The sequence below is a fragment of the Bufo bufo genome, chromosome 1, assembly GCF_905171765.1.
Source record: "Bufo bufo chromosome 1, aBufBuf1.1, whole genome shotgun sequence".
Taxonomy (NCBI): Eukaryota; Metazoa; Chordata; class Amphibia; order Anura; family Bufonidae; genus Bufo; species Bufo bufo.
Genome location: NC_053389.1, coordinates 556,728,890 through 556,998,579, shown reverse-complemented (window position 1 = coordinate 556,998,579; position 269,690 = coordinate 556,728,890). Strand labels below are relative to the sequence as shown.

The 269,690-nt window shown below is 43.9% G+C and overlaps 2 protein-coding genes and 1 long non-coding RNA gene across 5 annotated transcripts; 1 reads left to right on the top strand and 2 right to left on the bottom strand.

The window, feature by feature from the left end:
- Positions 1–98,557: 98,557 nt before the first annotated feature.
- On the bottom strand, positions 98,558–103,739 carry LOC120982930. The gene is made up of 2 exons (XR_005775016.1): positions 103,308–103,739; positions 98,558–103,166 (listed from the first exon to the last, which is right to left on the bottom strand). It is a non-coding gene; the product is annotated as an uncharacterized LOC120982930 (long non-coding RNA).
- A 52-nt stretch (positions 103,740–103,791) lies between these two features.
- Positions 103,792–223,864, bottom strand: PHTF2 (putative homeodomain transcription factor 2). 2 transcript variants are annotated; one of them, XM_040413055.1, is made up of 18 exons: positions 223,707–223,864; positions 168,640–168,710; positions 156,818–156,874; positions 152,091–152,160; positions 146,450–146,608; positions 138,686–138,851; positions 136,401–136,565; positions 132,865–133,081; positions 132,253–132,411; positions 128,698–128,916; positions 126,256–126,384; positions 119,839–120,111; positions 117,480–117,611; positions 113,649–113,735; positions 111,524–111,679; positions 109,873–109,968; positions 106,868–106,993; positions 103,792–105,825 (listed from the first exon to the last, which is right to left on the bottom strand). In XM_040413055.1, exons 2-18 carry the CDS (start codon positions 168,682–168,684, stop codon positions 105,805–105,807), a joined length of 2,277 nt encoding a protein of 758 aa, XP_040268989.1. In that variant the 5' UTR covers positions 168,685–168,710; positions 223,707–223,864; the 3' UTR covers positions 103,792–105,804. The 2 variants fall into 2 exon arrangements, with proteins under 2 accessions (XP_040268989.1, XP_040268990.1); XM_040413056.1 differs by lacking the exon at positions 136,401–136,565.
- Positions 223,865–224,036: 172 nt separating this feature from the next.
- TMEM60 (transmembrane protein 60) lies at positions 224,037–231,900 on the top strand. Of its 2 annotated transcripts, none has more exons than XM_040413052.1 (2): positions 224,037–224,348; positions 231,353–231,900. In XM_040413052.1, exon 2 carries the CDS (start codon positions 231,402–231,404, stop codon positions 231,804–231,806), a length of 405 nt encoding a protein of 134 aa, XP_040268986.1. In that variant the 5' UTR covers positions 224,037–224,348; positions 231,353–231,401; the 3' UTR covers positions 231,807–231,900. The 2 variants fall into 2 exon arrangements, with proteins under 2 accessions (XP_040268986.1, XP_040268988.1); XM_040413054.1 differs by lacking the exon at positions 224,037–224,348 and adding an exon at positions 224,384–224,534.
- The last annotated feature ends 37,790 nt before the right edge of the window (positions 231,901–269,690 follow it).

Sequence of the window (269,690 nt, the reverse complement as noted above, 5' to 3'; positions counted from 1 at the left end):
GGGAACAGGTGAATCTCCCAGGGGGCCACAGGGAAAGGTGGACCCCTAGTTTCCCACACCCTGCAAAAGTGGTACATGGCACAGTAGACTGACTGCACTACATATATAGGCACTGTACAACATCTCAACCACCCTAAATATCCATATAAAAAACTGAGTAAATTATTTAACAGATTACCCAGTTTATTATTATAGATGCATCAGGTGACTGAGATGATTTCTAGGTACAGAGTCTAGCCTATATCCTCTTTTACCACAGACCTGCCATCTTAGCATCACTGCAGGGGCCTCATAATCAATAATCTTGTAACATCTTGCTGCTGCCACTATGTGGGTAGGTAATATTTGCATGTAGAGTGAGCCCCCAGAATCAATTTTACTGGTGTGCCCAAGATACCAGCATATTGAGTGTCTGTTCATTCTGCCAAGATAGAGCTTGGTCATCTCACTTCAGCCTTGTCTCAGCAAATAGCCACTTCAAAAATCTCCAGCAGCAGGTTCTTAGATTTTGGCATCAAGATATTTCTTGACCAATCATACCTTGTTGGTGTATGAAGGTGGAACACCCTTCAAGAGTCCTTAAAATAACTAAATTGTTGTTTCTCAAGATGTAGGCTATCAAGTTTAAGGAGCTTATCTAGAAGTCCATATATCACAGACCTTAGCATAGCATATTCAAGCTTCGATCAACCAAGTAATGTAGCCATTTACTAAGCTTATATCAGATGGAAGTCAGAGATGTCATCAGAGTTGAGCTAAATTTCTTCTATTTCCAGAAATAATAATGAGCTCCAGTTTTGGAATAGTATGATCAACTAACTCAGCTGTTGAAGTTGTGCTCTGTGGGATCCAGATCTGCTGATGGAGGTTGATGTTCTTTCTATAAGTTGCAACAACCTTTTCCTTGTCATTCTTCCTCAGGGTCTTAAAGGAGAAACCAACATGCCGTTTGGCGTATTAAAGACTGAGAAAGAAAATTATGTAGATGAGACCGTTGCAGTCTGTAGTTATATTTTCTTTTAAAACTGTTGTATAGGCTCTATCCAAGCCTTTGGGAGAATACTTTTCTCTTAAAGGGGTTGTGCCACGAAAAATATTCTACAGTTTTCAAACCAGCACCTGGATCTGAATACTTTTGTAATTGCATGTAGTTAAAAATTTAGCATAGCCACTGAGTTATTCAATAAAATGTATCTACTGTATATATCGCCACCTGCTGTTAGTTTATTTTCTTATTTCTTTGACCTGCTCACTGAGATGGCCGCACATGCTCAGTTTCATCCTTTAAATGCCTCCTGAGCTGTGATAGAAACAGCAGAAAAAGACACTCCCCTTGAATGGGGAGATCTCTAGATCTCTAGATCCATGTGAGGTACAGGGCTAGTTCTAGCTTTGTCATGTACTATATAATCTCAGATTTTTATTTTTCACATTAATCATGGGCTAACCCCTTTAAACTGATTTTTTTCTCTCCCTGCTTTTGATTAGGTGATCCTTGGGTGATGCTGTTGATTATTGGGTAAGCTCTTGTCAGTGAGCTTCCATATGAAATTAAAGGCTATGTACACCTTTGGGGGCATTTTTTTTTTGTACTCATTATGAGCTAAAAATATATATTTTTAATTGGTCTTTATTAAAAAAAAAGGGGCCAGGGGTGTGGCTGAAGGAGGGATCAGGGGGTGGAGCTGAAGGGGGCCCCGTCATGTATGCTGTACGGGGCCCCATGATTTCTATCAGCGGCCCTGACTCCATGTGTGGTCTGACTAATGATTTGTAAAGTAGTAGGAATATGTTCTCATCACGGGCATCTATGCCCCTTTTGATGCACCCATTATCTTATTGGCCTTGGCAGCAGCTGCCTGACACTGTTTTTTGCAGCTTAGTTTGCTGTTTATTAAAATTCCTAGATCCTTTTCCATGTCAGTGTTACCGAGTGTTTTACCATTTAGTATGTACGGGTGACTTGCATTATTCCTTCCCATGTGCATAACTTTACATTTGTCAGTGTTAAACCTCATCTGCCACTTATCTGCCCAAGCCTCCAATCTATCCAGATCCCTCTGTAGTAGTATACTGTCCTCTTCAGTGTTAATTACTTTACACAGTTTAGTGTCATCTGCGAAAATTTATATTTTACTATGCAAGCCTTCTACAAGATCATTAATAAATATATTGAAGAGAATACTGACCCCTGAGGTACTCCACTAGTGACAGTGACCCAATCTGAGTATGTACCGTTAATAACCACCCTCTGTTTACTATCATTGAGCCAGTTACTTACCCACTTACAGACGTTTTCTCCCAGTCCGAGCATTCTCATTTTATATACTAACCTTTTATGTGGTACAGTGTCAAATGCTTTGGAGAAGTCCAGATACACGACATCCATTGATTCGCCGCTGTCAAGTCTAGAACTTACCTCCTCATAGAAACTGATTAAATTAGTTTGACATGACCGATCCCTCACGAAGCCATGCTGATATGGCGTTATTTGCTTATTTCCGTTAAGATGCTCTAACATAGCATCTCTCAGAAAACCTTCAAACAGTTTACCCACAACAGATGTTAAACTTACCGGCCTATAGTTTCCAGGCTCTGTTTTTGGACCCTTTTTGAATATTGGCACCACATTTGCCATGCGCCAATCCTGTGGGACATTCCCTGTCAGTATAGAGTCCGCAAATTTCAGAAATAAGGGTCTAGCTATGACATTACTTAATTCCCTTAGGATACGGGGGTGTATGCCATCCGATCCTGGCGATTTGTCTATTTTAATCTTTTTAGGTCGCTGTTGTACTTCTTCCTGGGTCAGACAGGACACTTTTAATGGGGAATTTATTTCAACATTCAGCATTTCATCTGACAGTTTATTTTCCTCAGTGAACACATTGGAGAAAAAAATATTTAACAGCTTTGCTTTCTCCTCGTTGCTCTCTGCGACTCCCCCCTCATTACTCTTTAAAGGGCCGACACCTTCAGATTTATACTTTTTAACATTTATATAATTGAAGAACATTTTAGGGTTAGTTTTATTCTCTTTGGCAATTAATCTCTCGGTCCCTAGTTTGGCCGCTTTTATTTGTTTTTTACATGTTCTATTTTTTCCTTATAGTTTTTCAGGGCTTCTGTGCTACCCTCCTGTTTTAGTGTTTTATATGCTTTCTTTTTGTCATTTATTGCTTTCTTTACAGTTCTGTTTATCCACATTGGTTTCTTTTTGTTCCTTAACCTTTTATTCCCATACGGTATGTACCTCTCACAATGAGCTTTTAGGATGCTTTTAAAGATATCCCATTTTGTGGCTGTATTTTTAGTTTTGAGGACTTTATCCCATTTAGTTAGGCCTATGGCCTCTCTTAGTTGGCTAAATTTAGCTTTTTTGAAGTTTGGTATTTTTGTTCCTCCCTGTAGAAACGCTCTTTTGAATGATAATTGGAAGGTTATTACTTTATGGTCACTATTTCCCAGGTGTCCCCCAACCTGCACGTCTGTTGTTCTGTCAGGTCTATTGGTTAATACTAAGTCCAGTATGGCCGTCCTCTCTAGTCGGGTCCTGAACCAGTTGGGAGAGGTAATTGTCTTTGGTTATTGCCAAGAACCTGTTTCCTTTATGAGATATACAAGTTTGTTTCCCAGTCTATATCTGGGTAGTTGAAGTCCCCCATAATAACCACCTCATTATGATTTGCCGCCTTGTCTATCTCATTTAGTAATAGATTTTCTGTGGACTCTGGTATATTAGGTGGTTTATAATAAACTCCTATTAGTAATTTATTGTTCTTTTTAGCTCCATATATGTCTACCCACAGTGACTACACATGTCCATGTCCCTCACTTATATCTTCACGGAGTGTGGGCTTTAGACAGCTGCCCCAGTACACTGACAGCTGCCCCAGTACACTGTGTATGGATGTAGCAGAGCTGGGTGTGTTGGGGCAGCTGTCATGTGTATGGATGTATACTAGGTATCAAAGTTACCTACAGTAGAAGTCTTATATTTATTTTTTTAAGTAATTGGCTATACAGTTTTCATAACTGTGTGGGTAAATGCCTTGCCTCTGATGTGAAAGGTTGTGAGTTCAAATCCCAGGAGAAACTTTTCTGAAAGTGATTTATTTATTTTTTAAATATCACACTGTTACTTTATTTTATTTTTTAAGTAACTAGCTATACAGCTCTCATAGCTGTGTGGGTAAATGCCTTGCTTCTGATGTGAAAGGTTGTGAGTTCGAATCCCAGGAGAAACTTTTCTGAAAGTGTTTTTTTTTTTTAAATACCGGACTGTTACTTTACTGCCACGGGGGAGGGGGGCTATTGGCGCCATAATACTGGCACATGGAGGGGGGAGGAAAGAGGCACTTGATACTGGCACATTAGGGGCCAGGGGGAGAGGATGGCACTATGATATTCGCACATGGGGGGGGCAAGAAATGGACATGAATCATGAGGGGCAGAAATGTGAAATTATGGGGGGGGGCAAGAAATGGACATGAATCATGAGGGGCAGAAATGTGAAATGATGGGGGGGGGTGCCAAAATGTAGATTCTCTTGTGTTGACAAAAATCCTTGCACCGGCCCTGACTTCGGGCGCGCAATCCCGCGAGACCAGTGACCTCCAGAGGTGGGTCTCGTGGGATCATGCGCCGAAGACACATGATCTTGGCAAGAGCCAAGGCAATGTGAACCTGGAGCACAGCAAGGAGCAGAACCTGGTGAGCACCCCTGGCAACCGCACTCTGACAACCTGCACTAGGGTGTCAGAGGCTGCAGGACAGTGACTGGCAGCAGGGTGGCACACACTTGTGTACAGGGGTCAGGGCACACCTGCTGCTTGACTAAGGGCCATAGATTCTGACTGGCACAGGGTGCCCAGCAGTGGCACATGGAGCCTAATAGGTGGCACAGACTGTCTAAAGGGCTATGAATGGTACAGGGTGCAGGACAGTGCCAGACTGGCAGAGGGCACAAGGCAGCATACTGTTTTATGTTGCCCTGGTGGCACAGGATCTCAGACAGTGGCTGAATGACGCCTGGCAGTGAATAGGTGGCACTGCTCGTGTTTGGTGTGCCAACCTGCTGAACAGCGCAGAGTGATTGGCATCACTGGGATGGTACTAGGTGGCAGACAATGGCTGGATATTATATATACATGACCATAGTCAGACTAGCACAGGGTACGCGACTATAGTCAGACTGGCACAGGGTACATGACCATAGACTGGCACAGGGTACATGGCCATAGTTAAATGTTGCATGCAATAGGTGGCTGAAAAAGGGGCGGGTAAAAGGGTGTGGTCAATGGGCAGCGTCAAGGGGCGGCAAAATTAGCTTTTGCCTAGGGTGGCAAAAATCCTTGCACCAGCCCTGCCCCTGCGCATTGGGATGTGCTGACTGACCCCCTTTTTCTTTGCAGTTTGTACTGGAGGTGTGGCTGACACCTTAGTCGTGCACTCCTGACCAGCTCGTCTGCCCCATAGGCTGATTTTAAATAGTGTGAGTATATAGCTTGGCCTGCTCTCCCTCACTCACTGGAAGCCATTTGGCACCAGGAGAGATATAGTTGTGGACTCTCATTGCATTCTTTGGTGGCCATTTGGCACCAGGAGTGGTGTGGAGTGGGCCCAGCATGCATGTTGGTACCTGCATTCCTTGGATATAATGGAGGCCATTTTGGCACCAAAAATGACAGAAATTAAATCAGGCCCAGCATGCATGTGGAACCTACACTCCCTGAATTCTACGGTAGCCGTCATGGCACATAACAGGTAGAATTTAGTGTTAGGAACCCGTCTTACAGAGATCACCTTGACGTGTGGCAGAATGGCTCAAATAATTTTGTACAAAATGATTTGCCAAGCATCTCTAATTTATAAGTATAGCACTACCAAATATTATGCATTTTTGGACTTTATTTGGTTTGCAGAGAGCTGTTGCATTGCATGTTTTGTTTTATATGCAAATTATATGTATGGTCTTATTGGTGTATTTTATATGAATAATAGCAAGATTTGTATGTGTTTTGTTATTAAAGTGTCATATTATATTATATAGGGCAGCCTGCCTTTGATTTGATATAAATAATTTCTGCATAATGTACTGTAGAAGAGATTTTGAAAATCTCATCTAATTACCTGATCCTGTATTACACAGTGGACTTTCAGCGCAAAAATCTGTGTGGAAAATCTTGTAACTTGCGTACGCATATACCGATATTGTTGCGTTCCAAGAGCCATAACTTTTTTTATTCTTCTGTTGACATTGCCACCTTAGGAGTTCTTTTTTTTGCAGACCAACCATTTTGGAGTACATACAGTATAATGTATACCTTGTTTCTTTTTGAGGACAAATAAAAAGTAAACATAAATTCCACCATTGTTTTGAGGGTTTTGGTTTTATGTGGTATGATTAATGTAATAACTTTATTCTTTGATACAAACATTAAAAAAAAAAAAACTGTTCAAAACCCATTACATTTTTATTCTTCTGTCAAGGTTGTATAACAATTTTTTTGCATTGCAGCTGTAGATTTTACTAGTCTAATCGTGGGGCACATTACTTTGATTACTTTTTATTCCTTGATTTGGGAGGCAGGAAGAAAAATAAAAACAGCATTTTTTGCCTTTTTTTTTTCTTTTCCCTATGGTGTTCACTGTGTAGGATAAATAACAGAAGGTTATTTTCTGTCTCAGTACAATTAGAGTGGTCCAATTTTTAAAATGTATTGCATAGTTTTCTTTAAGTTTTATTACTTTTCACTGGTGTAATTTTGGGATGCAAACAACTTTTTTAGAGATAAGCGAATTTCATATTTTGAAATTCGTTCACTCCTCGTTTACTGGTAAAAGGTGAAGTGCGTTTTGGATTCTGTTACCACGGACCATAACGCAATTCTATGACGGAATGCATAACAGAATGCCTTTAAAGGCATTCCGTTATTCATTACGTCATAATAGAAGTCTATGGGCTGCATAATGGATCCGTCCTGTTTCCAGTATGCAGGGGAGTCCTCTCCTGCATAACAGAAACGGGATGGATCCGTTAGGCAGCCCATAGACTTCTATTATGACGGAATGCATAACAGAATGCCTCTAAAGGCATTCTGTTATGCATTCCGTCATAGAATTGCGTTATGGTCCGTGGTAACGGAATACGAACGCAATTCTCCTTTTACTAGCAAATAAACCGCAAACGAATTTCATAAACGGAAATTTGCTCATCTCTAAACTTTTTGATCACTTTTTATAGATTTTTTTGTGAGGCAGAATAAACCAAAAAAATCTATTTTGTCAGCTTTTGTATTTTTATAATAGAGGAAATAAAAATTATAATTTTATTGTATGGGTCATAATAGACATAGCAAAACCAATTCAAGTATATTATTTAATATTTAGTTTATTTAGTTAAATGCTTTTTCTCCCCAAAATTTTTTTTTATGTGAAAGGGATTTATTTTTTTCACTTTTTTTTTTAAACACTTTTTTTCTAACTTTTTTTTATATCCCAATAAGGGTCTTAAACATGCAGTCTTCTGAACACTTAGTCAGGTCCATAAATATTGGGACATCGACACAATTCTAAGGGTTTTGGCTCTATACACCACCACAATGGATTTGAAATAAAACTAACTACATGTGCTTTAACTGCAGACTGTCAGCTTTAATTTGAGGGTATTTACATCTAAATCAGGTGAACCATGTATTAATTACAACAGTTTGCATATGTGCCTCCCACTTGTTAAGGGACCAAAAGTCATGGGACAATTGGCTTCTCAGCTGTTCCATGGCAAGTTGTGTATTATTCCCTCATTATCCCAATTACAATTAGCAGATAAAAGGTTCAGAGTTCATTTCAAGTGCGCCATTTGCATTTGGAATCTGTTGCTGTCAACTCTCAAGATGAGATCCAAAGAGCTGTCACTATCAGTGAAGCAAGCCATCTTTAGGCTGAAAAAACCCCAAAATAAACCCATCAGAGAGATAGCAAAAAACATTAGGCGTGGCCAAAACAACTGTTTGGAACATTCTTAAAAAGAAGGAACACGCCGGTGAGCTCAGCAACACCAAAAGACCCGGAAGACCACGGAAAACAACTGTGGTGGATGACCGAAGAATTCTTTCCCTGGTGAAGAAAACACCCTTCACAACAGTTGGCCAGATCAAGAAAACTCTCCAGGAGGTAGGTGTATGTGTGTCAAAGTCAACAATCAAGAGAAGACTTCACCAGAGTGAATACAGAGGGTTCACCACAAGATGTAAACCATTGGTGAGCCTCAAAAACAAGAAGGTCAGATTAGAGTTTGCCAAACGACATCTAAAAAAGCCTTCACAGTTCTGGAACAACATCCTATGGACAGATGAGACCAAGAGCAACTTGTACCAGAGTGATGGGAAGAGAAGAGTATGGAGAAGGAAAGGAACTGCTCATGATCCTAAGCATACAACCTCATCAGTGAAGCATGGTGGTGGTAGTGTCACGGTGTGGGCATGTATGGCTGCCAATATAACTGGTTCTCTTGTATTTATTGATGATGTGACTGCTGACAAAAGCAGCAGGATGAATTCTCAAGTGTTTCGAGCAATATTATCTGCTCATATTCAGCAAAATGCTTCAGAACTCATTGGATGACACTTCACAGTGCAGATGGACAATGACCCAAAGCATACTGCAAAAGCAACCAAAGAGTTTTTTAAGGGAAAGAAGTGGAATGTTATGCAATGGCCAAGTCAATCACCTGACCTGAATCCGATTGAGCATGCATTTTACTTGCTGAAGACGAAACTGAAGGGAAAATGCCCCAAGAACAATCAGGAACTGAAGACAGTTGCAGTAGAGGCCTGGCAGAGCATCACCAGGGATGAAACCCAGCGTCTGGTGATGTCTATGCGTTCCAGACTTCAGGCTGTAATTGACTGCAAACTGTTTGCAACCAAGTATTAAAAAGTGAAAGTTTGATTTATGATTATTATTCTGTCCCATCACTTTTGGTCCCTTAACAAGTGGGAGGCACATATGCAAACTGTTGTGATTCCTACACCGTTCACCTGATTTGGAGGTAAATACCCTCAAATTAAAGCTGACAGTCTGCAGTTAAAGCACATCTTGTTCGTTTCATTTCAAATTCATTGTGGTGGTGTATAGAGAAAAAATGTTAGAATTGTGTCGATGTCCCAATATTTATGGACCTGACTGTATATAATTCACTGTAGCACTTCTCTATTACAATGTATCATGTTTAGCAGTATAAAATACATATATTAGGCCCTATTCTGTCCTACAGACAGCCTATTAGGCCATATTCTGACCTATAGTAGAAGACCTAATAGACTTCCATTACCTAGCAGACCCAGAGGACATTGTTTGGTTACTAGGTGTCATAGCAACCATCAGTTGCCCCAAATGTGACTTTAGTGATGGGGAGGTGATGGGTGTCAGAGGGTACCACTTAGATACCATAACTAGTAAGGCCCTTTGTGACCAGGGTTGCCAACCTAAATTTTATTTTATTTTTTCTGGACAATTTATCCAAAAATCACGGACAGCCAACTTCTTTATACAAACAAATTGGAAAACTATAATGCACCATAAAGATTATAATTAATACATGTCTGTAGGTCAGATACTAATAGTGAACACATTACCAGTATTTACTGTGAAGCTCTAAAATGCTGACAATTACAATCGAAGTGACTAGGGATGAGCAAATCGACTTCGGATGAAACATCTGAAGTCAATTCGCATAAAACTTTGTTCTAAAACCGTATGGAGCAGGAGCTCCGTACAGTATTAGAACGTATTAATTTATGAATTTATTGCTCGAAGTCTAGTAAGACTGCGTGAAGCAATAACTTCGGCTCATCAGAGCCAATGCATTCTAATACTGTACAGAGCTCCTGCTCCGTACAGTTTTAGAACGAAGATTTATGCGAATCGACTACGGATGTTTCATCCGAAGTCGATTCGCTGATCCCTAGAAGTGACCTGCTCAAATACCACCAGCCTCAAAAAAATTACGGACACTAATTTATTTTTACAGATTGTTTAGAAATGTGTTGATAGTTGGCAACCCTGGGTTAAACATCTATCCTAAGATAAAATTAAAAAAAATCTCCAGATAGCATCAACTGAGCATCCACACTGGTCTCTTATGTGGTATTGCTAAATGGGTCTGCACCCAGGGTCGTTAACTCTGAAAGTGAAAGTGCCCCTATGGTGATGTCTTGTGCATGTGCAGTCCTCAGGGATGGACCGAAAATTCCAGAAGATGGTCCAGAATCAGCCAGCATTTATCAATGGGACTTCCACTAGTTTACATTTACACATGACAAAGTATGCAAAAATGTGTATTAGGGCTGAGCCACATGCCCTTTCACACGGGCGAGTATTCTGCGCGGGTGCAATGCGTGAGTTGAAACTGTTCTAAAACGTTCTAAAATGTTTGCAATGATCTAAAAAATACATGAAAACCATTATGTAATACAGTCCACAAAAAGAATAGCTTTAAGTTAAAGATTTATTTAGCAACAATGCATACACTCTTTGTGTGTATTGCCACAGTGATCATTGGGATAAAGTACATCACTCTTTCATAAACACATAATAAAGTAGTCCTGTAGATTTATAATAGAACTATTGGTTAGTAGTTCAGTTCATTTTGATTCCTCATTGATCACTGTATGGAAGCCTTAAAGGGGTTATCCAAGATAATATAATCATTTAATAAAGATAATGCCCTCCCCCCCCCATTTGCCCGGGCCCCTCACAGAGGTTGTACTTGCCTCGCTCCCTGGCACCCGTGTTATTTTAATGTTTTATTCTCTGTGCAGTCCATAAACTTGTGATGTTTTGTTGAAGTTGAAGCCCAGTTGAATGTTGAAGTTGAAGTATAATGATTTACGTTATTGTATAATTTTTTTTAACCTTTATTAGAGTTAATGGGAGACTAATTAAAAAGAAAGTGTTGATAAAGACATAGATTGGTGAAATAGAAAATGTAAACACATTTGGGGAGATTTATCAAACTGGTGTAAAGTAGAACTAGCTCGGTTGTCCATGGCAACGAATCAGATTCCCTCTTTATCACAAGAAGCTGTCAAAAATAAGAGGTGGAATCTGATTGGTTGCTATGGGCAACTAAGCCAGTTCTACTTTACACCAGTTTGATAAATTTACCCCATTGTTTCCTTTAGTGCATCAGACATAGAATCTGAAATCATAGGTATTTTTTTGTATTGTTACAATTTTGGTTTAAAGTGAAGACTTTTTCAATGGAAATGTTAACATTGTACTACATTTAAAGGTTACACAGCCTGTATTATGAATGGCGGAGGAAAACTTCAGGTCAGAGTTTTCAATGCTTTGCATTTTTTTATTAGGGTACTTTCACACTTGCGGCAGAGGATTCAGGCAGGCAGTTCCATCACCGGAACTGCCTACCAGATCCGTCAATCTGGATGCAAACGGATGCATTTGTGAGACTGGATCTGAATGCAGATGCGTCTCACAAATCCATTGCAATACCGGATCCATCTTTCCGGATGTCATCCGAAAAAACGGATCCCATATCAATTTTTTTCTCATTTTTAAAGGTCTGCGCATGCACAGACCGCAAAACCGGATCAGTTTTGCTGGAACACTTGGGGCCGGATCCGGCATTAATGCATTTCAATGGAAATTAATGCCGGATCCGGCATTCTGGCAAATGTTCAGGATTTTTGGCAGGAGAGAAAACTGCAGCATGCAGGGACTGAACTGATGCATCCTGAACGGAATGCTTTCCATTCAGAATGCATTAGGATAATACTGATCAGGGTTTTTTTCGGTATTAAGCTCCTGTGACGGAACTCAATAACGGAAAACAAAAACGCTAGTGTGAAAGTACCTGAAGAATCTAGTTTCCTAATATTAACCTGATTTGTGTTTGTACCACAGCTCCTCCCTTCTATAGTCGTTCTTATTTGTTTGCATATTTGTGTCAACAGATATTGTAGGAGCTCCAATAATGGATTTGGAGTCAGCTGTATATTGGAGAGGTTGAACTCATACACAGGTCCTGTAGGACTTTATTTGATCAGTGCATTCATTATTTATCCATAGAAACAGTATGCCACTATTTAATAGCATGCTTTATGACACTATGCCTCCCTGTGACTATTCATTTGGATACTGTATTTCACTATTTATCTGGGAGATTTATGCTATTTATCTGGAGTAGTGTATTTACAACTTCGCTGGATGCAGTGTAATCCTATTTATCTGGACACTGTATAGTGCTATTTATCTAGATGGCATATACACTATGTGGATGCTCTATAATGTAAATTAAGTGCTTAGTGCTGTCTGACACTATCCAAATGCTATATGACATTATAGAGATGCTTCATGGCATTATATTACTATTTGGAAGCTCTGTGACACTATTTATCTGAACATAGTGTGCTGTACTGTATGCAGTGGCGGATCCAGAGCCTGGTCTCGGGAGGGGCACTTCCAGATAATTTTCTGTCCGCCGCCACAAAACAATGGTGCTTATAGAACAGACTACACAGTGTAGCGGTATACTGTATATTGTGGGGCACAGTGTAGGCTATATGTGTATAACAAACATATTCCACATAAAAACTTACAATTACTTGGCTTGGACCTTGGGGATCTCGGACGCCACTTCAACACTTTGGCCGGGGGCTCGGCTGAGCTGATGTGTTTTATCCTAATGAGAAATATTTCATAATAAGGATTTGGAGAAGGGGAAGAGGGAAAGCAGAGCAGGGAGAGGATGGTGCTGGTACTAGGGGGTCATACCATGGGGGAGTAATAAAGCCCACCATAATGCCCCCCACAGTAGAAATAATTCTCCTTATAATGTGACAGTGCAAAAAATACCCCCTTGTAATGCCCCCAGGTGAGCTAATGTCCCCATAATGTGCCAGTATAAAATACCCCTATATAGTGCCCCCAGTAAATGCCCCATAGTGCTCCACACCCTCCTTCCTCCTAGTGCCCCCCATAATGTACCAGTATAAAATGCTCCAGTAGATGCCCTCAGTGTCCCCCATAATTTGCAAATATAAAATACCCCTTCTTAGTGCCCACCTGTAGATGACCCCATAGTACTCCTCTCCCCCTTCCCCATAGTACCCACCATAATGTGTCCCAGTATAAAATTGTACTGTACAGAGCCCCCATATAAAATACCCCTTCTTTGTGGCCTCAGTAGATGCCCCTATAGTGCCCCCAATAATGTGCCAGTGATAACAGCCCCCCCCATGTGCCAGTGATAGCCCCCCATGTGCCAGTGATAACAGCCCCCCAAGTGCCAGTATTAATAACAGCCCCCCATCTGCCAGAATTAATAACAGCCCCCTCATGTGTCAGTATTAATAACAGCCCCTCCATGTGCCAGTATTAATAACAGCCCCCATGTGCCAGTATTAATAACAGCCCCCCCCATGTGCCAGTATTAATAACAGCCCCCCATGTGCCAGTATTAATAACAGCCCCCCATGTGCCAGTATTGATAACAGCCCCCAATGTGCCAGTATTGAAAACAGCCCCCATGTGCCAGTATTGATAACATCCCCCCATGTGCCAGTATTGATAACATCCCCCCATGTGCCAGTATTAATAACAGCCCCCATGTGCCAGCATTAATAACAGCCCCCCATGTGCCAGTATTAATAACAGCCCCCCCATGTGCCAGTATTGATAACAGCCCTCCATGTGCCAGTATTGATAACAGCCCCCCATGTGCCAGTATTGATAACAGCCCTCCATGTGCCAGTATTGATAACAGCCCCCCCCCCATGTGCCAGTATTAATAACAGCCCCCCCATGTGTAAGTAAAAGTATTGTATATATAAAAAAAAAAAACACATACTTACCTCCATGTCAGCAATGCGATGCAGGCCTCTTCCGGCCTGTGTCCCGTGCTGTACGGCTCAGGCGGCGCGATGACGTCATCGCGCCGCCTGCGTCGGCCCCTGGTAGGCTGCCGGCCTAGGAAGGGAAAGGGACAAGCCTCTCCCTCCCCTGCCTCAGCACAGTCATCTGTATCGCTGTCCTGAGGACGGCAATACAGATGAATATGGAGATGAGCACTTCCACAATGGAAGCGCTCATCTCCCTGTGCCCTGCCGCCGCCGCCAACTCGGGGGGGGCAATTGCCCCTTTGCCCCCCCCCCCCTGGATCCGCCACTGACTGTATGACTATATGGAGACTGTATGACACTTTTTCTGGGCACTGAATGACACTGAGCAGAACTTTTGCCATGACTGGTTTTATACTATATCAGACAAAATCTCTTGTCGTACATATAAAAAAAATCAACAAAAGTACAGATTCTATCTAATCTGATTGAGACTACTTTCACGTCTGCGCTTTCCCTTTCCGCTATTGAGATCCGTCATAGGATCTCGATAGCGGGGGAAAACGCTTCCATTTTGTCCCCATTCATTGTCAATGGGGACAAAATTGAACTGAATGAAACGGAATGCACCAGAATACATTAATGTAACGGGGTGCCGAAGGCGCACTCGGTCTCCCATCAGCCGCAGACCTGCTGCTTAGCTTCGGGAGCGAGGATCTGTGTTTGAACTCGTTCCCAGGGCGGCTTTGCTAGCTGGGAGGCTCCCTGCTCCTAGGTCTGCCTTGAGCGCCGAGCTGATCACTCGGTGCTCGACTGGTAGGTCTGTCGGTCATGTGACACTGGCCACGTCACATGACCCTCACTCCCCACAATAAATACAGGCAGCCTGCTGGCCACAGGTTGCCTGTTAATTTAGGTTCCTGGCGTTTGTTGGATACCTGTATACTTACTTGATCCTGTTCCCTGACAATCCTTTGCCTGCTCCTCCTGTACTGTGCATCCCTCCTGGTATTTTGACCTCGGCTTCCACCTGACTATTCTTTGCGGACTCCTTTGGTACTTCTCGATTCTCATATGAAAGAAGTAGGAGTGGTGATTTGAGTTAAAACTTAACTTTTAATTATTTAGGGTAGAATATGTCCCTACATGTGATGCTTCGATACGAGGAGAGTGTTATGATAGCACAAGGGATACAAAATATATACAGTGGGGGAAATAATTATTTGACCCCTCACTGATTTTGTAAGTTTGTCCAATGACAAAGAAATGAAAAGTCTCAGAACAGTATCATTTCAATGGTAGGTTTATTGTAACAGTGGCAGATAGCACATCAAAAGGAAAATCGAAAAAATAACTTTAAATAAAAGATAGCAACTGATTTGCATTTCATTGAGTGAAATAAGTATTTGAACCCTCTAACAAAAAAAGACTTAATACTTGGTGGAAAAACCCTTGTTTGCAAGCACAGAGGTCAAACGTTTCTTGTAATTGATGACCAAGTTTGCGCACATTTTAGGAGGAATGTTGGTCCACTCCTCTTTGCAGATCATCTCTAAATCCCTAAGGTTTCGAGGCTGTCTCTGTGCAACTCTGAGCTTGAGCTCCCTCCATAGGTTTTCGATTGGATTAAGGTCCGGAGACTGACTAGGCCACTCCATGACCTTAATGTGCTTCTTCTTGAGCCACTCCTTTGTTGCCTTTGCTGTATGTTTTGGGTCATTGTCGTGCTGGAACACCCATCCACGACCCATTTTCAGTTTCCTGGCAGAGGGAAGGAGGTTGTCGCTCAGGATTTCACGATACATGGCTCCGTCCATTTTCCCGTTTATGCGAATAAGTTGTCCTGTGCCCTTAGCAGAAAAACACCCCCAAAGCAAAATGTTTCCACCCCCATGCTTGACGGTGGGGACGGTGTTTTGGGGGTCATAGGCAGCATTTTTCTTCCTCCAAACACAGCGAGTTGAGTTAATGCCAAAGAGCTCTATTTTGGTCTCATCAGACCACAGCACCTTCTCCCAGTCACTCTCTGAATCATTCAGGTGTTCATTGGCAAACTTCAGACGGGCCTGCACATGTGCCTTCCTGAGCAGGGGGACCTTGCGAGCCCTGCAGGATTTTAATCCATTGCGGTGTAATGTGTTTCCAATGGTTTTCTTGGTGACTGTGGTCCCTGCTAATTTGAGGTCATTAACTAACTCCTCCCGTGTAGTTCTAGGATGCTTTTTCACCTTTCTCAGAACCATTGACACCCCACGAGGTGAGATCTTGCGTGGAGCCCCAGAGCGAGGTCGATTGATGGTCATTTTGTGCTCCTTCCATTTTCGAACAATCGCACCAACAGTTGTCACCTTCTCTCCCAGCTTCTTGCTAATGGTTTTGTAGCCCATTCCAGCCTTGTGCAGGTCTACAATTTTGTCTCTGACATCCTTGGACAGCTCTTTGGTCTTTCCCATGTTGGAGAGTTTGGAGTCTGCTTGATTGATTGATTCTGTGGACAGGTGTCTTTTATACAGGTGACTAGTTAAGACAGGTGTCCTTAATGAGGGTGACTAATTGAGTAGAAGTGTCTAACCACTCTGTGGGAGCCAGAACTCTTAATGGTTGGTAGGGGTTCAAATACTTATTTCACTCAATGAAATGCAAATCAGTTGCTATCTTTTATTTAAAGTTATTTTTTCGATTTTCCTTTTGATGTGCTATCTGCCACTGTTACAATAAACCTACCATTGAAATGATACTGTTCTGAGACTTTTCATTTCTTTGTCATTGGACAAACTTACAAAATCAGCGAGGGGTCAAATAATTATTTCCCCCACTGTACTTGGTGCACGGCGGCACTCTTACATTCACAGTAAATAAGTGCACGGCGGCACCCAGAGTAACCGGTGGTCTTACCCTTTCAGCCACGGACCTCTGGTCTTAGGTGATGTCCAGCGCAAGCAGGTATGCTGTGGAAAAAAGAGAGCGAATGGGGGGCCGGAGGGGATGAGATTGGGTTGAAAGGTGCCTAGACAGCCCTAAGATATAAGTACTATCACGGCCCTAGCATCCTATTTACGGAGCACCCGTTCTGATAAGAACGACCCCGTCCGGAACCTGGCCCTTTCGCTACTTGGCCCTATTGTGCCCTAGTGTAGCTAGTCCCTACACGCATGTTTCGTTTTTCGGAACTCATCAGGGGAATTTAGGCACACACAGGGGGGCAATATGATATGGTGACGTAACGTGTTGATATCTTTAGTTAGTCAACACATACATCACTATAGTTATGATAATGACACAATTGATACTTCAAAGTGGCAGCCTACTATCGGGGCTCCACTCCTGTATCAGGGCTGGGTACTTGCCTAATGATGTAGAGACAAGATGGAAGGGGTCGCTTGATGATGGCCCGATCCCTCGTGTGGAGCTCAGCGGCGTGTCCAGAGGCTGTGATGAAGCCTGCTCCCAGGGAATCGCCCGCTCCTATTTGAACATCTTGTGGTCTCAGAACGAGGCCTGAAGCGCAGCGCGATGACGTCAGCGGGGCCGCCGACGCGCTCGCGCATGCGCTGTCAGTGCTGTGGGAAGGCACTGTTCTGCCTCAGAAGGAGGCTTGGAGCGCAGCGCGGTGACGTCAGCGGGGCAGCCGATGCAACCGTGCATGCGCATATTCACACCGAAGATAGTCAGCGTGATGTTTAGTATAATGACGTAATCCAATGGGGAGGCGTCTTAACATAGGGCTGAGGGTTGTGTCGTTAGCCCGGGACATATATTGACCCACAGCCATTGTTTACTTTGTTGCCTAGTAACCGGGACTTAGTGTGGCAAACATATTAATGACACCGTCTATAGCAAATGCGGTGTGTATTAATGTGACATTTCATGCAGTAGGATAAAAGTAGGAGTATTCTGGTCGGTACTGGACAAACACGGATGCATAGAGAGCAACCCATAATGCATAGGAACTTTTGTCTGAAAGAATGCACTTATGTGAAGTTGGAATCCAGTAGTGGATTTAAGTGGAGCGTCTCACAACAAAGTTCATTCTGTATGATAAATCTCATGTGTATTAAGTTCCATCTTTTCCTGACAGTGGCCCTCCCTACATCCAGTTCGTATTGTCACGGGCATGAGGGGTGCCATATTGGGAATACACTTCTAATTCCCGTACTTATGTGAATAACATAAGTACTATTTGTCATTTGATGGATAGGTACAGTCTGGTTGAGAGGATGAATGCCAGAGGGTGTGTTGTTGTGTTACATCTATCTCTTGAGATTCGCTATTGTGATAGCTGTGTAGTTCTTCTGTCTATTAAAGGCAGACGGTCCCAATAATGTTGGGATATATGAGTAACTTGGCTCGTCAGATGAAGCAGCCAAAACAAAGTTGCTCGTTTAGGCCTTGGGGGGCTGTCGTACGTAGCGTGTGGATCCAGCGTGCTTCATGTTGTAGAAGCATGCGGTCCCAGTCCCCTCCTCGTAGGGGGGGGCTGACTACCTCGATACCCATGGCTGTAATACTCCGTGGGTTGCCCTGGTGGTATTCGTGTATATGGCGTGCTACGGCCGTATCTTTTCTATTGGCGATGTCCCCCAGGTGCTCGCCAATTCGTCTCCGCAGTTCTCGCTTTGTTTTACCTATATATTCCAAGGGACATTCGCAGGTGATTTTGTAGATGACCCCCCTGGTATGGCAGTTTATAAAGTCCTTAATTTTGAAGGATTTTTGGAGATTAACACTGACAAATTCTTTGCCTGTTTGTATTGTACTGCAGGCTATACATCCACTGCACCTGAAACACCCTTGTGGTTTTCTGTCTAGCCAGGTTCCTTTTCCAGTTGGTTTATGGTGGCTGTGTACCAATAGGTCTCTAAGGCTGTTACCCCTCCTGAAAGTAATTTGAGGGTAATCAAAGATCTTTTCTTTGATGTCTGGGTCCATCATCAGTATGGGCCAGTGTTTTTGCAAAATGTTTCTTACGTCTCTGGCCGCCTCATCAAAGGTACCGATTACCCTGATCCTTTGTGCAGTATCTGGGGCTTTCTTTCTAGGTACCAGAAGTTCGGTTCGTGATGATGTTAAAGCTTGTTGATATGCTGCCCTCAGAACTGAGTCTGGGTATCCTCTGGAGAGGAATCTAGTCCTTAGAATCCCAGCTTGTTTTACAAACTCCGTTTTATTCGAGCAGTTGCGTCTTATACGCAGATACTGTCCCCTCGGTATTCCCTTCTTGAGAGGTAGGGGGTGGCTGCTGCTCCAATGTAATACGGAGTTTGTTGCTGTTGGTTTCCGGTATATTGTGGTAGCCAGCTCGTCTGATACATTTCTCTGGATCAGTATATCAAGGAACGGTAGGCTATTCTCGTTTGTCTCATGTGTGAAATGTAGTCCCAGCTTGTTCACATTTAGTTTACCGACAAACGTGTTGAATGCTGGTATGGATGCGTTCCAGATGATGAATATGTCATCAATGTACCGGGCCCACAGTGCGATGGGCCCGGTCCATGATGACATCGCCTCGCTGAACACGTTGTTGGTCTCCCACCAGCCCAGGAGCAGATTTGCGTAGGATGGTGCACAAGAGCAACCCATCGCGGTGCCCCTGAGCTGGTGGTACCATTTACCATCAAAGACAAAAAAATTATGTGTCAAGATAAAATGAAGGAGTTTAAGGACAAACTGATTATGTTCTCTGAACTGTTGGCCTCTCATACTGAGGTAGTATTCCACTGCTCTGAGGCCTGCCTCATGAGGTATGGATGAGTACAGGGCCTCTACGTCTATGCTGGCTAAGATGGATTGCTGATCTAATGTGATGCCATCTATTCTTTTGAGCAGGTCCATACTATCTCATGTGTACGAGGGTAGGGAGATGACAAAGGGTAAGAGGATCTGGTCGACATATTTGCCTATGTTTTGACATATACTCCCAACCCCCGATACTATTGGTCGTCCTTTTAAGGGATTTGTCCCTTTGTGTATCTTTGGGAGACTATAAAAAGTTGCAGTCACGGGGAATTTGGGGTATAGAAAATCCAGTTCAGTGTCTGTGATGATCTTATTCATTTTCGCCTCTGTTAGTATGTCCCTTAGCTCGGATAGGAAGGAGGCTCTCGATTCTCCTGGTATTTATGACCCCGGCTTCTCCTGACCATTCTTTGCTTATCCCTCTGTACTGCGTTGTCCTCTTGGTTTTGACCCGGTCCGTTCACTATCTGTTATTTGTCTTGTCTGTCCTTCCCACACGTATCCTAAGTTAGAGACTGCCGTCCCGTTGTCCCCTGTCATCAGGACTCGTGAGGCAAGTAGGCAGGGCCAGGGGTGAGGGTGGAGCGCGGTGGTCACTATCCTCCCCCCTGTGTGTGTGTGTACGTGACCGTTACAATTAAATTCCATTTGGCTGCGCTCCATAACGGACAGAATAACGCTGCAAGCAGCAGTTTTCTGTCCACCATGTGGTTCCGAGCAAGACGGATCTGTCATGACACACAGTGTAAGTCAATGGTGGTGGATCAGTTTTCTTAGACACAAAAGAAAACGGATCCGTCCCCCATTGACTTACAATGGTTTTAGAGACGGATCTATCATGGTTATTTCAGAGATAATACAACCGGATCCGTTCATAACGGATGCAGACGGTTGTATTATTATGACGGAAGCTTTTTTGCTGACCCATGACTGATCCAGAAAAAACGCTGGTGTGAAAGTAGCCTAACTCAATGCATCAAAAGTAATAGAGGGTTTGGTTGCATCTATACCACTGTTTTGTGTCACTTTTCATATCCTTTTTCATAGCCATAATGGGGGTTGATATAAAAAAGCTTTCATCTATACTTCTCTCTTTAGAATCCATATTTTTTTCCTTTTGGGGGTAAAAAGATTGCAAAACACCACCACTACTACAGTTCATGAGCGTACAATGCATTCAGAAAGTCTTCACACACTGTTAAAGGGGTTATCCGACTTAAATAAATCTATTCTAATTGCATTTATTGTAGACCAGTGAAAGATTCTTAAAATCACTTTCATTACCTATCTATCACTGTTTGGCCAGTTTAGTTCAGGGTCATGTTACACCTGACGTCAGTAAGCCTGCTCTGCTGGTGACGTTTCGTTTACAAGCTTCTCTCTGCTTGAGGGAGTGTCCAGGCTGTGTAAACGGAACGTCAGAGCCTCTGGTGCCCTCCCCCCTCCAGCTCTTGTCACTGCCTCGGCTCTGCTATGCGATCGCTCATGTGCAGTACATACCAAGGTGATCTCTTCTCCAGCAGCACAGGGTATGTTTGTCCCTCCTGCATTCACTGGGGCTAGAGGTGGCAGTTTGTAAACGTTCCCCTCTGCATCTGGGGATTGTTATTACAGCCTGGTTCCCCCCCCCCACACACTAGTACACATTCAACACCCCCTGGGAAATATAAATAAATTATTGGCCATCATTATTATGATCATCATCATCATTATTCAGCTATATAAAATCCTTATCTGCCACCAATATATGGATTTATCTAAGCAATATCCATATTGAATATATATTTGAATAATATAGATATTGCTTAGATACAGATAATGCTAATGATATTTTCACACTAGCGGCAGGACGTATCCGACAGGCTGTTCACCCTGTCGGATCCGCCCTGCCGCTATTTGACGGTGCCGCTGGACGGATCCGTTATTGCAATTCATTTCTAGACGGTTCCGCACCTGGATCCGTCTACAAATGCTGTCACTTGGCACACTGATCGGCGGATCCAGCAGGCACGCAGCTCTGACGACGGAGCTGCCGTGCGGATCCGTCGTTGCAAAACAACTGAAGGACGGATCCGCCCTTCCGGTCTGCGCATGCGCAGAACATGAAAAATGTGAAAAAGACTGACAGAGGGATCCGTCCATCCACATGACAAGCGGATAGACGGATCCGTCCTTCCGGTCTACGCATGCACAGAACATGAAAACTGTGAAAAAGACTGCAAGAGGGATCCGTCCATCCGCATGACAAGCGGATAGACGGATCCGTTATTGCAATGCATTTCTAGACGGATCCGCACCTGGATCCGTCTACAAATGCTGTTAGTTGTCACACTGATTGGCGTATCCGGCGGGCAGCTCAGACGATGGAACTGCCTGCCGGATCACACTAACGCTAGTGTGAAAGTACCATAAAAAGTCGAAAATACAGGACTTTTAGTCAAGTGGCCGCTCGCTGTGCACTGCCGTGCTGCGCCATAGCTCCACCACCGTCCCCTTTATAGTCAATGGGGACAGAGCGGCAGTCCAGCGGCACGGCAAAATAGCGGCTGGCCGGATCCGACAGGGTGAACAGCCTGTTGGATCGATCCTGCCTCTAGTGTGAAAGTAGCCTTAGGCTCCATTCACACATCCGCAAATGGGTCCACATTTGTTCTGCAATTTTGCGGAACGGGTGCGGACCCATTCATTTGCTATGGTGACGGAATTTGGAATTAGTGCAAATACGTCCTCCTTGATATACTGTAATAACAGAAAGAAAATTTTTAGACTAGAAACAAAACCAAACATGAAAGAAATGTATGTAAAATAACATAACTTACACTGTACAGCTGCAATGTGACAGGAAGATCTTCTGCCCTGTGTGTGTATTTATTTATTTGTATGCAAAGTGCAGAGCAGGGGGCGGGGAAGGTCAGGTTGTTCACGCCCAGAAATATTCATGAGGCAGAGCTCAGGCTTTGTTGTTACACGCCCCCTCACCTTGTACTTCAGCATGTAAACAAAGCAATGACAGGACCATGAAAAGGTGCAAATATGGGTTTTAACTTGATGAAATCAAGCTTAACCAAATTATATGTATATCCTGATGGATTTTAAGTGTTTTTTTATTTTTTTATTATTAACTCGGATAACCCCTTTAATTTTTCTGATTGTATTCAGTTGCGGCTAAAATAAAAATAAAAAAAATTGCACATTTTCCCTCATCAATCTGCACTTGGGCTAAATATCAAGTGTTATGACACTTGACATTTAGCTTCTGGTGGCCTCCCATTTCTCTTGATCATTTTTTTTAATGTTTCTACTTGATTGGCATTACCTATGGTAAATTCAGTTGATTGGACATGATTTGGAAAGACACTCCCCTATAGGAGGTCTCATAGTGGAAAATGCATATCAGAGCAAAAGCCAAGCCATGAGGAAGAAAGAACTGTCTGTAGAGTTTAGACAGGATTGTGGAGGCACAGATCTGGAGATTTCTGCTGCACTGAAAGTTCCCAAGAACACAGTAACCTCCATAATTCTTAAATGGAAGAAATTTCGAACAACCAAGACTGTTACTAGAGTTGACCTCTCTACCAAACTAAGTAATCAGGGTAGAAGGGCCTTGTTAAGAGAAGTGACCAAGAACCCAATTGTCACTCTGGCACAAATCTGAAGATATTGTGTGAAGATGAGAGAAACTTCCAGAAGGTCAACCATCACTGCAGCATTCCACCAATCTGGGCTTTATGGCAGATTGGCCAGAAAGAGGCCTCTACACAGTAAAAAAAACATGAAAGCCCTCCTGGAGTTTGCACAAAAAACACCTAAAGGACTCTGGCTGTGAGAAAAAAGTTCTCTGGTCTGATGAAACCTAAACCGAACTATTTCAGAGGAATAGAGTAGTAGAGGAAACCAGGCACTACTCATAATCGGGCCAATAAAATCTCTACAGTGAAGCTACCTTCCTACAAGACAATTACCCTAAGACACAGCCAAGACAACACACGGGTGGCTTAGGGATAAATCTATGAATGCCCTTTGGTGGCCCAGCCAGTCCTGACTTCAACCCAATTGAGCATCTCTAGAGAGGCCTCAAAATGGCTGTCTACTGGCAGTCCCTATTCACAGTGACATAGCCTGAGAGGATCTGGATAGAATAATGGCAGAAAATCCCCAAATCCAAGTGTGCAGATATCATGGCATCATACCCATGAATACTGGAGGCTGTAATCACTGCCAAAGGTGCTTCATCTAAGTACTAAGTAAAGTGTCTGAATACTTATGTCAGTTCAAGATTTTAGGTTTCCTTTTATTAATAAATTAGCAAAAATTTCTAACATTCTATTTTCACTTTGTCATTATGGGGTACTGAGTGGAGTTTTAATTTGGCTCTTTTGAAAGGCAAGGTAATACAGTTTAGTTAAAGTATAACTGTCGTATTTTTTATTTTTTGGAGTATTGGATTGTGGTGATTAATATCTCCCTGGTGGCCCTATTTCAACTTTTCACTGTGTATTCAATTACCCCTTAATTCCACATTTTTGTTCCCTGTACTGCCTACTTTTACCTGTGCTTAAAATAGGGTTGCTAGGCATGGTCCGTCCTCTGTTGAAGGACAAAGGACGCAGAAGCCGGCTGTGTGCAAGGTCAGATTACTGACAGCCAGGGACTGTAAGTAAATGATTAAAGCCAGGTCCTCCCCAGCAGCTGATAACAGTGCCTGGGCTGTGTGCACTTCTCCCTGTCCCTGCGCTTGGCAGACGCTTCCTCACTCAGCAGAGCTGGAGAATGCAGAGTTGAACCAGCGCAGACCAGGGAAGGGAGATCTGCCATCTGCTCAGTGTATAAATGAAAGCAACATGTGGTAAGAGGACCCCTTTGTGCTGCAGGAGATTAACCCTTTAGGGGGGGAGGGCTCTGGTTACTGACACTTTTGGGGGGCTATTGTTACTGGCTAGTGAGGGCAGGCAGGATTAGCCTCAGGGTGAGGGCAGTGGTGGCCATCTTAACTGAATAGTGAAATTGCAGTTTGATGCAGACTGGTTGCTAAGGGCTGAATCTTATTAAATATGGGGTAAGTCAGTCTAATAGTAACTGATTCTGGAATATCATGTTATTAGTAACTACATATATGAAAATTGAAATTAGGGTCTAAGTGTGACAGTTATCCTTTAAGAGATTTAGTCATGCTGTTTTATTACATCATTTAATAATTGATTAACATTGTATGCCTACTATAGTGTTCAATGATTACAAACATGAAATTAGATCTTCCCTTACTGTTAAATTCCCTCAGGCTCTAATTAGGGTGCATATTATAATTTTTTTTTTATGACGCAGTTAATTAGCAATTTGCAGTTTTTTATCTGGTAATAAATAAATAACTCAGCCAAGCACTTCAATATACAGTAATGTATACTTTAAATATAATCCATTAATTATGTTAAAAAGGGAATGAACCTTAACCCCTTCAGGACCCTGTCATTTTTCACCTTAAGGACCAGGCCGTTTTCTGGAAATTTGACATGTGTCACTTTATGTGCTAATAACTTTGGAATGCTTTTACTTATCCAAGCTATTCTGAGATTGTTTTCTAGTGACACATTGTACTTTCTGACAGTGGTAAATTTCAGTCAATATTTTTCATATTTTTTTAATTTTTTTATTATTTACAACAAAAAAATTTTTTCGCAACTTTACAGATTTTAATTTCTCTGCTTTTAAAACAGATAGTGATACCTCATATAATAGTCATTACTTTACATTTCCCATATGTCTACTTTTTGTTTGGATCATTTTGTGAATGCCATTTTATTTTTTAGGGACATTAGAAGGCTTAGAAGTTTAGAAGCAAATCTTGAAATTTTTCAGAAAATTTCCAAAATCCACTTTTAAAGGACCAGTTCAGGTGTGAATTCACTTTGTGGGGCTTACATAATAGAAACCACCCATAAATGGCCCCATTTTAGAAACTACACCCCTCAAGATCATGTAATATTTTATAGAGCCGATCGTTACGGACACGGTAATACCCAACATGTCTGATTTTCTTTTTTCCTATATTTCTTACAATTTTATGTGTTTTATTTAGGGACTTTTTTTTTACTTAATTTTTTTACTATAAAAAACATTATTTATTTATTTTTGTTCCACTCTGGGACTTCAACTTCTAGGGTCTGATCCCTTCTGAAATGCATTACAATACAACCTGTGTTGTAATGCATTGGCTGTCAGCTTTTATGCTGACAGCCTGCCTGTGAGACGCAGCCTAAGGGGCTGGATCTCACAGGCTTCCGTAGAAGGCAAGCCCCGATGCCTATGGAAGGCATCGGGCTTCCTTCTCTGCGCGGGGACCCAATGGGGAAGCAAAGGGCACCTGTACCCTTTGCGAACCCTCTGCATGCTGCGGTCAGCTTTGACTGCGGCATACAAGGGGTTAATACACCGGAATCTGTGTTTTCACCAATGTCGGCTTATGCAGCAGGGGCCCAGCTGTCAGTGACTGCTGAGTCCGTGCTGCTGATCGGGTTGGGCGCAGCTCCTGCACTCACCCGAACAGCCCGCCGTACATGTACGGCGCTGGTCCTTAAGTCATGTCCATCAGCACCGTACATGTACGGTGAGGGTCCTCTATGGGTTAAAGGGCTTCTGTCACCCCCCAAAAGTCATTTTTAATTTTTGGGCTAATTAAAATCCTTATAGTGCGATTATTCATTATATAGTGCTCTTACCTTTTTCTGTGGCTTAGTTTCTTTAAAAACCGCACTTTTATAATATGTTAATTACCTCGCTACCAGAAAGTAGGCACATCCTCCTTTCAAAAAAACACCCCCTCCTCCTGTTGATTGACAGGGCCAGCGAGCGCTTTCCTCCTCCGGCTGGCCCTGTCTGCAATTCAAATCCCGTGCCTGCGCCTTACGTGTCTTCATTCCGCGCAGGCGCTCTGAGTAAAGGATGCTCGCTTCCTCAGCACTTCCTCAGTGCGCCTGCGCCGATGACGTCTTCTCTTTCGGGTTTAGAGGTGACGTCATCGGCGCAGGCGCACTGAGGGAGTGCTGAGGAAGCGAGCGTCCTTCTCTCAGAGCGCCTGCGCCGAATGAAGACACGTAATGCGCAGGCACGGGATTTGAATTGCAGACAGGGCCAGCCGGAGGAGGAGAGCACTCGCTGGCCCTGTCAATCAACAGGAGAAGGGGGCGTTTTTTTGAAAGGAGGATGCGGCGGCTACCAGCAAGTAACTGCCCTACTTGCTGGTAGTGAAGTCATTTGCATATTATAAAAGTGCGGTTTTTAAAGAAACTAAGCCACAGAAAAAGGTAAGAGCACTATATATTGAATAATCGCACTATAAGGATTTTAATTAGCCTAAAAATGAAAAATGACTTTTGGGGGGTGACAGAAGCCCTTTAACCGCCTCCGGACAGCCTAACGCAGGATCGCGTTACGGAGGCGGCAGCTGCAGGCAGAGTCACGCATATACGCGTCATCTCGTGAGAGCCGAGATTTCCTGTGAACGCGCGCACACAGGCGCGCGCGTTCACAGGAACGGAAGGTAAGCGAGTGGATCTCCAGCCTGCCAGCGGCGATCGTTTGCTGGCAGGCTGTAGATGCGATTTTTTTAATCCCTAACAGGTATATTAGACGCTGTTTTGATAACAGCGTCTAATATACCTGCTACCTGGTCCTCTGGTGGTCCCCTTTGCTTGGATCGACCACCAGAGGACACAGGCAGCTCAGTAATAGGTAGCACCAAACACCACTACACTACACCCCCCTGTCACTTATTAACCCCTTATTAACCCCTGATCACCCCATATAGACTCCCTGATCACCCCCCTGTCATTGATCACCCCCCTGTCATTGATCACCCCCTTGTAAGGCTTCATTCAGACGTCCGTATGTTTTTTACGGATCCACGGATACATGGATTGGATCCGCAAAACACATACGGACGTCTGAATGGAGCCTTACAGGGGGGTGATCAATGACAGGGGGGTGATCACCCCATATAGACTCCCTGATCACCCCCCTGTCATTGATCACCCCCCTGTCATTGATCATCCCCCTGTAAGGCTCCATTCAGATGTCCGTATGTTTTTTACGGATCCACGGATACATGGATCGGATCCGCAAAACACATACAGACGTCTGAATGGAGCCTTACAGGGGGGTGATCACCCCATATAGACTCCCTGATCACCCCCCTGTCATTGATCACCCCCCTGTAAGGCTCCATTCAGATGTTCGTATGTTTTTTACAGATCCACGGATACATGGATCGGATCCGCAAAACACATACGGACGTCTGAATGGAGCCTTACAGGGGGGTGATCAATGACAGGGGGGTGATCAATGACAGGGTGGTGAAATTTCTATGAACTCGCCATGCCCCTCATTGAATACCTTGGGGTGTCTTCTTTCCAAAATGGGGTCACATGTGGGGTATTTATACTGCCCTGACATTTTAGGGGCCCTAAAGCGTGAGAAGAAGTCTGGGATCCAAATGTCTAAAAATGCCCTCATAAAAGGAATTTGGGCCCCTTTGCCCACCTAGGCTGCAAAAAAGTGTCACACATGTGGTATCTCCGTACTCAGGAGAAGTTGGGCAATGTGTTTTGGGGTGTCATTTTACATATACCCATGCTGGGTGAGATAAATATCTCGGCAAAAGACAACTTTTCCCATTTTTTTATACAAAGTTGGCAATTGACCGAGATATTTCTCTCACCCAGCATGGGTATATGTAAAATGACACCCCAAAACACATTGCCCAACTTCTCCTGAGTACGGCGATACCAGATGTGTGACACTTTTTTGCAGCCTAGGTGGGCAAAGGGGCCCACATTCCAAAGAGCACCTTTAGGATTTCACAGGTCATTTTTTACACATTTTGATTTCAAAATACTTCCCACACATTAGGGCCCCTAAATTGCCAGGGCAGTATAACTACCCCACAAGTGACACCATTTTGGAAAGAAGACACCCCAAGGTATTCCGTGAGGGGCATGGCGAGTTCCTAGAATTTTTTATTTTTTGTCACAAGTTAGTGGAAAATTATGATTTTTTTAATTTTTTTATTTTTATTTTTTTCTTACAAAGTCTCATATTCCACTAACTTGTGACAAAAAATAAAAACTTCCATGAACTCACTATGCCCATCACAAAATACTTTGGGGTGTCTTCTTTCCAAAATGGGGTCACTTGTGGGGTAGTTACACTGCCCTGGCATTCTAGGGGCCCTAATGTGTGGTAAGTAGTTTGAAATCAAAATGTGTAAAAAATGACCTGTGAAATCCTAAAGGTGCTCTTTGGAATGTGGGCCCCTTTGCCCACCTAGGCTGCAAAAAAGTGTCACACATCTGGTATCGACGTACTCAGGAGAAGTTGGGCAATGTGTTTTGGGGTGTCATTTTACATATACCCATGCTGGGTGAGATAAATATCTCGGTCAAATGCCAACTTTGTATAAAAAAAATGGGAAAAGTTGTCTTTTGCCGAGATATTTATCTCACCCAGCATGGGTACATGTAAAATGACACCCCAAAACACATTGCCCAACTTCTCCTGGGTACGGTGATACCAGATGTGTGACACTTTTTTGCAGCCTAGGTGGGCAAAGGGGCCCACATTCCAAAGAGCACCTTTAGGATTTCACAGGTCATTTTTTACACATTTTGATTTCAAAATACTTCCCACACATTAGGGCCCCTAAATTGCCAGGGCAGTATAACTACCCCACAAGTGACACCATTTTGGAAAGAAGACACCCCAAGGTATTCCGTGAGGGGCATGGCGAGTTCCTAGAATTTTTTATTTTTTGTCACAAGTTAGTGGAAAATTATGATTTTTTTAATTTTTTTATTTTTATTTTTTTCTTACAAAGTCTCATATTCCACTAACTTGTGACAAAAAATAAAAACTTCCATGAACTCACTATGCCCATCACAAAATACCTTGGGGTGTCTTCTTTCCAAAATGGGGTCACTTGTGGGGTAGTTACACTGCCCTGGCATTCTAGGGGCCCTAATGTGTGGTAAGTAGTTTGAAATCAAAATGTGTAAAAAATGACCTGTGAAATCCTAAAGGTGCTCTTTGGAATGTGGGCCCCTTTGCCCACCTAGGCTGCAAAAAAGTGTCACACATCTGGTATCGACGTACTCAGGAGAAGTTGGGCAATGTGTTTTGGGGTGTCATTTTACATATACCCATGCTGGGTGAGATAAATATCTCGGTCAAATGCCAACTTTGTATAAAAAAAATGGGAAAAGTTGTCTTTTGCCGAGATATTTATCTCACCCAGCATGGGTACATGTAAAATGACACCCCAAAACACATTGCCCAACTTCTCCTGGGTACGGTGATACCAGATGTGTGACACTTTTTTGCAGCCTAGGTGGGCAAAGGGGCCCACAGTCCAAAGAGCACCTCTAGGATTTCACAGGTCATTTTTTACACATTTTGATTTCAAACTACTTACCACACATTAGGGCCCCTAGAATGCCAGGGCAGTATAACTACCCCACAAGTGACCCCATTTTGGAAAGAAGACACCCCAAGGTATTTCATGATGGGCATAGTGAGTTCATGGAAGTTTTATTTTTTGTCACAAGTTAGTGGAATATGAGACTTTGTAAGGAAAAAAAAAATCATCATTTTCCACTAACTTGTGACAAAAAATAAAAAGTTCTATGAACTCACTATGCCCATCAGCAAATACCTTAGGGTGTCTACTTTCCGAAATGGGGTCATTTGTGGGGTGTTTGTACTGTCTGGCCATTGTAGAACCTCAGGAAACATGACAGGTGCTCAGAAAGTCAGAGCTGCTTCAAAAAGCGGAAATTCACATTTTTGTACCATAGTTTGTAAACGCTATAACTTTTACCCAAACCATTTTTTTTTTACCCAAACATTTTTTCTTTATCAAAGACATGTAGAACAATAAATTTAGAGAAAAATGTATATATGGATGTCGTGTTTTTTTAAAAAAAAATTACAACTGAAAGTGAAAAATGTCATTTTTTTTGCAAAAATTTCGTTAAATTTCGATTACTAACAAAAAAAGTAAAAATGTCAGCAGCAATGAAATACCACAAAATGAAAGCTCTATTAGTGAGAAGAAAAGGAGGTAAAATTAATTTGGGTGGTAAGTTGCATGACCGAGCAATAAACGGTGAAAGTAGTGTAGTGCAGAAGTGTAAAAAGTGGCGTGGTCATTAAGGGTGTTTAAGCTAGGGGGGCTGAGGTGGTTAAGGTTGTTCATCTGCAATGCTGAATCAGGAGATTTGGGTAAGAAGAGTTTTTCTAAAATATTTAACATTAAGGCTACATTCACATAACCGTCAGTGTTTTGCAGTCCGCAAATTGCGGATCCACAAAACAGGGATGCGGTGTCACGACTGTGACTGATCCAGACAGGTCTGGGAGGAGTAGGTCGCAGCTACTTGCTACTCGCGATAGCTTGCGAGTTTGCTCCGTGGTTCAGGGTATGTCATCCGGGTTTTGCCTTGTGAACCTTTTTGTCCTGACTGGGAGTTTGTAGGCATCCTTCTCAGGTGAGTCCTGTCTGCCACTCCCAGCTACTATATTAGTTTCAGTTTCACTTGCAGTCATTGCCAGATATAGTCCTTATTCCAGTGCTATTCTGACCTTTGAAGGAGATTGTTTGACGGTGTTGCTGTGGAGCTCTTGTCCAGCGTGGACTGTCATGTTTGGGATCGCCTTCTCTGCTCGTGACTGGATAAGTCTATCTCTGCTGTAGATAGTTTGTTTGTTGCTGTCTTCCCCTGTTGTTCTCCTAGACGTGAGTGATGGTGACTAGTGCTCCCATCGGCCTTTCCCCAGTCTAGTCTTGTTAGGGTGAGTGAGGGTTTAGGCATCCTGCTCGCCGCACGGGTTCACACCCCGTCTAGGGTATCAGGGCAGACAGGTGCCAGCTTAGGGTTAGTCAGGGGTGGCCATTCTATTTCCCATCCGTAGATAAGGGTCCCCCTTTCCCCTCCGTCTGGTGCGACACGACTGCTGCTGGGATAGCGGTCGTGACATGCGGGCCATGTGCATTCACATTTTGCAGACTGCACATGGACGGCGCTATAAAGAAAATGCCTATTCTTGTTCAGTATTGCGGACAGTAATAGGACATGCTCTATATTTTTAGTGGGGCCACAGAACAGAACTACGGATGGGGACAGCGCACATTGTGCTGTCCACATCTTTTGCGGCCCCATTGAAATGAATGCGTCCTCACCCGTTCCGCAAAATTGCATAATGTATGCGGACCCAGAATTACGGTTGTGCAAATGCGCCCTTAAAGGGAATGTCAGCACATACCTCAGTATAGAACCAAGAGCACTGTCTGCCCCCATCCAGGTCTGTTCCTCCGTTGCAGAGAAATCATGTCTATTGTCATATGCAAATGAGCTCTTTGGTGCAACAACAGCGGCAACCTTGCACCTAGTCGCACCAAAAGCTCTGTCCTGTATTCTGCATAGCACCACTACCCTAGCTGTGAGTGACAGGGCCAAGCTGGGGATGTAATATCGACTGGCCCTGAATTCTTGCCTATGCGCCGACGCTCCAGGAATTTTTAGCAGGAACAGTACAACCCCGTGATTGACAGTACTGCACAATACTGAAACTTCAGCCCTGTCAAGCACCAAGGATGTACTGCTTGTGCACCAATTGCCAAAGCAACAGCACATGTGTGAGAACACAGAGCAAGCTATCTAAATGCCCTCATTGCAGAGAAAGTTGCTTTTTTTATTATATACAAATGAGCCCCTAGGTGCAACAAGGGCAGTGCCATTGCATCTTGTTGCACCCAGAAGTTTCATTCACTCTCCTTCATGCTGTGCCCCTACCACTTTGACTTACTGGGCAAGGCAGTGATGTTATCATGCCTGGCTCTGAAGTCTCCCAAAGTCTTGCGCCTGTGCCGTTAGCTTGAAGGGGTTATCCCATGACTAATGTAAAAAATGCAAATCAGCGATCATATAGTACATGACAATATCTTTCTAACAAAGCTAAAACCAGCAGTGTACCTCACATGGATCCAGAGATCTCCCCATTCATTGTTCTGCTAGATTTATATCAAGCTGGCAGCTCAGGGGAGTGTCTTTTCTGCTGCAGCTAAGGGGGCGTGTCCATGCTCTCCCTATCACAGCTCAGGGTGCAGTTGAAGGATGAAACTGAGCATGTGTGGCCATCTCAGTGATCAGGTCAAAGAAATAAGGAAAAAACAAACAGGTGGCGCTTTACAGATACATTTTATTGAAAACTCAGTGGCTATAATAAATTTGTTTATTCCATGCAATTACAAAACAATACAAAACTGGGGCAGATTACTAATACTGTCTAAAAGAATGACAGTCAGGGGCAGATTAAGTGCATGATAGGCCCAGGGCTGTCTACCCAAGGCAGGCCCCTCCCTCCATTTTAGTAAAAAATCTGTATAAAGAGGCTGCGGTGGTTCATGAGCGCCACAGTCTTTTCCTAGGCAATATGACATCACATTCATTGTTCACATGGTCTAGGTGCAGCTCTGTCCCATCTGAGTGATTGGGGCTGAGCTGCAATACCAAGCACAGTGCTATCAAATGGCCAGAGCTATGCTTGGTAAGGAGCAAAGAGGCTACGGTACTCATTGGAACATTGCAGTCTCCTCAAACAGCTGATTGGCTGAGGTGCCAGGAGTCAGACCCCCACCATCTCATCACTCTCCGAGTACAGATGTCATAGATGATCCCTGTAGTCCTATGTAACACCCCACATAAAGTGAATTATTGTGTTATGTGGGGTGCTACATAGGACTGCAGGGAACATCTACTACGTTATCTGTACACAGAAAGTTATCACTTATCGGGGCTGTTACAAATTTGCCAAATTTAAAATACATATGATTATAATAAAAAAGACTTGGAGGAGAATACAGCACCACATACCTCTTACAGCCAGTGACATCTCCTGTCATGTAGACCTTCTCTTTTCTCTTCTCCTGCGTCTGACCCAGACCGCCATGGCAAATTCTTTCAGCTGCATCTCGTCTCTACAGAGTTTGTTACACAGACACATTAGCTTTCTCAATTTTTCCATCAACCTCTCCATCCTGGTGTCCCAACAATGTCACCCTGCTGCCACTCCCAATACTGTGCCTGTTGTGCTCCCCAATGCCCCAAGTACTATACTGCTTAAAAAATAGTGACCCCAGTAGACATAATTGGGGTCATTTATCAAACTGGTGTAAAGTAGAACTGGCTTAGTTGCCCATAGCAGCCAATCAGATTCCACCTTTCATTTTCCAAAGGAGCTGTCAAAAAGGAAAGGTGAGATCTGGTTGCTTTGGGCTACTAAGCCAGTTCTATTTTACACCAGTTTGATAAATTATCCCAAAGATCCCTATAGAGTCTACAGCAATTATAATGTCCCCTAGAGTGCCCCCAGTAATAATAACATCCTATATTGTGCTACAGGTAATAATGCCTGAATAGTGTCTCCAAAAATAATGTTCCCTAATATGTCCTGTAATAGAAAGGTCCCTACAGTGCCTCCCCAATAGCAACGTCCCCCACACTGACACCACATAGTAAGTTCCCCCACACTACCCCCACATAGTAATTTGCCCCCACACTGCCTCCATGAAGCAATTTTCCCCCACACTTCCCCATAAAGTAATTTGCCCCCACACTGCCTCCATGAAGTAATTTGCCCCCACACTTCCCCATAAAGTAATTTGCCCCCACACTTCCCCATAAAGTAATTTGCCCCCACACTGCCTCCATTAAGTAATTTTTCCCCCACACTGCCCCCATTAAGTAATTTGCCCCCACACTGCCCCCATTAAGTAATTTGCCCCCACACTGCCCCAGTTTACTGACAAAAAAAGTGTCAAAATTGTGTTTCATTTATTTTTTTGTCACCAAATGTGTATAGCCAAATTTAAAACCAAGTGGGCTTCATTGTCACTTTTTTCAGAAACTGGACTTTCCAATCATAAAGTCCATTTACAATCTCTTAGGACTGCATACATTAAAGAGGAAAAAGCAAGACATGTAACCCCTTTATTTTTACAAATATTAACTTAATTGTACAGGTAGGGCTAACACAGTATCGGGACAGTTGCAGAGTTTCAATCTGCAAATGCATTTCTTGAAAAAAGTTTGGAAAGCCCATCTGGGCAAAATGTCTAAGATCTGTGGTGGGCACCCTCAGGGTAGTGTCTGGCAAATAGGTCATCATGTCTGTACTTGTTCTTCAGAACTATTCTTAAAACATCACAAGAGTCATAAGTTACCAAAGTAATGTCCTTATGGGTAACCTTATTTCAGTATCTCAGTTCAAAAATAGCTGCTGTACACTTTTCATCTTTAAGGTCATGATCTGCACAGGCCCTGCATGTAAGGAATTTGCCTCACGAATGACTTTCATGCATCATGTTTGCACTGTATTAAACCTTAGAAGCCAGAATAAATGAGATCGCAGCCTCCGAGAAAGACAAAGCCTACACAGAAAAATGGAAATGGTTCCTGCGTCTATTGCTAATCTAGTGGAAAACAAAATGATCCATGACATGAAATTACTGCAGGGGAATTATTCTGCTCAGTACTTCTGTCTATTGAGCTGAACCTTAATACAACAGACTCCCTCACTCCCAGTATTTGCTGACAGTAATATTCCATTAGCAGTTACTTACCCCTGAATAATCTTTATGCCAAGCCTTATGTCTAATGCGCATTTTCATAATTAGGAAACGGTTTTCTGCAGCGTGTGTAGGTTGAGGTTACCTCTGGTCTGTGTCACATAGTACTTCATTCTGATGAGTGTCAATAAAAACCTGGTGACCAGAAATGCATTGGATTGTGTCCTCTACAGATGGCTGATATTGCTGCTTAGATAAATGACATTATGTGCTTCACTAACAGTTGTCTTTCCAGTTTTGCCTTGTTTATTCTGTTTCATTTCTCCCAGTGGTGCCTCTATCCAAAAGCCAACATTTCACAAGAGCAGCTGGTAACCTGAGTTATTCTTCAATTACTTGAAGATGTTGGTAGAGAAAAACGGACGTGAAACTTTTGTGTCAGACTTTAACCCCTTCCTGACCTGGCAATTTTCTGTTTGTTTCTTTTTTGTATTTTTGTTTTTTCTCCCTGCCATAACTTTTTTATTTTTTCATTCATATACCCCTATGGAATTTGTTTTCTGCGGGACAAGTTGTACTTTCTAATGGCACTATTTGCTATTGCATACCCTGTAGTCAGGAGTTGGAAACAAAATTCCAAATAGGGTAGAATTGGGGAAAAAAATGCCACCACAGTTTTATGGATTTTGTTTTCACGGTGTTCCATGTGCAGTAAACCGACCTGTTACCTTCATTCCCTAAGTCAGTACAAATACAAAAATTCCACACTTAGCGGTATATCGTTTTTCTTGTGTTTTAATACCAAAAAAAGTAGTTTGGGGGAAAAAAAAATTGACCCTCATAACTTTTTATAGTTATGTCAATGGAGCTGTGTGAGGGCTCATTTTTTGCAGGAAGATATGTAGTTTTTATTGATATTGATGTTGGAGCATGTAGGATTTTGTGATCACTTTTTATTCAATTTTTGGGGCAGGTAAAGTGGTCTTTTAGATTTTTTTTTTTCTGTTATGCCATTCACTTTATGGGATATATTTTTTTTAAAAACCCTTTTTTACTTTTTCTTCTTTAAGGCCCCCAAGGGCCTGACAATATGCCATCATGAGATTGCCATTTCTATTTAACAATGGATTTAAACACACCACTAAATAGAAAATTCAGTATATTACAATGTAGTGTTGACACCTGCAGGCTTAAATTGGAATATACCTGTGAAAGGCCTGATAGTCTCAGGCATTTCACAGCAAATGAATGGCACGTGGGAGAGCTGCCCCAGGCCCGGTAGTGCAAGCTTCCGGGTTTTATCTCTCTAAGATGCTGTGGTTACATTTGACCACGGCATCTGAAGGGTTAAATCTCTGCAATCGACATTATTTTAATTATCTTTATTTCAAATCAAATTAGAAAACTCCAAAAAAATTGATAAAGAAAAAGAGAAAAAGAAGGAAACAACCAATGTCCCACCCACCAATTTTTTTTATGACAAGGCAAGCCAGGATAGAGATAAAAGAAAGGAAAAAAAAAAGAATTCAACATGCGAGAGTGAATCTAGATCGCACATCCTCAATACTATGCTTTTGATATGACAACTGTTTTTCAGCATAATAAAACATGGCTTCTCAGCACAATTGTTAATAAATATAACCTTATGCTATGCACTAAAAAGAGGCATTGGTATACAGTTTGATCAAAGAGCATAGGCCCACTTACCACGACAAGGTTGCCTCTTCAAGTGGGGACCTACTCTAACTTTAGCGCGGCGACCACCGACGCCCCCGCACCACACCAGCAGTCGACGGTACCCAGGAGCCACACAGCGCCCTCACTGTGCAGCAAAGCCACCTTGGCCCTTGGCCCTGGGCCCCATCACTCCACCAGCACAACATCGCATAATGTGAACAGGTGCAAAAAGCTAACCTGTTCACAGACTCTCAGGAACTCCAACTGAGAGGTGGTAGGAATTTATAGACCCTTTTCAGACTCCTATCGATTAAAAACACCTGGGCCGAATGGGGAGGAGTGCTTATCCAGAAAAGGGAAACAGAAAAAAAGACTACCGTATACAAAGTATTCAACACGTGAGAGTGAATCTGGATCGCACATCCTCAATACTATGCTTTTCATATGACAACTGTTTTTCAGCATAATAAAACATGGCTTCTCAGCACAATATTAATAAATATAACCTTATGCTATGCACTAAAAGGAGACATTGGTATACAGTTTGATCAAAGTGCATAGGCCCACTTGCCACGACAAGGTTGCCTCTTCAAGTGGTGACCTACTGTAACTTTAGAGTAGGTCCCCACTTGAAGAGGCAACCTTGTCGTGGTAAGTGGGCCTATGCACTTTGATCAAACTGTATACCAATGCCTCCTTTTAGTGCATAGCATAAGGTTATATTTATTAATATTGTGCTGAGAAGCCATGTTTTATTATGCTGAAAAACAGTTATCATATCGAAAGCATAGCATTGAGGATGTGCGATCCAGATTCACTCTCACATGTTGGAAAAAAAAGAAGGCAGGTAAAGAACCTATATCTAGCAACCCCATATCCTCATCCATTGGTGTGACAGATTCTTACATTGATAATATATTTTCTCATAGCTTTTAACTTTATTCACCAAGGACTCCCATTCACCCTTCAGGGGCACTTTGTCAGAGACAATCTAGTGATGATTATTCTGGCTATGAGCAGAATGCGTTATATCAGGGTACACGTTCCCCCGGATTCCGAGATATGGCTAAGATCCCCCAATATGGCAATATGGAATGAAGTAGGTTAGTTCAGACCCGTTTTAGCATTAGTCATATGAAATACTTAAGACCAATACGCTTGCAGTGGGGGGTACTGCCCAATGAATTCCTTAAAATCCGCTTTATTAATCAAGCACCTGGGGCAAGTGGCATCTGGCCTTAGATTGACTATGACTCTGTCATCAGTGAATCAAGAGATGAGAAATGGATGTTGTCCATGTGTATATTTCCTTATAATGGAGCTATTTAAGGCTTATTCACCTGACCATAATTATTTCTGGAAACACAGTCCGTGTGTCTGCTGCATCTCATGGACCAACCTATCTCATGGTCCTCAAAGTGTCTGTCAGTATTGAGAACATAGTACACTGCACTACATAAATGGTACAGCATATTATGTGAGGGATCAATGTATGGCATGTCAAAGTCCCCTTGTAGGACTATTACCGGTAAATGGTTAAAAATAAAGCTTTATTTTAAATCATTTAAGTAAATTGAAAATTTAAAAAAATAAAATAAAACCCCCTCCACACATTTAGTATTACTGCATCAGTAACAACCCAAATATACTGTTGTCATTTATCCCACAAGGTGAATGCCATAATAAAAAAAATCCCAAAAATCATGCCAATGAAACCTATCAGTGGTCCCACAAAAGTAAAGCCCTCACACAGCTCTGTATAAATAGAAATAAAAAAGTTATGGGTCTTGGGATTCAGCGATTATTATTATTATTTTTTTTTTAGAAAAAAAACAATAAAAAAAAATAAAGTGGTAAAAAATATAAAATTTATACAGTCATGTCCATAAATATTGGGACATCGACACAATGCTAACATTTTTGGCACTATACACCACCACAATGGATTTGAAATGAAACGAACAAGATGTGCTTTAACTGCAGACCGTCAGCTTTAATTTGAGGTTATTTACATCCAAATAAGGTGAATGGTGTAGGAATTACAACAGTTTGCATATGTGCATCCCACTTGTTAAGGGACCAAAAGTAATGGGACAGAATAATAATCATAAATCAAACTTTCACTTTTTAATACTTGGTTGCAAATCCTTTGCAGTCAATTACTGCCTGAAGTCTGGAACGCATAGACATCACCAGACGCTGGGTTTCATCCCTGGTGATGCTCTGCCAGGCCTCTACTGTCTTCAGTTCCTGCTTGTTCTTGAGGCATTTTCCCTTCAGTTTTGTCTTCAGCAAGTGAAATGCATGCTCAATCGGATTCAGTTCAGGTAATGGACTTGGCCATTGCATAACATTCCACCTTTTACCCTTAAAAAAACTCTTTGGTTGCTTTTGCAGTATGCTTTGGGTCATTGTCCATCTGCACTGTGAAGCACTGTCCAATGAGTTCTGAAGCATTTTGCTGAATATGAGCAGATAATATTGCCCGAAACACTTTAGAATTCATCCTGCTGCTTTTGTCAGCAGTCACATCATCAATAAATACAAGAGAACCAGTTCCATTGGCAGCCATACATGCCCACGCCATGGCACTACCACCACCATGCTTCACTGATGAGGTGGTATGCTTAGGATCATGAGCAGTTCCTTTCCTTCTCCATACTCTTCTCTTCCCATCACTCTGGTACAAGTTGATCTTGGTCTCATCTGTTCATAGGATGTTGTTCCAGAACCGTGAAGGCTTTTTTTAGATGTCGTTTGGCAAATTCTAATCTGGCCTTTCTGTTTTTGAGGCTCACCAATGGTTTACATCTTGTGGTGAACCCCCTGTATTCACTCTAGTGAAGTCTTCTCTTGATTGTTGACTTTGACACACATACACCTAACTCCTGGAGAGTGTTCTTGATCTGGCCAACTGTTGTGAAGGGTGTTTTCTTCACCAGGGAAAGAATTCTTCGGTCATCCACCACAGTTGTTTTCCGTGGTCTTCCGGGTCTTTTGGTGTTGCTGAGCTCACCGGTGCGTTCCTTCTTTTTAAGAATGTTCCAAACAGTTGTTTTGGCCACGCCTAATGTTTTTGCTATCTCTCTGATGGATTTATTTTGTTTTTTCAGCCTAATGATGGCTTGCTTCACTGATAGTGACAGCTCTTGGGATCTCATCTTGAGAGTTGACAGCAACAGATTCCAAATGCAAATAGCACACTTGAAATGAACTCTGGACCTTTTATCTGCTCATTGTAATCCAGTAGTCCGACTGCCCCACGGAACAATGCCAGAAGATGCCAGTAGCACATAGGTTAAGAAATGACAACCTCAGAGTCTTGTCTACAAATGCTCGCAGTTTAGGGAATAAGATCAATGAACTTGAATCTATAATGGCATCTGAGAATATAGATTTAGTGGCTGTTACTGACACATGGTTCAATGGGAGTAATGACTGGGATATAACAATACCAGGGTTCTCTCTATATTGGAAAGACAGAGAAGGCAAGAAAGGGGGAGGGGTGGCCCTGTATGTGAAAGATAGCATAAAATCTAATTTAATACAAGTTAGCGAGACCAATTTAGAGTCAGTTTGGGTTACCTTGCAGCTTGATAACCATAAGGTAACTCGTGTAGGTGTGATATATAGACCACCTAGCCAAGTCAAAGAATTAGATGATCTACTAGTTGAGGAAATAGCTAAAATGACATTAAAAGGGGAAGTTATCATTATGGGAGACTTTCCTGATGTAAACTGGAAAACCAAAATAGCTAATTCTGCCAGGAGTACAAATATTCAAAATTCCCTACTGGGATTATCTCTACAGCAAGTAGTTGAGGAGCCAACCCGGAAGGAGGCCATTTTAGATTTAGTATTCACAAATGGGAATTTGGTATCTGATATTACTGTAGGGGAAAGCTTGGGATCTAGTGATCACCAGTCAGTGTGGGTTACTATAAGTACAGTCACACCACACAAAAACAAAAGTTTTAGATTTTAGAAAAACTGACTTTTCTAAAAATTAGATTAGTGGTATATGAGTCCCTATCAGATTGGAACAGTTTCAATGGAGTCCAGGAGAAATGGGACTACTTAAAAGTGGGACTATTGAAGGCAACAGATAATTGCATTAGGCTTGTCAGTAAAAGCAAAAAAAGGAAAAGACCACTGTGGTACTCAGCAGAAGTGGCCAAAATCATTAAAAACAAAAATATAGCATTTAGTAATTATAAAAAAAAAACGAGGATGACAGGCAAATTTATAAGATTAAGCAGAGAGAGGCCAAACAAGTTGTAAGAGCTTCTAAAGCACAGGCAGAAGAGAAATGAGCTCAGTCAGTGAAAAAAGGCGATAAGACATTCTTCAGATACATAAATGAAAAAAGGAAACTAAAACAAGGAATTACCAAATTAAAAACAAAAGAAGGAAGGTATATGGAAGAAGATAAAAAACTAGCTGACTGCCTCAATGAATATTTCTGTTCAGTTTTTACAAAGGAAAATGAAGGGAAAGGACCTCAGTTAGGAAGGAAGACTAATGAATCTTTTAATGCATGTCTTTACAGAGGAAGAGGTTCTAAGTCAGCTGTCTAAAATTAATACGAATAAGTCACAGGGGCCTGATGGGATACACCCAAAGCTATTAAAAGAGCTCAGCGGTGAACTAGCAAAACCATTAACAGATTTATTTAACCAATCACTGGTAACAGGAGTCGTCCCAGAAGATTGGAAATTAGCAAATGTTGTGCCCATTCACAAGAAAGGTAGTAGGGAGGAATCGGTCAACTATAGGCCAGTAAGCCTGACATCAATAGTGGGGAAATTAATGGAAACCATACTTAAGGAGAGGATTGTGGAACATCTAAAATCCCATGGATTGAAAGATGAAAAACAGCATAGGTTTACTTCTGGGAGATCATGTCAAACTAATCTTATAGATTTTTTTGATTGGGTGACTAAAATAATAGATGGCGGAGGTGCAGTAGACATCGCTTATCTAGACTTTAGTAAGGCTTTTGATACTGTCCCACATAGAAGGCTTATCAATAAATTGCAGTCTTTGTGCTTGGACTCCCATATTGTTGAATGGATTAGGCAGTGGCTGTGGGACAGACAACAGAGGGTTGTAGTCAATGGAGTATATTCAGACCATGGTCTTGTTACCAATGGGGTACCTCAGGGATCTGTTCTGGGACCCATATTGTTTAATATCTTTATCAGCGAAATTGCAGAAGGCCTCGATGGTAAGGTGTGTCTTTTTGCTGATGACATAAAGATTTGTAACAGGGTTGATGTTCCTGGAGGGATACACCATATGGAAAAGGATTTAGGAAAACTAGAGGAATGGTCAAAAATCTGGCAACTAAAATTTAATGTTGATAAGTGCAAGATAATGCACCTGGGGCTTAAAAACCCAAGAGCAGAATATAAAATCTGTGATACAGTCCTAACCTCAGTATCTGAGGAAAGGGATTTAGGGGGTCATTATTTCAGAAGACTTAAAGGTAGGCAGACAATGTCATAGAGCAGCAGGAAATGCTAGCAGAATGCTTGGGTGTATAGGGAGAGGCATTACTAGTAGAAAGAGGGAGGTGCTCATGCCACTCTACAGAGCACTAGTGAGACCTCATTTGGAGTATTGTGCTCAGTACTGGAGACCATATCTCCAGAAGGATATTGATACTTTGGAGAGAGTTCAGAGAAGAGCTACTAAACTGGTACATGGATTGCAGGATAAAACTTACCAGGAAAGATTAAAGGACCTTAACATGTATAGCTTGGAAGAAAGATGAGACAGAGGGGATATGATATAAACTTTTAAATACATAAAGGGAATCAACAAGGTAAAAGAGGAGAGAATATTTAAAAGAAGAAAAACTGCTACAAGAGGACATAGTTTTAAATTAGAGGGGCAAAGGTTTAAAAGTAATATCAGGAAGTATTACTTTACTGAGAGAGTAGTGGATGCATCCAATAGCCTTCCTGCAGAAGTGCTAGCTGCAAATACAGTGAAGGAGTTTAAGCATGCATGGGATAGGCATAAGGCCATCCTTCATATAAGATAGGGCCAGGGGCTATCCATAGTATTCAGTATATTGGGCAGACTAGATGGGCCAAATGGTTCTTATCTGCCGACACATTCTATGTTTCTATGTTTCTATGTTTCTAATTGGGATAATGAGGGAATAACACACACCTGGCCATGGAACAGCTGAGAAGCCAATTGTCCCATTACTTTTGGTCCCTTAACAAGTGGGAGGCACATATGCAAACTGTTGTAATTCCTACACCTGATTTGGATGTAAATACCCTCAAATTAAAGCTGACAGTCTGCAGTTAAAGTTTGTTTCATTTCAAATCCATTGTGGTGGTGTATAGAGCCAAAAATGTTAGAATTGTGTCGATGTCCCAATATTTATGGACCTGGCTGTATATATTAGAAACCTCTGTAATTGTACTGACCAAGAGAATAAAGGTATCAAAATCTACAGCGCAAAAAGATAGTGGCAGTATTGGTGGATTTTTTTTCCATTCCTTTCCTCAAGGAATAATCAATGTACCAAAAATAGTGCCACCAAAAACTATAACTTGTCCCGCAAGAAACAAGTCCTCATACTGCTACATCGATGGGGAAAAGTAATAGCTCTTGGAAAATAGCTGAGCTAAAAAATGGAAACCCTGCAAAGTGCCACCAAACAGAGGCCAAAAGAACCCTCTCTTGACATTCTTCAGTGTAATGGGAGGCCTATGGGCTGGGAGATTTCCCAGGGTTTACACTATACGCACACAACAGATGCAGTATGAATAGAGCCTTATGCAGTTTCCTAATATATCAACTATGACTATTGGTATTCTTCTAGCACAAACAGCAGCAAGGAAATAAAATGAATAGGCACTAAAACGAGAAATGTTATTGGAATGAGGTCGGATGTATGTTGGAAAGAAGTCGATGTAACATGTTGTGAATAATAAAGTACTCCAGAGAAAGTGTTAGATAGAGCCGCAGGTCACCCTGTCCTCTTGCATCGCTGAGAGAAGGAATATACAGTATTTTTTAATGTTGACAGCAGGATGTATTGGCAGGAGGCCTAGAATCCTTGAATTAGGTCTGGCCAAAGACAAGAGTGTGGGGATATAGACACCCATTTTCACTTTTAATTATAATTTATATGCCAAAAGAATAGCTGAATATTTCTTATTAGGAAGTTGTTTTTTAACCTTATACTGTCCTTAACGATTCACATTATAATGGTATTGTAATATTTTACAGATGATCACATCATTGAATTGAATTTCCAGCTTCAAGAATACTTCTATATAATGAAGTAATATCAACACTGGGATGTATTGTTGTATTAATACCCGCAGCTTGATCCTGGGAACACCTTTGTCATTTCCAGTTTTTGTTTAGTTTTTTTTGTTTTGTTTTTTTTTCATTTTAACGGGTTTTCTGAGGATAGGTCATCAATATCCAATCGGTGGGGTTCCCACAACTGGCAGCACCTCCAATCAGATTTTTGAAATGGCTCCAGCTCTCTGGTGAATGCTGTGGCCTCCTGACAGCTCATTAGGGCAGCACCGTTCATTGTATATCGTCTGTGCTTAAGTATTGCTGTATTACATTGACCCGAATGGGACTGAGCTGCGTCTGAAGCATGTGACCTATGAATGTGATGTCACTGGCCTAGGAAGAGGTCGCAGTGTGCAACCAGTGGCAGGAGCCAGACCCTCACCAATCAGATATTGATGACCTACCATGAGGACTGTATTGTACACTCAGAAAATGCCTTTAATGGAGGGTGAGATTATCATGATTCTTGTGGCAGCAAGATTAAAGGGGTTGTCCAAGATTAATGAAAAATTTTGGACACATCAAATGGTGTAAAATAGAAAATGATTGAATCCTTATGCCTTTCTCCAGCATCATTTTCTGTGTTATCAGTCTGGTCTTTCTGCCACTGATTGTGATGTGCAAGTTTATAGCACGTGACCACTGCAGCCAATCACTGCCCTCAGCATTATACTGCCCATATGTAATACAACTTTGCTCATATATCATGAGATTCTGCAGCATCTGTGGTGTGTATTATGAAGTTTTGCAGCAATGTAGATGTGTATTATGAAGTCCTACGTATTGTATTGGATATGCAGACGGTTTTAGACTGTACCTGTCACTGTCCTGCTTTTCCAGGCAGGCATGGGCGCCACCTTGCTCACCCATCTGTGGCTTCACCGGTGGCCCAGACTGGCCAGCCCTTCACTGCCACCTTGCTGCAGGTCTGGCCACAGATCTTGTCTGTGGCAGTCTCCTGCATGCTGCTGCCTGGTCCTTGCCTGCAAAAGCCTCTAACTTCTGCCCATATGGTGCATGTTCACTCCTTCTGGCTGTTAAAGGGCCAGCCCATGCTAATTCTCTACAGACTATGGCTGGCCACTTCTGGGTACTTAAGTCCTATGGGAGAAGCCTAAGCAATAGGTTTTCTAACTTGCTAGTTCCTGAAAAAGATGTGCTGTATCTGTTTTTCTGCCCGTGCACTGACTTCTGCCCAATTCCTGTATTCTGACCATTTGCTGCCTGCCCTGACCTCTGACCATTTACTGTATTGTACATATTCCACAAGCCCTGACCTCAGTCTGTCCTTGACTACAATTTTGCCTGATACCTTGGTGCTCAATACCAGTGTCTCAGATCCCCATGGGTCAGCTTTCAACCACACAGAGTCTACTCCAGGAGGTAACAGCCTGGTGGCTCCCCTGCAGCGATGTCCAGATCCCCATATAGGGGTTAAAGGGTGAAAACCAGGGGGCTGGCAGTATAATGCCCTTAGGTTTAGCTCAAAGCCACTCCCATAACACTGAGGTGTGTATTTTAAGGTTCCTCAGTATATAAGGTGGGTATAAGAAGCTTCTTGTGTATTAAGAGGTTCTGTGGCAGCCCAGGTGTGTATTATGATATCGTACAGCAGTTCAAAAGTGTATTGTGAGGCTCTACTTTTTAATGTGTATAATGTGACTTTATGAATCATCTTAGGTAGTGTTTCTCATCCTTCAGTACATGTTCCCTAAGTAGTATACACTGCGTGTCCAGGGGATGGCCCTGTGTTGAATTATCTCCAAATATGATGGTTTGTCACTTTTTTCCAGAATATCATAGAAAAATCAGCCTTTCCTCACCCCTCTTGTTGCAATGTGTGCAAAAGTTCAACATCCTGATCTGCAGAGGAAGCAACTTGTAAGTATTCCTGTGAGTCTGTATAGGTGTGTATAATCGGAAGTGTATTAAATATTATGTAAATGTCCCTAGATTAAATTTCTTACACCTTTTAATATAAAGTGATATTGACTTTTCACCCCAGCAGTTGATCCAGGGGCATATTTCCAGAAATACTGGTATTGATGGTCTGCAGAAGGCAGATACCATGGCTTAAATTGTTAAGGTATCAGCTAGTGAGATGATAGCTGAGCAGTATCTAGTCCTCTTTTGTATAAACCCCAATGAAGCTGTTGGTGATAAACGTTGTGGAAACATGCCAAATCTGTTTCACTAATAGCATGGGATAGTTTCACTACCTGCTAGGGGCGGGCTGGGCCGGGGGGCAGGGAGGCAATTGCCCCCCAGGCCGCCCTAAATAAACGGCCGCTTATTCTTCAGGGCCGCACCGCCGATCACCACAGGCGGCGCGGCCCTGGATGTAATTACGGCCGTGCTGTGTGCTAGGGGAGGGAGAGGCGTGTCCCTCCCCTGTTCTTCTTATAGGCCGCAGGCACTAATGCCTGCAGCCTATCAGAGGCCGGCTCAGGCAGCGCGATGACGTCATTATCATCGCGACGCCTGAGCCGGGCAGCACACAGCAGGGACACAGGCCGGAAGAGGCTTGCATCGCTGCTGATGGAGGTAAGTATTAGTGTTTTGTTTTTTTTCTTCTTTGCGGGGGGCTGGCACTATGGGGGGAGGATCTGGCACTATGGGGGGGCTTGCACTATAGGGGCCGGGAGCTGGCACTATGGGGGGGGGGATCTGGCACTATGGGGGGGGATATGGCACTATGGGGGGGATCTGGCACTATGGCGGGTGATCTGGCACTATGGGGGAGCTAGCACTATGGGGGGGGCACTATAGGGGGAGCTGGCACTATAGGGGGAGCTGGCACTATAAGGGGGATTGCACTATGGAGGGGCTGGCACTATGGGGGGAGCTGGCACTATAAGGGGGATGGCACTATGGGGGGGGAGCTGGCACTATGGGGGGGAGCTGGCACTATGAGGGGAGCTGGCACTATTGGAGGAGCTGGCACTATGGGGGCATTTCTTACTGGCACATTATGGGGGGCACCATGGGGGAGAGGAACACTATGTGGGTATCTGGGGGCTCTAAAGGGGCTTTTTTTTTATTATTCGCACATTCTGGGGGGCACTATAGGGGAGAGCAGCACTATGGGGCATCTGGTGTTACTATAGGGGCATTATTTGGGGGCACTATGGGGAAGTGGGGGCTCTAAAGGGGCCATTTGTATTGGAACATTATGGGGGGCACTATGGCATTTGGTGGCACTAAGGGGGCATTTTTTACTGGCACATTATGGGAGGCACTATAGGGGAGAGCAGCACTATGGGGCATTATTTGGGGGCACTATGGGGGAGTGGAGCACTATTGGGGCATATGGTGGCACTAAGAAGGGGCATTTTTTAACTGGCACATTGTGGGGGAGAGGAGCACTATAGGGGCATCTGCTGGGGGCACTAAGGGGCCTTTTTTTACTGGCATATTATGGGGGACACTATAGGGAAGGAGGAGAGGAGCAGTATGAGGGCATTTACTGGGGCACTATATAGGGGTATTTTATACTGGCATACATTATGGGGACATTAGCTCAACTGCGGGCACTAAGCGGGTGTATTTCATGTACTGTCATATTATAGGGAAAATTAGTACTACTAGGGGGTATTATGGGGAGCTTTACTACTACTGGGGGGCTATGAGGAACATGATTACTAGGGCACTATAGCGGCATTATTACTACTAAGTGTGCTCTGGCAGAGAATTATTTCTATTGGTGGGATTTTGGGGAGCACTGTTACTTTGGGGGCACCCTGGCATAGTATCAGCTTCGCACAATTATTTTTGGGGGACATTATCTTTATACTATTAGTGTCTGGGCGCAGTTATTTTTTAGAGCACTGTGTGCCAATAATTGTTTAAGGGGGCACTATCTGTGAGGTAGTAGTATTCCCAGGGGTACTGTTTCTGCAGTATAGTATTGGGGGCATAGCGGGTACAGTATTGGGGGCACTGTGTGCCAATAATTGTTTAAGGGGGCACTATCTGTGTGGTAGTAGTATCTGTGTGGTAGTAGTATCTCCAGGGGGACTGTTTCTGCAGTATAGTATTGGGGGTGGCAGGGAACTAATGTCTGTTTGTCAATCTCTGCAGAGACGGGAGATGGCAGAAAAATCATCATGGCGGTCTGGTCTGAATGGAGAAGATGAGGAAAGAGAACGTCTACATCAAAGGTGACATCACTGGACGTAAGAGGTATGTGGTGCTATGTAGGAGAGGAGATGCTCCGGCTCCTCCTCCTGCCATTTGCAGAAGGAGGATTCAGAGCTGGGTGAGGACGACAAAAGGGGGCAGCAGGCCACGGGCGGGTGGCAGATGGTGGGTGGGGACCACAAGCCTTGAGCAGGATCAGGGGAGGGAGGAGAGCGGAGGAGCTTCCTGGCTGTAGCTTGTTATATAAGCAGGCAGTGCAGCCAGGACAGACCCTCCCCTCTCCGTATGATGTGTAGACAGGCCTCAACTATAGAATGTCAGCTGTACAGTGTGTGTTGAAAGTGGCCTATTATATGTAGGAGGGGCTTTTAATAATGGGCGGTGCTAAAAATGGGCCACTTGACTGGATTTGCCCCCCAGGACTAAGGCTGCCAGCCCTCCCCTGCTACCTGCCCCCCGTTTGTTATAGTGTAGGATATCCCCACCCCTGCCCCACAGCCCAACACCTTCCCACCTACTTATTATAAGTAGCCCAGCATTTTGGACTAGGAGAGCTCATCACCACAAACTGAAGAATGACGAGACACAGCAGAGCTCACTGGAAGACCATCTCTGAAGCCACATCACCAGTCCTCCAGTTCCCTACCACAAGCTGAGACTAAGTATCTTCTCTCTCCCCTACTAACCCTATCCTAATAGCCATGTTATACTCATTTTCCCTCAGGCCATTATGATGTACCCCTTAGTTATAGGAACAGGAAGAGCCAGGTGTGGGAGGCTCACTTGTGAAGTATTGAGTGGGTGAGTGTATTGTGTATGTAGAATTATGAGTGGGCATGAGTATTGTAAGGTATGTTACTGGGATAGTTGATGTATTGTTAATATACACTAGTTGGCTTGTGGGTAAAATTTTAGGATGAACTTAACATGCACTCTAACCTTTACAGGTGAACTTAAAATTTTTGACACATTTCCTTTATCTGCCAGTTAAAGCCAGATGGTAGCAAGCCTCCTGCCACAATGTGTCCACTCACCCCTCCTACATCACATTCAAGCCATAACTCTGCCCCCCTTTTCCCTGCTCCCAGCATGAGAGCATGCTTGGGCACTAGCAGGAGGCGTGCCTGGTCTACTTTCTGCAAGAATGACGCTTCTCTGGGCACCTTAATGGCTCATTTGCATACCAAATAAACTGGATTTTCAGAAGATAGAAAACATCTATTGCTGAAACAAAGGGACATCTAGAAATAAGGTACTAAGTGCTTTTAGGGTAAGGATTTACTTCAATAGAGATTATCCTGGTGACAGATTTCCTTTAATATGTCAAAATTCACAACAAGTGCTTGATTCATGACTCACCCAATCAATTTCCTGGTTCAATTAGAATTGGTATTTAAATAGTCCTCCTCATCATGATGTTCACAATTTGACATCATGAGACCAAGACGACACCTAACAATTGATTAACAGTATTGCGAGGCTTCAAGCAGGATGTTCTCAGACGGAAGTGGCCACTGAGCATAGAGTGTCACATAGCGTTATCAGCAGGTTGCAACAGAGATATAGAGAGACTGAAAAAATCACAGAAAGGCATTGAAGTGGATGTCCTTTGGCCACATCCCACACTAATGACCGCTTCGTTGTGAACAATGCCCTGATTATGAATGCCACACAACTCCAGGCACATTTAAGGGAGGTGAGAGGCACCCAAGTGTACCATCAGACCAATCAAAACTTTACATAAGCGTGGTCTGCATGCTAGATGACCTGCAAGTGTGCCTGACCACAGGCATCACCTTCTTGCATGAGCCAGGGAGCATCTACACTGGATGAGGGACCAGTGGACCTCAGTGCTGTTCACTGATAAAAGTCGATTCACGCTGAGCAGAAATTATGGCCACCAACAATGTTGGAGACATCAAGGAGAGAGCTAACTGTTGCCACCAGACATGCCTTTGGTGTACAGAACTGCCCTACACTTTGTAAATGGTACAGTGTCAAGCCCATTCTACTTGAATAACATCATTAATCCAGTCACTCAGAATTGAGAAAGCTCGTTGGAAGAACGAGTGAAATGTTTTCAAGAAATCTACAGTAAGTCCAGTTGCCTTGATTTATTCTTTATAGATATATCATTAATCCAGTCATTGTGCCTCTGTATGAACAACACAGGCCTAATTTCATCTTCATGGACAACAATGCACCAGGTCATCGAAGTCGCATCATTAGAGAACTGCTGCTGGAGACTGGGGTACCTCAAATGGAGTGTCCTGCACTTTCTCCAGACTTGAATCCCATTGAAAACCTATGGGATCAGCTGAGTCGCAGTGTAGAGGCTCATAACTCTGTACCCCAGAACCTCAATGACCTGAGGGCCGCCCTGTAAGAACAGCATGAGATGTTGTTGTCCAGCTGTAATTGATGCTCAGGGCCACACGACAAGTTATTGAGACATTGACATTTTTTGTAAGGCTATACCCACCACTGTTGTTGACTTTTGTTTCAATAAATTGTTTGAGAGGAGGAAATCACCAGTGCATGCTTCTACTTAAATGTTCTACTTTCATGATATATCACTGTAGCATGTACTTTTTATGTTTTCCATAAATTCACCCGAAAGGCAAAAATCCCTAACTTTTTGTGAGTAGTGTATATATTGTCTCACGTGTAGTATTAGCATACTTAATACATACTGTTGGTTATTATGTGTGTTGAAGTATACTGATACTATGCTGTGTTTATATATTTTATGCAACAGATTGTGTTTCATTTGTGTACAATAAAAGTATTTTTGTTCTTAATACTGTGTGACTAAGGCCTCGTTCACATCACCGTTTCTCCTTTCCGTTCTCAGGGTCCGTTGAGGAGCAGGAGAACGGAAAGGACGTATTCTGAAGATAACTGAGGTTTAACTGAGCGTAACAGAGCCTAAAGACCCCATAGACTATAATAGGGTCAGTTCGGTGTCCGCTCAGAACATGATTTTTGAGTGGAGACGAAAGTGAACGAGGCCTTAACACATACAGGTAATGGAGAGAGTTATACCAAGGAAAAAGGAGGTAAACCAGGCCACCCCTAGTGACCTTGTAGATATCTGGTGATATTAATACTGATGTTAGCATAGTAGATATTGATTTTGATAATAGTACACCCGGTTATCTTATCTGTCCTTATATTATTTCACTTATCAATATTAATTATTAATATTCAGCAGTGATATTAATAATTAATGTCACTTTTACAGACTATACATAGTCTAGAAAAAAACTTATTACACCCTCTTTGAATTCTATGGTTTTACAGATCAGGATGTCATTTAAAAAAAATCTGGTTCTTAGGGTATGGCCACATGGTCAGGTTTCATCATGCAGTTTTGGAAGCCAAAACCAGAAGTGATGTCAAAAAAAGAGGAGATGTCGTATCTGTCCTTTATACTTTCCCTCCTTTTATGATCCACTCCTAACTTTAGCTTGTGTCCATACCCTTAGAAAGTCTTAAAATTAGGTAAATACAACAACACGTGACAAATTACACCGTATCATTATTTATTTAACAAAAAGTAGACCAAAATGCACAAGCTGTGGGTAAAAAATGTAATACACCCTTACTGCTTCCATAGTAATTAGGAGGGTAAGTTAGCAGCCAGATACTGCTAATAAAATGTCCTTAATTAACTGATCATCGAGTGTAGCCACCTCCATAAAAGCAAGAAATTTGGGCAGTTTGCTGGTATGGAGCATTCGGCATGTGTTAACACAATGCCAAGGAGAAAAGACATACATTTTCAAACAATTTGAAGTCCATCATTCTACAATGAGAAAGATTATTCAAAGTGGAAAACATTAAAGACTGTTGAATGAACAGGAGCGGACATCCCAGCAAATCTACCACAAGGTCAGACAATGCAATGCTCAAAGGAACTGCAAACATCTAATACTCTATAGGCCTCAGCATGTTAAATATTGAAGTTCATGACAGTACAATTAAGAAAAGACTGAACTGTATGGCTTGTTTGGAAGTGTTATCAGGAGAAAGCCTCTTCTTTCTAAAATGAACATGGCAGCATGGCTTAAGTTTGAAACTTTTGGACTGGGACATGCAAAAGGACAGCGACCCAAGTATACCAGCAGAATGGCTGAAAACAAAAAAATCTAGGTGTTGCAAAGGCCCAGTCAAAGTCACATCTTAATCCAGCATGTTTTTAGTTTTTTTTTTACTAGTAAAATTAGTAAATGAGCTACAATATGTATAAATTTAAGCTATGAGAATGAGAAATTAGAACAAATTTTATAGCCAGGGATGCAGAATAGTTTCAGTTTGTTCTGTCCATTTTTAAAGATGCGGCTCAAACCCTTGCAAAAAGTGTCCATACGCCAAACCCACCAAAACGTATACTGTATGTATTCTAATAATGTAAACACATAAACCACCAGACAATATTTAACTGTAACTCAGAGGTGTTAGTTCACACACCCTCTGTGATAAATATTATGGAGGTTAAAAGTTTGTTTCTTCAAAGATTTAGGTGACATTGCCAAGCCAACAAATCATAGCATCTCCAATTCTGCAGGACATTTTCATAGGCCTCTTTTACATCAGTGGGCATATTTGCTGGGTACCGGCCTGATCTCCGCTGGATCCCATTACAGTCAATGGGTCGGCAGGCACACGGTAACATCAGGCTATGCTTTAATACTTTAACCTAAAAGAGAACTGATGTTTGACTATTAATTATGTCACATGTCACCCCTCTAAGCTGGTCTCTGGAGAGAGGCAGAGAGTTATTCAGGCAGCTTGATCATTAATAGGTTGCCAATCTAGTCAGCAGAACAGCTCCGCTGGGCAGACAAGTCTTGTGATTATTCAAGCCTTATTCAATCTTGCTAGCCCTACGGCTCCAACACTTGATGCCATATCTGCCTCCATGGTGCTTAACCACCTCAGCCCCTATGGCTTAAACACCCTGAAAGACCAGGCCACTTTTTACACTTCTGACCTACACTACTTTCACCGTTTATTGCTCGGTCATGCAACTTACCACCCAAATGAATTTTACCTCCTTTTCTTCTCACTAATAGAGCTTTCATTTGGTGGTATTTCATTGCTGCTGACATTTTTACTTTTTTTGTTATTAATCGAAATTTAACGATTTTTTTGCAAAAAAATGACATTTTTCACTTTCAGTTGTAAAATTTTGCAAAAAAAACAAGATCCATATATAAATTTTGCTCTAAATTTATTGTTCTACATGTCTTTGATAAAAAAAAATGTTTGGGTAAAAAAAAAATGGTTTGGGTAAAAGTTATAGCGCTTACAAACTATGGTACAAAAATGTGAATTTCCGCTTTTTGAAGCAGCTCTGACTTTCTGAGCACCTGTCATGTTTCCTGAGGTTCTACAATGCCCAGACAGTACAAACACCCCACAAATGACCCCATTTCGGAAAGTAGACACCCTAAGGTATTCGCTGATGGGCATAGTGAGTGTCACGGAACCATGAACCAGACGTACAACAAGAGATAAGTGAAAATAAGAAGGCTTTATTGAAAATAAAGCTGTAAAGCAAAAGTCCAAACGGATGGTGAAACCGAGCAGAGTCTTTGCAAAGCCAGAGGTCAGGAACCAGAAGGGTAGTCAGACGAAGCCAGGATCAGGAACCAGCAGGGTAGTCAGACGAAGCCAGGATCAGGAACCAGCAGGGTAGTCAGACGAAGCCAGGATCAGGAACCAGCAGGGTAGTAGCAGTCTTAGAAGCATGTGAACACAAGAGGACCAAGCAAGGAACTGAAGCCACAGACCTCCTATATATATGAGCTAGGCATCCAGCTCCTCCCAGGGGAAGGAGGAGCCGCAGGGTGGAAGGCTACAAGAAACCCAGAAACCAAGATGGCCGCCAGCACATGTCAAACAAAGGAGAGCAGCAAGCAGGTAAGACCATGACAGTGAGTTCATAGAACTTTTTATTTTTTGTCACAAGTTAGCGGAAAATGATGATTTTTTTTTTTTTTTTCTTACAGTCTCATATTCCACTAACTTGTGACAAAAAATAAAAAGTTCTATGAACTCACTATGCCCATCAGCGAATACCTTGGGGTCTCTTCTTTCCAAAATGGGTTCACTTGTGGGGTAGTTATACTGCCCTGGCATTCTAGGGGCCCAAATGTGTGGTAAGGAGTTTGAAATCAAATTCTGTAAAAAATGACCAGTGAAATCCGAAAGGTGCTCTTTGGAATATGGGCCCCTTAGCCCACCTAGGCTGCAAAAAAGTGTCACACATCTGGTATCTCCGTATTCAGGAGAAGTTGGGGAATGTGTTTTGGGGTGTCTTTTTACATATACCCATGCTGGGTGAGATAAATATCTTGGTCAAATGCCAACTTTGTATAAAAAAAATGGGAAAAGTTGTCTTTTGCCAAGATATTTCTCTCACCCAGCCTGGGTATATATAAAATGACACCCCAAAACACATTCCCCAACTTCTCCTGAATACGGAGATACCAGATGTGTGACACTTTTTTGCAGCCTAGGTGGGCAAAGGGGCCCCTATTCCAAAGAGAACCTTTCGGATTTCACTGGTCATTTTTTACAGAATTTGATTTCAAACTCCTTACCACACATTTGGGCCCCTAGAATGCCAGGGCAGTATAACTACCCCACAAGTGACCCCATTTTGGAAAGAAGAGACCCCAAGGTATTCGCTGATGGGCATAGTGAGTTCATGGAAGTTTTTATTTTTTGTCACAAGTTAGTGGAATATGAGACTTTGTATGAAAAAAAAATAAATAAAAAAAATCATCATTTTCCACTAACTTGTGACAAAAAATAAAAAATTCTAGGAACTTGCCATGCCCCTCACGGAATACCTTGGGGTGTCTTCTTTCCAAAATGGGGTCACTTGTGGGGTGGTTATACTGCCCTGGCATTTTCCAGGGGCCCAAATGTGTGGTAAGTAGGTAAATGACCTGTGAAATCCGAAAGGTGCTCTTTGGAATATGGGCCCCTTTGCCCACCTAGGCTGCAAAAAAGTGTCACACATGTGGTATCTCCGTATTCAGGAGAAGTTGGGGAATGTGTTTTGGGGTGTCATTTTACATATACCCATGCTGGGTGAGAGAAATATCTTGGCAAAAGACAACTTTTCCCATTTTTTTTATACAAAGTTGGCATTTGACCAAGATATTTATCTCACTCAGCATGGGTATATGTAAAATGACACCGCAAAACACATTCCCCAACTTCTCCTGAATACGGAGATACCACATGTGTGACACTTTTTTGCAGCCTAGGTGGGCAAAGGGGCCCAAATTCCTTTTAGGAGGGCATTTTTAGACATTTGGATACCAGACTTCTTCTCACGCTTTGGGGCCCCTAAAATGCCAGGGCAGTATAAATACCCCACAAGTGACCCCATTTTGGAAAGAAGACATCCCAAGGTATTCAATGAGGGGCATGGCGAGTTCATAGAAAAAAAATAATTTTGGCACAAGTTAGCGGAAATGGATATTTTTTTTTTTTTCTCACAAAGTCTCCCTTTCCGCTAACTTGGGACAAAAATTTCAATCTTTCATGGACTCAATAAGCCCCTCAGCAAATACCTTGGGGTGTCTTCTTTCCAAATTGGGGTCATTTGTGGGGTGTTTGTACTGCCCTGGCATTTGAGGGTCTCCGCAATCATTACATGTATGCCCAGCATTAGGAGTTTCTGCTATTCTCCTTATATTGAGCATACGGGTAATGAGATTTTTTTTTCCGTTCAGCCTCTGGGCTGAAAGAAAAAAATGAACGGCACAGATTTCTTCATTCGCATCGATCAATGTGGATGAAAAAATCTCTGCCAAAAAAAAAGGAGGGGAAAGGCGTCTGCCAGGACATAGGAGCTCCGCCCAACATCCATATCCACTTAGCTCGTATGCCCTGGCAAACCAGATTTCTCCATTCACATCAATCGATGTGGATGAATAAATCATTGCCGGGATTTTTTTTTTTATATATATAAAAAGTGTTTGCCAAAGCATAGGAACACCGCACCGCCACCTCCTCAGCTCATATGCCTCGGCAAACGTATCTTTTACTGCAGAGGAGAAATCTCGTCTTGCAGCGCCGCATACACCGACTTGCGTGTAATCTGACAGCAGCGCAATGCTTCTGTCAGAATGCACATCAGTGCTGCAGCTAGTCGATCGGTTGGTCCACCTGGAAGGTAAAAAAAAAAAAACAAAAAAGAAAAAACCAGGCCGCAATGCAATAAATTTATTAACTTCAGAACAGAACATATTAACTTTTTTTAACTTTTTTAACTTTTTTACTTACCGGTAATTTTTTTTTTGTTTAGTTTTTTTTACCTTTATAGAACAAACCTCTCCTTCCCCATGGGACAATGTGCAAAGCGCAAATCGCCCAAAGATGTGGCGAAGTACGTTATGCACTTTATCCCAGGTGAAAGGAGAGGTTTGCAGCAGCTGTGAGTAAAAGGGCCCTAATAGCCCTGTGTGCCTGTCCTGTGAGATGCAATCCCTATGCTAGGTGTACCTGTGTGTGGTACTTCCGGAAACACTCTCCTAAGCATAGGGCAGGGTGGTCAGGACAGTCAGGACAGAAATAGCGGGTGTCACGCCTTATTCCACCCCTGCTACAGACACAACATTTTTTTCGGGGTGGCGGTTGGGTTGAGGTACAGTAGGTGTTTGTGACATTGTGTTTTCAGCACGACAGCGTCGCGCTGATACTCGGCGACGTGGTGCCGAGATCTCGCACTCACTGGGATAGCGACAGCACATCCCAGCAAGCGCGTCATAGAAGAGGCGGGAGATCCGACTTGGATTCCCGCCAATTCTACACGTGTGCGGCGTTTGTTATGAATCCTGAGGGGGAAGTCCCCGCCGGATTTTAAATAAAAATCCGGCCTGGGTCCCGCCCTCAGGAGCATACCGGGCCCTTAGGTCTGTTATGGGTTGTAAGGAGAGCCCCCCCTACGCCGAAAAAAACGGCGTAGGGGGTCCCCCTACAATCCATACCAGACCCGTATCCAAAGCACGCTACCCGGCCAGCCAGGAAGGGAGTGGGGACGAGCGAGCGCCCCCCCCCCCCCCCTCCTGAGCCGTACCAGGCTGCATGCCCTCAACATGGGGGGTTGGGTGCTCTGGGGCAGGGGGCGCACTGCGGCCCCCCCACCTCAGAGCACCCTGTCCCCATGTTGATGAGGACAGGGCCCCTTCCCGACAACCCTGGCCGTTGGTTGTCGGGGTATGCGGGCAGGAGGCTTATCGGAATCTGGGAGCCCCCTTTAATAAGGGGGCCCCCAGATACCGGCCCCCCACCCTAAGTGAATGAGTATGGGGTACATCGTACCCCTACCCATTCACCTGCAAGAAAAGTGGTAAAAACACAAATAAACCACACAGTGTATTAAAATATTTTATTTTTCTGCTCCGGAGGCCGCCCCCTGTCTTCTTTATTAGCTCTTTTACCAGGGGGGGCTCTTCTTCTTCCGATATCCCGACGGGTCTTCTCCGCTATCCGGGGGGGGTCTTCTCAACTCTCCGGGGTTCTCCTTCTGTCTTCTCCTTCTGTCTTGTTGTCTCCTTCTGTCTTCTGTCTCCGGGGGGGGCTCTTCTTCTTCCGATATCCCGACGGGTCTTCTCCGCTATCCGGGGGGGTCTTCTCAACTCTCCGGGGTTCTCCTTCTGTCTTCTCCTTCTGTCTTGTTGTCTCCTTCTGTCTTCTGTCTCTGGGGGGGGCTCTTCTTCTTCCGATATCCCGACGGGTCTTCTCCGCTATCCGGGGGGGTCTTCTCAACTCTTCGGGGTTCTCCTTCTGTCTTCTCCTTCTGTTCTTCTTCTGTCTTCTCCTTCCTTCTTGTTGTCTCGGCGCACCCCGGTTCTTCGTCTCGCGAGACTCGGCGCACCCCGATTCTTCTCTCTGTTGTTGACTCGGCGCACCCCGGTTCTCGCGAGACGAAGAATCGGGGTGCGCCGAGTCTCGCGAGACGAAGAACCGGGGTGCGCCGAGTCAACAACAGAGAGAAGAATCGGGGTGCGCCGAGTCTCGCGAGACGAAGAACCGGGGTGCGCCGAGACAACAAGAAGGAAGGAGAAGACAGAAGAAGAACAGAAGGAGAAGACAGAAGGAGAACCCCGAAGAGTTGAGAAGACCCCCCCGGATAGCGGAGAAGACCCGTCGGGATATCGGAAGAAGAAGAGCCCCCCCCGGAGACAGAAGACAGAAGGAGACAACAAGACAGAAGGAGAAGACAGAAGGAGAACCCCGGAGAGTTGAGAAGACCCCCCCCGGATAGCGGAGAAGACCCGTCGGGATATCGGAAGAAGAAGAGCCCCCCCTGGTAAAAGAGCTAATAAAGAAGACAGGGGGCGGCCTCCGGAGCAGAAAAATAAAATATTTTAATACACTGTGTGGTTTATTTGTGTTTTTACCACTTTTCTTGCAGGTGAATGGGTAGGGGTACGATGTACCCCATACTCATTCACTTAGGGTGGGGGGCCGGTATCTGGGGGCCCCCTTATTAAAGGGGGCTCCCAGATTCCGATAAGCCTCCTGCCCGCATACCCCGACAACCAACGGCCAGGGTTGTCGGGAAGGGGCCCTGTCCTCATCAACATGGGGACAGGGTGCTCTGAGGTGGGGGGGCCGCAGTGCGCCCCCTGCCCCAGAGCACCCAACCCCCCATGTTGAGGGCATGCAGCCTGGTACGGCTCAGGAGGGGGGGGGGGGGGCGCTCGCTCGTCCCCACTCCCTTCCTGGCTGGCCGGGTAGCGTGCTTTGGATACGGGTCTGGTATGGATTGTAGGGGGACCCCCTACGCCGTTATTTTCGGCGTAGGGGGGGCTCTCCTTACAACCCATAACAGACCTAAGGGCCCGGTATGCTCCTGAGGGCGGGACCCAGGCCGGATTTTTATTTAAAATCCGGCGGGGACTTCCCCCTCAGGATTCATAACAAACGCTGCACACGTGTAGAATTGGCGGGAATCCAAGTCGGATCTCCCGCCTCTTCTATGACGCGCTTGCTCTCCATCGCGGCAAGCCAGCTCGGCGCTGGCTCCCGCGATGGGGCTCGTATGTGCTCAATCTCGCCGAGAAATACGGCGAGATTGACACAAAATCGGGTTCACCTACTGTACCAGCAACGACACTGGGGAAATGTCGCTCGTGTAGACGGCTAACTACACTGGTGGATGGGGCCACGGAACCTTCTGGATACAGGAGGTTCTCGATGATCTCTTCCTGGAATTTGAGGAAGGATCGTGTTCTCCCAGCCTTACTGTAGAGAACAAAACTATTATACAGCGCCAATTGAATTAAATATACAGACACCTTCTTATACCAGCGTCTGGTTCTGCGGGAAACTAAATAGGGAGCCAACATCTGGTCATTGAAGTCCACCCCTCCCATGAGCGCATTATAGTCGTGGACTGAGAGGGGCTTTTCAATGACACGGGTTGCCCTTTCAATTTGGATTGTTGTGTCTGCGTGAATGGAGGAGAGCATGTAAACGTCACGCTTGTCTCTCCATTTCACCGCGAGCAGTTCTTCATTACACAAGGCAGCCCTCTCCCCCCTTGCAAGACGGGTGGTAACGAGCCGTTGGGGTAAGCCCACGCGACTAGTTCGTGCGGTGCCACAGGCACAAATCCGTTCTACAAACAAATGCCTAAAGAGGGCCACACTTGTGTAAAAATTGTCCACATAAAGATGGTACCCCTTGCCGAATAAGGGTGACACCAAGTCCCAGACTGTCTTCCCACTGCTCCCCAGGTAGTCAGGGCAACTGACCGGCTCCAGGGTCTGATCTTTTCCCTCATAGATCCGAAATTTGTGGGTATAGCCTGTGGCCCTTTCACAGAGCTTATACAATTTGACCCCATACCGGGCACGCTTGCTTGGGATGTATTGTTTGAAGCCAAGGCGCCCGGTAAAATGTATTAGGGACTCGTCTACGCAGATGTTTTGCTCAGGGGTATACAAATCTGAAAATTTCTGGTTGAAATGGTCTATGAGGGGCCGAATTTTGTGGAGCCGGTCAAAAGCTGGGTGGCCTCTGGGACGGGAGGTGGTGTTGTCGCTAAAATGCAGAAAACGCAGGATGGTCTCAAATCGTGTCCTGGACATAGCAGCAGAGAACATGGGCATGTGATGAATCGGGTTCGTGGACCAATATGACCGCAATTCATGCTTTTTAGTTAGACCCATGTTGAGGAGAAGGCCCAGAAAAATTTTAAGTTTGGAAACTTGGACTGGTTTCCACCGGAAAGGCTGGGCATAATAGCTTCCCAGGTTTGCGGTTATAAATTGTGTGGCATACCGGTTTGTCTCTGCCACGACTAAGTCCAAGAGCTCCGCAGTCAAGAACAGCTCAAAAAATCCCAGGGCCGAACCGATTTGAGCCGTCTCAACCCGAACTCCAGACTGGGCGGTGAAAGAGGGAACTACTGGTGCGGCTGAAGTTGGTGACTGCCAATCAGGGTTTGCCAGCACCTCAGGGATTCTAGGGGCTCTACGGGCCTGTCTGTGCGGTGGCTGCGACGGGGTAACTACTGCACGTGCCACCGTACCAGCTTCAACTGCCCTTCTGGTGCTCGCTACTTCACCAGGTTGTATGGCAGTGCTGGTACTAGGTCCAGGAAGGGCTGCGCTGCTGGTGTATGCCTCACCACGTGATCCGGCAGAGACAGCCCCACACTGCTGCTCTTGAAGCGGATCCTGCGTAACCTGTGGTCTAGCGACACGGGGCCGGGTACGCCTGGTTCTATCAGGGACCTCCACCTCCTCGTCCGAACTTTGGGTCAGAGAGCCACTGCTCTCCACAGGTTCATATTCTGACCCGCTAGATTCGTCAGATGAGGGTTCCCATTCCTCATCCGACTGGGTCAGAATCCTGTAGGCCTCTTTAGAAGAATACCCCCTGTTTGACATTTTGGACTACTAAATTTAGGGGTATTCCCTGAGACTACCCAAGAAAAAAAGCAAACCTGTCTTACAAAGGGAAGGCTAGCGAAGTACCAGAGGCCGCTGCGGTTGATAAAAAATATCAAAACTGATTTTTTTATCGCCGCAGTGCGTGTAAAATGAATGTGCAGTGATCAAAAAATAATAATTTTTTGTCACTGCGGTGGGGCGGGCGTGGGTGACACTGCGGTGCCTGATCGGGCAAACACTGCGTTTTGGGTGGAGGGCGAGCTAAGGTGACACTAATACAATTATAGATCTGACCGTGATCAGTTTTGATCACTTACAGATACTATAAAAGTACAAATGCTGATTAGCGATACGCTAATCAGCGAATAAAAGTGACTGCGGTGCGGTGGGCTGGGCGCTAACTGACGCTAACTACCTAACCAAGGGGCCTAAACTATCCCTAAAACCTAACAGCCAATACTAGTGGGAAAAAAAAAGTGACAGTTTACACTGATCACTTTTTGTCTTTCACTAGTGATTGACAGGGGCGATCAAAGGGGTGATCAAAGGGTTAATTGGGGTGCAGGGGGGTGATCTGGGGCTAAGGTGTAGTGTTGGTGCTACTCACTGTGAAGTTTGCTCCTCTGCTGGATCCAACCGACGAAAAGGACCAGCAGAGGAGCAGAGAAGCCATATAACAGATCATATTTACTAATATGATCTGTTATATGGCTTGTGATTTGATTTTTTTTAAATCAGCAACCTGCCAGCGACGATCATTGGCTGGCAGGTTGCTGATGCAATTGTCCTCGAACTTTTGCCGGCCCGCGATGCGCATGCGCGGGCCGGCTGTGACCGAAATCTCGCGTCTCGCGAGAGGACGCGCCGGCGCGTCCACTCGGAATGAATCAACCACCTCCAGGACGCGTCTGTGCGTACAGCGGTCCGGAGGTGGTTAAAGAGGTTACACCATGATTGATGTAGAAATTAAAACCCTCAAGGTATTTATTCAGAAGAGAAGTGAGTATTTTGACCCCACAGGTGTTTTGCAAAAAATGAATGAGCATGGGACTGTGCAAAATGAAAATTGCAAGTTTTCAATAGATATGGCATTTCAGTGCCCAAAATGTTGTGCACACCATGTGCCATTTGAGACACACCATAGCCTTTAAATTGTTAGGTGGGTTCTACTAGTTATGTAAATGCCAGAAATATAGAGTTAAACTGCTCTTTGGGTATACTGCAGGGTTCAGGAAAGACATTTGCCATTTGGCTTTTGTGGCGCAGATTTTGATGGATTAGGTTATAGGCGGCATGTTGCTATTGAACAGCCTCTGGGGACTAGTACAGACATTTTCTGACAACCATATGTTTATTTTTCTCTGAACAGATATGTGTCAGGACTTATTTTTTGTGGGATGAGTTGCCATCATCATTGATTCTATTTTGGTGTACATTCAACTGTTTGATCACTTTTTATTCTTTAATCTGGAGCTTGGAGTGAAGGCTAAAATGAACTTTCTAACACTACAGATGTAGCAGGATTAACACACAAACTCTAATTTCTTAAATCATCGCGTTATCTTGAAACAAAAGCCATTGAAAATCAATTGAAGGTGTTTGCTTAATGCATTTAGTTTAGATAACACGCCTCATAAAGCATGCGTGTTAACTCTACTACATCTGTAGCTACATTTTTTATTACATTAAGTATTCAGGTCCTGGTGCTGGTTTGAAAAATGTGGAATATGCTTTATGACACAGCCTCTTTAAAGGGTTTTTTGGTAATAATTATATTTTATGTAATGCCCCCAGCCTGCCTCTTAAAAAAAGAAGATTCAAGCTTAACTGCTCTATGTCTCACCTATCTTCTGCGGTCTCCATCTTCCAGTCCCCACACTGTTTACATCCAGCTGACCATGGCCATGGTCACATGCACCTCTCCAGCCAATGACTGTTTTCAGCAGTGACATGCTGCATGTGGCCACATCACTGCTGAAGCCAGTCATTGGCTGGAGAGGTGCATGTGACCATGGCCATGGTCAGCTGAAAGTGAACAGTGTAGGGACCAGAAAGTGGAAACAGCGGAGGACCACAGCGGCATGGAGCATGTAAGTATGAATCATCTTTTTCAGGAGACAGGCTGGGGACATTACCTTAAATCATAATTATTACCGGAAAACCCATTTAAAGGGGTTTTTTCCGTTAATATTTATTTTTTATCAAGTGCCCCTGGCATGCCCCCTGGAACAGGAGACTTATACTTACGTGCTCCACTCCGCTTCGCTCCAGCCCAGCCCTCCGCACTGCCCCTGCTGTCTCCATCTTCCAGTCCCCACGCTGCTTACATGTGGCTGGTAATGGTCACATGACGTACTGCTTGTAGTCACATTGGCTAGAGCAGTGCATGTGACCTTGCCCATGCACCACTGGATTTAAACAATGCATGGACAGGAGGAAGGAGACAACAGAAGCAGCGCAAAGGACAGGGTTTGCATGGAGTAACTAAATATGAATCTTTTGTTTCAGGGGTCAGACTGTGGGCCCTTGATAAAGAATAGTTATTACTGGTAAACCCCTTTAACTCTACTCCTTCACCCCATCCATGGTTCAGGGGCATAACTAGAAAGGGATGGGACTTATAGTAACTTTTTGGAACGCACCTCAAGCAACTTTTCTACAACCCCCCTCCAGTAGAATGATCCTCTGCCCATGTGCTATTGTACTCAGCCAAGCAGGCACGTTGATATCACCGCATCACACCTGCTGGGGACAGCACGGCCAAAAGTACAAGCAAACACAATGCAACAGTATTCTGCAAACATGCATATGAACTAATGCTATATTCACTATAGAAATATATATGAGGTTTAATCAAAATAATTTGTGCTTATCCACCACAGCAAGATCACCTCTCTACGGATGAGAACCTATTCTGTTTGATACCTTTCTCTGTGCCAACTGGCCTCTTAATTCAGGGAGAGCAAACTACAGTCATATATTGCACAAATTTAAAACTGTGGACTGTGCCGTATTTACAATTAGACACCCAAGTTCAGGAGCGACGGGCCCAATTATTCCTGGGAGCACAATGGGGTGTTATTATTAGTAATTACTGGAGGCATTTTAAAAGACCTTATTATTACTGGGAGCACTATACAGGTGACATTATTATTGCTAGAGGCACTATAGGGGCATTATTACTACTGGGGGCACTATATAAGTACTATTAAGGGATTCATTTTAGGGGGAACTAATACTACTGGGGCACTATCTTTTCAGCGGTATTTGGGGGCATTGGGGAGCACAGCGGGCACAGTTTTGGGAGCATTGCCCACCACAGAGGGGCAGCTGGTGCTGGCCACCACAGAGAGGCATCTTCTGAACTGCAGGGCAGTATATGGTGTTATATTGTGGTATTTGGTTCTGCTGAGGCAGTATTTTGTCCTGCACTGTAGCATTTGGTTCTTTAGAAGAACCAAAAAAACGCAGCACTGCTCCAACAGAACCAAATGCCACAGTGCAGAACAAAATACTTCCCTAAAAGAAGTCTGCCTTTGTGCACACCCCTCCCTTCACTGGTGCCCCAGACAGCCTCTACTCCATCCACCACTCCCTTCATCCTGGCACTGAAAGGAAGTTTTCAGACTTGGTGCCGAAGGCAGCACTAGCTTTAAATATGGAAATGTGGAAGATGATAGACGGTTCTTTATTCTTCCAAAAGTTTAAAAGAAAGGCACTTCGGGCTGGAGCATATGGTGCGGTAAGACAAAGCTGAGGTCAGCTGTGTCTTACCGCACCATATGCTCCAGCCCGAAGTGCCTTTCATTTAAACTTTTGGAAGAATAAAGAACCGTCTATCAATGCTGGTGAGTGCCGCCTGTTCTATCATCTTCCACATTTGTATACTTATACTACTGAGGTTGTGCACCACCGACAGTGTTAAAGTGACAGGTGCTGGGGACCGGGTAATCATTACATATGTGACGTCTCGCAGTGCCGCCTATCTCTCTTTTTTTTTTTTTTTTACTCATTTTATTGAAGTATAACAAGTAAGGCAAGTTACATCAAGACAGTGCAGGGGTAAATCCCATGCAGGGGATACAATGGCATCATGATATATCTCGAGAGTCTTACATCAGACCTGAAGAGGAATCCATTCTCAGATAAATATAAGAAAACATCAGAGGTAATGAGGCATAAGCTAGAGCCCGGGATCACACAGCAGGCATATGGATAACATCAGCCACAGAATACATGCATGCATTGTGTAATGTTAAAGGAGATGAACACCACTCTCCCCACACCTTGTGAAAGTTTTGTGGGCATTTTCTGTGAATAAATACAATTTTATTGCAACAGGAGGCTCTCATTGTGCTTAACTTTCTTTTACTACTCCCATAGCAGCAAGAACTATTATAACAGGTGAATGAAAAGTTTTTCAAAACAGGTAATCAGTATGTAAATGAGGAATCACAGGTAGCCAATCAATAAGCATCCCAGTTTATATAAGGTGAAGAGAGCATAGACCCCTCCTCTTTCTTGCTGCTCCCAAACAAGAGATAAGTATAGATTTTTTCTTCTGTTACTTATTATAATTCATTTCTGAGGTAAAAATTTGCGAATTATTTGCTTTAATCATTTAAATTATATTCGTATTACCTATATGTTACCTACTGAATCCCCTATTGCCATTTATTCCACTAGCGCATAAGAATTTTTTTGTTTTAACCACTATATTGTTTTAACCACATATTATAATCTTCTGCTTTTTTCTGTCACTCCATTTTCACCTTCAACATTGTCTTACTTACTTCTATTCCCTCTATACGAGTCTCCCGTTCGCTCCCTTGCATTCAGAAGCTCCATCTCACACTGAACACCGTAATCTCAGATATCGCGAGATTTCAGGCGCTCTGCTTAATCTGTATGGTAATTCGCGCGCGCTCCCGATTTTTCCTCAGAGAGCGTCACTTCACCTCAGAGAAAATTTAAATATCGTCCAGGTATACCACTACGAACAGATTAATGAAATGTTGGAAAGTGGCTGGGGCATTGCAAAGTCCGAAGGGCATAACTAAGTATTCAAAATGTCCATATCGTGTGCGAAAGGCGGTCTTCCATTCATCCCCGGGGCGAATGCGAACCAGATTATAGGCCCCACGAAGATCGAGTTTCGTAAAGACTTTCGCCGCCCGGAGTCTCTCGAGAAGTTCCGAAATCAAGGGGAGAGGGTAACGTTTTTTTACCTTAAAATCATTCAGCTTGCGGTAGTCAATGCAAGGGCGTAGAGAGGAGTCTTTTTTCTCCACGAAGAAGAAGGGTGCTCCCGCGGGGGAGGTGGAGGGTCGAATGAAGCCCTTCTTTAGGTCCTCGTCCAAGTAGTCCTTCAGGGCCTTGAGTTCAGGCTCCGAGAGGGAGTAGATGCTGCCGAAGGGTATTTCAGCCCCAGGTAATAATTCAATTGGGCAGTCGTATGGTCGATGCGGGGGCAGCTTGTCTGCATTTTTTTTTTTCGCAGACATCCTGAAACTCACTATATTGTGGAGGCAACAGCTCCTTGACCGTTGGTTCCGAGATGATAGATACTTTGGGTGTTGGGGAAGCAGGTTCATGCAGACAGTTCGAAGAGCAGAACTCGGATGTGAACCGTAGACAGCGGGTTTCCCAGTCCACAGAAGGGTTGTGAGTGGCTAACCACGGGATGCCCAAGATCACCGGAAACTTGGGGGAGGAAATCAAAGAGAAGTGGATCGTCTTGTGGTGGTCGGTTTTAATGTGGAGCTGTAAATCTGTGGTCTGATGTGTAACGGGTCCCGAGGAGAGTGGGGACCCATCCACCGTTTCCAGATCGATGGGGGCTGTCTTGGTTACAAGCGGAATGTTGTTCTCGTGAGCAAAAGTTTGATCCATAAAATTGTCGCCAGCCCCGGAGTCGAGCATTGCAGAACAGAGAAGTTGTCGATCCCTGATGGTAATGACAATTGGAATGGTGAAGTGGGACCCGGTGGCTGCTAACTCAGTTGTCTCTGCCGTCACCGGTGGGATTGCGGCCTGCCGCTGTTCTCGCAGTTTAGTGACGGCAATGGTTCTGCGGGATTTGTTGGGGCATTTGATGGCAATGTGCCCTGGCTCCCCACAGTAGAGGCAGAGGCCTTCGGCTAGTCGTCGTTCTTTTTCTGCTACGGACAGAGTCTTGCGCACTGCGTCAACCAGCATCGGCTCGATGGGAGGTTGGGCGACCTGCTGGGTAGTAGAGTAAGTGGGTCTGTCGCCTTGGAACCAGAGCTTTTCTTTCCTTCTCTCGGTGAGCCTCTGATCAATACGGACACACACCTGAATGAAGTCGTCCAAATCATCCGGGGCTTCAAGTCTGGCAAGTTCATCTTTGATCGCCTCCGATAGACCTCGCCGAAATTGGCTCCTTTGAGCAGCTGGGTTCCAGTTGGTGTCTGAGACCCAGCGGCGGAACTCGGCGGCGTACTCGGCGACAGAGCGTCTTCCCTGTCGAAGACTGTGTAGTCTTGCCTCAGCTGTTGTACAGCGATTGGGGTCATCAAAGACCTGGTTCATAGCTGTGATGAAAACATCCAGATCGTGCAGCAGACGGCTATTGGTTTCCACGTATGGAGACGCCCATGCCAGGGCCTCGTCCGTCAGGAGGTTAACAATGAACAATACTTTCTTCTTGTCAGTGGAAAAGGGGGCCGGATGCATCCGGAAGTAGATACGGCACTGATTGAGAAAGCCCCGGTACTGGCGACGATCTCCATTGAATTTCGAGGGTAGTGGCATGCGGGTGTCTGCAGCCGCGCCGCGTATGTCCAGGAGTTGCCATTGGAGCTCAATGATCTCCTCCTGTTGACTCTGTACCAGGCCTTGGATTTGCGAAAATTTCTCCTGGTAGGTGGTGCCGAACTCTTGCAGCTCAGACACCTGCTTGCGCAGGGTGGCCACTGCGGACTCCATTTTTTTTTTGGGCTGGTTATTCTGTTACGGAGTAGTGTCAATCGAGGCTCACCTGAGTCTGAGGACACCCGAGCTGGAAGTATGGAGTCCAGTGGCAGAGGCCCACAGAAGCAGGAGGCAGGTAGCGTGGTCGATCAGTCCGGGTCGGCAGCAGAGATGGCAGCGGGATAACAGCAGGAGTAGACGGAGGCGTGGTCGGTGGTAAGCAGTAAGTCAATGCAGGCGGCAATTCAGCGAGGTCAAAACGGTCCGGGTTGGCAACGATGGTAAATCAGCAATAGCGGTGGAGGAGCAGAGAGGAAGCTTGCTACAGGCTTGGAGGCACAATAACCAGCAAAGGGCTGGGTTTTATAGGGAAGTAGCAGGTGCAAGAGATTGGAATAATCAGCAGGTCAAGGCAAGGACAAGAGAGGTAGTTAGAAGTTAGTTAGAAGTTAGCTAGAGAACAGTCCAGGGAGAGAAGGTAGCCTAGTGGGTAGAGCTACCGCCTGGGACATGACTGGCCACAGGTTTGAGTCCTGACACCAGTGATCTCATCATTAAGATCCCGGGGTGTACGTCTAATCATCTATTTGGACGACATCTTAATTACCAATCTGGGTTTGGAATTATCCCTTCTCACCAATCTGGGGTTCCTAATCAATTCCAAGAAATCCATTCTAGGTTTCAATATAAATACTGTTTCTGCTCTCCTAAATCTCCCTACCAGGAAACTCTCCCTGATTCGGAAGGAAATCCGATCAGTATTAAACAAACATTTGGTATCCCTACGCACTATTGCACGAATAGTAGGGCTGTTATCGGCCTCCATACAAGCCATTCAAGGGCCCTTCAACGACTCAAGGCACAACATCTACGGGAAGGCCTATAATATTCCAATAAAATTTCTATGGTGGCTCCAACACATCCAGATTTTTTCCACTAAAATGATATTCACTGGTCCTAGAATCAGACGCCAGTCAATCAGGCTGGGGCGCTCATTGCGGCCCTTATTCCACAGGAGGGAAATGGTCAGAAACAGAATCTCTCCTGGCAGCTTCTTTCGCTCTGAAGAACTTTGGCACTATTCTGGGGGCTATATGACTTTTTTATCGCTTGCTATTAAACTTTTTGTTATGTAAGGTGACAAAAAAATTATTTTTTTGCACCTATTTTTTTTTTACCGTGTTAATCTGGGGGGTTGGGTCATGGGGTATTTTTATAGAGGAGATTCTTACGGACGCGGCGATACCTAATATGTCTACTTTTAATAAATTATTTTAGTTTTTTTGGGTGTCTCAAGTCTGAGAACCAGTTTTTTTTTATCCGATGTCAGTGCTAAATTGGGATATAAATTTAGTACTCCATGGAAGTGTGATACTCCCTGAAGCAACCATCAATGCAGAGGCCCGGATGATCGGGGCACGTGTCGCACTGAGTAGTCGTGTCCTTCCGTATCCCGCTCCTGCGACACACTCTGCACTTTTTTGGGGTTCGTCCCTTCTTTCCAGTATGGGGGACCACACCTGGAAAGTGTTGGCCAGGGACGATCCGGGCACCTACAGTTCCCAAGGTATTCCGGCCTGCTCTTTTCCGGTCCGAAAAGATCAGGGCCTTGAGGACTGCCTCATAGAACTGGAGGAATGTCCCTGTGCTGCCAGCGCTTCGGGATAGTACAAAAGAGTTGTACATGGCAACCTGTACCAAGTAGACCGCAACTTTTTTGTACCATGCCCGGGTTTTGCGCATGGCGTTATATGGCTTGAGGACTTGATCCGAGAGATCAACCTCCTCCCATATACCGATGGTTGTCGACGATACAATCGGGCTTGAGGACCGTTGCCACGGTACCTCGCACAGGGACAGGGGTGATGCAGTTACCATGAATAGTGGACAGTACAAGGACATCCCTCTTGTCCTTATACCTGACCAGCAACAGGTTTCCAATGGTAAGGGCACGGGTCTCACCCCTGGGGATAGGTACCTGGAGGGGGTGGGCAGGGAGGCCGCGTTGATTTTTCCGCACGGTCCCACAAGCGGACGTGGATCTGGCAGCAAGGGACTGGAACAAGGGGATACTGGTATAAAAGTTATCCACGTAAAGGTGGTAATCCTTATCCAACAGTGGGTACATAAGGTCCCACACAAGTTTCCCGGTAACACCCAGAGTGGGGGGGCATTCTGGGGGTTGAATCCGGGAATCTCGCCCCTCGTATACACAAAATTTGTAAGTGTACCCTGAGGTACTCTCACAAATTTTGTATAGCTTCACGCCATACCTCGCCCGCTTGGAGGGCACATACTGGCGGAAAATGAGTCTCCCCTTGAACGCAATGAGAGACTCATCAACCACGACCTCCCTTCCAGGTACATAGGCCTCCATGAATTTGGCCCCAAAGTGATCGATGACCGGCCGTATCTTATATAGACGGTCATGGGCAGGATCACCTCGGGGGGGACATGCTGCATTATCTGAATAATGCAGACATTTCCGGATGGCCTCAAACTGGGAGCGTGTCATGGCTGTACTGTAAAGTGGGGCCTGGTATAGGACGTCCCCACTCCAGTACAGCCTGACACTGGGTTTCTTGACCAGGCCCATATGCAGCACGAGGCCCCAAAATGTCCTCATTTTGGCTGCACTGACCGGCGTCCAGCCACCGGGCCTGGCCAAAAAGGAGCCCGGGTGTTGAGCGACGAACTGTTGGGCGTACAGATTCGTCTGCTCCACCATCAGATTTACCAGTGGGTCACTGAAAAAATGACAAAAAAAAAGTCATATTCAGTGTAGCCCACTGTGGAAATCTGGATTCCTGATTGGCCTACAAAATCAGGAATCACGGGCTCGTATCGCTCTGGGCTACACCAGACTAGTTCACCGGCAGGGTGCTCCGGTGGATTTAACTGGTGGGCCGGGAAACCAGTACGAGCCCCAGAGCTGCTCGTACTAGTGTGGGCCACAGGGTCCCTAACATGGCGGTCCCCTTGCTCCGCCTGGCGGCGTCTCCGCCGCCTTGGGGGCTCATCATCATCGCTAGATGATGAGGAGGATGCGGATGACAACAGGAATGTGGGGTCATCCTCATCCTCACTGGGACTCTCTGAGTCGGAGGCAAGCTGGGCGTATGCCTCCTCGGCCGAGAACGTCCGGCGGGCCATAGGGGAGTGTGTGTCTGCGTGTACTGTCTCCTCTCCTGCTCCATATCATGCAAATTATTATCGGAGCGATAAGGAGGAGACATCAGCTTCACTAGTGGGCGTTCCTTCTCCCTGGCTGTAGCGCTGTCCAATTGCAGCGCAGGAAGAAGGAACGCCCACTAGTGAAGCTGATGTCTCCTCCCCATCCCTCCGATAGTAATCAGCATGTGGAGCAGGAGAGGAGACAGTAATGGGGCACAGCAGGCGAATGGAGCGGTGCCCAGGAATAATGGTGAGTGCTGGGACATCGCTGGGCGCCGCTCTGTGTAGTAAAAGTCGTGTATCATTGGCGGCGCAGTGCGCCCGCCCCTCCTCCGCCCATCTCTTCTCATTGGTGGCAGCGGCAGCACAGGGGGGAGGGAGGACTGCTTCCTTCTCCCCGTGCTGCTGAGGGAACATGAGCGCACTGAGAGCAGGAGTGCCGGTTTTCTTTCATTCTTCTGATTTTGGGATTACCTCCACACAAACCGAGCACCCCTCAACCAGTACGCTGTGCCGCCTGACTTCATTACACAGTTCACCTGTTGTAATAGTTCTTGCTGCTATGGGAGTAGTAAAAGAAAGTTAAGCACAATGTTCGCCTCCTGTCTTCAATAAAATCAATATTTTCCGTTACAATAGCTAGGAAAATCTTTAATTTTCTCCATACTCACAGCGTGATTGACCAGTGATTTCCATTGACCCAGTGTGGGTGCTCTGTCAGCCATCCACCTCAGAGCAATGGCTTTTCTAGCAAAGAATAGAGTCTCACTCAAGAATATCCTGTGGTGATGCCCCCAGGTTTCCTCATCTAATATTCCCAAAACACAAACTTTAGGGCAGAGCGGTACTGTAGTGGGGACCAAAGTTGTCAGCACCTCTGTGACCGCTCTCAAGAAGCCTTGTAAGAGCATGCAATCCCACATGAGATGCCAGAAGTCAGCATTATCCTGCAAGCATCTGTGACATCTATTGTGAGGTAGTCTGCCCATTTTGTGCAGTCTAGTGGGCGTGAGGTAACTTCTGTTCAGAATTAAATAGCTGAATCAGCCTATTATTAATTGATGGGGAAACTTTTACCGGAGCCATCGGGGCTTCATTCCAGTCATAAGCAGTCAGAGAAGGTATGGAATTTTTCCACTTTTCCTCGACAGCGAGAGGGTTCATCAGCATCCGGTTATTGAGCAGATGTGTATAGAGCACAGAGATAATACCCCTAAGACCCTGTGATCTTAGAACACCTATTAAAGGGTATTTTGAGATTTTCCGGTCTCACGCCCCAAATTGAGCTATTAACGCGTGCCTCAGCTGCAGATATCTAAAGAAAAAATTACGAGGCAACTCAAACTTCTCCTGCATCTGCGAGAAGGAACAAAGAGTGCCCCCGACATATAGGTCTCTCAGGATAAGAACCCCGTAGGACTTCCACAGACTCCCTCCCTCTAATTCTTTCAGATGTGCAAACATGGGGTTGTCCCATATCGGTATATCATCCGGGAGATCCTTAAATGATTGCATCTTGGCAGCACTCCACACCTGGTGGGCCAATTTGTGTATAGGAAGCAAGCGTGAAGGAACAGACCGTGACCCCTCTAACAGTGGCCACAGGGAAGACATGCTCAGATATTCCCTTAGATAGTATTCCGCATTTGGCAATTCTGACGTTAGGATCCAGGGAGATAAGAATTTCAACTGACCGGCTAGATAATACAGGAAGAAGTCAGGCAAGGCGGCTCCGCTTTCTAGCTTAGATCTTTGCAGTACTTTAAGGGAAAGCTTCCTTCTAGACTCCCCCCAAATGAAGTTAGCTACTAATGAATGAATGCAACCAAAGAATCCCTGTGATATCAGTGTGCATGCATGCGCCAGGAGGTATAGCCCTTAAGGCAATAGAATCATTTTGACCAGATTTAGTCTCCCCATAGTTGATAACGGTAGGGATTTCCATGTTCTGAATTTATCAGTAAACAGGGATTCCAAGGGCGCTATATTTAAGGAGTACGCTAATTGGGGATCCCTGGTGATCAGAATTCCTAGATACTTGAAACGTTCTACAACCGGTAAATTGCAGTATTGCGAGGGCCACATGTGTGCCCACAGGGACATAAGTGCTGATTTCATCCAATTTATGTGTAAACCTGAGTACTCTCCAAACCTTTCTATTATATCAATCGCTCTAGGGAGCGTAGTGTCAGGTTCATCCATAAAGAGAAGGAGATCATCCGCATATAATCCAACTTTATCTGTTCTATCTCCCATGCTCACCCCTCTAAAGACCGAGTCCTGTCTGATTCTTAGGGCGAGATGTTCTATCGCTATGGCGAAACAGCGGTGGCGACAGGGGGCACCCTTGCCTAGTGCCTCTATGAAGTTCAAAAGACTCAGAGTGATCCGTTCACTAGTAGGTTTGCTTTGGGAAGTCGGTATAGTATCTCCACCCACTTGATAAACTTAGGGCCAAATCCAAAGTTCTGCAACACTTCTAACAAATACATCCATTCCACTGAGTCAAAAGCTTTGGCTGTGCCAACGATGCCAGAGCCCAGTGCTTATCTCCTGCTGCTCCTATCTGCACGATGACCTGTGCTCTCCTAATGTTATCAGACGTCGACCTGCCCAGTATAAAAGCTGACTGATCTTTATGTACTATAGTGGTGATTACCTTGTTCAATCTAGTAGCCAGCAGTCTTGTGAGTATTTTATAGTCTAGATTCAGGAGAGATATCAGTCTATAAGACCCACACTCCAAAGGGTCTTTGTCTGGCTTCAGGATCACCACTATAGTAGCATCATACATAGATTCTGGTAGCCGGTGTCTTTGCTGAGTCGTTAGATATAGTTTAAGAAGTTGTGGCCCTAACACATCAACATATTTAGAGTACACTTCTACCGGGATCCCGTCCGGGCCAGGCGCTTTGCCTGCTGGCAGCTGCTTTATTGCCATTTGAATTTCATCTAATGAAATGTCAGCTTCCAGTAGACTCCTGTCCTCATCACTAAGCTGAGGGTGTGCTACCTGCACTAAATAGGACCCCAGCTATTGAGGTGTGTAGTGAGCTGCAGACTTATAGAGCTCTTGGTAGAATCCTTTGAAGCATCCCAATATCTTGCTAACTGATTCTACCACTAGACCCTCAGAGTTCTTTATTCTAATGACCGGGGGGGACATACTATTACTGCGTACAATGTGAGCAAGCAGTTTACCCGCCTGATTACCCGATTCAAAAGGATTGCTGTTTTAAAAAGAATAATTTGCGATCACTCTTTTCCTTGAGATGCATCATGTAGAGCCTACCTTTAAGCATCCAATCCTGCCTATTCACTTCAGAGGGATTAGACCTGAATGAGTTCTCTGCCTCCTTGCAATTAGCATGTAGCTCCAGCTCTTCACGTGCTGAGTCTCTTTTGATATAGGAGATAGATGACTTAAGATACCCTCTCAAGTAAGCTTTCAATGTCTCCCAGAGTAGCAATTCATCCGTCATCTCATCCTGCATCTCCAGAAATAGCTGAAGCTGATCAGGGATTCTATCATTCGTGGTCATAAGGGACAACCAGAATGGATGAACGCGCGTCTTGACACTCTGTTTAACACTATCCTGAAGTCTAATTTGAGCTAAAACCGGTGCGTGATCCGAGGGCCCTTGTGATCCATAGCTAATATCTTTGAGATCTGTGTATACTGCGGCACTGCCCATAAGATAATCAATCCTCGATAGTGCACCTCTAGCTGGAGTGAAACAGGAGTACTCCCTCTGAAGTGGATGCCTCAGTCTCCACAAATCCAACCACCCCAATTCTTTAATCATTCTAGAAAGGTTAGTGGCATGCTGAGTGCAATCACCTCCTCTCCCCACTGAGTGGAATCTATCCATGTCTTCATGCATCACTAGATTAAAATCTCCCATGCAGAGAAATATGGCATTGGGGAATTGCGGAGCGAAGCTCATCACCACCTGGAATATGGTTATAGTGGCAGGGGGGGGGATTATATATATTGACCACAACATACGGAGCACAATTAATGAATGCATGAACAAGAATATACTGCCCTTCGGGATCTACCACCGATTGCTGAACTTCCCATCTTATGTTCCTGTGAACAAGTATAGCTACTCCTCTGGAGTGCGTAGATCTATACGCGTTCAGAGACCACTGGACCCATGGCTTCTCAATTCTATTCCCGGTTTCTGGCGTCAGGAGAGTTTCCTGCAACCCCAAGATGTGAGGATTATACTGTCGGAGATGAGAGAATACAGCAATACTTTTTCTAGGGCTGCCCAAACCTCTTACATTCCAGGAGACAACATTTAAATCTGCCATCGGTATATTAATAGCTTGTTCTGCAGATACCCCAGCACCCCATCTTCAGGAGAACGAGGACCCTCTCATATACCCTCTGCGCTGAAATAATGTGACTAGTGCAACATGCCTTAAACAGAGTAAACAGTGTAAATCTTAACTGTAGAGTAACAGATAAATGAATGAACCTGTAAGTGATGACATTAATGCCATCCTGTAATGTGGCTGAGTTACCGGAGACCTGCATAGTGCTCGGCCCCACCACAATGGAATAGTATTGCATACTGAAGGCACATATATTGATTAGATAAAGGAGAATAGGGAGAGAGGAGGGGGGGGGGGCAATGAGGGAAGGATAGAAGAGTAATGGCGTCTTCGCCAACATAACAAAATGTGGTATTATTTGCTCAGCCACTGTGCTAGTATAAAATGAGGGGATTTCTCCCTAGTCCCGGACATTGATGTTAAAAGTCATCGGAACACATCTAGCAGTGAAGCATGTCAGTGTGAACAGGATACTTGCGGCATCTTTGGAGGCATCAGCATCAGTGAGGCCCTGGGCGACTCGGCCTCTTGGAGATCCATTTCTCCGCCTCCTTGGGATCAACAAAAAAGACCGTCTTCTCTCCATCTATCACCCAAAGACGTGGCGAATAGGCCATGGAGTATTGCAGGTTTAAATTACGTAGCCGATGCTTGACCGAGATAAAGGTGGCTCTTTTCTTTTGCAGCTCAGTTGAAAAGTCAGGAAACAGCGATATATTCGCACTTTCATGTTTGATGTCCCGCTTATTCCTTGCTTGACTCAAGATGAGATCTCTGTCTTTCCAATTACGCATTCGCGCCAGTAGGGGCCTTGGGGGAGCTCCTGGAGGGGGAGGTCTAGCAGGAACCCGGTGCGCTCTTTCAACGGCGTAGGCGCCTGAAAATGGTGCATCAGGGAATTGTGCCTTGAACCAAAGTTCCAGAAAAGTAGCCGAATCCGAGCCCTCCGCTCTCTCTGGCAGTCCCAGGATCCTGACGTTGTTACGTCTGGCTCTGTTCTCAAGATCATCACACTTTTGTTGCCATAAATTCACAGACCTCTCCACATCATTCACTCTGCTTACAAGCGGTCTTGTGAGGTCTTCTAGAGCCGAGACCCTGTCTTCTGTGTGACGCACTCGCTCCCTGAACTGCTGCACATCTTGTCTCAGATCCACCTTCACTTCCTCTATTTTGCAGGTAAGCGACGTCTGACAAGTGGAAATTGCTGCCAGGAGCTGATGAGAGGCAGTCTTTAGGGTTACCTCTGGCTCCCCCGAGCCTTCCGCCTCTGTCTGCTGCACTGCTTGACCTCGCGTGACTGTCGTCCACGGTGTAGCAGGGGCGCCGGCGCCATTTTGGGCCTCCTGCCTCACATACTCTTTCAGCTTTTCAGCCGCTGATTGCGCTTTGCTGGGGCCCATCGTCACCTTCCCAGACCTTCTCCTCCTCTTCTGCACTTGCCACTCGGTGTTTGTAGCGGCCAGTATGTCAGTATGCTGCAGGATTCAGTACGAGGCTCGGAGCAGGCTTCAAGTGCGTGCGCTCATGTCGGCAGTTGGCCACGCCGCCCCGCCTATCTCTCTTCTTCTCAAAATGCTGCAGCTTTAAATATGGCCCTGCCTGTGTAAAGGCTGGGTTAATTAGGAATGCACAACTAAAAAGGGGGCAGATACAGCTCCAAATGCATGCAGTGTCCTCACTGCAAGAGATTAAAGCTTTGATTTCAGTGTGGTTCCTGTATTACATGTCCCAAAGGTTGTGTATGGGGTGGGAGCTCCTTAGTGGCTAGGCAGGGTTGGGACCTCCACTTCCTCTCTAGGAGGAAGTGTAGGGAGTCTATTGTGAACTGCAGATGAGTACACAGCAAGGTAGCAGTAATGCACAGGAAAGCTTTTCCCCTGTGGATTACAAGAGTAAAATGAAAATTCATGTGTCAGCCCACAGAAGGGAAGAAATCTTACAAAAGGTTTAGCGGCCACATCAAAAGATGATTGTGGGACATTTGTCAGAGAATGGGAAACAGATCTACATTGAGGCTACAGACATCTCTGCATGTGGTTGAGTGATTAACTTCTGGCTTCCCACCATAGTGAGAAGGACAGAAAGTATCCACAGTTCAAAGACAGTTTCCACTAAGGATACCGGGGTATTTAAATATACCTAGAGATAGAGACATGGCATCTCTTAGGCCGGAAAAAGGAAAGTGCGGGACAATAGTCCTGCGGGCGGCCCGACGTGCACAGCATCAATGTAATCTATGATGCTGTGCGCTCCCGTGCGCACGATCAATGCCACTCTGGGACATATGGCCCACTCACGGACCATATATCTCGGTGGGCATACGGTCGTGGGCAAGAGGCCTAACACAAGTTTCCTGTTTCCTCGTCTCTGTACTGCCCTGGAGCAGGGGTATTGTAAAGTCTGGACATTTGTGGACATTTGCCCTGGTTTGTTTCCCCTATGCAAAAGTTCTAAACTTCTTACTATATTTCACTTGAAAGGTTTAACTTGCACTGTTTAATACTGCGTAACTGTATTTTATATGTTGTGATATACTGTATATCCTGTTCATTTGCATTGTATTTGTGAGGCTCTGTGGAAAGGGTTAATGAATACTGAGAGACTTTTGAAACTTTCTAGCTAATAATAAAAGAAGCTGGTAATTTTCCACAGCTACTATAGGATTTAACCTCTTCCCGACCAGCCCGTAATAGTATGGACCTGTGGGAAGCATCTTGCCATACAGCTACTGCACTCGCCCGATCAGCAGCAGGGGTTTGGTTGTTCCTGACAGCCGTGCCCCTGCTGTATGCGCTGGCATCTGTGAAAACACTGTTGCCGGTGCATTAACCCTAGCTGTGTCGTGATCAGCGCTGACCATGGCATGTGCGATGTGTGTGGAGGGAGGGAGCTCCCTCCCCATCCCTATCGGGTCCCCACGCAACAGTGAACTGGTGGTTAGGAGGGCAGCCTGATGCCTTCCATATGCATTGTGCTGCCTTCCATGTAAGCCCGTGAGACCCAGTCCCCGGGTCTCACAGGCTAGCAGGTAATATTACACTATTACATCCTAAAATGGTACAAATGAAAACATCGCCTCATCCTGCAAAAAATGAACCCCCACATAAGACAATCGCTAAAAATATAAAAACCAATGGCGCCCAATCTATCAAAATCTGCGCTGCAAAAGTCATGGCATTCCTTCCCTTCTGAGTCTTGGCATCTGCCCCTACAGCAGTTTACCACCACATATGGGATGTTGCCGTATTCAGGAGAAAATGGGTAACAAATTATTGGGTGCTTTTTCTCCTGTTACCCCTTGTGAAAAAGAAAAATTTGGGGCTAAAGCAACATTTTATTATAAGAAATGACATTTTTCATTTTCACAGCCAAGTGTTTCTAAATTCTGTAAAATGCTTATGGGGTCAAAGTGCTCAGTATACCCCTTAATAAATTCTTTGAGGGGTGTAGTTTCCAAAATGGGGTCACTTTTTGATGGTTTCCACTGTAGGGGTACTGCAGGGTCTCTTCAAATACAAAATGGTGCCCAAAAACCATTCTATCAAAATCTGCCTCCAAAAACCATATGACGCTCCTTTCCTTCTGACCACTACCATATGTCCCTACAGCAGTTAGCTACCACATATGGGGTATTTCTGTAAACTCCAGAATCAGAGTAATTCATATTGAGGTTTATTTTGCTGTTAACTCTTGCTGTGTTGCAAGAAAAAATTGATTAACATGAAAAATCTGCAAAAAAAAAATCCAAATTTTTAAATTTCACCTCTATTTCCCTTTAATTCTTGTGGAACACCTAAAAGGTTAAAAAGTTTAACACATCAGTTTTGAATAATTTGAGGGGTGTAGTTTCTAAAATGCAGTCATTTATGGGTGATTTCCATTATGTAAGGACCTCAAAATCACTCATTAAGTGAATTTGTGCTTAAAGAAATTGTTTGGGAAACTTTCTTGAAAATTTTAAAAAATTTTCTTAAATTCTTAGCCTTCTAACGTCCTAAAAACATAAAATGACATTTACAAAATGATGACTGATTACGATTTTATGAGGCATTACTATCTGTCTTAAAAGAATAGAAATAGAAATTTTGAAAATTGTGAATTTTTTAAAAAAAAATTGTAAATTTGGGATTTTTTTAAAAATAAATTTAAATGAAATATATTGATTCCAATTTACCACTATCATAAAGTACAATGTGTCGGCTTGGATAAATAAAAGCGTTCCAAAGTTATTACCACATGAACACACGTCAGATTTGCAAAAAATGGCCTGGGCAGGAAGGTGAAAACTGGCCTGGGGTAGAAGAGCATGTTTTGGAGGGAAAAAGCCAGACTTGTTTACCAACAAAACCAGACAGCTGAACAAGACATCCAAAAGGTCAGTCGATGTTGTTATGTCTGGAAACTTGTTTTTGTCTGGAACTGCTGTTATTGCCATTGAGTATTATTGAAGCTCTAATGTAAGTCTATGAGAGATGGGAGTGGTAACTTTGTAGCTGTTTGTGCTAAGCATCTCCAGTCCACCCCTCCCACTAGAAGGTTCTAGTTTACACAATCATAGTATATAAGAAGAGCAGTCAGAGCCCCTAGTGTTCTGCAGTTAGGGACCAGTGCTTGGAGTGGGAGACTCATGCCAGTCTGCATAAGTGACCAGAAGAAGATGCTGAGATGAGGATGCTGAGCCACAGACCACGGGTCACCAGCCCTGTGACCAAGGAGCTACCCGGACTACTGAGCTATAGACCGTGGGCCCTTGATCAGAATGCCAGCATTCTGAGAGAGAGAGAGAGAGAGGGACAGCTAGCTCAGGCCTTTCCTCAGCATCAAACTCTTCTTCTGCAATGGAGGAGACTGGAGAAGCCAGTCATATGCCTCGTCTTTATTGTTTTGCACCTGAATTCCTCCAGTAAAGAAGCTCACTGGTTTACTGCAGACCCTGACTCTCTGGACTTATTTACTATTGGGGTGCACCACCCCTTACCATTCCTTCCGGAGAGTAGCAACACGTGGTGACATCTCAACGGTGTCTAGAGAAGCCAGCGTACCATTGGGGCCACCCCAAACCCAGCCACTGCATCCTCAGGTGGCACAGAGCGGCAAAAAAGAAAGGGAGGGTAAATTTTGCAGTATGACCAGAGAAACTTGGTCCTCTCTGTCCCAGGGGTGGAAGCTGAACAGGCAGATCAGGCCCGATTGCACACATAATTTTATTTTTTTATTTTTTTGGGTGATGACATTTAATTCCATCTGGAAGCTCACCGAGAAGAGTTGAAGGATCATACAAAATCAACAGCAGGGAGAGAAAAACTGCACAAGAGATTATTATTATCTGAGAGGCTTGACTAGGTCCTATACAGTTTTACTGAAGAAAAATGTAACCACAGACTGCAACAGTCTTTAACCCATAGAGAACCCTGCGATTTTCAGTTTTCCCTGCCTTCCCACAGCCATAATTTTATTTTATTTTTTCGTTCACATAGCTGTGTGAGGGCTTGTTTTTTTGCAGGACAAGTTGTATTTTTTAATGGCACCGTTTAATATTAAATATGATGTAGCAGTGAGCAGGGAAAAAAATTCAAATGTGGTGGAATTGGAAAAAAACGCAATTCCGCCAGTTTTATGGGTTTTGTTTTTATAGCATTCTCCATGTGGTAAAATGACCTGTTACTTTCATTCTCCAGGGCAGTACGATTATGGTGATACCACATTTTTATAGTTTTTCTTCCTTTTTAATACTGAAGAAATTTAAAAACAATGAAAAAAATGTATGTATCTTTTTATCGCAATATTATGACCCCTAACACCCTAACACTAGTTATGTGTACAGAGCTGTGTGAAGGCTCATTTTTTGTAGGGAAATCTGTACTTTTCAGTGATACCATTTTGAGGTGTGTTGACTTTTTGATCACTTTTTATAAAAAAATTTGGGGGAGATAAAAATGATGAATTATGTCATTCACCGTATGCAATATTGTTATATTTTAACCGTATATATAAATTACTAAAATGTCATAACCTCTTATTATAATTCAATTCTTATCTTACTAAGTGTTTATAAGGTCAGAGACAAGAAGGCAGTCAGCTGAGCTGCTTGACAGAACAGAGTCAAAATTCTGATCCTGTTATTAGATAAACTCAAGCTTGCACAAAGGCAGTGGTTAACATTTTTTAATAAAGACCAATTAAAAAAAAAAGATCATCTCAAAATAAGTACAATGTAATAATAAAAAAAAATGGTCCCAAAAAGGTGTACAGAGCTTTTAAAGAGGACCTATCACCTCTGCTGATATGCCTGTTTTAATAGCTCCATGCATCCCCATGTAATAACAATTCTTTAGCATCTATTCTTCATCTATGTCTCTATGTTGTGCCATTCCTTTATTATTTGCACTAGAAGTTATGAATGAATTGCTATTAGCCTTCAGTAAGGGTACAGAGGGGAGGTAACCAGTTGGGGGTGGGTACCTGCACTAGGGTTGCTGCGGGTATCGAAATACCCAATCGATACTTTTGTCCCAGTAATTGGTGGCAGTGGCAACTTCTGATCGGAGCCCCAGCAGTGTAATCCTGGAAAAAATCCACAGAACGAACCATACTGCATGGTCTGAACTTGCTACGAGAAAACTCATGGTGAGCAATATGCTCTATAACAGGCATAATCCAAAACAAAGAGAAAAGTTAGACTTGTGTACAAGACTTCTAACCTGCACTTGACACAATGAGAACACAATAAGGCTAAGGCTGTGGACACATAGGACACAACTACACTGTAACATGTGTCGCGCGACAATTTTTATAATGATAGTCTATGGTGTCGCACCTCGACATGTGACATGCTGCGACTGCGACGCGACAGTCGCAGAAAAATCCATCATGTCGCAGTGCGACACCATAGACTATAATTATAAAAATTGTTGCGCGACACATGTCGTTGTGTAGCCCTAGCCTAAAACACACAAGTGAGCTGTGAGAGAGTGTTCTTATAGCACCAGTCATTAATTGTGCCAATTCTAAATTTAGTATTCTAGGTGGGCTGGTTCTAGGGTGGAGACTAGGGAACAGAATATCCTGCTCTGTGCTGCCTGATGACAATGAGGAATAAAGAAATATATATATATATATATATATATATATATATATATATATATATATATAGTGACATGGAAAAATAAAAAGCCTACCAAAAATTCAAATACATACAGTGGGGAAAATAAGTATTTTTTACACTGGTGAATTTGCAAGTTTTCCCACCTACAAAGAATGGAGAGCTCTGTCATTTTTATCGTAGGTACGCTTCAACTTTGAGAAACAGAATCTAAAAAAAAGAATCCAGAAAATTACATTGTATGATTTTTAAATAATGAATTAGCATTTTAGGGTACTTTCACACTTGCGGCAGGACGGATCCGGCATGCTGTTCACCCTGTCGGATCCGTCCTTCCGCTATTTCGTCGTGCCGCATTGACTATAATGGGGACGGGGCGGAGCTCCGGCGCAGTACGGCAGTTCGTGGTGAGAGGCGGTCGGACATGCAGGACTTTTAGTGCGGCGGCCTTTTGCCGTGCACTGCCGTGCTGCGCGGGAGCTCCGCCCCCATCCCCATTATAGCAAATGGGGACGGAGCAGCGGTCCGGCGGCACGGCGAAATAGCGGAAGGACGGATCCGACAGGGTGAACAGCCTGTCGGATCCGTCCTGCCGCAAGTGTGAAAGTACCCTTATTGCATGAAATAAATATTTGATCACCTACCAACCAGCAAGAATTTTGGCTCTCACAGACCTGTTAGTTTTTCTTTAAGGAGCCCTCCTACTCTGCACTAATCCAGAAAATCACATTGTATGATTTTTTTTTGGATTAAAAGCTAACCTGGGGAGGAAAGATTATTGAGCACATACTTACCTTCCACAGCGCAGCCGGTTCCAAGATCCACCACCCGGTCACGTGACTGCTCCTGTTGGGCTTTCTTGTCTTCCGGTGAGTCTCCGTCTTCTTCTCTTCCTGTCTTCTCTTCCTTTCTTGTTCAAAAGAAAGCTCCGCCCGGCCATCTTCACTTACAACGCAAGCGCACTATGCTGAAGTATAGTGTGCATGCGTGGGATTGCCGGCCGCTCTCTGCAGTGTACAGGCTTCTATGTGAAGCCTGTACTGACTCCAGCACAGTGCGATGTAATCGCTGTGCAGGAGTGACTGCATAGCGATCAGCCACAGAGGCTGATATAGATATACAGCTCAGCAGGCTGTATCATAGAAGATGGGATTAGATACATACTTCAGCAGGCAGTATCGCACACAACAGGCTCTGTATTAGGCACACATACATGTTAGGATTAGATACAGATGTGTTGGGATGTTCTTGCTGCTTCCAGCTGTTTATTACACTCTGGAGATGGTGAGGGCATTGCCTGTGGATGGTCAGTAATGGGATTTAGACACTGAGTGAGAAGTAGAATCATGTCTGTGTGCAGAAAGATGGACACAGGAGTAGCTGCTGAGACAGAGCAGTGGGGGGGGGGGGGGTCAGCCTGTGACTCATCACTGTGCAGTGCAGCCAGGCTTGTGTATCAATAAAGTTATGTATTCAACAAAACAAGAAGGGGAGAAAGTAAACAGATCTGCCAGGATAATTTGATGTCTTCCAGGGAGAAAGGAAAGCTCGGACATGAAAAACAGGTATTGGGGGCATATGTATGCATGGTGAGGGGTGTTAGGAGCACATAAAAAGAATTTTGATTTTGGGACTGGACAACCTCTATAATTTGAATTTTATTGCATGAAATAAGTTGTTTGATACAATAGAAAAACAGAATTTAATATTTGGTACAAAAACCTTTGTATGCAATTACAGAAGTCAGACGTTTCCTGTAGTTCTTGATTGTACACACTGGTACAGGGATTTGGGCCCACTCCTCCAGATCTTTCAGGTTACGGGGCTGTCGCTGGGCTACGTTGAGTTTCAGATCCCTCAAAAGATTTTTGATTGGGTTCATATCTGGACACTGGCTAGGCCACTCCAAGACCTTGAAATGCTTCTTACGTAGCCACTCCTTAGTTGCCCTGGCTGTGTGTTTCGGATCATTGTCATGCTGGAAGACCCAGCCACTCTTCAATGCTCTTACTGAGGGAAGGAGATTGTTGGCCAAAATCTCACGATGGCCCCGTCCATCCTCCCTTCAATATGGTGCAGTTGTCCTGTCCCCTTTGCAGAAAAGCACCCACAATGTTTCATGGTTAGGACTGTGTTCTTGAGGTTGTACTCATCCTTCTTCCTCCAAACATGGCAAGTGGAGTTGATACCAAAAAGTTCTATTTTGGTCTCATCTGACCACATGACCTTCTCCCACGCCTCCTCTGGATCATCCAGATCATTGGCGAACTTCAAATGGGCCTGGACATGTGCTGGCGTGAGCAGGAGGACCTTGTGTGCCCTGCAGGATTTTAATCTATGACGTCATAGTGTGTTACTAATGGTAATCTTTGAGACTGTGGTTCCAGCTCTCTTCAAGACATTTACCAGGTCCTCCAGTATAGTAAGGGTCTGATTCCTGACCTTTCTCAGAATCATCCTTACCCTACGAACCAAGATCTTACATGGAGCCCCAGACCGAGGAAGATTGACAGTCATCTTGTGTTTCTTCCATTTTCTAATAATTGCACCAACAGTTGTTGCTTTCTCATCAAGCTGCTTGCCTATTGTCCTGTAGCCCATCCCAGCCTTGTGCAGGTCTACAATTTTGTCCCTGATGTCCTTAGACAGCTCTTTGGTCTCGGCCATGGTGGAGAGGTTAAAGTATGACGAGTTCAAACAGGTGCAATTAATACAGGCAATGAGTGCAGAGTAGGAGGTCTTCTTAAAGAAAAACTAAGAGGTCTGAGAAAGCCAGAATTCTTGCTGGTTGGTAGGTAATCAAATACTTATTTCATGCAATAAAATGCAAGTTATTAAAAAATCATAAAATGTGATTTTCTGGATTTTTTTTTAGATTCAGTCTCTCACAGTTGAGGTATACCTACGATAAAAATTAGGCATAGAAATCAGTCCTTGAGGTAAGTAAGATTCTTTTTATTATATAAAAAGAATCTTACTTACCTCAAGGACTGATTTCTATGCCTGCAGTGCCGGATAGTGGTCTGATATTTTTAAGAATTTCTGCATACCTATTTCCCTGGAACCTTTGGACAGGAAAAGACCCAGGCAGCAGCACGGCATCCCCTAATGCTGGTGGGGAAATATACCAGCTAAGGCACATCCAGCTGTTGTGACTATTCACAACAAAATAATTTAATATTTTATATAAGGCGGTACCGCACATGAGGCGCTGTGTTTTTTCTTTTCTCCTTTCTACGATAAAAATTACAGATCTCTCCATTCTTTGTAGGTTGGAAAACTTGCAAAATCGCCAGTGTATCAAATACTTATTTTCCCCACTGTATGTTTTAGATAAAAACGTGATTTAAAGGGTTTGGGTCACCAGAATTAACCCTATTAAACTAGCTGACATTAGCGATGTGCTAATGTCAGCTGAACCCAACTAGCCTATTCCTACTTTTATCTATGCCCAGTTACTCCAGAAATATAACTTTTATCATATGCTAATTAGCCTCTAGGTGCAGAGGGGGGGCCCTGCCCCTGCTCCTAGAGGCTCCGTTCTCCTACCTCTGCCAATGCCCTGCTACACTAGATTGACAGGGCCAGGCAGCCTTCACCTCCAGTTCAGTATTCGGCGCAGGCGCAGTGAGAAAGCCGGCAGCCGGCGAGCGCCCTTCACTCACTGCGCCTAATACTGAACGGGAGGCGCAGGTGCGAGATTTACACGGCAGACAGGGCCTGCAGTAGGAGACCAACGCTGCCTGGACCTGTCAATCTAGTGTAGCAGGGCATGGCCAGAGGTGGAAGAACATAGCCTCTAGGGGCAGGGGCAGGGGCAACCCCCCACCCCCCACCGCTCCTAAAGGCTAATTAGCATATTATACAAGTTATATTTCTGGAGTAACAGGGGCATAGATAAAAGTAGGAATAGGCTAGTTAGGTTCAGCTGACATTAGCACATCACTAATGTCAGCTAGTTTAATAGGGTTAATTTTGGTGACAGAAACCCTTTAAAAGAGAGTTCATTTTCTGATGACACATTCCCTTTGGACTTTTATTGGGATAAATACATTTATCAGAACTATTACAGTAGAACAATGCACAAGACATATCTGCAGTGATAGAAAAGTATCGTACCATTACAGATCTGAAGGAGATTTTCAGTCATTTAATTAAATCTGTTTTCTTAAACTGGATCATAAAAGTCTCCATGACCTGATGTAGTCTACTGTGTAATGCCATGCTTACACTGAACAAACTCCAGGAAGTCAAAAGCCTTGACTGATACAAGCTCAGCATGAACATGGTATTACCTCCATGTGCTGCAGGTAATGTATAAATAACTAGATAGTATGCTAAGCACAGCATGGACCATTTTTATAAGTCTCTATTATTCCCCTGTGTTGTCCTGACATCTACTGAGAATGTGCTAACAGTGCTCCACTAGTGTAGGCCTGCTGAATGTTTACAATAATGATATAAAAATGTATGGAACTAAATGGGATAATTGAATAAACAAATCAGATTTATTATTAAACTAAAATAATATGGAATAGAAATAAGTACTGCTTTGATGACCAGACCATGTTTAGCTAAATATAGTGCTGGAGTGTTCAAGACCAGTGATGAGCGGCAGGGGCAATATTCGAATTTGCGATATTTCGGGAATATTTGGGCGAATTTTCGTCATATATTCACAAATTCGAGAATTCGTGATCTCCAGTCATTATTTTCATGATTGCGAAAATTGGCAATCGGAAAATTCGCGATCAACACTACTCTTAAAGTCAAAGATATTGCAGCCTTCTCATTGGCCCACAAGCAAGAAGCAGTGAGGGATCATGGGTACTGATGAAAAAAAAATCTAGAATATTCGCTATTACGAAGATATAGCACTATACTCTAGATATTCGCAAAATTCTCGAAGTGCCAATATTCGCCATCAACACTATTCAAGACTGGCGTTCTGCACAGAATGCAACTTGTGCAAAAATGTGTGGTTTTTTTTTAATGCCAGAAAACTAAAGTAGCACCTTTGATGAATTCCCACTATAGTTTTCCTTTAATACAGCCTAATAGGCGCCATTCTTATATTCATAACATATCCTAAGGATAGGCCATCAATAGGGTTAATTACTCTCACCGGTAATTGGATTTTCCAATAGCCTCCACAACTGCACTCTCAGGAGGGTGTCCCCACCTCCCCAGGACAGGAAACAACGTTGAAGCTCAAGTTTAAAAGGCCCCTTCCCCTTACCTGATTCAGTTAATGACATAGGACTCGTTAGTAATGCAAAGAAGTGTATTGAAATATCCAACAAATATAATATAACATAAATCATGACATAAAGGAACATAAAGAGGGGTTGGGAAAGCTCCAGTGCCGTTGTGGAGGCTATTGGAAAATCCAATTACCGGTAAGAGTAATTAATCCTTTTCCCCAGCGCCTCCACAATGGCACTCTCAGGAGGAGTAACAGAGAAAAACAAAAAGAAATTTAAGGTGGGACTACCGCAGATCATACCTTTCTGCCAAATGATAAATCAGTTATGGAATACATCCAACTTGCAATGTCTTAATAAAGTATTTGGGTTTGCCCATGTGGCTGCCCTGCATATCTGTTCAACAGACGCAGAGGTATTCTCTGCCCAAGAGGCAGATACCGCCCTAGTAGAGTGAGCTTTCATACCCCTAAGGGGAGTCAAGTTCTTCTGAAGATAACAAAATTAAATGGCATTTCTTATACACCTTGCAATGGTACTCTTGCTTGCTATCTAACCTTTATGATGGCCTTGATATTAAAGAAGAAGAAGATGATCTGAGTTTGTGAATTCTTTGGAGACCTCCAGGTAAGTTAGTATGCATCGTCTTACGTCCAGATTATGATATTTTTATCTGTTTCTGAGGATGGATTCGGGCAGAAAGACGGTAAGGATACCTCCTGCTGGCGATGAAACCTGGAAACAACCTTAGCCAGAAACATAAGGGTATGTCTAAAAATAATACTGTCCTCCAAAACCGTGAGGTAAGGGGATCTACAAGAAAAGGCCTGGATCTCCCCCACCCTTCTGGCTGATGTGATTGCCAATAAAGGGATGGTTTTGTACGTTAAAAGTTTTAGCGGAATATCCTGTAAGGGTTCAAAAGGGAACATCCATCAGAACTTCAAGCACCACGTTTAAATCCCAAGGAGGTATAGTGGAATGAACAAACGGAAACCGCCTTGTCGCGCCTTTTAAGAATCGTTTTATTAGAGGCAGGTCTGCCAACTTTATTTCTAGAAAGTTACTTAATGCCGATATTTGCACTTTAAGGGTGCTTGGTCTGAGCCCCTTATCCAGACCGGATTGAAGGAAATCCAATATAAGGGGAACATCAGGATCTTGACTGTGATACTGTAACAACCCAGAGTTGTGTTACTACACGCCTCTACCCTGCTACTATCTCCTAAGAGCCTTTATATTGTCATCTGATATTTATAAAAACTATGTTAAATACAATTGTTTCCTTGTAATTTTACAGGTCCACCAGCAGGTGGCAGCATCATTGGTAGAGATAGTCTTAATGTTATGGCCGTTCAGAGTGGAACAATCCTGTTCTATTCTGCCCCCTGCTGAAGAGAAGTGGAGGTTTCTGGCTTCCTGCAGCAAGGGAGGGAAAAAAACCCTGTTAGAACCAGTGCTAGTTTCCCCTGCATAGGGAAGACAGCAAGAACCAAGCAAGAAGCAGAAAGTTACAGACAACCTCCAGTTCCAGGAAGAAAGCATCCCCTGAGGATATAACTGTGAGTCAAGTCCAGAGACCTAGGATAAGCCATTCCTCCTCAGCTAGTCTGTCCCCACAAAGCAGAAGGTACAGTTCAAAGCAAAAGTGTTTATTCCTGCCAATTATTGCCAAAAGCTGCTGGGACCAAAGACCAAAGCGGCATACTGTTTGGATACAACTTATTTTCAGTAAAGAAAAGTTTGAACTTCATCTAAAGGTTTGGACATCATTTCTGCTGCAAAATTCCTCTATTAGTCCTCCTATCACTACACTCAAATTTATTGCAAATGAGCCAGGAGTCCAGCCATACCCAGGTAGGAGACACCGTTCACACAATTATCACCACCTATAGAGACATTATAGGCCATTACACCACTCTGGCATTCCTAACCTGGGACGTGCGTTGTAACACCTTGGGGGGGCCCTGTGATAGTACCCTGCGCACGCTGCAATTGGCGTCACGACAAATACAGAACATTAAACAACCCGTACCTGGCCACTGCAATACCATCTATTCCCCGAAAACGTTAAGAAGGCGTTCCACATTCTTAAAGGGTTTCTACCACCTCGTTTGGACATATTTAGCTGTCAGACACTAGTGATCCGCTAGTGTCTGCTCTACCAAACAATGCTATTATAATAGCTTTTTGTGCAGCCGTTTCCATAAAAAACGAACCTTTATCGATATGCTAATGAGCCTCTAGGTGCTATGCGGGCGTCTTTTCAGCACCTAGAGGCTCGGTCTACCTTCACAAAATGCCACCCAGCGCGTCCCTCCAGCCCGCCCCTCTCCTCTGGAATGCGATCCTCCCTCTGAGTTAGTGGACGAATTCTCGCGCATGCGCCGTGCGCGTCTGTCTTCGGCGCAGTTAATGTCTGACCGCTTTTTGCACAGACATCTCCACTGCGCCTGCGCCGATGACATCATAGTGCTCCGAGGAACAGGCGCAGTGGAGATGTCTGTGCAGAAAGCGGTCAGACATTAACTGTGCCGAAGACAGACGCGCACGGCGCATGCGCGAGAATTCGTCCACTGACTCAGAGGGAGGATCGCATTCCAGAGGAGATGGATGGGCGGGCTGGAGGGACGCGCTGGGCGGCATTTTGTGAAGGTAGACCGAGCCTCTAGGTGCTGAAAAGACGCCCGCATAGCACCTAGAGGCTCATTAGCATATCGATAAAGGTTCGTTTTTTATGGAAACGGCTGCACAAAAAGCTATTATAATAGCATTGTTTGGTAGAGCAGACACTAGCGGATCACTAGTGTCTGACAGCTAAATATGTCCAAACGAGGTGGTAGAAACCCTTTAAATAGATTTTGGAAGTTGTGTCCTTTTTACTCAATAAAAGAGTGGAAATTACTGGCTCTGACAGGCCTTTTTGTTTTAACATAACTTGCTCAGTTTCCAAGCTGTTAGATGTAATTGAGATACGATTGGATGGGATACTGGGCCTTGATGCAGTAAACTGGGATATTATGGGAGAGACCAGAATTCCCCCGCTGCAAGATCGAATAGGAGAGGAAACCAGGATCTTTTTGGCCAGAAGGGTGCTATCAGTATCAATTGCGCTCTTTCCTCTATCGCATTCATCAATACCCTCGGAATTAGGCTGAAGGGCGGAAAGGCATAAATCAGACCTCCTGGCCATGGGGCAGACAGAGCATCTACTATCAGAGGTTGATCCCAAACGGAGAGGGTACAGAACTTTTCTACTTGTGTTTTTTCGATCCGCAAAAAGGTCCACGATCAGGATACCCCATCTTTTTGATATTTGTTTGAAAATGTTGGGGTCTAGTGACCATTCTCCTTCTTTCAAACTTTCCGTATTTTTACGTCCTCAATCTTCATAGTGGCTCTTATGGTCTTTAATAATTTTTCCGTATACTCAGGACAAAGGTTTACCTGAACCGTCTTCAGATTCAGAATTTCCATCTGAAAATATTGCACCATCATTAGAGTCTGGTTCACCTTGAAAATCCGACATCTGTGATTTTTGTGAGGTTAATGGTTGGGGGAAACACGGCGGTAATCTTGAGTCTATTACTGCTTGTACTTTTTCCTTAATCCGATTTTTTATGGATTCTAGGAAGGAAGGGGATTCCTCAGTTATTACTTTATCCGTGCATCTGGGACAAAGCGCCTTTTTAGTTTTAGACGGCAGAGGTTTTTTTACAAACTGCACACTTTTTCCGCCCTGATTCTCTGTCAGAGGATTTTATGGTGCTGATCTCTTTGCCCTATAAGGTAATGATAGAAATCAGGGCTAATATAGCAAAAAGCTAAAAATAGGGTCCAGCACCAACACCAGTGGGGGAATTCTATACATAAAAATCATGCCCCCTCCCCCCTTTTCTTAATAGAAGAGGTAACAGCATCAGGCACAAGATTGGAAGGAGGCTTACCAGGCTCTGGGCGGCAGAAGGATCTACAGGCTTGCGGGGCATGTCAGGGGATTCCAAAGGAGCTGACATACTGCACGTGTCAGGAGACTTGCTGCGCTCCTTGCATCCCGACACTCCTCCTTGATATCCGCCAGGCCTCTGACATCATGTGCTGGCGGAAGTGACGAGCAGAGGCCTGGCAAACGGAATTCTTGGCCCAGAGAATCCCAGCCTGTCTGCGCATCCCTTGTTCCCCGCCATATACTGTGACTGGGGAACGGATGCCCGGGGCTGCCTTCCCTGAATGGCTTACGCCAAAGGAAACGAAACAGAGGCCCCAACACCTCCTCAGCTCCCATCCTCTGCACAGGCCCTCCCATATGGGGCAATACTGACAGGCCGTGCGCTTTAAAACTAAACACCTGACCCTGCAGGAGCGGCTTCCAAGCGATCCAGAGGACAGGAAACAACAACTGAATCAGGTAAAGGGAGGGGGCCTTTTAAACTTGAGCTTCACCTTGCTGTGTGTGGATATGCATTTTCCCGATTAAAAATGTCATTTGGAAGCCCTGTCATGAGAGGCAACACGTGTCTGCTGGATGCCCTGCACATATCGTGAGCTGTTATTGTCCCTCATTACTATTAGGGGTGACCCACTGGCTCCCCAGATCATCATTATCATGAATTGGGTCAGCGTGTCTCTCCACAGCAAAGGCAGGATTGAAGCGCTCAACACCAGAGGTCGCACTACGGTTTTTCCAGAAGAGTAAAAATATTCCTCTGACCATTTTTGAGGAGTATTTTTAGCCGAGGAGGAGTATGAAAGTTGCAGTAATACAAATACATAATACGTAGGCCTGCACTTGCTCACATCTGCGTTTGGAGCCCCTGTTGAAGATTCTGTCGAAAGGCCAGACAAAAAAGCCTTGTATGCAATCATTTTTGTCGGGTAAAAAGACAGGCTCGTGAATGGAAACTGAACGCACTCCATCATAGTCGGCAAGGTCTGTTTAGCTTCTTCCCTGTCAGTCAGGCTTGGCTCACATCACATTTTTGTCATACATTTAATGTACACAAAAAATGTACTGTATATATGTTAACAGACGTTTCAGACAGATGCCATACTGTGGCATCTGTCACCACAGAGTTCTGAGTTCCATTGTAAAAAAATATATAAAAAATGATACGTTAGCCTACATGTTTTTTTGCTGAACTTTGCAGGATGGAAAAACGTGGTACACTACGCTTTCCTATCCTGCAGAGTTCTGCAGCAATAAAGGGCATTATATATATATTTTTTTTTACAATGGAACTCTATGATTATGGTTAGGGATGAGCGAAACATCCGAAGTCGATTTGCATAATACTTCATTCGAATACTGTACAGAGCAAGCGCTCCCTACACTATTGAAATGTATTAGCTCCTATGAGCCGAAGTTAATACTTCGTTAAGTCTCGCGAGACTTCGCATAATAACTTCATAAATCAATTTCTACTGTAAAAAAACATTTCCCGAACTCGGGTTCGGTTCCAAGGTATCACTTTGTCTCATAGGAGCCAATACCTTCTAATACTGTATGGAGCTTTGCTATTGGTCATCTCCGGCACAGGCAGCATCGCTGCGCTGCCCGTGCAGTTCACAGTGCGGCGTGCACTGCTGAATGTCAGGTAAAAGTCTAAGGCGTATTGGTACGCCTTAGACTTTTTCCAGGCAGTAAAATGGCTTGTACAGGCGTTATTGCAACCTCTGCTCACCACCATACTAGAACACGATCGTTGTCGGATCCCAACCAGAACCTGGATTCATCGCTAAAGAGGATATAGTTCTAGTACATAGAAGTCTAGGTTTTTTGTTCACGACACCACTACAAACGAAGATGACTGAAGCTAGCTGTCAATGGCATGGCAGAACACGTAATGGGCAGCACAACACCAAGTTTTCTTCTGCTAAGTGCCTGGAAATGGTCCGGGCAGAGACATGGCTTTTTAATAAGGGTGGCGCCTATGTCTGGATGGTGGACAACAAAACTGTGGGAGCTACTTGTCCTTGATATTGGTTCAAAAGATCCCCATAACTGGTGGTCTGTCTGTGCCGTTCTGTGTGTGCATGCCCTCATGTAATCACTGCTTGTCGAACCGACCATCATGCTTCACTCAGTCCGATGATGCACCTCCTCTTAAAGTCTTTCAACTGGACAAAATGTTTTCAAGTGTGTTGTAGAGGCATGTCTAGCAGTCAACAATCTCTCACCAAGGTATGCACTACCCAAAAGTAGCCTCTGAAAGTCTTTTTATAGGGCAACTGGAGAGCACTTTTATGCACTCGTGTCAAGAAACAGTGTCTAATCAGATCAAACTTGCCTGACATAACTGCATGCAGAGTTTTGCAGCAATCTGACATCATTTCAAGCCTCCGTTTACCTTTGGATCCGATTTGCATCGTTTCAAAGCATGTAAGATACAAAATAAGCAACTTTGCAAATTGCCCCAACTCAAAATATTCTAACTCAGTGTTCATGATTACTGATTGCAACCAAGCCCTGTCTAGTCTGCCCCTGCAATTATATGTCTCCTTAGCTAAGCCAATAATTGTATAACAGCAGGATCAGACTATTTGTAGTCTGCAGCCAGAGAGATACATAAGTTTACATTGGAGCTGCATGCACAAAACTACTATATCGAACGCTGCCCGATTATTAATTTTAGATGCAATGAGTAAACAAATGGTTATAAAGATGTACAAACTCCTAAGATAATATAGAAAATGCTTATGGCACTGGCCAGGCTTCCAAAGCACAGAACCAGGACAACAGCTAACCTAACAATATACACAATGTTAGAAATACAGTATCTTGGCTTTTAAGTATGTATGTCACCTGGCATTAGAGGCAGAGCTCGTCAGGGGCTCATTGGCATCCCTTTGTTCCCAGAATTCTAGAGGAGCATATATGGCCTATAAGCTTCCTCACGCCAATTAAGGTGCTCTCTCCCCAAGGAGAGATGTACCCCCTCCCCCCCAAATCCTGATTTAGGCATTCTCAACCAGTTAAGCCAGTACGCTCTGCACCGATGAGGGGCAATCACCCCGAAACAGCTGTCTGCAGATGAGGTGCTGGCTTATTCATTATCTGATTCATGTCTCAAGGCCTATTTAAAGGGTTGAACATTGAATTATAGGATAGCTGCCTTACATCTGGTGGCATTGGAGGCAGAGCTTGTTAGGAGCTCATTGGCATCCCTTTCTTCCCAGAATTCTAGAGGAGCATGTATGGCCTATAAGTATAGGAGCTGATTAAGGTGCTCTCTCCCCAAGGGGAGATAGTACCCCCCAAAACCTTCCATAAAATGCTCCCTTTTCAACCAGCAATAAAGTAAAACAAAGACTAATGCTCTGGGCCCAATTTTAAATACTTATGTAGAAGTGAAAGGTTACGTACACAGTAACATGAAACCAGGCATATTGTTTCATCTTAAAAGGGACACTATCACTTTTAATTTCCAGACATGATCAGATTAGTCAATCATTATAGTCATAATGAGATTAGGCAATGATGCAGCTGGTTTCCTGCATAAATGCTGGCTTTTGGCCAGAAAAATACTGCTGCTTGCAGCATTTTTTGTATGGCTGACAGTCGGCATTTATGCTGGAACAGGCATAACGCTAATGTGAACCGAGCTTTAGCCACAGTGGATGATTGCAGAGTGCTGAGGTGTGTGACATGTAGAAATGGCTTTTCTTCTATTAGGTCAGTCTATGTAAAGAACATCACCACAAGAACTAGGCGGAAGGAACTTCATTGAACGGAATTCCATGGCCAAGCATCTGCACACAAACCAAAGATGTGCACAATGGTATGTGTCAGCAGGAGTGTTGTAAAGTACTCTACCACCGGATCCTCGAGCAGTGGAAGTGTGCTTGTTTCACCATATGAATCTGGGTTTGGATGATGCCAGGAGAATGCCACCTGTCCAAATGCCTAATACTTTCTCTAAAGTTTGTTGGAGGGATCATGGTCAGGGTTTGGGTTAGGCCCAGGTGCCTAGTTTCTAGGGTAGCGCTATGGCTACAGCATACACAAATATCTACAGACAATTGTATACCTCCAATTTTGTGGCAACAGTTTGAGAAGGGCCCTTTGTGGACAAGGACACAGTCATGCTTGAACGGGAAAGTGAGGTCTATAAAGACATGTCTTGACAAGTTGAATTGATTCAAATGGCCTGCACAGGGCCCGGACATTAACCCCATCAAACACACTTGGAATAGTTCCTGATATCAAAAATGATTTTTTCACCTAATGGCCACAAATTCAGAGACGCACTCTATAATCTACCCAAAATATATGCAGTGATATATCTATGTTATAGCCGTAAAAACTGTTTAATATAACTGTGCATATTAACACCCATGGTTATAGAAAAGTATGTCTGCCAGGCTTATATTGATATGATGGTCAAGAGTCCACACACTTTAGGCCATACTGTATACACCTAGGTTTCCTCATAAGGGGTTTATATGCAAATCATTTTGAAACATAACATGCTATCCAATTCTGCATGAAATCCCTGTAAACCGAGCATGAGATTTTACAGATGGTTACCACTTTTATTTAGTCGAATACTTGTAAGGATGGGTTCACATCACGTTTTTAGTATACTTTTTTTTTTTTACCGGACTCTGCAGGATACAAGAACTTAATTTTTGTATCTTTTTTTGTAACATATACTTCAAAAGGAGGCATAAAACGTGATGTGAACCCACCCTAAGATCCAATATTTCAAACAAAATCCCGTCATTAAATAAACAAGCGAACAAATGTTTCTCATGGTTTTATTTAGCGTTAAGGCTTGACAGCATTTTCCTTAACTGGTGGTTTATTCACACATTTGTTTTCAAAATATATAATTTGTGCAAAATGTAGTTCAGTGAATGCTTGTACCTTAATCTGAAAAACGCCTTTATAAAATGGTTTCTATCAAGTACTAGAACACTACAGACACATAAAAGAATTGCAACACATCAATAAATCAGCATGTAGTCCACTCTCTCTCCACTTCTCCCAATGCACTTTGGTCAATGACAAGTTACAAAAGAAATAAAATGTATTTTGCAGTGTTTGTGAGTAAATGCAGAATTAAGAAAATAGTACTACGTTCGAACGACGTACATCGGCATTCACCACTATTACTCAAACACTGGATGTTGCTCATTCGCTCATTTTCAGTCCTGCTTCCCAGTATGGGATTTCAGCAATACTGGCTTGTAACGGTGCAGACCTTATATACACAGTGAAAACCAAGACATACATTTAATGCAGACAAAATTGCTTGTGGAAATATGAAACATTGGAAGCAATACTTAACAACTGGTATAAGAGTTCTTATTGCTAAAGCTTTTGTACTTGGAAAATGGTTAAAATAATAATCATTATGAGACAATTAAGGTGCAATAATTACTCTCATCTGCTTATCAGGATTTCCAAAGAGCATCTCTGCATACCAATCAATTTCATCTTAAAGGGACACTATCACTTTTAGGGTCCATTCACACGTCCATAGTGTATCATGGATCCGCAAATTGCCGGCACCCCCCCCCCCCCATAGAACTGCCTATTCTTGTCCGACATGTTCTATTTTTTTGCTCTCCGTGTCTCTTCCGGCCCCATAGCGAATGAATGGGTCCACACCCGTTCCCGATATTGCGGAACAGATGAGGACCCATTTGCGGATGTGTGAATGGACCCTTAATGGGAGCACTATATCATTATTATAACTAAAATATATAAATTAACATAATTTTCATTATAATAAACATTAGACCTTCAGACCTCATTGTAACAATCAATGCGAAAGTGAGTGTCTACATTAGAGATGAGCGAATTTCCGCTTATGAAATTCGTTCACACTTCGTTTGTTGGTTAAAGGTGAATTGCGTTATGGATTCCGTTACCACGGACCATAACGCAATTCTATGACTGAATGCATAACGGAATGCCTTTAGAGTCATAATAGAAGTCTATGGGCTGCAACACGGATCTGGGCCGTTTCCGGAGGACTCCCCTGCATAACGGAAATAGGACGGATGCGTTTTGCAGCCCATAGACTTCTATTATGACGTAATAAATAATGGAATGCCTCTAAAGGCATTCCGTTATGCATTGTGTCATAGAATTGCATTATGGTCCGTGTTAACGGAATCCATAACCCAATTCACCTTTAACCAACAAACAAAGTGTGAACGAATTTCATAAGTGGAAATTCGCTCATCTCTAGTCGACATGTATAAAAATCCACCTAAAATCTGTCCATGTAGGATTTAGTAAACTAGCCCAATTTCTCAGCTTTCAGCTAGGGTCACATTGCGACTTTGGTAATGTGACAAGAAGATTGCAATGTTGCATGTGACATGCATCTAATGATTGTCAAAGTGGTTGCGTTCATGCACACGACATGATAGTCATGTTGCTGGATCATTACCATTGCTAGTCACACATGACATTCCCATCCTAGACCAGGATGTAAAAGGCGTGCAACTTGTTTAGAAATTGTCTGCAACCTGGCTGGATATTTCTTTTAACAGTCCACTCGCAACTCAAATACAGTCGCACAACAACAAATCGCAGAAAAATCTCAAAGAACTTGTAGCACTGATCTAATACATCATTCAGAATGTATCTGGATGGTAAAGCTGAGGTTAAGAAATTTGTTACATGCAGGTTTGCAAAAATAATTATTGCTCCCTTCCTTCTTCCACAAATGGTCAAGGGCTGGACCTGAATTGTATGGGCTAGAAAAAAAAAAAAGCCCATGACAGTGCAAACGCCCAACATGTTACACACGTGAACAGCCTTATTCACACAATACTGATGTGGTCAGTATTTTGAAGGCAAATCTTAGAATGGATCCTAAGTGCAAGGTAAATATAATGGAAAGATTTACATTTCTCTTCTTTGAATCCACTCCTCATTTTGGCTCCAAAATATCGACAAAATCTGCAATGAGCAAATAAAGCTTAAGACAGGAATCAAGGGATACAACCAAAGTAGTCACAGAGTGGCTGCTTATTTGCCCTTTTGGACAAAGAAATGGCCAATGAAAGAAGTGATTTAGAGGGGTTATCCCATGACATACTTGTCCCCTCTCCACAGGACATGGAATAAATGTCTGATCGGTGGGGGGCTGATGACGTGGCTTCCAGCTGCATTCAGCCATTTCTGGTAGTCCTATAGAGTTGGATGTAGTGGGAGGGTGCCAGCGTGACTGCCACTCCATTCAAAATGGAGTCATCATTCTCAAAATCATCAGGGGCCCCAGCAGTCGAACCTCCACAGATCTGACACTTATTCCCTATCCTGTAAGTGTTTCTTTGTCATTGGACAACCCATTTAAGGGCTTTCAATATTACACAGAAAATGTATGTTTTTCTTCTGCCAGTAAAACATGCATCAAAGACCTTATAACACATGTAATATAGTCATAAAATTGATATATAACACACATTTTATGAAGCCAGCATCAAGAAGCAGCACTGTGCTGAACTACAGTATGGTGATAGTGTCCCTTTAAAATGAGCTATTTCTATACTTTAGTCAAAAGTACCATGAAAGACAAGTGGAAACATGGTTTACTGCTCTCATTAAGAGAAATAAAACTTAGGTCCGTTCATCTGGTATAGTGCTATGCCTACTGAAGAGACCCGAGTTATCTCCAAAACTTGCTCCGTAACCTCATTGCTTCTATTTTTATTAGCCATTAAAGGGTATCCTGCAAGTCTCTTGTTTCTATTAATGAGATAAATACACCATTTATATATTTTTTCTTAGACTCTACCATTTGCAGTCTTCTATTTAAAGGTCGCTGTCCTGCAGACTGCATCTAACAGTACCTTCTAATGGATTCTTCCCTGAGCCATACACTTAATATTGCACCCAGTAATGTGAAGGATTGGACATGGTGGCAAATAGACCATGTGTGGATGGCTTGATGTCTCACTGGCGATTCTGAAATCTACAGTAGGCCTCTGCTGGACATCATAAATAGCCAACAGATGCATTAGGCTATGTTCCCACATGTTGGAAAAATCTGCATGCACATTCAGGTGTGAATTTGGCCATGGATTTCATCGTTTGTAAGGAAAATCCGGTTGATGTCTGCAACAGACAGAGCATACTGAAGACTTTGCTTTCCAAAGCAGATGAATAGTGTTTTACACACTTTTCTGCCCAATTAGTAAACCGTTATTGAATATGTTGGTAATTTAGGGTCCTTTTTCTGCCCGAAATAAGTGCTGTTTGATGATACAGCAAGTTGATTGGTGCTTCTTTAGCTCCATTTACATGTACTGTATGTGCCCGAATGATTGGTCATCACATACGCTTTCATTATTGACACCAGTTCATCCCTGTTTGATGCATGAAAGATGGGATCAAACGGCAAATGAGTGTTTGATCGGTGGAGAGTTTACACAAGCCAGTTGTCAGTTTCCATCAACAATTGGTCATTAAAGGGCTCTTAGAGGATGAAAACGAACAAGTCATATTGGTGGGTGTTGTTTCCTTGCTGGTTTATATAATTCAAATTGCCAACCAATCATATTTACCATTAAATATACATTTGTGAATAGCTGTACTTTACAAAACAACAGTATGGCCTATCTATCATGCCCTGGTGGCACTATTCGTCAAGGACACTACTACTCGGATTGCTTCATGTCAAAACCACATGGTTAAATTTGACATACAGGACTATAATACAGCGCCTAACAGAAAATAAAAGACTAATGCAGCTACAGTCTGTTTTATGCACGTCTTGATTGTCACCAAGTCTAGGGTCTATAAAGATAAACTGTCTGACGTTGAGCAAGGAGGTCAAATGAAGTGCTGAAAGCTGGCATAAAATAGAAGTCCAGCACTCAGGATAATCACAGGTCGCAACCTTTATTCACCCAATATATACAGTATTTTGTCCCAGAATAAAGACCTGAGAAACGCTGTCAATAGTAAGAGACTATAGGGTGTGAGCAGTTTCCATCCTTCTTCTTGCATTCTGTGGGTCTATATAAGGCTACTTTCACACCTGGATCCGTCATGGATCAGCAAAAACGCTTCCGTCATGATAATACAACCGTCTGCATCAGTTATGAACAGATCCGGTTGTATTATCTTAAACATCGCCATGACAGATCCATCTCTAAAACCATTGTAAGTCAACAGGGGACTGATCCAGTTTCTTTTGCTCCACATCCCTGGACGCACTCAAAAACACTGCTTGCTGCGCTTTTGTGTGCGTCATGGGAATGCAATGAAAACAGAACGGAATGCATTCTGGGGCACTACATTCCCTTCAGTTCTGTCTTGTCCCCATTGACAATGAATGGGGAAAAAACTGAAGCTTTTTTTCCTCCTCTATTGAGATCCTATGACGGATCTCAATAGCAGAAAGGGAAAACGCTGGTGTGAAAGTAGCCTAATAGATCCTGTGGACTGGTTCGAACCCAAATGTCTTACTATAGCTTTATCTTGTGATGCCTTTTTACATTCTGTGACTGTATTAGAATAAAATAATGCCAGCTTGTGGGGTGGCACAGTCCTTATTTAAGTCAACTTCTAGCTAGACTGAAATGGTAGCACCAATGTGCCTTGCTCTGACTGTAGAAATAATCGCCTGTTTCAGATAGCTTAAAAGAATTGCCACTTTTTATTTTTAGTAATAAATTGCTATTCCTATGTACAGTAGTTGCCTACAATTACTTTTACTTTTTCACTTGCTATTGCTTAGATGCTGGTAGAAATTCCTATTATGTGGAAATTATTTATTTTGCATGACTTCAAAGACAATACTGCAGAACAGAAAATGCAATCATTTTACTGGAACTTAAATTCACCCTTACTAATAGGGACATTCAGATGAAACACTGTACATTTTGACATTTTTGGCACTTATCCTGAACCTATCTAGGGTACAAATTAAAGTAAAACAGCTATCATTTACCCCAAACAAACATTAATACTTTAGAAGAAAACAAAAATGCTTGCAATAAATACAGAAACACAGTTGTTAGATTGCTCCCTGCATTTCTGTGGGCTTGCATTGGTATAGATACCGTAGATGTCACACGCTAGAAAAACAATGTGAAATGGCATAGGCCAGGACATAGCAAAAATCAAAGCTTGACATAATGAAACTCAACCAAAAAACTACACATAAATGTAACAGTAAAAAGGTGCAGGATTTCAAATATTACAGCAAATACACATCACAAAAACATCTCGTATCATACAAAAACCTACAGAATTGTAACTAAGTGCAGTTATTGCTCTACTAACAACTTCAGGAAAAAAAAAAAAACCAGTTTTACTGATTTAAACAAAACCATCAATTGTTTAAAGGGGGCTATCAGGTGTTAATGTAAATTTTCAACAATCTATTTCCTATCCCAGAATGCTCAACTTCAGTTCCAATAATGAATAATTTTATTTAAAAAAAATTGTGATTAGCTTGGCATGACACCTGCCTAAAATAATAAATAAAAATTAAACCAAATAATTTTTTTTTTTTTTAAATCATTTTGGAAAGGCTACCATACTTTTCTTTCCCTTTTCATTCCTGCTTTAGACAAGAAATAAATATAACACAAGCTATAATGCAGTGTACTGATTTTTTTTTTTACTGCAAAATGCAAGTGAAATCCTACTGGAGTCAATGTAAGACATCTAAACAAAAACACTAGGGATCGTGTGGATGTAATCTAAAAGAATAAATAACAATAAGAAATAAATAAAATAAACAGCCCAAAATTGCAGAGTGCACTGTATGAAGTTATAGTTTACAGCTGTATTGGGTGGGATTCCTTATATAAATTACCAATACAAATGCCAACCTAGAAATGCTCTATTCCCTTAAGATTCCAAAGCTTTAAAGCAGTCAGGAAATGTCAGCCATTACAGCATCTCTAGGGGTTGCCGTTATAAACAGTTACAGAAAAGGGGAAGAGAACAACAGATTCAATTTTATAGAATGGGACTTTTAACACCACGTGGAAACTTTCCCATCTGGTACATTTAGGACGCATTGATAGGATACACCATAAATTCCTGATAGGAGAAGGTCCCACCACTGGGATCTGCTCCTGTCTCAAGAACGGGCCCAGAAGTGAAAGAACAGCAACCCATGCAAGCACAGCACCCTCTCCATTCTCTGCTATGGGAATTCCAGAAATAGCCGCGGAAGTAGTAGGAAATACAGAGCAAGCTGCTCATACACAGATTGCCCTCTATTCAATTTGTGGCTCCATACGTGAGATAGGAGGGGATCCTGGAGGTGGAACCTGCACCTATCTAGCATCTATGGTGCATCCTATTGACATCCCATAAAATATTGCAGATGGGAATTACTCTTTAATATCTTTTGCTCTTTGTGCTGAAATTTCTGCAATAATCATCTGAATAGGCGGTGCTTTTGTTTCAAAAACAACTCCATTCACGATGGAACCGACGTGTAATGGCAGAAATTTCTGCTACAGTTCTACAGAAATAGGCTCTGTTCACACTGGCATCACAGTTTGGAAGGGGTTGTCCACTTTTTACTATTGATGACCTATTAATATCAGATCGGCGGGGGAGCAGGGAGGTAAAAAAATAAAATAAAAAGCAGACATCCACTTTAAGTCATAATAGAGCTGTTAATTAAAGAAGAACGCCCACAAAAATATGTATTCTCTGACCTGTTAGAAAGGTACATGATGTAATCTGTAGTGAAGGTAATCTTCTCACCAGTAACTGTATTTGTGAGTTATAAGCTCCTTTCTGATCCTCAGCTGTGTCCTGTGACCAACTCTCTGACTTTACAACTGACACAGGACGGGAAGTCAGTTACTTCTCTATTGAGGCTCCCATAGGAATACATAGAGAAACTGGCGTCCGGTCCACACATTAGATGCTGTGTCAGTTGGAAATCAGAGTGTTGGTCACATGACACAGCTGAGGATCAGGAGGGAGGTTATAACTCACAAATACAGACTCTGGTAAGAAAATTACCATCACTACAGTTTACATCATCTACCTTTCTAACAGGTCAGACTATAAAACTTTTTATGGGAGTGCTTCTTTAATTACCTAATGGATTCTAATGAATAAGAGCATATCCCACTGATTTAGGATCGTGTCCATCAGGTTTCAGAGTTCTGGCATTTAACAGCAAGAGTATTGCTGAAGAATATAGTAATCTTAAAAATACAGGAACCACTGAAGGAAACAATATAACACAAGTGTGACCAGAGCCTTTGCTCACTATCCTACACCAACAGAGTAACACAGTTTTGATCATTTCACTTCGGACGAAATACACAGCAATAAATTGCAATATACTGACACTTCAAACTTTTTTAACCAACTATTTTTTTTAAAAGAGGTCACCTTTGATATCAGTTGTGATTAGAAAGATATGATCATCTCACAATGTTCTTACAAGTACGTCTATCTCACATTATAAATGTGCATTTGTTCTATTTGATGCCTTCATATTTTCCTTAATGTGAAAATATAACAGGCCAGGTTACATAGTAAAAAGGTCTAGCATTTAAAGGGGTGTTTCAACATCAATATGTTCTTTAAATTAACCTCCCACCCTGCGAGACCTGTCAAGGGAAGCATACTCACCTGCTCAACAACGCTCAGTTCTGGCTTTACGGGTCCTGGGCTGTCTTCTGGTCCCTGCAGGTAAACTTCCTGCACAGAAAAGGTCACGTCCACTGCTGAAGCCAATGACTGGCTGCAGCAGTGACATGTCCCTTATCAGTATGTCACGTGCTGCTTGAGGGCACATCACCATTGTGATCAGTCACTGGCTGCAGCAGTGCACCTGACACAGTCTGTTCAGGAAGTGCACCTCTGGGAACTGAAGTTCATGAAGCCGGAACCAAGCGTCAGGGAACAAGTAAGTACACTTTCCTTAATAGGTCCTGCTAGGTGGGTGGGAGGTGTAATTTTAAACACACTGAAGTTGGAAAAGCCCTTCAAGATATTTCATGTTATGAAACAACTCAAGAGATACTCATCTAAACTGGCAGTGACACTTTCTATATAGGGGATATATCAGGAGCTATATAAATGAAGATGAAAACAAACAGTGATAGCGCCCCCTCACACCCCTCTTCAAGTTTTGGTTGAGAAAACAAATGACAACTAAATATTAATTAAGAATGAATTAACCTGATCAAAAGTAATACCCCAAAAAATAATTTTCAGTGGTAAATCTCAAATTCCAAGAAAGCCGATTAGCTTTTAGATCTGTAAATTAGATCAATTAGCTCATCAAATCCTGGGAAAACTGCTCATGCTTCTTGAACTTTTCAGTTGGCAAAACTGAGGAACAATGAAATATGGAGGCTTCATTCCTCAATAGATGACAACTTCTGAATGTCCAGTTCTGTCATATTTTCCCCGAATATATTCCTGGCACTGGATTTTCACACTGCCTTGAGGGCAACACCCTCACAACAATTCAACATGCGTCAAACTCTGGTTCTCCAGAGAGGTGCTGGTTGCCTTACCTTGAAGTGTAGGAGCATTGTCTAACACACCATAGGCTGGTAAAGGCGAAGATAACAGAAACATAAAAAACATCAAACACTGACAAGGTAAAATAAATAAAGGAATTGCACAAGTCAGTCAGACGTAAACACTTCAGTTTTCAGAATCACGTCTTCCCACAAGGCCTCGGCTTCTGGACACAAGCACAGTAACCATCGTGAGGCAGCTTATTTAATGCCAGAAAGTCAGTAATCGTGCTCCAGAGAACGGGTGGAAACATCCCACTGTTCAGCGTCATGATTTGATCTTCCATAACTAGAAGAAAAAAAAAAAAAAAAAACTATAAAATAGAGCAATTCAAAGCAGAGATTCGATTTTTCACAGCAAGATTCTGGATTTAAAGGGATATCTTGGGAGGGCCCCCCCTCAACCCACCTTTCTCCAGTCTGGATGCAGCAGCCAGGAGTGGTTTGTACTATGGAAACACCCAAGTGTGCTGCTTTACGTTGTTTCCATAGCCCCCATTTACTTGTACCACCTCCAGCCAAAGCGTACAGTAGGAAGGAGGCCATCTTTAAATAGGATAGTCTTAAAACTTAAATACAACCAAAAAATGTTGGTCTTATCCATTTTTTAAAATCTTTCTACTTATGAGTGCATCCACCTGAACTCTTATTTCTCCATGCTTGCTGCGCGTGAAGACTTTTTATGGTGTGATGATAGTGCTGTGCACTGTAAAGGTGCCCCATACATCTTTCTCCCAACTATCCCATATACATGCAGGCTCTGATCAGCCTAAAGAATACGCGTTTGCATGGGGAGAGAGGAGAAAGCCTCTGCCAGAAACTTCTGGCAGTGGCTTATATAATGGGGGAACTAAAGGGTCATGCATTAAAATTCAAAGTCCCCCATGCTTTTCCCGTGACATCATTTGATGGGGAGAGTTAGGGGGCCCCATACACATTAGGCTTTCGTCCGGTCCTCTTGAAGGTTTGGCCATCAATAGCTAATTGTGTAAGGGGGGCCTTAAGTTAACCAGATTTCTCTCCATTCCTGTCCCCTCTCCCTTCACAAATCAAAGACAGGAAGAGCAAGAGAGGGGGAGAAAGAGAAAAACTGCAGCTGCATCTCCCTCCTCCTTCCTTGCATCTATTTGCTCTATTACACTACTATTTATTTTTAGATTAAGAAAGTTTCAGACTATCTACAGGGAGCCTTCAGGGGAAACGACAAGAACTAATAAGATACAGCACAATGTCTCCTATACTCACATGTTCTACTAATTTATGTAAAAAAATGATTAAAGGTATGCTTTAATCGCATTAAACTGGAGAACCCCTTTAAATAAAAACCTTACCTTGAGATTAAATCCCAGCAGATCACTAATAACACCAGAAACAGCAGATAGAATAACCACCTGGGTGATATTGTATAGCAGAGGATTCATTGTCAGACCGTATAACCTAAAGGGATTGTCCAATTCCTTAGGGGAAAAAAACAAACATAATCAGGTTTCGCTAGAAATTCAGCATATAAACCTAATTTTGAATAAAGGTAAATAATGAAGCATTGTGCTGGTTATACATTTTGAACAGTATTAAAGGGATTAAAAGGCTTAAAAGTAAAAAAATAAAAAATAAATAAATCCCCCCCCCCCCTCCCGCTATTGTTCCAACAGATTGGCTGTGCACTATGTTGTGTCGGACCAAAGAAGTGGTGAGCAGTGGGGACCGGAGTAGTGTCAGGACAGCCTTAGCAAGGGATCAGCGAGGGAGTGTGTGGCTTCTTTGATTTAGTTTTAAGCCACTGTGACCCATATAAAAAAAATAATACTGCTGGACATCCCCTTTAAAATGCCTCAATAAATATTGCCGACTGTTTCCGCTTGACACTTTCTGATTTGTTAGGGCTTGTTCACATACCATTCTTAAACACATCCTAGAGATAGAAGAAGAATACAACTTGACAAATATAAAAGCTTTATCCTGCTCTATTCAAGAATCAACTTACTGTTTAAAATAGAAAGCGAGAGCCACAGGGAAAACCAATGTGGATACTGTTACAGGCCCTAAAGCTGTTTGGAGCTGAAACGACTGTGTAATTTTACGTCTATCTGTTCTTCTATTTATGCAGGAAGCAAACTGTAGCCCTTTGGGGAGAGCTGCCTAGCAAGCTTACTGTTATTTCCTACTGTCAGCACTTAAATATTACACAACAGATAAATCCCATTACAGCTCTTACTGCTATTAATATGAGGAACATATGGGACACTGTTTATATAGAAAATTTGGCTCACCATGGGAGGCGCAGAAACCAACAAGTAAAGCATACTGGGGGAGATTTATCAAACTTGTGTAAAGTAGAACTGGCTTAGTTGCCCAAAGAAACCAATCAGATTCCACCTTTCATTTTTCACATTTCCTTTGGAAAATGAATGGTGGAATATGATTGGTTGCTATGGGCAACTAAGCCTGTTCTACTTTACACCAGTGTGATAAATCTGCCCCCACGGTGTCCCAGATGTGCAATTTTATCCCTAACCCTCTCTTTTCTATTACTGTAATCTAGGGTATATTCCCAAGGGTCGTTCTTCCAGTGTTGTGAAAACTGCCCTTAAAAAGGCTCACAGTTCTGAACATTTGGGTCCAGTTTTTGTGGATACATTTAAAAAAAAGAAAATTTAAAGGGGTTGTACATTGATGACCCTACTCTCAGGATAGGTCATCAATGTCAGATTGGCAGGGGTTGTCTGTTTGAAGAGGAAGCGTTGTGAGTGCACTTCCTCTTCCAGGTTACCGGTGTGTCATTTCGATTGCAACGGTGGTGCAGATTCATTCCTTTCGCTCATCTGATTCAACTGAATGGGACGAGCAGCTGTAATTACTTGGAGTCGTCTCTAAAGGCGAGACAATGTACATCTTGAAGATGAAGCAGTGCTCCCATGGAGCGCCATCTACTCTTCAAACAGCTGATGGGTGCGGATGTCTGGAGTCCCTATAAGTATTTTCTCATTGGGGGCACCTAGTGTCCATTGTGCCTATGACCCATGTAGCTGCTCTCTAACAACAGGAAGCCTTAACATATTTTAGGCACATGCTTAGTAGGTATTTGCACTGCTTGGAAAGCAGCAGCAGATCCACTGAGACAGAAGACCACTGTGCAGGTGCGATAAGACAGAGCCAGATCAGATGTCTGGCCCTGTTAAGGCTACTTTCACACTTGCGTTCGGAGCGGATCGGTCTGGTGTCTGCACAGACGGATCCGCTCCTATAATGCAAACGATGGTATCCGTTCAGAACGGATCCGTCCAGACTTTGCATTGAAAGTCAATGGGGGACGGATCCGTTTGAAAATTGCACCATATTGCGTCAACTTCAAACGGATCCGTCCCCATTGACTTACATTGTAAGTCTGGACGGATCCGTTTGGCTCCGCACGGCCAGGCGGACACCCGAACGCTGCAAGCTGTGTTCGGGTGTCCGCCTGCTGAGCGGAACGGAGGCAAAGCGGAGCCAGACTGATGCATTCTGAGCGGATCCGCATCCACTCAGAATGCATTGGGGCTGGACGGATGCGTTCGGGGGCGCTTGCGAGAGCCTTCAAACGGAGCTCACAAGCGGAACCCCGAACGCAAGTGTGAAAGTAGCCTAATCCAGAAGAAGGGGGAAGTCGCCTGAACTGTGGGGTGTTGACAAACTGGTGCTCTGAGGGCTCTGGCCGGCCCCTTGGTGCTCCAAGAAGCTAATTTGCATATTAATAAAAAAAACTACTTTTCTCAGGAACAGGGCAACGCATGAATAAGGTGCCGTTTAACTCGGCATGATCAACCCTAGCAATATGACAATATGAAGCTGACAGATGGTCTTTAACATAAAAATTGGATTTAAACTACAAATTGCTGGTAGAAAACAACCTTCTCTATGGGCAGAATTTATCATGAGGGGAATATTTAAAATCCGTTTCCCTTGACTCTGTGTTTTTGTACTGTGCACGAAATTTATCTGATGCATCTTTAAAACTAACACTTTTGTCTAGCAATGTTACTTCGTTTCTTTTTACGTTGCTACTGGAATGTGTGATTTTTTTGCAAATTTTTTTAAAAGTCTCAGTTAACAAATGTGGAGTGGAGCTCATTAACATAGCTAACCACGCCTACTTTTTTTTTTACACGCTTTACAAAACTGGAGTGAGTGGTTTAAAAATTCCAAACATCATTACCGATTAATGCAGTTGACCCCAAAATGTCACAAAGCCCCTATTCTGTGACTTTTTGAAGCCAGAATTCTGGAGCACACAGTGTGATAAATTTCCCCTTGTACCGTATGTTAATGAGTTACAAATGTTTCAGAAAAGATCACTTACTTTTAACAACTTAGTAGCTAGTTTTAGCACATTGTTGACAAGTGTCAGCTCCTCTTTCTTGTTTGGTTTCTTCTCCATTTTCAAGTACAAATTAATCTGCGAATAAGGCAAATAGTTGCATGGTGGCTTGTTATAATGCGTCTTCGTGAATGTGACATCAACTTATCAAAGCTCACTGTCCACAACCATTCAGCAGACAGGCACACCGCTGCACAGTAATAATATCATGAATATATAATATATATATAATATCAGGAATTCACTCGGCTTCATGTACTACACCTTATGGCTATGCTGTAGCTCCATTCATCTGTTTGTGGCCATGGAAAAGCAGATCATAAAAATAGCCATAAAAGTAATGGTTTTCATACAATATGAATATTCTTAATGGTAATTAAGAATCACAGATAATTATCATTTGTGACCCGTCATAAGGCTAGGTACATATCACAATTCTATTACTAAAAACAAGAACGTGTCTGAATTTTTTCCCCCTAATGATTCAAAGAATTTAATTAAGTACCGATTTCCATGAAATGCATGAAATCATTTGAGCCGTTATGACTAATCGTTCATATGACTAATCGGTCACATGAGGGATTTTGTTAGTGAAAACTAACTGTATTAATCAAAAATACTAAGTCTTAAATGAAAATGATTACATCTAAGGTCATTTTGAATCATGGCTGACTTGTCACTCCTTAAAGCAAATCTGTCGGGTGGTTTATACTGCTCTGAGAGCAGGCTTATGAAAGAGAGAAAGAAGCTGAGCTTTGTGAGATATATATAGCAGAATAAATCCTGACTTCTAGGAGAGCCAGTGAGGGTCCTGGTTACCCTCCCGCACACAGTGAGTGACAGCTGTCCGTGTATCAATGTGTGTACACAGAAGGGTGCATTCACACAACCGTATGTATTTTGTGGTCCGCAAAAAATATGGATGACATCAATGTGACATCCTTTTATTGTTGTGGATCCATTTGGACAATTCCTATCCTTGTCTGCAAAAAGAACCAGAATAGGAGAGGCTTTTTGGGGCTATGGAACGGACAAATGGATGCAGACAGCATCCTATCCGCATAAAATGTGGATCAGATGCGGATGAAAAATACAGTTGCGTGAATGGGGTCGAAGGCTGGCAATCATCCTATGTGGGCGGGATAATCAGGGCTCTCACTGCCTCTCCTAGGAGTCCTGCCAGGATTTACTCTGCTTTTTCTCAGAAATCCTGCCCCATATTATATAAACCAATATATCATAGAGCTCAGCATGAGAAATCAACTGGCAGGTTCGCTAAAAAATAATTCTCCATAAAAAAATTGCAAAATACTACTCTGCTACGTTAATCATATCTCCTACAAAATCTAATTTTAATTAAACATATAAAAAAAAAAACAGAACAAATGACAGAATAGGAAATAGAGCTGGTAGCATGCAGGTGTTCATTCCTAGAAAGTAGCACTCAATGCCCACCAGGGCCAAATAAACAACTTTTACCATAGAACTGTGTTCACTCTTGGTATATCCAAACTAGTACAGCCCGCCATAAGAAAGATAATAGAAAGAGCAGGAAGAGATGCTCAGATGATCTAGGATTCTTTATATAATAGCAGCCAACAAGACTACACATCAAAGAAAAGGCTTTGCCTACCTGTTCTGTCAACAATATTGAGGTATTGCTATATTTTTTGCTGGTTTCTGATCCAAGTGTAACAAATCTCAATAAAAAGAGAGTTAATGAAATGCACCAAATTACTAGTTCCCAGTTGTAGTGACACTCCAGAAAGGTCTCATGAATATGAAGAAGCTGGAACAGAAAAATAAAAAATGGGTGACAGAAAGAAACGGAATTAAAAAAAAGTTCATTTTTACGATCCTTAAAAATGTTAGAATTTTAGTTTTAGTTCGTCAAGTGCATAATAAGCCTAGGGTTCACACTGGCGGCATGGGTCCAGTTTTGTAAAGGATCCATATTGTTTTAGGGTAGTGGGAAGGGGTGTAGCCATCATCATTTTGTTTCTTAATACCAGATTATCAAGCAATGCCACGGAATACCTTCTTCAGAAGCCAAGTCTGAGCTATCAAATATCATGTTATACTCCCAGCACAAAAAAGCTAATATGCCAGTTTTCCTCACTAGATGGCAGACCAATGCTTCAGCATCTAGGCAAGACAGCTTGATATTTGATGAATAAGGACTGCATGTACATTGACATTGATAGACCACCCGTATTGTATTACACACAGTATAAAAGACTGTACTGACTGAAGTACAAATGTCCAATACAAAGTTAGAGAAATGTCATAGAGCTGCAAGGAAACAACGTCTTCTGTAGATATCCCATTCACATTATTATTTGTAACATTTCAAAAAGATTTTAGCAGAGTGGTTGAAAAATAATAAAAATTGTAGAAACCCATTTAGAATATATTTGTGCTGTGTGTTATACAAAATAGCGGAAAGTTTTTCTCTCCGAGATTAAATGGGTTGTCTGCTTTAATTATATTGCTAACCTATCCTCAGGATAGGTCATCAATATCAGATCAGCGGGGGGTCCGACCCCCATCTCCCTTGTCGATCAGCTCCATGCGAGCGCTGCCTTCTCTTCATTGTTGACCTGCTCTCCATGTAATTCCCAGTAAGCATCACTGGCCAGCCTGAAGAACTGCTGGGGGCACGTATTGATGACTTATCACCAGCTCTGCCCTCATTTACCTATTTTGTAGAGATTAATTAAAAAGAGGTTCTATTGCCAATTCCGTTTTGTGAGAAGGGTCACCTGATGATAAGCTGATCAGTGTACTTGGCGGCAAACGTTCAGTTCTCCTGCAGTTCCACCACAAGGAGACATTAAAGGGGTTGGCAACTTTCTAGCTTCTCGCGACCAATGTGTAGGTAAGATGACTATATGGCACTTACTAATATAGCCTTTGTAGATATCGTGTGCCATTTGCTATATTTCACAAGCCATGTCATCTTTTTAGGCAAATGTTCTTTGCTGTCCTGTCCATAAGATGGCGGCTGACGGACGGTCATGTGACCAGGCACTCCACTCATCTCGTGCATTCAGGTGCAGGATGTCTGTATTTGAATAGAGGCGATTGAGCGATGTTTCTGGTCACATGACTCTCCATCTGCGGCCATCTTATGGACAGGACCTCCGTGTGGACCGCACAAAAGATTTGGCCAACAAGGGGGCATACTTTATAAAATATAAAAAATGGTGCAGAATATCAACAAAGACTATATAAGTCAGTGCAAACAAACACATTGGTCAAGAGTTACAAGAAATCGGCCAACCCCTTTAATAATTAGATAGTTCCATTAGGGATCACAATGGCAGTGAGGAAAACCTTAAAGGGGTTGTTCAACTTTTTTTGGGGGAAGGGGGTGGCCAGAACCCCCTCCTGGTCACACCTGCAAAGGGAAGCATGCTTACCTGCACCCAGCTCCTAAGCTCACATCCCCCGATGTCAATTCGCTTTGATGCTACTGCAATGGTAACTGGTCACATCACTGCAGCAGCATTCAAAGTGGAGTGAGGCAGAGACATCCAGGCAGAAGAGGAGCTAGGACCCAGCGGCGGGGAGCACGTAAGTCTGCTTCCCTTTGCTGGTCTGGCCAGCAGGTAGGGGGTCTGCTCAAACTTTCCCCAAAAAGTGAACAACCCCATCAAATGGAGCAGCAGTTGGGCATGAACACTGCTGCCTCATCCAAGGTCTTTTATGGGAGGACAAAAACAGCTGAGCAAAAAAAACAAACCAAAAAAACTCACCTGTGCACAGCAAATGAACACCGCCGATATAGTCAGCAAGAAAGCTGATGAAACAATCACATCAACTGAACGCTGGGGGCCTCTCCGCTGTATGGAGAAGATTCTCAGTGTTAGTATGCAGAATTATGGTACATCACACAACCTCTACAGTCAAAGCAGAAAAACTGCAAACATCTTCTCGGTCTAGTCAATGGCCTAACTTGGAAAGTATGAAGTAGACATTTTCAACAGTAGCTGCTGAATCTCTACAATCAGACATTTCTTTTTTAGGTCCATACACACAAACGTATGGCCTGTGTCCCCGGGTTCCATACCGCAATACATGGGTACCGGCCGCGTGAACTCCATTTTGCGGTGAGGACCCATTGACTTGAATGGATCCGCGATCCGCAAAATACGCCAAAAGATAGGACATGTCTTATCTTTTGCAATGTGGAGGCACGGACCTGAAAGCCCATGGAAGGGCTTCTGAGTCTTTCCGTGGGCTTCTGATCCGTGCTTCCTCTTTGCAAAAGATAGGACATGTCCTATCCTTTGCCGTATCTTGCGGATCGCGGACCCATACAAGTCAATGGGTCCGCATCCATGATACAGAGTTCACACGGCCGGTGCCCGTGTATTGCAGACCCACTCTCTGCAGTCCGCAACACAGGCACAGAGCATTATGTTCGTGTGAATGGACCCTTTGGGAAGAAATAAAGGTTCAACTGTCCTAGCCAATTTCCTCTGTGATATTAATAAAAAGGGATAAACACCCTTAAATATGTTTTCCTAACTGTAATGTGTGTAAAAGCCCCAACTCATATGTCCTAGATTATTGTATATTTGTCCAAAGAATGCCCAAATGAACTCTTAGCTCTTATTTTATTTTTATCTCTTAAATGGAAAAATAAAATCCAAACACTTTCTAAAGAATTTAAGCCCACTTTTCTATTCCGAACTCCTGCTACATACAATTTATGGTGTGCCCTGCTGTTCTTTTGATGCATTCTCAAACAGTCCATCTAATGTACAATGCCATTGACAAAAAGTCACTTCTAGTGTGCTAACGCCAGTCCTACACAATAGCGGGAATCACTCTGCCACCTGTAAACACATGGATCGGGAGACAGAGCTACTGGGCTACCACCAGTATTGGGCATACTAGGTGGACATTCTAAGAAGAACACTAGGGGGCGCTATAAGTATTTAAAAGATATCTAGACAAAGAAACAAAATATGGGGGTCATTTATTAGGCATATTTCAGGCATATCTCATTTACCATTCTCTATGCCTGTTTCAGACGTAGAAAAAAGGTCTAAATGTAAGACTGCAAGGAAGCGGTCTTACATTTAGAACTGGCGAAAGATCCACCGAAGTTCTGAAGAGGCCGGCGTCGCTTCATAACTCTGGGGGATCCACAGCCAGCTTAGGGCTTTATTAAGACCGGCGTCTAAAATGCCGGTCTTAATAAATGTGCACCTATGTCTTACATTTCAAAGCTCCTGTTTCAGGTGTAGAGCAAGGTCTAAATTTAAGGCTACTTTCACACTGGCGTTCTGGCTTTCCGTTTGTGAGATCCGTTTCAGGGCTCTCAGAAGCGGTCCAAAACGGATCAGTTTTGCCCAAATGCATTCTGAATGGAAAAGGATCCGCTCAGAATGCATCAGTTTGCCTCCGATCAGTCTCCATTTCGCTCTGGAGGAGGACACCAAAACGCTGAATGCAGCGTTATGCTATCCGCTTGACGAAACTGGGCCAAAAGGATCCATCCTGGCACACAATGTAAGTCAATGGGGACGGGTCCGTCCCCATTGACTTACATTGTGTGCCAGGACGGATTCGTTTTCTCTGACACAATAGAAAACGGATCCGTCTCCCATTCACTTTCAACCGACTTGGCTATGTTACAGATAATACAAACGGATCCATCATGACGGATGCATGCGGTTGTATTATTGTAACGGATCAGTTTTTTGCAGATCCATGACGGATCCGCCCAAAACGCGAGTGTGAAAGTAGCCTTAGACAGCAAGGAAGCTGTCTTACATTTAGAACTAGCGGAGGATCCACCGAAGTTATGTGCAGGCCGGCGCCTCTTCATAACTCCAGCAGATCCACCGCCAGCACAAGGCCTTATTAAGACTGGCGTCTAAAACGTTGGTCATAATAAATGTACCCCTATGTTTTGTGTGATCTGAAAGACTAAATGATTATTATTTGATAGGACAACTGCTTGAAAGGAGTATTATCATCTCAGACATTGACGGTAGGGATCAGAATACCCATGTTATGCACTGGCCTGGTGGGCTGGGATATGTATACAGCCAAGTAGGCTAAGTTACACAGTTTCTGTAACTCCCTTAGAAGTGAATAGGAGCTTCAAAAACATACTATAGTTATCTATGCTGTTTCTGCAGCTGCCAAGTTAGGAAACCAGTGTACATCGCAGTGCTATGCTATTTCTTTAACTCGCATTAATTCTATGGGACTTACAGAAACAGCATAGCAGAGTTCACTGAACTGTTTCCTTAATCCCGGCCACCTCATATCACAAGTATTCCCATCTCCCATGAATGGCTAAATTGTGAATACCCCTTTAATTCAGACCTACAGGCAGATTATATGCTGTATCTTATAGACCATGCAACACCCCTCATTTCTATTTGGTTTAAAAAGTGTAACTGTCATTTCAGTTTTTTTGTATATTTTCTTTATTTTGAAGTGTCATTTCACTTTTTGTGTGTGTGGGGACAGTGAGTGTAAGTGTTTTTTTTTATTATACTTTATTGGGGATATATGTTTTTTTTTAATTAGAAAATTGTATTTAAAGTCTCCCCTTAGCAACACTGTAACTGAGCCTTACATAAGGAGAATCTGCCTTTGGCATTCTACTAAAAGCCAAAGACGCTGGATAACTTTATGGTGCAGAGGCTTCTCAGCCTGCCTCTGGTCTCCCTGTCGCAGCCTCTGCCTCCATATATGTGTATGTAATATACAATTCTAAAAACCATGTGACATGGCTTCCCTGCAGACAGTTTATCTGCTGCCAGGAGTGCTCCCCTCTAAATCCCAGGGCATTTCTGGTTAGGACTCTGAAGATAAGGAAACAAGCAGGCCTGCAGCGATCAGCACTAAAAGCAAGCATTCAGAAAAACAGTACCATTACTGTTAGTTCAGAGACGCACTAGGTAAAGGAGAGCGCCGGCAGCAGATAAACTGTCTGCACAGAAGCATGTGTCATCATATAGGAATACAGGGCTAGGGGGTAAGGGGACAATACAGGGACAGGGAGACCAGAGGAAGGCTGTGAAGTGTCCGCATCATACAGTCAGCATTCAATAAAAACATTGAAAAATGATCATCTTTAGAAACCCTCAGTTGAAAGGTTGCTAAGTTAGACACTTTACATAAAATTTTGGTATGGTATGGTAACATTATTCCCTAGTAAAGTATATTACAAAAAAAAAAAAAAGCACACTCACTGCCCCTACACATAAAAAAAATGAAATGACAGCTACGTATTAAGAACTCTGACAAGGCCAATTCAAAACCCTAATTTTGTCTCTTTCTTACTGCATAACCTAGGTCAGTATCTGCCGCTTACAGATAAATGAAGGAATATTCTTTTGACAAATTTCCTTGCACAGTGCAAAATTCGAGTTTTATTTAGGAATTCCAGGTTGTCCAGATGAGGAAAAAAAAACACACACCACCCAAATCAACACCATATTTGACTGGTGGCATGATTTTCTTCCTGTCCAGGCACCCAATGTTTTACAACTGCCCGATGGATTTTAAATGTTTTTTTGTGAATGTGTTATGAACAATAGAAGAGCATGTTCACCTACCTTTAGATATGAACGAAGGGAGAGCCACATTTTTATATTTTGGACCTTCTTTAGACGGAAATGTGGAACTTCTGATTTTCTAGCTCTTCTGGCGCTAGTTAAATGACCAAATAATTTTGCAAACAGTAATCTCTGGAATGAAACAATCTGTGTCACTTCATAGCAAATAAAATTCCCTAGCAGGAACTCATCTAAACAAAAGCATACTAAAACATTGCCATTTGTTCGCCACTGTTCCCATATACAGATGTCAAGCTCTTAAGTTAGTATTCAAAGTTATAGTCACTTAAATATCACATTATTGCCAGTAAGCATAGAATTCATACTGGAAATGAAAAGTTATAAAAGTTGGCAAATTCACTTTCAAATCTTATATTACTATTATGAGTGACACAAATAATAGGATGGCACTTTTGCAGGGCCATAATGAGTGGCGAAATAGTAAGTCAATTGCTGCTCGTTTAAATGGCCTTCACATGGGCCAACACAAAGTGTATGAGGGACAAACGATCATTAGCCCTCCATGAAGTTTTTCCATCTAGACAGCATTTGCTCTTGTCAGCTGCTTGGTTGGGGGTTTAGACAAGCTGTTGATCGGGTATGATCTTATATAGACTCATTTTGTTAATTATTGGCCCATGTCAAAGAGTCCTTGGGCACCACCACACACTGCTAGCTGACTCATTTTGCAGGACACACAACTAACCCGCCAAATTGGGTTTCCATTTCTCCCCAAAATAAGCAATTCTCTGGGTCCCACCCAACGTTTGTGAGTGGATTTGGTGTACAGGCCTTAATATATAGTGACCACCATGTTGATCTTTAATTGTAGGTTCTAGATTACCCAAATGACCCATCTCTTGGAAAATTATGCACTTTATTTTAACACAATGGGGCAGATCTACAAAGACTGGAGTTTCACACACCAGTCTTAGTATAAAAAATAAATAAAAAAACTGCCGAGATAAGATGTGCCTCTTAAAAAATGTTGCGGATCTTCCAGTAGTCCGCGTGCCAGAAATACAAAATCTACACCAGCTATGAGTGAAGGTTTTATGTAAATCTATTATAGTAAATCTGATGGCTGCTGCTGGCCCTGTCACCTTCTGCTAAGGGCTCTTTCACACTTGCGTTGTTCGTCGGGGCTCTATGCCGGAAGAATCCTGATCAGGATTATCCCAATGCATTCTGAATGGAGAGAAATCTGAATGGAGGATGCATCAGGATGTCTTCAGTTCCGGAACGGAACGTTTTTAGGCCGGAGAAAATACCGCAGCATGCGGCGCTTTTTGCTCCGGTCAAAAATCCTGAACACTTGCTGCAAGGCCGGATCCGGAATTAATGCCCATTGAAAGGCATTAATCCGGATCCGGCCTTAAGCTAAACGTCGTTTCGGCGCATTACCGGATCCGACGTTTAGCTTTTTCTGAATAGTGTCCTGGCAGCCATGGTAACCAAAGTCCTGTTTGCCATGGTAAAGTGTAGTGGGGAGCGGGGGAGCAGTATACTTACCGTCCGTGAGGCTCCCGGGGCGCTTCAGAGTGACGTCAGGGCGCCCCACGCGCATGGATGACGTGATCGCATGGAACACGTCATCCATGCGCATGGGGCGCTCTGACATCATTCTGGAGCGCCCGGGGAGCCGCACGGACTGTAAGTATACTGCTCCCCCGCTCCCCACTACTACTATGGCAGCCAGGACTTTAATAGCATCCTGGGTGCCATAGTAACACTGAACGCATTTTGAAGACGGATCAGTCTTCAAATGCTTTCAGTTCACTTGCGGTGTTACGGATCCGGAACAACCCAAGTGTGAAAGTGGCCTAAGCCCTGCACCCTTTTCATGTTGCTTTTTCAAAAGTGTCAAGAATCGAAAAAAGTTACTAAACTGTAGCACAAATATGGCATGCGCCATGACTGACTTTTTACACCACAGAAGTGAATGAATAAATCCACTTTTTACATATTTGTATGTAGAGGAGGTCAATAAAACACTGCAGAAAAAAAAAATCTAACAAAAGCAAGAACCACGTCACAAAACAAACCACAGAAGGACGCCGCTCTTGCTACCTTAGGGTCCATGCACATGGTTTGTGTGTAAAGAACCTGGTGCCTCACAGGCCAGTGGTTCTGTGGGGCACCAGGTTCTCCCATAGTTGAAGCGTTTCTAAGGGAGAATACCTAGAAGCATTTTGTTTCTCACGCATTCCACAGAGAGGCACACAGAGATACAGTATGGGTTAACAGATGTGTATGGCACAGATCCATACTAGACATGGGCCTTCAGACTCATTTTCAGTCTTCTCACTGTCAATGAAGACTTTCTTTACCAGTCATGATAAAGTCCTATTAAACGTACCTGTTTGTATGTTCTCTCTGCTACACATAACAAGAAAAAGAAAATCCAGACCAGAGAAACACGGACCACAAAGCTAATAACCACCATGGAAACGACCATGATGTCTGTGCTGGAACCAAACGCAATGCTGTAAATTTCAGCAGCAGAAAGTGTCGCCAGCTGCTCTAAGTCTCGGGATTCAGATAGTCTAAAGGCAAATGGAGTCAATCCAAGAATAAGAGAGATAAAGTTTCCGAACATCTTATATCCAATTCCTGGTGTGTAGCTGTTCACCTGAAAGAAAGTACAGAGGTTTTATTTCATTGTGCACAGTAACCTATAGAAACAGTATTAACCAGTATCCGTAAACGAGATCAGTATAAAAAGGGCCCAGATACACACGTGCTCTTACCTAATCATTGGCGTAATTGCTTCCTTACCATTCTTATTCATTACTACAATAGGTACTCCTAAAACTAGTACTGAAGCTACAGCACTAACAAATCACTAAAAGTCATCTGTTTGAAGGAGCAATGAACGCTGTCCAATGTCTATGCGATGTGGTGATAGTAATCCATTTACACAGCCAGTCATTTCACAGCCCTTCAACCATTCAACACTAAAAAGTACTATTCAGCTTCTTAAAGGCGAATTTTAATTTCAGTGAAATCAGATCACCATATAAGCTTCACTATGACACAAGGGCAGCATTAATACAATCATATATACGGTAAATATATATAGCTGATCATATGCAAGCAAAACACAAATAAAATATAAAAGATAAAAAATGAAACCTACAAATAATAAAAAAAAAAAAAATAATATATTGTATAGAACCTAGGTTTTTAACCTATGGTATGTGTGGTACACACCAGGGGCAGACAGAGATAACCCCTATACAAGAACAGTGTATGGGCCCTGTCCTCGTCACAGTCACTGTCCTTGTCCTTTGCCTTTAATCAGGGGTGTGGCAAGGGGGCGCTCTTGTGGCATGTAACACTTGTGCAAGACGTTATGGGAGTACATTAGACGTTCCTTCGTCTTCCTTACTGGTGGGTAAAGATACTAACATTTTCTAGTCATGTAAATGGTGTTTTATCTTCACCTCTTTTCAAGCTAAGCAAAATGGTGATTGACTTTGCAAATGCTTAGCTTTACTATTCATGGGGGATCAAGTTCAAGTTTCTGCATGTTGTTCTCTGAATGACCATTCTTTTCTATACGCTTTAATACATTCTGCTAGTTTTACTGTGACGAGACAACCGTTTTGCTCCATTCTGCTATCTGAAAGGTGATCCAACAACCCTGAGACATGGGGGCGATAGTCGCCTGAATGATTAATCATTCGTATGATGGTTCATCCCAATTAAATGATCAGTGTAAACTAAATTATTCTCATTGAATGGGACTAAACACATACAACTGCAAATCCAGGGCAGATAGCTGAGGGTCAGACTCAGATTTCTGCTGAAAATTCCACAGTGACTGAGTGAGCAACGCACCCTATACATGAACAGGGAATGAACATCAATCGATAACTAAAGGGGTTGTCTTATTTCAGCAAATGGCATTTAGCATGTAGAGAAAGTTATTACAGTGGGATGCGAAAGTTTGGGCAACCTTGTTAATCATCATGATTTTCCTGTATAAATCGTTGGTTGTTACGATAAAAAATGTCAGTTAAATATATCATATAGGAGACACACACAGTGATAGTTGAGAAGTGAAATGAAGTTTATTGGATTTACAGAAAGTGTGCTATAATTGTTTAAACAAAATTAGGCAGGTGCATAAATTTGGGAACTTTAGAACTAATTATTGGAACTCAAATTGGCTTGGTAAGCTCATTGACCCCTGGCCTACATATACAGGTGAATCCAATTATGAGAAAGAGTATTTAAGGGGGTCAATTGTAAGTTTCCCTCCTCTTTTAATTTTCTCTGAAGAGTAGCAACATGGGGGTCTCAAAACAACTCTCAAATGACCTGAAGACAAAGATTGTTCACCATCATGGTTTAGGGGAAGGATACAGAAAGCTGTCTCAGAGATTTCAGCTGTCTGTTTCCACAGTTAGGAACATATTGAGGAAATGGAAGACCACAGGCTCAGTTCAAGTTAAGGCTCGAAGTGGCAGACCAAGAAAAATCTCAGATAGACAGAAGCGACGAATGGTGAGAACAGTCAGAGTCAACCCACAGACCAGCACCAAAGACCTACAACATCATCTTGCTGCAGATGGAGTCACTGTGCATCGTTCAACCATTCGGCGCACTTTATACAAGGAGATGCTGTTTGCGAGAGTGATGCAGAGGAAGCCTTTTCTCCGCCCACAGCACAAAAAGTGCCGCTTGAGGTGGGCTAAGGCACATTTGGACAAGCCAGCTTTATTTTGGAATAAGGTGCTGTGGACTGATGAAATTCAAATTGGGGCGTTATGCAAGGGGCGTTATGCATGGAGGAAAAAGAACACAGCATTCCAAGAAAAACACCTGCTACCTACAGTAAAATATGGTGGTGGTTCCATCATGCTGTGGGGCTGTGTGGCCAGTGCAGGAACTGGGAATCTTGTCAAAGTTGAGGGACGCATTGATTCCACTCAGTATAAGCAGATTCTGCAGACCAATGTCCAGGAATCAGTGACAAAGCTGAAGCTGCGCCGGGGCTGGATCTTTCAACAAGACAACGACCCTAAACACTGCTCAAAATCCACTAAGGCATTTATGCAGAGGAACAAGTACAACGTTCTGGAATAGCCATCTCAGTCCCCAGACCTGAATATAATAAAAAATCTGTGGTGTGACTTAAAGAGAGCTGTCCATGCTCGGAAGCCATCAAACCTGAATGAACTAAAGATGTTTTGTAAAGAGGAATGGTCCAAAATACCTTCAACCAGAATCCAGACTCTCATTGGAACCTACAGGAAGCGTTTAGAGGCTGTAATTTCTGCAAAAGGAGGATGTACTAAATATTGATTTAATTTCTTTTTTGTGGTGCCCAAATTTATGCACCTGCCTAATTTTGTTTAAACAATTATAGCACACTTTCTGTAAATCCAATAAACTTCATTTCACTTCTCAAATATCACTGTGTGTGTCTCCTATATGATATAGTTAACTGACATTTTTTATCGTAACAACCAACGATTTATACAGGAAAATCATGACGATTAACAAGGTTGCCCAAACTTTCGCATCCCACTGTACAAGGCACTTACTCATGTATTGTTATTATCCATATTGTCTCCTTTGCTGGCTTCATTCATTTTTCCGTCACATTATTTATCCAGGGGTTATGGACCCCCTGCAGTCCAGCAGCAGTGGCCGTGCTTGCACGCCATAGGAAAATGCGCTAGCCTATCTGGTGGCCGGAACCAATAGTGTGCAAGCGCGGCCACCACTGCTGGATTGCAAGGATATGAGCAATGTATAATGTGATCGAAAAATGAACCAAGCCAGCAAAGGAGACAATGTGGACAATCACAATATATTAGTAACTGCCTTGTATTAACTTTCTCTACATGATAAAAGCCACTTGCTCAAGCGACACAATCCCTTTAACCTTTTAGTTAAGGATCATAAGGATCACTTGTCAGCAGCACATCCCAACATGTAAACAGTGGTTGGCTGCCTACAGTAATGCAAACTGTAAGCTGACTTAAAGGGGTTCTCCGGGAATTAAGAAAATGAAAATACTTAGTGGTTGGCCACTTTCTGGTTATTGTTGACCAATGTGTTTGTAAGATGATTATATAGCACTAACTAATATATCCTTTGTTGAAATTATGCACCATTTTCTATATTTCATAAGATATGCTTTCTTGTTTACAAAGTCTTTTGTGCTGTCCACCCAGAGGTCCTGTCCATAAAATGGCTGCTGATGGTGGGTCATGTGACCAGCAAATCACCTCCATGTGATGTCTCCTCCATTCAAACACACTGCACCTGCCATCTGCACTTGTTCTGTTGGGAGTATAGTGCAGGTGCAGTGTGTTTGAATGCAAAAGGCATCACATGGAGGTGATTTGCTGGTCACATGACCCTCCATCAGCAGCCATTTTATGGATAACACCATTGTGTGGACAGCACAAAAGACTTGGCAGGTAAGAGGACATACAAACACACTGGTCAATAGTATCCAGAAAGTGGCCAACCCCTTTAAATATTAATTTATTATAAATATATTCCCAAATACCTTTCATTAGTTATAATGGATAGTTTTCTCTGGGGAGCAATTATTAGGGGAAATAAAATGGCCGCCGCCCTATTAATACACAAGAAATCTGTCCTAATCACACAGCAGGACAAGTTACTTCACAATACTGAGGTAAAAAGCTGCCTCATCCTCCTCTCTGCTCTGCTTGTCAGGGATTATGATCCTGAATACAGATGATAAGATCTTAAGCTGAATCTCTGTAGGAATGGAGTTCATGAAGAGACATGAGAGGATGGACAGGGCAGACTGTGGTAATGGAGACTGCATACAAGTGCTGCTGCTTATCAGCCTCACCCTCCTCTCTGTACTTCATGTCTCCTCATCAGCTCCATTCTTACAGAGATTCAGCTGAAGATCTTATCAGCTGTATTCAGGATCATAATCCCTGACAAGTAGAGCAGAGAGGAGGATGAGGCAGCTCTTTACCTCAGTGTTGTGAAGTAACATGTCCTGCTGTGTGATTAGGACAGGTTTTGTGTATACTTATAGGATGGCGGCCATTTTATTTCTCCTAATGATGGCTTGTTTTGTCTAGGGAGCAATCATAACTAATAAAAGGTATTTAGGAATATATTTATAACTAGCTGAAGAACCCGGCTTCGCTCGGGTATATTTAATCTATTTCATTTAATGTTTGTGTGTGTCGTTAAAAGATATCGACAGTATCCATTATAACAGTGACATCTACAGCACCCCGCTCCCTTCAGACTCCCTGTCCTCTGTCTGGCGCAGGGCCTGGACGGACACAAGGATGTTCTTTTGAACAGCTCACTCTCAGACAGCAGCACTGTGCTGTCTGTGAGCTGCAGGAAGAAAGTCACGGTCCCTCCCACCCCTGCAGCTGACAGAAGTTGATTTTTAATTTCATTTTTTCAATCCCTGTCAGCTGAGGAGTGGGAGGGGGCATGGCCTAACCAGATCGAGGCGTGGCTTAGCGGGACCTAGAAGTTGATTTTTAACTTAATTTTTTAAATTCTGTCGGCTGAGGAGTGGGAGGGGGTGTGGCCTATCCAGATCAGGGGCGTGTCCTTTTGAACAGCTCACTCTAAGAGAGCAGCACTGTGCTGTCTGAGTGTGAGCTACAGGGAGAAAGTCACCCTCCCTCCCACCCCTGCAGCTGACAGAAGTTGATTTTTACCTTCATTTTTTTCAATCCCCGTCGGCTGAGGAGTGGGAGGGAACGTGGCCTAACCGGATCAGGGACATAGCTTAGCGGGACCTGGGGGCGGGTTTTTAAGTTCGTCTTTTGAGGGTGGACACATTGCGGCAGGGGGCGTGTCAGGGCTCCTTCCTGCAAGAGTGACACCCCTCTGGGCACCTTACTGGCTCATTTGCATACCAAATAAACTGGATTTTCAGAGGATAAAAATATCTATTGCTGGAACAAAGGCACATCTAGAAATAAGGTTCTAAGTGCTATTAGGCCATGGCTTTACTTTAATAGCGATTATCCTGGTGACAGATTTCCTTTGAAGCTCTCCTACAGCAGTGAAGAAAAATGGCTGGGTTGTTATGGAAATCTGGAGTAAAACTGTGTATGTGGAGGCTAACGCCTGCAAGCTTCAATTGGCTGATAAGGGTCATGTGACCAAGCTTCTATTGGCTAATGCATTTTTTGGAAATATCTCAGGAACGGTACGTCCTAGAGAGCTGAGACCCGGTCTTAAACCTTCCCGGACACCTGATGTACACGTGTGCCAAATTTTGTGCGGATTCCTTTAGCGGACATACATACATACACACACACACACACAGCTTTATATATTAGATAAAGTAATATTTAAGTATTTTCATTTTCTTAATTCCTGGAGAACCCCTTTAAGCCCAATTCAAAGTTCAACTTTGATCTGGGCATAAATCATCTTAGATTAAGGAGAGGTCAAAAAGCAGGGCATTTATCACAGAAATGCAGTCTGCAAGCACTATGTACTGAGAAACACTGATGCTGCAGTAGACAAACCATATATACCTAAAAACAAAAATGTTTGTTTGTTTGTTTTTTAGCCCAAAAGACATCTGTGATAAACCAATAATAAAAAAAAATGGCTTTAAAAGGTATCCATAGCCTCCACTTTTGAATGAGGTTTTAAAGTTTTCCATTACTAGCTTTACTTTTTTTTAGAGCCTTTTTACTGAAAACAACTCTTGACTTGAAAAACTTTTACACAGAGAAATATTTCACAATCTGTAGTCAATCTGAAGCTGGGTACGCAAGACACTCACCCGGTTCATGATCATTCCACTAATCTCCAAAACAGACATGTCTGCTTTCTTGCAGTCATTGCCCTCCCACACTATAGCGCTGACTTTCTCAAGCCCTGGATTAGAGCTGTGCAGCCAGGGTAAATTACTCTAGAAAGAAGAGAGACATGGTATACAGTGCAAAGGTTACCAGCAGCCCAGTGGATTCATACAAAGGTATTACCATGAGAATGAAAGCCTGTCATGAATAAAATCAGCTGTTAAACACAATTGGGGAGAGTTATCCAAACTGGTGCAAAGGAAAACTGGCTTAATTGCCCATAGCAACCACTTTTGATAAATTCCCCCCAATATGCCAAAATAAGTCTAGACATTACGTGCAGAACATTTCAATGTTGTTGTCGATGGGACAGAACATATGGAAAAATGAAGGACACATGTAACTGATGCATAAAATCTGGCTCTGCAATCTACAGTACAGTCTTTGTACAGGGTGGCCTGCGAAAAAGTAGCCCACCAATATCTTTAAATCAAACTGCCTAATAGTAAATCTGCCTTAGCTTTCCATAGCAAACAATCAGAGCTCAGCTTTCTATTTTTCAGAGCCCAGTAGGAACTGAAAGCAGAGTTCTGATTGATTGCTATGGGCAACGAAGACCGATTTATTATTAGGCAGTTTGATTTGGAGATATTGGAGGAGGCTCCTTTTTCACGGGCCACCCTGTACATCTACATTATCTACTACTTAGTACATGATCATTTATTAGAATAAATACATCAAATCCTGTAAAAATGTATTCACTTGGTTTGCTCTTTGGCCTAGTGGGGCATATACTCTACTCAACAAACATGCAACTATGAACACTGTCCATTGTAAGGGAAGTGTTCAGATAACACCAAGGAAACCTGTGAAATTGTCCTTTTAACGCCTCATTCACACAGTCAGTGTTTGGTCAGTGATTACCATCAGTGATTTTGAGCCAAAACTAGTGGCGGCTCTAAACACAGAACAGGTACAGATCTCTCCTTTATACCTTATGTATGTGGAGGCTCCGATCCTGGTTTTAGCTCACAAACACTGATGGAAATCACTGACGTGTGAATGAGGCTTAAACCAAATGCCAGAAAAGCAGACAGCAAATTCTCCCTTTACTGTTGTGGCTTACTATAAACTCAACAAACCAGAAGCGTTTCATATCTAGCCAGACCAGTCTCCGAGACTAAAGCATCCAGGTCCAGGTCTATGACAGGAGTGTCAAAACCAATACCTACAGTAGCCGTTATAGTTATCAAGTATGCCCACAATTCCACAAAGACTGGCTTAGTTGGGGAGTGGATTTTACAGAGCAATGGGTGGGGTACAGAACAAGATAATTTTTAAAGGGGTTATCCAATCCTATAAAAAGCCCCCCAATATGCTGGGCCCCCACACTGAATATACTTACCTGGTTCCTCGCTCCCTGAGCCGCTCCTGGTCCCCGCACCGACGCGACTCTGCTTCTGCCCGTGCGCTAATAAAAACATCCGGTGTCGGGGGGGGGGTGGAGGCAGCCAATGGCAGGTGGGGGGACATTTTATAGGATTAGATAACCCCTTAAAGTCTTGACATCTTAAACCAAGGAAATGTATTCAGATCTGCAGATACCATTTGAAGGTTGTCTGATTATGTCAATATAATGGTTTTATTTTTACAACTAACTCGTCTACTACGAAGGCTGGGTTCACATCACGTTTTTGCCATCTGTTTAACGTATTCAAAAAACGTATAAGTTATTGAATGCCTCAGACAGATGCCATACAGTGGTATCCGTTCACCATAGGGTAGCATTGTAAAAAAATCTTATACGTTAATGGATGCCTCAGAGAGATGCCATACAGTGGCATCCGTCACCAGAGAGTTCATCCCCAATGCCATAGCCTGGCTAAGAGCTGAGCGCTGCAATTGGCCAGCGCTGCAGCATAGGAGAAAGAGACGCCGGCAGGCTCAACTGGGTGGAGCCTAACTATGACTATACCGGAGGCTATAACCGGAGAACGGAGCGGCGCCCGGGGATAATAGTAAGTGCAGGGGGATCCCTGGGCGCCGCTCTACACGTCTGTATATTCAGTTTACATACTTGATTCTGATGAAAGGTCCTCTTTAACATAACCCCTTTGCCACAATGAAAAGCGCTCATTGCCCATGGCCCTTCTGCTGCCCCCTCTTGCCCATACCTGGTGCTGCCTGAGGCGATCGCCACACCTGGCCTCATTGGTGGTGCACCCCTGATTAATGTATATGTCTTTTTAACCAGACTCTGCAGGATAGAAAAGTGTGGTGTGCTACGCTTTTGAATCCTTTTTTCCAACGTATAAGTTAAACAGATGTCAAAGCATAATGTGAACCCATCCTAACGTGTAAAATATAAAAGTACCAGTACAAACAATGACAACAACTTTTATTAAGGAAGAAAACAAGCGTACCTGTTGAAATGGATCATCTCTAAATTCCCTCTTTATGCACAGGTTTCCATGATTAGTGTCCGCATCAGTCTCACTGCTGCAGGAAGAGCGACACTCTGCACAGTGCAGAAGGTCTTCCCAGAGAACATCCTCTGTTTCGGATTCTGGCCGGGTGCTTTCGGAGTCCTGTCGAGAACTTGAGCAGCGAGAGCTACAACTGGTTCCTGATTTTTGAATGTCCTAAAAGAATATTTCTATTATTCACCATTTGTGTAATACATGAGCATAGTACAAAGCACAGTACGCCATCCTTTTCCATCCTGCAAGAGTTTTTTTTTTTTTTTTACAATGAAGCTCTATTGTGGACAGAGCCAACCATTTAACGAATACACTTTTTGTATGTGTTAACCCAGCCTTATATGGGTAATCCAAACATAGCCCTACAACCAGGAAGCCTGAGTTCTATCAATCTGCCACTAACAAATTGCTTCGAAATAGTTTGTCAGAGTCAAATATTTTATGATGCCTCTTTGGGGAAAAAACTCCAACTAGCATTACAGGATTAGTGGTCTTATAAAACGAAAGGACAACTAGATATTTGTACAGCTTGTACCAATTATAAATTAATATATAAAAATTTGCAAAGATTTATGTGTGAGATAATTAACTTGAAAAAGCGGTGATAAACAGAAAAAATACCAGAGAGAATACAACAACCAGCGAGTCATCAAACTCTTTAAGGGGTTGCCCCACCATAACAGCCATCCACAGGACAAACTCTAAGTATCTGATTGGCAGGGTCCAACCTCTGGGACGCCCACTGATCATAAAAGGTCTACTGCAAAATTTGAAATTCAATCAGGAATGGAATGCTAGGAGCATCTGGTACTTATGACTTGGCCAACAGCTGCAGGTGCCCTCTTGAGCTCAACTGTATCACCATCCTCAGGACTGTGATACAGTTGAATACGGTTATGAAGGTGGCAGTATTTTGTGCTGCACTGTGATATTTGCTTCTGCTGAGGATGTATATTGTGCTGCATTATGCTATTTGGTTCTGCTGGGGCAGTATTCTGTCCTGCATTACAGTACAGCACGTCCGCCTACTTGTGTTGCCCCACCTTCTGTCAATTTGGACCCGCCCACATGGGACCACTTTTAGTTTGTTTTTCAGGGCCAATTTAAGTTCCTACTTCACCCATGACCTCATAATTCTGAGGAAAAAAAAAAAAGCATTTTATAGGGAAAATCTTCTCATAGAAGTTGTCCCAGGAAATTAGTGCCCCAATAATACTGCCAAGTGTGAACTAACATATCTATCTGATATCCAATAAAGAGATGCAATCATTAGGAACTTAAGTAAAAATTGAAAAATAAAAAAAAAAGTCAATAATGATTAATTTGCCAAAAAAAGATGTTTCATGTCCTAACACCTCTAATCTGGAAATTAAGGCTTTATGTCATGAAATGTGGGCTAGGCATGTCAAGATGATAAAAAAAAGAATCAATACAGTAAACCCCTCCAAAAGCATCAAGAAGTTTTGTAATACCAGTGGCAATAAATTAGAAACACAATGGTAAATTTCTATATTAATAGCCGAATATGTCTTTAATTGAACATAAAATTATTTTGCTTTAGCAATTAAAGCCAAAAAATGCAAATATGATGCCATACCTCTCCGGTGGGTGAAAGTTATGGACCTGAGTGTTGAAACAAAGGAGATATCTAACCTGATTCCCTGACATTGAAAAAAGTACGCTCCCTCAATTAAACTTGAAAATTCAATGAAAAAGTGAGACTGGACAGACCGCCTACAATGTTCCTGCAGAGTGTTTTTTTTCTGTATGGCACAGCGGAAGCAGACAGCAAGAGTCAATGTGGAAAATGTATTAAAATTTTTTTTGGGCAAGCTCATTTTTTTGCCCAAAAATTAGCAAATTTTTCCTTTTTTCTTTCCACTGCTCATGGCATTTTTTTTTTAAGTGAGCAGTGGCAGTTGATAAATATGACTTAAAATCAGCCCGTCAGGCTAACCATGACCACTTCCTCACTCACTTTTGAAAACTGGAGTGAGTGGTATAAAAACGCAAAATGTTGAAGCAAATAAGCCCGAAAAGTTGCAAGTTGAAGCCAAAGTGCATGGCTTGTTGAATTCCCTCCTCCCCCTATATATCTGTCTGTCTCAGAATTAAAGGGGTTGTCCGGGATCAAAACATTTAAAAAAAAATTAGTTTACTCACTCTTAATAGCCGATTCAAGGTCCCCACATATGTTTTTTTGTATTTTCTCCTCTTTTACAGGGCTCCGACAGTCCCCCATTCATTGTTGACATCAATGTTTATGTTAGTGCTAACTTCCTGCCGCACATGGTCACCTCCTCTGTGCATCCGCCCCCCTGAATCATTCTTTCTCCAGCCTGTTGCAGCATTTGCCTGTATTTTACATAGGAGGCGTTTACTATGCTAAGTAGCATAGTGCTCTGCCTCCTTCATTGAGAAGAAAGCGCACTGCCCGGTGACGTCACCGGACCAGAGGGGCGGGGTTTATCGTCATGTGTTGCCACCTAGTTTCCGCCCCTCAGTGCGCTCTGCATAATCACTGAGCACACTGAGGCTGACGGTGACGTCACCGGGATCCCTGCGAAGCGGAAGCAGAGGCTTCGCTCTGCAGTAAGGGACCCGGTACGTCACTGAATCTTTGAAAAGTGGCACTTCCGGCAGAGGATTTATGACATGAAAACGGGCATTAGAAAAGTCTGACAAAGGTAGGACAGGAATGTATGTAATATTTATGTGCTTGGTGTTCACTTGTAGCAATGTCCCCAATCCCGGACAACCCCTTTAAGCTCCAGCTAGCTGAAAAACCATGACTCCATATTTCAGATCTCACTCACTTCAGGAGTCAGTAGCACTTGCAGTTCTGAATTACAGTGCTAGGAGTATTGTCTTGCATAATGCTGTAAATGGAAAACAATACTCGTAGCAGTGTAATTCTAAACTACAAGTGCTACTGACCTCTGAAGTGAGTGAGATTTGAAATATGGACCCATGGATGTTCAGCTAGAGGGAGCTTAATTCTGAGACAGACAGATATATAGCCACTTTTCGTTGCACGTACTGTGTCTTAGGAAAAGATCCTCTACAGGGATATTGTAGGTTCTCGTTATGTTCTATTCTTTTTCACCTAACAGTTTTAAATCAACACAAGGAAGTTCTCTATGGCTTTTTAAGATATATTGAACCTGGTATGATACTCGCAACAGAACAAGAACCTTTGCAATGCAGTACAATTCTACTTGACCTGAAGTTCATAACACAAGCTCCATTAACTTGTACTTCCAACTACTGGTCAATACAATAAGGATCTGCGAGCATTAACTGGCAAACCTTCAGACTTAATCACACTGTGAACATCCATTACATGCCCCCACAAGACATCAGCAATATAGAGATAATATACAAATCTACAAAAGCCAATGAGATTCCTTCATAAACCGAATTGAAATATGTAATACAGTGAAATAAACTCTGTAGATTTTTGGCACAGAGGAACAGAGAAGAGGACTGATATTATACCTCAGTAGTATAAGGCTTTTTATAATGGTGAGGTTTTCTGTTCCTAAGCATGCTGTCTCCATGAGGCCGGTCCAAACTCCGCCGCGCCATGTATCCTGTGCTTGGGTCATCTTCACTGGAGACCTCATCGGAGAGGTTAGCAGGGGACCTCTGCACATCCTAGATATAGATACTTGCATGAGATTACATGAAAAGCATTACATTGCAATTCATACTGTCTTCTATGTTTCACATATATTTGAAGTGTCATTTTTTCCCAGGTTAATCTCTAAACATCCCAATACTTATGAGAATGGGGAAGTACTGGAAAGTCAAGGTTTATAAATAATTTATGGTGAAACTTCAGAGGACACCTGATGCGTCAGACAGCAGTGTAGGCACCATTAGAATACAAAACACATATTGACGATATTAGGTTTGTGGGAAATAAGCTTGAACATAGGTAGGAAATAAGGCAAAAGCAGATACTTTGATGGTTAAGACAAGACTCTCCATGTGCTCTCTGTCTATGAGACTTGTATTTTTGTACCCCCTGAAGAGCACCAGCTTCCTATTTATTCACACCTCAAATCTACAGATTAAGATAAACTGGAATCAGATTTTGGAAATTACCATTTTGGTTTTATTGTACATGGTCTTGGTTTGAGTCTGATGTGTCCTGTTTGTAACTGCCGTCCACGTAGTCTCTTCAGAGTGGATTGTTTCACTTTGGGGCTCATGCACTTGAACCCCATCCTCACTGCTTTTACCCGTTAACCTCCCCTCTAATGACACGTAACCATTGTCAGTTTCTGTAGATTTGTCGATGGAGTTTTTTGATTTCTTTGAACTGAAGTGAAAAAAAATTCATAAAGTTAATAGCATGAAATCATGGAATCTTCTAACCATCCCGGTGAGGAGAAGACAACTAAAGCGATTAGAAATGAGATCAGTAATAGAGAATCAAGATGTGCTTGGACAGCAGATAAAAAGAAAGAAATAAAAAAATCTGTAATTAAAATAATGTATTAAAGTGACACGTGACCATCACAGTACAGTGAAAGCTTCTGGGTTTCCAGTCCTCTCTTAGAATTCATAGCCCAGTCGTATATATAATAGTCATGTTATTTGAAATGATACCAAGGGTAAAAATATTCAAACTGATCAGACTAAAAAGGTATATGGTTTTGAACAAATACATAAAAGAAAAAACATAAAAATCTACAATTTAGCAGTCAGGTCATTTACACCAACTTTTATTGAAACTATAACAATGCTGTATGTGATTAAAGGGGAAGATGTGACAATTACATAATTAAAATACTGTGAAAAAAAAAAAGGAGCTTGTAACAAGATTAAGTTATATGGAGTACATGGTGTGCAATTACCACATTAAGGTGTAAAAGACACCATGCTCTGCTAGAAGGAATAATGATGTACCGCAAACCTCAATTAGCACTGGAGAATAGACTGAAGCTTGTATGCAATGTCTTTGGTAGGTTCTCTACGTTAACCCCAGGTCTTTCACTACAGTGATAGTCACAGATGAATGACTCACAACTACAAACAGCGCAAAACGCAAGACCACATCCCGCTCATAAAAATTCTGATAAAGTTCATACACTACAGTGTGCGCACAGAAAGAAATTTAAGACAACATGGAAATTTACAAAAAAAAAAAAAGAGGTCTAATAAAGGCCAAATGAGCTGAATTCCCATTGTCGGCATCACATCTCAACGTGTGAATTGTATGGCGACCAAATGATCGTACTCATAAACGTTTGTTCTCGATGCAGACTGCACAGATGTGAGTAAAAGGCCCTTTGAACGAGCAATGATCGACTTGTTTTATTCATGACCAACGTTCTTTCAAGGTTGAAACTGGCCCGTGTAAAAGGACCTATTCTTATTATGCAGTTATACACTCTTAAGGGGTTTTAATCAACTATTAACTAAGGCCCCTAGTCTGCATTGCCTACTGAAAGATTTATACTAACCTACTCCCTGCGGCTCTGGTCCTGTGCACTGGCCTCCATCACCACTGAAGCCAGTTATTGGGTGCAGCAGCACACATGAACATGTCTATGCCTCGGGTCAGAAGAAAACAAGCTGGATAGGCAAGGGGGAGCCACTGATCAATAGAGCATGGATTTCTATGGAGCGGCAGCCGAGCATTGCCATGCTGCGCCATTCAATGTTTACAGGCTGACGGAAACAGCTGAACATTGTAGTTGACAGTCTGTGCCAGTCCTAAAGAGTTTGAATGTAGTGACAGGCACATGACAGGCCTGACCACCGCTTCTTTCAAACTTCTCCTCTATAGATTTGACGGATCTGGTCTATTAATATAAAATCAGTGTGTAATGTCAACAATCAAAATACAAACACTATGGCCTTGATTTATCATACCTTTACTCCAGAATTCTGGCATCAAAAAGTTGCAAAATAGGGCCTTTGCGACTATTTTGCATTCGCTTGCGCATAATTTATGTGATTGCGCAATTTTTTTGGACTTTTTACACTCACTTGCGCAAAATTTTGCGACTTTTTGCATGTGTAACACCACTCGCTCCAGTTTTGTAATATGGGTGGGAAAGTGGGCGTGGTTAGTCATGTTAATGAGTTTCACTCCGGATTTATCACAGAGTCGTAAATAAGTCACAATCTCACTCCAGGAGGAGGGTGGAGTAGGAAAACTAGAGTAGCTTCTCCAGACAGAAGTGTTAGGTTTAAGGACAAGCCAAATTTATCAAACAACATGCAACATTTGATAAATGTGGCACAAAGTATTCCAACACAGACTGAAGTAAAACTGACTTCAAATATTCTCCTAATGATAAATCCCCCCCTATGTCAAGAGCAGCACTTTCTTCCCTGCTCAGTGCAGACTGATATCTCTTATTGCGGAATCTAAAATGTATAAAACTTCATCAGAATTTTTAGAACACTTGAGACAACAAACAAAAAAAGCTGCGGACAGACTGACAGAAAAATAAGAGGTACACAATATCCCTTCTCCTGGCAAGCAGACTTCTTGTGCATTTCCAAACAGAAGGAAATTAGATCTAAACCTGCCAACCATAAACTATGTATGAAGTGCGGTGCCAAACGCATTTCTGTTTCACAGCTACTTAAATTTTTAAACAGGTACAATTTCAAGATCAAATGAAGAAACAACCCGACAAATATCTTCTCTTCAGACTTCCCCTTCACCAAAAAAGAAGTTCTTACTTTTACAGTTTTATTAGAATAGAATAGTTTTTACAAGTCACTGATTTTTCACGTTATCATTATACAAAGAAGTGTCTGGACGATAACGTATTTTTATGTAGGCTCAGTATGGCAAAAAAAAAAAAAAAAAGGGATACGCAGCCCGCTGCTCTCGCTCCAGCGCGTACTATATGCCTGTTGGTCTCTGTTTCTTGGTCCCTCTCAAGAAAGAAAGGGATGCAAATGGGCTCTTAACAAGCTCTGCCTCCAATGCCACCAGATGTAAGGCAGTCAATGTTCGGCCCTTTAAATAAGCCTTGAGACATGACTCGGTAATTAAATAAGCCAGCACCTCATCTGCAGACAGCTGTTTCGGGTTGATTGCCCCTCATCAGTGCAGAACAGAGAGTACTGGCTTAACTGGGTGAGACGCTCAAGTCAGGATTTGGGGAGCGAGCGCTCAAGAAGCAGAAAATATCCCGTCAAGCCAATTACTGGCTAAGGCGGGTCAATACGGTAACCAGTGATTGGCTGAGTGGGCACTTTCTGCATGTTGGGAAGGACCAGGAAGCAGGAAACCAGTCAGAATTGAAGTTGCTAATGGGAGCAATTGATGAGGTATCACTTTTTGTTTTTACCGTCTTATGCCATTATGAGCCTGGGTAAAAACAAACGTCATCATCTGAACAACCCTTTTATGGAACATCTATTACTGCATAAATCTAAAATAGAGTTGCCACATACAGCAATAATGTGGCCTAACCGATCGCTGAATGAGTCCCAAATGATCTTGGCAGCTGTATACAGAATGATTGTTCTACGGCAGGCTTTAGAGAGTTACTTACATAATAATGCACAGCTTCTATAATATATAGTGGATGCAAACTATAGTGCCAGGGATTTCCAGAGAAGGGATACTGCATCTCTCCAAGTACAAAAAGCTTGGAATAAATACAAACCCTGATAAAAAGAAAGCGGCATGCCAGATATCTCTGAAGACGGCGCCAATACTGTGAGAGGTGCTTGTACCGTAGTTCTGCAAAGTCCCTTCTTGTGTATTATCTGTGGTGCTAGAGCCATCGCCTTCCCTATGTACTTCCAAATGTGCTGCTTTCCTTAATTTCCTTCAGCAAAAGAGATGAAAAAGTTGGAAGGCCTTCATCATTGACTTGCATTGAGCAATGAAACAATGGTTGTAGCTAGGCTACACTTACAAATGTAGCGTAGATTAAAAAAAATAAAAAAAAATAATAATGATGATTTCTTACCATGAAATGTGATTTTGGATAATCTCATGATATAGTTCAGAGCCTAACAAGCCTCTGGCCATTTCTATACTGTACAGGATCGATTAAAAAGATTGTGTAAGTGGCCGGAGATAAGCAGTGAATGCTGAACCGTATACTATACTTCAACATACAATGGTACGGAAACATAAGTGACTATGCTTTTCAATATAGTAGAAGCTTAGTGGTTAAACAGACACAAAATGGGCATGTTATACATGTACACTCACCGACAAAAAATAATGCACAAAAAGGAGTTGGAATCGAATTAAACTTTATATTTGTGAATGCCATGAAGATATATGCAAGTGATTATATATAGAGAGAAAGGATACGTTTATTGCGGAAAAGGAGGCTCTAGTACCCCATTAGGCCGCCTTTAGTCTGGATACAAGATGAGACAGTTGAGCATATAGGTTCTATGTGGTATCCTGCGGCACATTTGCCAACAATGTAGCAGCTGGGTTTGTAGAGTCTGCACCCTCGCAGGATGCCAAAGCTGGCATCCCAGCTAGTCTAATAAATGTTCGATTGGTGATAATCTGGCAACTGGGTAGGCCAAGGAAACGCTGCAATCTGGCAGATACCTTCCTGTGTAACTCCTGCTGTGTGAGGGCAAGTAATTATTCTGCTGAAAAATGCCTGTTGGAAGCCCAACCATTAGAGGCACGACATGTGCAGAATGTCCTGCACATATCGCGAGCTGTTAGTGCTCCTCGTATCACTACTTGCGGTGACCAACTGGCATATTTGATGGCTCCCCAGATCATCACACCAGCAGTTGGGGCAGAGTGTCACTCCACAGCAAAGGAGCTAACCCCAAGGCCTCCATACTCTAACTCACGCTTCGCAGAATTCCAAACCGCATCTGGATTTATCACTAAAGACAATATGGTTCTAGTCTGTAGCACTCTAGGTTTTTCATTCGTGACACCACTGCAAAAGCGACGGCGGGTGGCTGTTAATGGCAGGAAATATAATGGGCATCTCAACACCAAATTTCCTTCTGCTAAGTACTTGGAAATGGTCCAGGCAGAGACAGGGGTGAGTAATGAAAGTATCACCGGTGTCTGGATATGGACAACAAAACTGTAGGAGCTGATCGTGCTTGTCTGCGGCTCAAACAATCCTCTCTTCTGGTGGTCTGTCAGGGCCATCCAGAGCCTGTTTGCCGTGTGTGCCCTCATGTAACCACTGCTCCCAACACCTCCTGACAGCTAGATCTGAACGGTGGGCATTTAGTTAAAACGACCATTCTTCTCTCAGTCCAATGATTTGCCCCATCTGAAAGTCTGTTAATTGGGCAAAAAGTCTTCGAGTCATAGAGGCATGTCTACCAGTCAGCAAAACTTTCCCTAAGAGGTACACTACCCAAAAGTAGCCTCTGGAAGCATTTTTACACAACACCGGGGGAACACTCTTGTGGCAAGACCCAGTGTCTAATCAGACCACAGCTGTATTCATTTACAAATCTGCTTAAGGTTTTGCAGAAATCCAACATTTCTATCTGGGTGTGTTATTATTTTTGTCAATGAGTGTATATCAAGGGGAAAATTTCTTGGCGTATACTGTGAATATAGATCCTAAACATGGTGGGAAACTATATACTGTTGGCTGCAAAAACTTCCATATATATTTATATATTTATTTTACACTTCTAGTATTTCTAGTTAGAGTAACGCATCACACGAATTGCTATTTGGGAAAAGCAACCAAGAACCCTCATTTAAACCATTTGAATGTCCTATGATGCCAGTGACATTTCTATCCTTCAGCTAATTAAGTGTAAAACATTCATAATTCCAGGAGTTAGCAAGTTTTCACACATTGATGCTTCCATCCACATAGCTTCCGAGGGGTTAAAAGGACAGGTGCCACACTAAAATCCATTAGTCATGAAAACTGTCCATGCATGAAGAAAGCACACGTTAGGCATGTCTTGTGTTTTTATCCTTTACCTTCTTCTTTTTCCACCTAGGACTGGAGGTGATTTAACCGTCCTTGTTGATACGATCTGACAATGAACTGTTCCAAGTAACAGCATTAACCATATTGGTCCAATAACTTCAGTTAATGGTACACAGTGAGGTCCAGGTGATAGGATGAATAATACTACTGAGGCAACTACAAAAAATAGGTAGAGATCATCGAAAAATTGGTCAACTTTAAATATGTGAAATTACATGCCACACATACATGAGATAGAAATGTTAGAACTTAGATGTCAAAATTATCAGATTGCACCGCAATCTGCGACTTTTCCCGCTCAATCCAGGGGAAGGGGACAGACTCATCTCATTTATCATTTTCTATAAAATGGTCTAACTCTACACCAGCAAGGGAGCAGGCGTAGATTTAGGACAGGCAGTTGATAAGCTGAAGTTATGTAGAGGCCGGCGCTCCTCTACATAAATTCAGCACATCCACCGCCAGCTAAAGGGTATTAACCCCTTAGTGACCAAGCCTGTTTGGGCCTTAATGACCAAGCCAAATTTTGGAAATCTGACATGTGTCATTTTAGCTTAGAATAACTTTGTAACGGTTTTGCACATCAAAGTTATTCTGACATTGTTTTCTCGTCACATATTGTACTTTACTTAGGTGGTAAAATTCTACCGATAAAATATGCGTATCTTTATTAAAAAAGTGAAAATTAATGAAAAACATTTTCAACTGCAATATTTCACATGCATACATAAATAAATACTATTCAATATTTTTATCAGAAATATATTTCCACATCTTTACTTTATTTTGGCTGCACTTACAAAAAAAAATTACTTTTTTATTTTTTATTTAGATGTGGGGGGCGCCCTAATAACTTTATTTAACACATCTGGTGGCCATATTGCCCCGATCGGAGTGCTGGGGGACCCGATCGGGGCATAATTTGAACTTCTCTCTCCTCTCCTGAGGAGAGAGACCTTACTGAGAGCAGCGGTGAGCGGTGGCCGCCGCCGCCATCTTTCTTGAGGGTAAGGGGGGGTGGGGATGAGGATCGGGACCCAGATAAGGGCCAGAAGCGCTGGGGGACCTGATCGCTGCACCAGAGACTTTCTCCCTCCTCTCTTACATGAGAGGAGGGAGAAAGTTTAGTGTGGGCAGCTCCGCTGCCGGCATTTTCTGTGATCGCCGTGATAAAGTGTATCACGGCGATCACGTGATCAGAGACCGCTTGTCACGGTCTCTGATCACTGCCCGGAACCCTCAGCTACCTCCGGTAGCTGCAGGCACGGAGCTACAGCGCTTGATTTTATCGCTAACTTGGGCTGAAGTGCCGCCGTAAAAAGGCGGCGCTCCAGCCCAAGGCCCCTTAGTGACCGGCGTAAAAACACGTATCGGTGGTCACTAAGGGGTTAAGACTACCATCTAAAACGCCGGTCTTAATAAATGACCCCCTATGTGTCGTCATGATTACCAACATAAAAGTACTTAATTTCAAACCGATTAGTCATACATGGTTAGTTTATAGGAAGTGCTACAGCCTTAAGTAGGGGCTAGGGAGAGTAAGGCAAAAATACCTTTTGTGAAGCTTTTATCATTTGGAGTAGTGTAAATATGATGTTTTATTCTAACATAATCTGCTCTTCAAGTGCTTCGCATCCCCTCTCCTCTGCCTTGAGTGACAGCTGTAGAGCTCTCCTAGTTGAATGCAACAGCCACTCAGACTACAGGGAGGGACTATGATGCAGGAGCTAGCAGAATAAAAGTTCATATTCACAATACTCCAGATGACTAAATGGTCAAAACTGCTGATAGACTCCTTTTACAGATAACTGCAGACTATGGACATCATTGGGGAATTTATTAAGACTGGTGTTTCATAAGCCAGCCTTAAAGGGGTATTCCAATCTTGGACAGTGGGGGCATATATCGCTAGGATACTTACAAAGGAGCCTGCAAAGTGCCAGGTGTGCGGCATCACAACAGTTAAACAGCCAAACACTGGTTTATTGCTACTGGCTACGAGGATACGGTTTCTGAGACAGTTTTGTAAACGTGGCCAAGACGTGACAATTTCTAGTGGGTGCCACCAAAACCAAATAATTCCATTTATAAAGAAGAAATTGATGGCGTTATATAAATCAATACGGTAATTGGCATTTATTCTAACATGGGTAACAAAAAGGAGCAAGCTTGTTGTATTTCCAGCTTGGCTACACTTGTTTCACATCACGTCACACAACGGACACCATTGACCTGTAATGTAGTCTGTCCGGTTCCACCAAGGTATCCATTGCCCTATAATGTAGCCCGTCAGGTTCCACCAAGGTATCCATTGCCCTATAATGTAGCCCGTCAGGTTCCACCAAGGTATCCATTGCCCTATAATGTAGCCCGTCAGGTTCCACCAAGGTATCCATTGCCCTATAATGTAGCCCGTCAGGTTCCACCAAGGTATCCATTGCCCTATAATGTAGCCCGTCAGGTTCCACCAAGGTATTCATAGCTTTTCTGTCCAATGTGACAGAATCTACAATGGAGCCTCTGGAGTAGAGGTGGCCCCAGCTAAGTAAAGAAATCATCCTAGGTAACAACCATTATGTCCTTATGATGTACAGGTCCAGTGATCCCCCAGCCATTCCAGAAATCTACCAATCCTTTTGCTTTACGTTAAATAAAAGGACAAACGCTAGGATATTTAGATTTGTAGATGGATAGACATACATGTAGATTTTCTCAGAGAAATGTGTTCCCACTGTGATCATTTACCATTCTGTATGCAATAAGAAAAGCCTTAGCATTTTAATCCAGACACGGGGGGTGATTTTTATCAAGGCTTTAATTGTAACCTCAATAAATGCAAAGCATATGTGCAGGGTAAAAATAAGTTACCATGGAAACAGAGACCGGTAAGGGAATGCAAATAAAAGCTACCCGGGCGCTCGCAAAAAGGTCACACATACTAGTCGCTTGATTATAACATAAATTATTTCATGAGCTTCCATTTAATGTAGCACAGGTCACCATAGGCCTGCGAATCAATAGTCCGCTGTGCCAACGGAGGAATTTATTTTAATTGAAACTCATTTTCAGCACAATTTAACTAAATATGGGCAGTAGGAAAAAGAGCAGCTTACTGAATACACTTCCAAAAGTAAGAAAGTAAAATAACGGCAAACACAATGCTAGGTAGCCCGAAATTGAATATATTGTGATAACGCCACCAGGCAAAATGCAAAGAATTGAGCAGCCAGCAATACAAGTAATTAATAGGTAAATATTAGCGGCATTATCTCATTTTATGGGTAAAGTCATGCAAGGTTAGTTTCACTCTAGTGTTAAATAGATCCGGTCGAAACAGCCTGCTAGAGCTCTCTGGATTGGGCAGTGCCTGGCGGTACCCGATGCCCGCTGGGATAGCAACCTGTGCATGGGTAGTAAACTGGCCATCCCCTGTGGCAAAGAACAGGCCTACATACAGGAGTTAAACGGGTGTTTGGGACTTACTGAGAGGCTATCTTTAGGATAGGTCAACAATAGAAGATTGGCGGGGCCCCCACTATTTACCTGAACCATATGCTGGAACTACACAACTAGGTCCACTGTGTAACAGCTGAACCTAGGTAGGCTAGTTTCACACATGCAGAACAGCTATACGGCAGGCTGTTCAGGCAGAGAACAGCCTGCCGGAAGGGTCCGTAATGAGCATCCATCGCAGATCCAGTCACTTTTCACTAAATAAAAAAAGAGTGGTGCACGCAGTGCTTTTTTCCTCTGTAGAATAATGGACACCTAGGTGGAACCTAATGGACACTATTATGTCAAAGGGGTATGTCCGCCACTGATGGTGCCCATGCGTGATGGACCTGGCAGTGCATTGTTGTTTCAGTATAAACAGAAACCATGATGCGGATGTGAACATACAGGGGCAGGTTTATTAATACCGGCGTTTTAGACACCAGTCTTAATAAACCCCTAAGCTGGTGGTAGATCCGCCGGAGTTATGAAGAGGCGCTGGCGTTTACATAACTTCGGTGGATCCACTGCCACATCTAAATGTAAGACAGCTTCCTGTTTCAGGCGTAGAAAATAGTAGTTCTCTGGATCCAGCATAGCCAGATACTACCATGTGCCTGCCGGACAGCATTGGCTATAAGGGAACCGGCGCGCATCCGGCCACTCCACAGCATAAATGCTGGGATTCGGTTGGTCAAAAGTTGCTGCATGGAATGGTTTTTGTCCAGCTGAATCTCAACATTTATGGCAGGGAGCGGCCAGATCCCCACGGTTTCCATTATAGTCAATGGGGTCTGGTGGGCAAGCGTCACTATATGTTTATGACGGATCCAGAGAACTCTGGCATGCTGTTCTCTGCCTGAACAGCCTGCAGTATGGCTGTCCTGCATCTGTGAAACTAGCCTAGCCAGTTTCAGCCTAGCTGTGCCGCATGTGTGAACGTAGTGTTACTGCAGCACTGAGCCCATTCCCTTGACCCCTACCAATGTGATATGGATGAACTATCCTAAGGATAGAGGGTTCAAGCATACAGTTGGTCTTGAAAATCACAGGGAACTGATACACATAATACAGTATGACTGTATAACTGCACGGATATTTCTTATATAATGAAAAAGCTTTATTTGATGAAACTAGAATACCCCTTGAAGGACAAATGAGAGGCTTTATTTTGTCATTTGATCTTTTTTGCTGGTTTGTTAGTTAACTTAAAGCTTCTTCATAAAGCCATTTTCTTCATTCTGAAGTAGGGCTGAAACGATTACTCAATTGAATCGAGTAATTTGACACAAAAAAAATCGTCCAAATGTGACCACGGAGCGGAAGTGAAGCGCTTGCTATTACTCACCGCTCTGTGGTCACCAGCCGGCCCGCACCGCGATGCACTGTACTGTATCCTGACACAGTGTCAGGTCACAGTGCACATAAGCGCGCACTATGACCCGATGCTGTGTGACGTCAGGACGAAAGTGCAGCGCGCAGAGAAGATGATGAGGAGCTGTGGAGTGGTGCCCCTACAGGAAAGATAAGTACTGGCACTGGGGACATGGCTAGGAGGGGAAGGTGGTGGAACTGGGGGGCAAGCTGATGACACTGGGGGGCAAGCTGATGGCACTAGGGGGGGCAGCTGATGGCACTAGGGGGGGGGCTGCTGATGGCACTAGGGGGGGGGGGCTGCTGATGGCACTAGGGGGGGGGGCTGCTGATGGCACTAGGGGGGGGGGCTGCTGATGGCACTAGGGGGGGGGCTGCTGATGGCACTAGGGGGGGGGCTGCTGATGGCACTAGGGGGGGGCTGCTGATGGCACTAGGGGGGGGGGCTGCTGATGGCACTAGGGGGGGGGGCTGCTGATGGCACTAGGGGGGGGGCTGCTGATGGCACTAGGGGGGGCCGCTGAGTTTTTATAAAGAAAAATGTTCTTTCAATTCGTTTTTTGTTATTAGAGTACTCAATTAATCAATGGATTAATTGATAGAATACTCTATTACAAAAATTGTTGATAGCTGCAGCCCTATTCTGAAGCTCCCATAATGTCTTTGTTCTCTTTGTGATGCAGATCTTGTTAGTTCTTTCCCCCACGAAACAATAAAGTTACCACTGTCTACACACAAGCTGCTCATAACATAAAAAACAACGCGGTTGTAAAAGCAACAACATGTTTACGGATAATCACAAGGGAGAGCTCTGAAAATAGCTGCTGCACCGTGGCAAATTGCAGACAAATTCCTTTACTCTCAAATGAGTTACATTTGATTGCATTCAAATGCAGAAAATCTGGAGGGAGAAAAGCACCTGAACTTGGCTCAAGGCTGTGAGCAGAACTGTTTATCTGTGCCTTCTACAGAAGACCGCTAGCAATCTCAGCTATGAGTCACTGTCTGGCGCTGCTTGTGTTCTAAATACAAAGCCGCTAGTGAAGCCAACATGACAAACATCAAGTCCTGATAAAGGAAAGGCAAGAAATGGCTGCATTAGGCTTGTGTACAACTGTGGAGAAGGGTCCGTAATGAGCCTCCATCGCAGATCCTGTCACATTTAACAAAATAAAAAAATAGTGGAATAATGGACACCTAGGTGGAACCTAATGGACACTATGTCCGCCACTGATGGTGCCCATGCGTGACGGACCTGGCACTGCATTGTTGTTTCAGTATAAACAGAAACCAAGATGCGGATGTGAACACACAGGGGTACGTTTATTAAAACTGGCGTTTTAGACGCCGGTCTTAATAAACCCCTAAGCTGGTGGTGGATCCGCCGGAGTTATGAAGAGGCGCCGGCCTTTACATAACTTCGGTGGATCCTCCGTCACTTCTAAATGTAAGACAGCTTCCCGTTTCAGGCGTAGAAAATTGTAAATGAGACGGACCTGACGTCCCGCCCCCTTTTATAGCCCTGGTGTGAGGGGGGAGAAGTCGCAGACTGCGGTGCAACTAGCTGCTACGCCGCAATCTGCGCCTGAAAAATGCCTAATATAGGCGGATTTCAGCTTTATAAATGACCCCCAGAATTCCTAGAATATTACATAAATACATTAGCGCTATTCGCTTTCTGTCAGGTATTTTTAAGGCAATTAAAGCTTAGTCTACACCCTAGGCTTGCAGTTAAAGGGGATCTGTCCCCATCAGCCTCCCTATCTATCTGCATATACACAAAGTGGTGGTTACCCTGATTAAAACTCTTCTTTTTTTTGGTTGATCTGAGGCTCCAATCCAAAGGTTTACTTTAGTTTTTTAATATGCAAATTAGGCCTTTGATGCAATGAGGGAGTCACCATTGCTCTTGTTACGCCCAAGCTTCGCTCATTTCTGTGGCCAGCACTTCTCTCGCTGATGTGCCACTGCCTTGCCCTGTCAATCAAAGCAGCGAGGGAGTGGAGGGCCACAGAAAAGACTGGAGATTGGGTGCCAGAACGGCAAAAGTGACTCCCTCATTGCACCAAAGTCATGTCTAATTTGCATATTAAGAAAAAGTATCATAACTCGGGAACGGAACCCTGGATCAAGAAGAGAGAAAAAAGCGCTTTAATAGGGTGAACCACAGCTATGTGTCTATGGAAACAGCTGGATAGGGAGGTCGCTGGTCACAGATGTCCTTAAAAATATTAGAACCACTGAAAGAAACCTAAGGAACCCCATTATAAGTCAAAGAGATCCATCAGGATTAAAGGGGTTGTCTGGCTGTTTCCTACATGCTGAGAGGGACCAGGAAGTAGAGACCAGCGGTGGACCATGAAGCGTTGGAAGGTACACTGGTAGTGGACTGGCAAACTGAGTATGATTTATTTTATCATTTCATACCATGTGGAGGGTTTTTTGAATAATTTAAACAACCTGACAACCCCTTTAATTTGGATCTGGTCAATAATGTGTTCTCCATTATAATTTGGAACTATCAACACAACTCAACATTTAGGTTTCATACACTCTATGCAGCATAGGGTTTATAAGTGGCAACAAATGACAGATCTGCTCGCCAGAACCTTCACAAGCAATCACAACCAGACCATTGGAATCAAAGGTGTCTGTCACTGTCTACATCATTTCTGCTTGAGTACCAGGAATGCTACTGGAAAGCTGAGAAAAGCACCTTAGTACATTATTAATGCATTTCCAATGAGATGTAGACATACAGTACTTAAGAGACAAGGACATGTTGAAGGTTTTACGTATCAAATAAACTAGGCCAAGAGTACAAGCCCTGAGCACAGAGCTGTAAATACAAAAATACATGTATCAATGCTTCTTGTGCATACACCTACCTTGAAGGAGATATAGTAGAAACAGCCAAGAGAAAATGACCTTTGACGTTACTTGAAGCCACCATCGAAAGAAAAACGGAAAAAAAACTACACGAACTATTCCTTTTCTTGTAAGCGATGTCCATGGACTTTCTGGTTTTGCTTTTGCAAAAGCAGACCCTTGTGGGAAAGAAAATTGGAATAATTAAAAGAAAAAAAAGGGCACAGTTTAAGCTATATTTATTTAGGTCGACATTAAAATCAATTCAATTTTTTTGGATTAAAGAGAAGCAATGATATAATAATATCTAAAGGGGTTATTTCATGATTAAAGGGTTTCTGTCACCAGAATTAACCCTATTAAGCTAGCTGACATTACCGATGTGCTAATGTCAGCTGAACCTAACTAGCCTATTCCTACTTGTATCTATGCCCCTGTTACTCCAGAAATCTAACTTTTAACCACTTCAGCCCCCAGTGCTTAAACACCCTGAAAGACCAGGCCACTTTTTACACTTCTGACCTACACTACTTTCACCGTTTATTGCTCGGTCATGCAACTTACCACCCAAATGAATTTTACCTCCTTTTCTTCTCACTAATAGAGCTTTCATTTTGTGGTATTTCATTGCTGCTGACATTTTTACTTTTTTTGTTATTAATCGAAATTTAACGATTTTTTTGCAAAAAAATGACATTTTTCACTTTCAGTTGTAAAATTTTGCAAAAAAAACGACATCCATATAGAAATTTTGCTCTAAATTTATAGTTCTACATGTCTTTGATAAAAAAAAAATGTTTGGGTAAAAAGAAAATGGTTTGGGTAAAAGTTATAGCGTTTACAAACTATGGTACAAAAATGTGAATTTCCGCTTTTTGAAGCAGCTCTGACTTTCTGAGCACCTGTCATGTTTCCTGAGGTTCTACAATGCCCAGACAGTACAAACACCCCACAAATGACCCCATTTCTGAAAGTACACACCCTAAGGTATTCGCTGATGGGCATAGTGAGTTCATAGAACTTTTTATTTTTTGTCACAAGTTAGCGGAAAATTATGATTTTTTTTTTTTTTTTTTTCTTACAAAGTCTCATATTCCACTAACTTGTGACAAAAAATAAAAAGTTCTATGAACTCACTATGCCCATCAGCGAATACCTTGGGGTCTCTTCTTTCCAAAATGGGGTCACTTGTGGGGTAGTTATACTGCCCTGGCATTCTAGGGGCCCAAATGTGTGGTAAGGAGTTTGAAATCAAATTCTGTAAAAAATGACCTGTGAAATCCGAAAGGTGCTCTTTGGAATATGGGCCCCTTTGCCCACCTAGGCTGCAAAAAAGTGTCACACATCTGGTATCTCCGTACTCAGGAGAAGGTGGGGAATGTGTTTTGGGGTGTCATTTTATATATACCCATGCTGGGTGAGAGAAATATCTTGGCAAAAGACAACTTTTCCCATTTTTTTTATACAAAGTTGTCATTTGACCAAGATATTTATCTCACCCAGCATGGGTATATGTAAAAAGACACCACAAAACACATTCCTCAACTTCTCCTGAGTACGGGGATACCAGATGTGTGACACTTTTTTGCAGCCTAGGTGGGCAAAGGGGCCCATATTCAAAAGAGCACCTTTCGGATTTCACAGGTCATTTTTTACAGAATTTGATTTCAAACTCCTTACCACACATTTGGGCCCCTAGAATGCCAGGGCAGTATAACTACCCCACAAGTGACCCCATTTTGGAAAGAAGAGACCCCAAGGTATTCGCTGATGGGCATAGTGAGTTCATGGAACTTTTTATTTTTTGTCACAAGTTAGTGGAATATGAGACTTTGTATGAAAAAAAAAAAAAAAAAAAAATAAGCATTTTCCACTAACTTGTGACAAAAAATAAAAAATTCTAGGAACTCGCCATGCCCCTCACGGAATACCTTGGGGTGTCTTCTTTCCAAAATGGGGTCACTTGTGGGGTAGTTATACTGCCCTGGCATTTTCCAGGGGCCCTAATGTGTGGTAAGTAGGTAAATGACCTGTGAAATCCTAAAGGTGCTCTTTGGAATATGGGCCCCTTTGCCCACCTAGGCTGCAAAAAAGTGTCACACATGTGGTATCGCCGTATTCAGGAGAAGTTGGGGAATGTGTTTTGGGGTGTCATTTTACATATACCCATGCTGGGTGAGAGAAATATCTTGGCAAAAGACAACTTTTCCCATTTTTTTATACAAAGTTGGCATTTGACCAAGATATTTCTCTCACCCAGCATGGGTATATGTAAAATGACACCCCAAAACACATTCCCCAACTTCTCCTGAGTACGGCGATACCAGATGTGTGACACTTTTTTGCAGCCTAGATGCGCAAAGGTGCCCAAATTCCTTTTAGGAGGGCATTTTTAGACATTTGGATACCAGACTTCTTCTCACGCTTTGGGGCCCCTAGAATGCCAGGGCAGTATAAATACCCCACATGTGACCCCATTTTGGAAAGAAGACACCCCAAGGTATTCAATGAGGGGCATGGCGAGTTCATAGAATTTTTTTTTTTTTGGCACAAGTTAGCGGAAATTGATATTTTTAATTTTTTTCTCACAAAGTCTCCCGTTCCGCTAACTTGGGACAAAAATTTCAATCTTTCATGGACTCAATATGCCCCTCACGGAATACCTGGGGGTGTCTTCTTTCCGAAATGGGGTCACATGTGGGGTATTTATACTGCCCTGGCATTCTAGGGGCCCTAAAGCGTGAGAAGAAGTCTGGAATATAAATGTCTAAAAAATTTTACGCATTTGGATTCCGTGAGGGGTATGGTGAGTTCATGTGAGATTTTATTTTTTGACACAAGTTAGTGGAATATGAGACTTTGGAAGAAAAAAAAAAATAAATTCCGCTAACTTGGGCCAAAAAAATATCTGAATGGAGCCTTACAGAGGGGTGATCAATGACAGGGGGGTGATCAATGACAGGGGGGTTGATCAATGACAGGGGGGTTGATCAATGACAGGGGGGTGATCAGGGAGTCTATATGGGGTGATCACCACAGTCATTGATCACGCCCCTGTAAGGCTTCATTCAGACGTCCGGATGCGTTTTGCGGATCCGATCCATCTATCAGTGGATCCGTAAAAATCATGCGGACATCTGAATGGAGCTTTACAGGGGGGTAATCAATGACAGGGGGGTGATCAATGACAGGGGGGTGATCAGGGAGTCTATATGGGGTGATCAGGGGTGATCAGGGGCTAATAAGGGGTTAATAAGTGACGGGGGGGGGGTGTAGTGTAGTGTAGTGGTGCTTGGTGGGACTTTACTGAGCTACCTGTGTCCTCTGGTGGTCGATCCAAACAAATGGGACCACCAGAGGACCAGGTAGCAGGTATATTAGACGCTGTTATCAAAACAGCGTCTAATATACCTGTTAGGGGTTAAAAAAAACACATCTCCAGCCTGCCAGCGAACGATCGCCGCTGGCAGGCTGGAGATCAACTCTCTTACCTTCCGTTCCTGTGAGCGCGCGCGCCTGTGTGCGCGCGTTCACAGGAAATCTCGGCCATCGCGAGATGACGCATATATGCGTGACTCTGCGCAGGGCTGCCACCTCCGGAACGCGATCCTGCGTTAGGCGGTCCGGAGGTGGTTAAAATATACTAATTGTCATCTAGGCGCAGGGGTGGGGGGGGTCATTGTTCCTGCTCCTAGAAACTCTGTTCTCCCACCTCTGGACGCGCCCCGATGTACTTGATTGACAGGGCCAGGCAGCCTTGGTCTCCTCCTGCCGACCCTGGGCCCTAACTGCCATGTATCTCGCGCCTGCGCCGTCCCGTTCAGTGTTCGGCACAGGCGTATTAATTAAAAGACGAGTGTCCTTCACTCACTGCGCCGAATACTGAACAGGACGGCGCAGGCGCAAGATACATGGCAGACAGGGCCGGCAGGAGGAGACCAAGGCTGCCTGGCCCTGTCAATCAAGTACATCGGGGCGCGTCCAGAGGTCGGAGAACAGAGCTTCTAGGAGTCGCGCGCCCCCCCCCGCCCGCTCCTAGAGGACAATTAGCATATTATAAAAGTTTGATTTCTGGCAGAAAGGGGGCATAGATACAAGTAGGAATAGGCTAGTTAGGTTTAGCTGACATTAGCACATCGCTAATGTCAGCTAGTTTAATAGGGTTAATTCTGATGACAGAAACCCTTTAAAGGGGGCCTGTCATCTCAGCAAGTGCCATTTATCATGTAGATCAAGTTAACACAAGGCACTTACTAATGTATTGTGATTGTACATATTGTCTCCTTTGCTGGCTGGATTCATCTTTCCATCTCATTATACACTGCACGTTTCCCTGGTTACGACCACCCTGCAATCCAGAAGCAGTGGTCGTGCTTGAACACCATAGGAAAAAGTGTCAGCCTCTCTGGTGGCCGTGACCGTGGGAGCGCGCATACACTGGTGTTATATCCTGACCTATAGTGTGCAAGCATGACCACCGCTACTGGATTGCAGGGTGGTCGTAACTATGGAAACAAACAGTGTATAATGTCCAAGGAAGCAATATGGACAAACACAATACATTAGTAAGTGCCTTAATAAATGCTATTTGCTGAAGTGAGGCGTGGAGTACATGACATCCACTTGCCATTCATTGGCCTGATAGATTTTCTTTCGACTGGTAGCTCAGGGGGCGTTTCCTTCTCTCTCGGAAGGGAATTTGAAAGGAATGACTTGTACTTCTCTTTCCTGGTGGATTCACTTCTGGCTTTAGCAAAAAAAAAATCCTCTCCTGACCCCAAAAAACTCTGTCACAACTTCTATTAGTAGATATGGCTGGTGGCAGTGAAAGGATGGAACTGAGCACTAGCGACCACTTCAGTAGATGGACGGCACGTTATTATACAGATTAAAGGGGACACCATTATAATGCTCAGAACTGGAGGTAAATCACAAAAGGAACTCGTTTTTCATGCTGTATTATATTAATATAACATTTATTGGGGGCACAATCCTTTCAAGCATTGGACTATGCAGCCTACCCTATGTTTGAACAGAATTATAGAATCCTGTGATGCTGAGTTCGCGTCTTATAAACTTGCACCCAAGACTTTCGTCCGATATACAGACGCATAATACGTCCATTATATACTCATGAGGACCTGGCCTGACTGTTCTAATATCAGGGACAGGAAAGAGTCAGCAATGCAATAATAGGTAAAGTATTATATATAGCCTAATTCCATAGATCCACGAAAAACCGGGCTTTGAATTTCACAGCCAGTTATGCAATTATAGGCTCACTCCAGCATCATCATAATGTAACCATAATATTAACCATTTAAAGGGAACCTTGCAGGAGTAATATAGAAATGCTCCCGTCATATGCATTCATTTACACTTCTAATAAAGATTGTATTTTGCTTGTTGAAAAACACGTCCAAATGATTCATCTAATGAATATCCCCCTAGTTATCTCATAAAAGTATAGTGACGGAGGGCGCCATCACACCGTCCTGAGCAACACTGCAGATATTCGTGCTGAGGATTACCATTACTACGTCCTCTAAACAGTGCGTCATGACACCTGGCAGGTGAACTTGTGTGACATTGTCCCTTCCATTGTGATCTTAGGGCAATTTAAGCTAACCCCATTGCAGAAATCACTGTTAAATACTACACCTCTCACGAGATCCACATCAATGAGGTCCGGTTTGACATGCCCAGTTTTCTTTGGCTTGTTTCTTAAACCCTGTGCAAACAGACAAAACAATGTCACCAACCAGCTTTTCCGACAAAATTTGCTAACGCAAACATTTGTATTCGTCGTAACAATAAAACTGAGGTTGCTAGCCACTTTCTAATACCATGTGTGGTTTTGAGCCAAACGGAATAAAAAAAAAAAAAAGCATTAAAAAAGCCTCTAACAGAAATTGACTATTTGGCTTTTAACCCAGTGTTAACTGCAAAAAATATATATATGTTTATTACCCTGGTACCAAATGATATTAATACTATGGGATTACTGGTGCCCATAGTGTACAATAGTTTGTACAGTACCCAACAGCTGGTAGCCACATGTAAGGGCCCCCCATTACAGAGCTGATCATACGCGTACTGTGAATGGGAGACCGCCACTGCCAACCTGCTTATCTTTCTGAGAACAAAAAGATGGGGCATGTTGAGATCCAACTGCCTGATCCCTCTTTCCTAGACATCTGCCATCAGGGAAGAGTTGGGAGGCCCCGTACACATTAGATTGGCGTGTTTAGCTTAGAGTGCCCATAGAAGATGTGAGAAGTTTTTCACCCCAAAAGGCAAATTATCATTGACAGTTCCAACAGTTCTCACCCCATTCCTCTCTAGTACCGCTCTGCCGTTTCAGTATTTGTGCCAGCTTATATTCATGAACCAGGAATAAGCAGCATCTGTATGTCTGTACCTATTTCTCCCACCCCATTTAACTCTCCCTAGACTTCTATAGACAGTATATGTGTATTACTACATATGAACAGTAAAGACAATGCTGTAATTCATACATTTGTCATGTATCTACTTGTGTGAGGGTACATGTACATACAATATGCAACAGGAAATGTCAAATCCTTCTTAAATATCATGCATTGTGGAAAACACATGCCATGTACAAACATATTAGCCTTCAAAGAGAAACTCCTGATGGACATTCATGTGTAATATGCATGGTAACTACAGTTAGTAGGTCTTAGGCAACGTAATTCCGGAACTGGTGAAGATCACTTAGATCAGAGGTGTCCAGTGTGTGAGCCAGGAGCCCAAATGGGAGGCCAGTACTGTAGACCGGGCATGAATGTAACCGATTATACTGGGCTGTGATGCTCTTGACGCAATGGACCATTCAGATCAATGGTGGCCTCAACATCTGGAGTCCAGGCTGAGAAATAGGTTGGGTACCTCTAACCTAGACCTCCACGATGCTGCTAGATTAACAAGTGTTACTGTAGTCTAACATGCAATTAACCAAACACAGTGAGAACACGTAAACTCATTCCCAGGGATATTCACACACATTATCAGTACAAACTGCAGATCGTGTTAGAGCATGGTAATACAATAACCGTCATCATAGTATCTGAGTAGTACTGCAATAGTGATATGAGGTACCAAATCATTGCCGGTTAGACACCACAAAATTCACACTATGCAGGTCTGTACTACTTACCAATCTAATGAACTGTATACAACAATAAAAAATACCATCAAAGAATAAATTATCTTGGGTTAGAAGCTTCACTGTAAATGCTGTGAGCAGTGATGGTCAGTTCGCTGTGTTCGCCAGCGAACACATGCGGGCTGCCATCTTGACTCATAAGTCCGGTGATGCACAGGTAAGCCCTTACCTGTGCCTGTGGAGCCGGTCTGAAACAAATGCGGTCACCGGGAGCAGGCAGTTCCGAGAACAGCCCGATGAAGGCCCCCGGCGGCTGTTCTCGGAACTGGCTGCTCCCGGTGACCGCATTTGATTTCAGACCGGCTCGCGGCACAGGCACAGGTAAGGGCTTATCTGTGCATCGCCGGACTTGTGAGTCAAGATGGCAGCCCGTATGGGCTGACGAACACTGTGAACTGGCCATCACTGGCTGTGAACACTATACATGGTTAAACATGCCCAAGGAACCTCAGGGGGCAACTCGTACACAGCACATTTTGATGCGCCGTATGGACATTGTACAGATTGTGCTGATAAATGACATTATAAAACTACAAGTCCGACCACTAGCATACTAAATATGTCCATATTTCTAGGCCGCCATCTCAATGACTTGTCCTTCTCAGTCGGTCTGCTGAGGTAGTCGTTCTGGATGCTAAAATCCAACAATTGACAGATCAGCAGAACTGAGATGGTCTTCTGCTGATGAAGTCAATTTGAACATGCCACTTGGTGCACACCTGTCACGTGCCACGAATGATAATAAAAAATATACATGGTAGGTCAACATTTGCACATATCTGTGCCTACAGAGGTGTGGACAGAAGCAGAGTAGTCTGATTTGGCCTAAAATCTCTGGTGTAAGGCCAGCTATATTCACCATAGATATCCATAAAACCCTAAAGGTACATGTTTCATTCATAAGACAGGGCAAGTGGAAGGGACACAAACGGATTCTATCTTCCTAAGTGCCATGGAGAGATCGGCCAGTATGCTGAATTTGGGGAAGAATGGCACCAATCTGACCGGATCATTTCTTAAATGTCTGCAACAAACTCTACAAAGAGTTCACCATTTGATAGCGTGAAATTGCTTTACGGGAAAAATTAAATGATACGTTAGAAAAAATGTTTCCTACCAAAAAGATAAAATGAATTAAATGAAATCAGAGCATACAAAAAGTAGCTGTTTATCAGTCAGCTTTCATCTGAGCCTCCACTAAGGGATCATACAAGCCGTGTACAATCATAAATGAGTTACGTCACTAACTTAATAGAATATGAGTCAATGTAAAACAATGACAATAAAGTAATGGCTGAGGCATTATCCTCATTTAACCATCATGAGATGTAGAGACAAGATGATCCATGTCAGGTAGTGCAATATATAGATGACTGAGCTTTCTATCCCGAAATCTCAACATACAATACGTATGATTAAGTAACAAATACTGCTCGTGTCCTATAACCACTAAGCAAGGGTTAACATCACCAGACTCAAAATCACAATTTACTCCAATAGCATATCACATTGGGCCCTCATTTAGACGTCATAACCCCTGCTGTCCATGAAAACAGCAATTTGGTCGTGGTTGAGATTTCCCTTTAGCATGAGGTACAAAATATCTTTAAGAATTGTATTATACACGACTGGAAATCCTCTATCTTAGGCCTCATGCACATGGCCGTATTCAATTTTCGTCCGCAAAAAGAGTGTCATTTGAAAAATGGATACTTTCTACGGGAATTGTGTTTTTGCCTCACTCCCCGCAATAGTAAGGGATATTCTCGTATGTGAAAATGGACAAGAACAGTGGAATTCTCTAATCAGGAACACAGATCAGTGGGAAAAAAAGTGCTACCTTGATGGGCACATTCTTCCTTCCTATTTTGACTCCTATTAGGGCTCATGCACACAACTGTATTTTGGATGCCACCCGAGTGCTGTCCACATCCATATGTCCATTCTGATTTGAGGCAATAGGGGTGATGAGAGGCATAAAGGCTGATAATGGGGGCTGATGAGAGGTATAGGGGCTGATAATGGGGGCTGATGAGAGGTATAGGGGCTGATAATGGGGGCTGATGAGAGGTATAAAGTCTGATAATGGGGGCTGATGAGAGGTATAAAGTCTGATAATGGGGGCTGATGAGAGGTATAGGGGCTGATAAAGGGGGCTGATGAGAGGCATAGGGGCTGATAATGGGGGCTGATGAGAGGCATAGGTGCTGATAATGGGGGCTGATGAGAGGCATAGGGGCTGATAATGGGGGCTGATGAGAGGAATAAGGGCTGATAATGGGGGCTGATGAGAGGTATAGGGCCTGATAATGGGGGCTGATGAGAGGTATAGGGCCTGATAATGGGGGCTGATGAGAGGCATAAAGGGCTGATAATGGGGGCTGATGAGAGGCATAAAGGGCTGATAATGGGGGCTGATGAGAGGCATAAAGGGCTGATAATGGGGGCTGATGAGAGGCATAGGGGCTGATAATGGGGGCTGATGAGAGGCATAGGGGCTGATAATGGGGGCTGATGAGAGGTATAAGGGCTGATAATGGGGGCTGATGAGAGGCATAAAGGCTGATAATGGGGGCTGATGAGAGGTATAAGGGCTGATAATGGGGGCTGATGAGAGGCATAAGGGCTGATAATGGGGGGCATAAGGGATGATAATGGGGGCTGATGAGAGGCATAAAGGCTGATAATAGGGGCTGATGGGAGGCATAAGGCTGATATGGGGGTGATAAGAGGCATGGGGCTGATATAGGAGCTGATGAGAGGCCTAAGGGATGATAATGGGGACTGATGAGAGGCAAAAGGGCTGATAATGGGGACTGATGAGAGGCATGGGGCTCTTATCTGAGGTCTGACTGGGGGTCATTTACATTGGGGTCTGAGCGGAGGTCTGATTGGGGGTCTGATCTGAGGTCTTATTGGGGTCTTATTAACATTGGAGGTCTGATTGGTGGTCTAACCTGAGGTGTAATGAAATTTTTTTTTCTTATTGTCCTCCTCTAAAACCTAGGTGTGTCTTATGGGGCGAAAAATACGGTAGTTAAAAATCTTTTAAAAACAAATCATAAATATTTATGCACAATAATTGTGCGTGGCATGAGCATTATTTGATGTGCAGAGCCAGAAAAGAAACCCCTACTAAAACCCTGGCAACACCAGCTTCCCAAGATCTTTCTAGAGGATAAATATAGGTGGCATTTACCTTGATTTCTCTTTGTTCCACAGATTTCTCCCATATTTGCTGGTCATAAGCTCCAATCTAAAAAAAAAAAAATTGTTAAATCTCTCTTTTGGAGTTACAGTAACAGTAAAAATATGAAAATGACACAGTTTTAATGCAGATAGTATAAAGGGAGCATTAAAATAAAGGGACTTCAATGAAACATATATAGCAGATATAATGAAGGTTAATTTTACAGCAACACAAGTCACATCCATAAACCATAGCCGCTAAACACAACCCCTGCAGCGGAGAGCTGCCGCTAGATTGTCATTACCTACATAAAACCACACGCTCTACTAACAAAAGTTGGCTTGGATGCCAACAGGCATGCTTTCTAAAATGAAAACTTTATTCCGAACAGTTCCCATTTTCACAGGAGGAAAGGTATCATTACAGTACGTACCACTGTTCTAGACAGCTGCTAACACGGCTTTATGAGGAAATGGAACATTGCACAATACAAAAAAATGGCAATAACCTTTAAACAAGCCAGAGGCGACATTTCAAGTTTAATCTTACAAAAGATCTGCTTCTATTTTAGCTCCATAGACACAAGCCTTTCAACGTCACCAATTGTTTCATACAGAACATGTTCTATCTTTTATGGGGGGGCTGCGGAAAGGAAGTACGGATTGCTGTCCCATTGAAATCAATGGGTCCGCATCCAATCCGCAAAAAATGTAGATCGGATGCGGAGCGAAAAAAAAATCGTTGTGTGAATGAGGACTTAGGTTACATCCATACAACTGTTAAAAAAAATACCCAGGAAATTTTTTTAAAAAGTCAGTTTTTCATGAACATTTTTAAACCATTTCTGGCCATTTTTCTGTTTCGAATTGCGTTCGTGTTTAAAAGCCATTAAAAAACGGATGAACTCAATTGGATTTTTTTTTTAATCCTAAGGCTAATAATTTTCCTCATTAGTGGCCCCCAGTTTAATTACTGCCCCCTTAGTGCCTCTCGCCTGTATTACTAATGCCCCCATTCGTGGCTCCCAGTATTACTAATGTCCCCATTAGGGCACCCCAGTATTATTAATGTTCCCATTAATGCCCCCATTTGTGGGTCCCAGTATAAAGAATGCCCCCATTGTTCTTGTGTAAACAGCAATTAAAAACGGTCCATTGATTTCAATGGGGTCCACCTGAATGTGAAAATGGGCAAAAACAGCACATGTCCTATTTTTTGGCAGCTGCTATTTACTGGCCGTTAAAAAAAAAACGGCTTGGTTCTAAAAACGACCTTGTGATGGCCGCTACGTAAACGTCAATCACACGGCTATTTGTGTAAATGCAGCCTTATGCTGACAGCTAGATAAAGTTAGTTTCACATCTGCAGCGCTGCGACAAAATAACGCTGCATGCGGTGGTATTTTGTACTGCAGAAATCTGACCGTGAATGGGATCTGTTGGGCACGGGCACTGAACAGAACACAGGAGGGCATATGTGAACATGATGTAGGACCATATAAATACTTTTTTATTCACCTTCTGCGTTATATATCCAGCCGAGCAGCGCCCAAGGAGCAAATACTATTTGCAGTTCCAGTTTTTTCTTCCTTTTTGTTTATCTCACTTCGCTGTCGCATTTAATTTTTAAATGCGCCCTGGAACCTAGGCTGCAGCAAGGCATCCCTGGCCGCTGGTCCATTTTCCAGCAAGGCTCGTCACAACTAGACTCTGGTAAGCGCATTACTTTTTTCATCATTGTAATCGTCTCATACTTTACTACACATTTGGCGCTGCCTCTCTCTTCCCCCCTTCCTTTTACATGATGTAGGACCAGCTTTAGAAAGAAAAGATATCACAAAGAACGTATCTCTTTCAGGGAAGAAAAAAAACACAGCTGAAGTATATAGCCATAAAGTACACCGCGAACCGCATGTTTCACTTCTTCAGAAGAGATCAAATAAGCCAAATATATTTCCTGCTGCAAACTAATATCACAGTAATATAAAATGCCATTGGTAGAAATGTGGCCGCCAGATGGCCTTGCGTCCTTATGACAAGAGGTAGTGTCAAGGTGTACAGTCGTGGCCAAAAGTTTTGAGAATTACATAAATATTGGAAATTGGAAAAAGTTGCTGCTTAAGTTTTTATAATATCAATTTGCATATACTCCAGAATGTTATGAAGAGTGATCAGATGAATTGCATAGTCCTTCTTTGCCATGAAAATTAACTTAATCCCAAAAAAACCTTTCCACTGCATTTCATTGCTGTCATTAAAGGACCTGCTGAGATCATTTCAGTAATCGTCTTGTTAACTCAGGTGAGAATGTTGACGAGCACAAGGCTGGAGATCATTATGTCAGGCTGATTGGGTTAAAATGGCAGACTTGACATGTTAAAAGGAGGGTGATGCTTGAAATCATTGTTCTTCCATTGTTAACCATGGTGACCTGCAAAAAAACGCGTGCAGCCATCATTGCGTTGCATAAAAATAGCTTCACAGGCAAGGATATTGTGGCTACTAAGATTGCACCTCAATCAACAATTTATAGGATCATCAAGAACTTCAAGGAAAGAGGTTCAATTCTTGTTAAGAAGGCTTCAGGGCGTCCAAGAAAGTCCAGCAAGCGCCAGGATCGTCTCCTAAAGAGGATTCGGCTGCGGGATCGGAGAGCCACCAGTGCAGAGCTTGCTCAGGAATGGCAGCAGGCAGGTGTGAGCGCATCTGCACGCACAGTGAGGCGAAGACTTTTGGAAGATGGCCTGGTGTCAAGAAGGGCAGCAAAGAAGCCACTTCTCTCCAAAAAAAACATCAGGGACAGATTGATCTTCTGCAGAAAGTATGGTGAATGGACTGCTGAGGACTGGGGCAAAGTCATATTCTCCGATGAAGCCTCTTTCTTATTGTTTGGGGCATCTGGAAAAAGGCTTGTCCGGAGAAGAAAAGGTGAGCGCTACCATCAGTCCTGTGTCATGCCAACAGTAAAGCATCCTGAGACCATTCATGTGTGGGGTTGCTTCTCATCCAAGGGAGTGGGCTCACTCACAATTTTTCCCAAAAACACAGCCATGAATAAAGAATGGTACCAAAACACCCTCCAACAGCAACTTCTTCCAACAATCCAACAACAGTTTGGTGAAGAACAATGCATTTTCCAGCACGATGGAGCACCGTGCCATAAGGCAAAAGTGATAACTAAGTGGCTCGGGGACCAAAACGTTGACATTTTGGGTCCATGGCCTGGAAACTCCCCAGATCTTAATCCCATTGAGAACTTGTGGTCAATCCTCAAGAGGCGGGTGGACAAACAAAAACCCACTAATTCTGACAAACTCCAAGAAGTGATTATGAAAGAATGGGTTGCTATCAGTCAGGAATTGGCCCAGAAGTTGATTGAGAGCATGCCCAGTCGAATTGCAGAGGTCCTGAAAAAGAAGGGCCAACACTGCAAATACTGACTCTTTGCATAAATGTCATGTAATTGTCGATAAAAGCCTTTGAAACGTATGAAGTGCGTGTAATTATATTTCACTACATCACAGAAACAAAGATCTAAATGCAGTTTAGCAGCAAACGTTGTGAAAACTAATATTTGTGTCATTCTCAAAACTTTTGGCCACGACTGTAGACAGATGTCGGGGCTGATTTAGACTCTGTTCCTAATGTTGTCTTGACTTTTGTTTCTACAGGATCCATGAAAGATATCATACATCCATTTATTAGATTTTTTTTAGTCTTTTCCTTTTCAAAAGGATCTGTCATGTTCTCACAGATATTAGGATCTATACAAGGAGAAATCAATATTTATTTCCCTTTCATAGGCTTCAAGCCTCAATGAAACACCGAACTATCAAAAAGCAAACATGAACTAAGCTAAGAGGTCGGATGTCAATGAAGTTAGATGCCTAGTGGAAACAATCAATCATTTACGAGGCATTTGTCAGTCATTCTAATTTTGCAATCCAACACCATTAAGGTCCTGGCAGTTTAAGCACATACAATTTATTGATTGGTTTCTCCGAGTTGTACGGCAGACTGATGAGATCAGTTATATAGTATATGAGGTCTTATGATCGTCTACAAAGCATCATTTCATTTAGGCCTCATGCACACAACCGTGCCGTTTTTTGCGGTCCGCAGATGCGCAAAAAACGGAAGCCGCCCGTGTGCCTTCCGCAATTTGCGGAACGGAAGCCGGCAATATAAATCCCTATTCTTGTCAGCAAAGCGCGGACAAGAATAGGACATGTTATATTTTTTTAGCGGGGCCGCAAAACGGAGCAACAGATGCGGACAGCACACGGAGTGCTGTCCGCATCTTTTGCGGCCCCATTGAAGTGAATGGGTCCGCATCCGAGCCGCCAAAACAGCGGCTCGGATGCGGACCCAAACAACGGTCGTGTGCATGAGGCCTTACACAGTAACTCTCTGCCTTTAACATGTATAAAGAGAACAAACAGATCTGGTTAGCACACACAGGTAAGCCACCACTATAAAAAAAAATGGGGACACAAGTGATTCACACTTTCACGTTTTTTAACTGCTGGGCATCTATGAATTCCAGTACTACCCCCATCGAAGAACACTGAACCTACAAATGAATGATAAAACAAGGAATATCAGGAACATGCCAAAATCCTAGACTAATTAGTTAGTTACACAGCACAAATTGCTGCCCAATAATCTTCCCGATGTAAAGAGATCTTAACAAACAGTCCTGCAGTAACCCCACCGAGGACACGGGGTTAAAGGGGCTGGCCCATCTTACACACTGCCGACATATTGATGGGATATGCCGTCAATGTCCGATTCCTTCTGGGACCCGCTCCTATCTCTAGAAGAGAGCCCACAAAATGAAGGAAAGCGGTCCGAGCAAGTGTGGTCGTCCTCCAATCATTTCTATGGGAGTGCTGAAAAGGTCCCAGATGTGGTACCCACCCCTATCAGACATTGGTGACATAGCTTAGCAGTGGCCAGTGACAGATGACTGAGGACTGCACATCACTGAGCTGTATGGTGTCAAATAGAAAGGTGGCTAGTTCCACAAATTATTAGCCACCATATTATTTTGGCCTGGTTATTTGTGTTTGATGAGTAGAGTTTTATATATATATATATTTCTTTAAGTTTGTATTTGTATACAAAAAGAGTAACAAGCACAGAATAACCTATTTTGTGAGTGGCGTTTAACATTTGCACTCCTTATGGGCATTCAGCTGGGGTGGATGTGGGAATGAGCCCTTACCCAAGTAGGGTACAACAATCTAAAAATATAAATGTGAGCAAAGGCAGTCTTGGTCCTTCTCTCTGTCAGGGATTCTGAATGTGCCAAGTTTTCAAGTTATCCTCTATCAACAAACTGCAAGTGGGGGTTCTATTGCTTAGAACCCTACTGATCCATAGTATGGGGGTCCCATTCCCCCACCCTGATGCAGTGGCATGCACCCTGCCTCTCCATTCATTCTCTATGGGACTTTCAGAACCAGCTGAGCGTTGTACTCGCCTATATTCGGCAGTCCCATAAAAAAAACTATGAAGTAGAAGGGCACATCATCAGCCTACCACTCAATCAGGTCAGGGAAAAGGGATCCCACATCTCAGAATGGTGGGGGTTCCAGCGGTCAGACCCCACCAATCAGTTAGTTCTGATTGTTCTTCTTTCTAATGACATAAACGCCTACGCTAGGCAGAGTCATGGGTGTAGATCTTATTAAAAAGTGCCATGCAGTCATGTATTAATACATGCAAGGAATTGCTGTGCTTGTAGTAAATAGGAACATGGCATAAAGGCTGTGTTTCGGCCAGACAAAAACCGTATCTACGAACTTACCCTTAGATAAATGCCTTAAAGACAGAATAACATACAGCTAAAGCGTCTGATGGTGTGGCATCCCTTCCAAACTGCTCCATCATCTGGAATCCATATAGTCAGGAGATGTCTGTGAGCGACATAAAACTGAGCCAGACTGGCCACAAACTCAAAGAACGCATTTGTAGTGGAAAAGAGTATGGGACTTTTCATTAAAGGAACACGCTATGCCTAGTGCAGGGCGTGGAGGTCCGTTGTGTCTGCACCACCCACCCACATAACACAGTGAATACGTTTTATTCAGAGTGCTTCTTTAATTTCAAATGGAAAACAATGACTAATCTGCATCATATAATCTAATGATGAACAGTATGGGAATAATTACAATATGTTTCATAATGTACCGTCAATAAAAGTAATAGCAACATATCAGTTGGAGTAATATATAGAGGATGCCATATCTGAATGTCACCAGTGCAGGGCACATTTGTCACACTTCGGTGTGGGAGGGAAACACCACCCCGAGCATAGGAGGGAAGGGGGGAATAGGGAATCGGGTCTAAGAACCAGGGAAGGAAGATGGACACCTCCTAGTGAAAACCCTAACCAAAATCCTGACTGACTACCAGTATGAACAGACCCCAAAGGTAGGAGAGTTCATACGCGGGAATACCTAGAGTCCTAAAGGACCCTGGTACTAATGGCAGGGACGAGATTACCTGTTCCTCCAGAAGGAAGGACGAACAGGAGACTACTTCAGGCCTAACACAAACAATAGGGAAATACAACACACAGAACCCAAAGAAAACACAAAAGGGAAAGCCTTCAAAGAGGCTATGTAAGCCCCAGGAACTCAGCCGAGATCCAACCACAAACAATCCACAGGCACAGAAGCTATAACCCGCATAGCATAGTGGGGGAAGCAACTATAAATAAGGAAAGTTAAATGACCACATAAGCAACACCTGGAGGCAAGGGATGCAGCCATTACCAGAAACAACACAGACACTTATTGATCCACAAGGAAAACCTGACAGAACTAAGTGTTGCCAGTCTCACAGATCTCCTGCCACTCACTGTCACTGAAACGTCCGTATGTCTCGGTACATCGGTGACAACATTCTAGCCCGCTCACTGGCCACAGCTATAGTGAATCTCTGCACAGACAGCCATACTGACTCTCTGGACCTACCGCTTGTATAACTTTACATTTACAAGCTGAACAACTCTTGAACTATTTTAGTATTAGGCCTGAGGCCAGAATAGAAATGCACATTGCTGGTGAACGTCACTGGCTGTGGATTACGTGTGAGAGTGAATCACTATTGAAAACAGACAAACACAAGCTGCAGGAGAATATGAGAGACAGGGCATCCAGCGCTTGCGTAGGACAAACCCTTCCACACAAATAACTACAGCTAAGGCTACTTTCACAGTGGCGTTTCTGGGTCTGCTTGTGAGATCCGTTTCAGGGCTCTAACAAGCGGCCCAAAACGGATCAGTTCAGCCCCAATGCATTCTGAATGGATAAGGATCCGTTCAAAATGCATCAATTTGGCTGCGTTTGGTCTCCGTTGCGTTTTTAGACGGACACTAAAACGCAGCTTGCAGCGTTTTGGTGACTGCCTGACGATGCGGAGCTAAACGGATCCGTCCTGACTTACAATGTAAGTCAATGGGGACGGATCCGTTTTTCACTGACACAATATGGCGCAATTCAAAACGGATCCCTCCCCCATTGACTTTGAATGTAAGTCAAGTCAGTTTTGACAGACTTTTTTGAATGAATAATGCAAACGGATCCGTTATTAACGGATACAAGCGTTTGCATTATTGGTGCGGATCTGTCTGTGCAGATACAAGACTGATCTGCTCCAAACGCGAGTGTGAAAGTAGCCTAAAGCAAATGGCCCGTAGGCGTTCAGCGTGTAGGCTTCTGCGTGCTGGCTGGGATCATTTACTATAGTTTTGTCCAATCACTTCCTCTGCATTTACTTCTTTTTTTTTTTTTAAGATTAAAAAAAATTCCAGTCCAAAAGTAAAAAATACCATTCTTCTTCACAAATGTACACTGGTTACACTGACATTGGGCCAAACTGATGCTTGTAGCTTTATGCAGCATTGGACATATGTTTCTTTTAGCCTCCAAAGCTGCTTCCCACTAATTAGTCGGTGGGTTAAATGGACAGCATTGCATCGGTCAAGATGACCCACTTAGGGTATGTTTATGGCATGTCTCACTCTTCCATCAAATGCATTTGTCAGGATTATTCCCCAAAGATTTCCTCCAACTGAAGGGTCCAATGTACGCCACCATATAAACCATACATTGACATACTACACCCATAGGCCCCAATATACTGGGCACTATACTTTTTTTCTGCTATGCATAGGCTGAAAAGACACTCTTTTGGCATCTGTTGGGTGAATGGGGGCCTATGGATGCATTTGACATACCCGCAATAAATCTTTCCCGGCACTTAAGCCAATTGAAAAGGAAAAATACTGTGTCAGTATAGCCATAAAGAGGAGCTGTAACATGTCCGTTTAGCGACTACTTGCAATTCCCACGTAATAACTATTGTGGGGCATCTATCTTTATGACTATGTTGTGCCATTCCTATATTATTGCTGCTAGAAGTTTCGAAAGAATTACTAGCAGTTTGCAGTGAAGGTCCAGATGGGTGTTACTAGTTGGAAATGTACCCGTGCAGAGGCTGACACTGGCAGCACTGATTGGATAATGTCAGACTGTGCAGGGGCACCCCCAACTGGTAACAGTTGGTTTCTAGAAGTCAGAAGGTGTCCATATGATACAGTATCTAGACTTTTCAGAGGTTAAAAGGTCTCCACATAATACAGTATCTACAGGGTGTGATTTAGTGCTGCATTTTTATGTAGATCAACACCTCTGCACAACAGGACCCGCAATATGATTATACCAAAATGTTCCGTTCATAGGCTGATTACAGTGACAACAAAGTATTGTAGAAAAGTGCTTACGAGTAGCATTTTTCTGAATGGATATGAATGTTGGACTGTCAAGTATCAGTCTGATCAATGTTAAAGGGGTTCTACAGTTTGTTTTAACTGAATGTCTATCCTCTGGATAGATCATCAGCATCTGACCGGCAGGGGTCCGACACCCGGGACCCCCGCCGATCAGCTGTTTGAGAAGGCAGCGGCGCTCCAGCAATGCAGCGGCCTTCTCACTGTTTACCGCTGGCCCAGTGACGTCACGACTAGTATCACTGCCCTGGGCGCGGCTAAGCTCTGTTCACTTGAATGGAGCTTATCCCCGCCCAGGCCAGTTGATACAAGTCGTGACGTCACTGGGCCAGTGGGAAGGCCGCGACGCTGCTGGATCGCCGCTGCCTTCTCAAACAGCTGATCGGCGGGGGTCCCGGGAGTCGGACCCCCGCCGATCAGCTGTTTGAGAAGGCAGCGGCGCTCCAGCAGTGCAGCGGCCTTCTCACTGTTTACCGCAGGCCCAGTGAAGTCACGACTAGTATCACTGCCCTGGGCGCGGCTAAGCTCTGTTCACTTGAATGGAGCTTATCCCCGCCCAGGCCAGTTGATACAAGTCGTGACGTCACTGGGCCAGTGGGAAGGCCGCGACGCTGCTGGATCGCCGCTGCCTTCTCAAACAGCTGATCGGCGGGGGTCCCGGGTGTCGGACCCCCGCCGATCAGATGATCTATCCAGAGTATAGATCATCAGTTAAAACAAACTGTAGAACCTTTAAAAAAACATAACATGATCATATGACCATGGCAACCCATCATGGCATGGCACGGTGATGTGAAATCTTGGTGGAAGTGACATCGCTACTTGGGCAAAACATTAGGCTGTCCCTTTCTAGACTGTAATTATGTTTAGTAGAGTTATGTTTCCATAGATACAGAAAAGGGCTTCACAAGGATCTCAGACAATCCCCTTCATTTAGTTGTCAACCACACAATGGATTCTGGTCAGTTATATGAAGTATAATCTGGTTACCAAGACACAGAGGAATTTTACATTGCTCACACCATTGAAGTCCTGGTGCTAACACGAATTCTATACAGAAGCGGTTAGGGTACATTCACGCGACAGTAAAAAACGGTAGTGTCACCATTGCAGTCTATGGGTATATTCACCTACGGCGATTTTTAATAGCCTTTTATTAACGGCCATCAAAAAATAGGAAATATCCTATTTTGTCCATTTTCATACAATGCAAGGAGGCTGCTTTTCAGTTTGGCGGCCGCTATACAGCTGTTTATCTTCACAGTGGAGTGAATGTAGCCTTGGTCAGCCTATACCAGGACCTACACGGATAGCAGCAATGTACTGTTGGATTAAAGGTTGTATATGCTCCTTCACACTGTGTACGTAAAGAGTCAACTACATACAGTTAAGCAGTTGTCCTAAAATATACCTGCAATCTTAGTGGACAGGTGATAAGTTTATTTCATGAGACAACCCCTTTAAGATAGAAAGTCATAACTACATGAGCTCACAACATATGAGGTCTACAATGTTTTATCCACAGCTGGACAATGGCGCTAGCGCATTTCATTCTCTGAGACATATTTAGTTCAATGACCTTGTCTAATGACAACTGCAGCGTCGTTCGGCTGCTGTTACTTCATGTGTAATGTAATCAGGGGACAGGAATTAGACCGATTACCTAAAGCCAGATTCCTTTTCAGCACTTCTGCCATTGGGAAAGCACGCTCTGCTCATTCATACACTGATCTTAGGCTACTTTCACATTAGCGTTTTTGGCGGATCCGTCATGGATCTGCAAAAACGCTCCCGTTACAATAATACAGCCGCATGCATCCGTCATGAACGGATCCGGTTGTATTAGGTCTTCTATAGCCATGACGGATCTGTCATGAACACCATTGAAAGTCAATGGGGGACGGATCAGTTTTCTATGGTGTCAGAGAAAACATGAAGTGGTGCGGAGCAAGATGGATCCGTCCTGACACACAATGTAAGCCAATGGGGACGGATCCGTCTTGCTCCGCACCACATCGCGGACAGAAAACCGCTGCTTGCAGCGTTTTTCTGTCTGCGATGGGGATGCAACCAAACAGAATGGAATGCATTTTGGTGCATTCCGTTTCGTTCAGTTCTGTCTTGTCCCCATTTACAATGAATGGGGACAAAACTGAAGCGTTTTCTTCCGCTATTGAGATCCTATGACGGATCTCAATAGGGGAATTTAAAATGCTAGTGTGAAAGTAGCCTAACCTGGAATGATGTTTTCACTAATTAAAGGCGTCACAACAGGCACTAAAGCGCCTCCTTCATTGAGCACACTATAGTGGGCAGTACTGTATACCTGCTAGAAAGCAATAAGCTATATACACCCAAATTCACAAAAACATTCACATTTTCCACTACTGCTCTCTGATTTATTCATATATACTACAACAACTCGAGGTATTATCGAACACATATAGGGTCATTTATCACGCCGGTGTAAAGTAGAACTGGCTTAGTTGCCCATAGCAACCAATCAGATTTCATTTTCCAAAGGAGCTATAAAAAATGAAATGTGGAATCTGATTGGTTGCTATGGGCAACGTAAGACAGTTCTACTTTCAACCGGTTCGATAAATGACCCCAGATGACTTTGGACAAGTGAACATCTAACAAGTATACTAGAAGATCCAGGAAACGTTCTAGAAAGTTGGGCTCCATTCGCCAAACAGCCGTGATGAGCCGTGGTATTGTGGACACAGCTTGTCAGGAGGGCTGCTTACAACCACTTGATTATAAGAGCCAGATGTTCTCTGAGGGACACCATTTGTAATACATGCTATTTTACCTCAGTCTTTGTAGTTGAATTCATCAAAAATAGAGATTGTAAAAACCAGACCTTCACATGGAAATACAATACCAACATAAAGGGCACACAACACTACTTGTATCGTGGAACAACCATTAACACAGGCATATAAAACAATGACAAAAAACTAAAACTGCACACACTTACAATACATCATTACACATACAAAACGCCAGAGAGAAGTCAGGACTCTTACCTTTTTCTGGTACCAAACTATTGCATCGGTCACTTTGGAAGCCATTTATTCTACACCCTTGACATCTTAGGCTGCAATGAGAAAGAGAGACACTTACTTCCACTCTCCTGTGATGCGGTATAAATAGCTCAGATACCCGCACACCAAAGGGCGGGTGCCAATACTACTATTACACCCTCCCTCATTCCTAGTTTGCAAAGGTGTCTCCAAGCTTGTTGCGACATGCTAATAATACAGACTTAAAAAGTCCATCATCATCAATCATCATCATCATCATCATCATCATATTTTCGCTGTGACAGTCTTACTCATGTAACATGTATGTACGACATGTACAGTGGATATAAAACCTCTTACAATGGCAGACAAATGTTTTCAGGTTTATGTCCACCTTCAATGTGACCCATAATCTGTACAATTCCATTGAAAACCAAACAGAAATCATTTAGCGGGGGGAGGGGGGGGGGATAATAATGTGGTTACATAAGTGTGAACACCCTCTTATAATTGGGGAGGTGGCTGTGTTAAGAACTTGCCAATCTCAGTACCTGTGCTGCATGCCTGACCTTTTTTTGTCCGTCTAAAAAAACGATGCGGAACAGCACACCATGTGCCGTCCACATCCGAATGTCCATTCTGTGGATTTTGTTGAAGAAATTCCATAACCGAAAATCAGTTCCATTCATTTGGATTTCTGCAAGCCCCAATCAGGGAGAGCCTTATGGCTGATCACATACATTTGCCGCAGGTCTCTGCTATTTAAAATAGCAGAAACCCAGCGGCCATGGCGCCCGCTGCATGTGCAAGCAGGCGCTATGTTTAGGGACCAGACTTAAGCGGTTAATATATGCAACTGAGCAACTAGGAGCAATGGGGGCGTTGTTATTACACCTAGAGACTGCTCTCTCTGCACTCTGATTGACAGTGCCAGGCAGTGTAAATGTGATCATGCCTGCCTATCCCTATCAATCAAAATGCAGAGGACGCTGCAGTTGCCGAGAGAACTGAGCCCTTAGGTGTAACGACAACTCCCCCGTTGCTCCTAGAGGCTCACTTGCAAATAATATCCAAGAAAATCATATTTCTAAATAAAAGATAAGGAGATAAATTATATTTTGAGTGAAATTTTAAATGGGATATATGATCTATACTTCTTATATTGTTAGTAATTAAAACCAGATACTGGTTAAGGCTACTTTCACACTAGCGTTCGGAGCGGATCCGTCTGATGTTTCATCAGACGGATCCGCTCCGATAATGCAGACGTTCGCATCCGTTCAGAACGGATCCGTCTGCATTAAAACTTAGAAAATTTTCTAAGTGTGAAAGTAGCCTGAGCGGATCCGTTCAGACTTTACATTGAAAGTCAATGGGGAACGGATCCGCTTGAAGATTGAGCCACATTGTGTCATCTTCAAGCGGATCCGTCCCCATTGACTTACATTGTAAGTGTGGACGGATCCGCTCGCCTCCGCACGGCCAGGCGGACACCCGAACGCTGCAAGCAGCGTTCAGCTGTCCGCCTGGCCGTGCGGATGCGAGCGGAGCGGAGGCTGAACGCCGCCAGACTGATGCAGTCTGAGCGGATCCGCATCCATTCAGACTGCATCAGGGCTGGACGGAAGCGTTCTGCTCCGCTCGTGAGCCCCTTCAAACGGAGCTCACGAGCGGACAGCAGAACGCTAGTGTGAAAGTAGCCTAATTCTGGTTAACTAGTTAATAGTTAACTGGATAATTACAGTAGGAAAAAAAAAAAAGCACATCCGCTATACAATGAACGGCACTGTGCTTGGTAAGCTGATTGGTGGGGGTCCCGGGGGTCCCACCAAAGAAAAACTCCTTTAAAATATATTTGTGAAAAAGGAGACTGTCACACGCTTTTTGTGTTTGTATTCCCAGTAACGACTTCACAATCTAACTTTACACACTAATCTGTAATACTGCCAATTGTTATAAAACACTGTTTTTAGCAAATTTTCAATTTAACAACATAAAGGACGGGATCTTTCTCTGCTGGACCTGTTTGCATTCAAAATCTTGCGCCTGCGCCGTACCTGTCTTCAGTCGGCCCAGGCGCACTGAGAGGAGGAGGCTCGCTCGGCTGCTCCTTCCTCAATGCGCCTGGTGTAGATGCGACGTCATCGGCGCAGGCGCATTGAGGATGGAGCGGCCGAAGGAGCGTCCGCCTCTCAGTGCGCCTGCGCCGACTGAATACCGTTACGACGCAGGCGCGAGATCTTGATAGCAGACAGGACCAGCCAGAGGACGATCCCGTCCGCTGGCCCTGTCAATCAACATGCGGAGGGGGCGTCTTTAGGATAGGAGGATGCGGCTGCTACCAGCAAGTAGCCGCCCTACTTGCTGGTAGCAAGGTAATTTGCATATTTTAAAAGTACGTTTTTAACATAATCTGCTGAACCAAAATGATTAATTACAGTATGTATGCATAAATTGCAGTATAGGGATTATAAGTAACCAAAAAAAACTGTTTAGTGGGGTGACAGAAGCCCTTTAAGCACGGCCTGTTGCCGCTTCCCCACTGCAGTGCTACACTGCTTCCAGCTACTGACTGATGACTGACTGGTGCTGCAAGATGATAATTCAGGGGTGGAAGTGGAGGAGGCAGCAGAGGAGGAGAAGGGGGAGGTTGCAGCCACTAACATAGGTGGCGGCGGAAACCCTGATGGAAGTAGGGCCCGCAATCCTTGGCGTTGGTAGCACCTGTGCCATCCCAGGGTACGATTCGCTCCCAACCTCCACCCAGTGTGCCGTCAGGGAAATGTAGCGTCCCTGGCCAAAAGCACTTGTCCATGTGTCAGTCGTTAAGTTGACCTTCCCAATAACTGCGATGGTCAAGGCACGGGTGATGTTATGGGACACATGCTGGTGTAAGGCTGGGACTGCACACCATGAAAAATATTAGCGGCTCGGGACAGTGTACCGCGGGGCAGCCGCCGCCATCAAGCTGCGGAAAGCCTCAGTGTCCACAAGCCTAAATGGCAACATTTCCAATTTGGAAAGGTGTGCATTTAGTGCTATGGTCTGTGGGTGGGTGGCAGGGTATTTGCGCTTTCGTTCAAAGACCCGGGGTGAAGACATCAGTACGCTGCACTGGGACACAGAAGTGGATGTGCTAGCTGATGGTGCTTGCGAAGGTCCAGGTGCATGGCGGGAGGCATGGGGATTGGCCATAACAAAGGGGAAGAGGAGGCAGTGGTGTGACCCTCTGACACTGGTTGTGGACCCAGGCGTTCGGCCCACCTATTAGGGTGCTTTAATACCATGTGGTGGATCATGCTGGTGGTGGTGAGGTTGCTAGTATTCACGCCCCTGCTCATTTTGGTACGGCACAGGTTGCAAATGACAATTCTTTTATCGTCCGCACTTTCTTCAAAAAAGCGCCAGACTGTGGAACACTTACCCCTTGGCAAGCGAGATCGCCGCAAGCAGGGGTGTGGAAATTGTATTGCCCGATGCCCGGGACATGCAGTTCGGGGCGCTGGGCAGGTAGTTTGTTCAGTAACTTAGCCCTGCTGCGGGCAAGTAGCAGGGCTGAGATGGGTTTGTTTACCGGAGCAGTGGACGCAGTGGATCGGCGACGAGCTGGGTGTTGAGAGGCCTTCCCATGGTGATGGGGACGCTTGAAGTAGAAATATACCATCTGATTGGAGAAAACTCCGATCCGAAGGTATATTCTAATCCCGAAGTGTTCCCATGGTGATGGGGACGCACCTCTGACAGGGCGCTGCCATCCAAAGCACATAAGGGGTTAATTGCGCGGACAGCAGCTCCCTGTCAGAGGTCGGGTGCCGGGAATGTTTCTACAATGTTTTCATTGGTGGGCAGTGCGCCCTTCCCCCCCCCCCCCCGGTATTAAGATCATTGGTGGGCCAAGCGCCCTCCCCCACCCCTTTCCCTGTATTAAAATCATTGGTTGGGAGTGCGCCAACCCCCCAGTAGTAAAATCATTGGTGGGCAGTGCGCCCATCATTGGTGGCAGCGGCAGTTCCAATCGGAGTCCCAGCAGTGTAATGCTGGGGCTCCGATCGGTTACCATGGCAGCCAAGACGCTACTGAAGTCCTGTCTGCCATGGTCAGTTACTCAGCAGCATTATACTTACATGCGCTGTGGCCGCCCGGCGCTCCTTCTTGTAACTCGCAGGTCTGTGCGGCGCATTGCTATAAGCATAAGCAATGCGCAGCACAGACCTGTGAGTTACAATGCTGGGACTCCGATCGGAACTGCCGCTGCCACCAATGATGGGGGAGGGGGGGGGAGGGCACACTGCCCACCAATGATTTTAATACTGGGGAGGGGAGGGCACACTTCCTACTGCCCACCAATGCAAACATTGAAGAAAAATTCCCGGCACCCGACCTCTGACAGGGAGCTGCCGTCCGCGCAATTAACCCCTCAGGTGCCGCGGATGGCAGCACCCTGTCAGAAGTGCGTACCCATCACCATGGGAACGCCTCGGTTTTAGAATATACCATCAGAGTTTTCACCATCGTGAAAACTCAGATCTGAAAAAGCTAATAGTATTATATTCTGTTATAACCATGTTATAACGGAAAATAAAGTGAAGTTCGGGTCCGCATTGACTTTAATAGGGTTCGGGGTCAAGTTCAGGTCAAGTTCGGGTCCCGAACCCGATGAACCCGAACTCAACACTAGCGGTGACCGGCAGTGGGCGTAGAGCAGTGACGCAGCCGTGGTGACAAAGTGGGAGGGGGGGGGCATGGTGTAGGGACAGCGTGGGGAAGAAGAAATGACAGAGCTGGAGGGGTGGAGCAAGGAGCAATGAAAGGGTCGGTCACGTCTCCGGCTCGGGGGGAGGAGCAGTGACAGAGCCGTTACAGAGCCAGTGGCATTGATAGAACTCTTAACTCTGCCAGCATCCCTCAGAGGACCCCCTTTCTGCAGGTGTTGTCAAACTGGAAAGGTGAGGGGGGTCCTTTCCATGCCACATCAGCAGCTAATTTGCCTAAACCACCTAGAGGTACGGGTAGTAATGTGCTAAGAGCAAGAGTGTGCACTAAACTAATTGCTGTGATCACATTAAGGCCTCGTCCACACCAGGCAGTGCGTTCCGGCCTGATTCTGACCAGAATACACTGCACCGCATTGCGGACGGCTAACTATATTGTGGGGCAGGAGGGGGCGTAGTGGTCTATTGAAGTGATTGGAACCATAACCATGCCCAACTGCTGCAATGCGATCGGCTGCACAGGATCGCAAGGCACATTATGTCTGCGGTACAGTCCAAACAAAATGCTGCAAGCAGCATTTTGACCGGACCTCAGGCATAATTGTGCCTTGCGATCCTGTGCATCCGATCGCTTGCGGCTGTGACTACGGTGCCATTCACTTCAATAGATCGTCACGCCCCCTCATGCCCCACAACATAGTGAGCAAGCCGCGATTAGTGCATTCTGGACAGAATCATCTGGTGTGAACGAGGACTTAAAACTTAGAGTCATTTCACACCACAAAAACTGGAATGCAAGCCAGCAACCTCCCTGCATAAGGAAGCGTAGCGGTGCATTGAAATATGGTTTTGATTAAAAACTATTTTTTGTATCAGGACAAGTAGATTGTCATGAGGGACAAGTAGATCGAGCCCCCGCTTTAGTCCTGCGACAAGTAGTTTTCTTTTAAAATTTTCACACCCCTGTGCAAGGGGGTGCTCCGGGGAACAGTTGCGGTCCTGTTGGGTGTGGACTGCCTTCTCCCTTTTGCCACCCCACTGCCTCTTCCAGCCTGTTGCAGTGTTGCGGTGCTGCGGATCCTTCCCCGTCTGTACTGCTGTCCTCGCTCAGCTTGCCACCTTCCCAGGTTGGGTCAGTGACTTCATCGTCCAGCACCTCCTCTTCCACTTCCTCGCTCTAGTCCTCCTCCTGACTTGTTGACCTAACAACAACCTCAGTTATTGACAACTGTGCCTCATCCTCATCATAAACCTTATTAGACACTAATTGCAGTTGACTTATTGGCAACTGTGTCTCATCATCATCCACCTCGTGAAACATTAATTTCTGTTCCCCACAGTCATCTTCTTCTGATTGTGGATTCTAGACAGTTTGGGAATCAGGGCACAAGATCTCCTCATGTCCCTCTTCAAGCCTGCTTGGCGAGAGGCCCAAATTAAGGAATGGCGATAAAAACAGCTCCTCAGAATATCCGAGTGTGGGATCACTTGTTTGCCAAGGCTCTCCATTGCTGCCACACACAATAGTCCTGAAAAGGAACCTGGTCATCAACTTTATGCTGACCGTACTGAGGGCAGTATAAAGTAGTGACAGAAATGCCGATTTCTTTTTTTTCTGTTATATAAGAAACATGTACAAAATCAGAAAAATCCAAAAATCCATATTACATAAATCACTAATATAATAACATTTTACCCCAAGTACCCACCCCCCACCCATTAGAGAAAGAGAGAGACAGAGAGGAAAAAAAAAACAAAAAAAAAAAACAAACACACACATCCAGCCCTAGTTTAACCATTTTTTCCATATTTTATCAATTTTTTCTGCTCTCTCACTATATCTCTGACACCCGTTCCAATTTTATTAAATTAGCAACTGCTTCTTGCCACTGTCCCACTGTAGGGGGATCTCCATTTACCCATTTCCAAAGTATGAGAAGTCTAGCTTGAAATAGTACTTTACCTAAAAACCAATCATTTCCCCCATTTTATTTTAAGATGTTCTGTAGCCCCTAATATACAAACTACTGGGTCTTCAAAGACTTGAACACCCAAAAAAACTAATACAGTCTCTGCAATTTCTTTCCAATCCTAAAAAGTTTAGGGCATCTCCAAAAACAATGTATAAGATCCGCCTTCTCTCCCCTACATTTTGGGCACTTGTCAGAAGTTCTCACACCTATTCTCTTTAACGCCCAAGGAGATCGATGTAGCCTATGAACTATAAAAAACTGAGAGATTTTATGTGAGGCCCTTTCCGACACCATAATATAACTTCTAAGAGCATCATTCCATTTTTCTTCCGTAAAAGACGGAAGCTCTTTTTCCCATTTTACTCTAGCAAGTATTGTAATCCGTATTTTTTTCCTTCCATCAAAATTCCATATCTTTTTGCCGTTGTTCCTCTTTTTCTCCTCCATTAGTAAATTTACCTATTCTATCTGATTGTTCCTTTCTATATTTATCTAAATTTGCCGATGTCCTCATAGCATTTTTAAGCTGAACATATTTATAAATATCCTTTTGGGGGATCCCAAACTCCCTTACCAAGGTGCCAAAATCCTTCAATTTATCTTCCTCAAATACTTGACCTAGATATTTCACCCCCTTTTTATCCCAGTCTATGTAAGACCTAATCATTTGCAATTCCTTTAAATTAATATTTTTCCAAATAGGTGGAATATACCCATGTATATTCCATTGAATTCCATATTCTATTTTCTGTGGTATTTTTTTCCCCAGTGTTCCTGACTCCAAAACCTCTAAGTGATTAATTTCCCCTCTCCACCCCATTTTCGGTAATTCCTCCCTTCCCACTAAACCATTTAAAGTTCCTTTTATCTGACTATATTGTGTTATTAAATAATAAAAAAAACAATTAGGAACTGCTAATCCACCCTCTCTTACTGGGAGCTGAAGTACTTCTCTCTTTAACCTAGGAATGGCACCTTTCCAAATAAAATCCCCCATTAAACTGTCTAATAACCTAAAAATTTTCTTCGGCAACCTCATTGGGGCATTTTGTAAAACATACAATATTTTTGGGAGAAAAGGAGATTTTTGTGAAACTCACCTGTAAAATCTTTTGCTCGTAATTTCCATTGGGGGACACAGACCATGGGTATAGCTTAGAGATATTACTAGGAGGGACACTATGCAAAAAAAGAAGCTCCTCCTCCTCGGGCTATACCCCCAGGCACCTCCAGAAGAACTTCAGTCGTTGCAAAAGCAGTAGGAGAAGGAGAACGGAAATAAAACACTATGGAAACCATCACACAGCACACCATAAGGCGTAAACCAAAAAAGGGGCAGCAGCTGTGTCCCCCAATGGAAATTACGAGAAAAAGATTTTACAGGTGAGTTTCACAAAAATCTCCTTTTCTCGTTCATTCCATTGGGGGACACAGACCATGGGACGTCCCAAAGCAGTCCATGGGGTGGGAAAAAAGAACAAATCCAACACCGCCAGGAATAAACGTCCAGCAGTCAAACCGGAACCACAGCCTGCAATACCCTGCGCCCAAGAACAGCATCAGCCGAGGCCAGAGAGTGTAACTGATAAAACTTTGTGAATGTATGTAAGGACGACCAAGTGGCCGCCTTACACAACTGGGAAACGGATGCGCGATTGCGTCTAGCCCAGGAAGCTCCCACTGCCCTTGTGGAGTGAGCGGTAATCCGCGACGGCGGAACATGGCCACGAGCGCGATATGCCGCAGCAATAGCGGAACGGATCCACCGCGCCACGGTGACCTTGGAAGCCGCCAGGCCCTTACGGGACCCTTTAGGAATCACAAAGAGAGTCTGAACGCCGGAAGGAAGCGGTAGCCCCCAGGTACACCTTCAGAGCCCTGACGACGTCCAGGGAGTGGAGAGCGCATTCCTTGGGGTTTGCCAGAGAAGGACAAAAAGAGGTCAGGACAAGATCCTCGTTAAGGTGGAAGGGAGAAACCACCTTGGGCAAAAAAGAAGGCACCGGTCTAAACACCACCTTATCCTGGTGAAAGACCAGAAAAGGTTCCCGGCAGGAAAGTGCGGCCAGCTCCGAAACTCGCCTGATGGAGGTAATGGCCACCAGAAAAACTACCTTCCAGGTGAGTAAAACCAGAGAGACCTCCCTCAGAGGTTCAAAAGGCGCCGCCTGAAGGGCGCGCAGAACCAAGTTGAGATCCCAGGGGGGCAAGGGAGGCACATACGGGGGAACAGAATGCGCCACCCCATGCAGGAAGGTTTTCACAGGTCCCAAAAAGGCAATGGACCTCTGAAAAAAGATAGCCAAAGCAGAAACCTGACCCTTCAAAGAACTGAGCGACAGACCCATGTCGAGGCCGGACTGGAGAAAGGACAGCACCACTGGGACAGAGAAACGTAGGGGCGGGTAGCCCGATTTCTCACAAAAAAACAGGAAGGCCTTCCAGGTGCGATAATAGATCCGTGAAGAAGCCAGCTTCCGAGCCCTGATCATGGTTCTCACCACCGCATCAGAGAAGCCTCTCTTCCTCAGGATGGCGATCTCAACAGCCACGCCGTTAAACGCAGCTGCCGTGAATTCTGGTGGAAGAGCGGCCCCTGAGACAGGAGATCCTCTCTGTCGGGCAGAGGCCACGGAACGTCCGCCAACATACGAGCGACGCTGGAGAACCAGGCGCGGCGAGGCCAATCCGGAGCGACGAGAATGGTTGGTATCCCCTCCGCCTCGATCTTGCGCAGCACCTTCGGCAACAGAGGAATCGGAGGGAAGACGTAAAGGAGGCTGAACCGCTGCCATGGAAATACCAGCGCGTCCACCCCGCCCGCCCGTGGGTCTCGAGCGCGGGCTAGATACACCGGCACCTTGTGGTTGAGCCGGGAAGCCATCAAATCTACGTCCGGACGGCCCCATCGGTGGCAGATGTCCTCGAACACCTCCGGATGGAGAGACCACTCTCCCGGATCCACCTTGGTGCGACTCAGAAAATCCGCCGTCCAATTGTCGACTCCCGGGATGTACACTGCCGACAATACTAGAACATGAGACTCCGCCCATAAGAGGATCCTCGCTACTTCCCGCATTACTGCCCGACTGCGAGTCCCGCCCTGATGGTTGATATAAGCCACAGCCGTGGCATTGTCCGACTGAACCCGCAACGGGCGAGTCGCAAGGAGAGGAGTCTAATGGGAGAGGGAGTGGAAAATCGCCCTTAATTCCAAAACGTTTATCGGGAGACGGGATTCCTCCGTCGACCAGACACCCTGAACTGTGAGGTTCCGGAGAACACCTCCCCAACCGATGAGGCTGGCGTCGGTGGTGACTATCGTCCAGGAGAACGGAAGGAAGGACTTTCCTGACGATAGGTTCAGGGAAGACTGCCACCAAGGGAGAGACACTCGAACTTGCCGGGACAGACGAGCAGGAGTGTCTAGACCCCGAGGGTTCTTGTTCCAGAGGGCAAGGATCATCTGTTGTAGCGGACGAGTGTGAAATTGGGCGTACGGAATCGCCTCGAAAGAGGAGACCATAAGGCCCAGCACCCGCATGCACTCCCGAATGGTGGGACGTGGAGAGCGTAGAAGGAGCACCACTGCCAGACGAATCTGGGAAGCCTTGGAATCTGGAAGAAACACCCGAGAAATCGAGGTGTCCAAGATCATCCCCAGGAACGAGAGTCTCTGGGAGGGGTGCAGAGAGGACTTGGGGAGATTGATCAGCCATCCGAACCGTTCCAGGGATTGAACCGTGATTCGGACGCTGTCCTCGGCCTGTGGAAGAGACAGAGCTTTTATCAAGATGTCGTCTAGGTATGGTAACAAAGAGATGACCCTGGTGCGAAGAATCTTCGTAAAAACTCGAGGGGCGGTCGCCAACCCAAAAGGTAGGGCGACGAACTGGTAATGACGCCCCCCTATGGCAAAGCGCAGAAAGCGATGGTGGGACTCTGCAATAGGGACGTGCAAGTAGGCGTCTTGAATGTCCACAGACGCGAGAAATTCTCCTGGAAGCAGAGAAGCAATAACGGAGCGAAGGGACTTGTTGAGAAGTTTTAGATCCAAGATTGGACGCACTGACCCCTCCTTCTTTGGAACAACGAACAGGTTTGAGTAAAAACCTGTCCCTTGCTCTTCTGGGGGAACGGGGGAAATGACACCACGGTCCAGAAGAGAGGAGACCGCAAAAAAGAGGTCCGAGGCCTTGGCTGGATCCCCCGGAACGCGAGAAGGGAAAAAACGTTCCGGCGGGCTGGACGCGAACTCCAACTTGTAGCCGGACGTCACCACTTCCAGAGCCCAGGCGTCCTGAACGTGAGCCCTCCAGACCTGTTGAAAGGAGAGCAGACGGCCCCCCACCACGAGGAATGGGGGCACCCCTTCATGCGGAGGGTTGCTTGGGAGCAGGAGGACGGGCTGACTGCGCCTGAGGCCGCCAAGAGGGCTGGGGCTTGAAGAAAGGCTTCTTGCGGGAGTCCTGGGATCCCCCTGCTGATGAGGACGACGGCTTCCTGGCAGTGGAGAAGCGACGAAAGGACTGGCCCCGGAAACCTGAAGGCCGAGACCGAAAGGGACGCTTGGTCCTGGGCTGGGGTAGATGAGTGCTCTTGCCCCCAGTTGCGGCAGAAATGAATTCATCTAGTTGAGCCCCAAAGAGCCTGGACCCTTCAAAGGGAAGGTTAGCGAGGGAACGCTTGGATGAGGCATCAGCATCCCACACCTTCAGCCAGACCTCCCTGCGCTGAATGACAGAGAGGGCCGAAATACGGGCAAAGAGGGAGCCGATGTCCATTGAAGCCTCACAGAGATATTTAGAAGCTTGAGACATCTGGATGATAAAATCCAGAGTATCTGCAGAGGCGTCCTGCTCTGACAGATCCTGGTGGTGGCGCTGCAACCACGTTGTAAGGGCTCTGGCGACCCAAGCCGACGCAAAGGCCGGTCGCAGGGAAGCGCCCGCCAGTGAGAAGATGGACTTGGAAAGTGAATCCAAACGTCTGTCCACCGCATCCTGCAGAGAGGAACCGTCTAGGACGGGAAGGGCCGTGTTCTTGGCTAACCTGGCCACCGGAGGATCTACCTTAGGGGAAGAAGTCCACTTTTCCACTGTGTCAGCTGGAAAAGGATAAAGCGTATCCATACGCTTGGTGGCCGAAAATTTTTTATTAGGTCGATCCCAAGCTTTTGATAGGACCGCAGTGAATTCCTCATGAATAGGGAACACGGCAGACTCCTGTTTCTTGGGTGGAAAAAGGGAGAACTCCCGACTAGTGGAGGGAGGAGAATCCCCTTGTATATTAAAAAAGTGTCACGGACAGCTGCCACCAACTCGGTTACCATGGTGAAAAGCTTAGGCAGGGGTTCCCGCTCCGTGACTTCGTCCGATCCGGACAATTCCCCATCGGATTTGCGCTCCCTGCGAGGGGGAGAGTCAACCGGGCATGCCTCAAGGCGAGGGGGAGAAGCGGAGTCATCCGAGGAGGAATGCTGCCGCTCACGCTGCCTTTTAGAAGTCAGACGCCCTCTGTGAGAGTCACTGAGAGGGGATGGAGTGGTGGATGCCACTGGAGTAGTAGCCGCCATGCGCTCCATGAAGGACATGGCTGCCTTGGCAACTAAGGCCAGATCAGCTGCCGCATTAGACATGGCGGAGGCCCAGGCGGGTACCGCTGGTTCCGCAGGGGCAGAGGGAGGACCGGGCTGAGCAAGAGAAGGAGGCTGATCCTGTCCAGGAGCAGGGCATGAGTCACAGGAACCAGTGACAGAAAAAGGCCTAAGGCATATCTTACATGACTCCAGTGGAGCCTGAGAGGAAGCCTTGGAAGGCTTAGGGGCCCCAGGTTTTGGCATGATGGTATTCCAAAAAAGATTTCCTACCAGGTTGCTGCAATTCCTACCACCCAGGCAACAGCAGAAGTCTCCGGTCACCGAGAACTGAGGAGCTGCACGGCCGCAATCCAGCAGAGTCTCCGGCGTAAGGAGAGACAGAGCGAGACGCCGAAGCTCCGCCCCCTAGAACGCGTCATAGCGGCGCGAAATAAGCGCGCGCGCGATTTAAAATACACCCCTTTCGCCTGGTACGGCGCAGCGGGGGTTAATATATGAAGGAGCGGTCCGGCGGGGAGCTGCAGAGAGCGCAGCGGCCGCAGTCTAAGTGAATAGAATACACCATATGCCGAAATCGAGTTGCCGTTGCGCTGTAGGCAGGTAGGAAAGGCATATCCGTAGGCAGGAATCACCAGCCCTACCCAGAAGGCCCCCTCCCATAGTAAAAAAATGCCCTCAGCAGGTCCTTTTCTAGCTCACCCAGCCGGCTCAGAGCGCCAGACAGACGACATGAAGAGAGGGGGAAGGGGAGAGAGAGGAGGGAGATTGAAGCAGGCAATACTTATCTGCTCAGCATGCTCCCTCGATGTCCAGACCAGCAGGGATTCACCTCTTCAGACATCTGACTCCAAAGGAGGGCAGTGCTCTGGTGGAGGGTAGGCAGCAGGTGTCCCAGCAGCTGGTGGGATGCCAGAGCTTACATGTCGAGCCTGGATCCACTTTTCTTCTGTGGGGGAATGGGAGGTAGCCAGGAACCTTCAGAAGACCGTGGCAGACACTCCACAGGGGCCAGGAAAGCGCAATGCTGACCTGCGTCCCCATCTGAAAACAGAAAATAACAAACAGGAGAAGAATAAGCGTCAACCTCCTTGAACGGACACTAAGCAAAGACTGAAGTTCTCCTCGAGGTGCCTGGGGGTATAGCCCAAGGAGGAGGAGCTTCTTTTTTTGCATAGTGTCCCTTCTAGTAATATCTCTAAGCTATACCCATGGTCTGTGTCCCCCAATGGAATGAACGAGAAAAATCATTTTTGTTAAATTCACCCGACCCTGAATTGACAACAGTAATCTTTTCCAAATATGTATTTTAGTTCTAAGTTCTTTTATTAAGGGGAGTACATTTTACTTTTCGTATTCTTCTATATTTCTAGAAATTTGTATACCTAAATATTTAAAACTCTCGTGTTTCTCAAGCACATGCACCCTTGAGCCATTCTGTAGCTGGCCCTTGCCTAATAACATCATATGGGCTTTCCCCCAATTAATGTTTAAACCAGAAAAAAATAAAATAATGATCTATTATATCTATTACTCTATTAAACTCATCCCCAGTGTTGTGCATAAATAATAAAATATCATCGGCATACATTGATCGTTTTTCATTTCCTTCCCTATATTGAAAACCTTTAAACTCCCTATCATTTCTTATTATACAAGCCAAGGGTTCTATTGCAATAGCAAATAATAATGGGGAGAGAGGGCATCCCTGCCTAGTGCCCCTGTAAAGGGCAAAAGGCAGGGACAAGCTCCCATCCACCATCACCCTAGCCCTCGGATTGGAGTATATAAGTTGAATCCATCTTATAAATCCCTCCCCTATACCAACCCTTTTCAGAACTGCGCAAAGATACTCCTACTCGATACAGTCAAATGCCTTTTGGGCATCCAGTGAGAGTATAGCTTTCTCACCACTTTCTGTTTTATTGGCTTCGATATTAAGGTACAGCCTTCTTATATTTGAATATATCGTTCTTCCAGGTATAAAACCTGTCTGGTCTTCGTGAATTATACCTTTAATCACCTTGGAAAGCCTACCTGCCAAAACCTTTGCCAGAATTTTAACATCCATGTTTAACAGAGATATTGGTCTGTATGAACCGGGGTCTAGTTGTTCTTTACCCTTTTTTGGAATCAATGTAATAGTTGCTTTTTTCATTGAGTCTGGTAAATCGCCTATTTTTTGGGCCTCACACAGGGTCGCTCTTAATTCTGGTAATAACACCTGCGCAAAGGTCCTATATATTTCGAAAGGGAGTCCATCGCACCATGGTGTTTTTAATGGTTTCACCATACACAAAACCTCTTCTATTTCTAAATCAGATATTTCTTTTTCCAGGTATTCCTTTTGGGCCTTAGATATCTCACTCAGGACAATCTGATCTAGATAATGGTCCAGATCTTTTTTGTATATTGTACCCTAGAATTATAAAGTTCCTGAAAGTAATCCACAAAAACTTTTTTAATTCCTTCGGGTGAACTGACTATTTCATCCCTATTATCTCTAATCGCCCCTATTCATGATTTCCCTGCTAAAATTTTCCCAACCTTTTCTCCCTCTGATTAGCCGAAACCCTTGGAAGAACAATTCTTTCCTAGTTCTCTCCATCTGGTGTATTTTTAACTTTTCATGTTCCTCCTCCCATTTCTTCTTATTATTTCCACTAGGGTTCATTATACATACTAATCTTGCTTCTTCTAAGTTTTTTTCCAATAAATTCCCCTTTTTAAACAAAACTCCTCTTAGATATGCCTTGGCGGTATCCTAAAATATAAATTTTTTTAGCAGAGGTATTATTCTCCTGAAATAAATTTTTTAACTCCACCAATACACTTTCTTTATCTGGGATTAACGATAACCAATGGGGATTAAATTTAAACATTGGCAAATATTGCTTTCTGTTCAAGTCCAATTCCATTACCACAGCACTATGATCAGATAAGGCCATAGGCAAAAACTTTATCTTAATCCTGTTTTGGGACATTAAGTTTTTATTTCCCAAGACCATATCTATTCTTGACGACGTTTGATGTGATTTAGAATAACAAGAATACATGGTGTTTTCCGGGTTCAGATGACGCCAGACATCAGTCCAGTCAAACTCCAAGGCCAGTTTAAACAAATCTACATTTTGTATTCTTCCCCCTCTGCTAGACATTCTATCCCTGAGTGGATCCATTACAGCATTGTAATCTCCTATTGTGATCATTATACATTCTTGTCTATTCATCATGAATCTATGCAACTCGTACAACACATCTGGCTTATATGGTGGTGGAATATATATATTTGCAATTACCATTTTAACTCCTTCTAGAAATGCTGATTTCAGCGGTGTGTCACACATCAGCTAAAAGTAAGTGGTTGCTGAGAACCAGCATCATAATCATTGCAGCCCAGGCCTTGAAAAGAGTCAAATCTACCTGAGAAGAGTCATGGTTATTCATAATCTCCTGCACTCTCACCCATCTGCTGATGACTGTCAGTCTTCTACCTAGTTTTCTCCCTTTCTGTCTAGGAGAGAACTGCCAATCATCAGCAGATGGGTGAGAGAGCCGGAGATTATGAATAACCATGAGTCTTCTCAGGTAGATTTGACTCTTTTCAAGGCCTGGGCTGCAATGATTATGATGCTGGTTCTCAGCAACCACTTACTTTTAGCTAAGAGAGAGCGCAATATATGAGTGCTTTCTGTCTCATTCTAGGGATCGTGAATAAAATGAAAGCAGATATCTGGTTTAGATAACCCTTTTTAAAATACCATATTAAGAAATTGTGAGCTCAGAGAAAAAAAAAAAAATCCCACATTCATCAGTTAGCCAGAGCAAACAGAGGCCACTGATTTCAATTGGAACATGTAATGCTTAATTTTGCCTGAAGTGGCGATGTAGAGTATTGCTGTCATTTTTCCCAACAGATTAAAGCCGAGGAGGGCACCCTGCAATAAGTTTGTCTGGGCACTTCTAAGAAATAGTCATTATTAACCCCTATAATGACCCCCCCCCCCCCAATGCTCGAGCACCTCATATAGGTTATACTAAACCTGCTCCCTGGCACAGCCACCGCTGCATCTCCCCTTTGCGTGGATCAAAATCCACCGATGGGGGGGAGGGGGGGGGGTTTCTGTGGGATTCAGCCAATAGCAGGCTGCTATGGGAACGAGCCTCCCAGCATCACGGGTGACGCTAGGGAGGCTATTCCCCGTTGAGACCTGCTATTGGCTGTTCCCCCCGTTGCCGGATGTTTTGATCCGTGCGGCGGGGAGATTGAGCGGCAGCAGTGTGGGGTTCAAGAATGACACGGGTATCTGGGAGCGGGGTAAGTATAATCTATACGAGGGGCCTGGGCATTATAGCGGCTGGATAACCCCTGTAAAACACAATACATACCCTTTACATATGAATGCCCCCCTTACAACTTGACATGCTCATTATTTACAGACTGTCCCATCATCCCTTTACCCATGTTGGAATATAACAGGACGGCATAATATCCACAGGTACTTATGTCAAGCAAACGGCATCTTTACAGTCTGCATTATGCAAACAGCGCTATAAAACCTATTCATTTACCCATTGTAATGTGTTCTACGGAAATAATCAGCATAACTCATGTTCCAAGCAGTCAACGTCAAGGATATTTCAAAGCATTCCCTTCGGCAGAAATAAGCACCTTATACAGGGATATATATAAGAATACAAAGGACAAGGAAGTCTCTTCTGGTGTTCAGATGGAGAAAAGCTAGAGATTTAACCCCTTCACGCTCAGTGATGTAATATAAGTTAAAGGGCTATTCCCAGCTGGACATTTATGACGTATAGATAAGATATGCCACAAGTGTCACTGTCTAATAGGTGCGGGTCCGTCCTATCTCAAGAACAGGGCCCCAATGTGAATGGAGAGCAAGCAATGCATACTGTACTTGGCTTTACCCGTTCACTGCTATGGGACTGAAGCAGTAAATGGAGGGGTGGGCAGGCATGCTTGGCTATTTTTGGAAGGTCCATATAAGTGAATGAAGAGCATGCTGCATATGCATGGCATGCTCTTCATTTATGTTGGGGACTAGTTCTTGAGACAGGATCAGGTCCAAGTGGAGGGACCTGTATCTGTCAGACATTTACAGCATATCCTATCTTAAGACATTAATGTTCAGATGGCACAACCCCTTAACACTCAGTGTCATAAGCGTATGTTACAGGGATGCTTGGGGCTCAAGAGTACTATACAGCAGACACCCGGCTCTCACTATTGGGATTGGAGATGACTCAGATCCTGGCAGTTTGACCCCTCATATGCCATGGTCAACAGCGACCACAATATCTGAGTGGTTCTAAAAAGAGGGCACCCTCTGTCCTCTGATCAACACCCCACAAACTCAATTGCAGGGTGCAGAGTTATCATGGCAGTCGGGGGCCTTCTAAAGTCTTTCAGGCCTGCCATGCTCCAGCTGCTATTGTATCCTGCCTCTGTAAAAAAATTCTATCCATTGTAATGCAGAAATAAAAAAATGAAAAATGAAAATTATCAAAAGGTCATATATATCCCAAATGGGGTAAATAAAAACTATGCTCACAAAAAGCAACTTACAAGTTATATATACATATACACATACACACTCCAAAAAACGAGGCAGCACTTCCAGATTTCGGTGACAGGGTGAAGACCCCAAAACTTTATTCCCAGCAACATTTCGGCCTACTCAATGAGGCCTTTGTCAAGCATCTATATATCCATAATCCTTCTGACCTGCAGAATAAAGTTAACATATCATTTTTACTGTGCAGTGAACAATGGTGGGATTGCATTGGTTTTTCACACTGTCACCCACACCACTCAAAATGGTGCCATTAAAAAATACAACTCATCCCTCATGCGGCTATGGTGATGGAAAAATAAAAAAGTTATGGCTTTTGAAATGCAGAGATAAAAACGAAAAAGTAGCAAACTAGGCCGCAGCCTTAATGGTTAATAAAAAGGTAAAAAGAGAAGCCAAGCAATACTTTACGTTACATTGCAACTGTGGTCTTTATGCCAAAGGTAAGTGCTGCTTTATGATTACTGTGACCCTGGCATAATTGCTTTGCCAGATAATGCATTATACTGATGCACGGCCAATCTAATACTCCAGGAATGGAGCAGCTGGAGCAGCACATCAATCTTACAACCATACTTGTATTCTGTCAGGAGCAAAGTGGATCAGGTAGCTTTTCTAAAGCAATATTTAACTCTTGCCTTGGCATTTTATCATAAAAGATAGCTGCAGCTATCCTATCTACTGAACTTGGTATAGGACAACACACACAGAGTATGGGCAATAAAGCTCTATCTTCTGGGGAATGATGCAAAGGTTTCCTTTATACAGACATGATCCAGTTAGGTACTTGTTCCTAAATATATAAGATCTAACTTAGGCCTGATGCACACGAACGTATTTTCATTCCGTTTTGTTTGCGGATCGTATACGGAACCACTTAAATGGGTCCACAAAAAGAAAAAAAAACGGAAGGTACTCCGTGTGCATTCCGTTTCCGTATTTCCGTTCAGCCAAAAAATAGAACATGTCCTATTATTGTCCACATTACGGACAAGGATAGAACTGTTCTATTAGGGCCCAGTTGTTCCGTTCTGCAAAATACAGAATGCACACGGATGTCATCCGTATTTTTTGCGGACCGCAAAAATATATACGGTCATGTGAAAGAGGCCTTAAAGGGGTTATCCAAGGTCTATAATGCCCCCCTCCCCCATATGCCCGGGCCCCTCACACAGACAGTACTTATCTCGCTCCCCGGCACCCGCATCCATATCACCATCACCATAGCCGTATGAGGGATGAGTTGTATTTTTTAATGGCACCATTTTTAATGGTGAAACACTGTTCCTGGTGGCCTTTTGACTGGAACTATTCATGGTGATTCTCTGGTCGGAGCCATTCATGGGAGCACACTGGTTGGCACTATACAGAAGGGTGCTCTAGCTGCCATCATATATGGTGACACAAACTGGCACTAATCATTGAAGCACTCTGACACCCTTTCTTTTATTGTGGGCACCCTGGCTGGCACTATTTATGGGCACCTTTACTTCCTTTCTTGTATTATCCTGGGATCTCGAGGACACGCCCCCTGCAGCCACCATACAGAGCTTCTATCCCAGCACCCAGAGCTGTGCTTGTCCATGCAGCCTGCCCTCCTCCTGACACCCAGAGTGCACAGCGTCATTGGTTGCTATGACACTGCGCACTCCGAGCGCCCGGCCACTCCATCGTTCCGCCCTGCTCTGGTCCTAAAGTCCCACAGTGAGTCAGGTCATGGCGTGTGTACGTCAGGAGGTCAGTGCAGTGCGGGATCATGGACGTGCCGTGGAGTATCACATACTTTAGGCCTCCAAACACTTCTAGTTCATCTTTTTGACAGTATATATTTTTGGGAAGGTCTCTAGCCAGTCTTCTCCTGAAATATTTGTAAGAATCATATTGGGATAAGATAAGGCAGGGATAAAACAAGCTCTGCCCATTCTATTAGTAACAATTTTTTAATGATTTCTTTTACACTCTTACAGGTCAAGCCTCATGAAGAAGACATCCCAAGTCAACAGTAGGGCATATGCAATCCATAGTGTGGGGGTTCCCTGCTTGAGAACCCACTCTATGAGGCAAAACTTTGAGCCCTTCTGTAAAAGCTCCTCTGATTCTGGTGGCTTTGAGACATACTTGTACTACATAGACATTCATTCTTCTGAATGGCCTCCACATGTAACACTACATATGCTCGGCAGCAGCCAATTCAGGGAAACACTCAAAGGGATTCTCAAGGATTTTCATATTAATGGCCTATCCTAGGGATACGTCATCAATATGAGATCAGCTGGGTTTGACACCCGGCGCCCTCGACAATCAACGGTATGAGGAAACTGCAGTGCTCTGGTGAGTGGCGTGGCCATCTCACAGCTTAGTACCTGAGTGGGACTAATGGTGACAAAAGTTCCACCGATATTTCAAGATTCAAAGCTGCCAGAGGCCCACAAAAGGAAATGTGGGGAAATATCCTTTTAAAATATAACCTTTATAAGATATACGATAAAATATACACCATAGGATGCATCAACAATACAAAAACATATATAAGGGGTTGCTGTGATAGATACCCCACTGCTGGTAAAGCTAAGGTAAGCAGTGAAACTGCATCTCACAGCTTACCAAGCACAGCATCATCTAGTGGATAGCGGCTGGGCTGATTGACGGGGTAGTCTAGAGGGTAGTGTTAGCGGTTTTCTTCGGGCAGGTTTATGCTGGTATGCTAACAGGTAGGCCATCAATATCAAAATTCCAGAAAATCTTCTTAACTTGCCAAGGCTTTCCCTGGTAAAAATCAGCTATTTGCCAAGGGTGCCAAAAGCAGGACCTGTCGTAATCAGCTGATCACCCCAGTGGATCATCTTTTACTGAAATTTTTAAAAGTAGTCTCTTTACCTCAATCTTCAAATTCTGACATCAGCATCAACTCCTCAGCGAATAAGGGAAAACAAATTTCAACTTGCCGAATAGTAATCTCTGTTATAAGAGTAGACGGATATAAAAGCCTGGATAAAAGGTTCAAATTAAATAACACATACAGGGAACACCAAAGGTGTGTTCCCTAAGGCTCTATTCACACGTCCGTGATGTGTTGCGGACCCGCAAATTGCGGGTCCGCAACACACCAGCCCGTCACCCCCATTGAAATGCCTATTCTTGTCCGCAAGCTGCGGACAAGAATAGGACATGCTCTATCTTTTTGCGGAGCTGCGTACCCAAAATCGGGGGCGCGCTCCGCAATTGCGGCTGCAGACAGCACACTGTGTGCTGTCCGCATCCATTCCGTCCCCATAGAGAATGAATGGGTCCGCACACTTTCCGCAAAATTGCGGAAAGGATGCGGACCCATTTTGCGGACGTGTGAATGGAGCCTTATACAGGCTGAAATGAAGACATTGTATTAAAAACAAGAGCAATACCTTGTGGGAAATCACAAATGGTGCCTAATATTGCCATGTCCAATACTAAACACCAATCAAAATAAAAGTTGTAGATGTGGAACCTACAGCAGACAAGCATGACGCTCCAATTTGAAGTAACTTTCTATGTTAGGGAAGAGCATTATTTTACACTCGCTAATATGTTGAAGGGGTATTCTGGGACTTACAAATTGACGACCCTTACCTAGGATAGCTCATGAGTATCAGATTGATGGAGATCCGACTCCAGATACCCCAATTGTTCAGCTGTTAGAAGAAGTGGCAATATGCCGGAATTAGCACAGCTCTGTACACTGCTTAGTGGCTGGGGAAATGTAGTGCAAGTGTAGTCCCTTTCAAGTGGAATTCCACCCCCAAAAAATTCTGTATTTATTCAACTCCTCATCGTTTGCTCTTGTCTTGGCTTGATAAAGGCCGGGTACGGCTGAAATGCTGCTGCTTCTTCTTTAACCACCTGTTTTGTCCCAGTCCAGTTCCAGCAGTGGGACCAGTAGCTTACTGGTGGGGGGAGGGCTGCTATCTCCTGAATGGTAACAGCTAGAGACATTCCAAGCTGGCAGACAATACCAGAATGACAGCAATCTGTTCAGTACAGGGGAAGAGATCACTGATTGGCATCGGCAGGTGAAAGTAAAAAAACTCTGGGCTTCTGAATTACTATTGTGGATCTAGAAGTAATCATGTAGCTTGCACATCTCTTATTCCAGAATCATGAGCTAACAGATATAATCAGGGAATTCCATTTTATTTTCATTGTTTTATCAAGTTTTATATGAAATCATGCGGTTATGTTGATAACTGAATGAGAATGGTATAATTTGATGAAATATTGAGGACAATACACTGTTTGTGTCGTCTTGTTTGATTCCTATTGGACCATCCCTATACAATTTGTATTTTTACCATTAAAATATTTGGCTTTTTAATGCAACTTCAAATGTTGAGAGTGCTTGCTAATTCATCTACCACTAATGTCATCTATTTAGCTTTGGGGTGAAGCTTTATATAACAAAGCACCTCAATTCCAGCAGTTTAATAGGTGAGCCACCAGAAGTATTATTCTAACCTGAAAGTAAAAACAGGCTTTAGGCTACTTTCACACCTGCGTTTAGGTGCGGATCCGTCTGGTATCTGCACAGACGGATCCGCACCGATAATGCAAACGTTTGTATCCGTTCAGAACGGATCCGTTTGCATTACCATGAACAAAAAATAATATGATAATGTAAACGGATCCGTTTTGACTTACATTGAAAGTCAATGGGAGGCGGATCCGTTTTCAATTGCACCATATTGTGTCATTTAAAACGGATCCGTCCCCACTGACTTACATTGTGTGTCAGGACGGATCCGTTTGGCTCAGTTTCCTCAGACGGACATCAGAACGCTGCAGGCAGCGTTTTGGTGTCCGCCTCCAGAGCGGAATGGAGGCTGAACGGAGGCAAACTGATGCATTCTGAGCGGATCCTTTTCCATTCAGAATGCATTAGGGCAAAACTGATCCATTTTGGACCGCTTGTGAGAGCCCTGAACGGATCTCACAAACGGAAAGACAAAATGCCAGTGTGAAAGTAGCCATAGCTGGGTTTTGGTCTTGTATGAAAGCCTGGAATGTCAGCTTTCAACCAAGACCAGTTGCATGTTTCTAGCTGCTACTATTCAGGAGATATCACCATCTAAACCCTCCCCCCCCCAGTTATCTACTTTTCCCACTGCCCGAGCTGGACTCGGGCAAAGCAGTTAGGTGGTTAATTATGAAGTGGAAAACTACTGATACTTTTATAGGAGCCTCTGATGCCATAGAGATCTACTAATTGAGGCAATTTTCCTGTGGAGTGAAAGGCCATGCCAAGCTAAGCATGGAGCGTCAGGCTGAAATCAGGCTAAACTGCACCGTAGTTGGGGGGAAAGGCATTATTTTGCTATTAGAACACAGATAAAGCGGCTTTACAAGTGGAGTTAAAGGGGTTGTGCTGGGGTTTTATATTGATGACGTATTGTCGGTATAGGTCATCAATATCTGATCGGAGGGGATCCGACACCCAGCACCCCATGAGAGCGCTGCTTCCTCTTCATTACCCTACGCATCGCCTCCCTTATGCCCGGTTCACACATCAGTGTTCGGTCAGTGATTTCCATCAGTGATTTTGAGCAAAAACCAGGTGCGGCTCTAAACACAGAACAGGAGCAGATCTTTCCTTTATACCTTATGTCCGTGGAGGCTCCAATCCTGGTTTTGGCTCAAAATCACTGATGGAAATCACTGGCCAAAACACTGATGTGTGAACGAGGCTTTACAGCGGCGGCGTAGTGTAATTACAAGTACTCGCTCCATTTAAGTACTCGCAATTACACTCGTTTCTGAGACGACAGGCAGTGAAATGAAGAGAAAGTAGAGCTTGCATGGAGTGCTGCCTTCTCTTGAAAACAGCTGATTGGCGGGGTTGCTGGGTGTCGGACCCTCGTCGATCTGATATTGATGACCTATCCGGAGGATAGGTCATCATTATAAAACCCCTGCACAACCCCTCTAAGGCTACTTTCACACTAGCGTTCGGGGTTCCGCTTGTGAGCTCCGTTTGAAGGCTCTCACAAGCGGCCCCGAACGGATCCGTACTGCCCCAATGCATTCTGAGTGGACGCGGATCCGCTCAGAATGCCTCAGTCTGGCTCCGCTTGGCCTCTGTTCCGCTCAGCAGGCGGACACCCGAACGCTGCTTGCAGCGTTCGGGTGTCCGCCTGGCCGTGCAGAGCCAAACGGATCCGTCCAGACTTACAATGTAAGTCAATGGGGACGGATCCGTTTGAAGTTGACACAATATGGTGCAATTGCAAACGGATCCGTCCCCCATTGACTTTCAATGCAAAGTCTGGACGGATCCGTCTGAACTACTTTCACACTTAGATTTTTTTCTGAAATATAATGCAGACGGATCGTTCTGAACGGATACCATCGTTTGCATTATAGGAGCGGATCCGTCTGTGCAGACACCAGACGGATCCGCTCCGAACGCAAGTGTGAAAGTAGCCTAAGCTGGCCGTACACATGACCTTAAAGTCAGCCGAAATGGATGACTTCACATTTCAGTTGACCATTGCTTGAAAAATTAGGTTGGAAAATGTCATCCATGGTAAGCCAAAACTACAGGTACATGGCAATACAGCTGTTCATTTACACTGTGCTCAAGGATCATGGAGTCATAATTTTTTTTTTTAAATAACTGACGCCATGGTTGGCCTGCTCCGTCTGACATGTTGCTGGTGGGTCGACTGCATGGTGGTCAATCATTGTGTCATGAGTATGACCAGCTTTAGACAGTACGTGAAACAAGATGATTGTACAATCCATTGGGCCAAATGAGCATTGCGCCATAAAAAAAAAAAATTCACCATACTACATTTTTTCAGATCACAATCCAAGTCTGCCTGCTCTTCTGCATAATCCTGAATTACTATCGGAGAGGGGCACTCAACGCCAATAAGCTATTATTTGCAGTAATAAAAGCATAACAAGCATCATAAATTCAGTAGCAGTAGGGTCATTTTCCATGACACCAACAGTAAAATCTGTAGAGGCAAGCAAGTGCATAGAGAAGAAGAATTATAGGTACACAAAAATTGCATGTATCCGGCTGCATGTAAACAGCGGTCAATAAACAGGAAATTCTTCCGAAAAGCACTCTGTAACTTACGAGGAGACATACTTATTAAGGAAAATTGGCTGGTACTTTTGGCAAATCTGCAGTTCAGCTATATTATTAGGGTAGTGCCCAAAACCTATTCATTTCCTATAACATGTCAAAACACTGAGAAAACGTATATAACACATAGGCGATTTATCTAAACTTGCTTTCTTAAGCTTACTTCTGGCTCCCCCCCTATACATAACCGATCTTCAGAAATGGTAAAGTATTGCTAGACTTTATACTATTTAACTGCCTAAAGCCTCATGCACACGTCCATGAAACACGGACCGTGTGATACCAGCCTGGATTTCTTCTGACTGCAGGAGCGCACGCCGTGTGCTCCTGCAGTCAGAAGAAATCCAGGCCGGTATCACACGGTCCGTGTTTCACGGACGTGTGCATGAGGCTTTAGGCTACTTTCACACCTGCGTTAGGTGCAGATCCGTCTGGTATCTGCACAGACGGATCCGCACCTATAAATGCAAACGATGGTATCCATTCAGTACGGATCCGTCTGCATAACTTAGTAAAAAGAATAAAAAAATCTAAGTCTAAGTGTAAGTCAAACGGATCCGTCCTGACTTACACTGAAAGTCAATGGGGGACGGATCAGTTTACAATTGCACCATATTTGTGTCAATGTAAACGGATCCGTCCCCATTGACTTACATTGTAACCCAGGACGGATCCGTTTGGCTCCGCACTGAACTGATCCATTTGGAGCCGCTTGTGAGAGCCCTGAAACGGATCTCACAGGCGGACCCAGAAACGGCGGTGTGAAAGTGGCCTTACTCTCTGGGTGACTACTAGTTCAGCACTATCTGCCATACTATACATCAATGCTTCTTCACAATACTCCACTGAAAAGGCAAGCATCAGTATAAAAACATGAGTGGTTAAGGATCAGCTAGGTGATCTGTACGTGTTGTAGGGTGGTTTGAAGGAGACACTGTACAAATGTACAACCCAAACCTCTAATTATACAATTATAAGCAGGAATTCATATCACCAAGCACAACACAATGACTAAGGCCAATACAAAGTACTTTTCTCTTGGGGACACATGAGTCACACACCTCACATGTCAAGAAGATGACAGCTGAGCGCTCTCTGGCTTTGTTCCACCCATAACCAATAGCCGCTTACATAAAAGTATTTAAAAAACTAAGCCTCTGTTGTCAACAGCAGACTATGTAAATGTAATAATATTCCAGAATGCTATATAAAATGCTATAAAAATAAAAATCATAGTAAATCCAAAATCCGTTCAGTGGCATGTGGCACCACAGAAAAAGATACTTACAGTTCTGGAATAATTTATGAATAATATGGAAAGCAAATCAAGTTGAAATCAGAAACATTGGAAGCTCAGAGTACATTACATGGTATGTACACTGCCTGTACAAAAAAAAAAAAAGTCGCCACCTGGATTTAAAGGGGTTGGCCGCTATATAGTGGGAGGTAGGGTAAAAAAGAGTTTCTTAATATACTTTATTAAAAAAATCTGAATAGTAATGTTTTTATAATAAGCCCCGCCCCCTCGGCACCGCTCTGCGTGCAGCCAGTTCGTCCATGGCTGCACACAACATGGAGGAGCTTTAGAGAATGACTTTATTCTAACTGCACATGCGCTGCTTTTCCTAATAAGAGCAGCACAGGCGCAGTCTGCCCCTGACACTGGCGCGCTCCCTGCTCCGACTGTCTCTACAACCGGCTTATTCCTGTCAGAGTTCGGAGCGGGAAGAAAAGTAAGAGCGCATCGGAGCAGGGAGCGCGCTTGTGGCAGGGGCAGACTGGGCATGCGCTGCTCTTATTAGGAAAAGCAGCGCATGTGCAGTTAGAATAAAGCCATGGACGAGCGTTCTCTAAAGCTCCTCCATGTCGCGTGTTTTTTTGGACGGGCAGTGTAAACTAAACTGTTTTATTACAGGTTTTATATTCACATGATATAGAATGTCCTCGGCACTACAGCGGATGTCACACGGTAATCCATTCATATCACAAAGGGCAATGTCTAATTTTACTCTAGTGTTGAGTATATTGCACCACTGTCATAGGAGAGGCACATCTTAAATAAGGGCACCGATCACTCAGCACCAACCCTACAATTACTGTGCCCGAGCGGTATGGCAGACACTGACTGAGAAGTCTCCTCATGAAGCACAACCCTCATGTTCTTCCCAGAAGGTCTACCAACTGAGATTATGTGCCCATATTTCAACACAAGATTTAACGTGTCACTGAGCTTCCAAAAAACTTTTTATACGTCATAGTGACATATCAAATGTTATGGTTGGTGGAGGTCTGAGGGGTTCTGAGACTCGCTCCGATCGCTAAAATGTGGAGAGATCGGTACACAGAGCGTGCTCTCCACCTTTCTTGCAGGCGAAGGAGTCCAGACGGATCCATAGACTCTATTGAGCCTGTCTTTTTCAGTAAGGACAGAGAGTGTGCTATATACTCTAGCAATCGTGAGGGGTCTCAACACTCAGACCCCCACTGATGAAAACTTTGGATATGTCACTACTCAGTGATACTTTGGAGATTCCATTATTTAAAAGGGGACCTGTAACTGCATTTGGGACCACTAAACCACTAGCATGTCCAGGCAGCTGAGGTTTAGCTTTCCAAGATGGAGCTGTCACAACCGGCTGTTTCGGAATTATGTAATAGAAGAACACGGCTATTACCCGAGATGAGTCCGACAGCTTTGGGTGCATGTGTACTGCACAGATGAAGGCGAGGACAGTAGACGTGGCTTCATTGTACAAGCAGGAATGGCTAGTGCTTTCCTTCTCCTCACTTAGAACATTAGTGGACAGTCATTGACTATCAGCATTCTTATGCAATGAAGCATGTTTCTGCCATCTTGGTATTCTGTCTACATTATGTAACGGAACAGAGAAGAACAGATGAAGAATACATCAAGCATGAAATGCTCGGCCTTTGGTTTAAGTGAAAAAATCATTCTTTATGTAATGCATGAAGTTTCTCTGCCTGGGGACCCATTTCACAACCCGTAGAGAACATTTGAATCTGGGATAAAAAGTGCCTTTTTTCATGGTACTATAGAGGAGTACTGAGGGAGAATGCCTACAACCATTGCCTTGCTTGTGTACATGGAACATGTCCAAGGATCAGGAATGCATACACACAGCTACATGACAGATGCAGAGGATGCAGGCTGCCTTCCATTGGAGCTACATCTGACAAATCTGCATTTCTTAGGCTACTTTCACACTAGCGTTAATATTTTCCGGTATTGAGATCAGTCATGGGGGCTCAATACTGGAAAAAAACTCTTCCGTTTTGTCCCCATTCATTGTCAATGGGGACAAAATGTAACTGAACAGAACGGAGTGCACCAAAACACAGCATGCTGCGGTTTGCTTTCCATCCTGGGATGCGGAGCAAGACGGATCCGTCATGACCCACAATGCAAGTCAATGGGGACGTTTTCTCTGACACAATAGATGTGGGTCATGACGGATCTGTCATGGCAATGTTACAGATAATACAACCGGATCCGTTCAGAACGGATGCAGACGGTTGCATTAACAGTAACGGAAGCGTTTTTGCTGAACCCTGCCGGATCCAGCGAAAATGCTAGTGTGAAAGTAGCCTTACGTGTGGATCAGGTTGCTAAATTTAATACGGATTTGGCTGTGGCTTTCACCTAATGCATTAAAATAGAAGAAAAACATCAACTGTTAAGGAATGCTGTGGATTTTCATTCCTGGATTCTTAACGTTCTTGGTGAATAGGTTTTGTTAAAACCCCACTCAATTACATTGTTGCAGAATGGCAGGGCAGCTTGTACAGCAAATACCTGATGTATAAACCCAGCCTCTTACTGGCTGTATTTCGGGATGTCCTGATGGCCTATGCTGAAAATAAGCCAAGAACATCAGATCTGAAGACCATGCACCACAACTAAGTGGACAGCATGCAGGTATTCGGACGGAAGAGCAGAGTCGGATCCCCACAGATGTGACACGGAGGATAGGCCACCAACATCCTGAACCCAGTATACCACTTCAACCCCGGAAGGACCAGGCATATTTCATTTTTCAGCATTTTTTTATTTTTTGTTCTTGCCTCCCAAGATCCATACCTTTTTAAATTCTCCGTTCACAAAACCATATCAGGGCTTATTTTTGAGGTTCAAGTTGTATTTTTTAAAGGCGCCATTTAATTTATCATAGAATGTATTGGAAAATTAGGAAAAAATTATTTGTGGGATCAAACGGAAAAAGTCTACAATTCGACCATGGCTTTTTGGGCTTTCTTTTTATGCCATTTTGTATGCGTTAAAAATGACAAGATGAACTTATTCTGCAGGTCAGTATGACTGCAGTGATTTAAAATGTATACAGTTTTTATTAAGTTTTAAAAAATAAAAAGTCTTTGCTTCGCCATATTCTGACATAATTTACAGAGCTATGTGAGGGATTGTTTTCTGCTTTTTGACCATAACATTTTGGGGGAACATACACATTTTCTGATGACATTTTATTCAATTTTTTTGAGGGACAAAGAAACCAAAAAACCAGTGGCGATACCAATCATGTTTAGGCTACTTTCACACTTGCGTTGTTAATTCCAGTATTGATATCCGGCAGAGGATCTAAATACCGGAATTAAACAGATCTGTTGTAATTTTGCACATCAGGATGCATCCGTTCCGTTAATCACAGATCCATTTTTTTAGGCTCCTAAAAAAAAAAAAAGGATCCATCACCATTGACTTACATTGTTTTCAGTGCTGGATCTTTTTTTTGTATGTTTTTATGTCCGGTCACAAAATGGAATGCTGCCAGAATGGAAGACATCCTGAACGGATCGCTTTCCATTCAGAATGCATGAGGACCAAACGGAAAGGTTTTTTCCTATTTCGAGATTAGTATTGAGCGAAGTCGCTTCATTCAAAAACTTTGAATTAATACTGTATGGAGATCCATCTTGAAACCAAACTCAGCTTCGGTTCCGACTAGTACCTTGGAACCGAAGTCAAGTTCGGTTTCAAGTTTTAAATTGGTTTTTCACTTTAAAAATCAACTACCAAAATTATTCAACGAAGTCACGCGCGACTTCGTGAATAACTAACTTCGTCTCATTCCAATACTGTACGGAGACGGATCTCTGTACAGTATTAATCCGAAGTTTTGAACAAAGCAACTTTGGATGTAGCATCTGAAGCTCGCTTCGCTCAACACTAATTGAGATCCTCTGCCAGATCTCAATACCAGAAAACAACAACGCAAGTGTGAAAGTAGCCTTAGGCCCCTTTCACACGAGCGAGTTTTCCGTGCGGGGGAAATGCGTGACGTGAACGCATAGCACCCGCACTGAATCCTGACCCATTCATTTCAATGGGTCTGTGTACATGGGCGTTGCTTTTCACGCATCAGTTCTGCATTGCGTAAAAATCGCAGCATATTCTATATTCTGCGTTTTTCACGCAGCCCTGGCCCCATTGAAGTGAATGGGGCTGCGTGAAAAACGCATTGCATCCGCAAGCAAGTGCGGGTGCGATGCGTTTTTCACTGATGGTTGCTAAGAAATGTTGTTTGTAAACCTTCAGTTTTTTATCACGCGCGTGAAAAAAACGCATCAAAACGCATTGCACCCGCGCGGAAAAAACTGAACAACTGAACGCAATCGCAGACAAAACTGACTGAACTTGCTTGCAAAATAGTGCGAGTTTCACTGAACGCACCCGTCCCAAAAACATGATGCCCGTGTGAAAGAGGCCTTATCTTTTTTTTATAGTTTTTTACTGAACACTAGTACCTGAAATATGCATAGGTAGGCTTCTCAGCCTGCCTCTGCCTTCCTACCTGTATAATATATTTTACCAAAAATCTAATGTCACATGCTTTCTTGCATAACTCCCCTGCTGCCAATGCTAATCGCATCTCTGGATAGCTAGGCTGCAGCAATCAGCGCTAACATCAAGTATACAGGAACATGATAGCACTGATCTCTCTTCTCAATCTTACCAGAGACAGGCTGGGAGCACTGCTATTAGCGATCAGTGCAGGCAGCAGATGAAATATGCAGAGAAGGAACATTGGTTTTTTAGTAAAATACTGTATATTAGACATGTAGGGAGGCAAGGCGGGAGTAGGGAGGCAGAGGCTTGCTTCTGCATCTTACAGTACAACAGAACGATCAAGATGGAATTTCCTAGGCAACATTCAGTGAGTTGCTAAGCGAACACTTTAAGGCCCCTTTTCACACGAGCGAGAATTCCACGCGGGTGCAATGCGCGATGCGAACGCATTGCGCCCGCACGGAATCCGGACCCATTCATTTAAATGGGGCTGTGCACATGAGCGGTGGTTTTCAAGCATCACTTTTGTGTTGCGTGAAAATCGCAGCATGTTCTATATTCTGCGATTTTCACGAAACGCTGGACCCATAGAAGAGAATGGGGCTGCGTGAAAATCGCATCGCATCAGCAAGCAAGTGCGGATGCGATGCGATTTTCACAGATGCTTGCTAAGATGTGGTTTGTAAACATTCAGTTTTTTATCACGCGCGTGCAAAACGCAGTAAATCGCATTGCACCCGCGCGATAAAAACGAAACAACTAAACGCGATCGGATCGCAAACAAAAGTGAATGGCTTTGTTTGCGAAATCGTGCAGTTTTCACTGAACGCATCCAGACATAATCCGGACACGCTTGTCTGCAAGGGGCCTAAGGGTATGACCACACGGTGAGGCTGGCAGCATACGGCCAAACCATGCACGCATGCAGCAAACACTGGTCACACTATTTTTTGGTAAAATTGTGTGGTCATTGATTTCGGACGGTGGACCTGTTTTGGTGGTATGCGGCAGCTGCACTGTGGGGATATATCTTATAAGCGATTCTCTATTTTAAGTTAGGGCTCCTGCACATGACGGTTGGTTTCACGGCTCTACAAAACACGGATACCGGCCGTGTGCATTGCGCATTTTGCAGGACGGAACAGCTGGTCCTTAACAGAACAGTCTATCCTTCTCTGTAATGCGGTCAATAATAGGACATGTTCTATTTCCGTTTTTTGTGGCCCCACTGAAGTGAATGGTTCTGCATATGGTCAGCAAAAAAATTAAACGGACACGGAAAAGAAATACGTTCGTCTGCATGAGCCCTTAAAGGAAGTCACTGTCACTGCTAAAGCAGGCACAATGCCTTGTAGGGCTAGCTCAGGTGAATGTAATATTTTTTACTTAGCGATCCATTGATGCAATTTGGAGAAAAAGTATTTGTAATCCATATGCAAAAGCAGTTAAAGGGGTTGATCAGCAGTGGTGCCGGATGTTGGACCCTTGACGATCAGGTTCTGATGACCTATACTGACGATAGGTCATCAGTATATATGGCTCTGTGCATCCTAGGGCCTCCTGATTTCCCTGCCTGCCACACAAATTTGAAGCCAAATCCTCTGTTAATCCGCAAATCTGTGTGGGGTTTCGGGTGTACATGGCACCCGCATTGCGGTGCCTCGTAGAAACCTATCTTTATACCGGCCAATTTCTGGGAACTAGCATTCATATGAATGTTCCTTCCAGATTACTGGCGTGAAGAACAGGAAAAAAAAAACAATATTCAGATACAACATAAATAAGAAACATTGACAAATGCTGAAAAGTATATCATTCACTGTGAAGAAGTCTAGAGCAAACCTGCACACAGTCCAGTATGGCTCCTGTTCTTCAGCAGTATCCTCTTGGTAGACATCGAGCGGTGGTTTTATACTGTGAAATGAGGCTATCCACTGTAGTCCTACTCTTAAAACAAGTCCTTACAGCCTGGCTGGGAGTCGTTTTCTCCGGATGAGCTTCCAAAACTGCTAGGTACTGCAGCGAAACACTAGCACTTCCCAGAAAATAATGTCTTGAGCAGAGACTAGGCGGTAAGAAAAGCACAGTAGATGCGGTTTCTTCCCCAGGAGCCAGATAACATTACAGAGTCACATCGACTGTAAGGTCACAAGCACTTGGCAGCTTTCTGACAGACGGAGATCACTATCATACTGTTTATCTCCGCCACGCATACCACTGCCTATAGAAGTCATCGGATTGTCATGTAACCCCAGGAGACACCAAATACTGGAAGTGCATGACATTGGATGCTTCTTGTTTTCTGGGCAGAGACACCACAAAGTCACCCACTTAATGTAGTTTGAGCTACAAGTGCGAGGCTATAGTCACACACGTGACAGATTTGTTGTAGAAATTTCTGGGATTCGTCCCCTCATCTGAATGGGGTTTACAGAAATCCAGAAAGCCACCCATGCTGAAGAAATCCATGTGCTAGCTAGCCGCTAAAACCACCTCACTAAGGCCTCTTTCACACTTGCGTTGTCCGGATCCGGCGTGCACTCCACTTGCCGGAATTACACTCCGGATCCGGAAAAATGCAAGTGTACTGAAAGCATTTGAAGACGGAACCGTCTTCAAATTGCGTTCAGTGTTACTATGGCAGCCAGGACGCTATTAAAGTCCTGGTTGCCATAGTAGGAGCGGGGGAGCGGTATACTTACAGTCCGTGCGGCTCCCGGGGCGCTCCAGAATGACGTCAGAGCGCCCCATGCGCATGGATGACGTGTCCATGCGATCACGTGATCCATGCACTTGGGACGCCCTGACGTCACTCTGGAGCGCCCGGGGAGCCGCACGGACGGTAAGTATGCTGCTCCCCCGCTCCCCACTACACTTTACCATGGCTGCCAGGACTTTAGCGTCCCAGCAGCCATGGTAACCATTCAGAAAAAGCTAAACGTCGGCTCCGGCAATGCGCCGAAACGACGTTTAGCTTAAGGCCGGATCTGAAACAATGCCTTTCAATGGGCATTAATTCCGGATCCGGCCTTGCGGCAAGTGTTCCGGATTTTTGGCCGGAACAAAAAGCGCAGCATGCTGCGGTATTTTCTCCGGCCAAAAAACGTTCCGTTCCGGAACTGAAGACATCCTGATGCATCCTGAACGGATTTCTCTCCATTCAGAATGCATTAGGATAAAACTGATCAGGATTCTTCCGGCATAGAGCCCCGACGACGGAACTCTATGCCGGAAGAAAAGAACGCAGGTGTGAAAGAGCCCTAAGGCTACTTTCACACTAGCGGTTTTCTTTTCCGGCGCCGAGTTCCATCCTAGGGGCTCAAATCCGGAAAAGAACTGATCAGTTTTATCCCCATGCATTCTGAATAGAGAGAAATCCGTTCAGGATGCATCAGGATGTCTTCAGTTCAGTCTTTTTGACTGATCAGGCTTTTCAGAAAACTGTAGCATGCTGTATTTTTACCTCCGGCCAAAAATCCGGAACGCTTTGAACGCCGGATCTGGCATTTTTCCCATTGACTTGAATTAATGCCGGATCCGGCGCCGTGTGTTCCGTCAAACCGGATCCGGCTTTTGCATGTTAAACCCGAATAATGTCCATAAATGGCGGATCTGTTTTTTCCAATGCATTTTTTTTAAATTGTGATCAGAATTCAAATGTAATCCGTTTTCACACGTTTTTCCAAATCCGGCAGACAGTTCCGGTGACGGAATTGCCCGCCGGATTCAAACAACGCTAGTGTGAAAGTAGCCTTAAAGAGATTTTTAGTCACAGAAATTTCTGCACCTAAAAATCAGCTGCTCCAGTTCTCTGAATGGGGCAGTGTCCTGTGCTAAGCACCTGGACTTCTTCATCATGTGCATGGACTTCTGTAAACCCCACTCAGAAGAATGGAACAACTGACCCGTTCTGCATTTCAAAATGGTGATGTATCCAGAAAGATGGATCAAAGGAAAAGGTCTACATTCGCTTCCATTTTCCAGAGCAAAACTTTTTCAAGTACATAAAGGGGTTTCGTCGCTTGTGGACCCCTCTGTTCTACACTACCTGGTCCTGGCTCAACATGCTGGAAAAGCCAAGAAAGGCCTGCTCAGCCAGTCACTGGCCACAGCGGTGACCCATCTCAACAACTGATTAGCAGAAGGGACTTTCCTGGCGTTTCCGGCATGTCGAGCCAGAACCAGCAACAGAACGGCAGAGGTGGGCGAATCAGTGAGGACGAGTACAGTTTATTTTTGAACCCTTTTAAAAAAATAAAAATAAAATAAATAAATCCACAAAAACTCCTTTAATACCGTTAAATAGCTTTATATACCTAAATGATGGCCATAAAGAATAGTTCACCATAACGCACCATTTTTGGAAACACTATACAATTGTCATTTATTCTGTGTTCACACCATGTTTTTGTCCCATATTTTATGTATCCACATGACATATATATTGAAAGGATACCTGGAGCATACATCACCATAGGGTATATTTATTTGACCCCTTACGTGTTTTTATGGCAGTCACTAAGGGGCCGTCTTTTTTTACGGCGGCCCAGTCTAAGCGCTGCACGGAGGGAGCAGGGACCCGGCTCTCAAATGAGAGCCGCGGTCCTGCTCTAACAGCCCGGACCGGCAGGAGTGCCGATCCGAGCTGTTTAACACTTTACATGGCGCCCACCGCATGTAAAGTGCTGACAGAGGAAGCGGACTCCCTCTGTCTCCCATCAGCACCCCACAAATGTGATCGCGGGGTGCCGATGTGCGTGAAGGCTGCATGGGGTCTGATGTAGGCCCCAGACCAGCCTTAAGTCATTTCCAGCAGGCTGTGCCTTTCTGGCGCAGCCTGCTGGTCAATGTCAGAATAGCATTGCCATTATAATGCAATGCACTATAGGGATAGTGCATTGCATTTTAAAAGCAATCAAAAAGCTGTCTGTTATAGTCCCCTTGTGGGAATATTAAGTGGTAAAAAAAAGTTTTAAAAAAAATTAAAAATCATTTATTCAATAAAAAAAATAAAAAATACGCTTTTCAATGAAAGAAATTGCAGAAAATAAAAAATAAATTCCCCATATGTTTGGTATTGCCGCATCCGTAATGACCCGGACTACATAAATATAATAAAAAAAATATGAAAAAAATAATAATATGGAATTGCAAATTTATTCTTAGTTGCCGCCGAAAAAAACGTAATAACAAGCGATCAAAAAGCGCCATTTACTCTAAAAGGATACCAATGAAAAATACAAGTCGTCCCGCAAAAATCAAGCCCTCATAGAACTCCATAGAAAGAAAAATAAAAAAAGTTATGGGTCTTGGGAAGAGGCAATGCAAAAACATTTTTTTTTTTAAATGTCAAAAAAACTACGGTATATGTATTTGGTATCACTGTAATCGTACTGAGCCAGAGAATAAAGATATTATGTTATTTATACCAAAAAAATGAACGCTGCAAAATTTATAACGTAAAAGTGCAGTGGCAGTATTGCTGTTTTTCCCATCTCCCTCCCAGAAAGAGTTAATAAAAGTCAATCAGAAAGTTATGTGTACCCCCAAATGATGCCATTAAAAACTACAACTTGTCCCACAAAAAACAAGCCCTCATAAAGCTACATAGACGGAAAAATAAAAAAAGTTATAGCTCTTGGAATGCTATGGTGAAAAAAGGAAGAAAAACGCCTGGTCAGTAAGTATATAATCCTGCAGTTTTCACACTGGCCACTAGGTCTAATAATAGGACATGATTTCCTGTTCTGTACAGGTAACCTTTCAGTAGATATCATCATCATCATCATCATCACCACAGGTAGAGTTACAAGGACAAGTAACACCTCTGGTTAACACAGGATTCACCATGGATTCACCATTCACAATAGGTGATATCACAGCTTATCTACTCCCTCCTGACCTCTGACCCCCCAGGTCACTGAGCATGCCTGCCTAGAAAATCTCCTATACAAGTCAGTGGGTTCAGCTCCTGTCCATTGTGTTTATGGCCCATGCGGCTGCTTTCAAAACACAGGAAGTCTTAACTATTTTAGGCCTACTGGCTAATGTGAAAACTAAAGCATTTTAGTTTTTTTTTTATATATTATATATATATAGCGCCAAGGACATTTTCAAAAAATAAAATAAAATTTAAACATGTTTATTATTTTAAAAAAAAGTGATTTAAACAATAGGTCATTTTCTGATGACTATTTCTTTTAGGGCTCTTTCACACCTGCGTTATTGTCTTCCGGCATAGAGTTCCGTCGTCGGGGCTCTATGCCGGAAGAATCCTGATCAGGATTATCCTAATGCATTCTGAATGGAGAGAAATCCGTTCAGGATGCATCATGATGTCTTCAGTTCCGGAACGGAACGTTTTTTGGCCGGAGAAAATACCGCAGCATGCTGCGCTTTTTGCTCCGGCCAAAAATCCGGAACACTTGCCGCAAGGCCGGATCCGGAATTAATGCCCATTGGAAGGCATTGATCCGGATCCGGCCTTAAGCTAAACGTCGTTTCGGCGCATTGCCGGAGCCGACATTTAGCTTTTTCTGAATGGTTACCATGGCTGCCGGGACGCTAAAGTCCTGGCAGCCATGGTAAAGTGCAGTGGGGAGCGGGGAGCAGTATACTTACCGTCCGTGCGGCTCCCCGGGGTGCTCCAGAGTGACGTCAGGGCGCCCCAAGCGCATGGATCACGTGATCGCATGGATCACGTCATCCATGCGCATGGGGCGCTCTGACGTCATTCTGGAGCGCCCCGGGAGCCGCACGGACTGTAAGTATACCGCTCCCCCGCTCCTACTATGGCAGCCAGGACTTTAATAGCGTCCTGGGTGCCATAGTAACACTGAAAGCATTTGGAAGACGGTTCCGTCTTCAAATGCTTTCAGTACACTTGCGTTTTTCCGGATCCGGCGGGCACCTCCGGAAACGGAAGTGCATGCCGGATCCCAACAACGCAAGTGTGAAAGAGGCCTTAGGGCGCATTCACATTACGTATGTATTTTGTTGTACGCAAAACGTGGATCTGCAAAAAATACAGATGAAGTCTGGGTTGCATTTTTTTTTTAATCCCAGACCCATTGTAAAAATGCCTATTCTTGTCCACAAGCTGACATGTTCTATCTTTTTTGCAGGACTGCGGAACAGATATACGGATGCTGACAGCTAGGGCTGCAGCAAATGATTATTTTAGTAAATCGAGTATTCTATCAATTATTTTTACGATTAATCGAGTACGCTAATAAGAAAAAATGAATTAATAGACTGTTTTCCTTTATAAAAACTTATCAGACCGCCTGCCATCAGTTCCCAACACCCTTCGTTCCCCCCTGTGCGATCAGCCCAAGTGCATCAGCTACCTTCCCCCTTGTGTCATAGTCTCCGCTCCCCCTTGTGTCATAGTCTCCGCTCCCCCTTGTGTCATAGTCTCCGCTCCCCCTTGTGTCATAGTCTCCGCTCCCCCTTGTGTCATAGTCTCCGCTCCCCCTTGTGTCATAGTCTCCGCTCCCCCTTGTGTCATAGTCTCCGCTCCCCCTTGTGTCATAGTCTCCGCTCCCCCTTGTGTCATAGTCTCCGCTCCCCCTTGTGTCATAGTCTCCGCTCCCCCTTGTGTCATAGTCTCCGCTCCCCCTTGTGTCATAGTCTCCGCTCCCCCTTGTGTCATAGTCTCCGCTCCCCCTTGTGTCATAGTCTCCGCTCCCCCTTGTGTCATAGTCTCCGCTCCCCCTTGTGTCATAGTCTCCGCTCCCCCTTGTGTCATAGTCTCCGCTCCCCCTTGTGTCATAGTCTCCGCTCCCCCTTGTGTCATAGTCTCCGCTCCCCCTTGTGTCATAGTCTCCGCTCCCCCTTGTGTCATAGTCTCCGCTCCCCCTTGTGTCATAGTCTCCGCTCCCCCTTGTGCGCCCTGCCCCTCCTCCTGACACCGGAGTGCATAGCGTCATTGGTTGCTATGAAGCTGTACACTCTGGGCGGCCGGCAATAGTAGCGCCCACACACCCTCAGTGTCACCAACTTATGTTTCCAGCAGGGGCGCCGCTGACACTCCATCGTTCTGTGCTTCTCTGGTCCTGACGTCACACAGTGCATCAGGTCACGGCGTGCGTACGTCAGTGCAGCGCGGGACCATGGACGTGCTGTGGAGTGTCCGGAGGCCCCCTGCTGGAAAGGCGAGTATTCCAAGTGCATTGCAGGCCAGCGGGAGACCACGGAGCGGGAGTAATACCAGGCGCTTCACTCCCGCTCCGTGGTCACATGACACAAACGAATCCTCGATGCAAGACATTTGCATCGAGGATTTTTTGTGTCGAATTACTCGATTTAATAGAGTACTCGTTTCAGCCCTACTGACAGCACACAGTGAGCTGTCTGCATTTTTTGTAGCCCCATTGAAAAGAATAGGTCCACATCCAATCAGATGCAGACCAAAAATATGGTTGTGTGAATGGGACAAATGAATGAGTACTGTATGATAATCAATAACACAATTATTAGGGATCACCGTTGATTATTTTCTTGATTTTGTGTGAATGGGGCCTTAAATGGAACCTGTCATCATTTTTATGCTGGTCTCCCTGTAGGCAGCATAAAATAGTGACAGAAATGCAGATCCTTGTCTCTCTGCACATCTGCTGATGATTGGCAGTTCTCTCCTAGACTGAAAGGGAGAAAACTAAGTAGAAGCCTGCCAATCATCAGCAGGTGGCCAGGGAGAGCAAGCATTCAGGAATAACCAGGACTCTTCTCAGGTGGCCGTTACTCTTTTCCAGGCCCAGTCTGCAATGATAGTGATGTTGGTTCTCGGCAACCACTTACTGTTAAATTTTAAATGACAGACCGCTGAAATCAACTCACCTGTCTCTACTTTATTCTGCCATTAGTATGGGTAGCATAAAGTTGATGACAGGTTCCCTTTAAGCCAAGTTCACACGTGAATATCTGTTGCATGAAAATACAATAAGTTAAGAGTGAATGGGGTTTCACACTTGCTATAGACATACTAGTGAGGACTATTTTAGCGTGAATCTGCAGAACAAGACCAACAAACCTCCCCCCCCCCAGGTCACCCTTCCTCTATGGTGTCTTGGGGGATTACAGTGCATGCTACACTACAATTACACGGTGGAGTACAGTTCGGCGCTACGTTGCCAGTATTAGCAAATGTGCCCCCATGTACATTGGAAAATCATCTACAGGTATATTATCTTTATGATTACACTGTACTAAGCCTAAATTACTAGGACCCAGACAACCCCTTTAAGTAATGGCATGCCATAAAAAGTCTGTGCGGGCAGTAACAAAACCATTGGACACTGCATTAGTACAAGCACTTATAATGGTTTATGCAGTTTAAGCTGCAGCTACATAACAGGACATTACTAGTTATATAGTGGAATGGAAGACATAGAGCAGAACAAATACCAAGTATAGTAATGCTCCGCTGCTGCAGTCAGGCTTTCAACCCGATCTTGTCAAATGCCATTCCTGGTGCCCATGCCAGTTACCCGCCAACAACTAGTCTTCTGCCGTTAGAATAAACATAGCAGAGACTTCACAGGTCCAGCTCATTTTAGATGTGTGAACTGAAATCATGAAACCTACGGTAACTCAGCATGATATCCGGTGCTTCCTTCCTGCTAACTGGAGGCAGACTACAGCAAGACACAAGCAACCACAGCTAAACAGTTTGAAGGGAAAGTGTCATCACAAAATGACCTACTGTTTAAAGAGGACCTTTCACTAGAATAAAAAATGTAAACTAAGCATACAGACACGGAGAGCGGCGCCCAGGGATCTCCCTGCACTTACTATTATCCCTGGGCACCGGAGCCTATACCGGGAGAACGGAGCGGCGCCCAGGGATGATAGTAAGTGCAGGGAGATCCCTGGGCGCCGCTCTCCATGTCTGTATGCTTAGTTTACATTTTTTATTTTAGTGAAAGGTCCTCTTTAAATCACATTTTTATGCTAAACATTTTTTATTTTTTTTTATTTTTTTTTTCCATGTCACTATATTTAAATAAATAAAAAAATGTATATAATCTTGCAGTTTTTACACTGACCACTAGGCCTAAAATATGTTAAAGGGGTTGTCTCATCACAGACAATAGATGCATATTGCTAAAATATGCCACCATTTTCTTAAAGGTCACAACAGAATGGAGCCCCGCAAGGTGGCGGCTGGAGGACTCCGGACCAGCCACCACCAAGCGCGCTCCCCATAGAAGTGAATAGGAGCGCACCTAGGGTTGGGCGATATCAAAAATATTCCCATAATAACGATAATAAGAAATTTATTGCGATAACGTTGTATAATAGCGATAAATACCCATTTAGAAGAAAAAAACACTTTGGGCCGCAAGGAGACATTATAGTGTATGGGGCAGTGGGCCACAAGTAAACATTATATACTGTATGGGCAGGCAGAGGGCCACAAGGAGACATTGTGTCCTTCTCCCATACCATGTAGATTGTAAGCCCTCACGGGCAGGGCCCTCTCTCCTTCTGTACCAGTTTGTAACTCGTCTTGTTTATGATTAGTGTAATTGTCTGTATTATGTATGTATACCCCTTTTCATATGTGCATCGCTATGGAATAAATGGGAAGAAATGCAAATGAGCTCTTAACAAGCTTTGCCTCTAATGCCACCAGATGTAAGGCAGCTATCCTATAAGTCAATATTCAGCTCCTAAAATAAGCCTTGAGACATGACTTGGATATTAAATAAGCCAGCACCTCATCTGCAGACAGCTGTTTCGGGGTGATTGCCCCTCATCAGTGCAGAGCAGAGAGTACTGGCTTAACTGGGTAGGAGGCCTGTGTCCGAGCAAGGGGGGGAACTAACTCTCCTTAGGGAGAGAGCACCTTAAGTCTCCTCACACTGATTAAGGTGCTCTCTCCCTAAGGAGAACAGCTGTCTGCAGATGAGGTGCTGGCTTATTTAATATCCAAGTCATGTCTCAAGGCTTATTTTAAGAGCTGAACATTGACTTATAGGATAGCTGCCTTACATCTGGTGGCATTAGAGGCAAAGCTTGTTAAGAGTTCATTTGCATTTCTTCCCTCCTAGAATTCCAGAGGAGCATGTATGGCCTAAAAGTCTCCTCACACTGATTAAGGTGCTCTCTCCCTAAGGAGAGTTAGTTCCCCCCTTGTATGGAATGAATGGCGCTTTAATAATAAATAATAATAATAATATACTGTATGGGCTGGATGCTGGGCACAACGAGACATTACACACTGTATGGGCAGGCAGCAGGGCACAAGGAGACATTATATACTGTATGGGCAGGCAGCGGGGCACAAGGAGACATTATATACTGTATGGGCAGGCAGCGGGGCACAAGGAGACATAATATACTGTATGGGCAGGCCACGGGGCACAAGGAGACATAATATACTGTATGGGCAGGCAGCGGGGCACAAGGAGACATAATATACTGTATGGGCAGGCAGCGGGGCACAAGGAGACATTATATACCGTATGGGCTGGCCGCTGGGCAGGCTGTGGCCCACAAGAGTCACAATACTGCATGGGGCCACCAGGAGTCATTATACTGTCTGGATTCAGGAACTATACTTTAAGGGGGTCACAAGGTGACATTATACTTTATGGGACAACAATTTGTAACCCCTCCCCCATCAGTATAATAATGTCTTGTGGCCCCCATACAGTAATGTCTTCTTGTTGCTCCAGTATGGGGGCCACAGGGAGAAATTATACTTTATGAGGCTATTCTACTGATGGGTAGAGATGAGCGAATTTCATATTTTGAAATTTATTTGCGGTTCGTCTTGTGTTACCGCAATCAGCAGCACACACACTCAGTTATCTTTTAGTGTAAATGGAACTGTTTTCCTGACCAACAATCGTTACATGATCGCAAAGTTTTTACACAATACTCTATCTAAAGGGTTGTCGTTCAAAATTTAAGGACTCATTCACCTCCTGCTTGAATCAATTACCTAATCGTGTAAAGGGGCCTTTAGTCCCAATCTGACCTGAAGTCAAATTATTTTCAAGTAAATTACTGATCTACTTTTGAAATTATGTTATGTAAAATTTCCATCATAGAATGACACAAAATGCCAGAGGCCGAACATGACGCTCCGTCAACATGACTAAACAGAGATCAGGGATTTACGATGGGGTATGAGGTAATTTGGGGGAAGACACCAAGCTGATCCGCAAACAAAAAAGGCTCTTAGGCGATTGCTAAGAGCCTTTTTGTTTGAGGATCAGATAGTTTCATAAGTAATCCTAGTGGGTAATATAGAGTCATATAATGCACAATAACTAGACTAAAGATGGATTTACACGTCCAGATATTCGGGAAGATTATTGGGAATGAACGCTTAATTCCGACAATCTGCCCGTCTAAATGTGCCGCTGATCACCTGATGAACAAGCAAGACGCTCGTTCATTGGGTGATCCTGTTGTTCATGCAGGCACCCAAATTACCATTTCTGGGCAGCAGATTGTGCTGCCCAGATACAATGCAGCTGTATGAGGATGAGTGATGGCAGCACTTTACCTCCACTTAACTGATCCTCAGGACAGGTCATCAATGTCTGATAAGTAAGGTGACTCTCAGAACCCCCGTCCATCAGCTGTATGTAGAGGCTGCAGAGCTCCAACGAGAGCTGCAGCGTTTTCCTACATCAGTGACGTTGCGTTCATCAGTCACATGGCCTAGACACAGCTCAGTCCCATTCAAGTGAAAAGGCCCAGCCTGCAACACCAATCACAGCCGCTATACAATGAGCGGCACTATGCTTGCTAAGCTGTGGGAAGGTCATAGTACTCAAGGGAGGGCCACAACCTCTTCAAACAATTGATCGTGGGGGTGCCAGGTGTCTGACTCGCACTGATGACCTACCTCGAGGATACTACAATCGGAATTACATCAGGCTGTATGAACTTGTCCCATACAGAGGATTCCCACCAAAAAATATATACCAAGAACTATATGTAATTTTTCAGTTTACATTGCTCTGTGAACAATTATATATATATATATATATATTAAAAAAAAAAAATTGTTCCTATCCCCCACCAAAATATAAAAAGGTTAATTAGTAAGGTTCATGTACCCCAAAATTGTACCAATGAAACTACATCTCGTCCCGCAACGTTGGTGAAAAAACGAATGCGTTTTGACTCTTGGAATGAAATTTTCTTTTTTATTATTATTATTTTTGCATAAGACATTCAATTATTGTGGAAAAGGGGTAAAAAACAAAACAATACATACTTGGTATCGCTGTAATCGTACTCACCCACAGAAATAAAAGTAAGATGCTAAATTATTTTATACGGTAAACGTCGTAAATTTAAAGTGCAAAAAACAGTGGTGGAATATCTTTTTTTTACTGTTACCTCATGCAAACAAAAGTTAATAAGTTATATGTACCCAAAATGGTGTCAATAAAAACTATAATTCGACAGAAAAATAAAAGTTATCACAGAAAAATACTAAGTAAAAAATATCAATAATCATCCTTTAATTGAAAATAATTGCCATTTTTCTTCAGCCCTGGTCAACAGGTATAAGTTAAGAGCTCATCTGAGAAAGGTATATTTCTGATGTACTTTATAAAAAATAAAAAAAAATATTATTATATATATATATGTGTGAATTGACTATAAGGTCTCAACATATTGAAACCAAGGGGAGAATTTATCATGAGGGTAAATATTTGAAGTTTTTCTTGAGTCTACATTGGAGTACTATGGGTCAAATTTATCAAACAGCACATGTTGATTGTTAAGTTTGGAGCATCTTTAAAGGGAACCTGTCATGTTTAATGCTACTTTCACACTAGCGTTCGGGTGTCCGCTCGTGCGCTCCGTTTGAAGGGGCTCACGAGCGGTCCCGAACGCATCCGTCTGGCCCCAATGCATTCTCAGTGGAGGCGGATCCACTGAGAATGCATCCGCCTGCCAGCGCTCAGCCTCCGCTCAGTGAGCGGACACCTGAACGCTGCTTGCAGCGTTCGGGTGTCCGCCTGGCCGTGCGGAGGCGAGCGGATCCGTCCAGACTTATAATGGAAGTCAATGGGGACGGATCCGCTTGAAGATGACACAATATGGCTCAATCTTCAAGCGGATCCGTTCCCCATTGACTTTCAATGTAAAGTCTGAACGGATCCGCTCAGACAACTTTCACACTTAGAAAATTTTCTAAGTTTTAATGCAGACGCATCCGTTCTGAACGGATGCGAACGTCTGCATTATCGGAGCGGATCCGTCTGATGAAACATCAGACGGATCCGCTCCGAACGCTAGTGTGAAAGTAGCCTAATATGGTGTCTGAGCTGCAGGCAGCAGGTTATAGAGCAGGAGGAGCTGAGCAGATTGATTTATAGTTTTATGGGAAAAGACTCAGTAAAACTTGTATTTCATTCATGTAAATTCCTGCTTATTCTGGGCTTTGAAGTCAAGGAGGAGGTCCCATCAGTGACTGACAGCCTTCCCTCTATGACCGTGTATACACAGATAGCTGTCAATCACTGATAGGACCGCCCCCTGGACTTTAAAGCCCAGAATGAGCAGGAACTTACATGAATAAAATACATGAAATACATCAATAGGGAGTCTCACTCGCCAGATCTTGCGGTCATCCGGAATGCAGCAGCCCACCTGGAGCCCTAGATCCACAGAGGCTCCTGAATATACAATCCAATAAGCGATAACGGAGGCAGCATGTCCGGTGAAAATCCCTTTATTGGGAACTGCTTACATGCAAAACGTGTTTACAGAAGTTGCTACGTTTCGGCTATAGCATAGCCTTTATCAAGCACAATGTGATCCCCAAATGATCCTGCTTAAAAAGTGCAAGCCACACGGTTACATAATACATTAATTATCCACAGTGTATCCAAGTGTGTGCATATACAGTCGTGGCCAAAAGTTTTGAGAATGACACAAATATTAGTTTTCACAAAGTTTGCTGCTAAACTGCTTTTAGATCTTTGTTTCAGTTGTTTCTGTGATGTAGTGAAATATAATTACACGCACTTCATACGTTTCAAAGGCTTTTATCGACAATTACATGACATTTATGCAAAGAGTCAGTATTTGCAGTGTTGGCCCTTCTTTTTCAGGACCTCTGCAATTCGACTGGGCATGCTCTCAATCAACTTCTGGGCCAAATCCTGACTGATAGCAACCCATTCTTTCATAATCACTTCTTGGAGTTTGTCAGAATTAGTGGGTTTTTGTTTGGCCACCCGCCTCTTGAGGATTGACCACAAGTTCTCAATAGGATTAAAATCTGGGGAGTTTCCAGGCCATGGACCCAAAATGTCAACGTTTTGGTCCCCGAGCCACTTAGTTATCACTTTTGCCTTATGGCACGGTGCTCCATCGTGCTGGAAAATGCATTGTTCTTCACCAAACTGTTGTTGGATTGTTGGAAGAAGTTGCTGTTGGAGGGTGTTTTGGTACCATTCTTTATTCATGGCTGTGTTTTTGGGCAAAATTGTGAGTGAGCCCACTCCCTTGGATGAGAAGCAACCCCACACATGAATTGTCTCAGGATGCTTTACTGTTGGCATGACACAGGACTGATGGTAGCGCTCACCTTTTCTTCTCCGGACAAGCCTTTTTCCAGATGCCCCAAACAATCGGAAAGAGGCTTCATCGGAGAATATGACTTTGCCCCAGTCCTCAGCAGTCCATTCACCATACTTTCTGCAGAAGATCAATCTGTCCCTGATGGTTTTTTTTGGAGAGAAGTGGCTTCTTTGCTGCCCTTCTTGACACCAGGCCATCTTCCAAAAGTCTTCACCTCACTGTGCGTGCAGATGCGCTCACACCTGCCTGCTGCCATTCCTCAGCAAGCTCTGCACTGGTGGCACTCCGATCCCGCAGCTGAATCCTCTTTAGGAGACGATCCTGGCGCTTGCTGGACTTTCTTGGACGCCCTGAAGCCTTCTTAACAAGAATTGAACCTCTTTCCTTGAAGTTCTTGATGATCCTATAAATTGTTGATTGAGGCGCAATCTTAGTAGCCACAATATCCTTGCCTGTGAAGCCATTTTTATGCAATGCAATGATGGCTGCATGCGTTTCTTTGCAGGTCACCATGGTTAACAATGGAAGAACAATAATTTCAAGCATCACCCTCCTTTTAACATGTCAAGTCTGCCATTTTAACTCAATCAGCCTGACATAATGATCTCCAGCCTTGTGCTCGTCAACATTCTCACCTGAGTTAACAAGACGATTACTGAAATGATCTCAGTAGGTCCTTTAATGACAGCAATGAAATGCAGTGGAAAGGTTTTTTTGGGATTAAGTAAATTTTCATGGCAAAGAAGGACTATGCAATTCATCTGATCACTCTTCATAACATTCTGGAGTATATGCAAATTGCTATTATAAAAACTTAAGCAGCAACTTTTCCAATATTTATGTAATTCTCAAAACTTTTGGCCACGACTGTACATTCACTTAACATATACATAGATATCCTCCCATGTGAAGAGTGAAACGCTATGGAACACATACCTCTGTGATGCACGCTTACAGCGCGTCACCCTGCATCAAGTGCGTATGTTCGGGGAGGAGGAGTCGTTCACTCACGAGCCCGACACTGATCACATGATCGCATACTAACCCGTCCATGCGATCATAACTGCCGCCGAGCCGCCTCCTACTCCTCCTCCCCCAGGCTGCGCTCTGTTACTAGGGACACATAGCAAACCGCCCGCCCCCACCCAGAGCCGCTGGCAGCAGACATACCCATAATACTCTTAAAGACCAGCGATCGTGTATTCTTTCCCAATTATGGAGGGGGGCAAGATCCTCCACATTGTGGATCACAGAGCAGTGTTCAATGTGCAGAACATAGTGACATAAGTGAATATAACCCTATGATTAAAAACAGGTACATATTAAAAATCACCATACTGAGTACAAATTCATTATTACATCCCATGGATAACCTATATATTCCCCACGTTAAATTCAATATTCATCCCATAAGGTTGGAGTGCCTTCAGTTCAAAAATCCACTTCAGTTCCTTCCTACGTAGGATTCGATCCTTATCGCCCCCACGTCTCATTTTGCCAACTGAGTCAATAATCCGGAACCGTAGCTGATTGACCGAGTGTCCGCAATTCCGATCCTGAAAAAAAATAGAACATGTCCTATTCTTGCCCGCAATAGCGGACAAGAATAGGCATATTCTCTTAGTGCCGGCAATGTGCGGTCCGCAAAATGCGGAACGCACATTGCCGCTGTACGTGTTTTGCGGATCCACGGATCCGTGGATACGCAAAGCACACACAGATGTGTGAATGGACCCTAATGATGACAGGTTCCCTTTAAACCTAACACGTTTGTCTAGAGATGCTCCTCCAGTTTTCTACACCATCCACCTACTGGAGTGGCTTTCAGACTTTTCTTGTAACTTTCTAAAAAAGTCCCATCTGGAGTGAAACTCATTAACATAGCTAACCATGCCTACTTTCCAACTTCTTTTCAAAACTGGCATGGTGCAAAAAAGTTTCAAAAAGTTTGTGCAAGTGACCTCAAAAAGTCATAAAAGTCCTATTTTACTACTTTTTGCAGACAGAATTTTGGAGTCCAGTGCTTGATTAATTCTCCGAACAAGTGCTATTCTACAGGTCCAACATGTTCCATGTTAATTTTAGCCAAATATTAAATATATTGTATAATGCAATAATGGACTAAAAAAATGCATAAAGGAATCCAGGCATGCCGACACATTTATTCGCGTCACATCTTACGTACCCGGCAGATTACACTGTAGGTCCCAGGTACATGCTCATTCTCCCAACCAATAATATCTTTTTGAGACAGAATTATTTTACAATTGGGTGGTTTCTACAAGTCTCCGAGGTGCAGCTGTAGGACACTGACAAAAGTAAAAGCATTTTGTGACAAGTATTGAGTACTATTCCAAAGAGGGACGCCATTTGCTTTCCCCAGCTTGTCTACTGACCTACCTAGTAATTCTGAGGTTTTCTTCGTATCGCAGGTAATAGATGATGGCTGCAGGGCTAATGATATGCCACCAGATCATATCTACGTGGCATTACACATGTTGAGCATCGGAGCATGAACTGATCCGATGCTCAAGTCAGGGGGGCTGCCTGGGTGAAAATGGAGGTATGTCCGGATTCAGCTCTGAACCCGGACAACCCCTTTAAATGCCGTCACTCAGACCTTACTTTATCAAGATAACCCCCATTAACAGGCCCAACCTGTGTGAAAGAGAGATGATTTCAGACTGAGGTGCAGTACAAGGCAGACACATACTTATGTATGTACAATAAAGGGGTTGTCAGGGGGTCAGACCCCCACCCAATGTTGATGCCATGTCCCAAGAACAGATCATCACTGGCTAGGAAGAGAAGATTTATAGTTCCACTAGCACCATGCCTCTGACTCCCTAGATCAGTCTTCTGGCATGGTTCTAGAGAGAGCCTGAACACAGCTGTCAAATCCACAAAACCAAACCAACGCGCCGCCGGCCCTGTACGCCTGACCTTAGTGTTTATCCGCAACTAATAATAGCAGCAGATGGCGGCCAGAGATTCCTGACAGAAAACCTGTCAAATGTTACACACCCAAGGACACATTCAAGCCTCCTGGGGGGGTGACCACTAAAAAGTGCTTTGAAAAGTGGTCCTCTAATCGGGTGGTCTTCTCAAAGAAGACGGTACAAAGCATAAAGTGTGGTAGAGCTGAAAATCCGGTCCACTAACAGGGTGGTCTTCTCAAAGAAGGCAGACAGCAAGCATAAGGTATAGTGGAGCTAAAAATCCGGTCCACTAAGGGGGTGGTCTTCTCAAAGAAGATGGCCAGAAAGCATAAAGTGTGGTAGAGTTAAAAATGTGGTCCACTAAGGGGGGGGGGGGGGGGGGGGGGTCTTCTCAAAGAAGACAGACAGCAAGCATAATTTATAGTGGAGATGAAAATCTGGTCTGATAAGGGGGTGGTCATCTCAAAGAGGTGGTCTCAGTCCTTTACATTACTTTTAACACTTCTGAATGCAGTCAGACAGTAAGAGAGTGACCAGACATACAGTAGAAAGGGTCCTAGTGAGATTTATACTGCACGGAATGGAGATGCTGTTCACACAATGCAGATTTTCAGGAGCATGGCCTATTTGTGCTGTCCTCTCCACAACGATTTCATTGGAAAAACAGTAGACAGTTACGTGTGCTTTTATAGCTGTACCGCAACGCTGTTCTCCATAGAAGCAGTTCTAGAGACATTTCACGACTGCTCCCCTAATGGACCTCTATGTTTATGACAAAGTACCGCAAAACTGAGACTAAACTGCCATGTAGGCACAGAACGCCAGTCTACACCACTGAGAACGATTGCATTTCATTGCCAAGGGTTACACAGAATATGGTTTGGTCACACATAGCGGATCTGTAGCAGAAGTGTATGCGGCCTACAAATCCATCCGTCCTGGGTGTTTCTGCAGCAAATCTGCCACATGCGAATATACTGTACGCCCAGTTTCACTGGCAACATTATCAGACAAATGCCAACATTCAGGTAATCAATGCAGTTCAAGAGGCATTCCGGTTATGTTAAGGTATGCCCTACCTGTAGGCCATCCATGCCCGTATTGCAGACAGCAAACGGCCAGTCCGCAATATACGGGCACTGGCCGTGTGCGCTCTGTACCATGGATGCGGCCTCACTGACGTGAATGCGTCTGCAATCCACAAGATACGGAGCGGTGGCACGGATCGGAAGCCAGCGGAAGCACTACGGAGCTCTTCTGTGGGACTTCAGTCTGCCTCCGCACAGCAAAGAAAATAGGACATGTCCTACTTTTTTGAGGTGTGGACTGTCTATTGCGGATCTACAAACAGTCCATAGCAGACCACACACATTAGTGTGCATGAGCCCTAACACTGTCCCCCTCTCCTCTCATAGCATGCAGTTGCATCCCCCTCCTCCTTGTCTACTATGGCTTTCTCATGGTTCCAGTAAACTAAACATCAGAGGCCGGAGCGATGGAGGCCACGATAGTGACATTTCCTCTGCAGCAACAAACCGCCTATTAAGATTCAGCTACATGGAAATCTTGGTCGTACAACAAATACTGATAGCAGTGGACTAGCAGCGTATGGAATCACAATGTGACCCGCACGTGAGCTGTGACCGCAACCCTACAATTGCTGGATAATTTTAAACTTAGGGGTCGCGGAAAATGTGTGAGCCATACTGTGACCCTAACCATTTCTATGCTAGGAACCGCTACACTGCGATCCTTGGGAACGACAGCTGTTGCATAACCAAGACCGCCATGTAGCCGAACCCTTAAATTCAACAGGAAACCATATATTACATGATCAAGTCCTCCAGAGCAAAAACTGTTTATTGCAGCAGCTCTCTGCTCTACTAATATACAGAGGTCCTGAACTGGAAACCCATGTCCACCACCTCAAAAACTCTTAACCGAACCTCAAAGGGACCCTGTCACCATGAAAATGCAGCGCAAACTTGGCAGGCAGCACGTTATGGGGGAGAAGGAGATGAGCGGGTTTATACAGTACAGACCAAAAGTTTGGACACACCTTCTCATTCAAAGAGTTTTCTTTATTTTCATGACTATGAAGGCATCAAAACTAAGAATTAACACATGTGGAATTATATACATAACAAACAAGTGTGAAACAACTGAAAATATGTCATATTCTAGGTTCTTCAAAGTAGCCACCTTTTGCTTTGATTACTGCTTTGCACACTCTTGGCATTCTCTTGATGAGCTTCAAGAGGTAGTCCCCTGAAATGGTCTTCCAACAGTCTTGAAGGAGTTCCCAGAGATGCTTAGCACTTGTTGGCCCTTTTGCCTTCACTCTGCGGTCCATCTCACCCCAAACCATCTCGATTGGGTTCAGGTCTGGTGACTGTGGAGGCCAGGTCATCTGGCGCAGCACCCCATCACTCTCCTTCATGGTCAAATAGCCCTTACTTTCAAAGTTTTCCCAATTTTTCGGCTGACTGACTGACCTTCATTTCTTAAAGTAATGATGGCCACTCGTTTTTCTTTACTTAGCTGCTTTTTTCTTGCCATAATACAAATTCTAACAGTCTATTCAGTAGGACTATCAGCTGTGTATCCACCTGACTTCTCCTCAACGCAACTGATGGTCCCAACCCCATTTATACGGCAAGAAATCCCACTTATTAAACCTGACAGGGCACACCTGTGAAGTGAAAACCATTTCAGGGGACTACCTCTTGAAGCTCATTAAGAGAATGCCAAGAGTGTGCAAAGCAGTAATCAAAGCAAAAGATGGCTACTTTGAAGAACCTAGAATATGACATATTTTCAGTTGTTTCACACTTGTTTGTTATGTATATAATTCCACATGTGTTAATTCATAGTTTTGATGCCTTCAGTGTGAATCTACAATTTTCATAGTCATGAAAAAGAAGAAAACTCTTTGAATGAGAAGGTGTCCAAACTTTTGGTCTGTACTGTATATAAAATAATATATATATATATATATATATATATATATATATATATATATATATGGGAATAGAGAAAATGTGGGCAGCACCACTGTCAAAATAGTACAAACGGAGTGCCAGCGGCTGAGTAGGCGATCCACCTCCAAATAATATAGAAAAAAAGAAATCCGCAGCACATCCAATTGATCAAAAAGTAAAAAGAAGCTTTATTCACCAAGCATGCGACGTTTCAATCCTCTCAATGGGATTTTTCTCAAGCAGTGACGAAAAATCCCATTGAGAGGATTGAAACGTCGCATGCTTGGTGAATAAAGCTTCTTTTTACTTTTTGATCAATTGGATGTGCTGCGGATTTCTTTTTTTCTTTTTTTCTATATATATATATAGTTTTATTCATTTAAATCTCTGCTCTTTCTGTGCTTAGGAGTTATGCAGGTTTTCTTATCAATGACTGCTAACTTCCCATGCTTAGTCATGCACAATTAGCTGTCAGTCCCTGAGAGGGACCACCCACATGACTCCTAAGTAGAGAAAGAGCAGAGACTAGAATAAATTACAGGTTGTGCTGAATCTTTTCCCATTAAACTATATATCAGTCTGCTCAGCTCCTCCTGCTCTATAATGCGCTGCCTGCAGTTTGCACTGCATTTTCATGCTGACAGGTTCCCTTTAACACACATCCTAAACACTACTTTTCACCATCATCTCAGACTTTGGTAGCATCACTAGCACATGCCATCATACACTGCACCTAGCTCGAATCTGTGGCATAAGAGAGAGGCATAAAAGCTTTTTAGCCACATGAAACCTCAGAAATTGGATTAAGTCATGTGGGATGATTGTGCATAACGTACAGTAGCCGGACCCTCTAGTAATCACATTGATTTGGTTGTGAAACAAGTGGGGCAGTCATTTCTCCAAAGCGTCCCTGGGGCCACCAGGCTGCACGTCACTGTGGGACTGTGGGACCTAAGTGTGCTACCGTCACCTGCAGCGTCTCCGGACTTGTCTCCCATCGAGCACATCTGGGGCGCCATTGGCCGGCAACTGCAGAGGGAGCGGAGCTTGGTGACATGCATTCAACGTGGCAGAAGGTTACTCAGACAGCCATTTGTAACCTTGCTGCGGTGTGCGTGTAGTTCTGTGCATGGCGCGCATACTCAACACTGAGGAAATCCAGATGTTACAATAACCTGCTCCCATATCATTAATGTGTCTAATCGATGAAGCGACTTCCATAATTCCACAATGTTTCCTTCTTGGTGTTGGAATTACAATGTTGAGAAGTGTAGAATAGATAGATAGATAGATAGATCGATAGATAGATAGATGGATAGATAATAGAAGGATAGATAGATAGAAGGATAGATAGAAGGATAGATAGATAGAAGGATAGATAGATAGAAGGATAGATAGATAGAAGGATAGATAGATAGAAGGATAGATAGATAGAAGGATAGATAGATAGAAGGATAGATAGATAGAAGGATAGATAGATAGAAGGATAGATAGATAGAAGGATAGATAGATAGAAGGATAGATAGATAGAAGGATAGATAGATAGAAGGATAGATAGATAGAAGGATAGATAGATAGATAGAAGGATAGATAGATAGAAGGATAGATAGATAGAAGGATAGATAGATAGAAGGATAGATAGATAGAAGGATAGATAGATAGAAGGATAGATAGATAGAAGGATAGATAGATAGAAGGATAGATAGATAGAAGGATAGATAGATAGAAGGATAGATAATAAAAGGATAGATAATAGAAGGATAGATAATAGAAGGATAGATAATAGAAGGATAGATAATAGAAGGATAGAGAGATAGATACTATAGACAGATACTGTAGGTAGATAGATATATACTATAGACAGATACTGTAGGTAGATAGATATATACTATAGATAGATATATAGATAGACAGATACTGTAGGTAGATATATACTATAGACAGATACTGTAGGTAGATAGATATATACTATAGACAGATACTGTAGATAGATAGATATATATAATAGACAGATACTGTAGATAGATATATACTATAGACAGATACTGTAGATAGATATATAGATAGACAGATACTGTAGGTAGATATATACTATAGACAGATACTGTAGGTAGATAGATATATACTATAGACAGATACTGTAGATAGATAGATATATACTATAGATAGATATATAGACAGATACTGTAGATAGATATATACTATATACAGATACTGTAGATAGATATATAGATAGACAGATACTGTAGGTAGATAGATATATACTATAGATAGATATATAGATAGACAGATACTGTAGGTAGATATATACTGTAGACAGATACTGTAGACAGATAGATATATACTGTAGACAGATACTGTAGATAGATATATACTATAGACAGATACTGTAGGTAGATAGATATATACTATAGACAGATACTGTAGACAGATAGATATATATAATAGACAGATACTGTAGATAGATATATACTATAGACAGATACTGTAGATAGATATATACTATAGACAGATACTGTAGACAGATAGATATATATAATAGACAGATACTGTAGATAGATATATACTATAGACAAAGAATCAGTGGCCATTCATGGTCTCGGTCTCTTCCGCACCGCTGTGCCCAGGTGACAGAGCTCCCATCTGTGGACACTATCACCATGCCTGCTGCTCGCACATCCCCGTGTAATGGATGGGTCAGTGATGCACAGGAAGCTGCTATGTGAGTATGTGTGCACCTCACCACAGTCTGACTGGTTACCTGCTGACCGGAGCCGCCTCCTCCTCCCGCCGGGGGCACCGGACGGAGCTCTTTGAATTTTACCGGAACATGAGCCCCAAGTCTGCGCGCTCCCTGGTACCCTGAGTACGAGCCACCGGAGCCAGTCCACCAGGGCTACAGTCTCTAGAACCGCCCCTGGCAACGGCCAGCGCGTCACGGAGCATGACCCTATCAGACAGCCGGCAGGTCACATGACGGCCGCAATAACCTTCCATACAGATGGCACTGATGCCTAAACAAACATGGCGACGGCACAAAGAAACCTATCAAGGAGGAGGGCTTTCGTCCATCTTTGATTAGGGAACAGCCGACTCTTGTGCAGGAGGCAGGATATGGTTTTAGTCGCCTGCTTGGAGATTATTGGGGACGTAGTTGCCTTCAGTTTGTATCTAAACCCTAGAACGTTTCCATGACTAAATATGTCTGCAAATTGCGTTTCGCATGCGCAGTGAGGTCTATGGGCAACTAAATGATGATTGGACGAGTGTTGTTTGATGGCAGCCAATGGGTGAACGAGACGGTAACAGGAAGCGAGTCGTCTGCTGCAGAGGACGCTGATGGCGGAGTGTAGTCCCTGGGTTCTGGTGAATATTTGGGGGACATGAGCGCCGCTCCGCGCTGGTGAGGAGGGCTCCCGCCTTATGCATCACATGGGCTATATACGTCTGTATAGGGGGTAATATGGCGGACCTGGAGATGCCACTGGTTACATTGGGCAGTAGCGCTAGGCTCTTACACTGCATTTCAAACGATCAGCGATGCAGTGTAAAGCAGGGGGATGGACAAGAGCTTCAGAAGTGACTGAAGGTAGTGGTTCATTGCTAAGGCTATAACTGGATATATGTATAGAAGTGGCAGAACTTACGCTTATTATCATACATCCCCTTTTAATGGGTTGTCCAGGTTCAGAGCTGAACCCGGACATATCCCTATTTTCACACAGGCAGCCCCCCTGATAAGAGCATCAGAGCAGTTCATGCTCCAATGGTATTTTCTGGAGTTCCGATGACGGACCAGGCTCTCCTTCAGCCTGAAGGTTTCCGTCCAGCAGTGCCCTAGCTGTAAAACGGCTAAGGCAGCGCTAAAGCCCGCCCATCAGAGCCGGTGACGTCACCAAACACTGCTGGGCGGAATAAAAGAGATTGTGCAGGGCAAGGGAGAGCATTGGAGCATGAGATGCTAACATCAGGGGGGCTGCCTGGGTGAAATTATGGGTATGTCCGGGTTCAGCTCTACACCCGGACTGCCTCTTTGGCTGGATTCACACCTGAGCGTATTCGATAAGCGCTGTTTACAGGCGTTTTTATCGGGTGTTTTTGTATTTTGGAAATGCGCGTCGTATGCGCGTTCTTGCTATTGACCACAGAGGCGTACAATGAAAAACAGAGGTGTTACGCGCGACAATACGCCCCAAAGAAGCTCCTGTACTTCTTGGGGCGTAGGGCGTTTTACAGCGTGTTTGTACGCGCTGTAAAACGCTCAGGTGAGAACCATGCCCATAGGGAAACATTGGTTTTTGCCTGTTGAGCGTTTTACAGCGCGTAGGAACGCGCTGTAAACCGCTCAGGAGTGAACCTAGCCTAAAGATATGACTAAGGGGGTATGCACATGATCCCATTTTTCATCCAGGTTCCATCAGTATTTTTTACAGACAGCACAGGGATGTCATCAGTGCACTGTCCGCATCCATATGTCCGGTCCATACATTCTAGAACATGTCCTATTCTGGTCCTGCAGATGAGATGTACTTCCTAGTGATGGGAGTGAGAAAATGGGGGATGCCTGAAGGGATCTGTATTGGGGCCTAGTCCTCCACAAAATACAGATACCTTCGGTGTGCATCCCCTGTCTTTCTCACTCCCTACCATCAAAAGGACTGTTTGTGTAGTATGTGGAACAGATCCACCAAAAATGGATGTGTGCATGGCCCTATAGAAATGATGGCTAAGTACATGCAGAGAGCACACGGATAAGAAGTGCGGTCATGTGCATGAAGACTAAGAGCCCCTGTCCAGCAACACATTGGGGGAGATTTATTAGAATTGGTGGAAAGAACAGCTGGATACAGTGTCCTTAGCAACCAATTTTGATTGATCCTTTCATTTCGTCCACCATGACTGCTTAAAGGGAGTCTGTCCCCTCCATATGGCCATATACAGTGCTTACATGGCTCTGTAGCACACCTATACAGGATTGTAACGGTACCTTTGTTCTCTTCTTTAGACTTGCACAAGCAGGAAAAACGAAGTTGAATTCATATGCAAATGAGCACTCGCAAGTGCCCAGGGGCGGCGTTCAGTGTGTAGGTGCCCAGGCTGCTCTTTTCACTTTACTCCTCCCCAGCCTCTTCCTTTGCCCGCCCTCCAAGTCCTGACCTAAAGGTACCGTATGGTAAAGGTACCGTTACAATCCTGTATAGGTGTGCTACAGAGCCATGTAAGCACTGTATATGGCCATATGGAGGGGACAGACTCCCTTTAACCTGGATATTGACCCCTTGACCTCTGTAGGGGCAGGAACACAGAGTTTAAAAGGCCACCACCCACTCTCGCGCTCAGTGTTTCCTGTCCCTACGGGGGGTACCTCACAGACAGACCTCCTGTAGGAGGTGAGAAGACTACAGTGTTTGTTATTTTTAGTACCTTTGGGATCGCTTATCCCTTCCCTCTGCCCTCCGGCGGCTTTGTCCTAAGCTGGGCAGAGGAGGACTATGGAGTGGATCTCGTTCCCGCTCTTGCGGGGGCCTGAATCTCTCCCCAAAGCGCAGGGTCCCCCTTCTCTCCTGAAGGAAGCTGACCACGCACCGTCGAGCGCGCTGCTCGCGGACCCTTTGTGTGAATCCGCAGCGTTGTTCCGGCAGGTGGTTGAGGGGGCGAAGCTATGAGCCGGGACGCACGCGCACAAAGATGACTTCAAACGCCGCATCCATCGCTGCAAGGCGGGAGATTTGAAAGGACTAGCGTCCCAGTAAAGGCTCCTGCTCCAGATGTCGGCCCCCGATACCCCTGCAGACCAGATGGACTCTACAGATACCCCCTCGGCTGCTCAGATCGCGAGTTCCCCTGTGGGGAAAGAAAAATATGTATCATGTTGTTATGCTACCTCTTGCAATAGCTTACTGATACTGGGTTGCTCCTCTTTTAGGGAATTAAAGAGCCCAGAACTAAGGCCAAAATCCCTAGATGTGCTACTTGTGGCAAAAGATTGCCGGAAAATCACAAAAAGAAGCTCTGCCAAGTCTGCATTAATGAGCGTGTTAAAGAGGAGCAACCATCCATACTTATGGAGGTCAAATCAAATCAATGATTCAGAGAGAGATAAAATCCTCGCTAGCGTCTCTCAGATCTGCCCTTTCGACTCCGCCTGCGAAAAAACCACGAGTGTCCGCTCCATCCGCCTCTGAATCAGAGGACATGGACGAAGACGCTTCCACCTCTAGACAGAACGTAGACGCACTGTCAGAGAGTGGAGGACAGGAAAAAGTATTTATTTTCTTCTGAAGAGATGGAGGAATTATTGGGCGCCGTGAGGGCAACCATCGGCATAGAGGAGGTACAAAAACCTCGATCGGTCCAAGACTAAATGTTTGGGGGGTTCAGAGCTAAGAAATCTGAAGTATTTCCAGTAAACGAAAATATAAAGGATATGATCATGGATGAGTGGACGGACCCTGAGAGGAGACTGGGAGTCCCCAGAGAATTCAAAAATAGATTACTCTTTGACCCAACCGACATAAAAATATTTAACGAAATTCCGAAAATCGACGTCCAGGTAGCAAAGGTTGTCAAGAAGACCTCCCTTCCCTTTGAGGACTCCTCTCAATTACAGGATCCGATGGAGAGAAAGGCGGATTCTCTCCTGAAAAAGTCCCGGGAAGCATCCATGTTCGGTATAAAAACGAACATAGCTGCAACCTCCGTAGCTAGATCTATGTACTTCTGGCTTAACTAGCTTGAAAACCATATTAAGAATAAAACCCAGAGAGAGGAAATTCTAAATTCCATTCCTCTCCTCAAATCAGCTACAGCATTTTTGGCGGATGCCTCAGCCGAGTCCGTGAGGTTTGCCGCCAAGGATGCTGTTCTTTCAAATTCCGCAAGGAGGGCCATGTGGATGAAAGGAGGCGATAGAGCATAATTTAGACTTTGACGCTCTATCGCTTTTTCAGGGGAATATGTTTTTGGTCCCGTACTGGATTCTATACTCGAGAAAGCGGAAGATAAAAAGAAGGGATTCCCTGAGGAAAACAAAAAGAAGCCTTTTCTTCCCTTTAACACCCAATCCAGGTCCTATAGGGGGAAAGGGAAAACGGGTAGGTGGAGCTACCAAAAAGGAGGAAAGAGCAGAGGTTTCCTCCTTAATCCCCAAAACAAACAGTCTGACAAGCAATGACCCCAGAGTGGGAGGAAGGTTGAGGAGATCTCTACCCTTTTAGGAAACCACGACCCAGAACCCCTGGGCCTTGGATATTTTAAACTGTTATCGGATTGAATTTTCCTCAAACCCCCCACCCCCCAAAAAAAAGTTTCGGCTAACCTCTCACAGCTCAAAAGTTCTGGGAAGAGACCAGGAAAATGTCCTCCCATCATTCCCTAAAGAGGTGTCGAGTACATCTGAGGATCAATATCAACTCCTGGATGTTCGAGATACTGTCTTACAGTACCTAAAGGCAACAGAAAAATTCAGGAAGGAAGATAATCTTCTCATTCAGTTTGCTGGTCCAAACAAAGGGAAGAAAGCATCCAAAGACTCCATTGGGCGCTGGATCAGGTCCACCATATCTTGCTGCTACCAGATGGCGGGTCTTGGTATCTTGGTAATCCTACAGAGATAAGGGCTCATTCCACAAGAGCGGTGGCCTCCTCATGGGCAGAAAAAGGAGGTGTTTCCTTAGATAAAATCTGCAGAGCAGCGACCTGGTCAAGTATTGATACTTTTAATAAGCACTACCGAATTAACGTTTTGGCTTCTGCTGACTTGACCTTCGGTCAGAAGGTCTTGCAAGCAGTTACCCACCCTAATAAATAATCTGGTAGTTCTCCAGGTTAAGCCGTCATGGTGGACGAAATGGAAAGACCGTAATTAGACTTACCGGTAATTCTGTTTCCTTGAGTCCACCATGACGGCTGATATATTCCCCCTCTGAAGATTTAAAGAGGGGTTCGAGTATGAATTAATAATCAAAAAAATAATAATATATATAAAATTAAGGCTGCACCCACTTGGTAATTTGGAAAGCACTGAGGGTGAGAGTGAGTGGTGGCCTTTTAAACTCTGTGTTCCTGCCCCTACAGAGGTCAAGGGGTCAATCTCCAGGTTAAGCCGTCATGGTGGACTCAAGGAAACAGAATTACCGGTAAGTCTAATTACGGTCTTTTCCAAAAAAAAGCTGTAAAAAATGAAAGGTGGAATCTGATTGGTTGCTATGGGCAACTAAGCCAGTTGATCATTAATCTCCCCCATTGAGTGCATGCAGGTTTTAAAGGGGTTTTCCAGACATTTAATATTGATGACCTATCCTCAGGATGGGTCATCAATATCAGATCAGCAGGGGCCCGAATGCCAGCACCCCCAGCTGTATGAAGAGAAGGCAGCACCTTGCCAGCGTGCTGTCCCCGATCTCTCCTCCTGCTTGCCATACACATAGCAGCAGCTAGAAGGAAGAGAGACAGGAGACGGCATGGCGCGCGTCTTCCCTTCATACAGCTGATCGGCGGGGGTGCTGATTCGGGCCCCCGCTGATCTGATATTGATGACCTATCCTGAGGATAGGTCATCAATATTAAAAGCCTGCATAACCCCTTTAAGCACCTGCTGGCACGGTGTTCTACCCTATTGCATGTGAACCGCACAACTTTTTTATTGTGTTCAAGCAGTATCTGTGATATAAAAAAAGAAACTCCATGTGAAATGAGGCCTGAGTGATCCTATAGAGCAGTGGTCCTCAACTCCGGTCCTCAGGCCAACCTGCCGGTCATGTTTTCAGGATTTCCTTAGTATTGGGCAGCTGATATAATTAGTGTCCATCCATCAGGACTTGCTACAGGTATTCATTCTGTGAGATACTCCTAAGGCCTCTTGCCCACAACCGTATGCCCTCCGAGATATACGGTCCCGGAGCGGCATACATCGTGCTCACGGGAGGACACAGTATCATAGATTACAATGATGCTGTGTACGGCCCGACGTGCACAGCATCATTGTAATCTATGATGCTGTGCGCACGATCCATGCCTCTCCGGGACATATGGCCCGCTCACAGACCATATATATCGGAGGGCATACGGTCGTGGGCAAGTGGGCCCTGATGACTGGAGTTGGGGAACCCTGCTATAGAGCACTGTACTGTAGCTTGGCAATGTGGCCATGTGTACCAGGCTTTATATCTGGGTGAACGGTGGGTGGGTATTGCTGAGATGTCTGATCCGTGTATATGAAATTTAGGTTGTGTTCACTAGGGATCGACCGATATAGATTTTTTTAGGGCCGATAATTTATACCGATATTCTGTGAAATTTCATTTAAAAAAATATGATTCCTACAGAAATCTGCTGAAAATGAATATTTTTATTGTTAATGTGTATTTATTTTTTATTTTTTTACCACTAACTTTTAGCCCCCTTAGGGACTAGACCCCTTGTCCTATTCACCCTGATAGATCTCTATCAGGGTGAATAGGACCTCACACTGTCCCTGCTGCTCTGTGCTTTGTGCACACAGCAGCATGGAGCTTACCATGGCAGCCAGGGCTTCAGTAGCGTCCTGGCTGCCATGGTAACTGATCGGAGCCCCAGCAGTGTAAGCCTGGTGCTCCGATCGGAGGAGGAGGGGACCCTGTGGCCACTGCCACCAATGATTAAAACTGGGGGGGGCGCACTGCGTCACCAATGTTTTTAATGTGGGGGTGGGGGGCGCACTGCGCCACCAATGATTAATACTGGGGTGCTTGGGGGGGGCGGCACACTGCCCCACCAATGAACATAAATCTCTCATTTATTCATATACAGGAGGCGGGAGCTGGCTGCAGAATCACATAGCCGGCTCCCGACCTCTATAAGCAGTAGCTGCGATCCGCGGCACCTGAGGGGTTAACTACCGCAGATCGCAGCTACAGCTCATAGAGGTCGGGAGCCGGCTATGTGATTCTGCAGCCAGCTCCCGCCTCCTGTTCAATTTGAATGAATGAGTAAGTTAATATCATTGGTGGCGCAGTGACCACAGCCCCTCTTCTCCCTCTTCCCATCTGTCTCTTCATTGGCGGCATCACAGGGGGAGGGAGACACTGCTTCCTTCTCCCCTGTGCTGCTGAGGGAACGCGGAGAGCGCTGAGCAGCGCGATCTGTGTTCCCCATATGTTATCGGAATATCGGCAAAATAGATGCCGATAACGGTCAAAATCCTGAATATCGGCCGATAATATCGGTAAAACCGATAATCGGTCGATCTCTAGTGTTCACGCTGGCGTTCGGAGCCTTGCTCACTATTCACGGGCGCATTGTAAGTCAGTGTTGTGTCTTGCATTATACATGGAAGGCACAATGTAGATGTGAACAGAGCCTTCGATGTGCTACCAATGAACATCCATTAAAGTCATGTTTGTCCTCTGCTCTCCCTTCATTGCCCAGGAATCCAGCTCTTCATCTTGGCGCTGAAACCCCCTTAAAATCGGTTTAAATGAGAATGTCCCTGGCGCAGAGAGTGCTGCTGACATGGCTCTTCAGTTTACTTTTCCTGATCATGCTGGTGCTGAAGCTGGATGAGAAGGCCCCATGGAGCTGGTTCATCATCTTCATCCCCATTTGGATATTTGACACCATTTTAATTGTTATGTTAATTGTAAAAATGGCAGGCCGGTGTAAATCTGGATATGACCTCAGGAATGGGGCGCAAAACATGAAGAAAAAGTCTTGGTACCTTACAGCCATGCTCCTGAAACTGGCGTTTTGTCTTGCCCTGTGTGCCCGGCTGGAACAGTTCACCAGCATGCTGCTATGTCTGGTCTTGATTCCATTGTGGATCCTGCTCATCGGAGGACTGATTGAACTTGGATACAACGTGTTCTACGTGAGACATGACTAGCTGCTGAAAGAAGGACTTCATGTCAAGGGAGCAGCAGGTTAGAAAATGGCCATCCCCATGTACAGTCTGTAAATAAAGGATACTTAATAATGCATTTTTTCTGTAAAAGTGTCATTTTTCTTATGTTGAGCGCTATTCTGCTAAGCTTTCCATTCAGGAAACCAGGCTTCGTTGCCCATAGCAACCGATCAGAGTCCCGCTTAGAGCTCTTTTGGAAAATGAATGGTGGAATCTGGATGCTATGGGCAACTAAGCCAGTTTTCCTGTACACGAGTTTTGATAAATCTTTTCCAATGTCTTGTAGGTCTAGCTTAGCTGACTGTAATACCTTTCATTTAGGGTCCTTTTATACAGACCGGTGTATGCAATGTAAATGCAGCCCTCACCTCTACTGATGAGCAGGCAATTATCAGGAACATTTTCTTCATTTCCGATAATCTGCCTGATCATTGGTCTGTGTAAAAGGACCTTCAGAGATCTATTGCTTCATTTTGGAGAAAAAGTACTTTTAATTTATATGCAAATGAGACGTTAATTGCACTGGGGGTGGCCCCAAGCCACACTGTGCACCCTTGCTCCCCCTGATTCCTCTGCCAGCCTCTCCATTAATTGACAGGGCCAAACGAGGTGACTATGCAAGAACTAGGCCCTGTGGATCAAGGAGGAGGGACTGGCAGAGGAAGCAGGAGGAGCAAGGGTGCACAGACTTGGGCTCGCCCTTGTGGTGCACCTAGCTGCTTATTTGCATATGGAAGTACTTTTTGTCCAGAATGAGAGAACAGATCGCTAAGTGAAAGGTATCATTACATTCAGCTCAGCTAGTCCTACAAAGCATTTTGCCTGGTTTACCAGTGGATTTCCTGGAGACACATTCTCTTGAAAGGAGTTTCCAGGATTACAAAACGGATTAGCTTTTTTTTCCCCCAGAAACACTCTAGTCCATTGACTCCCACTCAAGTCAATGGAGCTGTGCAATACCAGACACAGGCCATGGACAAGAGGGGAGCTATGCCTGGAACAAAAAGTAGACCCTTTTTTTTTTTTTTTCTAATGCTGGACAGTCCTATAAGAAATGCCTTGTGGAAATGGATCTTGAAATTCTAACTGTAAAAGGAAAGTGCTTATTGATTAGACATGTCCTGCCCTACTGCTGGTGACTGATCCTTCCTGTGAAGATCTGTAAATGTCCAGCACAGGGATGGTGCGGTTACTGAAACTGCACTCGTGCCATCAGTAATGGGTGTTAAAGAAGTAGTCCGATTCTGTAAAGTTATTACCTATCCACAGGATAGGGGATAGCTATTAGATGGGTGGGGGTGTTACTTCTGGGCCCCGCACCAATCACGGAAATGGGGACCCACGGAGCCAACCCACCCCTCTCCCCGCATGTTAAATTAACGTAGTGGCCGGTCTGGCATGTACATGACCACTCCATTAATTTCTATGGGAGTTCTAGAGTTGCCAAGCGGTGTACTCTGCTATCTCCAGAACTCCTATAGAACTGAATGGAGCGGCCGCTCGCATGCCTGACCGTCCAATATGATAGTTATCCCATATCCTAATGATTATTCCTGAAAGATAAACTGAATTACATTCAAATGACATGAGCTCAACCTGATGTAACACAGCCACTGCCCGGTCCTGCCTATATTTCCCAATTAGTGTGGCAATAGTAGAACACATCGGAGAATCCCCTGGTCTAGGTAACCAAAATTAAAGATGCCATTTGATCTGGTAACCCATACAAGATATTACAGAATCATGCTTCCTGCAGAGGGATTTAATCCGAGCAAATTTTCTGCAAATACAAAATATTGTATAGGGATATTAAATATAGTCCTAGAGGTAAAAAAAACCCCACATATATACCGTATTTTTTACCCCATAAGACAGGTTTTTTTCCCCACCAAAGTCGGGGGGAAATGTCTCTGCGTCTTATGGGGTGAATACTAATAAGCGCTTCCATTGTGGAAGCGCTCATTAGTATCAGAGGACCGGGAAGCCGTGAAGGCTCTGCACTCACCGCTTTCTGGTCCTCAGCTGTTGGCTGTGAAGGCTGTTCACAGCGTAAGGGCGCTCTGTGACCTCACGCTGTGCGCACCGGTTCACAGCACAGCCGACAGCAGGAGGAAGAAGAGCGCGGGTAGTAAGGAGCAGCGGCGAGCAGGAGAGGTAAGTGATCTTTGTACTTTATGTCATCTGAGAACATGGGGCACACCTGAGGCAATGGGGGCTGATATGAGACTTGGGCTAGTCAAAAGAGGCATGAGGACTGATATGAGGCTTGGGACTGATCAAATGAGGCATGGGAGCTGATATCAGACTGGGGGCTGATTAAATGAGGTATGGGGGAGTGATTTGAGACTGGATGTCTGATCTGAGGTCTGAATGGGGTCTTATTTATATTGGGGCTCATATTGGAGGTCTGATTGGGGGTCATTAACTTTTGGGTGTGAGCTGAGGTCTTACTAACATTGGGGATGTAATTGGAGCTGTGATCTGAGGTCTGATTAACATTAGGGTTCTGATTGCTGGTCTGACCTGAGGTCTAATGAATTTTTTTCTTTTCTTATTGTCCTCCTAAAACCTAGGGGCGTCTTATGGGCCGGTGCGTCTTATAGGGCGAAAGATACAGTATTGTGTGTGTATGTGTGTGTGTGTATATATATATATATATATATATATATATATATATATATATAAAGAAATCGGACTGTACTCCAGATGAATCCTCAGTGAAAAAAAGATTTATTCACCCATAAGGTGGCACAAGCGACGTTTCGGCTCACATATGAGCCTTTCTCAAGCCTTGAGAAATAAATCTTTTTTTCACTGAAGATTCATCTGGAGTGCAGTCCGATTTCTTTATTCCGTATCAGTGGGTAAGCACCAGTTACCATACTCGGGCAGTGTACCCTTTCTACTTAGTTTTTTGGCTTGGTGGTGCTGCCGGTAATTAAAAAAAATATATATATATTCCTCTTGAAAAAACTTTGCGGTCCAGCTCCAGATAAACAAGGTATAAATCTTTATTGAAGCGGTTTAAAATATTCCATACAGGTACACAGTGTATCTGTATGGAATATTTTAAACCGCTTCAATAAAGATTTATACCTTGTTTAGCTGGAGCTGGACCGCAAAGTTTTTTCAAGTTCCACTTATAGCGCACCCAGACGCTATGTCCTGGCTCAGGACAAGGATATGCAGGTGAGAGCTGCCTATGTTTGTTTTTACTATATATATTCCTCTGTATTTATAAAATGCTGTCAAATCCTGTAATTGCCACTACAGCTGCATTTGCAGTCTGCCCCAGAGACCAGTCGCCATTTCTTTTTTTATTAAAGAAACAACAAAATTAAAACAATTATATAATTAATCAACAGCATTATAATTCTTGTCCCTCTTTTTTTCTCTCTATTCCTGACCCACTCACCCAAACCTACCCTCCTCCCTCTTGCGATGCTTCTCTAAACCCTCCTCAAAAAAAGGAAGGAAAGAAAAAAGTTAATGGAAAGTGGGGGGGGGGGGGGGGGGGGAAACAATACAAAAGACCTATGACTTCCAACCTCCCCATATCCTAGACCATTTTTTCTCAGAATTTCTTTGTATTAAATATTCTCATATCTCTTAACCTTGTTAGCCAAATATAACCACTTATTGAGGTTTGGAATATTTTGTTAGAACCAGACTCAAATGATCAAAAGTCTGTCTAGAAACAAAATTCTAATCAAAAGAATCTTGTTGTGCTTATGGCAGTTTACCTAAGATATGTCACTCAGTATCCAGCACTCAGCTGAAAATGGAATTACTACCCTCAATTTTTGGGTGATAAAATTCTAAATTGAACCCCAGTAGGCTTTTAGATCTGGACACAACCAAAGCATGTGCAAAAAATCAAGGTCGACTGTGAGTCACACCATGGGCAATTCGAAGTTTCTCTTAAACCAGATTTATTAAGCCAACTCGGCGTAATGTACACTCTGTGTAAAATATTAAACTGCACCAATATGTGATTGGAGTTGTGCGAGACTAATCTTAAATAAGCAAATATATTTCCCCATTCCTGTAGCGTAACCATAGGACAATCAGTTCCCCAGGCCCTCTGACCAGGGAGACAGCCTTATTAAATAGTGCCTTAACTAATAATTTATATAATTGGTAGATCTTACCCTTCCGGCCTAGACTCCCTATCATAAAATTTAAGGGTGAAGAAGTTTCTGTCTCCAACAATGGAACTTCTTTTAATACTAATAAGTGCAGAAAATACCTAAACCAATTTAGATTACCTAAATTCCCCACTTGTGCTAGATCAGAGAACGATAGTACCTCTCGGTTCCTCACCACTTGTGAAACATACATAATACACTGCTCAAAAAAATAAAGGGAACACAAAAATAACACACCCTAGATCAGAATTAATTAAATATTCTTCTGAAATACTTTGTTCTTTACATAGTTGAATGTGCTGACAACAAAATCACACAAAAATAAAAAAAAATGGAAATCAAATTTTTCAACCTATGGAGGTCTGGATTTGGAGTCACACTCAAAATTTAAGTGGAAAAACACACTACAGGCTGATCCAACTTTGATGTAATGTCCTTAAAACAAGTCAAAATGAGGCTCAGTAGTGTGTGTGGCCTCCACGTGCCTGTTTGACCTCCCTACAACGCCTGTGCATGCTCCTGATGAGGTGGCGGACAGTCTCCTGAGTGTTCTCCTCCCAGACCTGGACTAAAGCATCTGCCAACTCCTGGACAGTCTGTGGTGCAACGTGACGTTGGGACATAGAGCGAGACATGATGTCCCAGATGTGCTCAATTGTATTCAGGTCTGGGGAACGGGCGGGCCAGTCCATAGCATCAATGCCTTCGTCTTGCAGGAACTGCTGACACACTCCAGCCACATGAGGTCTAGCATTAGGAGGAACCCAGGGCCAACCGCACCAGCATATGGTCTCACAAGGGGTCTGAGGATCTCATCTCAGTACCTAATGGCAGTCAGGCTACCTCTGGTGAGCACATGGAGGGCTGTGCGGCCCTCCAAAGAAATGCCACCCCACATCATTACTGACCAAATGGCAAACCGGTCATGCTGGAGGATGTTGCAGGCAGCAGAACGTTCTCCACGGCGTCTGCAGACTCTGTCACATGTGCTCAGTGGGAACCTGCTTTCATCTGTGAAGAGCACAGGGCGCCAATGGCGAATTTGCCAATCTTGGTGTTCTCTGGCAAGTGCCAAACGTCCTGCACGGTGTTGGGCTGTAAGCACAACCCCCACCTGTGGACGTCGGGCCCTCATATCACCCTCATGGAGTCTGTTTCTGACCATTTGAGCAGACATATGCACATTTGTCGCCTGCTGGGGGTCATTTTGCAGGGCTCTGGCAGTGCTCCTCCTGTTCCTCCTTGCACAAAGGCGGAGGTAGCGGTCCTGTTGCTGGGTTGTTGCCCTCCTCCACGTCTCCTGATGTACTGGCCTGTCTTCTGCTAGCGCCTCCATGCTCTGGACACTACGCTGACAGACACAGCAAACCTCACAGCTCGCATTGATGTGCCAATCTGGATAAGCTGCACTTCCTGAGCCACTTGTGTGGGTTGTAGACTCCGTCTCATGCTACCACTAGAGTGAAAGCACCACCAGCATTCAAAAGTGACCAAAACATCAGCCAGGAAGCATAGGAACTGAGAAATGGTCTGTGGTTACCACCTGCAGAACCACTCCTTTATTGGGGGTGTCTTGCTAATTGCCTATAATTTCCACCTGTTGTCTATCCCATTTGCACAACAGCATGTGAAATTCATTGTCACTCAGTGTTGCTTCCTAAGTGGATAGTTTGATTTCACAGAAGTGTGATTGACTTGGAGTTACATTGTGTTGTTTAAGTGTTCCCTTTATTTTTTTGAGCAGTGTATAACTTTTCTGCCAAAACCTATCCCCGAGTAGTTTGTCAACACTCCAAGAGGAGTGCACAAAAGACATCCCTTTATCCCCATCCATCTTCTAATAGTGGTCCAAGATCTAGAGAATAACTAACCAGTCACTCTGTATTCTTGTTCAACATTAATTAATCACCCAGATTCCAGCAGGGTAAATATATTATCAAATGGAGATCGTTTCACCAAAGTCTTACACAGAGCACTTTTCTCCCATTCACAAAATAACCATAACTGCCCAGCTATAAAATAACCCTTGAAGTAGAGAAGATTTAACCCTCCCTGCTCCAGCGGCTTATAGAAATAGTCCAGTTTTAACCTGACTCGCTTTCTTCCCCAAAGAAGATCATGAATCAGCCTCTCAATGAGTTTGAAAAACGTATCCTCGATCCAAATTGGGGAATTCCTGAGAATAGAGAGAAGTTTGGGCAGAATCACCATCTTAACTAGGGAAATTCTATCAGATGTGGTTAGGGGTAATCAAAGCCATATAGTGATTTTCTTTTTTTATCTCAATTTACTCTTCAATCCAAGGCGATATAGTCATACCAAGATACTCAAATGAATCAACAAACTTTAGCATTGTCAAAGTCCCCGTGCTCAGATACTCAAAATTATCCAATAACATAAGGGTAGTCTTTGACCAGTTAATATCTAAGCCAGAGACTTCACCAAAGGAATTGACTATACAAATAATTCTTGGAAGGGTTATATTAGTACGATTTATAAAGAATAGGACAGGCGTATCGAGAAATCCGATCCTCTAGTCCCAGTACTCCAACACCCTCAATCCTTGTATCTTGCCTAACACCAAGTGCCAGAGGCTCAATATAGATGTCAAACAATAACGGAGAAAGAGGAGAACCTTGACTAGTACCTCTAGTCAACGTAAAACTTGAGGTAAGACTACCATTAAGATTCAGCTTTGCGATAGGGGAGTTGTACAGAAGCCTTACCATACTTATGAATCTGGTACCGAATCCCATCCTTCCCAACACCCTCCATTAGAATTCCCACTCTACCCTATTGAACGTCTTAGAGGTGTCCAAAGACAGTATAGAGCGGGAACCCCCGCCCCGGATGACTGTATATTCCCAAAAAGTCGATGAAGATTGTGATGAGTACCTTTATTAGGGATAAACCCATTCTGGTCAGGGTGTATAATCGAGGAGATAACTCTAGAAAGCCTTGTGGCACGCATCCTTGCTAAGAGCTTAACATCTGTATTCAGGAGCGATATCGGTCTAAATGACCCCATATCTAAGGGATCCTTCCCCTTTTTCAATATTAATACAATTACAGCTTCTGTCATTGACTCAGGTAAAATACCATCCTCCAATGACTCGCCAATTACCTTAAAAAAACGTGGAAGAATAACCTCACCGTACTTACGATAAAGCTCATATGGAAAGCCATCTGATCCAGGGGAAGAATTTCCCGAACAGGCTTTTAGTGTGGCCTCTAACTCCTAAAGTGTAAATTCTACTTCAAGGGATTCCCTCTGTGCGTCAGTAAGAACCGAAAAGTGAGTCCAATCTATCATTTCATCCGGAGTATTGTTGCTAGTTTTGTATATTTCCGCAGTGTTTTAAAAAAAGATCCCTTTATTTTGTCTTGGTTATTAATAATTACACCCTCAATTGAACGAATACTAAGTATTTCTTTTTTTTTGGTCCTGATTGGATATCACCTTAGCTAGAAATTTTCCCGGACGACCGGATTCACAGAATTGTTTTTGTCCCTTGAAAAAGAGTCTCTGCTGGGCCTTATGAAGGAGAAATTAAGAGTACTCCTGACTTGTATTTTGCATCACCCTTCTATTCTCCTCTGTTTTTTTTTCTTGGAGAACTGATTCATCCCATGTAGCGCAGCTGTTTTTAAAGCCCTCTCTTTCACCCCATACCCCCTTCTTAAATTAGAGATATAACTAACAAATAGCCCCCTAACAAAGGCCTTAAACGCATCCCAAACCAGTTGGGTTTTAACTGATTTATAATTAACATCCCAAAAGTATACCATCTCTTGTTTCAACAAATCATGGTTGTCTATTACCGACAGCCAATAGGGATTCAATCTAAAGGGAGGTACTGCCCCCTGCCTATCACCAAGCATACAACGCTCAAGGGTTACTCGCACATGGTCCGAGAGCGACCTGGCTTCATATTTCATTTGTTTAATATACAGTGAGGAACAGAAGTATTTGAACACCCTGCGATTTAGCACGTTCTCCCACTTAGAAATCATGGAGCGGTCTGAAATTCACATTGTAGGTGCATTCCCACTCTGACAGACTGAATAAAAAAATCAGGAAATCACATTGTATGATTTTTAAAGAATTTATTTGTCTTAACTGCTGAACATAAATATTTGAACACCTGAGAAAATCAGTGTTAATATTTGGTACAAAAGCCTTTGTTTGCAATTACAGAGGTCAAAAGTTTCCTGTAGTTCTTGACCAGGTTTGCACACACTGCAAGAGGGATTTTGGCCCACATCTCCACACATATCTTCTCTAGATCTGTCAGGTTTCGGGGTTTCAGCTCCCTCCAAAGATGTTCTATTGGATTTAGGTCTAGAGACTGGTTAGGCCACTCCAAAACCTTGATATGCTTCTTAGGGAGCCACTCCTTGGTTATCCTGGCTGTGTGCTTCGGGTCGTTGTCATGTTGAAAGACCCAGCCATAACCCATCTTCAAAGCTCTGACTGAGGGAAGGAAGTTGTTGCTCAAAATCTCACAATAAATGGCCCCATACATACTCTCCTTAATACAGTGCAGTCGTCCTGTCCCCTTCGCTGAAAAGCAACCCCGAAGCATGATGTTACCATCCCCATTCTTCACAGTAGGGATGGTGTTCTTGGGATGCAACTCATCCTTCTTTTTCCTCAAAACACGACGAGTGAAGTTTAGACCAAAAAGTTCTACTTTGGTCTCATCTGACCACATAAATTTCTCCCATGCCTCCTTTGGATCATCCAGATGGTCATTGGCAAACTTTAGACCGGGCTGGACATGTGATGACTTGAGCAGGGGAACCGTCCGTGCAATGCATGATTTGAAACCATGACGACGTAGTGTTCTACCGACAATTTTGTCTCTGGTGTCTTGACAGCTCTTTGGTCTTGCCCATGGTAGTAGTTGGCGTCTGACTGACTGTGGGGTGGACAGGGGTCTTTAAAGGGCTTCTGTCACCCCACTAAAACGTTTTTTTTTTTGGTTACTTATAATCCCTATACTGCGATTTATGCATACACACTGTAATTAATCATTTTGGTTCAGCAGATTCTGTTAAAAACATACTTTTAAAATATGCAAATTACCTTGCTACCAGCAAGTAGGGCGGCTACTTGCTGGTAGCAGCCGCATCCTCCTATCCTAAAGACGCCCCCTCCGCATGTTGATTGACAGGGCCAGCGGACGGGATCGTCCTCTGGCTGGTCCGGTCTGCTATCAAGATCTCACGCCTGCGCCGTAACGGTATTCAGTCGGCGCAGGCGCACTGAGAGGCGGACGCTCCTTCGGTCGCTCCATCCTCAATGCGCCTGCGCCAATGACGTCACATCTACACCCGGCGCAGGCGCATTGAGGAAGGAGCGGCCGAGCGAGCATCCTCCTCTCAGTGCGCCTGCGCCGACTGAAGACAGGTACGGCACAGGCGCCAGATTTTGAATGCAAACAGGGCCAGCAGAGAAAGATCCCGTCCGCTGGCACTGTCAATCAACATGCGGAGGGGGCGTCTTTAGGATAGGAGGATGCGGCTGCTACCAGCAAGTAGCCGCCCTACTTGCTGGAAGCAAGGTAATTTGCATATTTTAAAAGTACGTTTTTAACAGAATCTGCTGAACCACAATGATTAATTACAGTATGTATGCATAAATCGCAGTATAGGGATTATAAGTAACCAAAAAAAAAAAAAACTGTTTAGTGGGGTGACAGAAGCCCTTTAAAGAGCTCAGACATACTAAAGTGAAATTTATGAGTTGAGTAGAGGTGGACTTTTTAAAGGCACAGTAACAGGTCTTTGAGAGCCAGAATTCTTGCTGTTTCTCAGGTGTTCAAATACTTATGTTCAGCAGTGCAAGACAAAAAAATTCTTTAAAAATCATACAATGTGATTTCCTTAATTTTTTTTATTTTATTCTGTCTCTCAGAGTGGGAATGCACCTACAATGTGAATTTCAGACCCCTCCATGATTTCTAAGTGGGAGAACTTGCAAAATCGCAGGGTGTTCAAATACTTCTGTTCCTCACTTCTATCTCAAGTAATTTTCATTTATTAAAGCCAGATCGATCCTGGACATGCAGTTCTTAGATTTAGACACGCAGGAACAAACTCTTCTGCCCCATCCTAGAAAACTCCAGGCATCTACAAAGTCGGACTCTTGACAGAATCATGCCAAGGGAAACCCCTGGTTAAATACAGAACAATTAGTGTGTCCACTGGTAGAAGTCCGTTCTGTTTTGGGGTTGATCACACAGTTAAAATCCCCATTTACAATCTGGCCGTTGTTACATAAACAATAATAAGCAATTAAGTACATAAAAAGAAAAAGGGGGAGGAATATAAATAAAAGCTAAAATGCATGATATTCCAACAAGTTTCCAATAAAGAAAAACAAATCTCCCCTGCTTATCAATAGAGGACGCCTCGCAGACAAAATCAATCTTTTTATGTATAAACAGTCACTCCTCTAGAGTGACTGGTGAAAGTTGAGTGAAATGCCTGCGAGACCCATCCTCTATTAATCCGCATCACAGCCTCTTCAGTAAAATGTGTTTCTAATAAACAGACAAGTACTGGTAGATGTCTCTGAATTAAATCAAACACAGCCTGTCTTTTTAGCTTATCCCCAAGTCCCCGTACATTCCAGGTGAGAATTCTTACAGACATATAATCAGCTGATTAAATTCACAAAAAAAGAACCCCCCACTTATCCATCCTAAGAGACGCATCACAACCCACCCGAAACCCCATGATCCACCGCTAACTAGAAGCAGACCTCTCTACTCAGACCATCCCTCCCTACTAAACCCGCCTCTGCGAAAGGACAAAAAGAAAAAAAACAAAAAGAATACACCGCTACTTCAACATTATTCCGGTCTAGCCAGTCCATGACAAGGGCCGGAGTATCAAAAAAGTGGGTTAGGGTACTTTCACTCTTGCATTGTGAAGATCTAGCAGGCAGTTCTGTTGGCGGAACTGCCTGCCGGATCCAGAAATCCATGTGCAAACGGATAGTATTTGTAGACTGATCCGGATCCGTCTAACAAATGCATTAAAACACCGGATCCGTCTCTCCTGTGTCACCTGGAAAAAACTGTATCCGGATCCGGTATTTATATATTTTATTATTTTGCCGGAACACTTGGTGCCGGATCTGGCATTAATGCATTTCAATGGAAAATAATGCCAGTTCCGGCATGTGTTCCGGAATTTTGGACGGAGAAAATACCGTAGCATGCAGTGGTATTTTCTCCGGCCAAATGCCGTAAGAGTGACTGAACTGATGCATCCTGAACAGATTGCTCTCCATTCAGAATGCATTAGGATAAAACTGATCAGCTTTTTTCCGGTATTGAGCCCCTAGGACAGAATTCAATACTGGAAAACTTTAACGCAAGTGTGAAAGTACCCTAACTCCTTTAACTATTATCTGAAATTTAGCTGGATACAAAAAAGAATACTTAATGTCTTTGCCCTGTAGACGTTTTTTAAAAACCAAAAAACTGAGTCTCTTATGTTGAATTCTTTCGAATAGGGGAACACTGCCTTAAAATCATGCTCTATCCCGGGAAACAAGAATCTTTGCCAGGAGTGCCCATGGCTGTCTTCCAGGAATTGGTTTACCCCCGGGAATCCGATGGGCCCTCTCCACTAAGAATAAGGGCTCATGCACACGGCCGTTGCCCCACCATGGCCGTATTGCAGCCTGCATACGGCGGGTCCGCAACACACGGGGCACCGGCTGTGTGCACTCCGCATCACGGATGCGGACCCATTCACTTGAATGGGTCCGCAGACCCGGAGATGCGGTGCAGAAGCACGGATTGGAACCCCACGGAAGCATTACGGAGTGCTTCTGAGGTGTTTCTGGCTGTGCCTCCGCACCGCAAAAAAGTTGTGCATGCAATACTTTTTTGCGGTGCGGACCGTCGGATGCGGATCGCGGACCCCATTCAAGTAACTGGGTCCGTGATCCGCATGCGGCTGCCCCACCGTCGGTGCCTATGCAATGCGGACCGCAATTTGTGGTCCGCAGCAAAGGCCTGGCCAGCAGATGGTTGTGTGCATGAGCCCTTAAGGCGAGAAGTGTTCCTTTCCAAAATTCTCAAGAATTAAAGACTGTATCATTCCAACAGGTAGCCCCAAGATTCTCATCGTCTCGACCTGTCTTCCAAGTCCACAACTTTTTTTGTAGGTTATTATAGTCCGCTTTCAAGGTGGCAGTTTCAGATTTTAATACTTTTTCTTCATGATCCAAGGAGCCCACGGTCTTTTCTATAACGGTGACTCTGTCTCGTATCTTTGTTACATCATCACTTATTAAAGACACATCTGACTGGACTGCGCCCAGTTGCAATGCGATATCTTGTATCACCTTTCCGTTATTTTTGACCGGCAGCTACAATCTCCCCTATCGGAGAGGGTTCCCCCATAGGAGTATCCGTTTCATCCGCCCTCTCCCCATCTCTATTGTGGAAATAATCATCTGGTACCTTTTTCGGTCTAGATTCAGGAGCGTTTTTTTTTTTTTTTCAAATTAACGTCCTGCTTCCCTTTTTGTCCAGTTCTTGTATTCACATTTGGCGATTTTAAGAATTGGTAAATTTTTGCAGGCTCTGCAGGTCTCTGTCCTGTTTTGGACGATGACAAATCTATTGACCGCCTATTTTGCTTAGGAGCCATGTTTTTTTGTTTTTCCCTTTTATTCCTTCCTTTTTTCCTGTCCTTTAGTTTTTCTTCTATCTTTTTCTTGCCTTCTTCCTTTATTGTTTTTTTTTTTTTCTTTCTTTCCCCCCCCCCCCCTTCTCTCTTTTTTTTTTTTCCCCTTTCCCCCTCTTCTTTTTCTTTCCTTTTATTTTCCCTTCTGCTTTCCTCTCTCTTCCTTCTCTCCTTCCTTTTTCTCTCTTTATCTTCCTCCCTTCCCCCTTTTATATCCTCCCCAAAGGAGAAAAAAAGAAAAAAAAACACCAGGGGAAGGGAAGAGCAGGAGACATAAAAAAAACAATATGGGTAAGGCTACATGCACACAATCCGCAAATAAAAAAAACGTCCGTACGGCATCCATTTTTTTGCGGATCCATTGTAGCAATGTCTATCTTTGTTAGCAAAATGGAAAAGAATAGGACATGTTTTTGCGGGGCTACGGAACGGACATACGGATGCGGATAGCACATGGTGTGCTGTCCGCATTTTTTGCGGACCCATTGAAATAAATGGGTCCGCATCCTATCCGCAAAAAAAATGGTACGGACACGGAAACAAAATACGTTCGTGTGCATGAGGCCTTAGTCTCACCAAAGCTGTGGAAGTCCCAGGGAGAGCAGAAGAGCCTAGAGCTTTTTGCAGACTTCTTCCAAAGCTGGAGAACCAGGGTAGAGAAGGCACATCCAATAAAAATGAAGAAAAAATAAAAACAGCAAACAGGCAGTCAGCACGAGACCAGGAACTTGAGCCAGAGCAACAGCACAGCTGAAACCAGCTAGGCGGACAGAGCCAAACTTCCCACCGGGCCCCACAAGACCCCTAATAGCCGCACTCGACACAGGGCTAGAGCCCAGGGAGGGGAAGCAAAACTCAGCGTCCAGGAGAAGGCACAGAATACGAGGCGCCACAGGAGCAGGCGGACTAGAGAAGAAGGCGGAACACCATCAGCAGAGAGAAGCGAGGGGATACCAGAAAAGGCAGGCGATAGTAGGTAGTCTCGCTCGCTCTCACATCATTAGCCTGCCGGCAGAGGTCTCAGCGTCTGGGCACATAACACTCAAGCACAAGCGGCATCAGGATCACGGAGGCAGGTCAGAAGGAGGAGGAAGGCGCGACCTCACGTCCGACCAGCCGCCATTATCTACTTTACAATATACTATTAGGCTCACATCTGCGTGGTCATTTCCAGTTTTCTGTTCAGTCACAGGAGTAGAAATACTAAAATAATGGCAAGCTGTATGTGTCACATGACTGACACCGCAGTCACCATGTAGACCCCATTAAGGCCTCATGCACACAACTGTATCCCTTTTGTAGATGCAGACCTGCAAAATATGGATGTGGTCCGTGTGCTGCTTGCATTTTATTTTGGGACTCACTGACCTCAATGGGTCCGTGGGACACATTTTGTGGACATATTCTATCTTTATGCAGAACGGACATGGATACGGAAAGCTGTAAGGATGACCCATGTGCTTTCCGCAGCTGTATGTCTGTTCCGCAAAAAGAACATTTCCTATACTTGTCTGTAAAATGCGAAGGTTCGCCGAAACGCACGTCGGGGTTGGTGCCATCCCGGAGGAGGCACATTATGGGTGATTGATTCTGCCTTTTGTATTTTGCAGCATTGTTTGCACTTTAGTTCTTAATTAAATGTTGGATGAATTAGTACCATTGTGCCCCCTTCTGGTTGATGTCGCCTTTTCCCTGCACTTGTTTTTATTCTGACTTATTTTGTAAATAAAGTATATTATTGACTTCATGAGGTCTGGTAGTCCTTTATAGGTATCTTATTTTTTTTCAGCAAATTTGACAAAATCTACTACCTACTCTGCCTGAGATTCTGTCAGACATAATATGGCGGCAGCACCCAGAACGCTATGATGATGTACGTTTAGTTCAGCTAAAATGTGGGAGGCACAGATGCTGTTGCTGTAATACGCCTGCGTGAGAGCAACCTCATCATATTATACAGTATATACCAAGCTGGCGTCTAATGCTGTGGGAAAGTGGCAGAAGGCTACCTTCACACTGGCAGGAAAAATCTGTCAGAAGATATGCAGATGTGGGTTTCTGTGCTGATTGCATCCTCCATTGAAATGAATGGAGACATTCTGCTTTAGAAAAACCGCAACATATCATTACCTACGCAGCAGAACACAGAACCCCATAGGATAACATGGAGGTCTTTATACTACAGATTTTGTGGCACCCTAATTGCCCCTTTATATGCATTGACAAAGTGGCCAGTTATGGCGTTTGTAGAAAAGCTCTGGTAATTGGCTGGTATAATGAGCAAAACAATCCTGCTGCCCCCAGCAAACAGCTGATTTTTCTAGGGGAATCTGTGGCTAGCCAGTAAATATAGTGTTAGTGTATGGCGACACGTCATGGGGTTGAGTGCTGTACGAGCCACAGTGCGCTGTAATTAGGACTGTACTGTTGTATTGGCCGTTAACAATACAGTAAGGTCCTAATTGGATTAATTAAAGCCCACTGTGATTCGCGTGGCCACATCGCAACTGCACTGTGTGGTCGTACCCTTACACTGTGGCCATTCACATGAACCCATGTCCATATAATCTAATGACTGTTCGAGTTTGCCCAGTCAGGAGCCGTTCTTCATTCTGACTTAAAGAAGGGGTCACAATCAGAGACCCCCGCCCCCATGATGTTTATATGCCCTGATATATCATATGGGCAGTGGATAGCCTGAGACCTCTTTCACACGAACGCGTGTCCCCCGTGGCCGTGCTGCGAACCACAAATTGCGGCTCGCAATGCACGGGCACCGACCGTGGGCCAGCCGCAAGCGGATTGCGATCCGTCTGTTCCGCAAAAGATAGGACAAGTTTTATCTTTTTGTGGAACGGAAGCACGGAACGGAACCCCACGAAAGCATTTCATAGTTCTTCCTTTGCGTGGTTCCATTCTGCACCGCATCTCCGGATTTGCGGACCCATTCAAGTGAATGGGTCCGTATCTGTGATGCGGAATGCACACGGCTGGTGTCCCATGTATTGCGGACCCGCCGTATACAGACAGCACACCGTATGTCAGCTCCCCATGTCTGTTCCGCATCTCCACGTTTTGCGAACAAGAACTGGCATTGTTACAGTGGGTCCGCAAAAAAAAATAAAAAATGAAGCAATACAGGCGTCACACAAATGTCATCCGTATTTTTTGCTGAAAAACATATGGTCATGTGCATGCACCCTAAAGCTGAAAGATTGAAAATTCCAATGAGCTGGACAGGCGGCTCTACCACATGTATATCAGGAACACGTAACCGTATGCACATCCTGTCTGTACAAAACAGCAGTTGTCTGCTAGTGTCACGGATGTAGTAGGGGAGAACACCAAAAGACAACAAGGAGGAAGGGAAAAGACATGAGGCCTCACCGCTAGGGAAGGAAAAGGGTCACCACCTATAAAACCCTGCTCCTGGCCCTAACCCCTATCCGTATGGGCACCTCTCTATGGTAGAGATCCACAGGAACCTAGAAAACCCTGGTGACCCTCAGATGCCCTAAAGAAAAATGACAGCGTCTCACTGAGGCCTAGTAAACAACCGGTGTGGGGGGGGAGATACAAAACACAACAAGCGGAACACTTAACTTCAGAAGATGGTGGATGAACAGGACTTCAACATGAACCACACTCCAGCTCTTCCAAAACCAAATGAAGTTATCCTAAGCAAGGAGTGATGGAAAAAGTCAGACTAAATAGGGCGAGGTAAAGGTCACATGATCCACACCTGAACAGGAGGTGTGGACATACCAGCAACACACAGACAAAGTGAAACCGAAAGAGGCTGTCAGATCACTAATGCGTAGATAATCTTTCAGACCTTCTGAGACCTGTCACAGATGTGACAGTACCCCCCCCTTCTACGGGTGACCTCCGGGCACCCAGGACCGACCTTATCAGGATGAGCTCTGTGGAATGCTCTCACCAGACGACTAGCATTAACATCGGTCGCTGGAACCCACATCCTCTCCTCTGGTCTGTACCCTCTCCAATGAACGAGATACTGGAGGGATCTCCGGAGAACTCGGGAGTTCACAATCCTGCTGATCTGAAATTCTAAATTGCCGTCCACCATGACAGGAGTGGGAGGCAAGGAGGACGGCTCAACAGGTTCGACACATTTCTTTAGTAACGATTTATGAAATACGTTATGGATTTTCAATGCCTAAGGAAGTTCAAGACGGAAGGCTACAGGGTTAACAATGGCAGTGATCTTATATGGACCAATAAATCTTGGGCCCAACTTCCAAGAAGGTACCTTAAGTTTAATGTTTCTTGTAGACAACCACACAGAATCACCCATTCTCAGATCCGGACCACTTATACGTCTCCTGTCAGCCGCACGCTTATACCTGTTGCCCGTCTTTTTTAGGTTATTTTGGATTTTCCGCCAAATAGAAGACAAAGAAGAGGAAAATCGTTCCTCCTCAGGAATGCCAGAATTTTGAGCACCAGAAAATGTGCAAAACTGTGGATGGAACCCATATGCTCCAAAAAACGGCGACTTATCAGTGGATTCCTGTCTACGGTTATTTATAGCAAACTCAGCTAATGACAAAAATGAAGACCACTCTTCCTGATTCTCTGAAACAAAACATCTAAAAGTAAGTCTCCAGATTCTGATTAGTGCGCTCTGTCTGTCCGTTGGACTGAGGATGAACAGCCGAAGAGAAGGACAATTGTACACCCAGACGAGTACAGAACGCTTTCCAGAATCTGGAAACAAACTGAGTCCCTCTATCAGACACCATATCAGAGGGAATGCCATGTAGTTTCACAATGTTCTCGACAAACACCTGTGCAAGAGTTTTAGCACTGGGTAGACTAGGTAATGCAATAAAGTGTGCCATTTTACTAAAACGATCTACAACCACCAGAATCACAGTTTTTCCCGAAGAATTCTGTAAATCAGTGATAAAATCCATAGACAAATGGGTCCAAGGTCTGGACGGGATGGGCAATGGAAGCAGAGATCCGGAAGGCTGAGTATGTGTCACCTTAGCATGTGCACAGGTACCACAGGCTGACACATAGTCCTCAACACACTTACGCAACCCCGGCCACCAAAATCTGCGAGAGATGAGGAGATCGACAGTCGATCTGCTCCCAGGGTGCCCAGCAAGCACCGTACAGTGATGTTCCTCAAACACCTTGTGACGTAATTCGGAAGGAACAAACAACTTCCCCGGAGGACAAGAGTCCGGAGCATCCTCCTGTGCCTCCAACACCCTGGCCTCGAGATCAGGATAAAGAGCGGATATGACTACCCCTTCAGATAAAATGGGACTAGGGTCATTACACCCCCCCCCCCCCCCCCCCCCCCCCCGGGAAAGCTACGCGACAAAGCGTCCGCCTTGACGTTCTTAACCCCAGGGCGGTAAGTGACGATGAAGTTAAATCTGGTGAAAAACAATGACCATCTGGCCTGCCTTGGGTTCAGTCGCTTAGCCGACTCCATGTAGGCCAGATTCTTGTGATCTGTAATTACCGTAATAGGGTGAATTGCTCCTTCCAACCAATGCCGCCATTCCTCGAACGCCAACTTAATGGCCAGCAATTCCCTATTCCCCACATCATAATTCCTTTCAGCAGGAGAGAGTTTGTTTTAGAGAAAAATGCACATTGGCGCCATTTACTGGGTGAAGGACCTTGCGAGAAGATTGCTCCTACCCCTACCTCGGACGCGTCAACCTCAACAATAAATGGCTGAGTCACGTCCGGTTGCATCAGAATAGGGGCCGAAGCAAAATATTCTTTCACAGCAGAAAAGGCCTGTAATGCCGCATCAGACCAGACAGAAATATCCGCACCCTTCCTAGTCATGTCTGTTAAAGGTTTAACCACCGATGAATAGTTCAAGATAAATTTACGGTAGTAGTTGGTAGTTTTAAATTAGAGGGGCAAAGGTTTAAAAGTAATATCAGGAAGTATTACTTTACTGAGAGAGTAGTGGATGCATGGAATAGCCTTCCTGTAGAAGTGGTAGCTGCAAATACAGTGAAGGAGTTTAAGCATGCATGGGATAGGCATAAGGCCATTCTTCATATAAGATAGGGCCAGGGGCTATCCATAGTATTCAGTATATTGGGCAGACTAGATGGGCCAAATGGTTCTTATCTGCCGACACATTTTATGGTAAACCCCAAAAACCGCTTTCAGATTTTCGGGTCGATCCCAGTCCAACACAGCATGGACCTTCTCGGGATCCATACGAAAACCTGAGGATGAGCACACTTTTCCATCTTAGCATACAACTTATTCTCTCTTAGGATCTGTAACACCTGTCTTACATGATCCTGATGAGTCTCCATATTAGGCGAATAATTAGTATGTCATCAAGGTATACAATGACAAACCTCCCCACCAGATGATGAAAGATGTCATTGACAAAGTGTTGAAAAACCGCAGGAGCATTGGTTAACCCAAAGGGCATGACCAGGTTTTCAAAATGACCCTCAGGGGTATTAAATGCAGTCTTCCATTCGCCCCCCCCCCTTGATCCTTACCAGATTATATGCCCCCCTCAGATCCGACTTAGAGAACACCTTGGCACCGACAATCTGACTAAACAAATCCGGAATCAAAGGAAGGGGGTAAGGATCACAGACGGTAATACGATTGAGCTCACGGAAGTCAAGGCATGGTCTCAGAGTACCATCTTTTTTCTTTACAAAGAAAAACCCAGCAGCCACTGGGGACTTGGATGGTCTAATATGTCCCTTTGCCAAACTCTCAGTAATATACTCTCGCATGGCCTTTCTTTCGGGTTCCGAAAGATTATACAACAGAGATTTGGGCAATTTAGCTCCGGGAATAAGATTGACGGGACAGTTATACTCCCGGTACGGAGGCAACTCCTGATTACCACTCTCAGAGAAAACATCAGAAAATTCTGAAATGAACGAGGGTACAGTTTTAGTAGTCACCATAGAGACTGATGCATTAAGACAGTTGTCCATGCAAAAATCACTCTAATCGAGAATCTGTCTCGCTTGCCAGTCGATGTTAGAGTTATGTTTGCTTAACCATGGTAAGCCCAACACCAACGGAGCAGGCAGACCCTCCAATACATAACAGGAGATAGATTCTTGAAGCAAATCACCCACTCTTAAATGAATGTCATTCACTACCTGCGACAGGCATTTTTGGGTGAGAGGTGCTGAGTCAATTGCAAAGGACAGAAATACTTTTCTCTAATGCATTAGTAGTCAATCCATGAATGCGTACATACTGTCCATCAATCAAGTTAACTCCAGCCCCACTGTCGATAAATGCTTCGATTTTCACAGTTTTGGACTCTAGCGCCACCTCGGCACACAGGAGAAAAAGGGTACTACCAGTAAAAGACAAAAGTAGGTTTTCTTGCTCCCCATGCACACCACCAATAGTAATTTGAGGATTAAAAGTTTTTTCCCTTTTGTTTACACCTTGATGCTGCAAGTATGGACAAATATTCACAAAATGTCCCTTCTTGCCACAAAAAAAGCTGACTCCTTTCACATGACCCAAGCTTTTTCCAGGAGTAGCTCCTCCTAACTGCATAGGCTCATCACAAGGCGCAACTACCAGTGTCTCTCCACCATAAGTGTCAAAGGAAGTAGTACCCTGACAGAATTAGCTACAGAGAGCAGGATTGTTCCACTCAGTATCGGTAGCCCATCTCCTAAATTCAGAGCAATAGGTCTCCGCGGAACGTTCTCCCTGCCACAAACTCCGTAACTTGGTCTCGGCCTGAGAGATCCGATCCGGGTCATCGTAGATAAGACCCAAGGCTCTAAAGAATTCATCTACCGACCGGAGGGACGGTGATCCGGTCGGCAGAGAAAAAGCCCAAGATTGGGTGTCCTCTTTAAGCAATAAAATAATCATACCCACACGTTGACACTCATCCCCAAAAGAGTATGGACGCAGCTTAAAGTATAATTTACATGACTCCCTGAACCAGATGAAATTGTCACTACCCCCGGAAAAACCTGTCCGGGAGAGCCACCTTCAGTTCAGGACAGGCTTGGGACCCACCACCGGAACCAGCAGCCTGTGGACTCTGAATCTGCAAGATAGTTGCGCGGAGGTCTGCTACCTTGAATGTCAGATTCTGCAGACCAGTGCAGACACAGTATCCATAGCTGCACAGATCAGAACAAAAATGGCGGTATTGGCTTGGAATAATGTCACTGATGTAGTAGGGGAGAACACCAAAAGACAACAAGAAGGAAGGGGAAAGACACTAGGCCTCACCGCTAGGGAAGGAAAAGGGTCACCATCTATAAAACCCTGCTCCTGGCCCTAACTCCTATCCGTATGGGCACCTCTCGATGGTAGAGATACCCATACACAGGAACCTAGAAAACCCTGGTGACCCTCAGATGCCCTAAGAAAATGACAGGGCAGAGACCACCCGTTCATTCCCTGGTGAAGGTACTAGCGTCTCACTGAGACCAAATGAAGCTATCCCAAGCAAGGAGTGATGGAAAAAAAAGTCAGACTAAATAGGGCGAGGTAAAGGTCACATGATCCACACCTGAACAGGAGGTGTGGACATACCAGCAAGACACAAAGTGAAACCGAAAGAGGCTGTCAGATCACTAATGCGTAGATAATCTTTCAGACCTTCTGAGACCTGTCACAGATGTGACAGCTACTTACTGCTACCAAATACACATGTACCATAAGTACACATTTGGTGACCGCTTCCCTTTGACTGACGGGAGAAGCATCCTATCCGCAGGTTGTGATAGAAAACTACCATTCTACCACTGAAATTGGTGAGGTTTGTTAAAGTCATAACGTAAGTGACACTTTGAGAGTCAGTGGGGGTCATTTATCAAAGACTAGAGTTTCCTGCAGGTCTTTGATATTCCCTGTGCTTAATTTATGACAAATCGCAGGCCTTGTTCCTATGGCAAGTCCATGCGTCTAGAGTAGACTGTAGATTCAAAGGGGTATTCCGGTTGTTTGAAGTTATCCCCTATCCTGTGAATAGGGGATAACTATTAGACCAGTGGGGGTTCTACCGCTGGGACCCCCACCGATCACGAGAACTGGGGGCCCCTGAGCCCCCCTGAAATGAATGGAGTGGCCGGTTAGGCATGCATACGGCCGCTCCATTTCTATGGGAATTCCGGAGAGATGGCTGAGGACAAAGTGATAAATTAGCACTGCAGTCTCTTCCTTCTCCAGATCAGTGGGGGTCCTAAAGAAATATGCTGCCACTTTATAAGATAGGATATCCATTTACCCCTCACTGCCGGTTAAATCACACCCTCATTTCGCACTGACTTTGGTCGCAGTAATTAGTCTAACAGACTGGACTCAGTCATAAAAAATTAGCAGAGAGTAGAAAATCTGCTATTTCCTAAATCTGATTCTAAGCTATCATACACTAGACCAGGGATCAGCAACCTCCGAGCACTCCAGGTGTTGTGGAACTACATCTCCCATCATGGCTGTTCTTTGAACTCCCACAGAAGTGAAAGGAGCATGCTGGGAGTTGTAATTTCACAACAGCTGGAGTGCCGAAGGTTGCTGATCCCTGCACTAGACCACATTGGAATGTTTTCTTACATGTCTATTACCCTACCCATGATGTCTTTTTTTCCTGCCAAAGCGCCAGCCTGAGATGTTAGCTGAAGCTCTATGGAAAGTATAAAGCACTGGACACACAAGCTATTTTTTTTTGTTTATCTTGCTTCTTTTCAGAAACTTAGCATGATGTAGCTCTCGGCTTTTTTCAGGAATTTTCACATCACTTTCTATGTAGGGAAAAAAATGATCAAGAAAATGCTAGTAGTAAAAAGCACTGGGCCAAATATAAAAAGCAGTGCAATTTGGTGCAACTAGGGTTTCTACCATTTTTTCAGACTTGCTTGAAAAGGGGCGGAGAGCTTGTGGGAAAGGGGGCATGGTAGAAGATGCACTAAAACTGTGCCACAATTCTTAAAGTAAGCAAACTAATATATAGAGTTGGGCTCATGCACACGACCGTAGCCTGTTTTACAGTCCACAAATAGCGGATCCACATATCAACTGTGTGTGTCCCGCATTTTGCGGAACAGAACATCCTGCCCTCTATAGAACTGACCTATCCTTGTTTATAATAGGACATGTTCTATTTTTTGCAGGGCCGCAGAACAGACATACGGATGCGGACAGCACGGGTCCGCATCTGATCCTATACGTTTGTGCGCATGAGCCCTTAGAGAAAAGTGTCTATTAATCATCCACCCTGAGCCACTGTGATCAATCTGGTGCAGGTCTAGACAGCCTAAGTTTATTCCATTCATAGGATCTGGGCCACTGCATGCAAAAAACATAATAAAAAACTGCCGGTGGCAAAAATAAACTGCCTGCAGTTATGGCTTTGTTTAGCTGTGAAAAAAAAAAGTCAAATCCATGTGTGTAAAGACCCTTAGGCCTCCTGCACATGAACGTGTGCGCCCCGTGGCCGTGCTGCAATTCCCAAACACCGACACCGTGGGGCAGCCGCAGCGGACTCATTCACTTTAATGGGTCCGTGATCCGGCCGTTCCGCAAAAAGATAGCACTCCGTAGTATTTCTGTAAGGTTCCGTGCTTCCGTTCCGCACCTCCGGATTTGCGGACCACAATACGGCACTGGGCAGCACACGTTTGCGTGCTGGAGGCCTTAAAAGGGGTTTTCAACTTTCCTTAGGATAGGTCATCAATATCAGATCAGCATGGGTCTGTCGCCTGGTCCTGGCACCCTCACCAATCAGTTTTTTACAGGAGAGGCAACGGCAGAACCAGGCGCTGAAACTACACAGCTCTATACACTGTGCAGTGGTTGTGCCTGGTTACTGCAGTGATGCCATAACCAGGCAAAGGCACTATATAGTGTACAGAGCTGTGTAATTCTGGTGCAGAAGATGATTGGTGGGGGTAACATGAGTCAGATCCCCGCTGATCTGATATTGATGGATGATCCTAAGGATGTGTCATTTTACAGATACTTACGGGCACATTTATGAAGACTGGCATTTTAGATGCCGGTCTTAAAGGGCTTCTGTCACCCCACTAAAGTAATATTTTTTTTTTGGGCTAGTTAAATTCCTTATACTTTGATATATGAAAATATAATGGTCTTACTTTCCTTCAGCAGTTTCTTATAAAAACGAACTTTTATAATATGTAAATTAGGTCTCTACCAGCAAGTAGGGCGTCTACTTGCTGGTAGCCGCCGCAAAAAACCGCCCCCTCGTCGTGTTGATTGGCAGGGCCAGCCGCGATCTCCTCCTCCGGCTGACCCTGTCAGCATTTCAAAAATCGCGCGCCTGTGTTCATTCGGCGCAGGCGCTCTGAGATGAGGAGGCTCGCCTCCTCAGCACTCCCTCAGTGCGCCTGCGCCGATGACGTCTTCTCTTTCGGTGATGTCATCGGCGCAGGCGCACTGAGGGAGTTCTGAGGAGACGAGTCTCCTCATCTCAGAGCGACTGCGCCGAATGAACACAGGCGCGCGATTTTTGAAATGCGGACAGGGCCGGCCAGAGGAGGAGATCAATCAACACGACGAGCGGGCGTTTTTTTTTGCGGCGGCTACCAGCAAGTAGACGCCCTACTTGCTGGTAGAGACATAATTTACATATTATAAAAGTTCGTTTTTATAAGAAACTGCTAAAGGAAAGTAAGTAAGACCATTATATTTTCATATATCAAAGTATAAGGAATTTAACTAGCCCAAAAAAAAAAAATTACTTTAGTGGGGTGGACAGAAGCCCTTTAATAAAGGCCTATAGCTAGCGGTGGATCCACCAAAGTTATGAAGAGGCGCCGGCCTCACCATAACTTTGGCATGTGTAGAAAATGGTGAATGAGACAGGCCTGTCCCCTTGCCTGTCCCCTTCCCTGCCCATGCTACACCCGCAATTGTAGACCTGGCGTGAGTGGGGAGAAGTCACAGATAATGGCACAACTAACCATCTGCGCCTGAAATACTCCTAATTTAGGCATATTTCAGCTTAGTAAATAACCCCCTTATTTCCAAACTGCAGTTTAATGGTAGCATAGACTTTACACTGTAGAGATAACTTTTGCCGTCCATCTTTACAAAAATATTTGCGCCTTTTTGTGATCTACTTAAAGAGGACCTGTCACCTCTCTTGATCATATCTGTTTTAGCGACGACTTGCATTCCTCGTGAAATAACAATTGTGGTTCATCACCTGTCCTGCCATCCATTCCTGTTATTATTTCTAGTTGTCTAAGAATTAATTGCCAGCAATAAAGATCCAACTGGGTGTTACATGCTGACCCTGTCCAATCAGTGCTGCCAAAGTTCTCCATGGACAGCACACATACCCGTTCATTTTAAGGTGTGCATTCACACATCCTTGTTTTAGCACAGTCCATTGGGCCATGGTTTTAACATGGAAGCACACCCTATTTGTGTCCAGGGATCCATCACGCCCATTATAGGCTATGTTTCACTGACCATTTAAAATGAGATGCTCTGAAAATTTACTTTCAGCTGTGCAGTGTCCGTGGAACATGGATAAAACACGGAGAGCAAACAACAGACACATGGACCACACTGATTCTTCAAGGAAATCTTCACGGATTAATTACTGACCATCTTATCACAGATTTCCTGGACATGTGAATAAGACCTCAGACTCTGCAGGAACACACCCAAACTAGTAACACCCACAATGACTTTGATGCAAACTTCTGGCAGGAATAATACAGCAGTGGCACAACAGAGTTAAAGGGGTTGTGCCATAAACTACTTTTCACTCTAAGGCCTCATGCACACAACCGTATGTATTTTGCGGTCCGCAAAAAACGGATCCACAAAAAATACAGATGACATCCTTGTGCATTCTGTATTTTGCGGAACGGAACAGCTGGCCCCTAACAGAACAATACTATCCTTGTCCATAATGCGGACAATAATAGGACATGTTCTATTTTTTTTGCAGAACGGAAATACAGAAACTGAATGCACGCGGAGTACCTTCTGTTTTTTTTTTTTTTGCGCACCCATTGAAATGAATGGTCCCGTATACAGTCCGCAAAAAAAACAGAACAGACACGGAATGAAAATCCGTTCCTGTGCAAGAGGCCTAAAGTGTATTTCCATCAATTTCTCTAGGTCCCATTCCTCCTTGGATATTTTTTTTTAATTGTTTTTGCAGTTTTCTCTTATCCACTTTAATGTTCCAGAGTGGTTATTGCATGGGAAATGCAAGTGGTTACTAAGTCTGTGAAGATTCTCATTTATCCAGGTCATGGTATATCTGTAAAGAATAAATCAAGGCAACTGGACTTACTGTAGATTTCTTGAAAATGTTTCACTCGTTCTTCCAACGAGCTTTCTCAATTCTGAGTGACTGTACAAGAATTCTCTGGGAATAAATATGTAACTGAATCAACATCTGGTAATTATACCCAGCATGGGGTCAAAGGTGTTGATTTCATTATCCTAATTGGAGTCAGTAGGTGATAATGACCTCCCAGAAAAAGGTGTCAAGACAGCATTGTATGTGGCAGACAATAGATGTCTAACCCCCCGCCTCTATTCAAGCTTGGCTTCTCCATTTTTACGTAGATGGCCTCCTTATCCAAAACACGTACTTGACTGTCTTCAAAGGTGTGACCTGTTTCTTTTAGATGTAAGTACACGGCTGAATCTTGACCAGAGGTTTTGCCTCTTCTATGCTGAGCCATACGCTGATGTAGTTGTTGCTTTGTTTCGCCGATATACAGTTCTGAGCATTCCTCATTGCACTGGACTGCGTACACAATGTTGTCCATCTTGTGTTTAGGCGTTGGGTCTTTTGGGTGAACCAGTTGTGGCCTCAGTGTGTTGCTGGGTTTAAAGCAGACCGGGATGTGATGTTTATTAAAAATCCTTTTGAGTTTCTCAGACACTCCAGCTACATATGGGATAACTATATTCTTGCGTCTGTCATGCTTCTCGCCCTCACTGGTAGTCTTGGTGCTCTTTCTTCTCCTTCCTTCTGTTTTGACAAAGGCCCAAACTGGATACCCACAAGTTTTAAGTGCCCCTCTGAGGTGTTTGAATTCCATCGCCCTGGCCTCTGTGCTGGTGGGGATTTTCTCTGCCCAGTGGTGTAGAGTCTGGATGACTTCCAGTTTGTGGTCTAGAGGATGTGGGAATCAAATAGCAGGTACTGGTCTGTGTGTGTTGGTTTTCGATAGAACTCTATTCCCAGCTTCCTTCCCTCTTCCACTGTTCTAAGACAGTCCAGAAACACCAGTTTGTTGTTCTGCATATCTTCCCGCGTGAAATTGATGTTATGATCCACTGAGTTGATGTGGTCGGTGAAAGCCTGTAACTCTTGTTTATGAATTTTAACCCAAGTGTCATTCACATATCTGAACCAATGACTTGGTGCAATTCCCATGAAAGTGGTCAGGGCTTTCCTTTCTACTTCCTCCATATACAGGTTCGCTACAATAGGTGAGACTGGTGATCCCATAGCACAGCCATGTTTTTGCTTGTAGAACTTGTCCTTATACTTGAAGTAGGTGGTACTCAGACAAAGGTCTAGTAAGGCACACACTTGGTCTGGGCTAAGTTCTGTTCTGCAGCCTAAGGTGTTGTCTTGTAGCAACTGTTTGCTGACTGTTTCAATTGCCTCTGTAGTGGGTATGCAGTCCCCACCAGTACTCCAATTAGGATAATGGAATCAACACCTTTGACCCCCTGCTGGGTATAATGACCTCTGATCTGACCCCATGCTGGGTATAATTACCAGATGTTGATTCAGTTACATATTTATTCCCAGAGAATTCTTGTACAGTCACTCAGAATTGAGAAAGCTCGTTGGAAGAACGAGTCAAACGTTTTCAAGAAATCTACAGTAAGTCCAGTTGCCTTGATTTATTCTTTACAGATAAGTGGTTACTAAGGCTAAATTAATCTGTGTTAAAGGGAACCTGTCATCAACTTTATACTACCCATAATAACAGCAGAATAAAGTAGACAGGTGAGTTGATTTCAGCGGTCTGTCATTTAAAAGTTAAAAGTAAGTGGTTGCCAAGAACCAACATCACAATCATTGCAGACTGGGCATGGGAAAGAGTCACGGCCACCTGAGAAGAGTCAGTTATTCATAATCTCCTGCTCTCCCTGCCCACCTGCTGATGACTGACAGTCTTCTACCTAGTTTTCTCCCTTTCTCTCTAGGAGAGAACTGCCAATCATCAGCAGATGGGCGAGAGTGCAGGAGATTATGAATAACCATGACTCTTCTCAGGTAGATTTGACTCTTTTCAAGGCCTGGGCTGCAATGATTATGATGCTGGTTCTCAGCAACCACTTACTTTTAGCTCATGAGTGACACCGCTGAAATCAGCATTTCTGTCACTATTTTATGCTGCCCTCAGTGAGGTCAGCATAAAGTTGATGGCAGGTTCCCTTTAAGTCCAGGAAACATGCTCCACATTTGTGATGGCCACATTTTCTGGACTGACTCTTCAGACTCTGAGTTCCTGACCACGGGTCTACTGTACTGAATCATGGCATTATGTACAGCAGAGAAGATCAGCATGGGATTTAACCAGTATTAGGCCTCCTGCACAGGATCATATCTGGTTTGCAAATCACGGATCCACAAAATATGGATGTGGTCTGTGTGCATCCCTCACTTTTCACAGGCCCCATTGTAGAAATGCCTATTCTTTTCCACGAAATGGACAATAATAGGACATGTTCTATAATTTGTGGCACGGCTGTGGACAGCACTCAGATAACATTTTTTGAGGCCCCATAGAAATTAACTGGTCCGCATTTACATCTACAGGATTTCCACAAGACTATTGATGTCAGAATCATGCAGAAAATGCTGCAGACTGACAATCAGTGTGGGCAACTATATTTCTCATGTACTTTAAACCTACATTACTAGTTTAACCCCTTAGTGACCAAGCCTGTTTGGGCCTTAATGACTAAGCCAGATTTTGGAAATCTGACATGTGTCACTTTAGCAGAGAATAACTTTGTAAAGGTTTTGCACATCATAGTAATTCTGACATTGTTTTCTCATCACAGGTGGTAAAATTTTACCGATCAAATATGTGTATCTTTATTAAAAAAACGTAAAAATCTATGAAAATTAGTAAAAATTGGCATATTTTCCAATTTTCAACTGCAATATTTCACATACATACATAAATACTATTCAATATTTTTATCAGAAATATATTTCCACATCTTTATTTTGGCTGCACTTACAAAAAACTTTCACTTTTTTAAATTTAGGAGACTTACCATTTTAATATTAATGAAAAAAATTTTTTAAGTACATATTTTTTCCTGCAACAAGCCAAGTTTGCAGAGTCTTATAAGGGTCAGAATAATAGAACACCCCCCCCCCCCCAAAGTGACCCCATTTTGAAAACTAGACCCCTTAATGTATTCATCTATGGGTGTAATGAGTTTTTAGACCCCCTAGTTTTTAAAATAAATTAATGCTAAGAAGGTGAAATAAAAAAATTCTTCATTTTTTTACACAAAAGTGTCAATTTAAAGTTGTTGTTTTTTTCTACAAAGCACATGAAAATGAAGAAGTACACTCCAAAATGTATCACCCCATTTCTCCTGTCTACAGAAATAAATGACCCCATTTAGAAAATTATACCACTTAAGGTATTAATCTAGGTGTGTAGTGACGTTTTAGACCCCCTAGTTTTTTGTAGAAATTAATGCAGAGCAGGCGGAATTTATTTTATTTTTTTACACAAAAGTGTCAATTTAAAGACAGTTTCTTTCTACAAGGCACATGAAAATGAAGAAGTACACTCCAAAATGTATCACCCCATTTCTCATGTCTTCAGAAATGTCCCCATTGTGGCCCTAATCTTATGTTTTGACACAAGGCAGAGCACAAACATAAAGGAGCACCCAGTGGCTTTCAGAACACACAATTTGCTTGAAAATGTTTAAGACCCCATTGCACACTTATAATGGCGTTGAGCTGCCAAAACAATAGAAAACCCCCATAAATGACCCCATTTTGAAAACTAGACCCCCTAAGGTATTCATCTAGGGGTGTAGTGAGCTTTCAGACCCCCTAGTTTTTTGGAGAAATTAATGCTAAGCAGGCGGAAAAAAATAAATGAAAAAAAATCATTTTTTACACAAAAGTGTTCATTTAAAGACCGTTTTTTTTCTACAGAGCACATGAAAATGAAGAAGTACACCCCAAAATGTATCACCCCATTTCTCCTGTCTTCAGAAATATGCCCATTCTGGTCCTTATCTTATGTTTTGACACACGGCAGGGCCCAAACATAAAGGAGAACCCAGTGGCTTTCAGATAATTAAAGTATAACTGTCGTTTTTTTTTTTTTTTTTGGAGTATTGGATTGTGGCGATTAATATCTCCTTGGTGGCCCTATTTCAACTTTTCACTGTGTATTCAATTACCCCTTAATTCCACATTTTTGTTCCCTGTACTGCCTGCTTTTACCTGTGCTTAAAATAGGGTTGCTAGGCATGGTCTGTCCTCTGTTGAAGGACGGAGGACGCAGAAGCCGGCTGTGTGCAAGGTCAGATTACTGACAGCCAGGGACTGTAAGTAAATGATTAAAGCCAGGTCCTCCCCAGCAGCTGATAAAAGTGCCTGGGCTGTGTGCACTTCTCCCTGTCCCTGCGCTTGGCAGACGCTCCCTCACTCAGCAGAGCTGGAGAATGCAGAGTTGAAGCAGCGCAGACCAGGGAAGGGAGATCTGCCATCTGCTCAGTGTATAAATGAAAGCAACATGTGGTAAGAGGACCCCTTTGTGCTGCAGGAGATTAACCCTTTAGGGGGAGGGCTCTGGTTACTGACACTTTTGGGGGGGCTATTGTTACTGGCTAGTGAGGGCAGGTGGGATTAGCCTCAGGGTGAGGGCAGTGGCGGCCATCTTAACTGAATAGTGAAATTGCAGTTTTATGCAGACTGGTTGCTAAGGGCTGAATCTTATTAAATATGGGGTAAGTCAGTCTAATAGTAACTGATTCTCGAATATCATGTTATTAGTAATTACATATATAAAAATTGAAATTAGGGTCTAAGTGTTACAGTTATCCTTTAACTGAAAATGGTTCAGGCCCCATTGCACACATGTAATGGCGTTGAGCTCCAAAATGATAGAAAACCCTTGGAAATGACCCCATTTTAAAAACTAGATCCCTTAAAGCATGCATCTAGTGGTGTAGTAAGCATGCTGAGTGCAAAATTATTATCGGATGAAATAATGAGTATATATGGTTTTATTCAAATTGTTAATAAAAGTTTCACAGGAAATTGGAGAAAAAATATATTTAGTCTTAGAAATCCGCCACATTCTTATCTTTGTGGCACATACAGATGAGAAGTGAAGCTGTGCACTTATAAGGGAGGCAGATTTCTAAAAAGGCATTTGCCTGTACATATGACTATGTCTCGCCAAACTGAAAAAAAAAAGGAAAAAAACTGAACTGTAGTAAAAGGCAACAAATCTAAGAAAACGGAGCAAAATGTCTCCATCTATGTTGCAAATGCCAGTTTGTTTACAACATACAAGAACACAGATAGGGCTATAATGACAAGCTGGCATTCAAGGACAGTGACTGGTCGTACAACGTCTCTTTAGTCCCATCAATCCCTATATGAGAGACGAACGTACTAAGTGACGCGGTGCACCGTAACAGGGCCCTGCATGGCAAGGTAGAAACCGCTATGCACATATTCAACCAGTCACCTACACAATACATAAAAGGACAGTGTCCAGAACCTTCTGTAGGAACAGTAATGGATCACTAATTCCCAAAATCATGTCAGGATTTCTAGACTTGTTGAGGGGTGTAAGAGGTCCACAAAAAAAAATAAAAAAAATAAAAAGTGAAAGGGTCTGAAGTCTTTCCAAATGCACTATATATTAGATATATGATGTGTATAACCAAAACAGGTAAACTAATCCACTAAAGGGCTTTCACAAAAGGGTGCATTACACCCAAATGTAACTCTTAGGCCAGTCTCAGGTGAGTGAGCTCACTGCGGGAAACACACAGCGTGTGGGAGCGTGATTTCCCATACCTCTGCTCCTCTGACAGGACCTCACGGGATTCTAATGATTTATAATGCTGCGTGTCCCTGCCAGACCTCAGATCTACTGAATTGTTATGACACAACACAATCAGATCAATTCAGTAGATCTGAGGTCTGCAACTCAGGCTCTCATACACTGTTTCTTGCAGTGAACTCGCTCATCTGACATTGGCCTTATGGTCCTTTCATGAATTTCGTCTGAAGTTTGCTTTTCTTCCACATACCGCATGCATTTTTAAATAGTTTTTCTTAACTGTGACACCCACTTTTTTCTGAAACATATAAAGCAATCAAATTTGTAAAATAAAGTGGACAGAACTTCAATTAGAAAATAAATCTGTATTCATCTTAGTCAACAATTACTAAAGGGCTTATAGCAATACAACTATACTTTTGTCACTTTTAAGCCAGTTAATCAACCTACTACTGCAGATCCGGAGTCAAAAATCCCACTGGTATTAAATTCCCTCCAGTATACGCTACTCACAAAAAGTTAGGGATATTTGGCTTTCGGGTGAAATTTATGAAAACGTAAAGTCCAGGTAACAGTGACATTATATCATGAAGTAGAAGCATGCACTGGTGATTTCCTCATCTCAAAAATGTATTGAAACCAAAGCCAACAGTAGTGGTGGGTACACCCCTACAAAAAATGTCTGTCTCAATAACTTGTCAGAGTTACGAGCCTCTACACGGCGACTCAGCTGATCCCATAGGTTTTCAATGGGATTCAGGTCTGGAGAAAGTGCAGGCCACTCCATTTGAGGTAACCCAGTCTCAAAGCAGCCGTTCCCTAACGATGCGACCTCGATGAGCTAGCACATTGTCGTCCATGAAGATAAAATTCAGCCTGTGTTGTTCATGCAAAGGCACAATGACTGGATTAAAGGGGTTATCCAATTTCAAGAAAACCCCCCACATGTGCCAGGCCCCTCACCGATATTAAAGGGTTTCTGTCACCCCGCAAAACTCATATTATTTTTTTTTGGATAGTTAGATTCCTCATAGTGCGATATAGCAGAATATAATGCTCTTACTTACTTTCATGCGGCCGATTCTTTATAAAACGAACTTTTATAATATGTAAATTCGGTCTCTACCAGCAAGTAGGGCGTCTACTTGCTGGTAGCTGCTGCAGAAATCCGCCCCCTCGCCGTGTTGATTGACAGGGCCAGCCGGGATCTCCTCCGGCCGGCCCTGTCAGTAATTCAAAAATCGCGCGCCTCGCGTCATTCGGCGCAGGCGCTCTGAGATGAGGAGGCTCGTATCCTCAGCACTCCCTCAGTGCGCCTGCGCCAATGACGTCTTCTCTTTCGGTGATGTCATCGGCGCAGGCGCACTGAGGGAGTGCTGAGGATACGAGCCTCCTCATCTCAGAGCGCCTGCGCCGAATGACGCGAGGCGCGCGATTTTTGAATTACTGACAGGGCCGGCCGGAGGAGGAGATCCCGGCTGGCCCTGTCAATCAACACGGCGAGGGGGCGGATTTCTGCAGCAGCTACCAGCAAGTAGACGCCCTACTTGCTGGTAGAGCCCTCATTTACATATTATAAAAGTTCGTTTTATAAAGAATCGGCCGCATGAAAGTAAGTAAGAGCATTATATTCTGCTATATCGCACTATGAAGAATCTAACTATCCAAAAAAAAAAAAATGAGTTTTGCGGGGTGACAGAAACCCTTTAACCCGCTCCCGACGTCAGCTCTGGTCCCTGCACCGCCTCTGCTGCTTCTCCTTGTACACGAATAAAAACATCTGGGTCCGGGGAGGAGGGGGGGGTATGCAACCAATGGCAGGCGGGGACGAGTCTAGACACTCTAAGTTTAGTGGCCACTTCAGTCTGAGAACCTCCTGCTTGAAGACTTGCAATGGTGAGGTACTGTTGATCAATTGTTAGGCGTCATCTTGGTCTCACGATGTCAAAATGTGAACAGCATGATGAGGAGGACTGTTTAAATATTGAACGTATTGGTCTATTCATGGATCAAACACCTGTTGTGAATTTTGCCGTTAAGCTCCTTGTTAGAGAACAGCAAGTGCAAAAACATGCATTCAAAAGTTTAGAGACAGTCACACTAAGTTTACCTGTAAGGGTCCATTCACAGGTCCGTGGTGTGTTGCGGATCCGCAACACACCCGGCCGGCACCCCTATAGAAATGCCTATTCTTGTCCGCAGCTGCGGACAAGAATAGTACATGTTCTATCTTTTGCGGAGCTGCGGACCGGAAGTTCGGGGCTGCGCGCCGCAAATGCAGAAGCGGAGAGCACATAGCGTGCTCTCTGCTTCACATCCGGGCCCATAGAGAATGAATGGATCCGCATCCGTTCCTCAAAATTGCGGAACAGGCGCGGACCCTTTTGTGGACGTGTGAATGGACCCTAAAGGTTAGAGTGCATTTTAGGTTCATCCTGAAACTTCACCCACAAGCCAAATATCCCTAACATTTTGAGAGTAGTATAAAAGCACATTAAAAGTGGAGTGTTCCATTGTGGTGTTCAGTCTATTAAGGGGTTTTCCGGGACTTTTACACTGATGACCTATTCTCGGTATAGATCATCAGTGTCTGATTGGTGGAGGTCAGACATCCGGCACCCCCGCCAATCAGCTATTTGAGAAGGCATCGGAGCACGCAGTAGCGCTGCAGCCTTCTCTCAGCTTTCCCTAGGCCATGTGACGTCATGTTCATCAGTCACGTAGCCCAAGCTCAGCTCCATTGAAGTAAATGTGGCTAATTTGTGATACCAAACACAGCTGCTATACAACGCATGGTGCTGTGCTTCGTTTGCAGAGAGAAGGCCACGGGTGCTACTGCAAGCACCACTGCCTTCTCAAACAGCTGATCTGTGTGGATCCCGGGTGTCCACAGGATAGGTCATCAGTATAAAACTCCTAGAAGACCCCTTTAAACTCTGCCTGCCACAAATTGGACATTGCTTGCAGAAAAATACAACTGAGAGGGTATCCTAGGTATCATGTCTCACATTCAGGAAAGTCCAAGCCCTCAGCCTACCACCAATGTGATCTTTTGGGAAAGTAGAAGTCATGTCAAAAGGGCTCACCATTGAAATTTGCCTTAAATATAGTATTTTATTGGTCAGTATAGTAATATAAATAGGAAGATCGATCACATCCAATGTCATCAAATCCATCACTGTGCAAAATTATTATTTAGGAATTGGTCGAGCATTATGGTCTCACTATTCTAGGCAGTAAGTATAACCCATAAACCTGCTGGTCTGAGATTATGACAAGCCACTTGTGGAGAAATCGGTGATTAGACAGGTAGACACCTACCTCCACATTAAATAGATGGTCGAACTTCAACTCCTTAAGGCTCCATTCACACGTCCGCAAAATGGGTCTGCATCCTTTCCGCAATTTTGCGGAATGGGTGCGGACCCATTCATTCTCTATGGGGACGGAATGGATGCGGACAGCACACAGTGTGCTGTCTGCAGCCGCAATTGCAGAGCGCGGCCCCGATTTTGGGTCCGCAGCTCCGCAAAAAGATAGAGCATGTCCTATTCTTGTTCGCAGCTTGCGGACAAGAATAGGCATTTCTATGGGGGTGACGGGCTGGTGTGTTGCGGATCCGCAATTTGCGGGTCCGCAACACACCACGGACGTGTGAATGGAGCCTTAATGGAGCAGTATTCCTACTCGAGTTACCCTCTACTGACCAGACAAATGCTGCAAAGCGTGTCTCCCCTTTGGAGGATCCAGCATATCTGAACATAACATGGACAGCCCACTGATTTCAATTACATAATCTTAAAGTTAGGGTAAGTTCATATCTGCGGCATCCTTGATCCGCAGGCTGCTTTGGCATTGAACAGCCTGCAGTAGTTCCCCGGCTCCAGCATAACTGGTTAGTGCTGTGCACCGCCAGACCCCATAGACTATAATGGGGTCGGGCGGGGATCTGGCCGCTTCCCGGCATGAGTGCCAGATTTTGGATGGACAAAAACCGTTTCATGCAACTGTTTGTCAGGCCAAAAGCTGGCATTTAGGCGGAAAGCAGCCAGATCTAATAGTCTATAACAGGGATGCCCAACCAGTGGCCCTCCAGCTGTTGCAAAACTACAACTCCCAGCAAGCCCCAATAGCTGTAGGCTGTCCAGGCATGCTGGGAGTTTTAGTTTTGCAACAGCTGGGGGGGCCGCAGGTTGGGCATCCCTGGTCTGTAAGGTCCGGTGGTGCATGCCACCATTAGGCTATGCTGCATATGTGGAACGCTAAGGAATTCCAACATAAAACAGCCTGCTGGATTCTTGAGATGCCGCAAATGTGAATTGACCCTGGACTTTGTATTTTATTAAAACTGAAGTGCCTCTGTCATACGACAATAGCATTTTATATACAGACATCTACATGGTGCCTTATGGGAGTTAGAATATTGGATTCAGAGTGCCCTACGACACACTGTAGTTTTGGCATCACTAGACAAGCACCACTGAGAAAGGAAAGTTGCTGACCAAAAGGGCTGTCCTCTAGAAGTGCTCCTTGTACTGCCATTAGCCAGCACCACTGGACTCTGCAGGGGCTGTATATATCAGGTGCTTTGTGCCCACTATGGGCTAACCACATGCATCTGATGCATTCGCAGTATAACTACGGTCTCCCCATATAGCCAACTTATTTAGGGAGCAGTCTATCAAATAGGAGGAAACAATGCAGTCATGACCTGGGGGGGGTCTGTTTGGGTTAATATTGGCCAATGATTGTCTGACAGGTCACAGATAGTGTCACTGTCTGAACCTTTTCTTCAGAATATATAGTCAGAAATCTACTCGTGAATAAATGAATAGGACACAGAGTACAGGAACTGGATCCAAGATCAGACTCCTGCAGTGTGATCCTACGTGGCAGATGATCACTTTTGACTGGGTTTGTCCTTCAAACTATATTGAATATCCATCAAGATAAGCTCCTACCAGACTAAATGAGAAGGTCTACTGCATCAAAAGCCAACAAGATATTGCCCTGTATTAGGAAAAGCATAGCTCGAGTATGGGCACCAGTCCATAAGGTATCAGAGAGTTAGAAAGAAGGGCAACCAAACTAAATATGAGGCATGAAGAATCTCAGATCTGAAGAAAGGTCATCAAAACTAAATATACCCTACAGAAGGGAAGGTTGTAGGGGACATATTTTATGTAAATGGTCCCTATAATGTCCTATGTGATAAATGATGTGTTGCGGACCCAGAGAACACAGGGTCACTTGTTATAGTGAAAGCTACATTCCATCACAAAAAAGGTATTAATTTACTGTAAAGTGTAAAATTATGGAGCATGATGCCACAGGACTTGCTGAAAGCGTGGACAGATTTCAGAAGGGGTTAGATCTCTTCCTTGTAAAACACAAAATTCAGGGGTTACTGGTATTAATATGGAATCCTGATCCACAGATCCGGCCAATACTTTACGGCAAATTGGCTCTCTGCTATTTAGATCAGATTTGCCTTCCTCTGGATTCGCTTGGGCATGAACACGATAGACTTTTTTTAAATCCGCTAACTGAAACGGTGAAGAGAGGCATTTCAGAATCAACATATCTAAGAATGGGGTCGGTGATCACAATTCAATCCCTTATTAGAATAGAAATTACAATTTCAAGCAATCCAGCTGCTGTATTTTCAAGAATTGCCTTTGCTTAATAGGAAGAGTGCAGATACAGCCGTACAATGTTTAACCTACTATTAAAATTAAACGGGTTATCTAGGATTTTTTTCTTTAAAATTTCCCACCCAGAAGGAGTCTATACTTCTCTGTTCCACCTTCATGGCTCCCGGTCCTAATTTGTCAACATCTGCATGGGGGGGGGGGGGGTCAAGTGCTCTTCTGCAGCCATATACTAGCCTCAGAAGTAACATGTCCCTAAGCAGCACGCGACCCAGCAGTGAAATGCTGCTTGGGGATGGGGACACATTACTG

Bases quoted from the DNA above. Each gene is read 5' to 3' on its own strand.
- PHTF2 (XM_040413055.1), bottom strand. From the start codon at position 168,684: ATGGCTTCCAAAGTGACCGATGCAATAGTTTGGTACCAGAAAAAG. The intron at 133,082-136,400 runs GTTTGTATTTAT...TTTTCACTTCAG, and splicing joins GCCGCTTTCTTTTTATCAGG to TTCAAAGAAATCAAAAAACT. The intron at 126,385-128,697 runs GTACGCTTGTTT...TCTTCTTTCTAG, and splicing joins GAGATGATCCATTTCAACAG to AGTAATTTACCCTGGCTGCA.
- TMEM60 (XM_040413052.1), top strand. From the start codon at position 231,402: ATGAGAATGTCCCTGGCGCAGAGAGTGCTGCTGACATGGCTCTTCAGT.